Consider the following 288,358-nt stretch of genomic DNA (forward strand, 5'->3'; position numbering starts at 1 on the left):
TTTCTTTTAACAAATATCGCCCAACTATGGAAATTAAAAAATTCAATATCTCCTAAAGTATTTGGAATTTCTTATCTCCACCGGGTTTAATGGAAAGAGGAAGTGAAAGAGCATATAATAAAAGTATTTTCGGATTTTTATCATTTTTTTTCGCAAATACAGCTACTCTACATATTTACCGAAAAGTTAGACAGTAAATTCCGTGACTGGATAAACAAAAATGTTAAGGGAGGTGGGGATATTCCTTCCACTAGTTCCCTTCGTAGAACATATATCCCCAAATTAGGCAAAAAAAAAAAAAAATTGAAAATGACATTAAGAAAGAGTTTTAAGGTAAATATATTTGTATCATTTGTGATGAAACAACTGACAAAGGTGGAAGATGTGTTTTCAAAATTCTCTTTAAGAAATTGGAACCAGCTAGTAACCAGACCACAAAGCTAGTTGCTTCCACTGTACTTGATGCTGCAAACCATGCAACATGTTCAAAAACAATTTTGGATACCCTAGCAAAGTATGGAACTGGATTTGATTCAGTTAAGGCCATAGTAAGTGATTCTGCTCCTTATATGACAAAAGTTTTCAATAATCTGTCTGGTCTACTGGAACATGCAGTTCATTTGCAATGCTGGGCCCACAAGATGCACTTAGTGGGCAACACTTGGCAGACTTCAATAACACTGTTAAACATAACAGTGGCAAAGATCAAGAAGGCATTTTTGAACAGCAGGAAAAGGAAACACCACTACTTATCCTACATATTAGAAAAGTATGGAATGTCCAGTGGAAAAGTAAAGGTGTTCCCTGAGCCAGTTTTAACGAGGTGGAATTTGTGGTTCCGTTCAGTAGTTTATATTTGCAGCTATTTGACATCATCGAGTTCTTTGCATCATCTGGTAATTCATCAGACTATGACAACAGCGGTATTACTTGGCTAAAGGAGAGGAGCTCTGCAGAACTGCTACAAATCAAAGTTGAGGCTAAATTTGTTTCAGAATACTGCAAGCCAATTGAAGAGCTAATAACTTTTCTTGAAGGTTCTTCTTATGCAACAGCACACATCCTGTGCTGTAAACTAAATGATATAGAGACAAAACTAGAGTTGCTAAGCACTGGATAAATCGAGCAGTTCAGCTTTTGTATGGTTTTGCTTGAGCAAATCTTGACAATGGTTTTTTTAATTAATGGTCAATGACTCAATGAGTGAAGTGCAGAACAGTTATATGGATCATATAGGAGTTCTGCAATATTAATTAATGTATATTATTTTGTTCATTTTAGAGGTTATCGTTATCGTCAATAATAATTATTGTAGTTTATGCTTAATGCATAAAGGTATTTTATTAAAAAATAGATAAATTTTGAATTTAATTGACTACAGAAATTAATGATGGGAAATATTTAAGTTTTAAAGGCTTTTTTGCGAGTAACATATGGGCTTTTTTTTATAAAACCACAAAACACCAAAATCCTTTAATTTTTAAAACGAAATCAACAAAAATATAAAACCATATTTTTCTGTCCCTAACTATCAGTTTGGTACCGAAACCAGTCACATGCCTGGATGAGCTGTGCAATTTTCAAAGAATGGTTCCATCAAGTATTTGTTCCATTGGCTGAGCAGTTTTTAAAATATAAAAAAAGGAAGGCTATTCTGATTTTGGACAATGCGTCTCCGTACCCCGACATTGAAGAGTTAAAAAAACAGGGACATACAAATTATTACCACCCAATGTCACAGCGTTATGCCCGCCAATGGGTGTTTTGGTTAGCCTCAAGAGAAGATATAGGCACAAGCTGTTATCCTCCCTTCTTTCTGCAAACGATGATGGTCAAAGTTTTATCCATAACTTAAATAAAATTAGCCCATTGGATGTTGTTGGAATGAGTTAAGAGTCATTAACACTTCATTCCTGGCAAAAACTCCTTGATCATGACGGAAATGAGTTCGTTGATGATGCAGAAAATGTAAACTTACTTGACCTCCTGAAAAGAGTTCCTGGATGTGCAGAAGCTGAAGAAAATGACGTCCAACAGTGGTTCCAGAATGATACCGAAGAATACATTAGTCCGATGCAGAAATTATAGTTGCTGTCACAGTTGATAAAACAATGCCGGAAAATGATGAAGAGATTGACATTGACATTGAGGACTCCACCGTACAAGCTCCTAAAATATCACAGTGAAGAACTACAGGCTATCATAACCGCCCTCTGTATTTTCAACAAGGTGGACTTACTGTTCCTTCGTCGTCGTGATGAAGCAGCAAAACGCAGAGTGAAGTGCAGAAGGCAACAGGACACTACGCATTTATTTACAAAAAAAATAACCAGTTTTTGCAAAGTTGAGTAGTGAATTTTCATTATAGAAAGCTTTATGCCTTCACAAATAATTTTCTGAGGTCTGTCTTATCAGGTAAATTACTATACACTGTGTATTAATTAATTTTAATTTTCATGTAGTAAAAGCTGTATGCCTTCATAAAGTATGTACTTTACTTTTCCTTTGTTTAAAAGTATCTGGGCAGTTGATTTTCCATTGTAATTTCAAGTAAAAAATACATACAAGTACAGTACTGCGTTTTCTGAGGAAACACTCATACTTAATCTTTTTTAACCCCATTACCGATAACCTGGCATTTTCACAAACTTGGCCACCCTTCGGTTCACATTAGAACAAGTTTTCGGAACACTACTGCATTAACAACATTTAGATTTGAATAAGTACTGTAGTAGTGAATTTTTCTTCTTGTCCACCAATGCCATCAGACGCTCTGAAGAACACGTCCAGCATTCAGTCCAGTGCACAAAAAGTAAGACAAAGTTATTGGCAAGAAATGGTAAGGTATAAATATCTTACAGAGTAAACAACACAAATAAAAACACAAACAATGAAAAATAAACATATCATGTATTTCATTGACCATTACTATATACAAATAAAATGATTTGGCAGAAGCGAAAAAATGCATTAAGTTTGGGTAGAAAGGAACAATACGCTCATTGCTGAGTAGAATCCATCGCTTTACCATTCAAGTTCTGTGGGGGAGAGCCTGGCAACTTGACTAGGATCATAAGGGTGCGATCAACACAACACCATCCACCACTAACTCGTTGAGATTTCAGGTTGCTGCTGTGGCAGCACCAAGGGTGGTTCTGGCAGTTGTTGCTGTGGTTGCAGCAAGGCCTGTTCTTGAGAGAAGACCGCTGGCTGTTGAAGAACAGGCTCCTGGTCCGGATGGAAGAGACCTTGCTGCTGGAGCTGGAGCTGGAGTAGTTGCTGGTCAAGTAACTGGGGATCAAGCGGAGCCTCTATGAGCTGTGGATCCTTAAGTTGTGATTCAAGCAACTGGGAGTCAACAGGAAGCTGTGAATGTGGCGGTAGCAGTGGCTGCTGAGAGGAGGGTACAAGTGGCTGCTCAAGAGGCAGCACCTGTTGTGAGTAATGTTGCTGAGGAGGAATTGGTAGTACTTGCTGTTGGGATGGAATTTCTTGGGGGAGAATTGGTTGCTGTTGTAGTGGAAGTTGCTGTGGTGTGACTGGAAGTTGCAATTGTTGGGAAGGCAGTTGTTGAGGAGGGGCCTGTTGCTGTTGTTGGGGTGCTGCCTGCTGCTGTGGTTGGGGTGGTTCCGCTGTTTGCTGCTGTTGGGGTGGTACCGCTGTTTGCTGCTGTTGGGGTGGTACCGCTGTTTGCTGCTGTTGGGGTGGTACCGCTGTTTGCTGCTGTTGGGGTGGTACCGCTGTTTGCTGCTGTTGGGGTGGTACCGCTGTTTGCTGATGTTGGGGTGGTACCGCTGTTTGCTGCTGTTGGGGTGGTACCGCTGTTTGCTGCTGTTGGGATGGTACCTGCTGCTGTTGGGGTGGTACCTGCTGCTGCTGTTGTGGCACCTGCTGCTGCTGCTGTTGTGGCACCTGCTGCTGCTGCTGTTGTGGCACCTGCTGCTGCTGCTGTGGCACCTGCTGCTGCTGTTGTGGCACCTGCTGCTGCTGTTGTGGCACCTGTTGCTGCTGCTGTTGTGGCACCTGTTGCTGCTGCTGTTGTGGCACCTGTTGCTGCTGTTGTTGTGGAACCTGTTGCTGCTGAAGTGGCACCTGCTGCTGCTGCTGCTGCTGAGGAGGAGGAAGTTGTTGCTGTTGGGTTAAGACCTGTTGCTGCTGTTGGAAAGGCAGCTGCTGATACTGAGGCTGCTGAGACATTTCTTGTTGCTGATACTGCTGTGAAGGGGCCTGTTGTTGCTGAGGACATTGCTGCTGTAAAAGAGGCTGTAGCTGTGAAGGAATCTGTTGCAAAATTGAAATTTGTGGGGGAAGGAACTGTTCTGAGAACTGCTGCTGTTCTGGTGGTGGATAAATAGCAGTGGATGAGCTTGGGCTTAGTGATGGATTATTGAAGCAGTTTCGTAAAGCCTCTTCAATAAGTGTTGCAAGTTTCTCTCGATCATCCTGCAACATGCCATAATCTGTCAATTATACTATTTTTATCATTTTACCACTTACAGGTTTATTGGCCTTCCTAATTAATCAAGAAAAAATTAATTATAGTAAAACCTCATTTATGCGGGTCACCATATAATCTGGGTCAAGTTTGTAGACATTTTATTTGAAGTTCATATATAAATGACAATTGTACTCTACATCAATGCAAATAAAGACGGTTAATACATGATAATGTACCTGACCGTTCTTCATTTACCCTCTTTTATTGCATAATCGTCACACCTATATTTTAGGGCGTCAAAATTTGGATAAAATACCTCTCGCGTAAACGTCACATGATGTTTTTGGTCCCGCTATTAGATTCATACATTACCACTTACTTATTTAATTAACAGAAATACAAAGTTGTCTGATTGTAAAATTTTCTTTTAAAGACGTGTTTAAATGTTATAACGTTTATCTGTTCGTCTGCGTCGCCGCGGTGTACTGCTTATAAAAATGTAGCCAGCGTTAGTTAACATCATTAATGTTTGGTTATGTATAGATCGCGCACACGTAGTCAAATATTGATATCTCGCCGATTGCATGCAACGCGCGCTCTCTGTCAACTGCCGAGTTAACTACTTTTGATGGCCCGCACACAATCGTGGTGAGTACTACGACGATAGTTATGCGTTCGTTCAGGCTCGCATTCGGAACGCAGATTTTGTTTTTCTATTTCAAGTTGAAGAGAGGTTTTTGTTTCATGACTTATCAATTTAAATTGTTTGGCGTGCTCTTTTATACTTCACTTTTTAAATAAACGTACTTCCCATGAATGGGTTTTGTTTTTATGAATTACTACCTAACAAAAAAAAAAATTCTCGCATAAACGTTGCACCCCTACTTTTCAAACTTGATTTTAGTACAAAATGTGCGACGATTATGCGATAAAACACAGTATACACCATACATGTTTGAAACAGAAGAATGATGTAAAAAGTTATTTTTATAATTTTTAACGACTCGTAAACAATATAGGGAATGAATGCTATGTAATTTTGTTACAAAACATAGTTTTTTATCATAGTAAATAAGTCTGCTTATTTGAGGATTTTGTTTTACTTATTAACCATATTACCTGGATTATCCTGATTTTCAATCATCCGGATTGCCTTTAGTGCAGTTAGTCCGGATAAACAAGGTTCAACTATATTTTATATTTTATTTTCTGAAATGCCTCTCCCCAGAGGTACATTAGGATAGATGTGCCTCTCACCACAGGTACACTAGATTAGCTAATGGCTAAAAACAAATACTATTTACAGTAGAACCCCGATTATCCGTGTTAATTAAGGGGACGAGTGAGTCGGATAATCGAAAATCGCGGTTAGCCGAGTCATGCTTGCCTCAAAGGTCATTAGCCCACAGACAGCCATCTGTGGACATTCGGAGATTACATATATACACATTCTTTGTGTGCGGACATAGAAGCGGACTGCTTAGTGCTGGGCAGCAGTGGTTTTTAAGTCTTTCGTGTGCGGAGACATGGGCACGCGAGTCGTTGTTGCACCGAGGTGTGTGACTAGCCGCCCGCCAGTCCGAGGGCCCAAGACAGCTGATAGCTGCCAAGGTCACGCATTCTTTTCATCACCCGTAAGCGACGCTGCCACACTTAGCTCATTGTTCTGTTGTCAGTAACACCTTCGGGCTGGTTATTGTTTTACAGAACGACTGCCTTCAAAATTCTTTTCGAGATAAGATTTTTCATACCAGTGCATTGAGACTTGATTTGATGGTTTTGAAACGGTGTCTCTGTCTCGTATAATTCACGGTGTTTTTATCCCCCTTTATTTATATGAATTTTAAATGTTTGATTTTTTATTTTTAGCTTGCTGAACGTGGAAGTGCAAAAACGGCCTATTATGACTTAGTGTTGCAGATGGGTCGGAAATCTTATAACGACCACCTCTCTATAACGACCCTAATCTCGGGAACCGTGAGGGGTCGTTATATCTATTCTCCAGTCACTCTTAGCTGAGTTTTAAAATAAACAAACACCGGTCGTATCACTGCGCCGCGTCAGCAAGTGATAGGCTGAATTTATTTATCTTGCGTGCCAAGCACTAGTTGCAACACACACACTTCAGTACAGTCGGTGCTCATAAAATAACGGAGAAGTAATATAACAGGAAAATGATTCTTATGTCAAGCCTAGTTTTTTTTTTTTTTTTAAATTTACGTCTGCTGTGATAAATTTACGCCACTTAATGGTACACCCTCCGACCTTTTCTGTTGAAACCATTCAAACAAACAAAGTGTCCAAGCTGCTAAATGTGGATTCTTTCATCGTCTTGCGTTTATTTAATCCACTTGAAGTGTCAGCCTGTGAAGCAAACTGAAGGATTTTTTCGCGATTTTTTATGATTTCGCGCACTGTTGTGTTACCGACATTAAACTCAGTCGCAAGTTTGCAATCGTTTCTCCACTCTGAAATCTTTCTATAAATTTTGTTTTGCTGTCGATGGACAGAACCACTCGCTTTCTTTTCTGTTCATTTGATGACATGATGAAATGTTGCGCTCAACACTTCCGCACAACACAACGGTATAATCCGTCGGAATGCAGATCACTGTTACAAGACATAAAATTACACCACCTTCACGCTTCAACAACGTACACTAATGGAATGGACTGTCTCCATGCCCCGGGTAATCTCTGTGGCACGGCGCCTTGCTGCGCGCGGGAGTGTACAGTCCGGTCATGCGGACGTGGAATCGCGCACCAGTGTATAATCTATTCACGTAACATGGAACACAAAAATATTATGTACATACGTATGTATGTACTAGTATTTTTTTTTAAACTTTCTGTGTATATAAACATAACTGAGTCAAAGTACTTTGACCAACATACATTTTGCAAAGTATTTTAACATTTACATACATTTTGAATCATTGGTTATATGTAACTAAAAAATTGGACTTGATGGACATAAATCGTGGTTAATTCGCGAATCGGATGATCGAGTCGCGGATAATCGGGGTTCTACTGTATATTTACAAATAACATTTCATATGCCTAATTCAATACTAAGTTGTAGGTACATCACTTACAAAATAACACTCAGATTTTTTTTTTTTTTTTTTTTAAAGAGAAAAACATAAATAATCTTAGAAATGTTAATTACATTAAAATATACCATGGACAAGAAGTCTTCAAAGCTAACAGCACAGGGTAGAAGAGAAGTAAAACGATGATAGGGGAAGTAGGGAAAGGAAAATTTATCAGTGGGAGGAGGCATTCTCCTTCGTGTGCTCTTACTGTTCATAAAAGGTTGACAGTGTGAACGTGCAATGGAGCTGAGCCAAAGTGTAGGAAAAGAAAATATAATTCACAGTAACAAACGATGTGTACAGTAATCAGCAAGAGACATAATGGTGTTGACAATTTAGTTAATACCTTCTTTTTTTATATGATAATTTGACTTAAATACTTGAATCTCCAAATTCAATTCAAGGGTAGATATGAATTTTAAATTGTTGTGAAAAGAGTACGGTTGTAAATTTAACAGGCTAAAGTTTCATTTTAATCCACAGTATTATTTGAGTTTTTGTCTTTCAGGTTGTTCTGTTGAGAACTATTTTTAATAATAACTAATATATTTATTGTAATTGTCTATTAAAAAATACAAACTTGTACTGTAATCTTTCATTCAGCCAGCTCTTACCTCATTGATGAAGCCAAAGTGGACGAGTTCTTGAGCCAGTTGCAGAGAGTTGTCCCCATCCGAGAGACAGCATGTCAATTGCCGATTCATTTTGTCATCCATCCGCAGCAATATAGTCATCTACAAAAGAAATCGGCCCAAGGTAATATCAAGTCAACCAAATCAGACGTGTGTACCTTAAAGGGAATAAAACCCCACCAGCTTGAACTAACAAATTTTTTTTTTTTTTAAATTTTTGTTCTTAATTATTTTAATAACTTATTGGCACTACAAAAATCAAATTATACTTTTATAAACTTATTTTTTGCAGTTTCAGCCTGGGTTTAAAAGCACACTCTTATCAGTATTCAATCCATCAATTCTACAACTGCATCGCACCATCCCTATAGTCTCTAAGAACCTCTACGTCGACGAGAAGTTAAGCTTAATATTTCAAAGGTGTTAAGTACCATAAGATACAAAGACCATTCACACACGACCAGAGGCAGCTTCAAGCTGTTTTATCGCTGGAAAATAATGTAGTCACACTAGGACCCAAAAATTGTCTCCAACAAGTGTCTGAAGCTAGGTCCGGCAATTTTTTGAGTCAAAAAATGAAACTTATTTGTACTGCAAGCTCCTACTAATATTTTAAAAATCAAAGATGGCAGTGTACAGTTTCCTTAAAATATCGTATTTTAGCAAATCTCCGCAGACGCTATGCAAGTTCAACTTTAACTTAATGAAACAAACAATAAAACAATTAGTTGTACTTTTTTCAAGGAATAAAAACATGTTTGGGTATTAGTTTTTTAATTACTGGCAAAAAAAGGTTGTATTCGCCACTCCATTCAAAAAACTAATAATCATAATCTACCACATACAGACACACATATATATTTGTTTTTAACTAAAAAAAGTAATTTGGAAAATCATTGGAAAAATTTTTTGGAGTGCATTCCTTAAGAAAATTGAGGTAAACTATACGTATACATATGTGAATAAGCAACCTACAACCGATCACAATAACTAAGGGTGATAATTCACCACTGAGAATTAGTTTTATATATGAGAATATAACATTTTTGCGAAATTACAAAAACGATTTTATATGTTACTACAGGCCCAAAAGAAAGTGTTGTATTTCTTCACCCTGTTAAGAAACTTAGAATACTTCTTTCTTACCCTTATAAAAATAAAGGGGTTTGCACCCTAATTGTAGTGCACTGTTGTAAACCTGCTTTCAGTGACATAAATACAGGTTCTTCAGAACCTTATCCAAAATATTTTGGGAGGTAGAGTACAAATTTATTCTATTCATATTTTACTTCCTACTAAAAAAATTAATCTGAAAGTTTGGTTGTTTGTTGGGGGGCGCGGAAGACTGCCATATCGGAAGACTACCATAATGGCAGTATTCTGCCTGGCCTCTTCGAAAAAGGCGGAAAAGTACCATATTGGAAATCTGCCGTAAGTTCAAAGGACGAGGCGGAATTCTACCATATTTCCTTATACACTCCATGAAATTAGTACAGCTGCTTTGCTCTCGAAATAGTGTATAGAATACGTCGCTAGGTAGCACTGTTAACCCCCTAGCTGTTTCTTAGGTTAACTTAAAAGGCTACAGATAGCACTTCTGACGGTTACTTTCTGTAGTTCCAGTCATAAATCAACTCAACAGATTGCGCACTAATAGCAACAAATGTTTCCAAAAATGGGATATAGGAAGCAGCACTGTATACTTATAGCCGCGATTTGTAAAAATAAAAATATGGTACTTTTCCTCCTGTTTTGACGGGGGAGGTGGGGTGACGGAAGACTACCATACTGGAAGACTACCATAATCGAAGAATTCTGTCTGGGGGCGACGGAAAACTACCATAAGTTAAAACATGACCATACTGTCCTAATACTCGAAAGACATGAGTAAATTACGTCTATTATCTTAAAAAGAATTTTAATAAATAAACAGCATACAAAGTCTTGTGATTCTAGTTAATGATTTAACCCCAGTTCACTAGTTGAAATAAAATGCAATCTAGTGACCGAAAATCACAATTCCCAGACAACCAACGACTAAGTAAGTAAAATATTGCATTATATTATATATCTATGTATGTATGTATGTATGTATGTATGTATGTATGTATGTATGTGAATACACACACACACACACACACACACATATATATATATAAAAATATATATGAGATTTCCACCTATGTACTGACTCATCACGATATCTCTGGATCCATAAGGCCTAGAGACTTTAAACTTGGTAGGAATATTCCTTTTGCCAAGTAGAGGTCAGCTGAAAATGTATTTTACGAAATTCCACCAGTAAGGGGGGTTGCGGGGGCGTTAATTAAAAAAAGTCCACATTTCTAAACTATAATAGGTATAAAACTTGGCCAGAATATTCTTTTTGGCATGTTAAAATTTACCAAGAACGAATTTTATGAAATTCCACCCACAAAGGGCTGTGTGGGGGCGTTAAAAAAATTAACTTTAAATCTATAGCTCCTACAGATTTTAAATTTGGCGAAATAATTATTTTTGTCATCTTGAGTTCAACGGAAAACGAATTTTACGAAATTCCATCCAAGGGGATTGCGGGGGGCGTTATAATGGAAGTAAAAAAAAAATATAGGTATTAGTTACAGTTCGGGCTAAAATGAATACTAATAAAATTAATATGTAGGATTCTATAAGGATTCAATTTATATTGCTGATGTTGACAGAAATATTATTTTGCTATAGAAATTGAATAAGCGTTGTAAAAAACATTACCACAATTCTTTGTTTGTCAATAAACTCATCAGCATTTGATTTCAATCAGCATCTTAAGTATTTGAAAAAATGATGATTTTAGCTAACCAAGTTTTACTTTTTATAATTATCACTACATTATAAATGAAAAGTTATATCTTATATAATATTTTTTCCTTATTCATAGCTTTTCATAGCTGAGAATACAACAATTGAACTTGGAGTTCCATTTTCAGACGTAGATGACGACATTTATTTTCTCTCCTTTACAATTCTCTATTTTCCATTTATTACGTTCTATGACTATGTATTATTTAACCTCTGAATTTGCAAATCTCCAGTTTGAAAGATTAAAATTAGAAGAAAAAGAATAAATTGTACCAATTAATTAGAATTAAATTAATAAATTGGATTTCATTTCATTTATAGAGGTCATAAAGTATTGTCTCAATTTATTATTATTAGTTGGTTTTTATTTTTTTATATTTTTTTAACATCAAATTTTATTTTTATTCAAATTAGTTAATTTTGTAATTTGTAAATATATTAATTTTTATTTGAGTTATTAACTTGAAATAGGTTATTTATTTGCAAATAATTTAAACAAGATTTCATTATAATTTGTATTATAACTTCATTATGTTCATAGAATTGAACCTATCTCAAAAACAAATGACATTCATTTTGATACTTTTTTTATTGTGTTAAAATAAAAATATAACCAGACAGCTGTCAGGATAAATATTTTAAAAAAACTGATCAGATTGATTTAATTAAATCAAGTAGACCTGATTTAAGTGAGCTTAATTAAGTGAGATTAATTGTTAATCTACAATTGTTCTCATAATTTTCTTTGTTTTGGTGATTTTTTTATTTGAGTAGAATGTTAGTTAATGTGTAGTTGATGATAATTAAGTTAGTTGTTTCTCAATTCAAAAGTTATTATATGAATATTTATAAAGTGAGTGAAATCAAACTTAGTGCACTAAATTAATAAGAAGTTACTCTTCATATTCTTGAAGTTTTAGTGATTTTTTATGTAATTGGTTTTTCCGTTTAAACGTATATAATTCTAAAATACTCTACTATATTTCCTATGTAATTTATTACCATAATTTTTAATAATTAAACTTATGAAGTAATAACTGAAATATTAATTATATCTCCATTTAATAGTAATTACTAGATTCTTAATTAAATTTAAAAACATCCATTCATTATTTTCTAAAGTTTATTAAATATATATTTTTTTTATATTTGATTTGTTAAGTTATTGATAATAATTACATTTAATGAAATTATATTTATTGCTATAATGATAAATTAATTTTTTTAACTATTTTTTTTTTCAATTAAATTTTTTTACAATACTTACCCACTCTAATCTCCCATCCATTTCATTTAATACTGATCCACAGCTAAGTGTAGATGGGTTTAGCTAGTTTACATCATATGTTTAAAATGCCACGACAGCTATCACCATCAGGTGTATGGTCATCTATACTACCAACTGAGGTGGTAATTCAATTGAGTTTAATTTATGTAATGTCTATCAAAAGTACATTAAAATAAACTTTAGCGTTAATTATTTCACAAAAAAAAAAAAAATTTTATACAGAAAAAAACAATTGCAATTAAGAATAGATAAAAACAATCACAGCATTTTCAACCTGTAAACTGCGAATACGGAATATTTGTTATACGTTATGTACTTGAGAATGATTTACGTTTGCTGTTTAAGTGTTGCTGATTAAGTAGTTGTGAAATTAGACCTATATTATAACTGCCTCAATGACTAGGAAATAATTTAGAAATACTGTAATGAGCTGGTTAAGTAAAAACATTTCAGAATATTAATTTATGAATGCCTTGAAATCATTTTTATGTATGTTTACCAGGGGAATAGTCTATTTCCGATATCATTTTTCTTCTTATTCTGAAATGATTGCCTGTCCGTAAACAGATTAATAGACTGCAAAACACGACGCTACAGAAGAGCGAAAATGTCAAATGAATTAGCCATGGCCTACAGTAAGGAACCATCCTACCAATTTTCTATAAAAAAAATTAGTGGGGCTGTATCGAGACTCATGGCTGTTGGTTTCAAGTGAAACTACTATGTTAGTGAGTCACTTTTAGTGTAATGGTTTAAAATAAAAACAATAAAAACGAGACATTGACTACGTACTAAAAATTTTAATTCAAAACAGACACTAAATGGTAGCTTACGACAAAAATTCTGTTTAACATTGGCCTGTGATATGCTAAATGAGATACCGAAGGCATAATACATATAAAAATTAATGTTTTTTTGGTGAATGTGCAATCTGTATTGCCCAGTGTTGTCAGTTCTCTATACACAATCACACGAATCAACGCGCTATCACGTCTGAGTCGAGAGCTACTCTGAACAGAAACTTTTTTCCTAACCTAAATTAAAACTAAGTGTATTTGGGAGGTCTAGGTAAGGAAGACTTAAGTGTGTCTCAGGCCGAAGCCTATATAGTTAGGAAAATGTTGAAGCAAGATGATACAGATCTTTTCGTCAGACTTTTTCTGGTACAATATGTTTCGCAGTGATTTTTAAGTTGTTTCACGTCAAAATATGAAAATTACCAGTCGAGATTTGAACCTATGTTCTCTGGAATACAAATATAGTGTCTTACGACTGTCCATAAACTTCGATAGTGTATCTTTTCTCATCATCAGATTGCCTTGTAGTGATTCCTTATGCTATGAGTGTGCGATTATTGCATAACAGTTCAAATACTTAGTTTCAGACTATAGTACTCAAGGTAGGCTATCATCACACGTCTTGAAAAATTATTGACATCTAATATTATAAGAACAACTATCAAAAATTACTGTCTTCAAAATTGTAATTCACGTCTTTTGAGTATATCGTGTACTAGTACGTGTAACTACATGTGATTTTGTTTACACATTTACCATAAGTGTAGCCAGTATCTGTTAAAGAGGAGGGCAGAAGCCAGTCCCTCATCCAGTAACTATTTTACAAAGATAATGCTTGAAAATACATTTTTAGGCTATTTGACGATTCCTTAAGTTCTTTTTGAAACTCCTGCCATTGCAATTTTTGTAAAATAAAAATTGTTCATCCCTACGTTTCTGACAGTTATGTACAGAAACAGGTTCCTCTTAAGAGTAAACTTCTCTGCACTTGTGCCTGTGCCTTGTTAATAGAAATGTAAACAAATATACACGTAAAACAAAACAAAACAAAACACAAATCTTTTTAAAGAAAGTATCCGAGTGAATTTCAAAAAAAATTTTAGTCCGTTGAATAATGTTTCAACCGACAAACATCATTTTAAATAATAGGTAAATTAATTCAAGAAGTTGTTTCAGACATACACTAATACTCATTAAACTGTATGTCATGAGAAACCTCAGTCTGTTTGTGCCTTAAGAAGGGAATAGATCTCTTTCCCGAAAAGTCGCAACTGTTCTCTTAGGAATCGTATATTGTGTTAGTCTGCGCTATCATCATTGTGGTTTTCAAAATATATGTTTTTTTCACTCAACTATTACTTACAGTGTTCGTCTGTGCTGTCGTCACTGTTTATTCACATCGCTGGGTTCACCTGTGCGTATCTGTATATCCGTTGTTTTTTCAATTTTTATCTGTTAAGTTTCATCGTTCAGTTATTCTGTTTGCCGTTGTGCACCGTAAAATTCTTTTTAAATGGAACTGAAATATTCATGAAAACTTACATATTTGTTAATTTTTTCATTTAGATGAAAATAACTGTATCACTACAAAATAGTGTTACCATTTCGCTTTGTGTTGCCCCAGTACCTCCAATATTTAAGTTATTTGTAAACCCTTGTTTGAATAGCTTTCCAGTATTAGCTGTGCATATTAAGCAGGGTAAAACAAAAGAAAGCCAAATTCTTGAATATTTTATTTATTATCTTTTCCATGGTTTTAAAAAAACTGTCAAATGTACACATAAATTCAATTATAAAATGATTAAATGATTAGCCAATTGTAAGAAATACTCAGTTAGGTATTCCTCGATAAACTGTATTTCAGATGTGAAAAAATAACCAAAGCCATGTGGTGCACAAAGTTATAATATCTTTCTTTTAATATTGCAAACTATTCCTTGTCAACTGATTTCCAATAGAATATTGTAAAAGTACTGAAAAATCAATTCTGTGAGTTGTCCAAAGTATTTTTCGTCTTTATTTACTGTTCTTGTTGCTAATGTCTCATCGTTGTTAGCCCACTGTGTCCGTCTTGCTGTAATATTTTTTTTACCAATTCTTTCTACGTAATTTTCATGCTATGCTTTAAATTAGTATTGTGCGAACTGTTCGAAATTTCGAGTCGAGTCACATATTGCGACTCGACTCGACTCGTTGCACTTTGAAGTGTTCGAAAAAAAAACGAGTTTTTAGGTTAGGCCTAACACAGGAATTATTTTAATTCCATTTGAAATTACAATAGTATTTTTACGGTCAGAAGCATAATTGAAAAAGTTTTAGGCTATTTTAAAACACGCAAATTAAAAGAACTACCATCATTTTTGTTTACCAACACAATCTTATAATTTGCAATTTGAAAATACGCACCTGTACAAAGTACAAACAAAAGCAGTCACGTTTCTCATCCGGAACGGCCTGTTTATAAATGTAAGACGGGTGTTAATGAACAGTGTTGATTAAAATCAGATTTATTTTTCGTGTGTACATTATCCCGTGACACGTTTCATAGTAATTAATTAATAATATACCAGGACAAGCATTCGCGCTAACAGCTTCATGCCGCCATGTTGTCTACTGTTCAACCAATGAACGAGCATTTACTGTTGTTGCAGTCATTCGATATGAGAATCGATACTACAAGTATGAAAATAGGTCAATTTATTGCGATTTTGCTCAATTTGTCGTGCCGGTGTCACGGATCACACAGTAACGCGATCTTTTGTTGAGGTTAATTTAGAAAGTTCTTATTTTCGTTTTGTTTACACTGTGAACGACGTGTATCAGTAATGAAAAATGAATCCCGGTTCATCAAAACGTGGTGAAGTACAACATAAAGGTGCATTAATTTGGAAGTTTTTTTCCAAAACCCGAACGGATGAGGCAGAATGTAACACTTGCAAAATTACTCTGAAGGTGCCGTCGGGAAGTACAACTACGTTGATTCGGCATCTCAACAAACACCAACGACAGAAAAATCAGTATTGGGAAGAAAAATGAACAAATGAGCAAGCATCTGTAACGTCACCAAAAACAACCAGACAACAAACTTTAGATGGTGCATTTACCCATGTGAAAATGGATAAAACTCATCACAGATCTAAGGCAATAACATCGGCAATTGGGAGAATGATGGTTCTAGATTATCAGCCCTATTCCCTTGTGGAGGATAGGGGATTCCAGGAACTTATTAATACCCTAGAACCAAGATACGAGATACCTTCGAGAACAGTTTTTTCGAGGCGTATTATTCCTGAGATGTACGAGAACTACAAGTTACAAATAAAAACAGAAATGGAACGGGAACTATGTTCAGCACAGTCGCTGTCACTTACTACCGACATGTGGACTTCTCGAGCGAACGAGAGCTACATTTCTGTGACCTGTCATTATATGACAGCAGATTTTATGATGAAACGTTATGCTCTTGCTAATTCATACTTTCCTGGGCAACATACAGGATCTGCAGTGCACCAGAAATTGAATTCCATTTTAGAAGAATGGGATTTGGGGCAGTGCACAGTACCCATTTATATAGTTACAGACAATGCACGAAACCTAACTGCAGCATTGTCTAAAACAAATTGGATTTCAATACCTTGCCTTGCACATACAATGCAATTAGCAATAAGTGATGCAAAGAAAACCACTCCAGGTTTTAGTGAATTGTGCAAAAAAGGTCGAGCCATTGTTGGGCATTATCGTCACAGTGTTCAAACACGAGAGAAACTAGGCTATCTACAGAAAACAATGGATAAACCTATGCACAACTTAATACAAGATGTCGAAACTCGCTGGAATAGCGAGTACCAGATGATTGCTAGGCTACTTGAACAGAGGGGCCCAATTTCAGCTGAATTAGCAGAGAGTGGGAAAAAAATTGAGTGTTTCAACCAAGTTGAGTGGCATATGGTTAGTGATATGGTTGATGTTTTGCAGCCAATTGACCAAGCAACCACTGAACTGTGTGCTGAATCTTACCCAACCCTTTCCATGGTGATTCCTGTTGTAAGCAGCATACAAACATTGCTGGAAAATAACATAAAAACTAAAAGCAAAACAGGATGTGATTTGACTTTCACTAGAAACTTGCTGAAAGCTTTTCGAGCTCGTTTCCCAGATTATAGAATGTTGAAACCAAATATGGTGGCCATGGTATTGGATCCACGTTTCAAAGGTGTTCTACTCAGAGAAGATGAAATGAAACTTGCTATTAAATTCTTGGAGGAAGAAATCTGCAGGCAACAGGAATGTGATGCTGAATTAGGCCTACCTGCAGTTGACAATTTAGAACAGAGTGATGTAACAGTCACATTGTGGGGGGCTTTTGATCAGTTAGCAAAAGAAAAAAATAAGCTTGCAAGCAAGGAACAATCAATGAAAGATCAGGTTACAACATATTTAAGTGAATCTGTCATAGCTAGGCATGAAGACCCTTGTGCATGGTGGAAAAACAACAGAAAGCAGTTCAATTGTCTTAAAAATTTGGCTCAACATTATCTTTCTGTACCTGCAACACAAGTAGCGAGTGAACGTTTGTTTTCCTGTGCAGGGAACACTGTCACTGTAAGAAGGAGTAATCTGAGCCCAGAGCATGTGGAGCAACTAGTATTTCTCCATCATAATATGAAGCAATAGTAACTCCTATTTCCGTGTAATGTTAGAGGCCTATGTGTAATTAAATTGTGTTTGTGTAACCTGTTATCTAGTGTAAAAATAGTGTGCTTCAGAGAAACTTGATTATAATAAAACTTTAAACATGACTGAAATATGATAAGTAGGTTAGTAGGTTCTTACATGGATATTTATTTAGCCTATGTATGTTGATGATAAGAATTTATAAACCAATTTTTAGCAGAAATTTTTTACTGGTAGATTACCTCAACTCGAACTCGACTCGAAACTCAATTTTTTTTAAAGTGTTCGACTCGAACTCGACTCGAATTCAAAAAGTGGTGTTCGCACATGCCTACTTTAAATGTTTTGTTGTTCCCTGATTTTTGCTGGTTTTCTGTGTGTTTGCACTGTTATTGCAATAATAATCTTGATATATCAAGTGTAGTATGTATGGAGAATTTAATTTCATAGTGAAGTTATTATATCTACTTAAGTTGTTGAACTGAAGGAAAGGTCCAAACATAATAATCAAAACAACAAAATTATAAGAAATCTCTTGTTGAAGGATATTTTACTTTGTACAAAAAAAATTTTAGATGCAAATAAAAATACACAAACTTTCAATGAAATTTTAAAACTGTAACAGTTAAACATAAAACATGTTTGATACTATTACAAGTAGAAAGTAGAAGTGCAGCGACGGAGTCCTGCAGTGGAGATCCACGAGGGGTGCTGCGGCGAGAGTTGCGCCAGAAGTGCGGCCCAGCGAGATGTGCACTGTGTAAGAACCGAGTGACTGGGGAAGCAACATTTTTTTTAAGTGTAATTGATTATTTGGCATTTTAGAAGATTATTTGTGACACAAGTAGTGGCAATAAATAAAACTGTGTAGTGATAAAATCTTTAATTGGGCTATCCTTTACTAACCTGCAATCGTAACATTATGTTGCTTAGAATTGAAGAATACAGTAGAACCCTGTTATAATGAATCTGAAGGGAGTAGTTTATATGTTCACTATAGAAGGGAAACTTTATATCTGGAAAAACTTTTATATTGGCAATACATACTCAAAAGCAAAATCTTAACTACACATAGGCCTAAGCCAAGAAAAGAACGAATGAAAATACTCAAAGCAACAGTTTTATTAGCAAATGCAGATGTTTTTAATGCACTACACATGTACAAACTTTCTATTAATGGTTCTTCGACATCGGCGTATTTTCCTTTTTTCAGGCATTTAATACTCAGTGACGTATTCACAGCTTAGGAAAGAAGATTGTTCAGCTTGTTTAGTATTGTACTTATGGCCTCCGCCTACCCGGGCACACACACGGTGCGCAGAGCTTCAGGAAAAACGTGATTTCAAAACTACTTGAGATATCCGAGTGGGGTCTGCTTACGAAAAGCATTTAAGAGTTCGCTGAGGGCCGAAAAGTACTTTTGATTTCAGATTAAGTTTTTAAACTGTATTGTTAGAAGAGTTAAAATAGCTAAAACGCGTGTTTTCAGAGTAATTTTTAGGCTTGAAACACCCGGTACAGATTTTTTAAAGCACTTAAGGGACTTGCATTACACCTTTATCTTAATTTCTCCGCCATATAATGTTACGGTCACCGCTCAAATTTCACAACTATCCTGTGACGACGAGAAGACTGCGCGCCAGTTCAGAGACTTGCGTTTAGAGGCGACACCCCGCTAGAAATACAAGCGAGCGTCGCGCTTATCATCCCGCCTCACTAACACACATACACCCGTGACGAGGCTGGTCCCTTAATGTGGATGTTGCAATTCCCAGTTCCTTTGCTATTAACACGTGCGGGACAGTGGGGTTGGAGTCTACCTTTTCAATAATGTCCAGTTTATCTCGCACAGATAATACCTTACATATTTTACCACGTTTTTCACCCTTTTTTATGTACGTATTTCTTATTGAAGCACATTTGCAGCTTAATAACACAAAATTCTTTTTACCTTCAAAAGTAAATAAACGAAAAATAACGAGTCTGGCGCATCAAAGATCACTACGTATCATGTAGTATCGCAGTTGCTTAAGCTGGAACTAAATTTTCTCACTTTCTATGGAAAAATTTAGTCCACAGAGTTCTATCTAGTGATAGTCTTAAGAACCTTACTCAATCAAAATGTCTGAAACGTGAACGATTAAAATGAGACGTAAAAATATTGAATTTGCTGCTATAATGTACATACGTATTTGTGTGGCGGTAATTTATGTTTAATTTTGATAACATATTAAATGTACACGCATTCGCCCATTTTTTAACTATGCAAGGAAAACTATTTTTTATTTTCACCAAACTGATCATTTCTGGCTACACGTAGCCTACCGAGACCACTCGAATACAACTTGTTTATAATATGAACAGTGGACAATCCAGTAGCGTATTGCGGAGAAAAAATTCAATGTGATCCAGAATAGACATTTTGTGAAAAAACTTGTAATTATATGAAAATATCTGAGATAAATGTGCATTATGTCGGCAAAATTTGTTCGTGTATGTTCAGGCATGTCTTGTACCACAACATTTTCCTATTTATTTATTTAATTATTTGTTTAAATCTTGGTCATTATCTTGCACTATTGTACTTTAAATCTTTTGTTTTCCCTTATTTATGTTATTGCTCTCTTACATTTACATTGTCGTAATGGCAGCATTTGTAAGTAACTAACCAGTCATTTTGCAGCTTGAATTCAATGCTTTGCTTCAATTAATTTTTCTTTGCAGAACACGTTTACTACTAAATAAGTCTGCAATAACTTTTGAAATGGAACACAGAATGTTGTACAACAGGGCCGGAACAATGCAACACCCTTCCCAACACACACTACCATATCGGACTGTGGTGTACGTTAAGTTAGTATATCACACGCCCCCCCCCCCCTCCCCCAAAAACTTGAGTGTGCTGTTAACCAACCCAAAAAACCACACTTGAACAATTACCAAAACTGGCACACTAACCAGGAGCTCAGTGCTGTCCTCACGAGGCTTCACGTTGCACATCATGTTGACTACGCGTCGCACCTCCAGATCCTGCGGTTCGGGGGTCACCGACTTCACACTCTCCGTCATCTCGGGGGTGACCGGGCGCGGTCTGGGCGGGGGAGGTAGGCGGGCCGAGAAAGCCGTTAGAGGGTAGATGCCGTACCTTTAAACATCACGATTATTTGGTCAACATCCTTTTAGCTATAGCTTCTTTAAATATCTGGTAAACATCGCAGAATAACATCACATTAATTTGGAAGAATTTAATAACTATTTATTCCATTGCTGAATTTAAACATCTCAGAAAATATATGAATAAATAAAATTCTACCAGAACACTACATTTGTGCATGGGAGATATAGAAAAACAATTCTAATCAAAACTAGAGAAAGCTAAAATTTAATAATTTTTTTAACGTGCTGAACAGCAAACTACACTGATTAAGAATAAGCCTTTATAATATGTATATCACAAAAAAAACTTGCAGGTTCATTGATGATAAAGGTGAAGGTATTGCAGGTAATTTAAACACAAAATCCTCTTACTTAACGTCTTCGACAAACTTCTCTAGCTTCTCTGCCACAGGAATGTCACCCATCTTCATCTGCACTCCGGGCCGGTCAGGGTGGACTATTTCCGCAACCACCACGTCTGGCCCGAATAACCTCTGCACCACCTCATCTGTGATGGTCTCCGATATGTTCGCTGTAAAAAAACAAGTGAAACAAAGTATAAAGTGCCAGGCATAGGTAGGTTTAAGAGTTTACTGTAATGCCTTTCTGACACACAGCTTGTCTGTAAGACAGAATTAAACACCTGAAACTGTGCTGATAATTTTTCATTTGAAAACTTCACAGACAAAACAGTAAAAGCAGTATATATCTTACACAAGCTGCTCCTAATGCGATCTTAAAATTTATATTAAGACTTTCCAGAGCTTTAAAAATATTTGAAATTTATGATGTTATAACAGTTACTAAAGGAATTGTAACCAACAGATATTTTTCTCTGTAACTGAATAGTTTCATTTAACACTTCTCAGCATAAATATCTACAGCAATATTTATTTTTGTTTGACACTCAGTGTCATAGTGCCACATTTATTGAATAAATAGTATTAACAACCCAACATTTTCATTTTCTTATGCAAGGAAAGAACCTTGCCAATAAAAAAGTTCAGAATGTGACATTAAGGATGCAAGGATAATACAGTGAATAAACTACATAGCTAAAGAAAAGGGCTAGTTTTAAAGTTTTTAATTTGTGAATAAAAGAAAAAATTATGTCAACATTATTAAATGACATTGAATTATAATTAAATGAAACAGCAAGGTAATCAAGAACTCTAATCTATTGGTAGCACTGCCCAAAGCATTTCCCCATTCCACACTTTTTTTTTATGGTAATCTGAACAGCCACCCTTTCATAGGGGCTGACATGAGGAAGGGAGAATGATGTGTTCAATGTAGGAAAAAAATTATTAATTATATTGGAATAATCTCTGGCATAAAAATGGCCTCTAAAGAAATTCTCCCAACTATTTGGGAAATGACGCTAATCAGAGAGGATGACACTCAAGGTCTCCCCTGACAAGCAACTCAAATACCAGTCTTCACTAAAAAAAAATATATCTGAGAATAGCCACAGGACGCACAAACTATTCTAGCTGTGTACCCTAACAGCAACTTTAGAACTTTTACATCTAAATAAAATAGTAACCTTATATTATATGTCTGTGGCAACAAATTTGACTTGTCAACAGTGCATATTACTTTTCAGTTTGAGTTTGTGATTACAATTAAAGCACAAACAACTAGGACAAGTAGCGCCACAGGAAAGTTAAACAAGTTAGATAAAATACTTTTGACACATAAAATTGATTTACGATACATTATGACATAACCAAGTCCAAAGTTCCACTACATGAAAGCAAAAACACGATTGTGACTATTACCGGACGCCTTAAATGTTTTTGTGACAAAACCTGGCAAATTTATCATGCCAAGCCAGTACATGGCAAGACATTTGCATATGATAAACATTATGGCAAAAAAACCTTATCATCACCTATTTTAAGCTAAAAAATTTTAATAGATGTTGAAATGCACTGTAATAAAAAATCAGTATACCAATCCCTAACTTAGTACAACTAATGGGTTCCTAAAAATGTTCATGTTCATTCAAAATCTTGTCTTCTGAAGCATTAGATTCTATAAATAGCAAGGCTAATTTACTTAATGCGTTCCAAAATGTGTAGAGAAATATTCTTTACATAATATAAATATGTAGAATAACACTCAATGATAAATATGTCACACCAATTATCTTTATAAGCCTACCATCAAATCTTCGTATGACAAATACAACAACACGTTATGGGAGATAGGTGGTTTAGTACTTCAAAATTAGAGTGCTTATTCGTTATCACCACTTGGTTCACACCAAACCTGTAAGGCCATGAATTTTTTTTCATTACACCATTCATTTAACAACCTTTTCCAAATGAATCTATTCATTTCTTTTCCGATATCTAATGTCAAATATATTCCCGCTAGTACAACCAACAGCATGAGACTTATATGAACGTTTGCCAGAGTCCTTATTTACGATACGTATGATTTAGCGCACAGTTAACTTGCTTAAAACTAAAGTGTGACCAACATAACTGTAGCCTTCATGATATTCTGCACGCCGTAATACTTGTAGTTTTGTCTCAAATATTTAAAACATGATGTATTACACTCTAGAGTTCCCTGCCACTGGCTAGACTGAAGTTCATCACGGTCTGGTCTGTGGCTAGGTGAAAGGTACGGCCCGGCAGCATATACGCGGACATAAAAACATTTGATCCTTTACACCCAATAGCTGCAACTGTAACTTGCCATAGCTGACGTTTGTGCAACAGCCGATAGCGTAGTCAGACCTGCGCACGCATCTCTTCCACCCTCACGTGGCTAACAATGTGCTACGGTACATCTGTGTTTACCAAGTTAAAGTAGACTTTGTGGCGTCATGCCTGACTTTTTTTTTGCCTGTGGCGATTTCCTGCTGGTTTACAACCAATATTTTTTTTAATACTAAGACTTTTGTTAAACATAAAATGGGCAATGAAAAGGGTAAAAATAAAACCAAGTTAATATTTCTCCCTATTTTTATACTTTGCATGTAGGTCATTTTGTATTTTATGCACACTGTAACATAGCCACTAATTGGAATTTTTAAAAAAATATATATATGTTACTTAAACTATGCTTCCTTTAAAAATGTGTAAGTATCAAAAGGTTATTTTCTGAATGCATCAAATACCATAGCTATATGCATTACAAAATTTAAATCAGTAACCAAGTTTTTTCTGACAATTTACATTTCATTCTAGGGATTCCTTGAAAAGTGTAAAAAAGGGTTTTCGCACTAAATTTAGATATTGAATTTCTGAAACGTGGTTCCGGCGACACTTCTCGCCGCCATGTCGTCGGTGTGGAACGCCGCTCACCCGTGGAATGGACGAGGGCGTGAGCGGCCAGCAGCTTGAGCGGGTGCACCTCGAACACGAGCGGGTGGAAGAGCAGCTCCCGCGCGCTGGGCCGGTCCGTGGGCTCGCGCGCCAGGCAGCGCTTCACGAAGTCGCGCTGCCGCTCGTCGTCCAGCGACTCGATGGTGCGGCTGATGTCGTCCTCCGTCACCAGCGTCCCGGAGTCCCCGTTGCCCTGGATCTCCAGCGCCGCCATCTCCAGAGCGCACATGCCGAACGCGTAGACGTCGATCGCCGTCGTCACCGACACTGCGAGCACCGTCGCACCGTTCACCACGGGCGGGAATGCGAAAATAGTCTCTCCTGAATTACCTTTAGTCGTGTTGCTTCGAGATTTTGCATATTTTGAATACGCTTAATTAATTAGTTACTTTCTTCGTTTGTTTCAACAAAAAAGGAAAACCTTGTCAACAGTGCTTGAATTGTTAAGCATACAATTGATTAACATTAGATTGGTATTGAAGTTAGTTTAAATTTGGACTAAGTTAATATAGACTATTTTACATTAATAGGGGTATAGAAAAGATACTCTAGTAAATGAGCAGCAGTATATTTTCATGACTTAAAATCATACAAGAACATTAATACTAGCACCCATAAAAAAATTATTTAAACAGTAGTAAGAGCCACGAGCCTGATTCAGTATTGGTTTGAAACTGGACAGTAAATGACTAGAAAAGGACACACAGTGTATTTGAAGACTCAAAGTCTTGGCAAGAATGAGGCTTAGCTGCCTCACGACATGAAGGTAATGATTGAATCCTCAAATACTTGCACATAAGAACCAAAATTATTATTGAGCTGACTGCTAAAGAACATTACAGGTCTTCTGTAACTCAGGATGTACTGTATTTCCTATATGCAAATGCAACAGCACTGAGGATGACACTGGCTCTTACCACCGAATGCCTCATTGCCTCTGCATGCCAAGCATTGAACTAGTGTGCAGAAAGCATTTCTATTGGACTATAGTCATTCCAGCTAATCCGAACATTTTGTTAATTGATTTCTGTCTTCCTGTCCACAATGATGCATAATTAACTTAAAAAAAAGGTCCTTACCATGTCCCAAAACAACACTTTATGACAAAAAGTTTAATAGTTTAACTCAATTTTTTTGTAAGAAAACACGTTAAAAAATTTAAAGTCATCAAAACAGTAACATATATTAACGGTTGAAAATTGTACCTGCATATTCTGGTGCTATGAAATGCATATTCTTCATGTTATCCCTGTAGGTCTTAACGTGATGATGAATCGCATCTGGAGCCACTGTTAAGAGAAAAGAAAAAAGCCCCAAACGGGGAAAATTTCAAAAAATGTCCTCAGCTGAGCCCTGCAAGGCACCCAGACATCCAATGCACACACTTATAAACCTCTAGTCAAGCAGATTGCAACGCCACAAAGACCCCACTCAGGATCCAGAAGCCCGTTTCGGCTCCGTCCAGCGTTCGAACGACATCGCACCGCCCCCCACCCAAACTCCTGTGCGCTCGGAAAACAACCGTCTCGCCTCCCCCCCCTTCGCGCACGCAACCGCGCCCGAGTGATGTTTTTGTGGTTTCCCTACCACAATCAGCATGGGAGGACATCGAGGGCTTGCCAATGCAGGTGGAATGCATGCAAAAAAAAGAACATCGTCAATTATACCAGTACTACCGAGGAAGCCTTACGTCTAAGAGAGACATATAAGATAGGTATCTGTATAGCTCAAGTTACCTGATCCTATTTTCACGAGGCCATTGTGCTGAATAAATATCGTATCGCAGGTGAGGTTCCCATGGATGATGGGTGGAGAACAGGAATGCAAGTAACTGGAAAGAAAAACATCAGAATTTACCCCATCAAAAGGATGGAAGGAACGTCTTTGTTTGTAGTGTGTATTGTCTTGCCGAAGACCGCCGAGGATGCTCTGCGACCTGTCACCTTCCCGAAGAGTGCTGAAACTTTTTTTAGAGGAGTGAGCAGACATGTGTGTAGCTGAACAAAGTTACCTGCCCCTAACCACAGTACGTACGCAATTGGTACCGAGAGGGAGGAAGGGTGCACACGGACATAAGAGAAGTGGGTGTCATGGAGGGCATAGCTATTGGGGAAATTAAAAAATTCCACCTTCATGTAAAACATTGTCACTACACACTTCTCGCACTCAAACCTCATTGGTAAAAAAAATCAATGATAAATTATTTAGTAATTATCACCAATAATATTTGTTATCACTACATATTTTGCATAGAAAATGAACCTACCTGGCAAGTTGAAATTGCATGATCGTCACATGGTAACAAACACGTTCACACAACTTTTCTTCTTTCGTTGCAACACGCTTTTCAAGTGTTTCAAATTTAAAAAGAAAAATTACGAAATGCTTTAATTGCACAGAAAAATATTACGGTTATAAACTCCAAATATTTCACAACATAAAAGCAACAGCAAAAGAATGCACATTTGCTACTTTTTTTTGCAGGAGAACTATGAGAAGAACTCACCTTAGCGCAGAAAGAATTTGAGTGCACCACCGTTTCCAAGCCTGGAGAGGCAACTTTTTGACATTCCTCTTGGTGCGCTTGAGGAACTGTTTCAACGAGCCCGAGGACATATACTCTGTGATGAATATCACCTGCAAATAAAACATGTACCATTTAAGATATGACACTTCTGCAAGTCTTAATTTCTTTCTGAATATTATGAACATTCTGCAGTGCATATGTATGCAAGCTACAAAAATTGGGAATGGTATAAATTATGATTTTTTAAATTATTATATATATAATATCCAGCCATGTGAGTGTGCTGGACTGCAAGTAAGCCAATTCATGCTGCAGGGCTTTTTATCAGTTTTTTATCATCTAGTTGTGATGTGTTTGTTCGTTACCATTATTGCAATATTGCATTATTGCAATAAAAGTTTTGACTCTAATAATGTATTTCTCTTCATCCACATAGAAGTGCATGGAGATCTAGAGGCATATGGGATGCCTTAATAGCCCACGGTGTTAACATCTAGCATGTCTGACGCTGAGAGCGGACCAGGTTATTGGCAAAAGACACTAACAGGATTATATCGTGTTTTTTCCCCACTTGGTCATGCAATGCCCTGAGTGGAGTATGCTAGCGGAGACTGTGTGCCCTTGAACATATGGTGGCGTAATCGTTACGTCAATACACACTCACCAACCAACACCTGGCTCCACATCAAATAGTATTTAAAGAAAAAATTGTTTCTCCACCTTTACTGTAATGCAATATAATAGATATTTCTGGAATTTAGTCCATAAAAATTATGTTTCAATACACATTTTGATCAATACTTTAAAACTTATTACTCAAATAACCATCAGCAAAACCAGTGAAGTAGTTGAAAGAAGTAAATACTTCAACTGCATCCACCTCCCCCTACCAGCCTTCACTGATTTTGTGAAATGTATTCTTTGAGATTGTATCAGACTGGATCATTTAACACTGTGCAGTTTCAGCACTTCTTTGAAACAGTAGTTTGGTATCACTGTAGGGCCTTCCAAAGTTAATATCCACAGTAACTTCTGGAATATTTCATTTACATGCTTGGGGCTCTATATTTGCCACCTGGATAGCTCACTACTCATTAATGAATTGTCAAAAACCAGAATACATTTTGTTTATCAGGCAGCTGTATCAATTTTACATAATTTACTATGCCTATAATCAAAAATATGCTACACACTAGAAGAATTCAATAAAAATATACTGTTCAAAACTAGACAAAATGATTTTGTCACCTCATACAACTCACCTTATCAGTGACCTCCATCCCCTATTTTTCTAAGATACTACGGTTTACAGTTACTTTTTTTTTTAAATAGGTATATTAAAAAAAAGTTCAACCTACCACTCTGCAGCAATATTACATTCATTTGTTCACTGTACAAAATATCTAAAACTAAACTAAAAAAATTTTGAATTTTAATTTTATATGTAATATGTGTAGCAAAATAATTTTTTTTTTGTCTCGCATCATTCTACTAAATCTGGACCATTTAGTGCCCCATGCGGTTGCCCACCGTTAGTGCCATCCGCAATGAAAGTTGTGAAATTACTAAAACAAAGTGAGAAAGGACTCACCCTGGGCTTGTCGTTGTGCGTGTCGGTCCAGTAGCGGTGGAACTTGACGATGTTGGGGTGCTCCAGACGGGTCAGGTTCTCGAACACCTGCTGTATCTTCTCCTCCTGCGCCTTGAAGTTCTTCCTCTCCGAGAACTGCACCTCGTTCCACACCACTTCCACGCCCTCTTCCGTGTCCATGGCGAGGTACGCCGAGTCGATTCCCGGCACATCCCTCTGCTCCACCTTAGACAAAACAAGATGTTCGTGAGTGGGAACGTAAACATACCACACATCAAGTTCAGTTTTCTGAAGGATAAAAATATAACTGTAATAAATTTACATAAAACCAACAGATTAAGTATACATAGAAATAAATTCATTGATAATAACATCAACGAAATTGATCACCACCCTTGAAATTGAGACATGTAACGCACAAAGTAAAACATTCAGAATGGAAATGCACACACCTATTTATAACGATAATTTTATCACCATTAAACATAAATAATGGAAAACATTTATAATAATATAAATACAAACACATCTCTATCAAGGAGTCCACCACACAAATCTGTAGAAAAATTTCCCGGACATTTCCATGACTATCCATAATCACAATTATAAATTTCCCTGACATTTGTTTTAAAATTATTTACCAATTTTGTAATTTTCTTAAAGAAATAAATACAATCTAGTCTCCACCATCCCTATAGCTGTACTAGTTCAAACAGAACCTTGTATACACCATTGTACAGTGTTAATGATCGTGCACTAAAACATCATCTGGAATAAAAATGTGTTAACTTCTGGGTTCTGGCATACTCAAACATTAAATTTCTCCCTAAACTTATTAACGCTAAGGAATTTCCATGAATTTTCCAGTTTTTAAAATAAATTCCTGGACTTTTCCTGATAAATTTTCAACCTCCCTGACATTCCAGAATTTGAACACACTATACAACCCACAAACATTTAGAACGGAGTAAATTGAACTCAACGTTGAAGGCTGGTATTATGGCAGTGGGTTTAATACTTTTTGCTGTCATTTTACCTACACAACTATGTCATTAATTCATTGCATACTATATATATATATATATATATATATATATATATATATATATATATATATATATATATATATATATATATATATATATACACACACAAATATACACACACATACATACATACACACACACACACACACACACAACTTAACTTTTTTTTGTGATTGTATAGCAGTTGTAATATTGTTTCATAACTTTAGCACATTGAGTTATCGGCTGCAAACCAACGGGAAAATCCAATTCACGAAAGTGTTTTTAATACTTTACTTAAGTTTATAAAGCTGTAATACTGTACAACAAAACAAAGTTCACCAAGATGACCCGTTCCTGTTTTATCAAGAAAAGCTGAAAACATGCCACCACAAAAAAAAAATTGGGATTATGTTTTTATTGAATTGTAAACTTGGTTTAAAAAAATTCAGATTTTAGATGATTAGATAGTGTCTCAAAGAGTTAAAAAAGCATTATTCGTGAATTCATAAATATGATAACCTTCCGTACTATGTTGCAATGAAAAATGTGCAATTAAAACCCCATTGCCAAAATTCTATTTTAAAAGTGTAATAGAGAAGGTGTACACCAAGGTCAAGATGCACTCAATGGAAGTGTGTATACTGACTTTGTGATCATCCTCACTAACTCTTAAAGGTGTTCAATGTTAATGTGGATGAACCTGTGTCTCGTGGGGAAAAAATTATTCTATTTGTCCTACTGCAACTGTCAAGTGATTTGCCTACAGAATATCAGGAAAAACTCAAGAACCTGACTTCCCTGAATTCTCTATGTCTTTAAAATTAAAATTTAATATTTAATATTTTCATACAGAAAATCCAAATAAATTACTGTGCTGCTTTCTAACCGTGCCATACAGTCACTTATCAGGTTAAAGTTTCTTCAACTAAAACCTTGGTACACTAGCACCAGCAACCGTTGCAGTGGCACTACCTGATCTCTCAGACGCCAGTCCCTACTGGCGGAGGCACTTACAGTTGCAAAGGATCCACGGAGTGTGTGCAAAATACAAGACACAGTTCTGCACGAAGCTTTTCACAGTTCCAATATAACGCTGTTCAGGCGTCCCCTCATTGCTTTATGTTGGTAATCATTTATAAAGCAGTAATTTCATAAATTTTTTTTAGTTGTAAAAGTTAAATTACATTAGTACCGTTTTCAAGGAAATTATGTTTGACCACGATAAAATATATATTTTCTCTTTCTGGCAGAATTTAAATCATATCTAACAAGAAATCATTTTCAATAATTATCTTGGTTTTTGCAATTTATTTTCTAGTTTGTTAGGCGACATTTTGTTTACAACTCAGCTGGATTGTGTTTCGCACATTCGTCGTGGGACTGCGCCGCTGTCTGTGGGCGGATGAGGAAGCTCAGGCTGATTGAGGACTTTGGTTGGAAACACTATCGCACTATCGGGTGCAGACACGCTGGCCCCAGAGCCGTGCAAAACCTGGACCACCGACCCTGGGCCGACATGACAGTGCGAGAGAGCCAGTTCGCCCAGCAATGGCTGTCATTTCAAAATTAAAGACTGCTAAACAAGTTTATACACAAATTGTAAGTTTACTGCACAGCAATACATTAAAATTTGGGGTATTTTTATTTTATGTATAATATTACTCTTGCAGGAATGCAGCAAATGCAAAATCTCCCCAAGACAAGAAGTAACCGAAATTCCCAGCTGTACGGAACAGTCGGCAACAGAATTTAAAAAAAAAAAAAAGTGCTTGGGAAGCGTGTTTCAGATTTGTTGCTCTGATTTTGAAGAAAATGGGTCTCCAGAAAATAATTTCTATAATGCCTTCAAGTTAATTTTAACATTTTGTAACTGACTTCAGACAGCCATTTCTGTCAACTGCACAAAACCCGTCTTACACCAGTTCCAAGATTAGGGCAAGTAGTTTCATGTTTTAACGTCTCACCGGATAGGACAGTGTATCATGACACTCAATGTGCTGCCAAGTTACCAAAAAAGATAAGAGGAAATTCAAATTTTCTGACAATTAAAATTTTTCTAATGAATTATATGAGTCCTGCTCTAGCCTGTTAATAAACAATCAACAGACTGTTCAGATAAAATGACCTTTAAGCAGGTTCAAACAAAAAATTTTCATTCTGAAAATATTTATTGGCACATCATCATTATCAATCTCAAAAGATTCCATAAAAAACATTGTTCATTACAAGTATTTTACAATCATGGACTATTTTACGCCATGCACTTTTCAGTATCACTAATTTCGTTAAAAGATATTAAAAAATATTTTACTAATAAAAAACACATAAAAATATAGCATTGTAATTTTAATCTTAAACACATCGGGGCAATCTTGTCAACCAAAATAAATAAGATAAAAATTAAAGTTCTACTTAATAAATGTAAAATATTGATTTTAAAAGTTCACATACCGTATTGTTTGGTTGAAAAGCATTCTAAAACAGTAAGTTCATTACAGAAAACATTTTTTTTTAATTACTCCATGCTTTCCCCTCATCATTATATTGTCTCATTTTTGATGACTTAGATCAATTTTTGGAGTTATTTTTTATATTCCTGCCAGTGGCTGATCCAGAAAATTATGAAAGATAGGGCTGCTGTTCAGAAACTAATTTTCTTCCCCTTCCCAGCATTTCCCAGAAAACATCTGTTTATCCAATTAAGTTGCCTTCAGAAGGGAGAAGCTATTCTTTAAGCCCCACTCACCTAATATTCACCACTGTTTTCTGCTACTCTATTAATGGCTTATCATGAAGTATCTGAATTTCATAGGCTCCAGATCTAAAGTCATCAAGCATGTAAGTTTTGGTAATGTCATATCCAAATACCCAATAGATGATCTAACAATTGATGACGATATTCGATACTGTATCTTTGTTATATGTAACTAAACAAAGACCAAACTATTGAGTAAAATGGTATAATAAACGTCAACCTTTTTACATGTATTTATTTTATCTGGAAAAAGTACATACATAAATTACATCACAAAATAATAAAAAAAATATTTTAAAAATTGCAACTCATCCAAATTAAAACATTAGGTATATTACACAACTTCTTTAAACTACTGATTACACACTTCTTTGCAATTTGAAAGATCTGAGATAAAAATTGAAGTAATTAATGGCAGATAAACAAGATTTCCAAACAGATAATTTTTACTTTGCAACAAGGCAAAAAAAAAAAAAGATCCAATTAAATTATGGCAAAATAAAATATTTCTCACAGATACATTTATGTTGTAGATGGTTTATGAATTGAATGTATGAAAATTTGTATAGTCCAAGTCATGCAGATTTTTATAAATACTTCTTTCAGATACCAAAGCTTATCTGCATTTTTTTTTAAGTCACTAGACAATTTGAAAATGGAATGAGCTTAACATCTCGTTGACATGGAGGTCATTAGATGAAAGGTGGCGGGTGGCGAGATGCTAATGAAGAATTTACGGAATTAATTTGGGGGGGGGGGGGACTTGAGTACCCTGAGAAAACCCTCTGGTGCATGGTAACATCAACCACTTGTTACACACATGAAAAATCCCAAGTCTGACCCCGCAGGGAACTAACCAGGATTGCCTTGATTGTGGTGTGTGTGAGATCCGATCACTCTACCATACCCGCCTGCCCCCAATAGGATTACATTAAATTGCTATCTACTGTGTAACTGGCATCATGTCTTTCAAATATGCATTCCCTGCCCTTAACACTGTCTTCGGTTTATAATGATGTAAACATAGTAGGGGCTGTAAGTATTCAAAAAAATATTTGTTATTTATGAATAATTTGATATTTTATTTGGCATTTCAAATCAAATTATTTTTTTTATTATTGATTACTAATAGATACATGTGAAACTAATTCACAGAAAAATTTAATGAAAATAAATTTAACTTGTATGAAGCTAAGATAATGAGATATTTTGATTTTTTATTTTCTGCAACAATATACATACATCATTTAATTTGTAACAAATTATAAACTCATAAAATTATTTTTATTTACGTTTATATCAGGTGGATAAACTAAATTCTAAAACTTAAAATTTTACTTGTTAAAGGAAATGCTTTAAGCAGATTCTTTTTTTTGTATTTAACACCACTCTATTATGGTTACACACACACACACACACACACACACACACACACACATGACCCTATGCATATTAATACACACACATGCTTTTTGTTTTTCATTTTACTGTAATTTACATCATTTTTTCTTAGCTGTCTGTTGGGTATGAAAAAAAACTATATTTTATGTGTAAATTTTATTTGAAAGCTATTCAATATTTGCAATAATTTTACATTTGATTTAAGTTCAATTTGAAATTTTTAAAAAACAGGATTTGCAGAAGCCTATAAATTTTTGGGCAGATAAAATTCTCTTAATCTTATTGAAAATTTACAAACGCAGTGTCCGGTGACATAAATTGTACATTATGGAAGACAACTTTAAAAGGGTGATAAAATTAGAAAGAAAAACAAACTTTGCACTTAGTATTTCTATGGCAAAGCTTAATAAAACACAGGGGCAGGTCCAGGGCTGGGGGCAAGCCGGGCAACAGCCCAGGGCCCAGCCCCGCGCCACCCATTTTCATTTTTCGTTTAAGTGTAGGTTAATACATATTTCGATTTCAATTCAGTTTCCATGATTTCTTATTATAAACACTTTCAAAGATTTTATTGCATGATATAATGATGTGATTTCACCATTTTCAAGTTAGTATTCACAATATATTAGAAAAATAATATCCAAATTTCTGAAGCAAAACCATAGTAAAATTTTAATTTCCTGGTTGGTTTAAAAACGTTTTTATTTTCCAATTTTCTGGAGGAGGCCCACTTAACATACTCTGTTAATGAATTCCTCAGTGCATCTACATAAATTGCTGCATTGTTTTTTATTATCATTTTTTATTGTAACATATATTGTGTTATAATGTATTTTTTTTTTATATATTGTTTTGTTAGTGTATTATGATGTTGTATTTTATTTATAATGTTACTGACAAAACCTGGACATATGTACTGTCAAATATAGGACGCTAATAAATGAAATGAAATGAAATGAAACACCACTATTCTCTGGGGGGCTGTTCCGTGCTCCCAGGCCCCGCAAAAAGATCCCTCTCCAAAATGTTAAGTCACACCTTCTGAAGAAAATAAGAATTGGCTTTTGTTTATTATTATTATTAAAAAAGGGTGAGGGATTATAGCAAGACTGATGTTAAGAACTTAAATTTATTTTTACAAATAAAACCATGTGTATAGTTTTATGAGTTCTTTTGTGGCTGTTGGTAACCAATACCTATGATTACAATTTCCCTCTTGCAGTCTGTATTTAACCCTAGATTTCTCCCTTGTAACAGTCTTAGCAGTCATTTCATCTCTTCTGAGGTATAATCACTTCTTTATGATGGTATCACATAAATGTAACCACAATCTTACACAGATCATCTCCTTTGCAACATATTCATTACTCAAACAAACAATAGCCAGGACATGTAAAACAAAACTAGCACTGGGGCACTATCACTTAACTAACCACTATTCAATGCTCACATATTAAAAACCATAGATAAATTGTATAGTCTTTAACTGAATCAGACTTTATTTGCATAGGTTGTACCATTTGCGACTTTTGCACCTTAAGGTGTAATGGGTGTAGGGGAGAAAAAGTTGTAAATGTAGAAAGTACAAATACAAAGGGTGTTAATAACAACATCCAAATGCATGGTCTAATAAAAAAAAATTATTTTGTAAACATGTGTCAAATAAGTGAATATGTATTTCTAAATTTAATTTAATTTTATGTGAAAAATTAAAATCATAAAATAAGTTTCTTATTTTACATTTTAAAATTATGTAGGTACATAAAACTGAAAACTTTTTTGAATGTCTAGCAAAGTATTTTTTTTTTTCATTTAAAATTTGTTATATTTAATACCTACAACAAATGTGTAACAATTATTTTTAATATATTTTAATTATTATTTTATTTCCATAAACAAAGAGCTCTAATTTGTAATTTAAACTTAAGTATAATTATGTAAGGCTTTACAAGTTAATAATCCCAACTTCAATTAAAACTCATTGCGTCACAAAAAAAACATATTTTTTTTTTTATATCTACACCGGAAGTGACTAGAATAGCAAGTAGTGGGCTAGGCACTATTGCACCTCTGTGAAACGTCAGTGAATAATCTAAATGAAGTCGGCGAGATATAAAATTAACACCTCACTTTCAAATGACATTCACGTCTTTAACAAAAACTCATCAACTCTAGCCACGATAAGATGTGCTTTTGACATAGAGATAGAATCAAGCAATGAAAAGTGCATCACGGCACGGGAGTTAATTTTTTTTTGCATGACGCCTGCAAAACGTCAACAAGCAAAAACAATACGTTAACAGTACATATATTTAATACTACACTACGCACAAAAAAAAATAACGGCACTTCTACCCAATATACCATCCTGACAACTCAGCCCATTCAAAACAAAGAAATTCCTAAAAATCTTGAAATCGCGCTGAACACGAACGAACACTAATAATAGCACTACGCGGCGGTGCACTGTGGTACTAAAATGGTTGACATCGCGCGAAATCAGACGAGCAGCAGCGCTGCCAGCGGCCAGTAACGCAAGTACTTGTATCTCGCGACTCGTGACCCGGCAAAACAAGCGACAGAGTGTCGACTACCGTCGCTGCTACGCTTACGGCCGTGTCAGAATTCGAGAATGAAACCCTGCACACTTCTGATGTAATAAAGCAATTCGGAGAGTTTTAATATTTGGTCTATTATTAATATTAGCAAGTTAAACAGGTTAACATTTAATTTTATTTTTGATAAAAAATGTAATCCTAGCATATAATTGTTAACGTGATAATAGTAAATGTTTACACTCAATTACAAACGCATGAATTTGTGGCAACATACTTAAGTTTCTACCTCTTTCGTAAGTTACGATCGGTCATTTATCCATTGAAACTTATTTTTATCAACTCGTTAAAATATTATTTCAATATTTTAAATCTATTATTTAACGAGTGTGTGTAATATATATATTAGCCTTGGTTCTCAGGAAAATTAAACATTCTCACTTCCATAAGAGGTTTTAGCAGGGAACTATTAAAAAATAATAAACTAAATAAATTCGTTAATTATTTTTATTTACATTTAAATTCCGTGACAATAGCTGAAATATAACTACAGTTAGAGTGAATGTGAAAATAAGTACTAAGAAATATTTTCAACTCCCAATTCATACTAAACCGTGGACGTTTACAAAAAAAAGTGTATATATATATAAATTATATATATAAATATATTATATATATATATAATTGCAGATTGTATGAACGGTAGTCAAAATGCGACACGCTTCGCTTCGGTGGGACACGGTTTTCACTTTTGTTCACAAATTGGCCGGTTTAGGTTATACTTTCATTTCCAAATTTCCAATTTAGAAAAACAATTCGACAAACATTAGATCTACTTTCTGGGAAGCATAGAATGTACGCTCATTGGTGTACGCAAAGGAGGGGGGGAGATTGTAAGGGTTTATAACCCCCCCCCCCCCCCTCAAAAAAGCATCCTAAGAAATCCTATAAAACAATATATATCATTCCCACAAAAAAAATAATTTGAAAGAAAACAGGTAGAGTTTCGTTTTATCCTGTGCATGCGTATTATTCAATATTCATATTTTCAAATCTGTGACATTCAAAGAGTTAGGAAAGGGTAGACAAGCTAATTGGTGTTAATTTGTCTCTGGTCATTCAATAATCTTCCTTGCTGTGGTTTGGATTCAATATACACCATGATGGCAACTATACTGGCAGTGCGATTAGTATAGAGGTGTTTAATTGAATAGAGTTCGCAACAACACTAGTATGCTACAATTCAAACGTGCCTTTAACATATATTTGTGATCAATTTAATCCTATCATCAGCGTTGGAAAATTACCACAACAGTGGTTGGTAGATTCACATTTCCAAGTGGAGGCAAACAACTTGAATTATATTTAACATATATACGCGGCCAAAACGTGGCAAACTAAGCCACGGCTCGCTACGTTACCACTCGTCAGAATATGACGCTGTGCCCCCATGCAAATTGTCTTTGTGTCCACAGACTCGGCAGCAATGCTAGGAGATACATGTTAGAAAAGAACAATGGAAATGTTACCCTGTAAGCGTATGATTCATACAGCGTTACAAAGTCAGTCGGTGAGTCAGTGATGCGCGTGTTTGTATTAGTTAATATATATAATGTCTTGCTCACACATCTACCTATTGTGGCCTGCAGAATTTTTCATTGCCTGGGCAGGTTTTTAACATTCCGCCTCCAAGTGATAATCAAGTCTCCTCATCCAAGGTGAAATAGAATATCTTATTAAAGATATATTGTTTTCTCTCCTTGTAGTCATGTTATCAAAACTTCCTTTCATGCTGATTTTCTTGTACAAAGTTACTGTGGCTAGGATTGTAAACGTGATAAGTATATCACATAACTTAAGGTTTCCAAACTTGTAATTTTTGTCCTGTTAAGGAAATCCACACAATAAAGTCTTGAAATGTAACCGGGTGCATCTATTTAACCCCTCCCCCCCCCCTTCCACAACCGGCCATTAAAGTGAAAAAGAAATAGGAATTCGATTATTAGGGGGAAAACATTGAGATCGAATGTTGCGAGTTTCAGTGAAGAAAACAAAAAACTGAACATTCGTGCATGAATCAATGGCTACTCTATCAATTACGACTAACTTTACACATGAATTCAAAACCCATGACGTAAGTAAAAGATGAAACTTCGAATGCTTGCCACCGGGCTTTTGCAGTAATAAATAAAAATAATAATATCCACAACTCGTGTGTGAGATTTGTAAGAATATTTAAACTGAAATTGATTTTCCTGGCAATTGTTTAAAAATTTACTCTGGCCATTTCTGTTCCGGCTTGTGGAAACATTAACTTGGGGGTCTCCCTGTGCCTGCCGATCAGAAAAGTTTTTTTTTTTCCCTTCCACGCCGCGCTCCCGCCCGCAGGCAGTGTTGGCCTCTAGCGGCGGAAGCGGGACTATTTCCACTTGCGCCAGACACTGCTGTCGGCTGACCTTGGCCGCCCCGCAGGGCAGCACTAGACAGTTCTGTTGTGGCATCGCGCCGTAATTATCGCGTCAGTCGCTCCCACACCGATGCCACAGACGTAACCGGCAGCCGTGGCCACGAGCATTATAGTGCACTTCGGTTATTCTCAACTTATTTGAATTCTATCTTATGGCTACAAAGGCACGGAAGGCTACACGGACCCGTGCGGAATAGCTAGAGACCGGAAAAATTCGCGATTTCGATGACCTGTAGGATATATTACACGCGGGAAAATTACATCTACGCATTGGCTACTGACTCGTGACACCTGTTAACTGGGACGTTAGTGATTCGATACTTCTTTTGTTGAAGAGTATGATTCAGATAAACTGTGGCCCAATAACTGATGCGGTTAAAAGGCAAACGTTTTTGGATTCTAGACTATCACGAAATGAATCCGCGAATTTTTCCGGTCTCTAGGAATAGCTCATCCATGCCCGGCTCTTCCGTTTACGTTACTTCATACGACCAATAGAGCCGAGTACTTGGTCACGGTGGTTGCTATGTTTACGTTTTAAATACGTTTGAAATTGTTTATAGTACAAGAATATTCAGAGTTCTATCATTGAATTGAGGTTTATATTTACTATTTATGTAAATCCCGACCGAGTTATGCTATCACTTTTTTTTCTGTAATTGAATTAACTTTGTAACCGTTAAATGCAATTCTATCGCTTGTCATTTGTTGCATCCCATTTCCATATACTGTGGAACGGCAAAGGGGTATTGAAACGAAAATATCTGCGGTTCTGTGATCCGTTTCCGTTTTTACTTTTCAGCGTCACTGTTAGTGCTAATTCCATTGTACAAGAGGGCTGTAAAATCTGAATCTACTAGTCCTAATAGTTATCATTTGGAAGATGTTAAGACAGGCTATGTTTTATTTGTTTGTGCTGTTTGAGAAAAATGGCCGTCAGAAGCCGATTCCAAGTTATAAAATGTTCTCATTAGCTTGAATGCCCTATAGCAAAACCTTTTTTTAGCATCTCCCACTAGCAAAAAAAAATTGGGCCTTAAACCTCATAAGTAATTACAATTTATTTTTTAGGCTATAAACTTTACCAGGATAGATTATTGACGTAAGCAGGGGGTCATTGTGTATTTGAATAAACCACTATATTTAGCTGTCCATATAAGTTTGAATTAAACATTAACATAATGATATGAAAGCTATTACATACTTCGATTAGCATGTTTGCTTACAAAAATAAGTGAATATAGACTCAAGAATATTGCTTTTCTCTTCTTCCATTTCATTTTTGCTTACCAAGCTGCTGGGCATTCTTTAACAATTCAAAGCAAACAAACTTTCCTGTTTTTTTTTTTTTTTTTTTTTTTTTAAACGCCTATACTACCCAAGTGTTTCAACACAGTTCAATACCAAATCAAAATGAACTTTTTTCTTCGGGTGTTCTAAGAGCTTAATGAAGGTTAAGCCTTTGCGATTTGCTATTTTCACTATTCAGCAAAATTGAGATCGCTAAGACTTTTCTGACACATACTTATTGATGGATTTTTACTAACTTCATTGCTTGAAAAAGAATGTTTTGGTTTGCGGTGATACTACAGGCGTAAATAGAATTTCATATTTCTCTACGTGTCTCAGTTCATTTTAACCAAATGTCACGAAACTCGATTACAGATTTAGGATTTGTTTAAATATCACTAGCGTTTTATGGGTTATATTTGAAATTTACATTTCAATTTAGGAAGGTGTTAAAATTATTTACATATTTTACATTTTTCTTAATATTTCCATGGGCACTGGGCCCTTGATATTTCAGAAATTAGTCGAGATTGAAAATTATTTTCCCAACATTTGGTTAAAATATTATTTGGACATTTTGTTCGAACGTATAGAGACATGAATTTCGTAATCTACCTGCGCCTGTCGACCGAAGCTAGAAGGATATTTCGGTTTGTGACCTAATTTTGGTCACCCCTGGCAGTAATGGTTGGTCGTATCAAACATCGTTTCAGACTAGATTTTTGGACAATATATTTCATAGGTTTACAAAAACGTTTCGCGATTTTGATATTGTGCCGTCCAAGGGAGTTGTGATTTTTTTTTTGTGCTTCCACCTCTATTTTTTCCACTCTTTGATCTAGAAGGTTGGTGTTATTAAAAAACTTTTAAACAAAAACCATCGATACTATTCTTAGGAGGTACAATAATATACAAACGGATACAGTATTTTTAAAATGAAGTGTGTAACGGTGATTTTTCAAGTTTAAAAAAAAAAACCTTCCCCATTCATACCACCATTGGCACGAATTTTTTCGATTGAGATTTTCCATTTCTACATTACTGTAAGTAATTTGAGCAAAATTAAAGTAATTAAAAGTTATATATATATATAAATTTTATAACTGAAATGGTTTTAGGGCCTAAAGACCATGGACTGGAAAACTATGGGTAGACATTTTTTTGGAAGACGCACCATGGGTAAAAGACTGCAATACAATAGGCAATCTTTCTTCAAATTTTACCGTTTTAGTTTTATAATGACAACATAAAAATAATATCACGCACTTAATATACTGTTTCCTAGAAAATAAATCAATAAAAGAGCATCTAGTGTCCAGTAGGAAAATATGTGGATATTCTGTACTTAATAGCCAATATACTTTCCAGGACTAAATATTTTATCTTATATTATTTCGATAAAAAATAAACATGCTTGCAAGGGTGAAAGTTCGAAAAATAGCTCCAGATAATTGAGTTAACTATATTGCTCTAATCGCGTTATTAATTACCACCAATATGTTGGCATTTTCCACGCACTAAAAATAGTGTGGCTTTGATTGAGAGACAGTCACTAATGTGCTGAGTATGAATCACTTTAAGCCATAACTTCGTACAGCACATCCAAAACTATACTATATGAGATTTAAACTTTGGATTCCTTCAATTGACTATAGTCAGATTAGGTGCAACGAACCACTGGATTCGATGGCTTCCCCACAGCATTCCTAAATCATTTCTTTCTTTCCGATACCCAGTCTGAATTCACATCACACACACAAAACAATTCTAAGCGCACCTGCAACATGCCAATAACAGCATTGTTCGTGCTAAGACGACAAATCGCCATTTTTCCACAGATAATTTGGCGGATGAATGAATTTTTGTGTTAGTGAGGCGGGATGATAAGTGCGAAGCTCGCTGGTGCTTCTAGCGCGGTATCGCCTCTAAGCTCAGGCAGTCTTCTCGTCGTGCATATGACAACTGGGAGACTTGAGCGGTAACCTAACAAAATATGGCGGACAAATGAAAATACAGACGGCATATAAGTCCCTTGGGTGCTTTCAAGAATCTGTAACGGGTGTTTCATACCTAAAAATTACTCTGAAAACACGCATTTTAGGCATTTTCGCTTCGTAAATACAGTTTAAAAACGACGCATTCTTGAATACTTTTCGTAAGCAGACACCACTCTTGATATCTCGAGCAGTGGTTCTTTTTTATTAATCCATGCACGCCGTATGTATGCACGTGTAGGCGGGGCCTTGGGGCTCGGTGGCTGTCCACATGCCGTGGCCTGCGTCAGCCGAGGGCACACAGGCCTCGCGTATTGGCTGGGCTACCGCGGCGCCTATTTATACACGGAAGCGCTGCCAGATTGCTTCGTTTATCGACAGGTTCTGATTGCGCGGTGACGCAAACCTGTCCGCCGGCTCGCCGGAGAGGCTTCCACGAGCACCAATGAGGGCCTCGCGACCCTCCTGGTGTGTCGCTTTAGGCAACGTTCCGAAACTCGTGGGCATGTTTTTTTTTTTTCTGACGTGACAACGTCTAATAAATCGATGAACGCCGGCTGCACGCACGAAAGTGTCCCGTTACGTTGTGTCCCGTTACGCTCATTGTAAGCTTGCGCCGCATCTATCTCTCTTCCACTCGATTGGAACAACCATCGATTTGACATTTTCGAGGCACATTAAACTTGAAACCCTCCCATTCGTTTCCTACTTTTCCTATCATCGTCCTATCCTTAACAGAATAACACAGATTGGAAGAAGTTAAATAGCAAACATGTATAGAAGTTAAAGTTAAAATAATCTGTTCGTTAAAGTAATAAACATATTTGAATTAATGAGTGCAAATAAGAGTAAATTAATCAATTAAATTGTAGATTTCATTTCACTCCTTTGTATCCATACAAAATAGTGATAATTCAATAAAAATGATTCAATTTTATTCATAAAAGTATGCAATCATTTCATCAATGTTTTGTTATGACGTTGTCACGTTAAACTATCGTCCGTAAACCGACTTTACAGACAACCAATTTTTTTTTTCTCGAAAACAATTTGAGAGCACAGCTGTGTGTTAAAAACTTAAGTTCCGTCTGTGTTTCGTGATTGGTTGAGTTTCTTGCAGGTAATAAATTGTCTACTGTCGTCAAACCAATCGCAGCCGTCCGGTGCTGAAGCAAACGCGTCCTGAATAACTCGGCCATTACAAAGAAGAAACCTCCGGCGCAGACATACCTCGTTGCAGTCCAATTAGTACAAGGATTCTTTCGCGAAAAAATACTGTCCATTCAAATATTATGTTTACTACGCATTTAACTATAACATAAGCAAGTGTAGGAGAGACAAACATTGATTCATGGGTTACCCTATATACAGATAACTTCCATTAAATGTTTAGGAATGTTACCAAAAAAAAGGTTCACATTGTACTATGCCCGGCTAGGTGGTCAAAATGTAAGTGAATTGCTTAAACAGAAATAACCGACTCTCCGATGCAATGCTGATTTGAACGGTGTGGTGAGAAGTTGCGCAGTTTTACGTAACTTCCAGTTAACAATGCTCCCCGAAATGCGATCCACAGTCTACAGAACAGTGGGTACAATGTTGCAGCAGCCGATTATCGCAAGGGTCATTGTCCAGACCATGAACAAACATTTGCGGGGTGCCCCAGTACCAGATAAAAATAACGCGCATTCTGCAGGTTTTTATTGGTGGATTTTAAATGCTTCAGAGCCGGGTGGGAAGCCTTCTTTTTACAGACGAGAAAGCCAAACGCCCGATCGTGCATCTTCGGTTATTTTTTGTTCATTGTAAATCAATATGGCGGTGTTGATAAAAGGATACTAATGGTCAATTATGTTAGGTTAGCTACATTATAAATACTTTAAAACATTGTGGACGGTTGATTTGGTTAGGATAGCTACATTAAAGATACTGTGAAATCATGTAAACTTCGGGGAACTTCGGGTGTGTCTCTCTCGTCTGTGAAATGAAGGCTTCCCGAGCCGGGTACTTCGCCCGCACGCAAGATGGCGGGCGTCTCTCGCACCGCAGCTTTCTCCCGTTGCTCTACACCGAGGGCGTTAATGAGTAAGAGCTGAAGAGCGGTGCCTGAGCAGCAACACACGCACCCTATGGTTTGGAAAGAGGGATTCACACAAGCAATCTCGGAGCCCCTCGCCGATGGCGGAAGGGTACAGTGGAAACACATGCAACCACGTCCCGATTTATAAATGGGCCAGAGCGCCAGTTTTTGAGGGGCGGGAATTTTAGGTGCGAAAAAAATTTGGTTGTCTGTAAAGTCGGTTTACGGACGATAGTTTAAAGTGACAACGTCATAACAAAACATTGATGAAATGATTGCATACTTTTATGAATAAAATTGAATAATTTTTATTGAATAATCACTATTTTGTATGGTTACAAAGGAGTGAAATTAAATCTACAATTTAATTGATAAATTTACTTTTATTTGCACTCATTAATTCAAATATGTTTATTACTTTAACGAAGAGATTATTTTAACTATAACTTTTATACATGTTTGCTATTTAACGTCTTCCAATATCTGTTATTCAGTTAAGGATAGGACGATGATAGGAAAAGTAGGAAACGAATGGGAGTGTTTCAAGTTTAATGTGCCTCGAAAAAGTCAAATCGATGGTTGTTCCAATCGAGTGGAAGATAGACAGATGCGGCGCAAGCGTACAATGAGTGTAACGGGACACCACGTAACGGGACACTTTTTCGTGCGTGCAGCCGGCGTTCATCGATTTATTAGACGTTGTCACGTCAAAAATTCGAGGGACGAGAAAAATGATATTTTTTTTAACGTGCCGTGATGAGTCGATTTTCAAAAATACTTTTTAAGGTGAAATATTAGTTTATACTTACTATTGCAGTGTTCTTAAAAATATCAGGTTTTAAACCAAATACTTTAGAAACTGATTTCAAACTCGTTTAACAATATACACTATACTATACCTCATGTTTTAATACAGTAGGATAAAACTGCAACAATAATTTATTAAATTTAAATTAGAAAAAAAAAGACAAACAACCCAAGTCTTGAGAATAACCTTAGTATTAAGTTGATGTTTTAAAAAATGATAAATAAGCTTGAATTTGTACAATTGTATGATGTTTAGGGAGAAAATGGAGAAGGAAGAGCGCTAGCTACTTGAAATTGGGGCCTACATGAAACCACGCTTTAAGCCTATTTCCACTTACTATACATTAAATACTGTAAAATTTTAATACCGAATAAGCCATAATTTGGCCGAAAAACTTCGGCTGCAGGTTAATCACAAAGTAATAGTAAGTCGAAAACATACATACGACTTATGGTCTGAATTGCTTCCCAAGGCTTCCACTAAGCGCATTTTCGCCTTCGTGACAAGCGCGCGGTAACTTTTGAAATCGAAATGTGAACATGTAGCATTTCCATCTTTTCGTATACAAGTGTTATGTCATTTCACACTTCCCCTGTCGATGCATAATTTTCCTACACGAAGCTATGAAAATGTTTATTACAATATAAACCCACTTTCGGTGATTTATTTTGTAAATTAAAAACTAATTTACTAAAAAATTACACCTATACAACACTGGCACCGACCTGTTATTCGTTTCCTTGAAGTAAAAAAGAGAGCTACAGTAGAGAGGTCCATACTGATTTTAACCATTTATAGCATATTTTTTTTTAATTTTAATTTGTCTTCGCAAAAACAAAAATCTCACATTAAGAAATTTTAAAGACATAACACAGAGTCTAATAACAGCATTATTATCTACAGATGAAGTCATCCCAAAAAAAAAAAAAAAAAAAGGACTAAACGCGAATGAATGCACAGAGATAACTATTTGAAGCAGTCAGTTACCATTCACTTCAAACGTTAAAAAAAAAAAAAATGATATTCTATGATTTAACGAAGGCAAATTTGACATTATAACAATGCAAAATTATGGCCTTAAAAACTGTTTAAACCAAGATGTCGTCTTTCTGTTGAACTCTAACTCCACCTCGAGTCACATGGCTTTGGACAAGGCTACAGAAGACAAGAGTCGACAGACCTCAAAGATGGCAACGAGTGTTGTGCTTACATTACGGGTTCCACCTCGTCGCGACCATCTGCGTCTAAAGCCGAGGCCACACAGAAACCTACGCTATGTTCGCTATGTTCGCTATGTTCGCCGCGCCAGGTGGCCATGCATACAGTATAGTCTAGTTCGCGATGTCGGGAGTGACGCATAACGTTGGATTCGAGTGTGGATTCCAATAAGTATGCTATTCTGCAGGCTATCAGAGTACGTAAATGAAAAATAAACGTGTTCATGAAGTTGATTTAAAAAAAAAAGAATTGGAAGAAATTCATAATTTTATGAAGCAGTTGCGTGTGAGGACGAAGCCAAAATTATGGATTATTTCAGAATAAATAGGTCAAGTCAGTTTGATAGCATTCTTTTGAAATAAAATCCCAGGCATTTCCTGCCTTATATATTCTTGCATTAATTTATACCATAAATATTGATACTTTCATACTCTTTCAATGACTAATTAAAGCACAATAATGAGATAAACAAAACTTTATAACACGCAAACGCAGAAGTACAGCCCAATTCTGCGCGAAAACAGATTTTTTTAAATTAGTATATGCGCATGCGCGAAGTCAGCGACGATTAGAAAAATATCAGAGAACGAAAAACCCGGCGACGTCACCAGGATCGCCAACACAGCGAACATAGCGAACACAGCTAGGCGTTGCCAGTGACACCTGAGATGCAGCTGGCTATATTTTACTCGCGTAGCGAACATCGCAAACATAATGAGCATAGCGCTGTGTGGCTCCATAGACAGCCTTTCCTGCACAAGTCTAGTGTCCCTTGCCACGTCGCATATTAATTACTCTGTGCAAGCGAGTCCTGATTTTTTTTTTTCACGGCAAGGTGCTTGACGAGAGTTGCATATTTCTTGTCATGACATTCCAATGTCATTGTACGCACGAGTGACGTCAGATACGTTATAAGAACCACACTAAACTTGCTTTTCCAGTTCAAACAAAATAAATAGTTGCTTTTCGAGAACATTAACATACGCCGTGAAGGAAAAAAATTAGTTCCTTAATGGAGCAAGATGGCGTAGTGCCAAGACATATTCGTATTTCAAGTAAACTAGCTTATAATTACAGTCCGGTCACCCTGATTAACGTTTTTTTCCATAGTTTCCCGAAATCACTCCAGGTTAAAAATTGAATTTTTCTTTCCCCGATACATTTATGAGTTATTCTCTGAGCGTATGTCCTTTTATTATTCCTAGTTTCCTCGCATTACATGACAGTCAAGTGAAATAACAGACGAACACGATACAATACAGTATTTACTTTTTTTTAATTTATAAGAACGTAAAGAGGCGTGTTTCGAATATAAAACAGAACACACTATCTTCTCGAAGCGATAACAATGTTGAGTGCCGGCACTGCATGCAGGTGCTTCAAATTTACAGTCAGTCAAGTCAAGTCAAGTCAAGTCAAGCAAGTCTTCCTATATACATGATGTCTCAAAGTCAAAATATATAAAGTCCAAACTAGGAGTATCTCTAAATACCGAACATACGAAATCATTTTATCTTTGAAAGATTTGTGCAATGGGATAGCGTGCCTTGATGTAAGCTTTTGGACATACATGCTTAGCAATGGCGTATGTCCAAAAGCTTACGTCAAGTCATACGAAATCATACGAGACTTCATAACCTCAACAACGCACCGACTGTTTCGACAGTCCCGTCGGCAGGTGAGCCATCCGACGCAAAGGTCCACGCAGACTGCGGTCGCGGTCCATCTCGCCAATGGGCCCCAGGGGTTCGCTCGACCGCTGAAGTCGAGGAAGGGGGGGGGGGGGGGTTAAGGATGACCTTGCCCGGGTGTTCCTGGTGCTCGAGCGAGGTCGAGTACGGCTTCCCTGCCCAGACGGCGCGGCGGCCCGACGTCTCGTCCGGCGGCGTAATGGTAAGTTATGGATGGGGGGGGGGGGAGAGGTGGTTTCAAGGCAGCTCCAAAACAACTGGAGGGGGCGACTGAAATGCTACCCCTTGGAAGGGCAGCCCATCAGGATTTTTCTGACAGTGGTGTTTTTGAAAGGTTGTCTGAATTGTTGCCCCTTAGAAGGGCAGCCCTTCAGGATTTTTCTGACAGTGGTAGGTTTAGGTTAGGTTAGGTTAGGTTAGGTTAGGTTAGGTTAGATCAGGTCACTTAAACTAACCACTGTCAAAAAAATACTTGCCCTTCCAAGGGCCAACAATTCAGCTCCCCCAAATGGAGTGCGTGTCAAAGGTCTCTCGAGCTGGGCTCCGTGGTTCCATGGAATCTCAGACCGGCAGAGACAAACGGTACCACAGAGTGCCGACTCGGGCGGCACACAAAACTGTCACGGCGGCTTCTGCGTGGATTCACGAGTTCAGCGTGTGTTTGCAACTGGTGTAGATGGGACGAAGGTTGATCCCCGCCGAGGGTAGAGGCCTCGGGACGCGCCGTCGACGAGGCGTGCTCCCTCCTCGAGGGCCGCGGTGTACACGGCGTCCAGTCCGCGCCGAGCCAACACCACCCAAGGCGAGGGTCGGTGGTTCCATACGAACTCCCAAAAAAAAAAAAAAAATTGGTTGTCTGTAAAGTCGGTTTACGGACGATAGTTTAACGTGACAACGTCATAACAAAACATTGATGAAATGATCGCATACTTTTATGAATAAAATTGAATCATTTTTATTGAATTATCACTATTTTGTGTGGATACAAAGAAGGAGTGAAATGAAATCTACAATTTAATTGATTAATTTACTTTTATTTGCACTCATTAATTCAAATATGTTTATTACTTTAACGAAGAGATTATTTTAACTATAACTTTTAAACATGTTTGCTATTTAACTTCTTCCAATCTGTGTTATTCTGTTAAGGATAGGACGATGATAGGATAATAGGAAACGAATGGGAGTGTTTCAAGTTTAATGTGCCTCGAAAAAGTCAAATCGATGGTTGTTCCAATCGAGTGGAAGAGATAGATGCGGCGCAAGCGTACGAGCGTAACGGGACACAGAGTAACGGGACAATGTGCGTTACGGGACACCTTTTCGTGCGTGCAGCCAGCGTTCATCGATTTATTAGACGTTGTCACGTCAAAAACACTCCCGTTTAAAACCCGTTCCACACACACGCGGAAACGTAAAGACGTAAACTGTCTGCCGCTTCTACAGTGCAAGGAAAACATAACAAATTGCAACCAATGAAACTGAATCAAATGAATTTATGACAAATTATTTTAATTGAAAAAAACAAATTGTGATGCGAGAAACATACCACATTCGGGATTAACATAAATAATAATACACAAAGTAATGATAGAACACTAGATATTATAGCATTCGAAACAATGTTTAGTGTATTTACAACGTAAACAAACATGGCTGCCACCGCCACCAAATAATCTGCTTCTATTGGTCGCACGGGTGAACTAAAAAAAGATGAGCTGAACATTGTCCAAATAGTCCGTGCGAGTCCGTGTCCGTATGCGTGCCATTGCAGATACTCCGATCCGTGATATCCGTCTCAGTTTCCGTGTCATTGTAGAACAGGCCTTCAGAAGCACAGATGAGTGACCGAACGGTTCGCAAAATCTTTAATTTATTACCGTCCAGATCCCGTAAATACAAACGTAGCCCTGCGACCGGAAACCCTACACCTGCCTTTCGTTGATGATTCCGGAAAATGCAAAGAGCTCAGAGAGAAAACTTGTGCATGCAGATCACGTAAAATCTCTCTTTACGGCCTTATGATCACGCTGACATTAAGACCAACGCAACATAGTCACCAACCACATTAAGTTCGTCCAGGACATTCCAAACTCCTTGAAATCATTAGGATTACTAAAGCTCAAATTTCAAGGTGGCCACTAAGGTTTTCACCATAAATTGTGTGTGTTCGTGTGCGTGAGAGAGAAAACAGACTGTAATGAGCACGTGTTGTCACACGAAGAAGATACGCCCACAGTGTATAATTACTACTTACGGCAACAGACCATATGTAATTATTTCTGGATTACATGACTAGCCAGTGAATTCTCTCGCTGCTATCCACCTCGCCACAGCCAGTTAGCTCGCGCTCGCTTAGTTCAGAGAAAATGAATGTATGGGTGATATTTTTAAAATGAAAGTATTATACTGCCATATTTAGTTTTAAGTCATCAAAATAAAAACAACTGGAAAACAACGCAATTTAAAAATAAATACATACCGACTGTGAAACCCCTACTGAGATATTTTTAGTAGCTATCTGTAAAATTACACACACAAGAGCTAGTGCAAACACGTCTCTCTCACATAACCTTTACCGTACAAAATAGCTCAGCCTTTGACAAAAGTTTCGAACCGAATACTAAGCGAGAGATTCGTTTAGTATATTTTTATATTATCCACAAACCAAGCCCAAACAACTTCCGCTACTCAATTGAGAATTATAATACATATTAAGCCGCGCAATGAGAACTCGATGAGGCAGCATTTTAATGTCGCAAACGCGAGCTACAAACGGTAAAAAAAATTCCAATTAGGGCGGTATTCCAAGACGTTCAAATAAGGTAGCGAATAAGCACCGCCTTGTTGGGATACGACCGTCACCTAACTCGCGGGCCGTATTCCAGGACGTATCCAAACCGAATCCCGGCAAGGAAATAAATCGGCAACCGTTTTAATGAACGGTGCTCTGCGTGAGGCTATAAACTGGTTTCGACATTTCTACGTTTCAACGCATTTCGCAACCATCGACACAACTGTTACGTCAAAAATACTAGAGATAACAGCACCATCGCACAATAATAGAACCTTTCTAATTTTCTCAAGTACCTACTTTTTAAGTTGCGATTATTTCTTGCTGTGAAGATTTAAGTGTGCATAGCGTATTCCACTATAGTTTCGCTACCATAAAGTTTCATTTGGCACACCAATACGCTTGGTACGTCTCCCGATGATCAAAAAAAATTTATATACGAGTAAATGGCGCCAGACGCGGGTCCGCCCTCTGGACGAAATAAACGAAAAAGCGAGCTTCTGCGCATGCGCGGAATTTGGCCAGCAAATCGGCAACGGATAGGACACTAAAATGCGTTCCCAAAAAAAAAAAGGGGGGGGGGGGAGGGGGCTGGCCGTGTCTTAACGTGCACTATGAATAAATACTGTTAGGGTACAAGTTTGTAACATAGTAAACATCTAAACCCTTACGTTTGTGTCGTGGAATACCGGCCTTAGAGCGCGAAACTTGGTAAGTACACGAAACATCGATGTTTCTCAAACACAACAAACTCGCTCCGACTCGGGACTCAGCCTCCTCCCACATCTCTGCGCAACACAGCAGAGTACATCGCCCACTGATGCTTGCAGCACTGATGCACAGTCCCGACGTTTCGGGGCAATAAGGGAATTGCATGAAGGGAGGGGAAAGGAAAACGCGGGGGTGTGTACAAAGGAGAGGAAGGATAGAGAGAGAAAGATGAGATAAAAAGAGGGGGGGGGAGGAGGAGGAGGATCGATACGTCTAGCCAGGGATACCAACTCGCTCACACTCGACGATGCACCGTTTATCGATTGCCGGCGCTGCAATGTCCGTCTCATCGGCCTGTGATTTCCTCGATGTCCGCTGAGTTCATGCGGACACAATTAAGCACGTAGTAAGCCTACCTCCCCCCCCCCCCCAACAATCGTCTTGCCAGTTGCACGTGGCAGTCAGATTTGTAAGTCAATACGACTGCTCAGATGAAACATTTTATTACTTCGGATGCATAATATCCCCCTGCCAATATAAATCTACAGTTCTGTTCTGACAAGTTAGATGAGCATTTTCAAATCTTTTATTTATTTATTTTTGATGTGTAACATCTTGGCTCTCGGCATACAGTAGGAGTAATTTCGTGCAACCACTGTGCTGCCATATGTGGCGAGTAGCGCGAACCATATTTGACAGAGAAAAAAGGCAGACTTTATAGTATTAACTGTATAATAAATTTAAACAAGTTGAGCAGGATTTTAATAAAATTCACTGTCGAAAATCAGATCCAAAAGCATGGTTTAGTATTTTATTTTCTCAGTATTTTTAACTTTTCTCGAACCAGTTTCATTATATATTTAAAATTTCGGTCTGAAAATAAAATGATTCAATAGTCGACGTGGCTGCTTCGGCGGAGAATTCTAGCGGAGGGTGCGGAAACTAAGTGTGATTCGCGTCAAGACATTTAGTTGAAAATATTATTTTCTTATATTTCGGCATTATTTTAAATAATTCTACGTTGAATTTCGTGTTCCAGTTTCCTATTATAAGTATATATACAACATGAGAACACATGAATTTGCTCGTTACCGAGGTTAGATGGTTAGATGTTACACATCTCTGGCGAGTACTGGAAGACGCGCTCACATAGTTTTGAGATAGTAAGATACAATTTGAAACTGCTTGTTCACATGGATTTTAAAATTAAATAGATGTGCGTATTTTAAAGCTACGCTGAAGTAAGTTGAGGTTGTGGAAATTAGTGCTTTTCAAAGTCGCGTTTTGGTTTAGGTTACTTCGAATGCTCAATGTATATCTAAGTCTGTCTACATCAAGTTTTTAAGTTTTGTCCATCCAGAATTTGAACATTTTACCGCTTAAAACTCTGACAAAATTGCATAGGGCTTAAATTAAAACGTCTCAATAAAAACCAAAGATACTAAAACATTATCTCAAAAAATTGCTACGTTACACAAAACCTAATCCAAGATTATGTACACACAGCAAGGCATTTTACAATTGCCTGAAAAATTACATGGTTAAACAAACATCCAGTAAAAAAAACTTGCCCTATCGTGAAGTGTGTTATTGCATATTATGATAACAATTTTTTACCGATACTTCCATAGTTTCAAATTTAATTTTACCCAATGTTTATTGTAGAATGGTCCCTTTCGGCGCTAAAGAACGCGAAAATATAGGGTAGGCAACCCAAAGCGCAAGAAATGTGTATCTCTCGAATGTTGAGTAAAACCACAGCGCACGTTCTTTTGAACAGGTTTCGACATGTCAAAATCAGCCTGAATGCTCGCAGCAAAGCGTGTGGAGAGACAATGATAAATCATCTGCGAATTGACGGAGATAACCATACTCCAGAGAATGTTAAATACTAACACAAAATGTGTTAATGTTCGGTGAACGTTGACGGTAAATAGGGCCTGCAACAACACCCCACCCCCTATTTTTCCCTTCACAAACATACACACTCACACACATAGATGTTTGTTTGAGATGCGAGCGTATACCGCACGCGGAGCATGCTGGGCCAACGTATGACGTGGCAGACTAAGAGGCATCTCTTTGAGATGCGGCAACTTTCAAGGACCGAAAAGGCCTCGATCTTATCTTAAAGAGTTTTACCCATATAATGATACGAAATATGTTCATTTTCAGAAATTCGTCACAATACATAAAATAAAAACATATAGCCTATGAAATGCACTACGGGCGTGACCTTAGGGCCCAAAACTAACTATATTAAAACGTGCAATGCAGAAGATAATTTTATACTTAAGGGGCCCGCCTCATCAGGTGTGTGTGTGTGTTGGTGTGTGTGTGTGTGTGTTAGCATTGAATATACATTATATATATTCAATGGTGTTAGCGCGACGCTCGCTGGTGCTTGTAGCGCGGTATAGCCTCTAAGCGCAAGGCTCCGAACTGGCGCGCAGTCTTCTCGTCGTCACATGATAACTGTGAAATTTGAGCGGTGACCGTAACATTATTTTGCTGAGAAATGCAAGTCCCTTAAGTAGTTCAAGAATCTGTAATGGTTGTTTTACGCCTAAAAATTAATCTGAAAACAGGCGTTTTAGCCATTTTAACTCCTCTAAAAATACAATGTAAAAACTTCATCCAAAATCAGAAGTACTTTTCGGCCCTCAGAGAACTCTTAAATGCTTTTCGTAAGCAGACCCCTTTCTGATATCTTGAGTAGTTTTGAAATCACGTTGTTTTTCCTGAAGCTCTGCGCACCGTGTGTGTGCCCGGGTAGGCGGAGCATCCGTCGATTACACTCATAGCCACTTCCGAGCGTCTAGATGAGTAATCTGGCGACAGTACGTGCCAAATTACTCCATGCTACAATTTAGACGTGAGAAGTCACACACAAAACAACCCACTTGGTTAAATCTTTTTTCCATGCAAATTAAATTGCCTTGGATTGATTGAGACTGCCAAATCGTGCTGCCATCGTACTCAATTATCCGTCATTATTATAAATAAATTTTAACTTTATTCGTTTTTATTTCCCTCTACTTCCTTACGAAGAGAACGCTATTAACTGGTTGCGTGTAGATGAACATTCCTGGAGCCGCGCTTAAGGCTCTGGTTTACACGGCCTGATGCATTTTGGTCATCCGGATCTTCATGAATAAATATTTCCAAAATGAGAGTATAGACGTAAAGTCCTGTGTAACCTGGCTATGGCAAAAAAAAAAAAGTGTAATTGCGAATATTTTAAAATTTTCCCATCTCAGTTTAGGCTCGTCACACACATCAACGGAAAAAAAAATATCTGCATAATGAGTAGATAAAAGGAGTAAAGCAGTAGAGCATGTGCATCGTTGAACATAAGTATAGCGGTTCCTCAAACAATGTTAACGTGATATCCCTGAGCGATTCTCACTCGAATATCTGCGCAGATTCCACACGTGTTACTTCCAGACGCGAACCTAAGAGCGCCCCCCCCCCTTTTTTTTTTTTTAGCCACCGCAGGATCAAGGAATTTTCTCCTCGCAGGGAGAATGTCATGTTATCAATGCCGCACCGTTGCCATTTCGGCCGGTTTAAGCGTATCTGCAGCTGACATTAAAATTTCCGCAGCGTTTTGTTTTTATTTTTGCTGAATGCTCTTTCGGCCGCTTTCTTAGAGTATACACACTGCAAGTCCCTCGAGAATGCACTAAGTAAACTTATCAAGATCAAACATTCAAGAAATCATAGAGTAGAAACTGGCAACCGCTCCGGTTCAACAGCATGGTGTGACATCGGCCTCAATTACACACCGAGTGGTTATCCAGCTCCGAACCATCCATGCCACAAAGCGCTGTGAAGTGGCGAAACCAGCCTCAGGAACCGGATCGACGTTAACTTGGGAGTGCGAAATGGCAAATGAAGTGAACGCCACCTTCTATGTGCGTGCAGTTGCCAAGAATCGTGCTTGACGAACCCGCTGACAACAATAACTGAACGTTCAGGCTATAAAAGGCAACCTATACACCGTGCCTGATTACGTTGTTTACGAAAATACTGTGTGCAAGATCTCCTATCGCAACCAGCGTGATGCATAAAACATTTTACAATACAAAATTAAATGTACGTACAATAATTTTTACGGTTTGTCTGAATCAGGGGTGAAAATCTGTAGGATTTGCAATGTGGGTCCGCCAAAATTTAAGAAAAAAAAGGGGGGCGCAGCCCGAGTTTTGCGCGTAGGTTTTAACCGATACAAGTCATCTCTGGATAGGATACTTGTATACTGTATACTGTATACTGTATACTGTACTACCCATAGTTCGGCCTGCATGCATGCAACACGCAGAAAAATTTAAAATACACAGAAAGTTTTCCATTAAACATTGTTTTGACGTTTACATTTATCAACCCCGTTTCAGTCACGATTTTGCAAGCGCATGCGGGCTCCCTCGATGAGGGGTTTTAAATTCGGGGGGGGGGGGGGGGGGGGGTTTGGACAACCACCCCCCCCCCCCCCAAAAAAAAAAATCAAGGATCCATTCCCACAGCCTGAATTGTGCTTTGTAAGTTCTGTACGCAAAGTACTGAATAACTTTTCATGCAAACTGTGTGTCTAGGTACAATAGTTACAATGCTGTGGCCGAACGAACACAACTGTGAGTTACTTGTCTTTTTTATTTAATGACTAAATCTCTTGGAGTGGAATTGGAACATTTGGTAGGATACGTGGAAGGTAGGAACAACAATGGCAGGACCACCCCCCATCATCATGGCAATGTTTATGTTCAACTTGAAGGAACAGGTACGAGTATACGTTTACACACAGGGTTTCCACACAAATCTAATTTATTTCCCTGACTTTTACCCAACCAAAACTTCAAATTTCTCTGAATTCTTTTATCACAGACTTTCTTACAACCAACATTTATTTTATCAGAAACATTTTACAAAAAATTCTACATATAAATATTTCCACTAAATTTTACGATGGCGACCTTTCTCCCCAGTAAGCAAGAATATGGCAATAAAAATATTTGCCCAATAACTGTAATTTATTTTTATGACGTATATGCTGGCAATAAAATAAAAACTGCACAACGCTGAAGATGTTTTTTTCTAAAATTTACTTTAAAAAAATAATTTGTTTACGTCCTTTGATTTTTGCAACGGGAAAGGATTGTTTTAAGTCATTATTCTGGACATGGGCCACTGCCAGTTTGCACTGCATGTCACAGAGAAAACTCGATGAACAGGACAAAGAAGGATGAATATAGAAACACACGGAAAACAATGCAAATTCAGCCGATGTAAAATGTTGAATGTAGACAGTTCAGAGAATTCCATTAAATCATTAGTTGGTACAATATCACAGCAAAGACGAAAAGTGGGCTGATGACGAGACAGTGAAACCATAAACCGTAAATAATCACAAATCTTTGGACAACACAGCTACAGACAGAGAAGCCCAACTATGAACTAAACAGATAATCTGTACAACACCGATAATACATCAACGCACATGCGAACTTAGCGATTAAATTAAGCAGGTATTCTTAGAACACGACGACAACAGCACAGACAAACACAATAATATCTGTCCATTTCCTCACATGTAAAGTTCAGTGCTGACACCACCAAAATAAAAATTACATCACGCAATTCTTTTAAGAATTCTTATACGACTATATAGGCTAACAATTGGTTGTGTCTACAGTATGACGGAAGCTGCGCTCACTCTACATTTTAATGTTAACTAAGGGTTGTCAAAAATTTCAATGCGTACTTTAATTTATATATCTTTATGACTATCAATTATCACATGAAGTATTAAAGGATATTTATTCTATTTAAAAAATTCTTATTTTTAGTACATATTTGCGGTGTATATTCTGCGACGTTCACGATAACACAATATATACGGTTATATCACGCCATCTTTGCGATATTTCTGCGCCATCCGTCACAGATGGCAGCACCGTGATTACACATTTCCGTTCGTTCGCCTTCCGTTCCATTCACGAAATTACTCCTACCAAATGCCGTATACCGACAGCTAAGAAGTTACAACAAGAAAAAACATACACAAACTTGATATATAGTCTACCTTAATCTCTCGCCCTTAAGCTCGGCTTTTACCGCCACAAACATCGGGGAACTAGCATTCTGTCGGCACGCACATGATCAATGACGCACATCTTGGCGACGTGGAACGTGCGCAGTATTTTAAAATCAGTCTATCATTAAGCTTACTGTGCGGTGCTTAAGCTGTCAAAAATGATCTGTATTCTGAACTTTAAGAGACTAATTATTTCAACAGGCTGTGGGATCCAAACTCCAGATCACGGGAAGGATATTTTGACGTGACAACGTCTAATAAATCGATGAACGCCGGCTGCACGCACGAAAAAAGTGTCCCGTTACGCACATTGTCCCGTTACACTGTGTCCCGTTACGCTCATTGTACGCTTGCGCCGCATCTATCTCTCTTCCACTCGATTGGAACAACCATCGATTTGACTTTTTCGAGGCACATTAAACTTTAAACACTCTCATTCGTTTCCTACTTTTCCTATCATCGTCCTATCTTTAACAGAATAACACAGATTGGAAGAAGTTAAATAGCAAACATGTATAAAAGTTATAGTAAAAATAATCTCTTCGTTAAAGTAATAAACATATTTGAATTAATGAGTGCAAATAAAATTAAATTTATCAATTAAATTGTAGATTTCATTTCACTCCTCCTTTGTATCCATGCAAAACAGTGATAATTCAATAAAAAAAATTCAATTTTATTCATAAAAGTATGCAATCATCAATGTTTTGTTATGACGTCACGTTAAACTATTGTCCATAAACCGACTTTACAGACAACCATTTTTCTTTCTTTTTTATATCTTGATAGGTTTTAAGATATCTAGGGTTTTACTTTTCCTGCAGACCAACGCTCACTCGAGTTTATGTATCATCCTCGATTAGCAGATTGACAATATGTAAAATAAAATGCTGCACAGAATGCATGACAGGCTCAGACTTGTTCGGCTACAGAGGAGCCAGATAAGGGTTCCGCGATCTCGAAGTAATAAGGTAGGTTTCAACCCACGAATGAGCCTATTATTCTGAAGATACATCTTTAAAAAAACCGGAGGGTGACTGCTGTGCAAAACTAAAAATGTTATAGGAATACCAATATTGGTGTGTACCACGCTAATTAAATAAATGGAAATAACTAGCGAAGTTTTCTATAAACTTAAAACAGACGACAACAATTACGCACGTCCCATGTAGTCGAATTAGGTACTTGGCAGCACGATGCAATTATAAATGAGCTATATTAGTGAATTGATATATCGCGGCTACATATTATCGATATTACTAGTGCATGTATTGTTCACACTATAGGTGTTATTTCATTTTCCTGTAATTACTATTTTTAAGGGATATTCCTGTAAATTTAACATGATAGCTCTTCAGCATTTGTCGTATGGTCACAAATTTAGTCCCCATATATATATATATATATATATATATATATATATATATATATATATATATATATATATATATATATATATATATATATACATACACACACACACATATATATATACATACATACGTACATACATACGTACATACATACGTACATACATACGTACATACATACGTACATACATACGTACATACATACGTACATACATACGTACATACATACGTACATACATACGTACATACATACGTACATACATACATACATACATACATACATACATACATACATACATACATACATACATACATACATACATACATACATACATATCAAACGCTGTCATTAAATATGTCAAATATAAAAATCATGGACAATTACGTGACTTTAAATCGCTCAGTAAACAATAGATGACAACATATTTGGCGAACTTCAAAATGCAGTAGTTAACACGATAAATTGCCAGGAATAATTCTTAACATTATAACAATGAGTGACCACAAGGTGAAACAACGAGAATTGTGTGCGAGACCCAGCTATACACCGCCAGATACGTGAACCCAAATCACCGGTGCATTCGGCACGACGGCTTGCACAACGAAGGTGCCATGTTGGCACAGCTGGGCCGTCAGTATGTCGGGCAAAGATGGCGTGCACGGGGCGGCCGCCGGCCGGCTGGCAGATCGCCGGGACTGTTGGACTGGGGAAGCCTTTTCACAGACGAGAGAGCCAAACGCCCGATCGTGCATCTTCGGTTTTTTTTTTTTTTTTTTGTTCATTGTAAATAAATATGGCGGTGTTGATAAAAGGAAAGACCATAAACAAGACAACGGTATTTATTTGTACGCCGCCATATTTTTCGTTTGCCGTGTGTCCGTGAATGTTTATTTTGGACAACTCATGACAACTAATGGTCAATTAGGTTAGGTTAGCTACATTATAAATACTTTAAAACATTGTGGACGGTTGATTTGGTTAGGATAGCTACATTAAAGATACTTTGAAATCATCTAAACGGTTTCCTAGCCCTGGATAACTACATATTAAAAAGTTATTTGCTAAGCAACCATACAATGATTTTTACAGTATTTTTAATGTAGCTATACTTACCTAATATAACCAACCATCCACAATGTTTTAAAGTATTTATAATAATGTAGCTAACCTATCCTAATCGACCGCAAAATTTAATGCCACACCGGTTTATACAATGAGATAGAACGGCGTATGACGTATGAGTAAGCTACATCCCAAATAAATACACCTGTTTTGGTACGGAAAAAAAAAGCGAGCATGAACTTCGGGTGTGGCTCTCTCGTCTGTGAAATGAAGGCTTCCCGTTGGACTGTGGCAGTCCCCACAGTGGCGCCTGTCGCGCGGACCCAGTGTTGCCAGGCGTACTAGAATTCGGCTACACGTACCCAAATTACCGTGTCTGTATCCGGTATCCTAGAGGATCCGCTCGGGTAAGCAAATGTACCTGAATTTACGAAAAAGAAAAAAAAATTAATTGTCAAAAAAATATTAACAATATTAACTTGGAATGGAAAACCAATTAGATGTAAAACTGTGTTTACCCTGACAGTAACGTACAGACAAACATACCTGTCCTTTTGAAAACAATCTCGGCTACGCTATATTCCTAAGCAGACCTGCCAACATTAAAATTTAAAAAAATCATGGGTTCCTCGATAAAAATTTTCAGGCCAACAAATACATGTTAGATATAAAAAAAAACAAGAAATGAGAATCTTTAAATTTAAGTGACATACCTGTACATATGATACATGGTCTCTGCTTCAAAATTTATTTCAACAAATTATAGGTTACAGATTTTGCAGCCTTCGAAAATTTTTCAATGAAGAGTTGTTCGTAACACACGCCTTCTTGTGCTGATTTTACTTTTACCAATGTTTCAAGTGATTTTTCCGACAATGACGATCTGAATTGGGTTTTTGTCTTCTTTACCTGGCTGAAGATCCTCTCACACTCGGCGTTACTATGAGGAATGGATAAAATACCTAGCATAAGTTGAGCTAACTTGTCATACTTCAAACTCCCATCTGTAGTCATCTGTCCAATCAATGACCACTTAAGAGTCAATTCTTTCCTGCTTCAATATTTTCTCAGGAATATCTTCTATTTGAAATGAAGAAAATTGTGACTCCAAAACATCAATTGCAGCATCTATATCTTGTCCTTCCATAATAATAATATTTGGAAATTTATCAACAAAATATCTTGCACTAGAAAATGATGCATGGCTTATGGTTTCAATGCATGCTACTTCTGCATGAGCTATAAATTTACTTTTTAAAGGAAATTTGTGTACTATGTAGTCACATGCAGTCACATAATACTGCCTAGTTGAACTGTAAAACAATTTGCCCTGTTAAACACTCAAGCCACCCACAATTTTGAATGCCGCACTACCAATAACCAAATCTTTATCCTTTTTTTTTGATTATCATGAGTGTAATAATCAATCTTCAAAAGAAAAATAGATGATTTTTACTACATCAGCACACACAAATTTTGACATCAAGTTTCGCAACAGGTCGTAAAGTGTGGATTTCAGTTTCTCAATCTGAGGTTCTTGCGACTGTAGTAATACATTGGTCTTGTCGAACATAGGGATTACATTTAAGAGAAACATGCAAAATGCCTTGTTTAAATCGCTAGATAAAAACATGAATAGCCTCTCTTCTCTAGTAAGTTGGGATGACATAGGTCTACCTTTTTCTGCTGGTACCTGAGGAACTGATGTTTTAATTTTAGGTCTGTGTGTTAACTTGATTTTCTTTGAGCTGGTCACATCCATTTTATTAGAACTGCGCTTCTTTGAACTGTCAGGTTTAGAAGCTATTTTACTGGGAAAATGAACTTGGAAATTTTTTTTTTATCATTTGAAGACATTGCATGGCTACTGTTTGTACTACTAGTTTCTGTGTTTGTGGCACTGAACAAAACTGTGAGGTTACTTTGACTACCTTGTTGAAATGGAACTGAACATTCACCTATTTTTGAAACTAGTTTGGGGATTTTGTAGATCTGAAGTGTGCTCCTGCTTTCATCTGCAAATTCAGGCCGACATTCTACCAGAAAAAAAAAACTAGTTAATGGCTGCCATTGTTCTACCAACCTTGTCAAGCATTTTCCTAACGAAAACCATCGTGTACACACATGTTTGAGGACTTTCCTAGTGTATACGTCATGCAGCATCTGAAATTCTTTTAGTTTTTCTTTCCTATTTACACTCTTTTCCAAGTAGTAATATATATCAATCAAAATGGCATCCACTTTAGATGGAAGACAAGCAGCAGCTTTTTCAGCATATAAGTTTATCAAATGGCATGGACAACCAACAGCAATCAAATTTTCGATTTTACTTTTCATAACAGCAGCCACACCACTTTTATGTCCCATCATCACTAGCGCATTGTCAGCGCTTAGCGCCAAACAGTTTGAAAACGGGATGCTATTTTCTTTTAAGGTATCAAGTAAAAAATTACCAATATTTACTCCTGTTGAGTCGCCTTTGAGAACTGGTACTGCCAAGAGCCTATTTTTAATTTCGAACTTGTCTTTACTGTGGAAAGTAACCACAATGGGGTAAAGTTTGCAATCACTTTCATTACTACCATCGGTTGCGATGGAAAATGGTGTATTACGTAACACAGATACAAGTTTCTCATGCGAGCTTTGATCCATTTGTGCCAATATTGCTGCAGATTTGGTCCTCGCACAGCCGTATTTTTTGGCATGTCACTATCGGGAAACATCTTTCTAAAAAGCGGCCCTGCATGATCACTACACGACATCGCTAAATTATGTTCAACTAAAAAAGATGTAAAATAACATTCTGCTCGTGTAACACTATTATCACTGTTCACAGCAAAATTTAGTTTTTTTATTGGAAGCAATACACTTCAAGTGTTCGTTGTGTTTTTTTTTGTAGCGACATGTTTCACAATGTCTCCTCTTCCACTATGCGAGATAGAAAAATCAGCACGGCACATGCTACAAAACGCGAAATTGCTTCCTTTACGTGACTCGAGTATTGATGGAAACTCGTTACTGTAAGCTTTCGTAAAACTTGTTTTGTAACTTTTACAAACAGTTCTATCAGACATGTTCACTTTGCTCTAGACGAACAAACACCGCCGCCATTTGCCAAACAACAAAGGGAGCAGCGCAAGACGAAAATAAACATTCTACTTCGACACCAACTACTCACTTACTATCGACTATCGAACACGGCGAGAGCATGGTATGTGGCTCGGCTATGCCAAACAGCACGGCCCGGCTCAGTCAAAGAGCATGAGCTCGGCACGGCCCGGCCGGAGGCGAAACGTAGACGTGTAAAATATCAGCAACAGGATCAAATATAACAATACTGTTACAGTTAACACAAATAAATCATAGTATTTACATAGCTGAACCTAAAAATAAATGCAACCTTAACATCTTATTCACAGTTGCGTTGCCACTAATATCCCCCTTTGCTGATGAAATATAATTATGTAGTTAAAAAAATCTCGGGGCCCCGAAAAATCGTGAGGAAACACTATTTTGGCGTGAGGGCGTGATATGGACCTTAAAATCGTGAGCCTCGCACCAAAATCGTGAGAGTTGGCAGGTCTGCCTAAGGATCTTTGGAGTACCACAGGATCAAGTTGCAGGTAGTATTAAGAAAACAGAAGGGCGGCGACATCAGGATCAGGTATATCTCTCATTGAAAACTGTCTCGGCTACACACTATTAAAGCATAACACAAAGTTACGTCTCCATATTCATATTATCGGTATTATTTATAATTATGTTACACCAACCTTAAACCTGAAAATACCCTTTTTTTTTTTTCACACGTGGCTGAAATAGTAGTATCCAACGGACATTATCATCCCTTTTTTTTTCATAAACAACACAACTTCGCATTTTAAAATCCTACGAACGGGCCTTAGCAATAGAGCCAATATTCCATTTAAACTATAAAATTTTACGTTGTCATGCTATTATGAGAATCAACAGAATAGTGTACATGTGATATTTCTAATGAATAAGACAGCAATACACATTTTGTTTTCATACTTTTTTTCTTTTGGTATAGGATGTACCTGAATGACACTTCTTGCGCCCTAGATTACCCCAATGTAGAAGTGAGTGTGCCCATATCGTGTGCGCTACGGAAGGACGGGTCGGGTCTTCGTTCAGCTCGCACTCGTGCGAAGAATGAAGCAACGTCTGACCGGGTCGCAAGGCGGACAGACGGCAGCCCGACAAGGACCGATAACGCGCGACTGTCGGCACGACGCCACCGCGAGCGGTCGCCAGAGCCACAGACCAAGGAGGGAAATAAAGAAGTGTGACTCTTACAGTGGAAACTGAAGCCATGTGTCGCTATCTGTTGGGCGGGCCCACAACTACCAGCAAATAAAAAACCGGAATAGAAGTTCTCATACAAAGTTTTTTTTTTTTTTTTTTTTTTTTGAATGGGGGACCTCCCGCCAGGGGGTCCGCCCCGCCAAAAATTAGCTCTTTATTATAAAAAGGAGAATACAAATAGAAAAACATGGAAGAAAACATCTGATACACTTACATTAAGGTATTTACAATTAAAGATACATACATTTTTTGTCCCTTCCAACATTCAAGTCCTTGGGGGCAGGTGATTTGTGTGAGGTGAAGTGTCTATTTACATTTGGTGGTGAGGGTGGTGATGATGTGATGGTGTGGCCGGGTCCGTTGGCTCGGGCCTGGTCCTTGCGGCCGGTGTCGGGATCTGCGTTTTGGTAGGGTGGTCAGGTAGAGAGTGGTGCAGTACCGTGGTGTGATTGGTTCCGCAGTGCCTTCTCGTAGCTGTGCTGGTCCCCAGGGTTAGCCACCGGCCCCTCCCGCTGGGTCGATGTCTTCCTCGTCGGTGGAGTCCTCTGCCTGGAGATGATCCGTCGTGAAGAGCGGTCTTCTGGGGTGAGGTGAGTTGGGGGGAGGGTCAGCGATCTGTCTGATGAGGGGGTTGAGGTTGTGGGAGCATTTTTGGACGAATTTCTTGGTGGTTTTGGAGATGGTGTCGTGGATGTGGGGAAGACTGGTTTCATGTAAGAGTTCTTGCCGGGGGGTGGCACGGGGAAGCCCCAGGATCAGACGGGTGCCAAGGAAGTACGTCCTGGTGATAGGTCTTAGGTTGTAGAGGGATGAGTGAGACCAGGTGGGACAGGCGTACATGAGGTGGGAGATAATGTGGGTGCGATAGACAGTGATTCTGTTCTGGAGCGAAGTGCCGGAGGTGGGGCGGAGGACTGGGGCTAGTTGTCCCATGACTGCTCTGGTTTTGGCACAGATACTGTTGAGATGTGGGAGGAATGTGAATGATGCGTCCAGTGTGACTCCCAGGTAGCGGATGGTTGGTGACCAAGGGATGGTGTGTTGGGTGATTCTGGGAGGATGGTCATGGCGTGGGTGGTATCTGGAGAACAGGATGGCGTTGGTTTTGGCGTGGTTGATCCCGATGCCGTGCGCTAGGAATTGGGTGTTCAGGGAAGTGAGTCCGCGACTGAGGCGATCCCTGAGCAACGGCTCAGAGACAGAGGAGGCGAGGAGGCATGTGTCGTCAGCATATTGGACAAGGTAGGTGCCAGGTGGAGGGGTGAGGTCTGCAATGTGGAGGATGAACAGGATGGGGCTCAGGATGGCTCCTTGGGGGACACCAGCCTGGATGGGTCGGGGGTTAGAGAGGAAGTTCTCCACTCTCACCTGGAAGGAGCGGTCCTCCAGGAAAGAGCAGAGAAGGCGGGTCAGGTGCGGGAGGATTGCGGTGGTGGATAGGCGGCGGATGAGTTGAGCATGTGGGACAGAGTCAAAGGCTCGTGCGAGGTCGAGGAGCACCATGCCCGTGTGTTGCCGCCTGGAGAAGCCCTGTACCACCAGCAGTTCCACCCGGGCGATGGCGTGGGATGTGGAGTGGTGGGGACGGAAGCCGAACTGGTGATTGGGGAGTAGGTTGTGGTCAGTGATGACAAGGAGGAGGCGTTGCAGGATGGTCCTCTCCGCGACCTTTGATAGGATTGGAAGGAGAGAGATTGGTCGGTAGGATGAGGGGAGGGTCGGTGGTTTGCCAGGTTTGGGGATGGGGCAGACGATGGCTGTCTTCCAAGAGGAGGGGAAGTGGCAGTGGATGAACATGGCATTGATGAGCTTGGTGAGGAAGACGATGGCTTTCCGGGGTAGGTGACGTAGGATTGGGGTGGGTATTGAGTCTGAGCCGGGGGCCGCAGAGAGGCGGAATTGAGAGATGATTTTTTGGAGTTCCCTGGGGGTGACCAGGGGGAAGTTGGGGGTGTCGGGGAGTAGGGGAAAGGTTACGTGGTGAGAGAGGGGGGAAGCCTCGTCATCGGAGGAGTCTGATGAAAGGGAGGTGTTGGTGGCTGAGGCGAAGGTGGTTTGCAGGTAGGCGGCCAATGCCTCGGATCTCTTCCTTGGCAGTTTCTGCAACTCCTGTGGGAGTGGTGATGGGTGGGATGGTGGATGGGGTGGCTCTGAGTCGCCTGAGGTAGGACCAGAGGGAGCCGGTGGTTGTGGAGAGGGAGGCGAGACGCTTTGTTTCCTGCCGGGCCTTCCACTCCGTCGTCAGCCGGCGGCACCAGCCCCGCAGCAGGAGGAAGATCCTCCTGCTGAGCGGGGACCGGTTGGCCTGCCAGCGAGCACGACAGCGGTTCCGGAGGGACAGAGCGTCTCTGATGGTCTGCGGGAATGGGATGAGGCGGGAGCGGTGGGGGGCGAGAGGGACATGATCGTGAGCCGCATCCGATATTGCATGGGTGAGGGTGAGGGTGTTGGTGTCAATATCGGCCGGGGAGTTGAAGGGGATTGTGAGATCGAGGGAGTCGGAGAGGGAGTTCTGGAAAGCGAACCAGTTCGCCTTCGGGAAGTCGAAGCGGGGGAGGTGGGGGTTGGTATGGGGGAGGTAATGGAGTGAGCCGATGACGGGGATGTGGTCTGAGGTGCCGGTGGTGATGGTGCGGAGGTCTGTGATGAGAGGGAGAGCTGAGGAAAGGGCGAGGTCTATGATGCTAGGATGTCTGTTTTGTTGAGCTGGGTAGAATGTGGGTGTAGGGGGGGCATGGAGTGAGAGGTGGGAGGTGCGGAGGAGCTGACGAAGTGAACGGCCCCTTCTGTTGGCCGTCATGCAGCCCCAGAAGGGGTGTGTGGCATTGAGATCCCCCGCAAGCACGACGTGTGCATCCAGCCTACCGAGGGCCACAATTTCAGCTGTGGGGAAGAGGTGTTGTGGGGGGAGGTAGAGGGATACCAGTGTGAGGGCGTAGGGACCTCCGTGGAGTCGCACAGCGACCACCTCAGTCGCGGGGGACGTTTGGGTGTTGCGGCGATGGTGGGAAATTCTGGAATGGAGGAGCAGTGCCACCCCCCCACCCCTCCCGTCGCGGTCGGAGCGGTGGGTGGCATAGCCGGGGATCAGGAGTTGGTCAGTGGGAGAGAGCCAGGTTTCTGAAAGGAATACGACATCGGGGGAGTGGCTCTGGATGAGGTGGAGGAGGTCTGGGAGCTTGGGGAGGAGGGAGAAGGTGTTCCAGATGAGGATCTTGAGGGGTGGTGTGGGATTCATTCGAAGAGTGAGAGCAGGGCTTGAAGGAGTACCTCAAACTTTTCGGTTTTGGTGGGGGCTTGGGAGAGGGCAGTCATGGTGTGGCGGATGATGGGCAGGTAGCTTTTTATCCAGGAGATGATGGTGTGAAAGTTTTCGGTGAGGGAGGTAGCTTCTGCGGAGGTGGTTGGGTTGTTCGTGGCCGGGGGAGTGGTGCTAGGTGGGGGGAGGGGTGGCGTGGCGATGGTTGGCGGTTTGGTCCAGGCGTTTCCCTTGAGGGGGGGAAATGTTCGGTGTGAGGTGGTGTTGGGTGGTGGTGGTGCAGAAGTGGGAGTGGGAGCATCTGTTGTGGGTCTGTGTGGGTGGCGTTTCGTGTAGGCGATGAGTGTGGGGCATTCCGGTGAAGTGGCGATGTGGGCACCATTGCAGAGGCAGCACTTCCTCTTCTCGGGGCCGGCGGTGCACTCCCGGGACCAGTGCTCCCCGGCGCACTTGAAGCACCGGAGGATGCGGTCGCACTTGTTGGAGCGGTGGCCAGGGGTCTGGCAGCGATAACACTGCGGAACTCTGCCGGATCCACGGTACTTCTCCACCTTGACCACCCAGCCGCCAAGGTTCCTGATCTGGAGGAGTTGGGGGGCTTCCCCTGTCTGATTCGTGGACACCAAGAATGGCTTGGTGTCCGCGTCCGGGCCCATCCTCAGTGGGACCACCGTCGACACTGGGTAGCCATCTTGCTGGAGTTGTTCTCGGAGTTCGTCAGCAGTGGTTGCTAGGGGCAGTCGCTTTATGACCACCCTGTCGCATTTTTCATCGGGGCGTAGTCCAGTGAAGGGTTGGAACCCTTTCTGTCTCAGGGAGTCGTACAGTATGGTGTGGTCATGAGCATTTGATGTGTAGAAGGAGGTCTTGTCCTTTATGCTGGTGATGGTAAGGATGCCAGTCAGCTGTTTCTGGAGTCTTGCTGCTGTAAGAAATGGTTGGGTGTGAGCTGGGACGATACAAGAGATGGGTGGCATTTTGGGCTGTGATGAGGGGTTGTTCTGGGCTGGGGCAGAGGATGGGCCAGGGGCGGAGGAAGTGGAAGGCTGTTGGTGGTCTCTTCGTACAGTGCGTTTCTGTTGGTGCTGTCTTTGTGGTTTTGGTTTCGGTTGCGTCGTCGGGAGGGTGGGGGCATCGTCGTTGTCGTCTGCATCCAGGTGCAGGTTGTCCGCGAAGTGGTTACTGGTGGTGATGGTGGAGTTGATAGATGAGACAGAGCCGATTGAGTCTGTCCTGGGGCGTTTGCATGTCTTTTTAGGCTTTACGAAGCCATCCTCCATGATAATGTCCTGGGGAGGCGGTGGTGCTTGGTGCACTGGTGGTGGTGGTCCAAGTGGTAGGTCAAGCAGGGCAGGAAGTTGTCGCTGTTGTTGCTGTAACTGGAGCTGTCGGAGTTGCTGGTTAATCTGTTCTTGCAGTTCTTGTTGATGCTGTTGGTGTTGTTGTTGGTGTTGTTGGTAGTCAGTGCTCGGAGCCGTACACATGTGGCTGAATACGTTTTTTTGGTTATATTAAGTTATCTCCTTGGCGCAATTTAATCGATGCGAAAATACTTAATGCTGTTTTGTGATAAACCGTCATGTAATAAATAAAGGAGTAGGAGGTGCAAAAACTCATTGTATTACACACCACAAAATTAGTGGCTACCTAAATATAGTGAATTTTCACTGGTTTGTTTGCCTGGTAATAACTTATACATTACTTCTCCTGATAAATTAATGTAGTTGTGTCGGCAATATATTATGAAAACTGCTATCTGGCGGACGGGCCCATAACTACTTCAAAAAACTAGGTCTCAAGTCTCGGTAATTAGAGTTTCTCCCCCATGGCCAGAGCGCCCTGCAGCACGGCTCGGCGCGACGTGATCGCCACGTCCCGAGTCGGGTGTCCGGAGGCAATGACCTCGAACACATTTCCGGACGTTCCCGGATCATGGGATGGGGCATGAGGGAACGCACCGGAAATTTTTCAACACAGTAAGTAAATAAAAAATTCGAAAAAAGACTCTTTGCTTGTTGGTACAATGTTTCTGGGAAACCGTCGACCACTTTCAACAACATAATTTTTTTATTATTTTCTTTGTACTTCACGGGTACTCTTAAGTGATAAAACTTGTGAATTATTAAATGATTTAAATGACAAATGTCCTATGCCAGGTCGACTTAATGTGATAGTTTAGCCACAATCTACTTAGCTCACCGGCGTGAAAAAAAATGGGGGGGGGGGGGGGGAGAAGTAAGCCTAACCAGATAAGAATTAAAAACCATTATAAGCAAGTTTCGGAATTTATATTTTTCGTGCTACTAATTTCGAAAAAATATGGAGATTACAGCAAAAATGTTTTACCGTGGTGAGTAGCAAGGGCGTATTCCGCCTAAAACGGAAATGTAGAAAGGGAGGTGGGAGTTTTTTGGTTTGGAATCCAACCTCATCCATGGGCCATATCACAATAAAAAAATTAAAAGGATACATATTCTTACTTACAGCGTCTTGTTCCTTGTTTGGTGCTTCTTAGACATTTTATTTGTTATACGCGATAAGAAAGTAAGATTTCCCGGGTATTAAAAATACATATATTTAATTTTAACACTAACCGCTCATTGTTTGGTAAAACCCATTGACGGTGAATGCTTAGCACAGCTAATGCATTTAACTTAACATGTGACGCAGTGTGTGTCTATTTCGTAAGTAGCCTCTTTCAGGGTTTTGAAATACCAATAACTATTCCGTTTACAAATTTTTCAGTTTTTATATATATATAATTTTTTTTTCCACGTCGGTAGGAAGGAGGAAAAAAGGAGGAGCTGGGTGGTGGCAGGGGCGCAAATCTGTAGGGGATTCGCAAGGGGGGTTCGCAAGGGGGGTTCGCTGGTGGGGGAAGAGAGGGGAGGAAAGAGTTTGGCGCGTGTGGGTTTTAATTTTAAAAGACACAAGGTCACCTCTGAACAGGGTGCTTGTATGTTGTATGCTACCCATGGTTTTGGTCTATATATTTTGACGTTCACGTTCATCAACCGCACGTTTCACAGTCTCACGAGTGTTATGCGAGCGCAGGGGGTGGGGGGGGGGGTGGCTTCTCGGCGAAGGGGCTTGCTAATTCAAGGGGCGGGTGGGGCGGGCCCGGGGGCGAAGGCGAGTAGGCGACGCCCCCCGGCGTCGAGGGCGCGACCCTGGGCCGCGCGCCAAGGCCGGCCGGCGCTGCCCTCGGCCTAGGGAGGTCTCTCGCCGCGTCACTCCGCCGACTTCAACACGCCGACAGCGAGGTCACCGACAGGACGTATACACGCGCGATACAAGTTATAGACTACTTACCTGCTTGGCGTAGTAACAAATAACTTCAATCTTGCAAGTAAATCATTTATACAAATAGAAATAATTAAATGACTGGCGTGATATTATAAATACGGTTGGTAAAGAATAAATACAATCAAATTTAAAAAAATTAAATACTTAATATTCAATATTCTATATATATAAACACGTGTATGAAAATTAATTATTTTTATTTAGAAAAATAATCGAGATAAATTTTAATAATGAAATTCAATAATTATGCTAAATGTGTGTTCTAATTTATTAATTTTAATTATTTATTTTAAAAAAATGTAATACTTAATAATGCAAATAAAATATATATACAGGAACATAACCTCACTTGTATAAACACACTTGAAAAAGTTTATAAACACAATTTCTACTACTAATAATGACAAAAAATAACATGGACAGTAAATGATATGGACCAGTATTCAATATCAATCACTAAAGTATAAGATTTAAAAACCACATATAATTGTTATTTGTATGTATGCAGCATTTTTTTGTATGTAGCCTTTATTACATCCTGTGAAAATTTCGTTGCATGCTGCGCGCGCATCGAAAAAATTCACACGCGTCTTTTTATGATAACGCGCCTAAAGAAGTATAACTAAAAAACACTATTTACAGAGACCGACGAGTGAAACTGCCATGATCTTGTTAATGTACCATCCGAGAGTTGGTCTTAGGTGAATTCTGTCATCTGCTTCACACGCCATGTTTAATATTTTTGGTTTTTCTTTTATCGAAGATTGTTATCAAGAAATATTTCAAAAATCAGATAAAATCAATTTTAAACGAGTAACACAGAGTAACAGAAAATGTAATTCTAGAGTATAACCACGCCGCAAGTGCCAGGAAAAAAAATCACGTCTACAAATACCCGGTGAACCCATTTTATGACTTGCTTCAGAACCTCCAAATATTATTTTCTTACACCTTTTTCATGTCACAGTGTTATTTTATACATAAAATAAGCAAAATTAAACATAATACGAAATAGATCTGCTAATCGCAGGAACGTGCAGATTTATTTTTAAAAGAATCAATATAAAACATCTTCTCATATACTATCTTATGGCAAAATAAAAATTGAAATGAACGTCAGAAAACGAAATGCAAGTTAGCCAAAACTTTGCTGGAAATTAAAAGTTTCGTTCGTGACTTCCAGATACGGTAATATTAATTTCGTGACTTTTTCGTTGACTTGACTCCCTGATATAACTACATGAATATTTGCTAGAGTTTCACAAACATCGGGTAGAAAGTAGCACATTCCTGGCGCCACAATTTACCATCGGACACGCAATACGCAGTGCTTACCTAGAAACACCTGAAAATTTTTCAAAATTTAAAAAAAAAAAAAATTAATGACAATTAAAAAAACTGCAAAAACCGAAATCAGAATCCAACCCTAGTCCTGTTGAATGCGAGACCAACGCTGTACCATCGCACCAGCTCGCACGGCCGTATAGGTACATAAAACCATCTGAAGGACGGCAGAGAAGTTGTGTTCACTGACTTTGCATCGTCGAGGTGGTGGCCGAACGAGTGTTAGAGTGCCATTAATAAAAAGGTTCAAGATTTATTTATTAAGAGCATATAAAAAAAATTTTAACACGGACGTATTTTTAGGACAGTGAAAAAATGGCCAAATCAGGTGATCTCACGCGCATTTTAGGTATAATTTTTTTTAACACAGTACTGCAAGTGGTACAGATATGTGCAGGGGGACTAAACATTTAAAAGTCCACCTTCAAATGATAGGGTCGCCGCGTCACCGAAGAGTAGACTGCATGCCAGGTCAGTGCCTCGGACGTAGAAGCTAACAGGTGTGTGATGTGCGAGTCAGTATCGAGCTTAGAGCGACCACGCGCTTTTAGAACTCTTGCCGCCTACAACTGTTAAAGATTTTCATCTTAAAATTACGAAGACGCTGGTTTACAAAATATTCCAGAGATATTCGTAAATTTACGAGACTTTGAACATGAATCCGGAAAATAATTTTGGTATACTAGCAGAACATTCAAAAACTCCTATAAAAAAACTCATAAAAAACACACTTTCTTCATCTACGTGCGTGTGTCGCACCCGCGCCGTCGATTCAAATGATTCTTCACCAGTGTGGGGTGCACCTGAATTACTATGCACTTGGCGAGTTGTAGAAACTTCGGTTTCTGGCCTCGCCCACGCTTACTGCCCCGGATGGCAATATGATGACTCGGCGGCGTGCGTGTGTTTACCATGAAAACAGAACACGGGGAAGTCGGAACTACGGCGCAGTTTCTACAAAGATTCACTCATATAGTCCGTTTATTTGAGGATGAATTCTTCGGTGAAACGTCCGTAAATCTCCTTTAGTTTCCCACGCGTGTGCCGGCGCAGCGGGCGGGTGGGAAGCGCGCCAATCACAGCGCCGCCCGGGTGCCGCGCGGTCCAACTGGAAGGATGCCTGGCGCGCGGGAGGACACAGCCACCCCACTCTCGCCAATTACCTCCGCGTCCGAGTCCACTGCAACCGGTATTCTTCGTGATTGGCGATTTTTAAGTTTACCCCGCCTCGTCAGGGGCGTTATTCATGTTAGCGAGGCGCCCGCCGGACTCTTTGATCCGACACCGGTCTTTCGTCGTGCACAGGACAAACGTGATATCTGAGTGGTATGGCGGAGAAATGACGATGAAGGGGTAGTGCAATCCTCTGAGTGATTCTAACAATCTGTACCGGATGTTTCACGCTTAAATATTATTCTGTTAACACGCGTTACAAAATACAGAAACAAAACTACTCATCCACCCACAGCACATTCTTAAATGCTTTTTGCAAAGACTCTACTTGGCTATCTAGAGCAGTTTTCAAAAAGCATGTTTTTTTTTTAAAGCTGTTCACACGTGTATATGCAGGTGGGTTGACATTTAAGATGCATTATGTTATAAGAGCAGTTTATGGAATGGGCTTACGTGTTTCGAATATTTATGGTCGATGCTCTGATCATCGATCCACGCACGATAAAGTAAAAACTAATACTGCAAATCGGACATATATCAATATCAGTGAGTCTCATTAGTTTCCGGGGATACATAATAAGGTGTTCTAATTGAAGTCAGTTCTAGACACATCTAAGACAAGGCGGTAATTATTCTCCGAAAAGTTGTTTACTCCACTAAATCTTTCCGCATGAGGCTGGGACTCTATATCCTTTGAAAAAACTCTATTTTATTATTTGCAATTATTTATGCTGTAATTGCGCTATAAATGTTTCTAAATTTCTTCTAAATTGTTTTAGAATGGGCAAAATGATTCACTCGATCGTCAAACGATAGGTATACCAAACTCATAATGATTTAATGATTATAATTTCACAAAATGAAATTTTAAATACTGTAAAATATTGTTACGAGTGGGGAAAAAAAGTTCGAAACGGATAGCCTAGTTAATTAAATAGTTTTACCTATACGCTATTATTAGCACTATTAATTAAGTTACAACCAGTTAACTGTCTGTCCATAAATTAATCACTCTTTCAACAAGCCCACAATTCACTCTCCCCACTGGAACTCAGCTCAACTCCTGCTCGTCCCTTACCTCGCACCTCTGTCCCAACACACTGCCTCGCATCACTCACTCCGCCGCACACACAACACCCGGGTAGTTCGGTCCCCGATGCACCATGAAGCCAATCTCTGTATCGCTACCTAGGGGTCACTCGCCATCTTCACTTCACCGTCCTCGTATGTCAGCCTGTAAAGGTCTCGTAGCCCTCCGAAGTGTAGCTTCAACAGAATTCCTGACTTAACACTCGAAGTCCCAAGAACAATGGAGTCCTAGTTACGCCACTTCATGCAGACGACTCTTGAAACGAGCCGGACCCTCGAGAGACGCAGAGAATCTCCGGGCTCAATGGCAAAGCAGTGGGGAAGGGGAAGGGGGATAGCGAGGCACCGCTTCTAACCGGACTAGGCGTGTAGCAGTAATGGAGGGATGAGTGCAACCTGCATCGCACCCCAACCGCAGTCAGGCGCGCAAGCTGGCTGGTAAGCCTCATCGTTAAGTCCTCGTAACAATACGTAATCAAACACAGTAACCAAACTCGTTAGACAAATTTAGCTGGTAGCAAAACGAGTACCTTACGTTGCAAATTAAAGTGCAGAAATGTAACTTAACAACGACGTGTCAAACGTCATAATGCCTTTAAGGTAGACAGCAATCACAATCCAATGATGGCGAATGTGAAGCTCCTGGCGCAGACGTACTGGGAAGCCGTCGCCGGATGCAATTAGATAAATCCTTCGTTGCCAGGGCCACCATAGCAGAAAGGAATCAGAGCACTTGCGGCACAATGAGGACTATCCACCGTCGTTTTGAGCAACCAGAAATCCTGGAGACACTGCGCAAATAACGCGAGGACTATTCTGACTGCGCCACAGCGCGACAAGTTGCATACCTACCAGGCACTGCATAAAGTGTTACCTAAATCAGAAATATGAGGCACCGAAGCATTCTCAACCCGATGTATGTTGGGGAAAAAATGTTAACCCCCATAAAACCTCTACTAATCAGCCCCCCTTGCTGAAAGTATTTTCTTTCTTTAAGGTACCTACAGTGTAATTAATCTTTAGAGGGTTCGACCAAATGAACGGGCGTGGTGGTGGACCCATTTAGAATACACATACATATACCCTAGGTGTCCACATTTTTTGTTATATTTTTTTAAAAAATATTTTTTAAGTTTTACCGAAATTTCACCTATTAACACTTATAGCTCTTTTTTTTTAGTAAAGTACAACTAAAAAATTATTTCTTTCTCATAAAGTCAGAAAAATGTAAAACATAATAGGCAAAAAGATCATCCTTAACTTAATTTAAAAAAAAAAACACTCATCGCGTTTAAGAAATTCAAACGCTTAGAAAAAACTACCCTAGTTATTGTTTATTAGAACGGTGTACTAAATTGGTATAAATTTCTCATCAGCTTGTGTAAAAAAAAAAATTGACGTAGGGGTAAAATGGAGTAAAATTAGAAAACTAAATATTTTTTATTTATCAAAACGTCACGGCTTTCACGAACGTGGCTTGAGTCAGATGACAGTATTTCTCCATTTTATAAACATTTAAAGTTTTTGCTTGTATTTCACTTCCCTGGCTCAGGAAGCGACCCTAGCGCAGCGGCCACAAAAAGGGGACAACGCCGAAATACCACAACGCCGAACGTACAATAACGCCGAACGTACAATAAAGCCGAAATGCCAAATTGACCACAACGCCGACAGCTAGTAAACTGCTGTGTACCACAACGCCGAATTACTACAACGCCGAAATACATTAACACCGAAAAATGTCATTGCAGGACTGCCACAAAGGTTAGGTTAGGTTAGGTTAGGTTAGGTTAGGTTAGGTTAGGTTAGGTTAGGTTAGGTTAGCACACAAAGCATGCTTCAAGCCAGAGGCTGGCCGCGAACCGTCGCCAGCTCTGCATCGCCGCACGAGCGCGCCTTGGCGGTCCCGGTCCACCGCCCATGTGGCGTGGTTCCCCAGCAAGGCTTCGAAACGGTGGCAGAATCCCGAGAACGAATCATCACGGCAAATTCTTATTCAGGTTTTGTTCCTGAACAGACAGGCATGGTCATGTCTGACGTCGTGCTCCACAAAACACAGAAGTTAAGGTGTTGCAGATAAAACACCCTTTTACTAGACACATGAAGCAATAATTGTAAGCCGTCACCGATTCCTGTCCAAATTCGTGGCAGGCCTTTCCATTTAAGAGGCCCAATTCACACTCGATATTTCGTACGCATGCACATTTAGAGGTACAGTTCATTTAAAGAACAATTAAGACTACTGTCACACTGTGCGTTTCTGCCGATGTGGTTGAAACTTCCGCGGGAGTATTCTTTCGGCTGATTTTCTTAGGAGCACAATGCAGGTCTCTCAATCATGCACTGAAGTAAAATTGTTACAATAATTGTTTGTGTGTGTAAACAATTGATTGTTCTAGAAGAAATCGCCGAGTATAAACGGTCCAACAGGATAGTGTAACACGAGCCTGAATCAACAGAACCTGTCACTCAACGTAAGGACTTTTTAGTACACCTTTTCAGCCACCAGTTCTTCAAATGCTCGGCCTATGTGGCAATGGCTCAACTTGTTTGATAATGGTTCTTATTCACCCAGCTGCCGTCGCAAGCCGTGTTTGTTATTTAACACGCTCGTCATTGTCGTTATGTGAGGGCTTTTAACTCATCGCTCTCTTTCAGCAAACGTTTCGTCTCGAATGTTCTGTCAGACATTTACTCACTAAATCTAATAGCGGTAAAACGTCATTCAAGTTTTCACCACCAAGTTCCTTTGAGAGACCTTTAAAATTCATAAAATAACCTTTATTGCCTATCTAACAAGCAAATTTGTGGCCCAACAACAAATGAAAGTGCGCTATCAGAATAAATTAAAGGAAATGCCCTCAAATAGGAGCACCACGTCAATACCAAATGGCTTAAATATTACTTTCGCACCGAAGGTCCTATTGTATTTAACAATTACGAGCAATCCCATGCGACGTAAAACTAAAAAAAAAAAAAACTAAAAAAAAACTAAAAAAAAAAAAAAAGGCTGCATTCCGTCGCTTAGGCCACGCGCGCTATCCGTAACGGAAGTAGTTCCGCAATAACGGGATAAGCAACGTACAACCTGCGTCATTCTACAGCCCGCTAATCTAGCGCGTCGGCCGCACATTATCTGGCGCACATACGAGTCGTGCATCTACGTCATACGTCATGTGGGGCAAGCAGTTGGCGGTACACCGTAAAAAAATTGGTACTTTTTACAAGGAAAAGTCTTGGAAACTCAGTTGCAGACGATAGCTTTTGTAAAACTGCAAGGCAGAGCTTTGTAAAATTACAAATGGTACATGTTGGCAACTGAGTTTCAAAAGACTATCCCTGTAAAAGTACAAAAACTTTATTTACCGTGTATTGAAACTATATCTACAATCGCAATCTTACAGCTTTGCTTGATTTTATTAAGTGCAAGTAGATACATCTAGTTGATATGGAGATCAAGTACGAAGCGTGGAATTGGAAATAATGAGCAAGCGGCTCATGGAAGTCAAGTCACAATGAATGAATAAATAAATAAATGCATCTGCAGTTGTAAAGCAAATCTGTCATTATAAAAGTGGCGATTTAAAAATTGCAAACATTTTTAATTGATTTTAATAATCAATGGTTTCATTCTTGAACAGATGTTTGTGTTACAATTCAACCGTTAAAAAAATGTTGCTTTAACGCAAGTAGGCTTGTGCTCTTTTCCCCCTTCGGTATCTTCTAGCTTGAGTATACTCAGTGCCATGTAACTTGTCTCCAAATTTTACAATTCACAAAAGTAGTGCCAGTGGTACCCCTTTTCCCAAATGGCACTTGCAAAAAAAAAACGCACGATGTTTTGTTTACAAACACCGACAATCACGTGAAGTTGTTCACAAATACTGTTGAGGGAACAACAAGTTGGCAGAAAGATGCGCAGACCATCTGTATTCTTATTTTTGGATAACTTTTCAAATTTAAAACGAGTTAAGGTTCCCGCCTACCTGGGCACACGCGTGGTTTTCCTATACACTGCGCGCCAGTCCAGTGCGATACCGCGCTAGAAGCACCAGCGAGCGCCTCGCCTACACGAAGTGGATGTACGGCAGAGCAGACAGCGGGTCTTGAGCTGCGCACACGCGGGCCGCGGAAGGCGGTGCGTGGTCAGCGACTCCTCGGGGCAACGCTCGGAGGCCTAGCCGTCGCCGAAGGGAGGTGACCGCGGAAGCGAAGACCCTCGGCGCGAACCGAAGTAGATACAACACGCGGTATCGCGCCTAGAACAACTCCTCCGGCCTCGCCGAGGTGTCGACAGCCCGGCGAGGCCGGACCGGGAAGCCTTCTTTTCACAGACGAGAGAGCCAAACGCCCGATCGTGCTTCTTCGGGATTATTTTTTGGTCATTCTAAAAGGTTAGGTTACCTACACATGGTGGCCACTCACAGTCACCAAAAATATTCCCTGATTTTTCCCTGATTTCCCTGATTAAAAATTCAAAATTTCCCTGATATTTACAATTACAAAAAACATACTTTTGATGAAAAAAAAATAATATTATAGAAAGAGATTACTCATATTTTAGCACGCTGCTGTATTTTCTTCATTATATACATACGGAAGTTAGTTAAATAACAAATACATTTTAAATATGTCACTTTACATTATAGCGTCCCGTTCAATGACCTGCAGTCTGTGTTTTGTTTTATGTAATGGGGTATTTCAGTGGCGAGCGCTCAAACATTTTTTCACACAACTTTTGATAACTGTTCTTTTCATTTTTGAAGTGTAACATTTCTAGTTGTGAAATGTTCTTAGTCTTAGTACTCTCAACAAGGGATAACAGTACAGTGCAAATTTTACCTTGTGTTTGATTTAAAAATGAAACAACTAATGGATAAATATTCACTGCATTACAATCAGTACTCCCATCTGTAGCTAGAGCAAATGGTCCACTTACTAAAGATTCAACAGTTTCAATTTAGTTTCACCAGCCATATACTCCACTAAGGCAGATGTTTTTGTTCTCGCACAGCTGTATTTCTGTGCAATTTTTGAGTCCGGAAACATAGCTCTATACAAATTACCCGAATGATCGGCTACTGCTATCGGTAAATTGTGTTCTACCAAAAAACTTGTAAACAATAACTCTGCGTTTGTTACTTTCGTTTCTTCAGATGTAACGAAAAACGACGATATAGATTTATTGCTCGTCACGGCTTTAAAATGTTCTGCATGTTTCTTTGATTCAATATGCCTTCCTCAGTCATACCTTCCACCATGCGCAATCGAAAAGTCACACGTGCATACATTACAAAAAGCGTGGCGTTCCAAAACATTTGAAGATGACAAGCATGGCCATTCTTTCATATAGTTTGGTCGAAAGATCTGAAGAATAACGTTCTTTTTTTTTTTTGCCCCAGATACACATTGTTCTGTCACACGCTTCATTTCTACAACCGGCACTGAAGAACACAACACTATCGAACAACATAAAAAGGTTTCACGTCTGTACACACGACAAAAACACTTTGATGAAAAAAATGGCTTTCAAGAAAGTAAATAACACAAGACAGGTTAGCCAAAGTACCGTACAAAAATTATCGTGATGTAAGTAGCTAACAAACGAAAAGACCGAGAATATGTACTAGTTGTATCGTACAACGGACAAAACACAACAATTAATCTACTTATTTCGACAGTACATGCGCACATTTATCAGTTCCGTTATCTGCGCAACCTTGTGATGTATTCGAACTGCGTTCACGAAACACGCACACCAGAAACTGAATTTTTTTCCGTTACCCAGCAGCACAAAGCCTCGTTTCCGTAATAAACCAGCGATGTTCCGTAATTCCGTAATATTGTGTTAAATCCGTAATAATTACGGAAAATCCGTAATGGTTGGCAGCTCTGCGGAAATATACATGACACAAAAAATTCCCGGTTATTAAAAAAATTCCCTGACATTTCCCTGATAATTCCCGATCAACGTGATTTCCCTGATAAATCCCGGTTTTCCCGGTTTTCCCGGTGAGTGGCCACCCTGCGGTACATTATAAATACTTTAAAACATTGTGGACGGTTGATTTGGTTAGGATAGCTACATATTAAAAAGTTATCTGCTAAGCAACCATAAAATGATTTTACAGTAGTTTTAATGTAGCTATACTTACCTGATATAACCAACCATCCACAATGTTTTAAAGTATTTATAATGTGGCTAACCTATCCTAATCGACCGCAAAATTTAATGCCACACCGGTTTATACAATGAGATAGAACGGAGGAAAAAAAAGCGAGCATGAACTTCGGGGAACTTCGGGTGTGGCTCTCTCGTCTGTGAAATGAAGGCTTCCCGGCCGGACCAGGCATGGCAGCGAGGGGTCGCCCAAGAAGACGCCACAGCCCGAGGTCGAACCCAGGAGTGAGACGTGCGATCGTCCGTCGACATCGTTCCTCAGCTGCCGCGAGATCCAGGCGGTCAGTGCACTGTCGAGGTTCTTACGGCGTTGAAGCTCCCCTCGCACTTTTAGACTTGTGACTCGTTCATGTAAAAGGTTAGCCGTAATATTGCTGTACATGTTAAAACAATCTATGGTCATGTAAAAACTAAAATTCCAATTTGTTTACCATTTAATCACCTCTCCGCAAACATAGCACACCTTTTGAATTATATAATATATTATTAATAGATAATGTTTGTAACACTGGTGGAGGCGCCATGCTCCCTCATTCTTAGTTCCCGGAGTGCAGGCAACGCAACCTTTCTCACGTAGAACTAGGCAAGTCCCCGCGTCCACAGGTATATTGGGCGGAACATTGACGAAAAGGAAAGGGATTAAGCTCGGGTAAACATAATACAAAGACAGATAGATCCATATCAGGCCACGGTTTATAAAGCAGGCGTTTTAAGTGTGGCTCCGGCGCAAATCTAGGCACAAGACACTCGGATTTTACTATATAGGCCCTGCTGAAGTATTGTTACATACGAGAAAGCGCAATGGAATGGTAGAAGATAACAGTTTCTGCGCGTCATTTGAAGCATGAAGTTTTACGTTCACGATGGTAAAAATATGGAGGGAGGGGGTAAAGTTTCTGGGCGGCGAGTGGGAGAGAAAAGACACGAGATGCAACAGTTATTAAAATGCTTCGTGACACGTAGATCTTGTATTGCTAGGGACCGGAAAAATTCATGGGGTTCAATGACCTGCAGGATGAACTCCATAGTTGCAATGAGTACACTCGGTCAGATGTCACCCACTCATTGGCCGCTGTCTCGTGAGACGTTTTAACGTAGCAGCCTTGTTATTAGATACAGCTTTGGTCGGGTTGTTTCTCATTGGCCCAGAGTCATCCAGGTGAGTTGTGAGCCAATAGCAGAGGCAGGACTGAGGTGATCTATTTGTATTTTAGCCTGTCGCGAATTTTGCCGGTCCCTGTGTGTTGCAGACGGACGGCGCCGGGAAGCGAGGGGAGAAGGCTTGTCGTCGCAGGACGGGCTGATGGCGGGCTGCCAGCGGGGAGGGCGTGGTCCGGTCCGTCGCGCCCCGCCAAGTGGGCCGCGGCACTGACACACTGCAGCGCAAGGGCGCCGCTGCACCGCCCGATCACTGTCCCGGCCAAGGGCAGGCCGACTCCCCTCCCTTGGCCCTAGGAGGATCGCGTCGCTGACGATGTGCTTCCGCCTCCGACCCCAACCAGGGAAGCCTACGATTCACTCGTCCTTTTGAACATACCCGAATACTCACGTTGGCAAGCCTTCTTTCAACAGACGAGAGAGCCAAACGTCCGATCGTGCATCTTCGATAATTTTTTTTTGTTCATTGTAAATAAATATACAACTCATGATAACTAATGGTCAATTTGGTTAGGTTAGCTACATTAAAATACTTTAAAACATTTGGACGGTTGATTTGGTTAGGATAGCTACATTAAAGATACTGTGAAATCATTTAAACGGTTTCCCCCAAATAAATACACCTGTTGTGATACGGAAGAAAAAAAAAGCGAGCATGAACTTCGGGGAACTTCGGGCTTGGCTCTCTCGTCTGTGAAAAGAAGGCTTGCCAACGTGAGTATTCGGGTGTGTCCAGAAGGACGAGTGAATCGTAGCCCCCCCCCCCCCCTCAACCACCTCGCAATATTCTCACCCGGCGCAACACAGACGGTGTACAGAGCTTCAGATTAAAAAAAAAAACAACACACGCGATATGAAAATTGCTCAAAATATCAGTCTGGTGTCTGTTTACGAAAAGCATGCAATAATTCGCCGAGGACGGATGACTAGTTATGTTTCCGTATTTCTAGAAGAGTGAAAATAGCTAAAACACAGTTTTTACGGAATATTATTTAGGCGTGAAACACCCGGCAGATTCTTAAAAGCACTCAAGGTACTTGTATTACACCTTTGTCTTCATTTCGTCCCCCGCCATATATAGAGTTGTGGTTACGATCAGACCTCAAAGTTCCACTACGCATGCCAATCTACAGCCTGGAGCTTGGAGGCGATGCCGCGCTAGAAGCACCAGCGAGCTTGTCATCCCGCCTCGCTAACACATATACACCCCTGACACACGTTAAAATTGGTAACTTAGTTTTCTTGCTAACGCAAGTACACTTGCGTGACTTGCTACCGCAATCAGGTAATATTTATAAAATACATACACGCTGAGATAATCTGAGACGAAACATAAAATGCAAAAGAGGTTTTAGAATAAATTTACAGGAAAGACCCTCAAAAAATACTAATGACTAGAGACCTGCAAAATTCGCGGTTTCGATAGCCTTCAGGATAGACTGCACATACCCCTGTACACTCGGGCAAATAACGCAAGTTCATTGGCTGCCGACTTGTAAGTCGTCTCAGCTGGTTTGTCTGTGATTCGATCCTTCTTTTGTTGAGGGTTTATAACTGGTTGAGATTCGTCCAGATGAACAGTAAGCCAATAGCAAAATTATCTAAGAGCTATGTGTGTTTGAATTCTAGCCTATCACCGAATGAATCCGCGAATTTTGCAAGTCTCTACAATGACATGGCATTAAATCCTAAAGGGCGTGTGAGACCGAGACTTAAAACAACATACATATGCATCACGGGCTAGCCTCTGAGACGGAGCGAAATTGGTTGCAAGCCCAAAACTCACTTTGGCGGGAGCGGTTCTTTATTAGAAACTCGCGATAAGTAGGAGCTGGCATTTTTCGCGGGAAAAAAAATTCTGAACGCCCATTTTGCTGCAATATGGTATGCCCACGTCAACTGTTTCTTCCTTGTAATTGGCGGCCGTCTGCGAGAGAAGTCGTCGCCCTATTTGACCGAGCAACCCAGGAAGCGTTTGCTCCTGTGCTGAATTACTGTGATCGGTGTTCTAGCAGTAGACATGTAGTTTCCGCACCCGCCGCTAGAATTAGCTTCCGGAGCAGCTACGTCGACTATCGAATCATTCGATTTGCAGAGCGAATGGTTAAACTATATAATGAAAAAGGCTCCGATAAAAGCTAAAAAAAAAACTTGAAAAAAAAATACTAAACATCGGGTTTAGACCCGATTTTCGACAAGGAATGTTATTAAAAATACTGCCCATCTTGTTAAAAATTCATTAAAAAGTTAATATATATAAAGTTTCCCTCTCTGGTTCGCGCCATTCGCCACAGATGAGAAGAAAGGTGGTAGTAACACATTTCCGCTCCATGCGACTTCCGTTCCATTCACGAAATTACTGCTACAAAATGCCGCATATTATAACGTTTAGGGAAGCCTAAGATGTACATCAAGTTCTGTCCCTGCCCAAACACGCCCGAATATTCACCTTCGTCAAACCTCGGGTTTATTTATATATATTTATATTTCTCTGTTCATTTTAATGTAGTTATACTAACCTAACTAACCGTCCATAGTGTTTTAAAGTGTTTTAATGTAGCTAACCTAATCGACCACTTTTAATATTTGAATTCATTTTTCCTGCGCAAAAATAAAACAAATCCCGAGGTTGGCCGAAGGTGAATATTCCGGCGTGTTCGGTCAGGGACAGAACTTGATGTACATCTTAGGCTTCTCTAACGTTTACCGATATTTAACTGGAGAGAAAGCAGCTAAAAGAGCACAGTCCAGCAGAAGAGGCCCAGCAAGATCGTCGCGACAGTCGTCAGCTCTTCGTCACGGGGCGCTCACGCGGGAAGCCTTCTTTTCACAGACGAGAGAGCCAAAACCCGAAGTTCCCCGAAGTTCATGTTTTTTTTCAGTATCTTTAATGTAGCTGTCCTAATCAAATCAACCGTCCACAATGTTTTAAAGTATTTATAATGTAGCTAACCTAACCTAATTGACCATTAGTATCCTTTTATCAACACCGCCATATTTATTTACAATGAACAAAAAAAATCCCGAAGATGCACGATCGGACGTTTGGCTCTCTCGTCTGTGAAAAGAAGGATTCCCCCGCTCACGCACAGCTCGAAACACTGCAGGAACCACCGCCAAGGTCGCCACTGGCGCCCACAATCGATTCTTGCCGGCCGAGGGTCGTGCCGTCGCCACCACATCGATCACGCCTTTTGCAAAGTCACTGCTAGGTCGCTAACGGACTCGCGTGCTGACAAAACAGGAATTTACACGCCGTCGGAACTACCGTCATATCTCGGTATTGGGGGTAGAAGCTATAATAGCAGAAATTAATGGTGCCACGTATGGAATTACTTTATGATTTAGGTTTTTTTTCTAGTTCTGCGATTTAAAACAAGCAAATACAATTAAGACTTCTCTCTGCTTTAAAAATAATTTTAACACGTGTGATGCATGTGTGCATGTGTGCGAGATTCTATCACGTCGTATCCACCGAGCTTTTCCGACGATTGGTGGGACCGTGCCTGAAGACTAAGAAAGCCAAACTATCGTCCGTAAACCGACTTTACAGACAACCAATTTTTTTTCCCCTTCTCTAATTGTGTGAATCTATTAGAATGGCGGGGAAACCGCAGAGAACTCCCGCAACGAGCAGCTGATCGGAGCAACTCGTCCCCCGCTGTGCGGTCCGTGGGGAGCGCACGCCCCCGAGGGATGTGCTCAGAGCACACGGAGCAGCCCCGGGCAGGCCACGCCAGAACAGGGGCATCGAAGCGCGGAGTCCCCCGGAGAACCGGGCGGCCATCCTCACCTCCGGTGTTGAAAATGTGCAGCTTAGTGTGTGTAGTTATGATGGGCTGGTGCAAAAAAAGATTGTGTTAGCTTTTAGCGGTTGTTAAATTTAATGCAAGGTATGGTTGTTTGATTTTTTTTTTACAGTTATTGAATTTAAATCTAGGTATTTGATGGGTTGAATTTAAATTTAGGTTTATGATGTGTTGAATTTAAATTTAGGTTTTTGATGTGTTGAATTTAAATTTAGGTTTATGATGTGTTGAATTTAAATTTAGGTTTTTGATGTGTTGAATTTAAATTTAGGTTTTTTGATGTGTTGAATTTAAATTTAGGTATTTGATGGGTTGAGTTTAAATTTAGGTATTTGATGTGTTGAATTTAAATTTAGGTTTTTGATGTGTTGGATTTAAATTTAGGTATTTGATGGGTTGAATTTAAATTTAGGTGTTTGATATGTTGAATTTAAAGTAGGCCTATATAGTTATTTGGAGACTGGTATAAGTGGAGGGTTTTAGAATTAAGGTTATCTGCGCAGGGAGGTAGCAACGCAGTGAGCAGTTTTTTTTTTAAGTTATTTGCAAGATATTTTTAGTTCGGTTGTCCCCGGCGCCGGCCAATTAGCGGGCGGAGGACGCTCCACTTGCAACCTCTCGAACCAAGCACTTAGGGGAACACCTGCCCTCGCCTTTCTGCCGCCCGCTGCCTCCCCACTTGGCTATTAACACGAGCGCCCCCCTGTGCTGGTCCACTTGCCACTTTGCACCTTCACGTAAACGACCCATTTCGCGCAGTCGACATCTTACATTTATGTTGGAATCACAATATCGCGACGGCGGCGACACGAAGATTCCCAACCAATCACGTTCGACACATCTATGACGTCGGCGAAAACAAAATGGCGGATGCGATAGAATTTCCGATTAGAAACATTTTCTATTTCCATCGCGTCGCTGGCGCGGTTTTACTGAAATGGGAGTCAGGATATTGTTTTCGAAAGATGGTTAAACTAGTGAGTTGGTAATTCTATTATTATTATTATTGTATTTTTTAAGGTTTTGTTGACTCTATTTAACTGTGAAATCTCTTAAATGTGTTACACAGTGATTTTTACAATTAAAGTTAAATTGTAATTAAATGAATATCTCTCAAACATATCTATTAAATAAACTTGAAGCATGGATGGCTATGGTATGCCTGGTGCGTATGTAACAGCAATAAACATTTATACAGAATCGTCTGTCTTTGGTTGTCACGCGGGTATGAACCTTATGTCCACAATGACGCGTCGCGCCGTTGCAATGTTGCGATTCCAGCATTACTCAACCACAGTGCGCCTGGCCAAAAATAGCTTCCCGATGCATGACACGAAATTGCAATACATATTAAAAACGTATTAATGGAAACAATACTTCAGTGTGGAAACCATTACAGCTCGGTGGTTCATCATGAGACCAATAGTACATCCCCTTGGGAAGATGTGATGCTGCTGCTTTTCCTTGCCGATCTAATGTCGACGATATTCCATCGCCCTAAACCTCACAAATTGTTCGAGTCTGGCTTACCTCGTCTCTCTTCTGAACACATCATGATCGTACTTCCGATAGGGAAAGTTTAGTTCCCGTTTGCAAGCAGAGGAGGTACGCTAACCGACCGCTCAAAGACGAGATCAAATGAATAGCACGGTAACGAGATATAGCTGATCAACTGGGAATGCCTGCAAACCACGTCTAAGTACAAGCAGTTCATCTGGATAGAAATTTCGCTCATAGTTATTCACAAACATACGGATCGAAAGGCATTCAAAAATTCTCCTCACACTCACCCCCGTCTAGAAATTTCTACCAACTTAAAAGATTTCATTGCACATTTATTGCAATATCTCTCTTGCATTTATTTGAATGTAAGAACACGATTTTTTTTTAAAAAACTAAAACCACGAATACAACACTATTATTAAACCATGCCCTACACGGCACCAAAAACTAGCGTGGTTTTTAAATGTTCAGTACTTTTATTTGAAGCATCACTTTACGACAGACGGCTCGTACACTGAAACAATGCAATGGCAACGCTATTGTGTAAAAAGTGAGCTTACCTAATTTAACACAATTGCTTTCTGCTGCAGAAGACTTCTCGGTCCGCACAGTTTCGTCCTGCCATTCGCAGTAATAAATTTTTCTTAGGTTCAATGTTGTGCTGTTCTCTTTTTTTCCTTCTAATACGCAAGAATATTCTTGTGAAGAAACACCTTAAAATAATTCTTTATCACTCAAGCCCAGTTTAGTTACGACATGTTTGCAAACATGTAAGTACCGAAATCTCCAAGTACCTATCACATTGCTTCTCCGTGAGAAGATTGTTCATCTCACAATATGGGAAAGTGACCGGTGTATCTCGGAAAGTAAATTCACTAAACGCCAGGCATCCTGAATTACTATTGGCAGCAGCACTGATCTGTCCATAAACATGTCCAAACAGGTCCAACCCCTTCCAGACCGCCCGGTGCCTGGCTTTCCTGCCAGACCTTTCCCAAAGACGCGCGCGTCGTCAGTCATCCGCTAAGGTGGCAAGGTGTGGCGAGTCAAGTTTTGTTTATATCATAGAGATATGTTTTATGAATACTTCAGTATCAAAAAATAAAATGGGGCCTGGTGCGACAAATTTTGTAAGTCTAAAGAATGTACGAATGTGTTTAGTTTCACCTAAATCGGAACAGAGGTTGTTTGATGACGAAATTAATTGATTGTAGTTTTCTGCCAATAACGAGCATGGGATTATCACTCTTGTGTGACGTTATAAAGGCAAAAATAAGGAATCCGCATAAACGAGCAACTCTGCGAGCTTTTCACAGGTAAGCAGGCGGAACAAATGCTCTGTTTCCTGTGGTTTTAGCTACCCTAGACATTACATAGCACCAGCATATAAAATATTACTTAAATTGTTACGGTTTTTCCCAGAAAATGTCATTGGCCTCACTGCCCCCCCATCCCCCCACACCAAATTCTAATTCTTTCCCTGATAAGGTGCCATAGTCACAAATTAACCCAAACTAATTTCCGCGGATGAGGAATCAAGTAAAACTGATTGTATTAAAGACGTGACGTTAATCAATGGTTTGTGTCAAGCCGGAGTCATTGACCAGCGATGCACACGTGTATATCTTAGTACGTGACACCGTAGTGTTCAAACAATTAACTACCATTTGCCAAAGATTTGCTCAAAACCCTGCTGCCTAATTGTTCATCGTTAAGCATAAGCGTTTTCAACCAACCAATTGAGTAGTACACGGAAACAATTTGTAGACGAGGGCGTAATGTTTACTTTATATATTATTATTTCACTATGTCTACAGGAAAATGCTATAATATACTACTATAATATACAACCTACAAAAAAAATTTCTTTATTTTAACTGAATACAGATTTAGTGCGGGATTGCTGTTAACAATATTTCTATTGTAAATAAAACTGCATAAACTCAAACTCCACTTATTTTAAGCTGTCCGGAAGAAGGTTTGGCCGGTAAACCTGCATCTGATATTTGCAGTAGACAGTAATGGCAGTCCGTTGCTGTCGAAAAAGTAATATTTATCGACGAAATTGGTTTGAGAACTGCAAACATGCAATTTAAACTACTGACATTTACAATCAAATACGTTCCTTTTATGTGTACGCCAAAGCAGTTAGTTTCAATTCGGCATGCAATTTTAATGCAAACTGTCCATTTTCATACCAAAGCTTTTTTTTTGTAGACCCCATTCTCATTTCCCGGGATACCTATAAATATAATATGTATGAGATTACGTTGTATTTTCTCGGGTTTGTTTATTTTACTAATGATGTGATATCACTGTGTTGCTACCAGCTGTAATCATCTTAAAAGGCCCTTATTTCCATAATTTATTTTGCTTCTAAACTGGGATACACCCTGCCAATCGTCATTTATAGGCAAAGTGAAATCGCAATCCTCAGTGGCTGAGAACGCCAAGGCGCCACGCCCACACGGATCGATCCTGAACCCATGCTGATTTATGAGCAGAGAATCGGTAGTTAGGGGACCCTGTCCGGGGGAATCACTCGCGATGCAGAGTTCCGCTTGGACACAGTCGTGACTTGAGGCAAAGAGGAAGCTCACGACGTTTAGTTTTTACTTATTGGACTGTGCGCCGGCCTGAAGCGAAGAGACAGGGGCGACCCACCTTGGGGAATTACGTTGGCCTTATGACTCGACGAGGAGGAAATTCAAGAAAAAAAAATTTCTCCATCCTTTCTTGTAATTTATTACGGCAAACATTAGCTTCCGTTTATTTTAAAATAATACATATTAAACATGTTTAAACTAAGAGTTTTTTTTACATATGCTGTCACGAAATAAAGGTCACGAAAAAAAAAAGTTTTTTGTTACACAAAATGGCACAGAAGACCTGGCGAGCAGAAAAATCTCTGTAGGCAAAAGCCGAGCATTTACTTATATTTGCGTTCTAAATTGCGCAAATAGTTCGAAGCCAGCTTCTGTGAACGTCTCTATATATTTTATCATTAAAAATCATGCCAAAGTTATAATTTTTTGTGTGTGATGGCAACATGAAAAGGATTGTTTGTGACAGCAGAATTCTGTCGTCACTAATAAATGGTTTATCTGAGGCTACAAAATTATTTTTCCGTGACCACAATATATTTGGTATGGTCTGGATGTATTGAGGGAACACATAAAAACATCCCCCCCCCCCCTTTTCAAGGTGTAAATACCGGTAGGTCCGTGGTCTCAGAGCGAGTACCCGCTGCGCAGTATCGCCCTGTCACAGCAGGTTCCCAGGCCTGTATGGACGGGGAGATCGCGGATAGCAAGAGACAACAGCTGTCCCACACGTCCCCGGAGACTGATGTTCCTGGGCATGACGCGTCTCCAAGCGACCTCCTTTTCGCGCATCTGCGCACAAATCTCGCGGACGCACTGCGCCATCCGGCAAAGAAAAAAAAAAGCAACCCATCTGCTTCTGAAGTCGTGTACGCGTTTGGCGGTATAATTTTCCAACCGTAATGAAAACCTGACGTCAGACTAGCTTGGTTCAAAACTTTTTAACGTTGCGTTGTTCTGAAACTCTTGTACGTACACGGCAACGATCGTAATTTTTTGAAGTGAAACTTTTTTACGCGGCCAGTATAGGGTAATTCGAGACGATTTACTCGGCAGGGCGTAACAAAAATGCAACACTCATGAGTGGAGTGGCTATTGCGCACTGGCACCTGCGTACGATGTCTTGATTTTAGCTTGAATACCACAAATATTATTTAAAGATTTTAATGGTTTACTAATGGCGTGTGAACCTTCATTGTGTTGTTTAGTTTTAAGGTTCAGGTGAATTGTTGAACTGTAAAAGTTCCACTTTATACGCACTCGCTTGCTTTTCCTACGTCTCATCTGCAAGAGCATTAGAGATGAAGCATACACTATGTTCAGGATAAGTTTTCACTGCTTTGACAGAGGTGATCCAGTCAACACTCAGAGAGCAAAATATTATTAGAAATTAACCATACATGATGAGCTAGTCTGGCGCTACATGAATTTATGTTGTTTATTGTTAGAATATTCAGTTGTCAAAGTATGTGTCAAAAATGTGACACCTAATCTTGAACAAAAGGTACATACAGCTAATACAATGCAGGGAATTTGGGGGAAGAAACAGGCCAAGTCATGCGCTATAGCAAGAAACCACTCCAGCAGTTTCCTGGAGTAATTTCGGGAAACCAAGATGGAATACCTGGATTCGAACTCCGAATGCGTATACATTATTTTGCCACTGCGCTACCTCGGTGTGAATATTGACAAACGAGCTCGTTGTACAGAGCAAGCAATAATTTATAGAAACCCAGAAATTGCTCAGATTGTTTAATTAAGTAACTATATGTAAGACTTAATGCTGCTGTCTTCACTCGAGCCCAAGTCATGGTATTGTTACGAACGTGAGCAAGGCTGCGACACGTGCAGGTGCAGAGATGGCTGGTGGCCGCCGCAACATAAGATGCGCCGCGCGCGCCTGGAAGATTACAAGGTTTGTCGCTTTCCCCCTCCTTCACCCCACTCTCCGCGCGACGCCCTGCCTTTGACACGTAACTGACACCTGACAGCTGCGGAGTTACGCGAGCCGCCGACACGTGTTTCGAGAGATTTCTGCCGTCGGGTCGGCGCGGAATGACGCGACTTACCCCGACCGCGCACGTGAGTTCTGGAAATTGCGGCTGATATATAAAACGAGGACGGCGGCCTCGGAGAGGGAGGAGTTAGAGTTCAGAGAGAGAGAGTTCAGACGGGAGCTTTCCCGCGGCGGAGCTTCCGGGGCGATAGTGCCGCGGGTGCGGCAGAGTGGCGAAGTCCTTGGACGAAGGTTCCAAGGCAGGAATTCAGTGGAGTCGGGAGTTCTCCCGCGGCGGAGCTTCCGGGCGATACAGCGGCGAAGTCCCTGGACGAAGGTTCCAGGGCAGAGAGTTCAGTTCCGGGCGCGGCGGAGTCCCGAGCGAAGTTCCAGGCGAGGCGTCGAGCGGATCCTCGGCGAAGGCAAGTGCGTCGGCGGCATCGCGGAGTGCGGCGACGGAGTCCTGCGACTGAGGTTCACTAGGGGTGCTGCGGCGAGAGTTGCGCCAGAGGTGCGGCCCAGCGAGGTGTGCGGTGTGTAAAAACGAGTGACTGGGGAAGCAACATTTTTTTAAGTACAATTGATTAATTGGCATCTTTAGATCATTTGCTAGTAATGTAAATAGTGGCAATAAATAAAACTGTGTGTGTAATAAAATCTTTAATTGGGCTATCCGTTTACGAACCCGCGATTCGTAACAGTATTTTGTCCATTGTCAGCTCTCCTAGTGAGAAACCATTCTCAGTACTAACTGGGTGAATGTGATAAGACAGTTCAGTTGACAACAGTTTTTTATTGGTTTAGCGTGCCGCAAGGAGTGTAAATGAAATTATTGAACTGCAGACGTTGCAGAGCCAAACAGGTGTTTGGAGTTCTACTTGCCGAGTCTTCGCTAACTTCTACACACAGCTTCGTACCCCGATACAGTTGTTCGTAGTGTTTATTTCCTCAGTCGCTCCGTTCACCGGACAAAGCCCGAGACACACTGTTGGCAATGTTTTGACAGGGGTTCACGTCAAACGGTTCTGCACAGAGGTTTAAGGGCGTATGTCCCGTTCCAGGTCATGATTTTAGATTTATATTAATCACTGATCAACTTTTAGACATTTTCAATAGTTTAACTTTCACGAAATGAAAAAATATATAGTTGCATACTTTTTGCATAATTAGTTGCCAAAGTTACATTTTTAACCTTTTTGGGTTGTACAAATAAGGAGAATTTAATTTATTGCAGAACTGAAACTTTTTAGGATTAACTGCAATGCCACTGGCTACTTCAAGAAATGGTTTGCATTTCTTTCAGAAAATATTAATTAATTTTACCTGACATATCAAAATTCTCAAAAATTTTATGATCTTGACAGCCAAGAAACATGAAATGAGTTTTTGTGATAGAAATGCAAACCATTTCTTGAAGTAGCCAGTGGCATTGCAGTTAATCCTAAAAAGTTTCAGTTCTGCAATAAATTAAATTCTCCTTATTTGTACAACCCAAAAAGGTTAAAAATGTAACTTTGGCAGCTAATTATGCGAAAAGTATGCAACTATATATATTTTTCATTTCGTGAAAGTTAAACGATTGAAAATGTCTAAAAGTTGATCAGTGATTAATATAAATCTAAAATCATGACCTGGAACGGGACATACACCCTTAAGGCTCGTACTCACTGGTCGTGTTTATTTCATTTTTTTTTATCATCAGTATTACACGAGGACTTTTCCTGTAAGTTTATCATGATAGCTCTTTTAAATTTGATGTTTCGTCACAAACAGTAAAAAGTCACACGGGTGTTCATAATTACGAACACTGCGTGACCTTTTACAGCTCGAAAATAAAAGTCGGTAAATACCTGCTGAGAAAATCTGAGACAAAAAAAATTGTTGGCGTGCTACCGGAATAAATAAAATAAAAAAAATAGTCCTTAAATAATATTAATGACAAGAAAATGCAAATAAAAAAAACTCTGCGGAATATTGGAGTTTTGAATATATGTTGGCAGAACTTGCAATGCAGCTTTCTGTATTGCATTTTATGGATCGACAGGAAATAAGATATTGCTTTTGGTAATTGTTCAAGTCAACACTCGTAGACTGGTGTAATTTATCACGGCATATGTAGTTGCCTGCGTGAGACAGTTAAGTTAATTCCTCCTAGAATTTCACAGGCTGAAGCAAATTAACGCAAATCAAACTGTAGCGAAAGTGTGAAAGCGTTAGAAGATTTTATTTATGCGTTACCATTAAAACGATGATAATTAATAACAAAAAGTTTTAGTAACCACAGACAAATTGTCTGATGACGGGAACAGACATCAGTTCCAGAAACGTTGTAAATGTACTGTCTTAGAAAGTATTCTGTGTTCGTCCGGGCCGTCGTCGTGGTGTCGTCCAGAATGTCTGTTTTCTACAGTCGTTGGGTTCGTCTGTTTGTCGTTGTGCTGTAGTCGTTGGGTTCGTCTGTTTGTCGTTGTGCTGTAGTCGTTGGGTTCGTCTGTTTGTCGTTGTGCTGTCCAAGGTAGCTGTTTGTATTTTATGTTCTTGTTACAACTGTCTCAGCGTCGTCAGCCCACCATGTTTGTCTGCGCCGTGATATATTTTTCTTTCCGACTAATTTCTTCCGCGAAATTATCTGTGCAATCCATGGATTTAACATTTTATATCGATTAATTTTTTGACGTGACAGCGTCTAATAAAGCGATAAACGCCGGCTGCACGCACGAAAAAGTGTCCCGTTACGGACATTGTCCCGTTACGCTCATTGTACGCTTGCGCCGCATCTATCTCTCTTCCACTCGATTGGAACAACCATCGATTTGACTTTTTCGAGGCACATTAAACTTGAAACACTCCCATTCGTTTCCTACTTTTCCTATCATCGTCCTATCCTTAACAGAATAACACAGATTGGAAGAAGTTAAATATCCAACACGTATAAAAATTATAGTTAAAATAATCTCTTCGTTAAAGTAATAAAATATTTGTATTAATGAGTGCAAATATAAGTAAATTTATCAATTAAATTGTAGATTTCATTTCACTCCTTTGTATCCATACAAAATAGTGATGATTCAATAAAAATGATTCAATTTTATTCATAAACGTATGCAATAATTTCATCAATGTTTTGTTATGACGTTGTCACGTTAAACTATCGTCCGTAAACCGACAGCGTAACGGGACACTTTTTTCGTGCGTGCAGCCGGCATTCATCGATTAATTAGACATTGTCACGTCAAAAAAAATCCTAGATGCCGCAGGGGACAGTAGGTTCCGGACCACATGCCCTCGCAAAGATGCCGGGGTGATGGGATCTCCCCGGCGGCACGAGGGGGTGCCGGGGGGACGATAAAGATTATCTGCGCCTCCAGCTGCGGAGCACCTGCGGCGAGAGAGTGGACGTCAGTGGTAGTCCTGCGTCACCAGCACCCCCCACCCCCCTCCAAAACCCACCGCCGCGCCGGCGTGCCTCTACGTTTCAGAGCGCCGCGCCGCGTCGGGGCTCGCCGTCATCTTGGCAATGACGTAAGTCACTGTTCTCTAACAAACAAAAGGCATTTTAAATCATAAGATGCTACAAGGGAAGAAAGTCGAGATTAGATGCGTTCAATACTATCTTAATATTATCACGGGTGAAACACATAGGTACATAAGAAGATTGTTTGGAATAAAAAATATTACTTATAATCCTTATTACTATAAAATAAATATTATCTATAACAGAGATTTAGTTATTATTATAGAATAATACAATATTGAGTTTATTTTGAGTCAGAAGAGGAACCAGGGGGCTTGATAATAGCAGCGCAGAAAACCCTATAGTAAAATAACCAAGGATAAGAAAACGAACGAGAATCTGGAAAAAACTAAACCACTAGCATAACCTATATAGGGTGTATATCTAGGAGAAGTCAATACATATGCCAACAGATTGGAATCGTCCGTAAAATTGAAGAACCCTTCGCCTTTTAAGTTTTGTGCTAAACCTTGCGACGTATCTACAATCCAGACCATGCATTGTTTTGTATTAACAAGTCCGGAGTAATGAAAGCAATAGCCTCGCAAATGTTGTCTCAACTATGGCAAATAATTACGTAGCGGCGGAACGTAGACACGAAATTTTAATAAAGTCCCAAAGGAAAAAAAATCGCATGGCGTTGTGTCAGGTGACCGTGGAGGCCAGCGAAAAAGAGCTCTGTCGTTTCGGCCATCACGACCAATCCAACGGTCAGGGACTTCAACGTTCAACCACTCTCGTACAAAGAGATTCCAATGGGGAGGGTCTCCATCCTATTACCAAATCAAGTTTAAAGTTCACCCTCTACTAAGTGCGGAAAGAGCCTTTATTTGGCGCTGCAAACCATAAAACAATAGAGCATTATTCGCGTATGCACTTATCTAAAACTGTTTGAGTTACTCTAATTGTGACCTTGAACCAACTCTCTACAACGCATACAATTGATTCTGTTAAATTTTATAAATTGAAAGTTTTTTTATGGACATACTGTACTTCATATGAAATATGCAGCCTGTCCCAGAAACAAATCACTATTTTGATGAAAACCGTTAAATGACATTTTTATTTCAATACCTTTTATGTTTTTGAATACTGCACCAACACCACTTAAACCTCCAAATTTAAAAAAACGAATAAGAACTAAAAATAAATCTATCAAATTTTGTATCTGGCCAGCACACATGTTTCCGACAGTTCAAGGATCACACCAAGGCGGCTTCGGCTTGACAGGTGGGAATTGAGGCGGACGTACCCGCGGTACTCGCGTTTTAGCGAACATTTGGGGACACGGACAATCCTTTCATAAACGTCTTCCTTTCTTCCTTAAAAAAAAAAAACTTTAAATGTAAACCTCTTACATATTCAAAGACGTTATAAGAAACACAAATTGTTTTAAAAGTAATTTCTTCATTAATGTACAGGAAAAAAATTATTAATATTATGTAACCATTCAGATAAGTAGGGTCTGGTGAACAGGAGTTCTGGCTGGTAAACCTTAAGCTACCAAATTTTGTGCTTGATGACACGAGCAGACGCCAGTTCCACGAAACGGCGTGACTATTTTAGTCTTTCAAAACCCATTGTGTTCTGTCAACCATCGTCGTTGGACTCGCCTGTTTGTCGCGGTGTTGTCCAAGGTCGGTTTTTGTATTTACTTAATGTTTTTGTTGCAACAGTCTCGTCGTTGTCAGCCAGTCCACTGTGTTCGTTTGAACTGTGTGTGACTTCATTATTCCCAACACGGAATTCCGCTGCGCAGTTTGTGCATTTAACCTTGACAACAGGCTGATTTTGGCTTGTTTTATGTGCGTTCTCACTTTCATATTTATCGTCCGTTATTGGTAGGGACCGGAAAAATTCGCGGGTTCAATGACCTGTAGGATGAACTCCATAGTTATACGTACACTCGGTCAAATGTCACCCACTCATTGGCTGCTGTCTTGTGAGACGTTTTAACGTAGCAGCCTGTGATTCGATACAGCTTTGGTCCCGTGTTTCTCATTGGTCCAGAGTCATCCAGGTGAGTTGTGAGCCAATAACAGAGGCAGCACTGAGGAATAACTATTTGTATTTTAGCCTATCGCGAATTTAATTCGCGAATTTTTCCGGTCCCTAGTTATTGGGTTTCTCTGTGATATACAGTACAAACAGGAAAAACATTTTAAATCAATCTTCCTCATTGCAAGAATCATTGGGGAAAAAAACGGGTGGGAAGTATTTCGCTTGTGAAAACATTCCCTGCCGGTCCAGAACTGGATGTTTGTGTTGTTACTCTGGCTCCATTCGGCGGGAAGCAATGGCAAACCACCAGAGGATCGCGCCGCCATGAAGAAAGGGGGACGCACCACAACGCCGAGATTCACTAACGCCGAAAAATGTCATTGCAGGACTGCCACAAAGGTTAGGTTAGGTTAGGTTAGGTTAGGTTAGGTTAGGATAGGTTAGGTTAGACTAGGTTAGGTTAGACTAGGTCAGGTTAGACTAGGTTAGGTTAGGCTAGGCTAGGATAGGCTAGGTTAGGTTACGTTAGTTTAGGTAAGGTTAGGTTTGATTGTGGTATTTCGGCGTTAAGGTACATTTAAGAAACACGCACAAATTCATTCAGTTGTTATTTCGGCTTTGTGGTACACAGCAGTTTTCTAGCTGTCGGCGTTGTGGTCAATTTTGACATTCGGCGTTATGGTATTTCGGCGTTGTGGTAACGACCCCCATGAAAGCCTCGAGTGCGTCGCGGCTTTCCCCACTGCGCCTACACCCGAGGTCTCCGCGCTCGGCAGCAAGCAGCAAGGGTTCTGCCGCCACGTGCCGAAGAAGCTCCTAACCTAACTTCCCGCGCCGAGCTCTCGTCGACCTGATGTCCGAAGTGCGCAGGTCAGAGGGCCCGCCGTGGCGTGTGGTTCGCACGACGAGAAGAAGCGCCTGACCTAAGCGACGACGGGGCGGGCGGGCGAGCCGCAATGCGACGGCCCGCCGAGGGCAACAACCGCACAAGGCACCTCAATTTTTTTTTCCCCCAAACCCAACTAAAAACTAAGTTCATTTTACAGGAGGAGTCATAGGTGCGTCTCAGGTCGAGGCACATACGCCTAGTTATTCAGGGACAGGGTCACACACATCGTACGCTTTTGTGCGGAGATTGGCCAGACATGGCAGCAATTGATGATCTAGCTTAAAACCACGATACGTTGGGCCCAGGTAAAATCTTCACAGGGAAAACCCTGGGCACAGTCATGCGGAGTGCAATGGGCATGCATTAAGAGTTCAGGAGAATATACACAGGAGATGGTTCGGATTAAAGAGTTGGTCAGTGCACAAAAGCGTGCAGCGTGCAATGGTTTGGGCACTTGGACCGACATATTATTTGTTTGTAAGAGCTGTATTTTTGTAACCAACGGCGCATACGCCCCTAGTGATGGGTGGCTAAGTCAGGCAGCACCTGAAAAAAAAAATTAAATAAGGAAAGAGAGAGAAGAACTTGCCAACTAGGTACCTAATTAAATAAGGCACTTCTTGACACCCTCTCGGCCATGAGGCAGTCATCCACTCTTGGGGTGTCGACAAAATGGGAGGCGCGTGCACTCGCATTCGGAGACACGAGACGACATTTCGCGATTAAAAGAGCGTTTTAAATCCCATGTGTTTTCTATCTCTCTGTAAAATTATTAAATTTAAAACTGATTATCCCAGCATATAGTGCGTTGTCAACTGACAAATCAGTGCAGCCCAGCCTATGATTAAGTTAAATTTTATGCGGCTGTGTACTAAGAATTTATTCCAATGGAATGAGCTAGATCCCACCATTCTGAAATGCACCACATCATTTTTTGTGGACAAATCGTGTTTAAAGAAAATGCTCATACCCAAGATGCATAAAAATTTAATTTCATTTTAACAAATATTTAATTTCGTGTAGCACGAAATTTCAAAATCGGAACATTTCACATTTGGAAGACACCGATGACTGGTGTTTCCAACTCCGTTTAAATTAAGAATAGTCTCGCAACTCTCAGGGCAAAAGAATGTTCTTCCTGTCAGGACACTGAGGCTCTGCACACAGCCGCACATTCAGCCGGGTCTATAGATAGCCATGAAAGAGTGCCTGTGTTTGGACAACCAGCTGGGAGGAGGCTTGCCACTTGCAGCTCTTCCACCGCTTCTTTCATCTGCTGATTGCGGTATTTTCAAACAGTCACACAGCTGTGATGGCAACATTTGCAACCAGGGGTAGTCTTGACGGCTGCTCGAACAACATTTTGATAAATGATGTCAATACAAAACACGTTCTGCATTTAAATTAGAAAACATTAAAATCATTTCCATCTTAAAATTGTTTAGAAATTTAGGAGGAGATATGGGAACTGACAGACGCCATTCTGGTTTCTAAGTTCCTTGGTCAAAACAACTGTTTACTTGCCACATAGCATACTTGCCTTCCTTGAAGCATTCAGGGATTTTCCAAAACTATAAAATATTGTTTTAGAGGGTATTATAACAGTTGTAGTCAATGTCGCAAATGAATCAAATACTAAACGCCAATGACTTCACAAGGTAAAACTATTTGAAGCAGCCAGTCACTATAAAGTTCAAGCACACCGTGCAATAAATTCAAATGCTTAAACGATACCAAATATACAATATAAAACTATGAAAATAAGTTATGGCATAAAAACTGTTTACCAAGATTATTTTTTTCCCCCTTTTCTCTACATTCTCCTTAAAAGAAAAGCTTTATGTACGATAGAGAAACCCTAAACCTGCACAAATTGTATGGGAAATTTACATTACGAACATGATACAGCGGTAAATAGGTAAACGGTTCACGTAAGCGCGAAACAATTTACAGGTCGCAAAAAATTTGAACAAAATATTAAAAAAAAAAAACTACAGTAAAAAAATTTTTAAAAGCAATGAAATGAAATGATAGACATATGGCGAGACAGACAGAGCCCCTAGGCTGGGCTCGGTGCTCGCCGACGCCAGCAGGCGACGCCGGGGTTGATGAGGGCTGATGAGGCATGCGAGGCACGCCCCGGGCCTCGACAACCAGCCGCTCGTTGCCTCACATCCTCATCACCTCGCATTTCCTGACCCTGAGTCAGAGAGTCAGAGAGTCAGGCGCCAGAATAATCCGCGTTCGTGCATCTTCACCCCTCCCCCCCCCCCCCTTTTTTGTCAAAAGAAAAAAAAAGTATTTTAGGATAGGCGTGTTACGTATTTTAAATTATCCCCCTAAATTGTTCTTTATTATCCTTTTTTTTCTAGAGGACAGGTTTTGGCAAATCTAGGTGATAGTACCTAAAAGGAAGGTTGGTTAGGTTAGGTAAAAGACGTCGCGAAATAAAGAGTTTTATACCGACCACAAAGAACTGTGGCCATGCTGCGAGGAAGACGATGCAGAGTCGCCAGAGACTTGATTTCATACCCGCGGGGAAATCGTGCACGCATCTAAGGACACCCTGTCCCCTCATTCCAGAGGAGACGGGTTTGAACCCGTGTGCGGCCAGCCTGATTAAATTTTTCAAGGTTGCCCGAATCACTCCAGGCTAATGCTAGGATGGTCCTGCGTCACCTGTGTTACTGTCGGCATGAGCTCCTGTCCGCGAGGTGTTAAGCCCATATGAAAAGAGAAAGAAAAAAAACTTTTTCGAAATAAAATTTATTGTTACTTATAAAACAGACCAAATTTCCAACTTAATATAAACTATTACACGACAAATGAAAATATTGGAAGGTATAAAAAAAATTAAATAATAACTTAATACATTTGTAATGTTACTGATGTATTGCAATATATGCAATGCTAACAATGTTGCTAATATCACACCTACAGATGAACTGTGGCAAAAATAAAGAATTTGAAAGCTCCATGGACAACGTTCGGTGAAAAACGAAGGGGACGCGCCACAACGCCGAACGTACAATAACGCCGAAAACCATAACGCCGAAATGCCAAATTGACCACAACGCCGACAGCTAGAAAACTTCTGTGTACCACAACGCCGAAATACATTAACCCCGAAAAATGTCATTGCAGGACTGCCACAACGGTTAAGTTAGGTAAGGTTAGCACACAAATCCATTCAGTTGTTTTTCATTTTGCTCCTGTGCCCCCCCCCCCCCCTCCCCGCAGCAACATTTTTCGGCGTTACTGTATTTCGGCGTAGTGGTACACAGCAGTTTTCTAGCTGTCGGCGTTGCGGTCAATTTGGCATTCCGCGTTATGGTATTCGGCGTTATTTTACGTTCGGCGTTGTGGTATTTCGGCGGTGTGGTAACGACCCAAAAACGAACATGATGTATTCAAACTTTAACGTGCATTTCCCGATCATCAGTTATCCGAACCACCCCCAACCTCGGCTACTGTTATTAACATATTAAAAATAAAAAGTAAGTTACATAGTGTGGATAACTAGCACGCTCAGAAATATACTGCTTCATAGGGCGAACATCATCATCTCAGTATTCTTCAGCCACCTCCGCACGAGAAGCCTAAGATGTACATCAAGTTCTGTCCCTGCCCGAACACGCCCGAATATTCACCTTCGGCCAACCTCGGGATTTGTTTTATTTTTGCGCAGGAAAAATGAATTCAAATATTAAAAGTGGTCGGTTAGGTTAGCTACATTAAAAAAACAACATAGAAATATAAATATATAGGATAAATAAACCCGAGGTTGGCCGAAGGTGAATATTCGGGCGTGTTCGGGCAGGGACAGAACTTGATGCACATCTAGGCTTCCCCCTCCGCACAGTCACAGACTTGAAACTACAGTCACTGCCACACTTGACCGGTCAGCTGCGGTCACGTGAAGACAACACTAGCAAGGGGTGCCTACAGTGAACACGCTCGGCCACTCACCCCTCGATTACATTACATTCCAACCTGGAATTGCTCGCCCTTTTCTTTTGTAAACCATCGCTCTCAGTCTTGTCGCTAGAGATGTTAGTTTTCAGGAAAAGTATTTTTTGTGAAAATTTTACATTCTACAAAACCAGAAAAATTTTCCAACTAGCTATACTTTTACAGAAACACACAATTAAATTTTATCAATTTTTTAATAGAAACAGAATATAATCAAACATGCATTCATTTTCTTTCTTAACAACGTTATTTGAGAGTTAGACAGGACCCATTCTACCCTCTACTAATTAATAGGAACAAAAAAATTGTTGTTTAAACATTACCAACAAGATTAATTATTTACTAAAACCTATGTTGTAATGGGGAAACAGAAAAAAAAATTAAATTTTCGCCCGGAAATTTTTACCACTCACTTCTCTACTTGTCTCCCCGGGGTACCGATGAACGCGAAACGCATTCACCAAATGTGGTTGGAGACACGACGAGAGACTGGGGAAACCCATCTCACTAACCAGTCGTCTTTCAGCTGAGCCCCTGTCCTGAAAACTAGGCTCTCGCTTACCCTGACCTACTACGCCCTGGGACTCGCTCAGGTAATCCAGAGAGCCCATGTTCCGAGGGGGACCACCCAAACACTCCGCTGGCTTGGCAACGCCTGGATTACAATCAGCGGGTTCGCTGGTTACTCGCTTGCGAATACACTCGTTGCTAACAAACTCGCTCGAGTGTAATACGAAGTACAACTGGTCTTCTTTTCTCGTTACTCGCTGGTCACTGCTGTGTTATGACAGGCCGCTGGAAGTTTCAGTAAACAGCTGATATACGAAATCGTTGAAATATGAACAACACGGGTATTGTTTCATTTAAATACAAACTATAAGAATATAAAAACTTTTATAACCTGCATGAGTGGTTAAATTTTTTTTATTATTTCTTGCAATTTAACTTCAAATTTGAGGCAAAAAAATTACCGTAGCTGGTGACCAACAACATGTAAAATAATGTTAATTAGGCAACGTTTTGGCGAGAAAACTATATTTACTCGTCCGTCGTCGCTAAGCTGCTGGTATCACTCACACGTGCACTAATTTATTTATTTTTTGCGCACGAGTGTTTTTTTTTCTTTCCTTCCTTTCTTTCTTCCGCCGACGAGTAAACTAGTAAATTGAAACATTATGCACGGGGAGATCTGAAACTTCTATCACGCATCACCCGGTCACGTCGCCGGGATATTGGCATTCCGTTGCGCGGCCAGACGCGTCACAGGTTAAGGTGGATATCGCGTATTCGGACAGGAACGGTTACGGAGAAGAATCGGCAGCAACAATTTTTAAAAATTTCGTTCCTTGCACCCGTAGGGTGAATACAGAGGTTAACGAGGCAGAAATGCGCAGTACCTAACCTTCGTTGCCAACATCTACCGTGGCTAACAAACACGAGACACTTAACGCTTGGCCAGTCACCATCAAGGATTGTGCCGTAAAAGAAAAAGGCGGGAAACGGACTTATTACTATTACTATATAAATATAATAGCAACGAAACTCAATCTGTATGTTAAAACTGCTTTAAAAAAAATATTATTTCATTAATTTTCGCATCTATAACCAGAAAAGATATTGTTACGACCGGGTTCGTAAAGGATAGCCCAATTAAAGATTTCCCTACACAGTTCTATTTATTGCCAATATTTACGTCACTAACAAATATTCTAAAAATTCCTAATAATTAATTACAGTTAAAAATGTTTCTTCCCCAGTCACTCGGTTCTTACACAATCCACACGCCTCGCTGGGCCGCACCTCTGGCGCAACTCTCGCCGCAGCACCCCTCGTGGTTCTCCGTCGCGGTACTCCGTCGCCGCACTCTGCCACTGCCGTCGCACTACCCTTCGCCGAGGACCCACTCGACGCTTCGCTCGGAACTCCGCCGCGCCCGCGACACTATCGCCCGGAACTGAACTCTCCGCCCTGGAACCTTCGTCCAGGGACTTCGCCGCTCTATCGCCCGGAAACTCTGCCGCGGGAAAACTCCCGACTCCACTGAACTGACTCCCTACCCTGGAACCTTCGTCCAAAGACTTCGCCGCTCTGCTGCACCCGCGGCACTATCGCCCCGGAAACTCCGCCCCGGAAACTCCGCCGCGGGAAAACTCCCAGCTCCCAGCTCGCAGCTGAACTGAACTCGGAGGCCGACGTCCTCGGCTTATATATCACAGGCGCCACATCTAGAATTCACGAACGCGGCTGAGGCCAGTTGCGTCATTCCGCGCCGACCCGACGCGAGAAATCTCTAGACACGCGTCGGCAGCTGCCAGGTGGCTCTTGGAACTCCCCAGCTGTCAGGTATCAAGTGTCAGGTTATCGGCGCCGCGCTAGGAGCGGAGGGAAGGAGGGGGAAAGCGGCGACCCTTGTAATCTACAGACACGTCTCACGTCTCACGTCTCACGTCTCACGTTGCGGCGGCCACATGATGTCAGCCAGCTTGCACCTGCGCGCCGCAGCTCTGCTTACGTTCGTAACAATATATACAAATACCCAACATTAATGGAACGAGTTGTAAACATCTGGGATTAAATTTAATTATTGAATAAAACCATGTTTAAATAGTTAAAGAGCCCAAAATCTTTATCTGTTCGAAATGTTCTTGTGCATACGAGAGAGTGAAGTACGATGGATCGCAAGTTAGCTGTGTAATTCAACTCGGGCACGGCTTTAGTAGGCGAATTAGGAAACGTCTAATCTGTGTGATGTGAAGTTCTCCCAACAGATGCAGTTTTACGTATCGGCTCAGAAATCCGGCGAGCGGTTAAGGAAATCGCTGGGTCAAGCGCGATCCTCGCGAGCGGACACGGCGGTCAGCGGGTCGCGGACCCCGGCGGGCTGGAAATAAGCCCCGGGGCAATTGATTCCCCCAGAGCCATCGATCATTATTATCGCCCGTCGCCCCGAAGGCAGCGCGCACAGGTGGGCCGGCCGGTAACTCGCAGCATCATCACTAATTACTCGTCACCAATCTCGCCCCGCTGAACCCGGCTGGAATGTCTTCTACTACACTCAGGGACGTCGAAACAAACACCACCAAAAAAAAAAATTGTTGTCTGTAAAGTCGGTTTATGGACGATAGTGACAACGTCATAACAAACATTGAAGAAATGAAAGCATACTTTTGTGAATAAACATGAATAATTTTTATTGAATTATCACTATTTTGTATGTATACAAAGAAGGAGTGAAATGAAATCTACAATTTAATTGATAAAGTTTACTTTTATTTGCACTCATTAATGCAAATATGTTTATATTACTTTAACGAAGAGATTATTTTAACTATAACATTTATACATGTTTGCTATTTAACTTATTCCAATCTGTGTTATTCTGTTAAGGATAGGACGATGATAGGAAAAGTAGGAAACGAATGGGAGTGTTTCAAGTTTAATGTGCCTCCAAAAAGTCAAATTGATGGTTGTTCCAATCGAGTGGAAGAGAGATAGATGCGGCGCAAGCGTACAATGAACGTAACGGGACACAGTGTAACGGGACAATGTGCGTTACGGGACACTTTTTCGTGCGTGCAGCCGGCGTTCATCGATTTATTAGACGTTGTCACGTCAAAAAATCTATAGACTGTAAACGTTTCAGAAGCTATAACATTGAAAGTGTGACCTTTGCGAATTGATAACTTGCGAAGAATCCTGAATTTTATTAGCTATAGGCTTCTCATTTCCCCCAATTCTCGGGATAAACATATAAATTAAAAAATTATAATAAACCCCTGCTTTGGACCTGATTTTCGACAGACCATTTTATTAAAATACTACCCATCTTGTTAAATTTCATTAAACAGTTAATACTATAAAGTTTCCCTTTGAGTCTATGAACTTTGGTTCGCGCCATCCGCCACAGATGGCAGCACCGTTGTTATACATTTCCGTTCCAAGCGACTTCCGTTCCATTCAAGAAATTACTCCTGCCAAATGTCGTGTACTCGAGGGCTAATATTTTGCACATCAAAAATCTCGAAACTCAATCGTGCTTCCCCTCTCGAAAAGCTTAACTAAATTTAACCAAACCTCAACATATTAACAACTTATCTCTGGCACAATAACCAAAACTAACGATTTTCTTTCACTGAAGAATTTAAACAAAAAAAAAATTACTGCCGACATCCAAACAGAAACAAGCCCAAGACTTTATCTCTGTGTACATGCAATGTAAGCGGTTATGTAGCGCTGCCTACCTTCTAGCCAAATGTTTCATTTTCTTTAAAAAGCGGGCCAAAGTATGAAAATACTTCCTCTGGCATGTTGTCTATTACAGGTGACGTAAGCTATGTTTACGGCTCGGTTTCGCCAGCCATGTCGAGTAACTGCAGTTTCATGCCATATTTTTTTTTTTCATGCAGAACAATTTCTTCAATGTGTACTGCGGCAGATTTTGTTGCCAGATACTTGTTATCTGCTCTTTGTAAACAGATAGACAAATTCATAACTTGAAAATTTTTACCCGACAGCGTTGTGACCACTAATTAGCAGTTAATTTGTTATGTTTGTTTTTTGACGTGACGTCTAATAAATCGATGGACGCCGGCTGCACGCACAAAAAAGTGTCCCGTTACGCACATTGTACGCTTGCGCCGCATCTATCTCTCTTCCACTCGATTGGAACAACGATCGATTTGACTTTTTCGAGGCACATTAAACTTGAAACACTCCCATTCGTTTCCTACTTTTCCTATCATCGTCCCATCCTTAACAGAATAACACAGATTGGAAGAAGTTAAATAGCAAACATGTATAAAAGTTAAAATTAAAATAATCTCTTCGCTAAAGTAATAAACATATTTGAATTAATGAGTGCAAATAAAAGTAAATTTATCAATTAAATTGTAGATTTCATTTTACTCCTTCTTTGTATCCATACAAAATAGTGATAATTCAATAAAAATGATTCAATTTTATTCATAAAAGTATGCAATCATTTCTTCAATGTTTTGTTATGACGTTGTCACGTTAAACTATTGTCCGTAAACCGACTTTACAGGCCACCAATTTTTTTTTTTCGTGGAAAGGGGAAAGGGGTAACACAAACAAAATAGCACCTATAATCTCATTTCGGACGTAATTGTTCATATTAATCTGTAACTAGCGGAAAAACTAAAACTCCGGCATGGCCGAGGGTGGTTGCTGGCGGGAATGACCTCCAACGGGACTCGAGGTCCCGTCAGGTCGCGCGGGCAGAGGGCAGGCGGCGACCCGGCCGTGGAACCACACCAAGTGGTTTCCGGCGCGGCGGTGTGCGACAGAAGAGGGGAGAGTGGAGATTGGAGAGGGGAGAGAGAGGGAGGGAGGGAGAGAGAGAGAGAGGGTGACCTCACTACAGAGAGGGAAGCTTGTGTGGGAGAGCCGTCGGCAAGGTCGTCCGAGGCTGTCGCGCGAAGCCAGTAACTAGGTCCACGCCCGTCCGGCCATCCTGACATCCACCCCCTACCCTACTAAAGCGAATAGCGTAATTGAAATACTTCCGTTTAAAAAAAAAAAAATTCATTTCATATTTAAAAAGTATTGTATAAACGTTATCAGGTACAAAATAAAATAAAAAACTACTTCCCGGCTTCCGAGTTTAGGTCAAGTCCATATAAATTATGGTGTGCCGGACGTTTTTGGCCTGGTGATCTGTAATAAACCCTTGTGGTGTTCCCTGATTGAAGGATGGTCAGGCCAATCAGTATGCATCGGCTTTGTCGGGAACACCAATATTTCCACGGACGTGCACTCTCCAAGAAGCCAATAAGTAGTTGCTCCACCCATGAGAGCCTACGATATTAAAATTAAAAGTTAAAAAAAAAAAAAAAAACGCAAACAATGTTAAGGCAATTTCGGAAGTAAGCAAGCAAATGTGGCTTTTATGGTCATGTTTATCTCGTGGCCATTTAGAACAAATGGATCATAACCTCTCAAATAGTTCTCCAGTTGACCACAATTCAACTCAAATACGTATTTCAATATTTTTGCATAAATGAAAAATAAAAGACGGTCAGATTACGCGAACTGCGAAGTATGTACCTGCTAGGCAGGAGCGGAATTGCGCGAGAGAGAAAAAAGATTCTTGTGATTACTTTGAGTGGGTGGTTTAAGGGAGTTCACGAAAAGAACCCATCTGCAGCCAGTACGTTGTTTGTTCTATCCCTAGCCGCCGCCCATATCCAGTTTTATTTCGCTGTGGACTGCAGTGCCTGAAGTATATCGTGCATCCGCAAAGACTTGCGATTAATTTAGGTCTGTGAGTTCTAGCGGCTTCTCTCCCTCGAATGTTGGTGTGGCTTAGGTCCTGTCGGTCTGTCCCTACGTTCAAGAGTCCTCGGTGACAGCGATCGCTAACGCATCACGCTCCAGTGGCGAGTCACGCGAGTTAGATAACAAATCTCGGTATGACTAGAAATCTATGAGCTCCTATAGACGGTACCTACACGTTTTCGTAGCTCACTATTAATTTTGGAGCTACAGTCACCGTAAGACATTGTACACAACGTATGATGAATTCTCATTTACAGACGATAAGGTAGGGGTCGAGACTGATGTACTCCGAGCGTAACGCTCAAAAGGTAACGGAAAAGTGCAACATTCAGAAGTGGGGCGATGGCAGCGGAGAGGGAGGGGGAGAGGGAGGGGGAGAGAGAGGGGGGAGAGGGGGGGGAGAGGGGGGGGAGAGGGGGGGGAAAGGGGGGAGAGGGGGGGAGAGGGGGGAGAGAGAGAGAGGATGCTCAGGAATGGGAGGTTCTATGGCATGATTTATTTAAAGCATACCTGCGCACATTAATACTTACGCGCACACTTACACACATTTATTTATTCATCGAATTAATGGCGAAGTTAATGCGTTAAGCCATCTCTTACACTTAACCACTGTACTACACAACTACAAAAAAAACTACTAAACTAACCTAACCTAAACAGCTTAACTAAAATTCAGACATTTTGCACTACTAACGAACATAAACAAACATGAGTTAATACCGTTATATATTAAATTAAAACAGGAATACAACAATTATGTGGATACAAACATTACACATAGACATAAAGGGTTGTGGAATCATTGGCGACACTGTCCCACGTTTGAACTTGGAGGGTGTTTCTGAGGCTCGCAACTCTGCAGGGAGCCTGTTCCAGTCGCGCGCCGCAGAAACAGTGAAGAGGCTAGAATAATACTGCGTCCTGATGGCGGGGATACAAAGTTTCCGGTCCGATTTCGAGCGTGTATTAAAACTTTAGGTATCACTTAACGAGACCAGTCGGTTGCATAAATAATCTGGGCTAGAATTTTTCAAAATTTTATAAACAAGTGTTAAAAGATTTAAAATCCGTCTTTCCTGAAGTCGTAACCAACCAAGCTCAAAATACTCAACATAATACTCATATACTCTCATAATACATACTCAGATCACGAGACTCAAGCTAAAAATCAACCGTAAACCTGTATTCTGGATTCTCGGTAACTTTGATGACAGATTATAACCGTTAAAGTGTCATATGCCACACCACAATAGCCAATGATTTGGCAGTACAATAGAATCTACTAAAAGTGACCTTCGCACAAAACGGGGAGTTGAAATTTGTTTTGTCGGCGACACGAGTGTAGTACATACATATTTGTTGCATACATTACTCACGTGTCCAGACCAAGACAGGTATTTACTCCTCCTTGTAATTTTACAGGAATTCCCACTAAAGAGATTTCTGGTAGTGAGGCATGATTCAGTCTAACCAACCTATAAATATCTGTGAACTTTCACTTCTAACTTGCGTGACGGCCTGCGCAATAGTGTCTCCCCCCCCCCCCCACCCCCCATCCGGGGAGACACATGGTTGTATTGATACCAGCAGGAGCCCAAGTCCATGTCCCTACAACCATAAGCCACGTCATCGCCTTATCCGCTTACGCGGTGAACATATTATTGTCGCCTCGTTCACCCTCCCTTTCCCCCCCGAGTCAAACACCTATAATAAATTAACTACATACATATATTGCTAAAGCGCTGGTCCTCTTGGCACAGTGCCCACTTGTTCTCCGTTCCCCCCGCCGCCACAAAAAAAATAAAGTACGGGACATCTTTGATTTCGCGCCAAGTATTTCTGGAGATGCCGTGTCACACGGAAGCCACAGCGTCTGGGCGGACGGGTCACTGGAACGTCGTGACCTTTATCGTGTGCGCAAGTCCCCGCAGGGCGAGCATGTGTTCTCCATCAACCCGTCATAGGGACGACGCTTCGCCAGTAAAGGCGAGCAGGGGCGTAGCCGGGGGGTGGGGGGGTTAGGGGTTTAATTTCCCCCCCCCCCTTTAGCACGAAATCTTTAATTAATTTCTTATTCATCACACAAACAAATTGCATATTAAAATTAATAAAAAATTTACCATTACAATACTTAAATTTAAGTACCGAAAACTGCTAAAATAGCACTGTTTTACACCTTACAATCCAAATTTTCCCGGGGGATGACCCCCGGACCCCCCGCTTTATTACGGGGGGGGGGGGGTGGAGCCATGGTTCTTAACACCCCCCATACACAAATCCTGGCTACGCCACTGAAGGCGAGCGTGGGCGAGCGTGGACAAAAAGTAGTTTTTCGTCGTCGGTACGACACGCCAGTCAGTCGTATGTACATATGACGTTTGTTCATCCTAGTCAATACAACCGACGACGTGTCTTTTCATTTCATACTGTAAATAATTCTCTCAAATAATACATTCCTGTAAAATTTAATGTTTCGCCCCGCCAATTCTATATGCTCAGAAATGATTTAGACTGGATAAAAAAAAAAAAAAGTTATGTTGGTCTCTGAACAAACTTCGAAACTACTCGTCTCCGCTAATATAGTTACATGACACGAATATATAGTATTGTATATTTCGTCTGAATAAATCGCATTGATTATTTTATAGTTTTATTTTAATCGCACAATACTCATTTTTCCACAATGTGCCATATTAAAAATATTTTAATAATCTACAGACAATCTAAGATTGTCATATTAAAAAATAAAAAAACAAAGGTCAGAACAGAATCATGTATATTTAAACTAGATAACGTCACACTGGTTATTAATTCTTTACAAAAGTTATGTCTAAAACATACCAGTGTGTGGTATGTATAACGTCTACACACACAGCGAACTTTTCCTTTAGCTTGTAAAAATCGCTTGTAAAAATATAACACGTGCACTGATCAGGTTGAAAATACACAATAATGCTGCTGAATAAATACCTATCCGTCTGCTGGTTATTTTACGCCTTTGTTTTATCATATTTTAAACAGAATGCTTTCTTACCCAAGATTTAGTGACTCTCGTAGGCGGCTAGACTGTATCGCATATTGTAACGTAGCCTATTTTATACATAAGTGCTTCCATAAAATACTTTGAAGTATGATACATTGGTGACAATTTAGGAACAGTTTTTCAAGTAAAGTTACGAGAGTATGTGTTTACATTTAATATTAAAATTGTAGTTTAGGAGAGTAACGGCTTCTGTGAAAAGTAATAAAATTCAGATTTTAAGATTTTCTGTTTTTTTTTATACAATATAGTCAAATGTATACTACAGTTTCTTTAAATTGTATTCAGGCATTTAATTAACACCACCAACTTCGTGTTCTACTGTTTCAAGATTTCAAGATGCTAAATAAATAATATCAGCATATTCACCTGATACGTATGCTGGGATGCCTAACAATGTTAATAATACTTGCAGTGCACTAAAAAAAAAAAAAAAAAAACAGATATAAGCGAGTCTAAACAAAATGTAATTTTATAAAACAGCACTATTTATAAACAGTTTCTTTTTTTTGGGGGGTGGGGGGGAGTAAAGCACATTTGGTTGTTTCGGTTCTTTCGAATCTGCCAGATAACATCAACGGGTAACGAAAAGAACTAAATTATGTTGAAAAGTATTTTATAATGTTTCACTACGAGCAGCACTTTGATTTTAATTTTTATCATACTGTTATAAGTAACATATGACAATTGGAAAAAAAATTAATAAAAACTGGCAACACAGTTCACTAGATTGCTAAATAATACCGTCACAGTAAATATATAAACTTTCACAGTTTTACCATAAAATTATTGAAACCAATTACATAGTAGGTACCTATTTAATAACCATAACCAACTTTTGCATGTTAAATGATTTTATTTTAAATGACTTCAATTTATTTTGAGTCCGATACGTGACGGGTTTACTGCTGCGGTGCAAATAAATGCCTATAAAACTTACATTGCACAGATAACTAGTAGGTATATATTATATAAATATTGAATATAACTGTGGAAAATGCCTAATAACAGAGAAACATCAAGGTTAAGTTTTATGAATGTTCGCAGGCTTGTTTTGATTTCGGTACTTTTCTATTGGTTGTAAATTGCTAGCAGATAATTCAAGTGCCAAAAAAAAAAATTGGTTGTCTGTAAAGTCGGTTTACGGACGATAGTTTAACGTGACGTCATAACAAAACATTGATGAAATGATTGCATACTTTTAAGAATAAAATTGAATCATTTTTATTGAATTATCACTATTTTGTATGGATACAAAGGAGTGAAATTAAATCTACAATTTAATTGATAAATTTACTTTTATTTGCACTCATTAATTCAAATATGTTTATTACTTTAACGAACAGATTATTTTAACTATAACTTTTATACATGTTTGCTATTTAACTTCTTCCAATATGCGTTATTCTATTAAGGATGGGACGATGATAGGAAAAGTAGGAAACGAATGGGAGTGTTTCAAGTTTAATGTGCCTCGAAAAAGTCAAATCGATGGTTGTTCCAATCGAGTGGAAGAGAGATAGATGCGGCGCACGCGTACATTTCGCGTAACGGGACACAACGTAACGGGACAATGTGCGTTACGGGACACTTTTTCGTGCGTGCAGCCGGCGTTCATCGCTTTATTAGACGTTGTCACGTCAAAAAATTCGTCCCGCAAATTCACTGCCGACCTCTGCATATTGTCGAGTGCCGAGCCGTCACAGGTAAAGAAGCCTTGGCGATGACTGGAGAGTTACGACGATGGGATCCGTGCTCGCATTTCCACGCGGCCTTCAGAGCTCAGCCGTCGATACTGGTGACGCGTCGTCGCTGTGACGGTGGCGAGTAAGAGAACCCACCCTCGTGCTGCTGAGGTCATAGCGAAAAACACGTCAGGGGGCACGGCGAGACCAGGTGAGACATCAGGAGCAGCGAGCCATCTCATCCCGACCAGTCGAGTTTCTTTTCCAAGAAAAGAATATCCGCAATCACGTCCTGGAACTCGTTGTTCTCGGATTGTCTTCTGGGAGTTCAGTCCTTTTTTAAACGTCAGAACACTCGCGGTGTGCCGTACATCTTTCTCGGAAGACAAGAAATTAAAAGGAAAAAAGGTTTTGAGAAAGAACCCACCTGAAATGCTCTTTGCACAGAACTACCTCCGCCGATCTCACAACTATTTATTTATCTCTGAACTTTGACTCAGGGATGCCAAAATAAATGTTAAATAAAAAAACAATACAAATAATTTGCAGAAAATATAATTGAATACAATTACCACAGTTATGATAAATATGATACATGCCACAGGTTTCGTATCTTGTTTTTTAATTTGCTGTGGAGTAGTAAAATCCAGGTGTGTGTGTGTGTGTGTGTGTGTGTGTATCCGTGGAGGGGAACATTTGATGAGTCTTTAAACAATTTTTTGTTGTGCCCAGTGTGTTATATATATATAATATACATAATATACACACACATACATACACACACACACACAGCTATATTTCAATACACGTGCATGAGCACATGACCGGGGGAATTCAGGCGCGGGGCTAGACACGAGACAGGCGCCAGGCCGACCAAGGTGACTCAGGGTTCCTGCGGTGACTCAGACTCGACTCTTCCCTTACATGGGCCCGCCGCTGCAGCGCAGGCCGCGGACCTCGTGTGACTCGTCGACCGCCCGACCTGCTCACTGGCGGACAAACACTCATTTTTCGGGGGGTTATTGCAATATATATATATATATATATATATATATATATATATATATATATATATATATATATAATTTTTGTATTTCAAAGTCAACAACAAGGGGTTTGAACACTTACGTTATCATTATCAGCATCCATCACTTCCCGTGTTTTTGAGTCCCAGGTGTTAACATCTCCAAAAAAAAAAAAAAACGTATTCACCGAGATCTCGCCAACATTTTTATAACTTCTGGGAGGATTAATCCCTCTTACCCCCCCCCCCCTTTTTTTTTTCAAAAGCCTCAGGACCTGCTAACAATTGGGCGGGCCAAGGGTTTGTTTCCCGCACCCAGGGTGTCCACAGTTAGTACTTTCGTACTAGATCTAGTACTTTTATAACTTTTTTAGTGGTCTAGTACATTTACGCTCAGATCTAGAACTTTTTTTCTTTAATATAATAATATTACAGTAACTCCAATATGTTGTATTATTAAGCGTGATTATTTTTAGAAACTATAGAATGTATGTGTGTGTGGTGTGATATTTAAGTTAGAGCATTGCAATGTCATAATAACTTCCTAAATTGTTAAAACCATAACAAATTGTATGTAATTTAGTACTTTTTTTTTCAAATCTAGTACTTTTTTCTCACCTAAGTTGGTAAGAAATATATTTTCCTTGTGGACACCCTGCGCGCACCGAGTCGGAAATACGTCCCGGGCACAGGACCGAGCGTGGTGTGTCCCTTCGCCGGCATGATTCCTAAGGCAACGACGAACCACGGCGATATCATCTCGCCCAATCTGCCAAACCCGGCGACGATGACTTGGGGACCGAAACCAGCATCGGAACTACTCTCGCCATCATAGTTATCATCATCTTCTTCGTCATCATCTTTATCAGCATCATCTTCGTCAGCATCATCTTCATCAGCATCTTCCTCGTCGTGATCATCATCATCTTTGTCATTCATCATCTCCGCGACAAATGAAGCTGTGATTGGTCATAAGAAGCAGGCAGACATTAAATTGCACATTATTTTGACACGTGGCAAATGCATACACGCAGAAAAAATGTACAAGCAGAACATAAATAGTGATTAAATTAATTGGCTTTGATCTGCACTGGGCGGCTGCATTATGTCAAGACCGCCGCGATGAGTCAGGCCCGATGGAGACGGGCGCGTCCAACGACCACATAACAGGGACCACATAGCAGGGACCACCGCGCGAAGCGGCGCAAGGCTGAAAAGACGAGTTCGCATTCGAGAAGATACGTGATCGGACGCTGGTCCGGGCATCTTGATTTAAGTTTCCCACAGTTTCCCGAAATCACTCCAAGAAATTGCTGTGATGACTTAATTTATTTTGTTTTAAGGCGATATGCCTTTTCTTACATTTAACAACATCAAAATATACTCTACAATAACATTACATATCGAGAAAAAGAAAAAATATATAGAATGCGTAACTAAAATAAACATATGATAAAGTAGGTAAGATGATAGAAAGCCAACTTGAATGATGACTAGATGTTCAAAGATAAAAACTAAAACTAATGGATATGTAACTCTAAATTAAGCATTAGGCATACAAAAGAAATGAAATGTATTTAAATGTCAATATGTTACGAGGATTGTAATGATGATGGCCAGCCAAACCGCACGCCTGCCTCCAAGTGGGGCGCGACCCATCAGCGCTGTAAACTAATCCAATAAGCGCGACGCCTCGCTACCCCCCTTTTCCTTACCCAGCACTTTCCCGTCGAGCCCGGAGAATTCCCTGCGGCTCTCGAAGGTTCGGCAAGTTCCCAGAGTCCCGTCTGCGTGAAGCGGCGTGACTATGACGCCACTGTTCTCGCAGCATCGAGCGTTAAGTAGGGGGGTTGCGATGACACGACACTTCGGAGGGCTACGAGAACTTAAAAGGACGGGGTTTCGCCAGGAGTATAAGACTTCATCGACCCCCGGCGGACGGAAAAGGACAAGAGGCCGGTGGCGATACCGTGAATCCTCGGGCAGTGAAATGAAGAGAGCGAGGTGACCCCTTGGCGAGCGACGGGCTTCAGTGCGAAGATCGGAGTTGTAACAACCCAGATTACAGCCTTCCTCATGCAATACAGTAATAATCTTTTGTTATAAATTTTTGTCATTTTTCGAAGTTATTGTAAACTTAATTCTCCGGGTTTATTGTTTTTATTTTCAAAATTCCTAAGTTTATTTTTGAAGTAATTTTTTTTTGCTGACATTTTTGTGTGGGAAGGCATGCTGACGTGATTCTCCTTCGTTTTTTCCACGACAGAGGCTTTGTTTCACACGCTAGGCGTGTGAGTCACGGTCACGGGAGTGCGAGAAAGATACAAAATCGCTGCGTCGTGGGAACAGAAGTAAGCATTTCGTGGAAGCCTCTGTTGCCGTGCGCCGTGATTGGCTGAAAATTACGTCAGCGAGCCCAGGACACTGCCCTCGCAAAGGGAAGGAAGGTTGTAAAGTTAGTCATTGTCCGAGCACCAGGCCGAACGGTCGTTGTTCGGGCGGGGGACTGAGCAGGCCGTGGTCGGGCGATGGCTCCAGGTTTTATCTTCTTTTTAATGTACGTTTAATTTTTATTTGTTCTATTGTGCTAAATATTTTGTGATTTTTAAATGAATAATTAAAAACAGGTAATACATCGAGCATTGTTGATAAATTTCTTCGTAACCTGTAACCTGTATGTTCCACTTATCACCAAATTGAGCTAGCCGGAGGTGGTGAGTGGTAACATTGTCACGTCACGGTGTCACTACGCGAAGCAGCGTGTTGGAGACACAAGTGCGTGATACGAGACGAACAATGAAGAGAGTAACTGTCAAGTCGAGCGGACAGACACTGAAATTGTAGTTTGTTAGTTAATAAATAAAACGCTAATTAATTTATTGGGCTATCCTATATGGGCATCCCCTCCCCCCCCCCCCCCAACTGGTAAAAATATACGCTACCGCAGCAACACAAAAAATTGTAAATTAATACATTTTATATAAAAATATTGAACAGACTTCGAAGGCCGGGTGCTGATTGAAGGTTATTTTTTATTGTGTCCCCGGTTTTTTTTAATAGTTATAAGAGAGTATTGGGGGGGGGGGGGGCATAATCCCCATTGCTCCTCCCATTGGACCGCCACTAGTATTTACTCAACTTATTCTTTGTTATCCACTAGACGTACAATTATTGCACGTGTTAACTCCTTTCATCGAGTTATTAACTCGGTAAAATAAAATGTGTCACTTTACCGGCAACAGTTCGTGCCAAGTATGGTCGGCGCATTAACTGATAATGCTCCAATCCACGGGTAGTTTATGCGGGAAATTGACCGGTAAAATTAGAATTACACCGACGCCCCTACTTTGCACACAATGTGCATGAATAAGGTAACGACTTGTAAGGTCGTAATAGTTTCGTATGACTTTCAAAGATGGTAGACCGTATGGCATATCGAGCCACAACATCAAGACCTACAGTCATGTATTATATTATGTGACAGATCCAAGGTTACAGGGATGGATAGCTCCTAAATCAGATGTAACAAACCGGTGGCTCGCTATTCGAAAAGGACTACTCAACTGCTAAATGAATTACAATTGAACAAGAAATGGCCTACAACATCCTTGCGAAATTTTATGTTGCATATTACTATAGGGGCAGAAAATTTTCGCGAAAAAATCTGAACGCCTACTAGACTGCAACAAAGTATACCCACACCAGCGGTTTCTTCCTTGTGATTGGCGGCCGTCTGCGAAAGAAGTCGTTGCCTTGTTTTCACGAGCCACTAAGGACGAGTTTGCTTCCACACTGAATTAGTGTGATTGGTTGTTGTAACAATCGACATGCACCTCAAAGTAACTCACCCAATTACGAAACACAGACGATGCTACAGTGTTTTAACTTCCAGCTACTCTCAGGATCTTTTCGCGAAATTTTATGGCCCTACATATTACTAATGACGAGGTACCTGTCGTTGACGGGTTTGGTTTCCATTTCGTATCGAAGCATTCTAATGTATTTTAACTATTCCGTCAAGAAAATAACCGCAGTACATCGCCATATAGTACAAAAAAAATTCATTTGTAAATGTTACTATAACATTTAAAACTAAATTGTAATGCAAAATCAATGTTTATTGGGTGTTCAAAAATAACCAGCAAGCTATATCAATATCTTCAATGCGGCCCGTATCACCGTGAATTTTATTGGCAATTCACTAAGGATATGTGCTTTTTTAACTGATTTAAAGTACCCAGTGTTTTAATCTAAATGTCATAAAAATGTATAGGTTCTATAATAAAGACGTGTGATTGAGTAAACTACATCGACATATCCAAATGATCGAAATTATAGAAGGCTGTGTTAATACCGTGTATGTATATAACTTACTGTCCGAACGCAATAACACAAACATTGTGTTATCTCGTCAATGCTCTACTTTAAAAAAGAAAAAATCTTAATTTTGGTAGATCAAAGTCGACTTGCGACATACTTTACTGGCATTCAGCATGAACGATTGCAACATAAAACTATTGCAATCGAACTCCAAAAAACTCTCTAACCGACTGTCAAATGTGGACTTTCGAAGCCTACAAAAAAAATTTAACACCTTAGCTTTAGCCTGATTATTCTGAAAAGTAAGTTTTAGGACGTCAACAATGTTTCACGTCGTAAATAATTTGAACGTTCTATAAAAATAATTCGTGCGAACTTTACAATGTACAAAAGAAGTTAGTTCGGGATAATAAATGGAAAGTCACAGTTTAAATTGTAACTCAAAAGACTTTCACAAAAAAAAAACTATTACCAGTTAAATCATCGTGAGAAAATTCTAGTCCCGCATATAATTTCACGTGTCGTTATTTCCTCCAACAGATAAAAATAACTCAGTTTACGTATGGCAGACAGTTACGAGAAGTGATTGTGCGACAGATAGTTACGAGAAGCGATTTCAACAGGAGAAGTGATTTCAAAACAAGATGAAACATGCATACAGGTCACCAGTGTGTCGTCAGCGTAAGTCATGGGGGTTAGTAGTGTCCGTGAGACAGATCACCCATCAGTTTCAACCTTCATTGAGGCCTTTCAATACCCGCAGACGGAACGCCCGTGGTTTTTTCCTTTCACAGCTGCGAGCAGTTATTAATCCTATATTCAAACGTTATATCACACTGTAACTCGTTAATTAATAACTCTGTGATACTTGCACATGTAGTGCCTCAATTATGGCTTGTCCGCTTAACTTGCATATCTTGTTTTATGTTTTTTTTTCTTTGCTATAAACCCCATTATGTTTGGGCCCAAGCACTTAAAGAGTAATAAAAAATACACAAAAGCTCTTATATATTATATATATATTCCTATGTACGCGTGTGCAATGTGCGTAAATTTTCTTTTGTGGCGCGATTTGATGGGTGGAGAAAAGAAGGGAGTGGGGGGGAATTATGTGCCTAAAATTGCGGACACAGAAGTTTCGTCGGATGGGTAATACATAATTTTTTGTTCGGGAGAGGAAAAGGGTGATTTAAAAAAATAATCTGAAATTTGAACACGTATTTTTAAAATATGTAGCTACATTATTATTGAACACGCTGGGATATTGGCCTACAGACGTAGCCTTGCAGGTGCTGTAACATCTCACCTTGCATCACGCTTTTACTGCTTTCCTGATATCTCACAAACTTTCTCCCAGTTTCGAGGGGGGGAATATATCTCCCATAAACCACCCTCCAAATTGCGCCCGCCAGCTCCATTTAATTCACGCCTAGTCACCCCTCGTCCCATTCTAAAGGACCTCGCATCTGTACGTGACGTTTAGCCCCTAATCCTTTCATGAACGTGTGATTTTCAAATAAACACTTAACAGTTAGCTTGCCTCAAATATCTCCGATGCTGGGTCTAGGGTTGGAGGGGGGGGGGGGGGGGCAGCATACCTGCACCACGGAACTGGGTACGTGCCCTGCGTTTATGTGAGAACGTGAAGGAGGCCGCATTCAGAAAATGCTGACCAGCGCCGACCTCTTCGACCTATTCGTCAGCAGTGAGCGAACAATCAGCCTGCAATTGTGTCTCATTGCGGTCATGAAAACTGGAATTTAACACAGTTAGATAGGCCACTTTGGAAAGAAAAAAAAAGCCTTCGCTTGAAAACTTTTTACTCTTGAATTTTGTTTCGATCCGATTTATTTAAATTTTGGATAATCCGCATATACACGGAAAAAGACTTGCCAATAAAGTAAATTTCCAAAATATTATGATAACGTGGAAAATTAATTCTAGCTAGTAAACATATTTTTGAAAACAAATACGATTCAGACTTGCGCAACCCTCACACTTTTGCTGGTTTCGGTGAAATATATTTTGTCGAGTAATGTTCCTGTTACTGTAAAAACTGGTTTTGTTTGAAAGGACTTCTCGCTTGTAAAATAAATTAAGATAAAAAATTTGTGATTGCCATACGTGTGTTGCTCTGACCCAACGCTAAAAAATCGTTTTTAAAAGTGAACTTTTTAGAAAAGCTCTTCATGCATGCAAAGAAGAAGTAGAAAATTTTTGGCATGAGGGGCATTGTTGCATTTTATTTTATTTATTTTTTATTGGGTTTTACGTCACACGGTTATTCATAAAGGTTAGAGGTGACGGTACCAACCAGATTACAGTTTACTCCGAACCACCTGCTCGTATGACGCGGCACAGGGATCGCCACATTAGCGTGAGGTAGCGATCACGTTCTCACGTTTGATTTTCGATCGATCACGTTCGATTTTCGTTCTCTTCTGTTTTATGAAAAACTATTGTGTTTGTTTCTTCTTTTCGTTTTGCTGTGTTTTTGTCTCGTTTCAACTGTTGTGCTGGATTTTTTGGGGGGTTCAATATTTTTGTGCTGTCATCATTTGTGATTTTTTTTTTTTCGTTATGTTAGACCATTTTTCTTTGTTTTTCTTTGTTTGTTGACCATATCCCTGTTATGGAATATTGTTATGTTTATATCCTGTTGACAACAGCAATTTTTTGCTTAATTTGTGTTTTTGTCTTTTGTGTTTTTTGTAGTTTTCTTCTACAGACATACATGTGCTTAGCAATGGCGTATGTCCAAAAGCTTACATCAAGCCATGCATGCACCCCCATTGCACAAATCTTTCAAAGATAATAGCGATCACGCCACTGAGACCGTTAGCGTCTTTCTAAAGAGCTCGTCTGCTACAACATGATTGCACATTTTTGGTTTGAATTATAACAACGTTTAAGGGGAGAAATAAGAACCAAACCACGGAATATTGGTTACAATAGTTTTTAAGACACAATTTTTTTTATTGTTTAATACTTAAAATTTGTCTTCGTTAAAGCATAGATATCACTAAAGGATTTTTCAAATATAATTTATATAGGATTCATTTACGGTATTTATTACAGTTGAAGACATTCCCAAAATAAAATTAAAACATTAAACACCGATGACTTACACTGTAAACTAATTAAAGCAACCATTCATTTTTAACTTCAGGCATTCCATGTTGTTATATAAAATACTTTAAAGAAGTAGTTCTTGAAAATTCAGCAATAGACGAACCAATACACCAAGCTGATGTATTTCGGTACTTAACTTTCCCCCTGAATGTCATTTACTTTGCCCTTTTAGTCAGTTTTTGTGTAATAGCTTTAACTGGAAAACGAAGATAGTAGTTTAAGGGGGAGAAATAGAGGCCTACATTCACCATCTTTTATTCAACAGTTTTCAAGTCACAATAGTTTTGTTATAGTTAGTTTCTAAAAAAAATTGCTTTCATTAAAGCAGAGATAGCACTTTAACATATTTTCTGATACTATTGCCATGACTATTGATAATATATTGACAGTTGTAACCATGCTTCTAAATTAATTAAACTCTGATCCCCCAATGATTTATAGACAACCACCGTCAGTTTCAGGCGTTAAACGAAAGTCTACACTACGCCCTTAATTTTGCCAAATTTTAAATAATAATAAACTTCAATTAATTGTTATGGGAAAAAAAGCAGTTAAATCCAAGATGGAGTATTTCAGTTTTATACCTAATTCTTGTGATTTATTAATAATAAATATTTGTTACAAAGTTTCGTCGTAAAACCCACCCGCCACATTTTCCTCCAGTACATCGGTGCTTATTGACTGTTTCCCTGGATATTTGAAAAAAAGATAAGGTTTACTGGTAAAGTTACTTTTCATACACATTACTATAACCCTAAATTACCATTTTCCCCCTGTGCATAAAACAAATGCTATAATGGACCGAGAAAAAGTTTCAATTTTTTTTTTCCCCCCAATTTTCCTTTTCTAGTATTAGGACACTAACCAACAAGGCATACCAGTTTACTTTCACTTACGCCACCGGCAAAAGTCGTTCTCTAGCACCATTCACCAGCTGCTACACGTTTATGGTTGCAATAAACTGTTCTAGACTAATAAGGTGATGTCATGAAAATGCAGTAAATATTCAAGCACAAATTCAAGTACATAACCAAGGAAGGAATCAGACAAGTAGTTGGTAGTTTGGAATGATAAACGGTCGTAAGTGTGACCTTTGATACAAACTATTTATTCCAAGGATGATGTGAACTATAACGTCAGCAACGGCGAAAGTATTCCTAGGTCAAAATTATAGTACAGCCATTAAGGAAGTACGTTCCATCGGGCCAAGCATAAAAATAAATCATCAGGGTCTCTCGCGCTGCCATGAAACTTCACTCACCCTTGGAAAATCACGGTGTTGTAGGGCAAATCATCTTGAACACACACCCCTCTCCACAACAAACATTTTTGAGTTTTTATGGATCATTGAGGGCGATAAACACAATATTGGGGAATTGGGGAAGTAACCGCCCAAGAATTTGCAAGGAGGAAACAATGGGAAACAGAGTATAGAGGTGGGTTCTTCCGAATCCGAGGGCGATGTTCTACCCGCAGCACAATCTCACCCGTTGGACTAATGCACAACACAAACCGCCACAGTATGACGCCTCTGAGCACCATGGAATAGTAACATACGGTATATTCCATGGGTGTTGAAGTAGGTAGTTGGTGTGTGCAATCTTTGCAAAGTTAATGATTGAAGTCGGAATTAGAACGACCCCCGGAACCCTATCTGATAGAAAAACATTTTTTTTTTTTTACGTGACGTCTAATAAATCGATGAACGCCGGCTGCACGCACGAAAAAGTGTCCCGTTACGCTGTGTCCCGTTACGCACATTGTCCCGTTACGCTCATTGTACGCTTGCGCCGCATCTATCTCTCTTCCACTCCACTCGATTGGAACAACCATCGATTTGACTTTTTCGAGGCACAATAAACTTGAAAAGACCGGAAAAATTCGCGAATTCATTTCGCGATAGGCTAAAATACAAATAATTGCACCTCAGGGCTGTCTCTGCTATTAGCTCACGACTCACCTGGATGACTCGGGGCCAATGAGAAACACTCAACCAAAGCCTTTGTCGAATCACAGGCCGCTACGTTGGGACGTCTCACAAGACAGCAGCCAATGAGTGGGAGACATTTGACCGTCTGTACGTAGAACAATGGAGTTCATCCTACAGGTCATTAAACCCGCGAATTTTTCCGGTCCCTAGTAATGGAACACGTTTGAAAGAACTTCCAGTATGTATGTCGTCGGCTGAATGCCGAGGCTAGATGAATGTCATACCGACGACGCCTCACGAAAGACGACTTGCAGCCCATGCTCGCTTTCAGCGACGTAGCGTCGTCCCTGCGACGGGCAGACAGAGGAAGAGGGAGGGAGGGAGGGAGGGAGGGAGGGCCATCTGGGTCGAGTGGGCAGCTGGTGTCTTGCGACGGGTGCCTGCACTCCAGCACGCGCCGGCCATTGCGCCACTGCACACGGCTGCTTCCGGCAACATTAACAGCTCGGCGCATTCTTAAGACTCCGTCTCCGACGCGCAATCTCGGTTATATCAATTTTTATTATTCCTGCCGTAATTAAAATTTACCGGCTATTTACCTACATAGCGTCCTTGCATTTTATATTTGTCCGAATTTTCGCCATATATTCAACGAAAGACATTTGCGAGCAGTCAATTGTCACATTAAGTATAACCATTATAATGAAAACTTGAGCGCCCTTTTATACCGCTATTGTATACCCCTTGGTAACGTCACAAAAACGAAATAACCATCATGGGTTGCGACACCCAACCTTAAAGACACACTGCACATAGACAGAGTTGAAAACACCTCCTACCCAAACAATATTTGCTGAGATATTTCCTCTGTAGACAATGGGGTTACTATGAATGTGTGTATATATGTATGTATATTAATATATATATTAATATATATATTAATATATATATAAATTATAAATAAAATATTATATATTGTCTACGACATTGTGTAAATTATATATGGTCTACAGAGGAAATCTCTAACCAATATACACATATATTCACATACATACATACAAATATATGAGTACCGCTGATACTAACCAATTGGGGCCGAGACCTGTACGGATTACCATACTTCCAGATTAGCCGAGTAATTGCTGTAATACAACATGTAGTAGCATACATTTCAAAAAGCACTGCGTTAACACTTAACAGACTATAACACTTTTAAAAGCACAAAATCACTAAACGTGTTGATAAACAGACCAAGACATTAAAAAAAATAATAATACAAAAAATGCAATATTTAAAAAAAAAATTACCCGAAACTCGTTTTAATTATCCTGGTTTTCAAATTAGCGGGACTCCACGTATGTATGAATCTGAATGGGTGTATGTATGTGTTTACAAACAAACACAAACATAGGAGTCTGAATTCTACCTATTAAGTTTCGAATAAAAGTTCATCACGAAAAAATAAGTTGAAAACATAATACGACTTATGGGCTAAAGTGCTTCCCAAGGCTTGACAATGTTTTTGAATTTGTAAATCTGTGGGTCTGAATTATGTGTTCATACACACACACGCCTCTGTGGAAAAAGCCTTCAGCCACGTTTTTTCTGTGATATTGCTGTGTGGACTAGTGCTCTCTCCGAAGGAAGATCCGTATCCCCGGTATCGATGCGGTGGTGTAAAAAGAAAATGTGACCCCACCAGTGCCCCTCGGAGGGGGCACTCTAGGATTTCAGAATAGCCAGAGAAAAAAATGTCTTAAAATTACTAAATTTGTATTTAATCTACTCACACTACACACAACATCCAACCACCAGATTTTATGATTCTACAAGAAAATTCATTAATTATATTAAAATATTTTACTGGTTTCAGAAACAATCATTTTTGTCGGCAATATTAATGTAGCAGACAACTGGTTTTTTTCTAGAGGGGGGGGGGGGAAAGCACTACCCCTGGTGCCCCCCTTTGGATCCGCCACTGGACACCGCGATGGTTCTCGTCCTGCGAAGTGTACCGGAACACCCAGTCATGGACCCGAGCAGGAATGGAACTCGGGAGCCGCAGGGGGACTGCCCGGCCAGAGGATCGGACCGGCGCATCCACCGGTCTCTAGACCGGCGCCGGGTGCCCGAGGAAGGAGGACGCTTCTTGGCACGGCGCGCCCAGACGCCGGCGGCCAACGAGCCCCCGAGGCGTCGCGGCGCATTCGTGGCGTGCCACGACCTCCCTCCCTCCCCTGCCGCAGCCAACCATGCCGGGACGGCCGCCCCCGGCTGCCAAAACATCGCGTGCAGCTCTACATGCACCCCTCGAGATTCCTGGGTCGTTACCACAACGCCGAACGTACAATAACGCCGAATACCATAAAGCCGAATGCCAAATTGACCGCAACGTCGACAGCTAGAAAACTGCTGTGTACCACAACGCCGAAATACAGTAACGCCGAAAAATGTACCACAACCTAACCTAACCTAGGCTAACCTAACCTAACCTAACCTTTGTGGCAGTCCTGCAATGACATTTTTCGGCGTTAATGTATTTCGGCGTTGTGGTAATTCGGCGTTGTACACAGCAGTTTTATAGCTGTCGGCGTTATAGTAAATTTGGCTTTCGGCGTTGTGGTATTTCGGCGTTGTGGTGCGTCCCCGAGATTCCTTTGCCTAGTCAGCGGTGTGTGTGTGTGTTGGTGAGGATGGTCGCTGGTGCATCTGCTAAGTCTTTTCGTCGTGCATAGCGTGGCCCATGTTTTCTTTTCTATTAAAACAAATACAAAATGAAAAGGCCAAAATGACCGTCGATTTTAAACTATCTTCCCCTTCCAAGAATGTAAAATCAAAAACATCAGCCCTAGTGGCTGGGCGGAAAATGTTTTCATAACGGAGATTTTCCCAAAATCTAATGCAAATGAGTTGAGCAAAAAAAAGTTATTAAAGGAGCGCACATACGCAAACGGCAAAATAAATACACGGTTTTATCGTAGTTGGCACATATGCTGAAATGCGTAAATATTTACTAACTCCAACAAGCATATATGACGTCGTAAAAGGTACAGCCATCATTTTCTGTTTTGGACTAATAACAAACTCAGTTTTTCAGCAACCAAGCTAAAATGCCACGCCATACAGATTTATGACCATGAGCTGAATAATTAGATGTTCAAATAATTTCCGACAGCTAGTCCTTTAGCCTACATTGCCTGTGATCAACGAAGTCACGTATGCCAAAAATATTTTAGAAACAGGCAAAAACACAAGTATCAAAATTATTCAGAATTTACGGAACAGGTGAAAACAGGATTTCTCGTGCGAAACGTGGAGGGACGTTGCCATAAGCCGGAGGGTTTTCTCGAAGTACTCCCCCTTTCCCCTTTTTTTCCAGTGCATTCCAGCAATAATCCATTCTTATATAAGCACTCCTCATTGACGGTTGACTTCGAAGTCAACGAGACGTTAAACGTTAATCAGGATGTCTACAAATAAGTTACATGGTGAACAAATTTTAGTTCTTTTACAAACTTTTTTTTTTTTTTTCTAGGTTTGGTGTGTGATAACGAAGGTATCCCAGCAGTAAACTACGCTTAAAATTTCGTGCATCTTAATTTGACTAAGCAACTTTCTTAATCAGAAAAAGGACACAAGTACACACACTATTGGAAATACGAATTTTCACTATTATAAATAAATTGAATTTTCAAAGACAAAACTTTTCATAATTTCCAGTGTAACGAACAGTTCGGCAATGTAGCGTCGCTTCACTAACGCTTTCGCGAGAGTGCAGAGCATGACGATCAATTTACGTCCCCCCCCCCCCCTCTTTTTTTTCCAACGCGGCAATCGAGTGCCCATTCCTGAGGGTAGCACTTTTTGTTACGCTCTAATGAGTCATCACCTCTACTTTCCCTACCAGCTGTGAAGAAGTTTCACTTGAAAAATTAATTTCTTACAAATTCCGGCGTTGCTAGTGCTTCACTTCCACACCGCGGAAGGCTGCGGCGAACCACAGATGGATCACCTTGACAAGAACGCAACATTTGGTCCGCGGTTCCTACGGACCTTGAGTTTCCCGCGATCACCGAACTCTACAGTGGGCAAAAAATATCCTCACAAAGCCACATTGTTTGTTTCAGGGCCACCGCGTCCATTCTCAGGGCGTGTTACGATGAACACGTCTGCTCCAGCTTTATAGAGCGTCTCACTCTTAGTTCGCAGTACAGAGTAGAAGGCGCGCACTGCTGATCGGCGACATAGATTAGTTGCGTTCCACTAATGAATCATATAGCCAATTTACGCTAAAAAATTATTAACCTTTTACGTCTACGTAAATTATATAAAGTTTAAAATGTACTATTGACAATCTCATTACAGCTGAAGTCATTCTGAAAAATTATATCATTTAACTGCTAATTATTTCACAAGAGAAGTTATATTTAGCAGCCTGTATACTATTCAATTCAAGCATTCCATTAAATAATGTACTATGCCCGAACAGAGCCAAAACGATAACATGAATTTGTAATAAAAGGCTGTTAAAAGGCATTTTTAAACAAGATGGCAACTTTCGGTTCTATCCTTAAAAGTAAATAAAAAACTTTTGACGAAATGCAACAAAGATTCATTACTTCTGAAATACATATTTGAAATTTCCCTTGGCAGCATACCAAAATTCAGATTAGTTTTTTTGAAACACGTTTAGAAAACTCACAGTTAGATAATTAGTCTCTAAAATGACAAAGTTGTGTCCAAGCCTTTTGTGTTCTATAGCCTATATACGGCAACAGTGTACACCGAAGAAAGTACAGCGCTAATGGCAGAAATCGTATGTTGTAAAGACAATAAACACACTGCAAACGCAAACTAAGGATGAGACGCGCTATATAGGTATAGTCATTTATAGTGCCTGGCGCCTGGGAGACTACACAGCCGCATGAAGTTACCTTTCAGAGAAGAGTCATCAGGGTACTAACGTGTCATGATGACGGCAAGAGTTTCCTACATAGAAAAATCTTTAATCAGTACGATCACTTTAATCCATGCAGAATTATCAAACGTCAATATAATTTTAACGAGAATCCCAAACGCACAAATATTAACTATAAAACGCAGACCGCTAGGAAACAATGTACTGACATGAAAACCGACAGTAAAGTTTTAACTTTGAGAGAATTAAAAACGCCGACAGCGCAGAAGACGAAACCGTCTGAACCCGAGCGGCTCGATGACTTCATCTAAACCTCCACACACCCTCCTCCCATGGCTTAGCTCAGCAAAGAAAAACATATCGGGTCCATTTCCAGCATTTTAAACTAATACCTTTGAATATATATAACATTATATATATTCAATGCTAATACCCTATAAGCCTATACCGAGTTTACAGTTTGTTGCAATTTACAAACATTTAGAGTTACATTAGGCCTATTTCTTTGTAAAGGGAACTAACTCACATAATGTCGGCCGCACTCAGGTAAAAGACAAACGGAGGAGTGAAACAATACCTTGCCGCTAGGAGGAAAGTTGGCTTCCGATGTGCCCCTCATACCAAAGACGCTCTAATGCGCGATGCTATGACCAATATGTGAGACCTCAAAAGTAGGAATTAGGCGGCTGTTGCACGCATCGCGGACTTCCTTTCTGGCAGAAGTTAAAATAATAAAGAGTTTTATAGCGATGCCTTTATGTGACGAGTCTGCGAAAAACAAATTTCCACAAAGAGATTTTACTTTAATTTTATTTTATACGAGTTTTACGTCTAATCGACAGCGCGGTAATTAGAGAACCACGCTGGTCCTGGAAGAGTAGAAAGAGTAGAAAGAAATCGGCGATCTCCTTATGGTAATAAAACATCTGATCTGTAGTGAGGAAACAGAAATCGGAACGGCCGGGCCGGGATCGGAATCCAGGTCCTCCGAGGCGCGGATCCACCGTGTTGCCGCTGCGTCAAGCAGTAGGAGATCACGACTCAGAATCGTTTTCAACGGTAGGTCCTATGATCATGATATCTGAACCGGAATTATGGTGCGCTGATGTGGTAATTAAGGTACGGTACCGGTGAATAATTCAGAAGAAATTAAATCGCTCGCGGTATGTGTGCCAAAAATGAAATTATGGTACTCCCTCCTAGCCACACACACACACACCTCTTCTCCCCCCTCCGCAGTTTCGCCTGCAGCTATCGTCAGTTGTCGACGAACACGACGTGTGACGTCACAATCGGCCATCTTGGCTGACGTCACAGATACTGATAGATTCTGCTGCGGGGCAGCACTAATGTAGCTGTTATTATATTTTAAGCAGGGCCGGATTTAGAGGTCTGGAGGCCTCGGGGCTGCAGAGGAGCGGAGGCGCCCTGGCCCCAAATTATTGTCCAAATAAAATGAACAATTTTTTTTTCAGTCGAGTTTTCCAATAAACAATTTATTGTGAAATCAAGTAGATTCTCTAAGTATTAAAAAAAAACATACGTAAATATAATCGGAGACAAGAATTATATGAAATTATTGTGGGGGCCCTCCGTTTGTGGAGGCCCCGGGGCTTTCGCCCCGGTTGCCCTCCCCTGAATCCGGCCCTTATTTTAAGAGGCCGTGTCAGTAAATTTTTATTTCCAATATTCTGGTCTAGAAGTTCTCTCTTTTAACAGTGAGATTTAGTGGCTTATTCAACCGAAGTAACTGTAACCGCAGCGCGTGATAAAGCTACTATACCGCCAGATTACTCGACGAAAAATGTATCTGGTTCCTCGACAATCTGAGAGGATGACAATCTGACCGGCGGCTCACTAGGAAATTGCGGATGCAGGGATTCAGAATCAAGAAATCTCACATTTACAACTGTAGTATGAGTCGTATCTAAAAATTTTAATACTTTAAATGTATCGGAATACAATTAATCTTCAAACATGTGGTAATTATTCTTTATCTGGATGTAATATTCCGTGAAAAATAATGGTAGTTGACATTAAAAAGTATACGAAATTCATAGTGTAACGTTTTAAAAGGATAATAACATAAATTCTTATGCTTAGATATTGCATATGCATTACACACAATCTAAATACAATCTCACTTAAGTCAGACTACCTAATTTTTTTACAATGCACCATCATACAGTTTAACAGAGGTAGGAGAACCTCTTATCGATGTTGTTTCAAAGAATCTAAATTTACAAATATTACTATTTATCTTATTATGATATGTATCTTTATGAATAAGAATTTACAAAAAAAAATGAATTGATTACATTACACTTTAACATTACAAAAGACTAAAACACTAACAAAACTTAGTTTTATATATTGTTGTAGCATATTAGAAGACGAAATAACTCACTAGACTAACATTAAGAGGGCTGTATCACAAATTTACTTTACAGAGGAGAAAATATCTTTTAAAGATATTTCATTACCTCATTGATTACATAATACTGCCGTTGATGTGATCGTAGATATAAAGTATTGAAAAATTAGATTTCATTATGTTTATGTAAATATTTAGAAAACGTTATTGCTTATAGATGCTCATTATTTAAATAATAAAGAATCTTTTACTTTTATGTACTGGACAAACAAAATACTTATAAGTTAATAAGCTTAGTTGAATAACATCTTCAATTTGTATTGAATTCAATGTACAAATTGAAAATCATGTACAATGAATGTAACTGATTGAATTCAATAAATATTTTATCTTGTGAAACGGCCATAATGGTGATGTAGATAATTATAGATACTCACATGCATTTTGAGAGTCCTTATAAAGCCTATTACAATTCTATAAGTATACATTAAAATGATTTTAAAATAGACATGTGTAATATAATTAAAACTTGTTTAAATAAGATCATAACAAAAAAAATGAAAATCCTTCAACAGTAAGTTATGTTTTATAAGATTTTAACAAAACACACATACCATAAGAGAATATTAATCATGCCACATAATTCAACACAAAATATTCATTCCAATAGGCGCTACGTAAAAATAACTTCTATTTTTATGCTGATAAATTTGCATTGTTTTATATATATCATTATTTCTAACTTTTAATATTCTCCACACTTTAACTGAAATTAAGTATTTTCAGAGCCTTAGCAAATGTTGGTCTGTACCACATACAGTTCGTACGATATCTCTACGTGAAACACATACAGTTCATTATTTGTAATTTTAATTATATTTCCATGAACATAATGAAATTAGTATAGGGCCTAGGTTGTTCACTGTTGAGTACTTCTGAAGTATTTTCATTGTGAGTTAACATACATACCAAATGCCATTCTTCCAGTAAAGTTACAAAGAAGACAACAAGATAATATATGTATAATATATATAATATGTATAATATATATAATATGTATGTAGTACCATATTTTAAACCCCTATTAAATGAATAATAACTCAATCTCTTTTCTGGACTATTAAGTAATAGTTTTTGATTACTGTTATTTGTAACTTAAATAAAATGACAACTAACAAATTAGTAAAATATATAATTACGTGCGATATAGTGACAGTTTTACTTGGACGGCAAACGAATATAATAAAATGTCTATGACAATGTTAACTTTCCTCATTATTATGGAAAGAAACAAAATGGGCAGATAAGCATATTCTACGCTGACATTTAAAAATGCTCAATTCAAAATGAACATTTCTTCCCGATGACAAACAAAAAAGTTGTATGGTCGCGAATAATACATTCGTATGGCGTCACATCAGCGGAATATTCCCTTGGCATAAATGTGTGAAGTCTGTGACACAAAAACAAATGAACGAACAGCTTTTTTTTATCGGATGTGCAATCGGAGACCCTTGTGGTGGTTGAAGAGTGTCAGGTCGGTCGCCAGACCAGATAGTGAAAGCTCAGGGGCTTAGGATAGAAAAGGCCTATCTCCAAATTATTAAGTATAAATGTTGTCATGAAATAGTTAAAGACTTGATTACAACCAGGTTTTTAAACCCATCATGATCATGAAGACACTGATCGGAAGGTAATGTACAATACATTTCAATGGCTTTTTCAGTTTTTGCTAAATAATTATAAATATAAGCAAAATTCCACTGTATCTGGACAAATCAAAATATTGATTATATTTTTTTCATCACAGAAATAATATATGATATGATAACTAAATTTGAAAAAAGCGGTTATGTTAAATGTATTGTATACTTTCAGTAGGCAAAATTTCTGGCCCCTACCTCTTATAGACTTTGAGAAAAACTGCCTTTTAAAATAACATTGATATAGATAGGAGCGCAAATTTGTGACACGGCCTCTTAAGTACTGCAGTGCAGTGGCTAGGGATCGAGCCATGAGCCAACCCGCTTCATCGAAAGGTACCGAGCACGTGCGGACTCGCGCGGGGGAAGAAGCTATCCCTCTGCCAACCCCGCGATACTCATCGGGGAGAGAAGACGCGACATGCCGGAATTAGCTCTCGGGACGTGTGACGAGAATAAAGTGCGCGCAGAGAGGAGAGAGGAGAGAGGAGAGAGGTCCCGGGGTGCAACAATGCCAAGGGCGCGCGCGCGGACGCACAAGGCCTCGCGGTGTCCTCCTGCCAATACGGTGGGCGCCGCCCCCCTCCATAGCCCCCCCCCCCCCCCCAACTGGGTGACGGCATCGTCCATGCCGCACTCCCGCGAGCCTTCCAGCGGGAAGCCTTCATTTCACAGACGAGAGAGCCAAACGTCCGATCCTGCATCTTCGGTTTTTTTTTTTTGTTCATTGTAAAAGGTTAGGTTAGCTACATTATAAATACTTTTAAAACATTGCGAACGGTTGATTTGGTTGGGATAGCTACATATTAAAAAGTTATTTGCTGAGTAACCATAACATGATTTTACAGTATTTTTAATGTAGCTATACTTACCTAATATAACCAACCATCCCACAATGTTTTAAAGTATTAATAATGTAGCTAACCTATCCTAATCGACCGCAGAATTTAATGCCACACCGGTTTATACAATGAGATAGAACGGAAAAAAAAAAAAGCGAGCATGAACTTCGGGGAACTTCGGGTGTGGCTCTCTCGTCTGTGAAATGAAGACTTCCCCCATCCAGCAGGAACTCTTCCAAAACACCGCGACACGCCAGATAGTAACCGTCATGATATATATATATATATATATATATATATATATATATATATATATATATATATATATATATATATATAACATACTCTTGCAACACCAGCTATCGATTTTCCAAAAATACTATCAACACCAGCTGGTGTAAACTTTTAACATGTGCAAACAAGTTATTTTGATGAAAATTATTTAATGTTAAGCAGTGAAGGAACATCAAGTACTTTCCGTACTGAATAACTAAAAAGTCAAAAGTGAGGCGGAATTTTGATCACCTCGATTACGCGCCAAGTGCCGTTAGTCTTGAAAATGTATTCGACACATCAAATTATAATGCTGCGCTCGCTGCAACCACATATTTACAGACAGGCTGTAGTATGTAAGTGCCGCGTGGAAATACCTCGCTATTTCACGCTGGCGACTACAACTGTCATTATAATCACACCAGTTCACAAGTACAGACATTAACGAGTAGCCAAAGCGGAAGTCCTACGCCATGTAAAGCCATAAAGATTTGAACACGGAAGCTTTATTGTAAGGGGTATCTAATTATCTGAAATTTCAAGATGGCGAGGCCTAATTCCCCGTAAAATTGAAAAAAATCTGTCTCGGTTATGACAAGAGAACACACATTCATAATTTTCAAAGACCACAAACTAGTGTATCATTACATATCTCCTCAACCTCTCGACCTAGCCGTGCGCTTGCCAGTAACATGCCGCGAATGGAAATTGCGAATCTATTTCCCGGTTCTCGGAACCCACGTTAGACACTGACAACAGTGTCAGGCATGTATAAAAAAAACATCTCTTCTCCTAACCAGGATTAAGCCCTAACGGAATCAGTTGCCTGGTGGAGATTTGATGTATTCATGAGGCGTGAGCCGTCATTCCAGAAAACAAATCGAATACTTCAAACTGCTTGTACTATTAACATAAGGCATTCCACTGAATTATACACACTACTGTGCTTAAAACGGAGGTAAATTTTGAAAATGAAACGACAGGAAATTGTTGTGGTTTGAGAGATGGCTATCGGTCGCTATCGGTCCCACTCGGACGCGTGCGTCAGCGCTACGACAGCCGCGCTGGGCGGGGGCCGGCCAGCGAGGTCGCGGCGGTAAGGCAGGGAGACACCCCGCGCTCTCGCCTTGCGTCTGTCGACCTGCTCACGTTCTTCCCCACGTCTTCGTCGCGTGGCCATCATGCCTGGTTCCACATCACCAGTGGCGCACGTTACAACAACCCCTGTGCCGTTGTAATGTTGGTGGCACTTGCTCAACTTATTTATTTATAATTTTGTTTTCTTTTATTTTTGGGCGAACTGGTTTCCACACGTTTTCAGTGTTTTATTTTGGTATTTGTTAATGGTAATATGTCATTTAAAGATTTAAAGGTTAATTTTGAACGAAGTTGTAATAATTTTAATTATGTGTAATTTAAATGTTTGAACATCAAGTTTTTTTTATTGTGTCAATGTATTTTTTTTGAATCTATTATGAATAATGTGTTTACAATTTAATTATTATGGTAAATATGTGAAGGTATATTTATCAAATTATAAGTCAATCTTTTTGTAATAGAATTAATGTATTATCGATCTTTTGATTTTCTAAAAAGTACTCTCTACGAGTGCCATGTTCAATGTCCTTCTTCGTCTTGCACTTACTGACCACAAACGGTCTTTTTCCAGCACCTTGACGCCATGATGTAGTAACTCAAAAATTCGTTCTTGTGTGATTTAAAGTTTTCAAGATGCATTAAGCATCTACAACCGCACTAAGTGGTAAGTTTTGTTGTTTTATGTCTCAATAACGTAGGGTAATATTTGTAACACCGGGCGTGTTAATATTCTTTGTTATTTTATGTTAATTAGCGGTTCCACGATACCGGTCACGCGGTAATCCACGATACCGGTCATGCGGTACACTTGAACCAACTTGTGCTGTGGTGTTGGGGGCCTGTCCCCGGCAGCCCGGAAGCAAAATGATGTGACCGCACCTAATTCAGGAAAGCCGACGACTATTTCATTATTTTTGGCATGAACTACTAACATTTTTTTTTAATCAACTCTACATAATGTGAAAATTTCGTGAACTTAACCTCATCGGACTTCTCGTCAAACTTTGTCTTCTCTTCTATCTTAAAGAATTTTTTTTTGAACCAATGTAAAGTCTTATTTAAAATATGTAATTTACAAGCAACGAAACAATGTAACATGGACTAAAAATATTTTGATAAACAAAAAATTTTGTTTTGTAAGGAATTCATCATGTAATTATTAATTTGTTTTAATAGTAAACAAAAAAAAATTTATTCGTTTTTGTAAGGGGCCCCAGATAAGATAAAACTTAAACATAATAAAATCAGTATCATGTAAGAAATAATTTAAAATACTAGTGATAATATAATATGGTCAGAGTGTTGAGATTTAAAAAATAATTTACATAAAAAATAAATTATTTATCTGAAATTGTCCTTTTTATTTAATCATTGAATAATACTCTTATAGTTATTGTGAGTGTGCATGACCAGTCAGCCCTCACTGATACTCTAACTAACCCCTACGCACATCAAAACACTTCATGAGCCTTGGTCCACGAGCTTTCAGCATCCGCCTGCCTTTGTTCATAACCTCAAATATTTTATGAATAGAGGTAAGGTGTGGTGCAGTAATGGTAGCAGAGCATGGTTCTGAAGCTTGTTTTGATGTTGTTTTAATTTATGTTTAAATAATAATTTTTGTTATGGGTTAAATATATATATATTTTTTTTGAGTAAACACTTTTTTTAAGACAAGTTTTATACGTTTTTAACCTTTAAATAATTTCATATGATTTCTCTATTTACTGTTGGTTTAACCTAAAAATATTTTCTTATATGATCTTCAAGTATTATTATAACTATCTAATTTAATGGTGAACATAGTGGTGATAATCTTTTTTTTTATGGCAATCTATTTTTATTTGAAGTGTTTTCTTTATATGGTATTTAATGAAGTTTAATGAGATTTCTTGATTTCATATGTTGCTCTCATCACATTTTCAATCGTGAAGTGGTATTTTCAGTTTCAAAGTTTTTTTTCTTCAGTAACATTTAATTGGTAGGAGAATTAAAGTTTTGCTCGTTAAAGTATGTGTCTTTCATAATTTAAACAAATTTGGTATTCTCAGTTTCTGGCTATATTTGTATCAGTGAGGTTGGTAGTCCGGTTGTTTACACCAGTTGTGTTGTTTTTATCCAGGTTCGTTGCATGTTAGCTTCGTTAGGTTATTTAGTTTATTCCTTCAAGTGTTTTAGTTTCATTTGGGCCTTTGGCTCAGTCGATCGTGGCCTGATCACCCACTGATCCTAGTCTTTGAGTCCCAAGAAACTTGCTAAATAAATTAAGGTGTGCCTAAAGTAAAGGTAATGTAATAACAGGTTTGTGCACATAAAATAAAATATAAAAAACCATGGTACCTAGTTTTAAGTTGTCGCGACAAGTCTTAATTGTTTGTATGTTAGTTTTGGGAAGTAAGTTTGGTTGTAGGGTTTTCTTAGTTTGAATTTTTATGTTCAAGTAATCATGTGGTTATTAGTTGGTATTTGGGGTATGTATTTTCGTACAAGTTATTTTGTTATCATCTTCATGTTTGGTTTTCATGAGTTTTTTTTTGTGTCCATTTCACATAATTTAGGGTTTGGTGTATCAATTAGATTAATATCAACACTGATTTTTTCTGTTTTAGTTAATCATGTAAGATTGAGGTTATGTTTGGTAATTGTCGTTTAATTTGTCGCAAGTTGTTTTGAGAGTTTTAAAATTTATATTCCTTTTAACCTATAAAATTGTCGTGGTTTTAATTACATAATTTGCATATTCTTTATTAATATAATTCTAAATGATATTTCAATTTTATAAGATTGCAGGTTTTGTTCGTGAGAGAATCGTTTGCATATTATTTCTCGTTTTCATAATATTTCCATGTTTCTGATTTTTTTTTGCAGATTGCCATATGTTGAAAAGTCTGTGGTTTCTTCAGTAATATTTAATTGATGTAATGTTTGTTTACTTTTCGTGTATCACCAATTGGGGCACGTTTTTCGTTACCTAACCATGATAGTTATTTTTAGTTTTTGTTGCCATCATTTAATAAGTTCTTTTTATAGCAGGTTGTTTTAATAATCTCTTATGTTGTTTCTTCTGCCCATGTTTTGTTATAGGTCATCTTGGGTATGTATTTTAGATATTGATTTCTTTTCAGAGACATTTTGCCGTTTTCACTAATATGTTCATTTAAGGTGTGTTCTAGTGCTTTTCATTGCACAAGTTAATAATTGAGGTAATGAAGTTGTCTTATAAGTATTTAATTTCCAGTAAACTTATCTTTGAATCAAGTATTTGAGTAATTTTTTTTTCAGGTTGTGTTTGATCTTCATTTTAAATTTTTTTTCTTGAGCCTATTAATTTTTTATTTTAATTTCACTATTTTGTTTTGTTTTGTTTTAATTATTTTGTTTCAGTGAGATGCAGTAAAAGGTCAGTGGTTGTCTTGTTAGAATTTTGTCTTTTCTCTTTTGAATCTTTTCTTTAAGCACTATTAAAGGGTTTTATAGTTTTAATGTATACAATTTTGTACTGTGGGAGTAAGTGACTTCCAGACGATATTTGGGTTGTGTTTTAATTGTGTTGTCGACTTTGGTCAACTTTTTATTTTAGGCAGGTCCTTTGAGCCAGAGCCAGTGAGCCAGTGCCAAGTCCTGTTGAGAAGTGTTTAGGCTTCACCAGCACTTTTCATTTTTTGCAGGCCTCAGTCATTTTTTTTATCAAACCATATATCTGCCATGGAAGATCCAATCACTCATTTTTAATAATAATTTAAATTTAGATTAATATATTTTGTGAGTTTATTTGTTTTTAAATAATAATTAATTTATTTTGAGTGCTAGCTTTGATTCATTGCTTTTCTATTTTGTTTGTCTTGCTAGTGTCATCTTTTAAAATAACATTTGAATATATCCGTTTTGTTTTTCTTGTCTTGTCATCCAAAACATATATTTTTTTTGAAATTTCTGTTTTGTAGGTTATGTGTGTGTTAGTTCATGTGGGGATGTGGTGTGTTGTGTGTTTATACATCTCTCCACACGATACACCCATTGCACATGTGTTCCACACATTACACCGTGTAGTGTCATCAACTTAATTATTTTTTTAATTATTTTGTTTTGCAAGTTTTTGGTTTTGAATTTAGATGTTCCTTCTTGTTTGATTTGTGTACTAGGGTTGTTGCTGTATGACATCTCTCCGGTGGGGTGTCTGCTGCATGGAGTTTGCTAGGGTGGTTGCAGCTTCGGCTCGGTGTTGCTGCGACTCACCGTTACAGCCATCTCTGGTGAATTTCGTGTAGTGGAGTTCTGCTTGGTGGGATTGTCTTATAGTGACACATTCTTCATTGTAAGGTATGGTTTCAACTGATTTCTTCTCAAAAATTTTTCCTTTTAATATATTGCAGGCAGTTCTTTTTTTTTCACTTCACCTTTGCTGAATCGTAATTTTATTCATGTTATATTTTGTGTTAGTGGTCAAGCTTGCTTTTGCAGGTGCTAAATTATCTCTTGAGTGTCTAAGGTATGGGACTTAGTCATTCACCTTTGGACGACCGTTTTCTCTTTTTTTATTTTCAATTTTGTGCTGTCGCTGAATAAGCATTTTAAAGATTTTTGTTTCCTTTTGTTTGGGCTCATGTTTATCTTCATGTGTTGTTTGAGCTGCAGTCTTCAGAGCGGTATCATAAGATCAGGATTTTGTGACCAGGATTTAAGAAGGGGTAAAGAATCCCCAAGTTTTTTTTTTATAATAAGAAGGGGTAGAGAATCCCCAATTATGTTAATATGGAGGAGGTAGGAGAACCCCCCATTAAGCTGAATAAGTAGGAGGTAAAGAGTCCCCACTATTCTGAATAAGCCGACGGGCATTTTTTATATGAGGTATGGTCCTCTTTTATATATATAGTATGTAACTGGTTGTCCTGGGTATTTGTACCACCATTCTGTCCTGTTTATTCTACAATCACACATAAAAAGTTTCGGTATTTTGGTAGTCTGATCTTCGATTAATTTACACTTTAGCTTTGAGATTTTTCTCTCGCAGGTATGTGAGCATCCTACGTTCAGCTAATTGATGTTGATGTCGAGACCAAGTTTTCTATGGTATTTTTTTGAGCGAGCATTTAAATAATTTTTTTAATAAGAAGGGATGAGTGGTCCCCAGTTTATATAATAATTATATGTAGAGGTGTATATTCCTCATTGAGTATTGAGTTTGTAAGGATAATATTTTGTTGTTCTCAGTATATATATATATATATATATATATATATATATATATATATATATATATATATATATATATATATATATATAGGTTTTGTGCTCGTGTCTGTGGTGTTTGTTTCTTCAGCAGTATAATGATTTAATTTCTTGATTTCTATATCTAATACAGTCTTCGTAGTTTTGACATCATTAATTACTATGTCTCTTTTGTTTTAATGGCAACTTTAAAAAAAAATATATCCTTTGAAAAATATATATATATTTAAAATTTTTAAATACATAAAAATAAATAATATAAAAATAAAATACTTAATACTTTAAGAAAGTAGCGTCTGCTTTGAGGGGGGGAGTATGTGCCGTTGTAATGTTGGTGGCACTTGCTCAACTTATTTATTTATAATTTTGTTTTCTTTTATTTTTGGGCGAACTGGTTTCCACACGTTTTCAGTGTTTTATTTTGGTATTTGTTAATGGTAATATGTCATTTAAAGATTTAAAGGTTAATTTTGAACGAAGTTGTAATAATTTTAATTATGTGTAATTTAAATGTTTGAACATTAAGTTTTTTTTATTGTGTCAATGTATTTTTTTTGAATCTATTATGAATAATGTGTTTACAATTTAATTATTATGGTAAATATGTGAAGGTATATTTATCAAATTATAAGTCAATCTTTTTGTAATAGAATTAATGTATTATCGATCTTTTGATTTTCTAAAAAGTACTCTCTACGAGTGCCATGTTCAATGTCCTTCTTCGTCTTGCACTTACTGACCACAAACGGTCTTTTTCCAGCACCTTGACGCCATGATGTAGTAACTCAAAAATTCGTTCTTGTGTGATTTAAAGTTTTCAAGATGCATTAAGCATCTACAACCGCACTAAGTGGTAAGTTTTGTTGTTTTATGTCTCAATAACGTAGGGTAATATTTGTAACACCGGGCGTGTTAATATTCTTTGTTATTTTATGTTAATTAGCGGTTCCACGATACCGGTCACGCGGTAATCCACGATACCGGCCACGCGGTAATCCACGATACCGGTCATGCGGTACACTTGAACCAACTTGTGCTGTGGTGTTGGGGGCCTGTCCCCGGCAGCCCGGAAGCAAAATGATGTGACCGCACCTAATTCAGGAAAGCCGACGACTATTTCATTATTTTTGGCATGAACTACTAACATTTTTTTTTAATCAACTCTACATAATGTGAAAATTTCGTGAACTTAACCTCATCGGACTTCTCGTCAAACTTTGTCTTCTCTTCTATCTTAAAGAATTTTTTTTTGAACCAATGTAAAGTCTTATTTAAATTATGTAATTTACAAGCAACGAAACAATGTAACATGGACTAAAGATATTTTGATAAACAAAAAATTTTGTTTTGTAAGGAATTCATCATGTAATTATTAATTTGTTTTAATAGTAAACAAAAAAAAATTTATTCGTTTTTGTAAGGGGCCCCAGATAAGATAAAACTTAAACATAATAAAATCAGTATCATGTAAGAAATAATTTAAAATACTAGTGATAATATAATATGGTCAGAGTGTTGAGATTTAAAAAATAATTTACATAAAAAATAAATTATTTATCTGAAATTGTCCTTTTTATTTAATCATTGAATAATACTCTTACAGTTATTGTGAGTGTGCATGACCAGTCAGCCCTCACTGATACTCTAACTAACCCCTACGCACATCAAAACACTTCATGAGCCTTGGTCCACGAGCTTTCAGCATCCGCCTGCCTTTGTTCATAACCTCAAATATTTTATGAATAGAGGTAAGGTGTGGTGCACCCCCCACCCCTTTTTTTTTTTTAGCGAGATCTCGGTGAACGCAGCGTGTTTGCTCTTTTGGGCGATGCAAGGTGAGCTGTTGAAAAAACCAACAATCACAATCCCCGAAGGCAGTGAGTGATGCATGTTGAGAACGATAATGTAACTGTGTAACCCATTTTTTTAAATAAAAAAAATTCAAGTTTCTTGTTTAGATAAATTTATTCCTTTATCCGCCACTGAATGTTTTGTTAGGTCGATCGGCTCGCGGGCTGGATTGGATCCCCAGTCATCGCCACGGGGAGATAGTGTGCTGACTGATGTGATTCTGCAATGGTTCGTTATTGCCTTCCGCAGCAATGGAGAGACTGGAGACAACGCGAAAAACCAGTCCTGAATCCAGAGAGAGGATTTTTCCACAAGTTAAAAAAAAATTCTGACCCGGATGGTAATCGACCTCCGGACATCAGAACTGCTGAGCAGACGAGACGGGTCGGACTCAATAATAAGCCAGGAACCCTCCATCAGCGACAGCAAAATGTTGCGACACTAATATGTCACTTCATCCGTTATTGATCGGCTCTTGCAGTGGAAGAGATTGATTTAAATCATTCTTTTGGACATATGCCAGCTTGTTCGTACTGTGTACGTCGTACAGAAAACCCGAAGAACGGACATGAAAAGATGAATACACAAACACACTCGTCGCGGTAGGCTTACTGTGTTCGTCTGTGTTGTGATATTGTTCTAATTCGTTTAACGGAATTGTCTGTGTTGTCTGTGCACTTAACATCGGCTTGATTTTGGCTTTTCTGTGTGTTTGCGTATTCAGTTTTCTTTCTCCGTTCTTCGAATTTTCTCTACGGCATAACACTATTCAAACTTGCAAAGACGTAAGTTCAAATTAATGATTTAACTTCCGTGTACTCTAAAAAAAAAATATTTTGTCGTCACCGAGAATTATTTGGTAACGCTCATATGACGGAAAAGTTTTTTTTTTTTGCTTCAAAACTTTTTATTTCAGTGCGGGTTCCATCCCGACAAACAGCGTGACTCAAATATTCGAGCTTTCCCGCCGGACGTGGGTGCGGACATGAGTGAAAGGGAGCCGATAATCGTGCCCCCTTTTTTTTCCCCCTTTCTAGTTTCAACTGGTAATTAGCAGCGCCACTGACAAGTGTTTCGACAAACACGTCAGTCCCGTTGTTTCCTCTAGAGTTCGCTTATCATACCAGCGCGACGTCGTGTTGACGTCTGTGTAATCCCCCTGCGACTCGACTGTGTTCTCTTGTGTTTTCAGGTTATAAATTCTAACTTTTCTTTCGTTTTCTGTTTTAGAGATGACGCGCAAGGAAGAGGCGTTTTGGACAGGGATCCCGAGCCCTTCTAATGCAAGTCTTTGTCGGTATCTTGAATATGCACCGCCATCTCGCTTTCCGATTATAATCAACCCTAAATAATGGGGTTGCGGCTTCTGGGTTGGAGGCCACTTCTCTTGGCCACATCGCTTGGCAATGTTTTCCTTTCGGTCTACGGGTCCACGCGTTATACTCGCACACAGTGTCTCGTTCGAGGGTTTCAAGCATTCGCCAACACGTCGGCCTCGTCAAAGGTCGCCGTGGAGGGCCACAGACTAAATGTAAACTACAGCGGGGCTGTGTGTGTGTGTGTCTGTGTGGTGAAGCCTTCATTTCACAGACGAGAGAGCCACATCCGAAGTTCCCCGAAGTTCATGCTCGCTTTTTTTTCCCCCCGTTCTATCTCATTGTATAAACAGGTGTGGCATTAAATTTTGCGGTCGATTAGGATAGGTTAGCTACATTATAAATACTTTAAAACATTGTGGATGGTTGGTTATATTAGGTAAGTATAGCTACATTAAAAATACTGTAAAATCATTTTATGGTTGCTTAGCAAATAACTTTTAAATAAGTAGCTATCCAGCGCTAGGAAACCGTTTACATGATTTCACAGTATCTTTAATGTAGCTATCCTAACCAAATCAACCATCCAGAATGTTTTAAAGTATTTATAATGTAGCTAACCTAACCTAATTGACCATTATTTATCATGAGTTACAATGAACAAAAAAAAACCGAAGATGCACGATCGGGCGTTTGGCTCTCTCGTCTGTGAAAAGGCTTCCCGTCTGTGTGTGTGCACAAAAAAAATTTATGCGTGTCATGTCACGTGACTTACAGGAATGGCTCATGCATCTAAATGTAAAGACAATTAGCCGGAAAAAAAGTGATGGATCTTCAGTTTCCTCTTTAATTTTTTTTTATTTACCAAGTTCTCAGTTTATGGCTGGTTTGCATTAAATCGTGTTACATTTCAAATAACATATATTTTTTTTCTAGAAAATAAAACATATAATTTATACCATGCTATGAAATAAAATATACTATAATATGAAAACATGTTTATATACTTATTTAGAGTAGGTTTATAGCAGCTGAGGTATTTAATTATTTCAATAAACGAAGCTATAATCAGTAGCTATTTTCTTAAACCAACCTAAAGATTAAGGTAACTTATGTTATGTCGCATAAAATAAATGAGTCGAGCGGAAGCTCGAAATTTATACGGGAACGATGTTGATTGCTCATCTTCAACGTCATGCAGCCTCTGCTTTAATTAGGTATTTCCGCTGTGAGGGCAGGGAAAATAACTACTCCCGTCAGAATTATATATAATAAAAGCTGATACACCCGTGCTTCGCTGCACTCTGGCACTGTTCATTACTCATTTAGACACGTGACATATCCTCTGCTAGTGCTGCTCTGTAACCTACGATGAACCTATGTGCCTGAGTCAGCTATCTGAGATTTTTGTAGTTGGATACAAAGTTCAGTCGGTGAGTCAGTGAATTTTGGATGTCATAGTTGGCGTTTGTTACTATGCCTGAGGGCCACTGAGGCCTTAAAGCCTAAGATGAACCTATTACAAAATTTCAGCTCTCTAAGCCTTTTAGATATCGAAATAAGGGGGTAAACGTGTTATCGCCTAAGGCCATATTTAGACCACTCTAAGGTGGAATGTTTAAAAATAGGTTTTTAGTGCACCTCTCGGGTACAAGACCAACACATTCCAGTTCTCTATATCTTTTTAAAGTAACAGGCGATTTGCCTAAAGGCGGTTTGCCTAAACATGAATTCGTTACGGCGATTTGCCTAACGTCGAATTGCCTAACGGCTATTTGCCTAAAGGCGATTCGCCTAACGGAGTTTTGCCTAACGTCGAATTGCCTGACGGCGATTTGCCTGACGGCGTTTTGCCTAACGGCGTTTTGCCTAACGGCGTTTTGCCTAACGGCGTTTTGCCTAACAGCGTTTTGCCTGAAGGCGTTTTGTCTAAAATTAGGCAAAACGCCTTTAGGCAAAACGACACATGCCCTCTTTTTAAACTCGAAATGTCGTGATCTTTCAGCGAGTGGTATTTGGCCATAGTCAGTCCCACTCCGGGTAAACTGCAGCCCGGCTTCCCCGCACGTCTGCGCACACTGCCGTGACGGGCGGAGCTCGGTTCCCGGTACAGTCGTCACAGCGACTAGCATCGGGCGCCGTTAATACTTCTTTCGCGGTAATTCCGGACTTCTCCGGCGGCCGAGCGACGTCATCTACCTCATCACGTGCTAATATAACTCTTCGCGGAAGTCATAACTCAACATCAACTGATCAATTCTGCTGTACTTATTCCAAGTAATAACAATAAGGTCGACTTAACTCCGCCTCTTCCACCGGTAACTTCGCAGAACGTTTTAATATAAAAAAACTCAAATAGGAATAATTATTTTTAAGATTCTTTTCAATTTTTTTAAGCCGAACGGGTTATACTTTTCAAACACACTTTTTTTTATCTAACAAACCTATTTACTAGAAAAATTAACACCCGGACGAATTAATTTCAATACATCAATGTTTTTTTTTTTATGTGTACGACAGCTTACAACAAGAATAAATACAATTCTCGTTCAAACGCTGGTTTGGTACTACAGCCCGGATCCTTCAGAATGCGATTTCACACTGAAATCTCTTTTTTTTTTTTTTTTTTGCAAACGGAACACAAATATTCGTGATAAATTACAGATATTTTAAATTTGTACATTTAGATAAAAACAGCTGTATCACTACAAAATAAATGTTCGAATTCTTACCCGGGCATTTATGCTCCAATAGTTAAAAGTTATTCGTAAACTGTTCCCTGAACAGCTTTCCCGTATCAACTGCACACATTAATAGGCATAATAAAATAAAACACAACAAAATTATTGCATTTTCGATTATCTTTCCCATTGTTAAAAAAAAACTTTTGCTTGAATGAAACATTAATTATTAAAATATAAAATTATGCGCCAATTCGCAAAAAAAAAAAAACTCAGCATTGTCTCGAAATACGTATTTTATATAAGCAAAAATAACCATAGCCGTATGGTGTATCTTTCTTGCAGCATTACAAACTATTCCGTGGCAACTGGTTTCAAAGGAATCTTTTGTAAAGGTCAGAAAATGTCATGTCACCTGCCGTCTCGCTACTTAACATACCAATGGTTCTACCTGAATACATCTTTAATTTCTCTTTCAATGTTCGTGTTTCTCCCTCGCTACGGTCGTCATACTTATCTTCTCCTTGCTTGCCAGGGTCAATTGGTCTCGTTCCTCCCGCCGAGGCTGTCCGGGTGGGAAACGAAGCGGACGTTGCTGGTGGGGTTTGCTCTCCCGACAACTTCCCGCCCCTCGTGCCCCCAAGCCGCTCAATTCCGTCGATGCGAGGCATCAAGGCCTAATTAATCCAGTCATATCCTCGCTCAATGCGCTCAGTTACCACGAGGTCAGCACTTGACCCCTAGGCGACCCGTGCGCTGCGCTCGTCGGCAGCGTGCCCGCGCCGTTCAGCCAGGAGGACGCGTTCCGAAAGACGAAGAGGTTTTGGAGGGCGCGCTCCATTTCCCTAAACCCTGTGAATATCCAATCGAAGCACAAGCATAAAACATCTCGACCTGTTTCGCTTGTCACGCCTCGTAGACATCGAACTCAGTAGGGACGCACAAACACCGTAACAAGCAAGGGACACTGGGTAAGGATCGACCTTGTGATGTTGCTGTGGTACCCAACTGGCGGCCCGCAGGCCTCATACGCCCGCTTAAACAATCTTCCACAAAGAAACAGCACTATTAGGTATATTGTTGAGTATCCGCCGTCTCTGTTTGCAAACATGAAGAATAATTTTAAGCAGACAGTGCTCAGAAACCTCTGTAATCTCACACAAACACTAAAAATAAAATAAAATTTCTATGCATGTAATATATGAATTTTCCAATGATAATTCTTTTATTCTTTAGATTCTTATTGGGAAAGAATATATATATATATAACTTTTTTTTAAGAATTATGTTTGGTTACTTTACATGCTACATATAGATATTAAGATATGTTTGTTTTCGTAAAAATGCAATTAAATTTTTTTTATTAATTTCAAAAGTAATATCTGGGCCTAAAAAAAGACTTAAGCTGGCCATCGCTGGTCTATTGCAAGCAACCATCCAAGCATTTGTCTGGCGTGATATCAGGAAACCGTGGTAAACCAATAAGCAGGATGGATGGACTACCCAGGATTCGAGTCGAAATGTTTTATCGAGGTGACACCTCGCATATGAATTTCAGAAGCTTTCGTGTGTTTTAAACGATTTATATATTTTTTATTCTGGTAGCTGCGCGGTTATCGGTCATGGGAAGGAAATTTAGTGAGAAACCCCCCACCCGTCTGGGTGAGGGCGCAAATATGTAAGATTCGCAAGGGAAAAAGGGGGGGGGGGGGGAGTCGGAAATTCGCAGGGAGCGTCGCGCGGCCCGAGAGTTTGACCCGCGGTTCTAAACGATACAAGTCATCTCTGGATAGGTTGCTCGTATGTTTTACACTGCCCATATTTTGGCCTATTTACACGCAATAAGCAGGAAACTTTAAACATACAGAAAATTTCCATTAAACATAAGTTTTAACGTTTACAACGATTGTGTAAGCGCAAACGAGACCTATCAGTGAGGGGCTGCTTGATTTCGGGGGAGGGGGGGTCAAGCTGCCCCCACCCCCCCGGATCAACGCGTGTGCGTCCGGGAATTTTAAATGGCACCTTAGCCACACCAGCCCTAAGTACCGCATCACAGGCAACTCAACTGAGACGTCTCGTTAAGTCAGCAGCCAATGGAGCTGGTGGTGTCTCATCTGCCCGAATCTGCATGACGACTGTAAAGTCCGTTTAAATGTTCATTAACCCGCGAAATGTTCCGTCACCTGCGAACAGCGAAGATTTGAGGAATGGCGAAGTGCGTAGCAGTAGGGAACGCGAGCTGAAGGGCCGTTCGTTTACTAGTGGAAATTTTCAAACTGGTAAGACGGGAAATGGTTCAACGAACGTCAACTGATAGGCTATTCCTCCTCCACCCGTGACTCACCCTCCCGCCAGACACTTCACTGAACAAAGTGACATAACTGATAATGCTACAGCTCCGACCATCTTTATCAGGGGGAAGAGATTACCGGGTGGAAAGGTCACTTTATACTTATCATTTAGGCTACTTACCAAGTAAGACAGCAATCTTTTGTTTTAGAGAGCAGAGCGTAGTTACACTGTAAAACAAATTTCAACTCACATTTAAGAAGTACGCTGGTTTACAAAGTATCCAGGAATCTTCCGTGAATTTACGATTATCTTCGTAAATTCATTGGTACTGCGTTAACTTACATTGAACGTAAATCCTCAAGAAAATACTTAGTATATTAACAAAACATTCAAAAATTGGTCAAGTCTACAGCAAAACCACTTTTCTCCCATGAGTGTGTTTAACTTTTATACAACGCAACAATAACTCGTAATCAGGATAAAGAATCATTTACCTGAAACTACAAAGTAATCTTCGTTTGATGGGCATTCTTCGTTGAAAAACCCGTACATTTACTGTGATTTCTAACAGTGTAGTCATAATGGAATAAATCTTGCAATACTGTAAAGTCAAGTCATGATTATCAATAAAAACAAACAAGAAATTCATATAATTCACTACACACTATTATTGCTACATTGGTAATTTTAATTATATTTTATTGCATCAAGCAAGGACTGAATCAAGGACACGAATTAATCGAATCAATCATTATCCTGACAAATGAATTTTAATGATTTTGGGAATTTTCCCGAATTTCTAACTAAATTAGAGAATTTCAAGATGGCTGCCAAAAGCCAATATGGTGGACGCCACAATAATAAATCATTCCCGTACTCTAGCAGTCAATTTTTAAACTAATATGTCGGTAGCATACTATAGCAGACGAAAACAATATGTCGAATCCAAAATGGCGGCCTCCAGCAGGCTAAACCAAGATGGCCGTCATGGTGTCACACTGGCTGATATAATATCTGCCTTGGCATTGGTTGTGGAAGGTCAGTCTGCCAGTGGCTTGTGTGGAGGAAGGATCCATCATCATTTTAACCGAATGACCTCGTCGGGTTTGAAACCTGTACTTTTTTATAAATTTTATTAAAATTTTATATTTAAATGTTTTTATGAATTTTAAAAATGTTCCTGAATATTTATGTTAATAATTACAGATTTTCAATATGGTAGAAAATTTTCAAAATGGGGAAAAAAATTATATTAAAATTGTATTAATTCTCTTTTTTTATAAATTTTAACAATTTTCCCATTAAAATCGGATTTTCAAGATTGTCGTAACGAAAAATAAATTTAGAATTCAAAACAACAGAATATTCTAGTAACCAGAATGGCGGAAAACCTAGATGGCGGAAATACAAAATGGCGGATAAAAGATCGCCGCCGGAGTCGAGGTCATCCAAGATGGTCACCACGGTGTCACAATCCACGATGGCGGTCGGTTCCTCGCGCTTCTCAACCAGAAACTAGCCACCAGATCTGCATTTACATACTACTTGGAAGCCTGTTTAAAGTAATCTCAACACTCGTAAATATACGAACATTCCTGGATAATTTGTAACCTGTGTTCGTCGTAAATTTAAAGTGAAAATTTTTAACAGAGCAGAAACATTATATGCGCAAATCTCGTCGGCAATTCTTAAAAAAATAATATCTGATGTAAACAAAATATACATTGTGAAGCTGTCCACAAAACTTTCTCCCCGAAATTTACGCAAACAGCAGACTAAATAAACATGACGCATGTTCCGATGAGCCAGCTGATACGGGAATCACAGGAAATATCTATATTAATGGATTATCTTGAGCGATGAACAAAGATTATCTATCCCAATATCGCAGGGAGGAAAACGATAACAGCAGTGAATTCAGGGAAAAACTGAACGGACTTTAAGTAGTTAGCACACAACCAGCGGGCTTATCACAAAACCAAGTAAACGCGTGCTCTTTGGTTACCGACTGGAAACAATATTTTGATTCGTTGATGGTCGAAACAGTAACCGCTTTTTACTGTACGGGGTTGGGAGGTGGGGGGATCAAATTGTGCTCACAGGAAACCATTGAGTCTACAATGAGTCTTCCTCACGTAAAGTACCCAATTCTAGTCTATTGAAATAAATAAAATAAAATTCTAACATTTCAACTTTTTGAATATAGTATTGATACTAATGTGTGGGGAAAACTGGGTTCGCAAGGGATAGCCCAATTACAATTTATTACAGTTTTATCAGTTACTAATAATTACATTACTAATAAATAATTGTACTTATATAATGTCTGATCACCACTCACTTGTACCTAATGTTTATTCGCCAGTCACTCAATGTCTGTCAAGTACCACAGTTCGTCCTCCTCACTGGAGCTAGGCTCGACAGTGATACGTCCCTCAGTCGCACTCTCGCGGTCCCGTCGCTTCTCGTCGCACCGCTCTCGAGGGGGTCTCTCACCCTCTTCGCCGATGTCGCATTTCCCTTCGTCACTCGCGGAACTCTCCGAACTCGCAGAACCCCCAACGAAGGCCGGCGTCGTCGCTTATACCCCCATGGCGTCCTTCTCGAAAGGACGAGAGTGGCTGTGACCTGCGTCGTCCCGGGGCCGACCCGACGCCCGAAAAGTCCAGAAAGGCGGCGTTTATTCGCGCCACTCCGCGCGGCGGCCTCGGGAAACCGGCATTAATTCCAGGACAATGGTCCGAGGCGGGATGTTGAGCGGGGATCGGAGGGGGGTGGTTAGCCAGACCCTTGTGATTCGGCCGGGCACGCGTGGCCCGTGCAGAGCCGCTGGCCAGACTCGCTGGAAGGCCCGCTCAGATACCTGGCAAGGGTCGCGGCCTTGCCTCCTAGCACGCATGTAACAGTAGAGTAGGACTATCTTTCAAGTTTAATGTGCCTCGAAAAAGTCAAATCAATGGTTGTTCCAATCGAGTGGAAGAGAGATAGATGCGGCGCAAGCGTACAATGAGCGTAACGGGACACAGTGTAACGGGACTATGTGCGTAACGGGACAATGTGCGTAACGGTACAATGTGCGTAACGGTACAATGTGCGTAACGGTACAATGTGCGTAACGGTACAATGTGCGTAACGGGACAATGTGCGTAACGGGACAATGTGCGTAACGGGACACTTTTTCGTGCGTGCAGCCGGCGTTCATCGATTTATTAGACGTTGTCACGTCAAAAAAAGTTTTATACACTTCGCGGGGCAATAAATAAATTAATCATCAAATAATGAGTTTTTTTATTTATACTGACCAACTCACACTCAGGTAGTTTTTTTTTGTATTGTTATGTAGAGACACGCACGTGCGCAGTGTAATCGCGCTGAGAACGTTATCAAGCAGTCTTAAACAAAGGATTGCCAAGTCTCGGAATAAGTATTATTAAGTGGTCTCGACGTGAAAGTAAACGTCACATGTGGTTCACGTGAGCTACATCAGCTTGGTACTCAAGTAAATAAATAGGCTATAAGAGGGTAATTACACAAGTAAAGAAAGTTCTGATGTTGTCAAGCCCCACCGCCGCGTCTTGAACCTTCTCATTCCTTCGGCCAGCCTGAAGCTAACAGCAAGCCGCAACGGTCGTTTGCTGTTTATAGTGGGACTTTGAAATGTGATATAGTTAAAGATCCCGCCAAGCGGGCGGTTAGTTGAGTTATACACTTTTTGAATGGGAAAAAAAAAAAAAAAAAAACAGTCTGCCCTGTAGAAATGTACAGATAACCAAAGTTTATGGAAATGTGATGAATGAAGCTTCAGTTAGAAAATGGTGCATGATGTTTAATGGTGGGCGAATGAACATGCACGATGAAGAACGCTGGGGCTGACCTTCGGTTGTAACTTAAATCAAGGATTGAGGGAAAAATTCAAGTTCTCCAAATTGAGGGGGTTTCTGGCTGAGAGCCACTATGGAAGTGACAACGAACTGAAACTAGGATGTTAATGACTGTTGTAACAACTTGGCGGTAACAAGAGTATTCAGAAGACATAGATAACTGTTGATACGCTATGACGAATGACGAAATTTGTATGGCAACGTACGTAGTAGAAAAATAACTAAGTTATCATATGAGTTTAAAAAAGTTTTGTTTCATTATATTATATATAAAAATGAATGTGTGTTTCGTCTCCTATACGATCGTGCATTGTTCATCCGAATGAGTTCAAATTTTGTACACTTAACCTTCGAAACAAGGTTTCGATAAAACAAAACCTTAAAGCATAATTTAACTATTCTTAGTGAAATCTCGCCATTCCATCGTCGTAGTACATACTAACCACGAAAGAATGCGGGCTATTAAAAATGTAGTTCACTCAGCACGAGACAGAACGTGCGCTTTGCATGCAATCGGCGAGACATCGACATCGATATCGATATTGGACTATGCGAGCGCACTCTATTCAGTAATCAACTTAACCAAACATGAATGAGTTGCAGATACAAACTATAAGATTGAAAACGTCATGAAAAGAAACTTTACACATCACCAACTTAGTATTTCTGTTAATTCAATAAGTAACTGGTAATATCCTAACAAATAATGGTTTTCAACTTTAAAATACATCGTTTTATACGGGAAAAGAAGTTTATGGCAACATCTTAAACTGTAAAAAATAAATAAAAATAGCGTATATATTATTATTGGCAGGAACGAAACATTTGACCGTATCGGACGGGAAATCTTTGTAATGCTAATTATCATACTGTATAGGTGAGATTCTGATAAAACAAATCCTTAAAGCATAATATATTTATTCTTGATAATACTTCGCCATTGCATTGATAACTTGTCGTTCATCCGATCTCTATGAAATTTTGCATGCTTGACCTTTGAAACCATGGAGGTATTAGTCTATGGAATGGTTGCCTGTTCTAAAACACCTGATATAGGTTAATATGCTATAAATTTGTTTAATAGCTTGAAAATATCTCGCTAAGACGAATAGTAAACATGCCATCATCATGTAGTGAATATTGTTAAAAGAAAAATAACACCAACACAAGAAATTAGGACTAAACTTCATTATAACCAAAAAAACGTTTTGCTATGCAGAAACAAAAAGAAAAGGGATTATAGATCGTTCTCATTTTGACTTCACGTATTAAAATGTCAAAGATTGTATAAACCAACTCCCTTGCTTCATACCTACATGTACAAGTGATATTTCGACAATACCAACTCTTAAGACAAAAATTAAGGTGTCAAGCGATTAGTATCGGATAATTACCAGTAAGTACTTTATATAAGTTCCTCTTTTCTATGGTCCGAATAATAATGGTGGCGTGCGAGTCGACAGATATATATAAAGAGATATAAAAAGAGAGGCAGAAAGTGACGGAGTGAAATAGTGATAGATAGAGATATAGACAGATATGGCTATATTTAGTGAGATATAGAGATATATATATAGGGAGAAATGAGTATAAAGAGATATTAAGAGATATGTAGAGTTACAGAGAGCCAACGAGATAAGAGAGAGAGATGATTTGTGTGTAACAAACTTTTAAAAAATTACAAAGAGGCATTGCAACCCATGCCGGGCATAGCTAGTCCTAAATAAAAATATCTAGAGAAACAAACGTTCTTTACTTTCGGAATGTCCTCGTATATGTTAAGTTTGTATACCATCTGTGGCACAGTCATGCGTTTGTCTTTCTCTCGATATTTGTAAATGTTTCGAGATGGTTCCACATAAACACGCAGCACTTGTCAAAGGTACATCGCTGTATCTCGAACGTGTTTGTACAGAGCACGTAGGAGGAAGACAAGAAGAGTGATTTACAACGGTGGTCTGGAGACCACGGAGAGTGAAGAGTAGATGGGGTGCGGTAAGGTGAGAAGATGGGGAAAGAACAAGAGCCGTTCGGAGGGGAGCATGAGAGGGAAGAGGCACTCCGGTTACGCGGATGGAAATACAGCAGGCCTGTTAAAAATAACACCTCATTCATCCCCGCCCCACATTTTCAGGGCCGTCACAGCCACGCCCACCGCGGGCCGATCAGGGGGCGCATCTCCCGCGCGCGGTAGAACCCCCGAGTCACTCGCTCGGAAACCACTCTTGCGACTCAGCCCAGGGGCCCGCTCTACACTGGCACGTACCCGGAGACGGATCTCCCGCAACATTTCACTACCGCGTCTGCTGCTTCCACAATGTATGGAAACTCACCAAATGGCAACCAACGATATTGCATTTCAAGATTAATAAATAATAATTTAATTTTAAAAAAAATTGGTTGTATGTAAAGTCGGTTTACGGACGATAGTTTAACGTGACAACGTCATAACAAAACACTGATGAAATTATTGCATACTTTTACGAATAAAATTGAATCATTTTTATTGAATTATCACTATTTTGTATGGATACAAAGAAGGAGTAAAATGAAATCTACAATTTAATTGATAAATTTACTTTTATTTGCACTCATTAATTCAAATATGTTTATTTTTTAACGAAGAGATTATTTTAACTATAACTTTTATACATGTTTGCTATTTAACTTCTGCCAATCTGTGTTCTTCTGTTAAGGATAGGACGATGATAGGAAAAGTAGGAAACGAATGGGAGTGTTTCAAGTTTAATGTGCCTCGAAAAAGTCAAATCGATGGTTGTTCCAATCGAGTGGAAGAGAGATAGATGTGGCGCAAGCGACAATGAGCGCAACGGGACACAGCGTAACGGGACAATGTGCGTAACGGGACACTTTTTCGTGCGTGCAGCCGGCGTTCATCGATTTATTAGACGCTGTCACGTCAAAAAAAATATATTATTTTTCGAAATTATAGAACCGCAGAATTTGCATACATAAAAAAAAATATTCTTGTACCTACATAAAACAATTTTTAACTTTTTTAGAAGATAAACAAACATGGCTGCCATCGCAGCCAAACACTCAGTTTCTATTGGTCGCCCGGAGCAACCGGAAGAGCTAATCTGTACGTGTTCGTCTAGAAACTCTGTTCCGGAGATCCGTCTCTGTTTTCGTTTCATTGTAGAACGGGCCTAACTATGTATCAGCCATGCCCCTGCACAAGCATGTACGAGAGAAAAACTTGCTTATGCCGTGTTGTTTTGTTTTTGTCGGTTCTAAGTACTTCTTAACACTCTTGAATACTTAATACACTGGAAAAAAAAAAAATTTTTAAATAGATTCCTTCGGAAACCAATAGTTACCATGGCATTGTTTGAATGCTACACTAAAAATATTGTAAATTTGTACAGCACATTGCTATGGTTATTTTTGTATATGTGAAATCCGTTTTTGAAAACTATACTGAATATTTAGTGTTGAGCTTACGAAAATTGCCGCATAGTTTTCAATTGTAATAGATGTTTTATAAAAGCAAAACTTTAATAAAAATGTGAAAAGATAACCGAATTTAAAAACAAGACTACTTTCTTTTAACGTGCTTATTACTATTCACGGAACGGTTTACTAATAGATTTAACTAATGTAGGTACTGGTACAACATAAAGCATAAATATCCGGGCAAGAATTCGAACCAAGTATTTATTACTTACGGACATTTGTTTCATAGCGATACAGTTGCTTTCAAGTAAATGTACAAATTAAAAAAATATCTGTAATTTTTTATGATTATTCCATTTACAAAAAAAAATGTTTACAGTGTGCGTGTTTTCTCTGTCAAAAATACTAAACTTATAATCCTTATGTCGGTTGTAAAATGAATAATACAGAACGCGTGCAAGTTTATGTCCTTATTTTGAGTAGATATTGGCAAGGAAAATTGTCAGAAGTCTATTTTTAAATGCCCAGTTCAGCTATAACACCATAATATAGTGACTATATTCTCTCTTATCCAAAAACCTTCCTAACTCTTGCGTGCAATAATGCAAAATAGCAATCACGTATCTTCAATACACACATGCTCCAAGTTTTCAGAAAGAAAGAAAAAGGAAAAATTGTGGGAGGAGCATATTTGCAAGCGATTACTACCAGGTTAATCCATTCAACCACGTCACCGAAATAAATCTTTTCTAGGGCTGTTTAATTAATGAATAATACTTGCAAAATGCCATATCGCCCTTATTTACGTCTTCACTAAAATTGTGGATGTAATGGAACCACTTCCATAACTCCTTGCGCGTTACGCGTTGTATGCGTACTGAAGTTTATCGACAGTACACTTACCGATCGCTCCGTGCACAGAGCAGACAAGAGGGAAGCGCAAAAAGTTGAAAAGGAGGGGGGGGGGGGGGGTACCTTGGGACTCTAATCCCAGGGGGCTCCCGGTTGAGTTTAGAATTTTTTGAATGCTGGGTTTACCCTGATAGGGCGAAAAATACAAGTCTAATGTTAATAAAATGCATAGGGAACCTTACAAGCTATGCGATACGCACATCACGTTCACAGTTACGGCAACAGTAACGTTTACAGATTTTGGATTTGTTTTTTTAAGTTGTGGGGTTTGAAAAGTTGTACTACTTTAAAAAATAGAGAGGGGGGCCCGAAAAAATTATTTGCTTCAGGGACCTTGGTTTTTCTCGATGGTACTGAATATGCAGAACGCTCTATAGTCCGCTACACGTCAATAGGCAATCAGCACATTGTGTGACGTCTGCCCCCCTCCCCCCGGACCCAAATTTTCAAGTGTCACGTGTCACGTCTACGGACTCAACTATAGCAAGTGTGGTTTTGGCTCGAGTTGGATACAGTTTCCTCATATGATGCAGGCAGTGCAAATCGATTTAGAATGTTCCAAAACCAACTGTCCTTTTAGTTCGAGATTTATGTCACTAGGCGAAGTCGCTTTAAGTGCTTTCAAAAATATTTTCCGAGAGTTTCAAGTCAAAAAATTATTCTGAAAACAGGTTTTATCCATTTCCACTCTTCTAAAAATACAATTTAAAAAATAAATCAGAAAACAGAACAACCCATCCGACATCGGCGTATTATTAGATGTTTTCAGTAAACAGACGAACATTGAAGATACATTTGTAAATTGAAGAGACGTTATTGATAGTAGGTTGTTTAATTGTTACGCGAAAGTTAGTAAGATTTTTGAATGAGAGAGAATACTGTAACTATATAACTGTATTATAGCTGATCTGGACATTTCTAAATCGACTTCTGACAATGTTCCCTGCCAAAATATACTCAAAATTAGGACCTAAACTATCACATATTCTGTATTGTTCATTTTACAATTGACATCACACAAGGATTATAAGTTTGGTATTTTTACGCCTTTTTTTACAAGTAAAACACGTAATCTGTAAACATTATTTGTAAATGGAATAACCTTGAGAAATTACAGATATTTGAACATTTATGATATCTTAAGAGGTTTTTAAACACTGTATGTGTGCGCAGGTAGGTATGCGGGGCCCTTTATTGAGTTCATGTGATGGCACACGACTCACACGGCACTATGGAAGGGAATCCTTCTTTTCACAGACGAGAGAGCCAAACAAAAGATCGTGCATCTTCGGTTTTTTTTGTTCATTGTAAATAAATATGGCCCCTTGCAATTTTACACAACTTGGAATTTTCAGGTAAGGAATTATGCTATTTCTGATTTTTAGAATACTGAAACGTTTTGTATATAACATGTTTATAAAAATTACGAAGGCTCTATACTAATGGTCAATTAGGTTAGGTTAGCTACATTAGAAATATTTTAAAACATTGTGGACGGTTGATTTGGTTAGGATAGCTACATTAAAGATACCGTGAAATCATGTAAACTGTTTCCTAGCGCTGGATAGCTACATATTAAAAAAGTTATTTGCTAAGCAACCATAAAATAATTTCACAGTATTTTTAATGTAGCTATACTTACCTAATATAACCAACCATCCACAATGTTTTAAAGTAGGTATTTATAATGTAGCTAACCTATCATATTCTTCTTTTGACTTAAAAAAAAAAAACACATATACCGTTTTATCTTCATTTAATGAATAATTCTTTAAATTACTTCTTGCTAGTTTTAAGAATGACATCTTGCAAGTTAAACCCGCGCACTTGGAGAATAAATGCCCCAAATAAATACACCTGTTGTGGCACGGGAAAAAAAAAGCGAGCATGAACTTCGGGTGTGGCTCTCTCGTCTGTGAAAAGAAGGTTTCCCTGTATGGAAGGCGCCAGCTGAACTTGCCTCCCCGGGAGGGCGTGTCGGTGACGCAGAGACTACCAAGGACACGCAGATCTCGCTCCTGCCAAGGTCGGGAAGGCGGCCTTGTCAGGTGCCGGGAGGCAACGAACTGCTGCCAGAAGCGCAGAACACAGGGTGTCGCTGCGAGTGGTACAGCAGCGTTTTGGAAAACACAGGAGTACCTTTTTTTTTTTGACGTGACGTCTAATAAATCGATGAACGCCGGCTGCACGCACGAAAAAGTGTCCCGTTACGCACATTGTCCCGTTACGCTGTGTCCCGTTACGCTCATTGTACGCTTGCGCCGCATCTATGTCTCTTCCACTCGATTGGAACAACCATCGATTTGACTTTTTCGAGGCACATTAAACTTGAAACACTCCCATTCGTTTCCTACTTTTCCTATCATCGTCCTATCCTTAACAGAATAACACAGTTTGGAAGAAGTTAAATAGCAAACATGTATAAAAGTTATAGTTAAAATAATCTCTTCGTTAAAGTAATAAACATATTTGAATTAAAGAGTGCAAGTAAAAGTAAATTTATCAATTAAATTGTAGATTTCATTTCACTCCTTTGTATCCATACAAAATAATGATAATTCAATAAAAATAGTTCAATTTTATTCATAAAAGTATGCAATCATTTCATCAATGTTTTGTTATGACGTTGTCACGTTAAACTATCGTCCGTAAACAGACTTTACAGACAACAAATTTTTTGTTATCAGCAGAAAGATATCTGACTGTGCTTCAGATAGATACTTAGCTGTTTGCATAGCCGAAGTTTAATTAATGTTAGCGGATTATTATCAGCAAGGGCGCAAATCCGTAGGATTCGCAGGGAGGGTCCCGCGGCAATTCGAAGGGGGGGGGGGGGGGGGGGGAACCAAAAGTTTTGCGCGTGGTTTTTAATCGGCACAGGTCGTTTCTGGATACAGTGCTCGTATGTTGAATGATACCCCTATGTTCAGGCAGTAAGCAGAAAACTTTAAAATATACATAAAGTTTTCCATAAAACATATGTTTTGACGTTTACTTTTATCAACCGCGATTCACAGTCACGATTTTGCAAGCGCAAGCGGTCCTCCTCAGTGAGAGGAAAGCCTTCTTTTCACAGACGAGAGAGCCAAAACCCGAAGTTCCCCGAGGTTCATGTTTTTTTTTCCGTATCTTTAATGTAGCTATCCTAACCAAATCAACCGTCCACAATGCTTTAAAGTATTTATAATGTAGCTAACCTAACCTAATTGACCATTAGTATCTTTTTATCAACACCGCCATATTTACAATGAACAAAAAAAACCGAAGATGCACGATCGGACGTTCCCCTCCCCCCGCCGAATCCAAGGCCATGATTATCAGCACATGAATTGATGATTAAAATACGTATTTTTAAGACATTAAGACACTGCATAATATGAAAAATTACTTACTTTTACTAAGGTTATGTCTATTTTTCCTTTTTTTCAGTTTCCTAAAATACTTTTACAACTATGTGAATTTTTTCCTTGTTTGCAGGAACCCTGATAATTTTAAATCCCGAAATCTTAAGCAATCCCTAATTATTCCTCAAATTACTACAAGGAACGTTGTACACTCTCCTCCAGTCTTAGCATATAGCTAGCTGCTGAATGTCATTTTAAAGCAAAGTTATGGCCGGCATCTAGAGAATTTCCATGCGGGAATTTTACCAAACGTTTCATCTTGACGCAAAACTTTGCGGGCCATGACAATAAATTAATTCTACACACGATAAAGACGCATAAAGTACATCCTAAGAAAACTACATTTGTCAGACATTTACGCATAACGTACATACTGAGAAAACGACACTTGTCGGAACAATGCTCACTAAACGAAAACAAAGAGATTGTTTTACCATTTTAATTTCAAATAAATATTTTAACAAAACCTTGCCAGACACCATTTTCGCTCAATATTTTCTGACCGTGATCAGCATATTTCTTTGTATTCTTCATTTTACGGGTAAACCTTGTCATTGGGGAAGGGAAATGTAAATGTTCCTGCCCTTATGAATAAACCTTTGTCACTATTAAGCGTCAGAAGAACTAAGGAAAATAATAATAACAATGACACACCAAAACATTCTCATAAACATTTTAAAACGTTAATTTGGGTCACCCCCAGATAAAATTTTTCTGTCTAAATTAGCTTATTTTATAACTAAAGGTTTTAGTTTCTAAGTAGTGCGTGTAAATATACGTACCGCGGGGTTCCTTGAAAAAGTTGATAACTCACGGAGGCATGAAGAAGTTTTTTTTACTGTCAACAATGAAAAATGAAATCGCACTAGCCAAACTTTGTCTGAAACATCCATAAGGAATATAGTCTTTGCCCTTCATGGCTTATTCTGGACACAGAAACAGTTCTCTTGATCTTGGTTTCATACACTGATGGACTAACCAAGCGTTTTCCAATGACCCCACGATATGCCCAGTTGGTGTCTTGCACGTGCCGAGACAGTGCGTCTCGGACATTGTTATAAAGACTAGAAAGCGCGTGTGTTTCGAGGCTTGAAAATTAACGATGTACGGCGATTTGTTTGTGATAGCTCCTCACCCTTCCACCAAACCTCAACAGACCGGGAAAGGAAGGGGATGACGGGGGTTTGGGGGGAGGGATGCGTGATAGATTAAGCCGCGAGAAAATAACGCCGCGCTGCCGTCGAAGGGCAGCTGGAGCAACAAACCTGGCGACTAGACGGTTCGAGCGCGCGGTGCGCAGGCCTGCAGCCGTCGGCAGGGGGTACACAGAAGGGGGAGGGGTCATGGGGGAATATATAACCCACAACTCCCCCCCCCCCCCCCAAATAAAAAAATAAAAAAATCAAGAGATCCTAAAAAAAACACTATCATTCTCTACAACAAAGGGCAATAATTTGAAAGCAAACAGCAGGCAAAGAGGTCTCCCCCCCCCCCCCCCCAATTACACCGGAAATGAAATTCTGAGTACGCTCCGGGCCCTCAGGGGGGAGGGAAATTACATCAATGTGGAGAGGTGCATTTTCCCCTCAGGCCTCCTCGAAACAGAGGGAAAACTGAATCTATCACAGTGTGCACTCGCTTATGGTATAAGACTATAGATCAACAATTCTTTGACGGATGGCGGATGGCGCGAACCAAAGTTCATAGAGAACAAGGGTAAACGTTATAGAATTAACTGTTAAATGAAATTTAACAAGACGGGCCGTTTTTAAATAAAATTCCCTGTCGAAAATCATGTCCAAAGCCGGGATTTTTATTTTCAAATCTCTTTCGCTTTTATCGGAGCCGTTTCATTATAGAGCTTAAAATTTTCGGTCTGCTGATCAAATGATTCAAGAGTCGACGTGGCCGCTCCAGCAGAGTATTCTAGCGGCGGGTCCGGAAAACACCATTTTTGTGTATGTTTTAAATCACGCTCGGCATTGTTTAAAAGAATCCTGCGTTAATTCCGTGTCCGAGTTTCGTACTGTTCGAGCACATACATACATCAACATTCGAACCAACGCCGTGATGATGCGTAACTGTCCGTTTAGTCCTAAGATCGCAGCTCTGTCACAAGGTCCAACGGGTGGGGTTGCAAGTAGGCACCAAGTCTCACAATTAGAAAAGTACACAGCAACCCTCAACAAACTACTATGGGTGTATTTTCCAAACATGAGAATTCTTGAATTTGCTCGTTACCGAGGTTAGATGTTTTTTTTTTCCCCAAAACCATTATTCGATGATAAAATGGGGGGGGGGGGGGGGGGTTGTAGAAATAAAAGTCCCGTGTGAGAGACGAGGTTCGTTGACTCGCGCGGGCGAGACTAATGAACTCGTTACGCGCGACGGTGGCGCCGCGGGCGAGAGAGGGCGGCGGCAGCCAGCCGAGCGGAGCGCGCTGCAGCCGTGACGGGCGATGCAGGCCCGCGGGCGCTCGGGGCGAGAGGCCGCCTGCACCGGGATGCACCGGGATGCACCGGGATGCACCGGGATGCACCGACCTCCGACGCTCTCCTCCACACTTTGCGGCTTCATGTGAACCAACAAAAAAAAAATAATTGGTTGATTGTAAAGTCGGTTTACGGACGATAGTTTGACGTGACAAAGTCATAACAAAACATTGATGAAAATGATTGCATACTTTTATGATTAAAATTGAATCATTTTTATTTTAATAATAAGAGATTAAATACTTGAAATTATACTAGTAATAAGATTTTTAAAAAGAAAGAATAATTAACATTTATTTCCGAAATTGTTGTTGTAATAAGCAATGAAAACCACATTAACTTTTCACTTCACTTTTTAAACAGTCGACGAAACAGTTCACGTGTAGATGTAAGTTGTGTGCTGCCGCTGTCTTTCTTCTCCTCGGACGCATAGGCCAATCGAGTGGAAGAGAGATAGATGCGGCGCAAGCGTACAATGAGCGTAACGGGACACAGCGTAACGGAACAATGCGTAACGGGACACATCGTAACGGAACAATGTGCGTAATGGGACACATGTTCGTGCGTGTAGCCGGCGTTCATCGATTTATTAGACGTTGTCACGTCAAATAAAATCAACTCCATTTTTGCGATAATCTGAGTATTTAAAACGTTCCCGGCCCCAAAAAACAAAACAACTTTTCGTTCCAGTTACGATCATCTGGACGTTTGCCAAAACCACTCTCCCGGGGAATTATATTTTGGTTAACATACCTAACATAACCTCCTCACTTTCCAGTTCTACAACGGTAAAAAGAAATAATAATAATAATGACAGAAAGAAGCACGGACGTAGATGATTGTTCTGGCGTGTTGGCTCCGGATAAAGTGAATATTGGATTTCTCACCAGCAACACACCGGATGGACGCTGTGAGGGGACGAGAACTGTTTCGCGTGGCACGGAACAAGTCGCGGAACTTATCACAGAGGGACTAATGACAACAATACAACTCATCCCAACACAACACAACAATGTTTCCGTGCAGGGATTTTAGTAGCATATATTATAAACATATTATACCAGCTGAAGTACCTGGCGTAGTCTGGACTATACCACCCTTGGGAGCTGACTTTCGGAAAACCATGTTCTCAGTTCTCCAGACGAAAAGCACCTATGTATTGTGACTTTTGAATCATTAATGTGCCAAACATGATTTCGAGCACAGCTCAATGCTCTGCTACGTACGCCATTATTTTAATATGGAACTATATATCAGATCTTCCGCCACATAAGCATTGCATTTTGTGTTCTCTAGCAAGTCGTGTCGCCAGATCTATGTTATTTCTAAAAAGCCACGAAGATACTCAAGATTTCATCGTGGTCACTCACTACAAGTTAATTTCCTTATGCCAAGGACACACGGTCCGAGGCAGTTTCTCGAGTTGGTATCTTGTTGACGCTGTATTTTTATTTTATCTAGTTCATCAAATGTGGGCATAGACGTGCGAAAGTAATTTTAAAATATCACGTCATCATTTCTTAGCTGAAAAAAAAAGAGAATAAAATGCACCCTGCGGATGCATTTTGTTTTCTAAAATGGGAATGAACCCACACACTTCAAAAGCAAACACACCACAGCAACTTTCTCACGTCGTCTGTCTAGTTCCGTTGTCTGGACCACGAGTGACGGATATCAATAATATAACCACGACGGAGCAACGCATGGTCGGGTATAATGCTAGGAACGAGTGTTCGAGCACTTCAAGATGTCGCCCGTCGGGCAGAATGCTCGGACCGTGCGTCCCTGGTCTAGCGTTAACTCATACAGAATTACTTTCTAGTACATATATTATTTTCAAAGTAACTTCGTAAGTTATGCAATTATGCGTGTTTTCGCGGATCGTTCCTGTAGTTTCCGAGAAGAGGTTTCGGACAAGTTCCGCCAGAGCCTCGTGTCAGGGGAAAATTAAAAAAGGCAAAAATGGGACCTTTTCAGGGAGGGTGGGTCGGGGCTTTCCCTCGCTGGGGCGTCGGGTCCGTGACTCGCCGAGCGAGCAGCCGCCGCCCCCCGGCTTTCTCCCCTGACTTCTCCCAACGGGGACGCACCACAACGCCGAACGTACAATAACGCCGAAAACCATAACGCCGAATGCCAAATTGACTACAACGCCGACAGCTAGAAAACTGCTGTGTACCACAACGCCGAATTACCACAACGCCGAAAAAATGTCATTGCAGGACTGCCACAAAGGTTAGGTTAGGTAAGGTTAGCACACAGATGCATTCAGTTGTTTTTCATTTTGCTCCTGTGCGCCCCAGCCCCGTAAAAACATTTTTCGGCGTTACTGTTTTCGGCGTTGTGGTACACAGCAGTTTTCTAGCTGTCGGTGTTGCGGTCAATTTGGCATTCGGCGTTATGGTATTCGGCGATATTGTACGTTCGGCGTTGTGGTAACGACCCGACACCTGCGACAACCGCTCCCCGACGGTGGTGCCGGGCCAGCGCCGAGACAACTCCTTGGTGCCGCTGGCCCGAGGCTTCATTCCCGCGGTGCGTGCGGCCGCGACGGGCTGGTTCACTAGTTCACTGGCAGGGTTGCCGCTTTCTCGTTTACACGTTCACTGGATTCAACTGATTTACAGAACAAACAATGTATTTTCCCCTGACGCACTTTTATTTTTTGCTATACAGAGACAATATTTTAGCAATTTGAATATTTGTATTAATCGTGCACACTACGAAACTAAACATGTATTCATCGCATATAACAATGGAAATAAATATTAATTTTTATTTGCTTGCGCAATACATTAATGGTTCAGTTCTTATCCACTGTAATTTAGTCTGTAATTACCAAGGTTTACAATTTTCATCCGCAGAATTACTTTATTTATTTTTTCCTATTCTAATATTTGACCAATTAAATAATTACTAAGCAGCCCGGGAATTTGTTCAGCCAAACGATTTGATTATCAAGTTTTTTTTTATGCATGTCAAGCACTTTCTTGATCTCTGCTGCTGTCTTGCGGTCAACACATTCTTTTGAATTTTTTTTCAGGTCAGTTAGAGTAACTCGGCATCGGCCCTGCAGACAGCACCACAGCACCACAGCATCATACATTCCCACATCAGTTATGACTGTTTGATCGCCATTCCATATACTTGCCTCAATGCGACTAGACGTCTTTCTTGCACATCTACAATAAGGGAACCTTTATTAACCGAGAGGGATCGTTCAACACTAATGGAAAACACTAGAGCCAAGTTCTTCATAACTTTATATCTAGCTAGTAAGTCTATCCAGAATCCATTCAGTTGAGTAGTCTATCTTTCCGACGAAAAGTCAACACTCCAGGGCTCTGACAGAATGCTTAGTGTGTGGATTCTCTGTGCTTCTGAGTAAGGCACACAGTTGTTTGGTAAAAATGTTTCTAGAAAAAGCTGATACACTTACCTACGAACAAAAGTATAAGTACAAAAAAAATTGTATGATATCCAGGTCATTTTTCGTACTTTTTGGGTATACGTTGCACACGGGACTCTCAAAACTCAATATTACTCAAATTTACCTTCGTATTACATAAACATTCCATTTTCGGTGACTCAAGCCCGATCTATAGCTTGTGTATTATAGGATTCTTTCGCCCCAAACTGCCTGGAATTTCCCTGTTTTTCAGACGAGTGGCAAACCTCTTACCAGCTACACGTCAACCAAAAAAAGAATCTCGCTCGTGTGTGGCTGTGACGTCACTGGCTAAGCGATGCCTATCATTAAATACCGCGTGAAAATACTTTAATTCTCACAAGAGGTTTGCTGTGAGGTTAAACTTTTATTCTTGTATCACATGATTTTCTATACATTTAGTGTTCTCTACTATTTTAGCTTGATTTTTTTTTATTAATAAATCCATATTTTTCCACTTTCTGACAATTTTTAACTTCAAATGATCACTGACATTTCAACGACCAATCATGACACAATGGTGGCAAGCAAACAGCGAGAAAAGTATAGCAGTATTCAACTGCACTCGCTAGAGCAGAGAGAGTTGTGGGTCAGCGAGTCAGCGTCAACACTGAGCGAGTTTGTCGCAAGGAGTGGATTTGCAGCCGAGTAGCTAGCGAAGGTGCTCAATGTATTCGGTTTAAAGGGATACCGATATAATATTGCGGATTACTAAGTACACTGTTAAAAATGCCCAATTAAATCTGCGAAAGGCGCTGGTTACTAATTAACCAGGGATCTTCGTAAAATCACGGATATATCTTCGTTGCATTATGTGTATTAAGTTGACTTGAACAAAAAAATCACAAGAATCACTTTGGAAGATTAACAAAACCTTCAAAACATTTAAGATAAAAAAATAAACCACTTCTTCCTACCAAGTGCTTGTTCATCTTTGTTAACAAAAGAAGAGAGAACTCAGAAATTCGGAATCCAGCTTAGTTTCTACGAAGATCACAGGCGTGCCTACAAGGGGGGGCCAGGTGGGCCATGCCCCCCCCCCCCCCCTAATGTAGGTAATCACTCAGATCGGCATGTTCTCTAATGCGTTAGTTAATATTCGTATATTCCTGGCACTGTGACAAACTTTTATTCAGTGTTGCAGCGTGCTAATTAACAATATTTTTAAACATTTTATCGTTCTGGAAATACAGCCGCCTTAGTTTATTTAAAACACGAGGTCCCTTAAAATGGCCAAGCAAAAAAATTTTTTTTAAGAGGTTTGTTAAAGTTCTGTTGTCTGAATTGCGGTGTTTGCATTCACTAAAAAGAAGTTCAATTCAAGGTAGATCTGGACCAAGCTATTGGAAAATTTGAGGGGGGGGGGGGGGGGGAATGTGTAAGTACCCTTTAATCATTGTCTATGAAAAAAAAAAATTTTCAAGATTGTTAAAATTATACGGATATAAATATTAACTAGTAAACATATCTCGTTGATACTGCACAAAAATAAAAACACGGCAATGAGTGAATGTATTTAGGCTATTTAACATTCTAAATTCAGCTTCTGATTTAAAAATTTAGCAGGGCCCCCCCTAATGGAAATATCTGGGCACGGCTATGACGAAGATAAAACTGTCTGAAACTACGAACCGTAATTTTACTGTTATTTCTAACAGTGTTGCGATTCGATTACTTTAGAGCGGTGACGGTGAAAATTTTAGACGTGTAGATCGAAAATAAAGATAAGCCACAATGTTTGAAATATTCATCCGAAATATTACAATAAAAAATCTTTTGTAATTTTTATTTATTTGAAAACAACATAAGGGAGGTTGAGAGGCGCGAACCAACATGTTGCCACGAAACACTTGTTTCTCGCCTGAACGATCACCACATCAGACAAGAAAACTTGAGACTTATCGAGAGCTTGGACACGCAAAAGGAATAAATTACCATCAGTTTGGGCGCGACATCTCGTCGAAGTCTAGCCAGGCTACCCGAGAGGGTGGAAGTGAAGCGGCGAGACAGCTGCGACGGGATTCAATGACCGTGGAAAAGGGAGGGGAACCAACGTGGTCACGGTAACGTCCCGTTTCCAGCTTGCATAAAAAAAATTGGTTGTCTGTAAAGTCGGTTTACGGACGATAGTTTAACGTGACAACGTCATAACAAAACATTGATGAAATGATTGCATACTTTTATGAATAAAATTGAATCATTTTTATTGAATTATCACTGTTTTGTATGGATACAAAGAAGGAGTGAAATGAAATCTACAATTTAATTGATAAATTTACTTTTATTTGTACTCATTAATTCAAATATGTTTATTACTTTAACGAACAGATTATTTTAACTATAACTTTTATACATGTTTGCTATTTAACTTCTTCCAATCTGTGTTCTTCTGTTAAGGATAGGACGATGATAGGAAAAGTAGGGAACGAATGGGAGTGTTTCAAGTTTAATGTGCCTCGAAAAAGTCAAATCGATGGTTGTTCCAATCGAGTGGAAGAGAGATAGATGCAGCGCAAGCGTACAATGAGCGTAACGGGACACAGCGTAACGGACAACTTTTTCGTGCGTGCAGCCGGTGTTCATCGATTTATTAGACGTTGTCACGTAAAAAAAATGGGCTGTGGCTGTGGCATGGACACGGCGTGTGTTGTACGTGAATACGTGTACGTAAAAGGTAACATTTTCTATACAAAATATAAAATACGCAATTTTTTTATTTTAACACCATATATATTCACTGTAACTATTTTACACTAATGTGTTATATGTGCAATCGATAGATTTTTACGAGAGCCAAGGATTGTAACTTAAAAGAATGTCGTAGCTTCTCCGAGTCAAAAGTTATACTAAATGGAAATCTCTAAACGCAGCAAAACGACCTCAAAATGGCGACGCGCGCGATGCGTCACAGTCCTCACTTAGCGTAACGAATTCTTTGAACCTTTAGCTATCCAGTGGTGTAATTAAATTTTGGATGGAGATGATAGATATGTAGCTGCAACACCAAACTGTATCCCCCGATTTTTATCATCATTCGTTTTTTGAATTGCCTCCCAATATGGAAGCAATTTTAAAGACTTTTCACGTCAAAAATGGTTGATCCCACCGAGAATCATCTCCGACATGAATGAAAATTACAGCCGCAACCAAACAGTCACCGGCATTATTGCGTGGAATAAAATGTCAGCGCATAAGATGGTTGATCACGATAACATGGTAGGTTGGTATTGGATGGCGTTATCTCCCTCGCAGCCTACATTGGGCCGCTATCTACTACCGCGGGCAGGTGTTCCATATGACGGTCACCTGCGGCCGTAGCGCGGGCATAACGCACACCCCTGCCGTGGCCTCCCGACCCTCGTCTGCTGCGCCAACCTTGCAACGGTCTAATCCGCGACGGCGGTGGCCGATTAACTTCCGGCCAAATAAACCCATCTCCCGTTTACGCTTTGGAGTATATGTACATAGAATAACCCAATTGTAGCTCGTATTATACACATCATGTATACACACACTTCGAAATAAAAAAAAACTATCAATAGATAGGAATAAGAAGAAAAACGGATCGTTTTATATTAGAAGTAATCACAAGAAATGTTGCACTACATGATCTAAGCCTCGTGGTCGCATAACTATGACGGAAAGTGACATACACCTGTAACAATTTGTACTCATTAAATAATTAATGTAGTATACAATATAGAATATCTTAAAATCAAAAGTATAGTTAAAATTAATTATTGACAGCAGCTGGTCACAGAGCTGTTTCCAAAAATCTACGCAACTGGACTTTTGAAACTACTTTATTTTTTATCCTTAGAAGGTTATACGAAACTTCATGTGAAGTATTTTTGTTGGTATTGAACACCATCACTTTAATGTCTCGACCTTGAAATATAAATCAAGTCCAACCCCCGTGGTCACGACACAAGCTACCAGTATCGTGGATTAACCTCCACCATTTAAAAAGCTTACACTTAGTATATAACAATTTATAAAACCTCATGAAAACAAGTTGTTTTTAATCATTACTTCACTCCTAAATAACATAAATTATAATAATAAGCCGGTTTACGAAAAGGAACATGAATCCATGGAAAATATAATTCAACTACCGAAACTTATGTTCAGAAAAAAATAAATTCCTTTATTTTATGTCGAAAGTTCTGTAGGCGTCTTTCGTCATTTTACGGAGCTAATGTTTTCTGAAGTCCATAAAAGTTTAGCGTGAAGCGAGTTTGGGACTCGGGATAACCTAGCAGGGGTACTTGATGGTTTCCACGGCAGCCTTGGGGTATCGAGAATGAAGACTCGAATGAGCTGAATCAAGCACGCCCGTGTCTCCGCCAGCGCGCGGGGCAACATAGTTCCCGGAATCGCCCCGCTGCTGACAGCGCCATACCAGGGCGGATCACCGACCAAGCACATGCCGATACCCACCTGCACGTGCCCGATTGTGTTGCCGAGGTCACCTACAACCATGGAGTTAGGCAATTGTCTGGACACGTCATGCTGAGACGTAGTTCAAGTCACTTCACATCGCCGTATTGCCACGCCCAAAAAATTGCGGAAAACGGTGCTTGACCACGTCCAACGTTAAACAGTCGCTCCATACAATACAGTCATTTAAAACTTGTTTCCACAATGCAAATCTACACTTCAATGTTTTTGGGAGTCTAACATGGCGTTGTCCATAAGCTCCACTCGATTACCACGTCATCGTGCAGACGTTGCCACCGCCTGCCCACAAATACTGCACTCGAGACTTGGCAAACAGTGTAACGCCCCTCGTGCCCTAAAATTATATTATTTAGATTTAATAAAAAAAAACCTTGGAAACTGCTGGGCAAAATATTAAAGAAAAATACAAGTTATTGACCAGAGGTGGCACGAGGTGGAGAACAAGACAATTTGGAACTCCCTGCACACAAGCAACTTGGGAGCTAGTGGATCGTTAAATGGAATAATATATATGATAAATAAATACACTACATAAGTAGCTTGGTCTATACGGGCTGCTAACGTCCACATTAGACTAGCAAAAGCTCAGATTGATCCTTGAGAAAAGGTGCCTCAGTCCGCTGGCACAAAGTTTAACCACGTAGAGTACACCAGCCTAACAAAGTGTAAAACACCCCTTTTGTAACCAATCAATTTGAAAAAATAAAATTTCGAAAAATAAATTTAAAATTATAATAACAATTAAAAAAACGTGCCGAAATGCTTAATTTCCGGCACAACAGGTGCAGCAAACACACTGCCACTGGGGATGGACTGTGGAACCCAGGTGCGATGGCGGCTAGTCCCCGAGTCCCCCCGAGTCCCCCGAGTCCACGAGACGATCACGTGACCGTCGCGTCGCGGCGACGAGAGGGCCAGCAACTTCCCCGAGGGCAGTTAAAGTCGCAGGTCGGTATCGGCCAGCTGGCGGCCGTCCCACGGCTTTCATTGGCCAGTCGATTCGGTTCCGTCTCCGCGTCTGCGGCGTCTGCGGGCGGAGCGGGGCCGTGCCAGCCGGTCTCTCTGTCACCCCCTCTACCACCCCCTCTACCACCCTCTCTACCACCCTCTCTACCACCCTCTCACGTGGACAGTGCGGGGGGCGCGAACCCTCATCTTGGAATAAGAGCGCCAGGCCACCCTAACATCAGAGACATGAAGACATTTTCTGACCACCTCAGAGGACTCTCCCCAACCTCTCGTCATTTTCATTGGGCTCTACTAATATATTCCATTACGGCTTATGCATTTTATCGTTTCTTTAATGTGAAATGTTAACACAGTCACGTATGCATAAGTTCATACTGCAAAAAAATTTTTAACAGTTTAAAATTCATTTTCAGGTTAATTTCAACGCCCTTGAATAGTTCATTACTACAATAAGATCAACTAGAACGCTCATCTGTTGGAAAAATTTGTGTAGTTAAAAATATTTATTTTTTTGTAAAAAGTTAAGCCTTTCACACGGGCGTTCATCCATCTTTACCTATATTGCAGTGCAAATAGACGCCCGAAGCCCCCTCACTTCAACACTGCTTTAGACCTACATTTTGGAATAACGTTGTGTTCTGTGGTTCGCCCAGGCCTGGACAGTAGCCTGCCACACGAACAGGAAATTACTGCTCGACTACTAAGTTCATTGAAAGCAAACAAGGGAACACTTTTTTTATATAATTTATTTTGGAAATTAGCCTGTGCTTCAATTCGATACGGATGTCTACAGGCTGAACACATTCATATTGCTCAATATTCATGCCCCTCCTCGTGGGTGCGCCACTGCCGCGCCACGAACAAAAAAAAAAAACATCGTATTTTGAAGATAAACTTATAAAACAAAAAAAAAATATAACTAAGATACCCGCAATATAAACCGAAGATGCCATCATGGATTCCAGTTTTTAATAGCCATCAAATTGGCATCAAATTTAACCATTACCGTGTCAATATAATTGCAAAGATAACTGCAGAAAAACTGGATTAAGATCCGAAAGTGAATGAGGCATCACCAATGCAATAGCAATTGCCAGGAGACAAGGAAAGCATCCGCAGTAAATTAACAGCCGCTGCCATGGAGATTGCAAAAAAAAAATGGCCGAAAAGGGCTAAAAAATAAATTAAAAAATAATTACTAAGAAAAATTCCCAAAAATTTATTTGCTTCGATGTGCAAGCGAACCTCGCTCGCATGGAAGAACCACGTGTCAACTACTGTCACGTCTAGGCCTCCCTATCCGCGTCACGCGTAATACTAACTCTCTCTTCTACTAATGTTGTGATTTTACTAATAATCACTGTTGATATGTTCACCTACGAAAACGGCATAAAACCATGTAGGAAAGGAAGGATATTTTTTGGTTGAAACCAACTCGTGTTTTGTACCTTTTTAAGTAATTTAAAAAAAATAAGGAGTTTAAAAATACTTCGTATCCACAGTAATATTAATTAAGTTTACTGTTACCTCGTGTAGTTCACAATACGAAAAATTATTTTCATCCGAAAATGAAACTAATGGAAATCCTCTGCTTCGCCACTGACAAAAGAAATGCAGGTACAAAGTGTTTTAAGCGCTATGCATAGAGCATTGTAAAACACTTGGAAATTCATTGTGCAATAATAAATAACTTGCTACTTAAGGGGCCCGCCTCGTCAGGGGTGTATGTGTGTTAGTGAGGCGGGATGATAAGCGCGACGCTCGATGGTATTTCTAGCGCGGTATCGCCTCTAAGCTCAAGGCTCTGAACTGGCGCGCAGTCTTCTCGTCGTCAATTGATAACTGTGAAAATTTGTGCGGTGACCGTATTTTTATATTACGGGGAAATAAAGATAAAGGTGTAATGCAAGTCCCTTAAGTGCTTTCAAGAATCTGTACCACTTGTTTTACACCTAAAAATTACTCTGAAAACATGCGTTTCAGCCATTTTAACTCTTCTAGAAATACAGTTTAAAAACATGATCCAAAATTAAAAGTACTTTTGGGGCCTCAGTGAACTCTTAAATGTTTTTCGTAAACATACCCCACTCGGATATCTTGAGTAGTTTTGAAATCGCGTTGTTTTTCCTGAAGCTCTGCACACCGTGTGTGTGACCAGGTAGGCGGGCCCCTTAAGTCCAAAACCAAATAATAAGTCCACGAACCACAATGTGTTTTATACGGCTGGACTAAAAGCGTATATAGCAACTCATAGCAAAATGTAAGGGCCTTAACCAGCAAAGGGATATTCAGGAGGTGTAAGAACCCTTACTCCGAGGAAGGTCGGCCACCTCTGGTGTGACGTAGGAACGGCGGCACAGTGCCAGCAACTTTTCCAGTCCGTTTGATGATAGCGAGACGTAAACACAGGCTCCCCCTCCCAAGCGTCGCCGTATCACGCCTCGGACAACTCTCCCGCGGTAAACACAACCACAGTCTTCTTCCCGTGACGCAGTTGGCACTGCGGCTAATGAACACGATAAACACTCCGACCTGCGCGGCCCGTGAAAGAGATTCTTGTTCGTAGCGTCTATTCTCGGCCGTTAAATAAACCACGAGAGCGCGAATAACCGCGGTTAACCCCTCGAGAACTGCAATCTAGAACAAGGAATATATATTTTTTTTTATGTAGCACGATAACCTAAATTCTTAAGCTATAATTAGCTCGTATGATTTGACAACTACGGAGTATTTTCGGCTAGTCGGGAGCACATCATAGCGATACAGGTTCGATTCCCGGCAACGTCCAACCCGGATTTTTCACAAGTAGGACTCGTGGCGGACGTTACAGTGGGTCGATGGGTTTTCTGGGGGAACTCCCGTTTCCTCCACTCAACCTTTATGTCAATGCTCCATCCTCTTCGTATCTAATCATCCCCATGTCGACGAAATATTAAGTCTTATTTCACACATTGTACTATTCTTTTAACTACTACGAAAGGAAATGTTGATTCTAAATAACTCACCGTATGGAGAAAAAAATCCAGGACATTTGATAATTTTGCAGGTGTAACCTAAACACACTAGTGACTCTTGCCACAAAATAATGCGATGTCAATCCGGGACCCTTTGACTTCATGCATGACGATACTTACACTGTCTGCTATCACTGTGCCACGCAATCCTTGCCAGTCCCCCCTCCCCCTAACACAAGGTGCAAAAGTAGCGAGGTGTCGTAGTGGTAAAGAACTCAACTCATATTCCAGAGGCCCCGGATCACAATAGTATATGTATGTCCACCCCGGGTAATTTCGATTCTTCAATATTTTCCCAAAATCGTTCCAGACACTATTGGAATGTTTCTTTATTATAGATATGGCAGATTCTTTTTACCAAATCCCTTGTCAATGTCGTCGTTATGTATGTGTGTGTATGTATATGTATATATATATAATATCAATAAAACGAACAGTAGCGTGAAAATTTAAATATCAGCGCCACGACGCCGGATTGCAGCGCAGTGGGAGAAAGGTGATGTAGGGTGCCAAACATTAATCACCTTAAAAAAATGTCTTCGGATTATCAATACAACACCCCCCCCCCCCCCTCCGCCCAACCACAAAGCAGGCATTTCAGTGACGGAGTCAGTCTCTTGCCACGCACACTTTGAGAACAGCTGTGGCGCATCGTGCAGAACTTCGCCACGGTTGATGTGTTGTATTCAACAACCGCCTCTAACGCGTCACGCAGACGTTTCTTTTAATGTTCAGAGTTGTTAGGTCCAGGACCGGACCACTACGCCCCAACTGTATTCCAGGAAGTGGTGTTGCTGAGATGCTTTCGCGCAGCACATGTTGTATGGGCTAATGCACCGTCACGCTAAAACCACGTGTTGTGTGCCTCTCAGTTAGTGGCACTTCTTCCAAAAGCTCCTGGCTGGATGTGTTGAAAGTGGAGGCAGGCGTTAACGCACATTGCGCTAATCAACCAAAGCCAAACATGTAAACTTACCACAACCCTCATTCGCTGTGCTGCACACTGGACTGGTAGTTGCTGATGCGTGTAGCCGACTCAAGGTCTGCTCCCCGCTCGACGCCATACTTCCCGTGGAAAGCCTGAACATGTTACGTTACTGTGCTGCGTCCTCTCAGCCATTTTAGTAGCGCCTAGATGTGCGCGAAATTCAAATGTTCGCGCCTGTAACTTTTCAGGGTTGCTTTCTCGGACATGTTCTTTAACAAAAATAACATGTTTCAGTATTCCCTGCCACCACTTAGATTTATGTCCAGCAATTTCCGAAACACCCGTAGATACCTACAAAATTTGCTTTAAAACACAAAATTCAATGCAATCACCCAACACAGCGGGTAAAGCCGAGCCTTAATTTGTTTGTCAAAAATAATTCGCTAACAAACATAACAAATTCGTAATATCGTATTTTGTAATTTTGTGAGTTTTTAATTAATAGCCTATAGGCTGCTAAGAATACGTTGTTTTTTTTCTTCAACAAATCATGCCCAAACGTCGGGCACACAACCCACGGACGCATCCTCAAACCAGAAGCCAACAAGTAGTGACACTGGCCACGATGCAGATTTTAAACCAACCAAAACCGAACACAGCCTTAAGACAATTCACAAGAACACGTTCACGGAGACCGTTCTACGGTCCTCGTATCCACGCCCACGTAACCTCGTGTCCACGGCACTACCAGAGAGAGAGAGAGAGAGAGTCATAGAGAGAGAGAGAGTCATAGAGAGAGAGAGAGAGAGATAGAGAACGAAAGACGAGAGCGGTGGGCCAGGAGGCGAGAGAGAACAGACGGGAAATTCCTGTCCTCTCAGGCTGTCGGACTAGTCCCGCTATAAATAGACGCCAATGACTCAACGCGGTTCACGCCCCGGCGCATTCTTTATTCCCCCCCCCCCCTCCCCTTCACCCAAACTTCCGTACTTGAAAAAAAAAACACGGAGTGCCTTTCTACTTTGGAGCAGTCCTAATCAGCCCGGCCACCCGGACTGAAGCCAGTTCGGGGCTCTAGGCGATGTAGCAGGCAGAACCGCACGCACGATATTGTGCGACTAATCAACCTTGCCCAACACTTGAGAGATCTTGCTAAGTGTTTTCTTTTGATTTACGAAACGTTTAAGTATCAAGTCCTGACGTCATTAAAGGATCAGCCAGGATAAGCTTAAATTAAATTTATTTCATCAGTGAACAGATATAAACGATTGAAACTCACTCAACAGTTGAAAAAAAAAAAACACCTCTGTAGGTTTATTTCCATACATTATTGACTTTTTTTTTTACTCTACGGCAATTCTAGGTTTCTACATTACTTTAGTGACACGATATTTAGTCGCTTCAGACACATGATAACCACTTATCACATTTCCGGCAATTTTTTTTTAATCATTTTTAATATAACAGTCCAAAACTTTAGCTGTTTGGTGTTTTAAGAATTACCCATTTATAGTGTTAGGGCACAAAATGCAGGTATGAAGCACACACAAGATCAGAGAACTGTAAAAGGTATTCAAGATCCGACGACCCAGGCAGAAGTTCGGAATAGGAGAGGCCTTGAAACGCTCGCTGATCAGCTGGACAGAAATAGTGAGATAAACAATGAAAACAGTTGTCGCAAGGGAAAAGTGTCACTGGAAGGAACCGGCGATAGGAGAGGCACAGGAATGAAAATTCCTGATGGCTTCATTACATGAAGACCTAGGATTGGGGGGGGGGGGGGGGGGGGAGGAACAGGGAGAGTTACATAGGGCAGTGAAGAAGGCACTGGGGCTACTTACGAGGATGAATGTTTGCGCGAACACTTTGTTGGTCAGGCCAATGCTGGAGATGACGCTCCAGTATCAAACCAACACCTTAGGACGGAGGTGCCCGAGTTAAAAGGTCCAGCGGAATGAGTATGTAGAAGAGGGAAGACGAAGGCCATATATGATGGTTACAGACCGAGGGTGGGTCACGCTACATGGTATAAGGCGGGATGAAAAGCTCGTGAGGCTTTTCAAAGCGGTCCAGGAGTGATGGAGGATAGGGAAAGCTGGGGAGAAGACAGCAGAGGAAGTTCAAAGGAGGAGGAGACACCATGTATGGAAGCTGAAGAGGGATGGAGAAGTACAGAAAGAGGGAGGCACTATTTCTCAGTGAGGTCTGGTGGGAGTGAAACGAGTTTTTTGGGGAAGGAGGTGAGAGGATTTAGGTAGATGAAAATGGAAGTGAATAAAAATTCAATCACTACTCAAAGAATGCTTCAAGATCTTTAGAAACTCTATAAGAAGAAATAATATAAAAAAAACGGAATGAGATCTTGTAACCGCGGTGGGAAATCCACATGATCTCCTCCTCTCAAAAACAAACAAGCCATTAGGATAACACACGGTAGATAATAGCAATTATTGTGCCCATATGTGAGCAGCAGCACTATGGCTGTCTATTAACATATATGTTTTCCTAAATGCTGGCCAGGGATAGATGAGCGGAAACGTTTTAGCGAAGAGATTTAAGCCGACGTGTAAGTATACTCAATGATTTATGAAGTAAATATAATAATCCGTAACTTCAAAGTCAATTTTGTTCTACCTCCAAATTTACATAGTTGATACCAAGTGCCACATTTCCCAGCACAAAGACATATTGGAGGATTTGCTGTTATTATGGCTGCTTGCATGATCATATAAGTAAAATCCACGCAAAAACTTTGCAGGTTAATGGTATGGCGATATAAAGCTACTTTACTTTGCCCCAAGTCTCGGCACAGACTTCTTATGTCTACTTATTCAAAGGATTTAGTTACTTGATGCTAATTGCTGTGAAAGACTTACCTAATGCGTTTTTTAAGAGATTTGAGCAAAAATACTTAGCAAACGAATCCCTCATTACCATAAAACTTAAAAGATAGCCGCAAAATAAAATAGAAGAAGTCAACATAAATTTTGTCTGCCCCTGTGGAGACTCCTGACCAGTTACATTCACTAAAGGGCCAATGGCGATTGCAATAAATACAAGAAATACTAATTCAAATACAGAAAATCCATGACGACTGCAAACGGAAATTTCTAAACAAGACTGAGTTAAGACCGACTAAATAAAATTTAATGCCAAACCGTACATTGATACCTACAGACTGTAAAATTTTCTCTCTTAATTTGCTACTTCTCTAATCGATATAGGCCCTATAGACTTCTCGCTTCCTTTTTAAGTAAAATTCAAAACGTCAAAATAATATTCAAGGATTTTCCATAAACTGTAAAAAAAAATAAAGAATAAGAATTTCAAACTTTACACTACGATTTCCTACACTACATTCCAGGTAATATGAACAAGTTTGATTATTTGAGTGTTTCTTGCAGTCATGAAGCATAAAAATATTAAACTAATTGTCTCAATATTTTATCATACAAAAACTACATGCAAATTACATTGATCACAATAAAATATTTTCTCTAACGGAATAGATTTATGAGAGGCAATGTTTAAGTTAATGTTAGTGGAAATTTAACAGGAATTGTTGCCAAAAATAAATTCAAACATATTCAGATGAAATATACTTAAGTTATGAAGGCTACAATACAGAGGTTGTGCCCTAGCTTACATAGTGGGTTGACAAAAATAACACGTGGATTCGTAAATACAAAAATAGTGTAGGCTCAGTTTAGATATATATTAACAGCGCACACAAAATTAGATACAGATCAATGAAATGTATTTGTGGTAAAAATCGCCGCACACCCATCAACCCTGAAAAACTAGAGTCCTTGACATTTATAAATACTAGTAAGTATGTGTAGCAAAAAAATTAATAAGTTTTAAATTGCAAGCAACCTTGATATTTGAACTACATTATGGCGTTTAGAACACGATACCGAAGATATATTACACACAATATTGTATTCTATACTACAATAGTTTAGTATATTTTACGATACCGCATTATTTATTACATTCAACTATGATTTAAACGTCCTATAATTATTGTATACTTATTTAATCGCACGCCTTTTATCAAGATATTCCATTCCACTTTTTGCCAAACTCCTACTAGTACCACAACAGCACACACGCTATCATTAGTATTTGTTTTCACGACAATGTTCAGTCTAACTGTTGCCAATATTGCCTACTATATTTCCCTTCATTCCTCCATTCTAGTTAGTTATCATTGGCCAACTTTCATGAATCATACATTTATCCTCATCCCATCAAATAAAAATCATTTGTAACGCACGGTATCGTGTTCATTTAAGAGGAAATTTTTTCGTTTTATTTGTATTTCTATTTCAATGTTAGTCAATAATTACCATCGTATGTGTGCGCTCAAATAGGGTTAATCAACTGTTAACAACAGGAAATGCCTCATAGGATTTCTAGGTCAAATTTCTGTTAATTTAGCGTCAAAACAGCTGATTCACCCTATTTTGCGGACACGTACGATGGTAATTATTAACAGACACTGAAATCGAAACACAAATAAAACGAAAAATTTTCCTTTTAAAACGAACACGTACGTGCCAGTTGCACAGTACCAGTCACTGCAAGCACTGACACGTCAAGAGGTTTTTCGACAATTGGTAACTGGTACGCTATCTCAGTCTTAGGGTGACATATTACATATACAAATACATATATGCTGTTAAAAACAAATGTTTTTGCAAGGAAAAAAAATTTACGTTCTTTGTTTACTTATTGACGCGTCCAAACATATTTGTGTAGTACAATTATTCTAAAAGATGTGCCACATCAGCTAAAATATTCGATACCCAAATAAACAAAAAATGAGACAGAAAAATAACCATTTACTCCGGCATGAATGTGTTCAATGGAAACCGCAATCGAGTAGACTGCTTAAACATTTTCGTAGAACTAAATCACAGCAGTCTGAGAACGAAAATTGCTTGCTTTCATTTCAAATTTAAGCATCTGATTTATTCTAATACAAACTTATATCAATAAATAAAGACCTACATCAATATGATTAACAAAATAGTGCTATTATTTTCAAACATACTCAAAATCTGATGTTTAGTGAATCTGAATTTAGTGTATGAAGAGAAATGTTAATTAATACTTAGTGTATGTAGAGAAATGTTGATTAATACTTAGTGTATGTAGAGAAATGATGATTAATATTTAGTGTATGTAGAGAAATTAATGTGTATCTCCAGTACAACGTGTCTCAAAATAAACTTGTTCTTCAAACATATTGGGAAAAACACTCACATTACGGAGAAAGATGTTATTTGGTTCACACAAAATCAAGGAATACGTAGAAATATTTGAAATAAATATTTAAGAGGGAAATTTTAAATAAGGAACAAAATTAAACTAACCGACCGGATTCAAAATAGGGTAAGTTTACTACGGTATGTACACGCTCCGAAATTTAAAATACAACTCATCCAGATGAAAAAATCCTGCTTCCAAAAATTAATTTAAATCACGGTTTAAATAAAACTAGGTTTAACAAGCAGACTGAAACGCCATAGTATAATGTTAACAAACCAACCACAACACATGCGTTACCAAACACATCCACGTAGAAAGCCCTGGCCTACCTCCTCTCTTCTTTTCAACCACCTCCCGCACGGGCTTTCTTCCAAAATTTCACTTTCATCTTCAGAATCTTCACCACTTTCCCGCGGTGACTTGTGTTCAGGTTCGTTGCTGGACCGACTTCCTGGCATTACGACAAAAAAATAATTCGTTTACAAGGCGTTGACTCGATACGTCCCTGTAACGCACGCACGCACCACACTGTTCGAATGCCCGCACAGACTTTTCACAGCACAAAACACAGCCATTGGTGTCTCCTCCGACGAACTATCCATCAAATACAACTTACAAAATGATTACCGAGTCTGGTTCTGTTCTGTTTATGAAACACATCATTGGCTTAACGGAACAAAGCAGTCAGTCACTTGTTTATTGACATCATAATAACTTAAACAACACTCACTGAATTCGGTACCCAGTGAGTCAGCATTTACAACACTGCGCCACTGCGAAATCATACACATGACAATACCTTATACCGAAAATCAGACACTACGCTGAAAAGAAAATGTCCTCAACAACCACTCCTCCGAAATAAAGCATGCAGTTGCGCTTTGCAGACAGAATGCAGCTCAATGCATATTTTCCCAGTGCTATCAATAGTAAATTTCCCTCTTGACATAGAAAACTTTACCATCTGTAGCACACATATTAGCGTATTAGTAATATCTATATCATTTTTAATAGCACAATCATTGCAGTTTAAAGAAACTTCGTATTTTAAGTTTTTATTATCTATATTACGAACGATATCATTACAGGTAAAATACACTTATTAGTTTAAAATGTTTGTGAGAACAATGAAAACATTCCAAATTGAAAAGCGCATCTGCACGAAAACGTATATAATAAATTAATGAATTTTTTTTTCCTTTAATAAAACGAAATGGTTTTTGGATAAGTCAATAGAGAAAAACAAAGTATTAACGTATTGTTTTAAAAGAATGGCAGCACTGTAGTGTTTAATGGCGGACGATTTATGTTATGCGTAGCAAAAATCAAATCTTGTGTACACGTGAAATGTATGAACACTTTGTTACAACGTGAACGTGAACTACGTGATGTGGTTACAGCTTCTCGAACAAACTGTATCCCTCCATATTTCTGAAGCTTCGCAAAATCATGTTAAATGTAACATCATGTTGATACTTCCCTAACCTAAATCCCAAGAATTTGAAGTTGATGCTATAATATGTAGCTCACAGGTAGAGAAATATTTACTGTTAAAATTTACTCTTACAAGTGACACGTAAATATTATATAAACCTACAATTCATTAAGGTATGAATTTGATTTCATGCAAATATTTCTGGTGTATAAGCTTACACAGTTTTTCTTTCCAGAGCTGTAAGAAAAGAAAGGCATGGAGAATGATGATATATGGGGAGAAGAGCTACCAGATGAAACAATTGACGAGCTGTTTCGAGCATCACAGTCTTGCACACAGTTAAGCGATAACCAAAAACCAAGCAATGCTATTATTACTTCAGCTAGCAGTGATTGTTTTACATCATTTAGAATTCCGAACATTAAAGCTGCTCCTGCTGCTTTAACAAAAAATCTAGTTAGTCTTCCGCCTCAAAAAAAAAGTGCTTTTGTTCCAAGGAAAATATCAAAAATGTGTCTGGGAATGACCACTGTAGCTGAAGATAGCAAAGCGTTTGATAATGCTTTCCAGCTGTCGAAGGAGTTTCATATATCATCTGATTCATTGAAATTGTCACAAGAAGTTCATAGACAAAATGAGCCTATTTTGCAGCCATCATGCTCCAAAAAAGAAAATAATTGTAAAAAGGTTCAAAACAATTCTAAGTCATGTGTGTATTTAGGCCCAAATAATTCATCTGTGCTAATAGATAATAACAAGCAACATGAAGCGGAAAAAATGATCAAACCTAGTACAGTTACTGTGATAAATAGCAGGCCTAAATTACATGGTGCTAAATGTAACCTGGTGAAGCAAAATAACAATGTATCACATAATAAAACATTATTAAATGCTTCTTCATTACATGCAGAATTGATCAATTTGCAGCAAAAGTCAGAGAAGGTTAAGCGAAACAGACATGAATTAGTAGTAAAGCCAATCCCAGTAGAAAATGATGAAACACCACATACATCAGTAGCAAGAGAGATATGTGAAAAAGAAAGGTCCCAACTTTTACCAAGTAAATTAAATAAAATGAAGATTGCTGAGAGGAAATTAGCAGACAGTAAGTGTAAGATAAATATTGACTTATCAAAACACACCCATCAGACTATATCCAAAAAATTCACTTTCTCTCTGAATTTACTGAAGGCTACATTTCATCGGGGAATACTATTTGGTGATTTGTTGGGGCCTTGTATTTTTGAGAAGTCACTACCTGAAAGTCCACTTATTGAACTCAGAAATGTGCAAAGTTTCTCAGAACGTAAAAAGAAGAAACAGGTTCATTTCGAAAAGCTTTTAGCAGATTACAATCGATTGAATAATGTGTCCCTGTATCAGAATCGGCGATCCACGGAACACTGTTATACGTCCCTCCATAGATTGATCCTCCTGGAGTCACTTGATAGTACCGGTGCTAAACTTCACGTTGAGAAGATAGTGTGCGAAGTGACTGCTTTGCTCGGAGATCAGCTGACCTTACTACGAGAACTGAAACTCTCTTCTACAGAACTTCAGGAATTAGACAGGGAATTAGCTGAAATGCCCAACAGAGGGGAAGCCCTAGCCATCTCACTCACATCACCTCAGTTCTGGCACAATAAGGAAGCAGGTGTGGAGGCCCGCAGGGGCCTCGGTGCTCTGGTCGCGCTCGTATCGCTATCTCAACATGCCGTCAACTTGGTCACGGGTGCTTCGGAACCATCTCCTGCAGTACAGGCCACGTCGGTACAGAAAAACGACAGTTCTCCTTACGTTTACAAGGAACGGCAAAGCGACGCAAGAGACACGCACGTTCCGTACAGGAACATGAAGTTCGGTTTCCTCACCCTCGTGCGAGACCTGTGCACAGCCATCAGGCAGGAGAGGCGGGCGCTGGCGTACACCGGGGTTCTCGCCGGGGTCGTGTCGCTGCTGACGGCTGCCCGTATCGCCTGCTCCGCGCTCCTCGGAGAAAGCAGGCAGTTGCTGTGCGAGATAGTGAAGGAGGTGGTGTTCTGTCGGCCGAGAGTCGAAGTGGTGGTGCCACTGGTGCACCTGCTGAGCGTGGCCAACCCGGACGTCCAGGTCAGCGGGTCGCTGTGCCGCAACTCCCCCAAGGACAAGTACGTAGAGAAGTGCGGGGTGGTGTTCTTCCATTCGGAGGACTCGTGTGTGCTGCAGGTGCTGTGCTGCCTGCTGGAATACCAGCGCGTGCCTGAGGGCGTGCTCGCCGTGCTGTGCCACCAGGTGGTGCGCTGGCTGTCGGGCAGCTTCCTCGCTCCCGGCAGAGGCCCCCACTGGCTCCAGCCGGTGGCGGAGGACTCCCGCCCCGCCTGTGCCTGTCGACGGCGGGTGGCAGAGGTAACCTGCAACCTCCTGCACCGCACATTCCTCAACTTCGTCGAGCTGGACCGGAAACGCGCCGACGATTCGTTCCCGCTCGCTGCCGGTGGCCATCACGAGGAGTCGCCCGTCTTGTGCAAGCTGAGGGACACGTTGCGAGAAGGCATAGCGTTGTTGCACAGGCTGGAGGACCGCAACCCCGACTTCATGATCAACGTGGCCAGCTCCGAAGGGGAGTGGCAGTCCTTCGTGCTGGGCTGCAGTCGGAACAGATCCGTCCTGCGACTGACGGCAGAGCAGCAGCGGTGTCTGGAGGAGCTTGTGGCATCCGTGGAGGTAGATGTAGTTGCAGACAGCAACTTGCCCAGTCAGGCAGACTTAGATGTGATTTTTGAACATCTTTGGAAAGACAACTTAAGATACATACGCAGAAACTACGTGCCTCCAAGAAATAGTAACTTTTAAATTGAGTTACCGCTCGTTAAAACATCCGCACTCCTCAAAGGTCCACGTATCAATAATAAATGTTTGGACAACTAAACTAGGCTGCTTATAGTTAGCTATTTGGGTTGATTAATTTTAGATTCAAACCATATTTAAAAAAATGCAGTTACTGTATATTATCTAAGCATATAAGTTTAGCATGAATAATAAATATTCTTGTTTTTAACTATGATAAAGCCTTAATTGATTGTTTCTGTAACAATACTGGACATTGCTGATAACATTTAGTGTTATAGTAATTTTTATTTTGTTAGCAATAACTTGTTTTTTGTAATAATTTATGTGAAGCACAGACTGATTCTTGCCAAATTTACAATAGTCAAAATTAATTTACATGTCATACATTATTTAAAAATTTGATGTGTACAATATGTTTTTTTTTTTTTCAAATTGTATTCCTGTTTTGATTTAGGTATTTCAAATTATATGTTTTTCTCTTGATTATTTGGTGCTGTTAAAAGTAACTAACTATATGTGTTCTTTTGTGTGGAGTATTTTTGTGTGTGCAAATTTTTTTTGTCAAATGTGTGCTAAATTTTGTAAATTAAAACAGACAGACTTTAAATGTGGCCTTTTCATGTGTGTGACCATTTATAGATAATTTATATATATGTATGTTTAGCTTAAAATATAATTCTTATAAAAAAGTTATAATTAAAAAAAATTTTCTTTGCCTGATGACTGAATTCATTCATGTTCATTAATTTTGTTTTCATAGGAATAGTTCATTTTTTAATTAATTTCTACATATATTGTGCAGTTTCTTAGCCATCTAAATTAATTATATTATACAGGCCATTACGTACCTGTAATTTTTCTCTAAATTGTTAAAGGATATTTTTGTACATGCAGTATTTTGTGATATTTATTTATACAATATTTAGCTTGTAGGTACACTTTTGTTTTTTTATATTCTGAAAACAAATTTGAGAAAATATTGTACATATTAATTATTTGTAGCTATTTAAAACAAATTAAATTTATTTTAAATGAGGAATTTTGTTGTGTCCTAACTGCATTTTTGTAAATGCATCAGTTTGGAAATGTTTTGGAATGTTGATCTTGGGAATAGAAATGATTTTCATTTGTGGTAGCTTCACTTTATTTTAATAAACCTGGGCCATGGCGATTAAGTCGTCAATTATCACTCGCCTCCCACCAGGGCAATCGAGTTCAATACCTGACAAGTTCAACTCCAGAATTAACACATGTGAAGAAAAAAACATTGCGAATGTTGCATTAACTCAGTCAGGATTTTCTTGAGATACTTTCATTTACCCTAACAATGTCCTCTGTTGCTACTTCATCTCATTGTTTTAAGTATTTCATTTGTCTGTAATGGTCTAGTATATATGTATGTACTATGTTTGGTCATTTCTTATGTGACTGTAGTTGGTTGTAAGATGTGTAATATATTAGCAAAACTGAGTTCCGCTTATATTTTATGAACCGACATAGCTGAAACATTTTAGACGGTACTAATGAAAACACATCCCGTTGTTAAAAACTTTAAAAAATATTTACGTGGTTGTCTATAAAACAAAAATTTGCGATGGTGGCGATAATGGTAGTCAGGCAGTGAGCGGACATTAGATTTCACCAGTGATGCAAGGTATCAGAGCTCTTGCTACTGTGTTCAGCTCAAGCCTGGATTCATGGAGTGTTAGTGGTAGTAGAAAATGATAAACCTTCACGCAAATACAATGACAATTACATTTTTAATTTAGATCTAAAATAATATTTCAACACAGTAGAATGTTGTTTTAACATGCCTTTCATATATGGGCCTGTAATAGAGCAGACACTCTAGAGTCTAGATAACCATTAATACTTTGAGTAATGTACATTGTTCAAGATGTTTTTCAGTAGAGAAAACAACCAGCAAGTGATTCCTTAGAAGTAAATACGACAAAAAAAAAGACCTTATGTGTTCTAAAATTGAAGTTACTCTGGCAAAAAATTGGTTTGTAGATCAAACCTAAGCTGTAAAAAAGGCTAATGCTAAACTTTTGTTTAACAGCTTGACAGGAACTCGTTAGAAAGAATCCTAAAAATTCAATCACGAAGTGAGTATCGTTAAACAACAATGTTTACAATACATCCTCCAGGAATTAACATTAGACTTAATTTTAACCAAAACAAGGTTTGCTATCCATACATATGCGATAAGGATATGTGGGGTTCTCATTTTGACCTCGGTTATTAACATGACAAAAATTCCATATACCCACTCTGTAATTTCTTACGTCCATGCTTAACATATAAAGTAGTTGGAACACACTTGGTGTGTTTCGAGGAAAGACTAACTACATATTGTAGCTGTTATCATAATTTGACTGCTGGAAAATGTTTAAATAGTTTTTGTTTCATGGTCCACAGACCCCAAAACTATCGTAATCTCAAATGTTTTTGAATATATTTATAATCACTTTTTTTGTGGACATGTTAACTGCCGTAATTTTGCACAAATCACTTCCAAAATAATAAATATAATATAGTACTAATGAAAAATCTTTGTAAAGTTAGTTAGTGAGTAAAAACTGAAAAAAGGGGATAGATATGGGAAATTTTTTTAAACAGAAAAATCGCCATAACTCTCTTAAATATGACAAATATAGTCCGGTAAATTAGACCAAAAAATAGGAGTGAAGTTACAAATATTCACACCCAGCTGAAAATTGGTAGGATTGTTCAAAACACCATCATAAATGAAATCTAAAAAGTCCTCATCGATCCGATACCTGGAATAAATTTACTCGGAGTCAAAAGTCACAAAAACGGGTTTTATTTGCGATTTTCAGCAAAACCATAAGTTTTATCATTAAAATTAGCCCAGGCAAAAATTGTAGATCAGATAATCATCTATAAAAAATGTCTAAATACTTTTTTCCTAAGAGCCACCATTTTTTAAATACGTATAACGATTCAAAAAGTTGAAAGAGTTGTAATCTTCATAATATGTATAAGTACACCATGTATATACATCACTGAAGCTGTAATACAAGTAAAAATATTATTCTATCGGTCAGGGTAACTTACACATATAAAATATTATAAATGTGAGAATGTCGGGTAAAAAGAAACCCAGTCCCTCATTTTATATGCCAGTGTAACCTTGAGCAACATGTCTCCTATTCATTTGTCTGCGTGGCTAGGGTCATATACCGTCTTTATCGTAGAATGCCCAATACATTCAATACTATTAGTCTTGATTGCCACTCCGGAGTAAAAACACGTGTTTATTCTAACCTATATTTTTTAACCTATTTCGTGCTGTTTTGAGTTTTATAACAAAAATGTCAGAATATTGTTTTATTTGTGCTAAAATTTTAACTAAAGGTGAAATTGTTACTGTTGAACGTGGTATAAAGACATTAATCAATGCAATTACTGAAAGAGCTGATGAATTTTCAGAATATCTTAAGAGCAGAAATCTGTGACCATACATGTGGAGTGTCGTAAAAATTATTCTCGATAGTGTTCTATTGCTGCAGCTATTAAAAGACAACATGAAGAACAAGAAGCCAGTACATCTACTGAAAGTCCTCCTCATACTAGAGCACGTGTAAGTGAATCAGCTGTTTGGAATTGTGTGCATATTATGACAATTACAACTCTTTCAACTTTTTGAATTGTTATATCTCAAAAACGGTGGCTCTTAGGAAAAAAAAAGTATTTAGACATTTTTTTATAGATAATTATCTGATCTACAATTTATGTCTGGGCTAATTTTATGATAAAACTTACTGTTTTGCTGAAAATCGCGAAAAACCCGTTTTTGTGACCTTTGACCCCGAGTAAATTTTTTCCATGTGTCAGATATATGAGGACTTAGAATTCATTTATTATGGTGTTTTGAACAATCCAACCAATTTTCAGCTGGGTGCGAATTTTTGTACACTTGGATGTCTAAATTGACCGGACTAATATTGCATCCCTAATCTTGTTAAAGTAATGCCAAAATCTTTTGTCTAAATTTTGATACGACCAGCTATAAGAGCAACAGATAGAAAAGTGGTTTGGAGGCAAAAAAAAATCATAATTCCTATACTAGTAGGTATGCTGTCAAATCCATTCCAATTCATTATAAACCTTCATATATAAAACTTAAGTAAAAAAAAAATTTTATAAGACGAATCATTGCTGCAAAGCATTGAAAAAACATGGGTTGAGGACAAAACTATTCATAATTCCTCTATTAGTTACAGTATCATATCTGTTATAATTTATTGTAAATTTGTAACTGATTCTAAATATTATCCAAAACTTTTGTCAGAAACAAATTTTGTTAAGACCAACATTTACTGCAAGAGGTTAAAAAAAAAAAAAGGCTGAAAAAAAACTTGTAACTTCTTACTGTGTACATTATCAAATCTGTTCTATTTGTTTAAACCTTCCATATATTATCTATCTACAACTTTCATTTGAAATACTTTTTATGACTAACCATTACTCCAATGGATGGATAAACAAGGGTTGAAGGACGAAAAAATCATAACTCCTATGGTAAGTAAACTATCATATTCATTATAATTTATTGTAAAAATTCTAAACATTATCTAAAAATTTTGGGTAAAACAATTTTTGATGATACGAACTAGTACTGAAAAGGAGTTGAGAAAACAGAAGTGGAAATAAAAAAAAAAATTCAAATCTTCCTTACTCCAAACACTATAAAATTTGTTAAAACTTATTGAAAAACTTCTACATTAAGTATATCTTAACCTTGGTCCAAAACAAATTTTTATATGACCACTTAGTGCAAGGTATTAAATATATGTTTAAGGGTGAAATAATTCATAACTATTTTAGCAGCATTGTATGAAATTAGTTTTAAGTTATTCAATGCTAGATGCAGTTAATTGAAAGCATTTAAAACAATTTGCCTGCATGGAATATAAGAAAATGTTAAATCAATAATTTAAAATATTGGAGAGACAGGATGTTACGTACATACATTAAGTTCTTAGAGCATTCTTTTTTTCTATACTGTTTTGAAAATTCCACAATAAATAGTTACTTCAAAATCTACCTGCACCTGAAGGAATTTTTTTTCAAATACATGCCAAAAGCAAAATTTGTGTTGCCTATTTGTTAGGCAACATGCACCAAATAAATGTGATAATGTGGAGGAACAATGAAGGGAATCAGTAGTACATAAGCAATATCTATATACTGTGGCTGCAAAATAAATACTGTAAACCAGTTCACCCAAAGCATCCTCTATCAAAAATTTACAACAGAAACCAATACAAACCCAACAGGAACCTCAATGTTTCCTGTTGTGTGACATATGTGATGTAAGTGTATTTTATTGGATCCTATTGGTTTCTATTGTAAATGCAATGGCTATTGGATTTCAGTGGTTTCTGTTGGGAGAAATTGGCTAACATTCAAAAATAGGTATTACAGTGTATTCTGTTGTGAAACAGTAGGTATACTAGTTTTAATTGAGTTTAGTGGCTTCCATTTTATCTGTTGGGTTTGTTGGTTTTTGTTGTAAAACATTCTGTTGAGGTGTGTTGTTTTCTAATGTTTCCAATTGTATTCTGTTGTATCATATTGGTTTTTGTCATAAGGATTTCTGTTGGTTCTTGTAGTATGGCATTTTGTTGTTTTCAGTTGTAATTTAGTTACTTCTATTGTGTTCTGTTAATTTCTTTTGGAAAGCACTTATTTGAAGTCTGTTGTATTGTAGTGATTTTCATTGTATTATGATGGTTTTTATTGGTTTCTGTTGTAAGTCATTCTATTGTTTTCCATTGTATTCTGTTTATTTTTGTTGGAAGCCATTATTTAGATTTCTAGTGGTTTCATTGGATTCTCTTGTTATTCATTTCTGCTGTAAAGCATTATATTGTTTTATAATATTTTCCATTGTATTCTGTTGGAGTCTGTTGATTTCTAGTGTTTTTCATTTTTTTATTGTTGGTTTCTGTATTACGGCATGCTATTATTTTGTGTTGTAGGTTGAATGTTTTTCATTGTAATCTGCTGTGTTTTGTTGTTTTATGTTGTAGGGATTTCTGTTGCTACATGTTTATTTTAATATTTTATATTTTAAATTGTTGTATTTTGTACTTTTTTATTAAAAGATTTCTGTTGTACATATTAAAGTTGGGTTATGTTAAATTTTCAAGGGTTTAATTGTATTATTACATTATTGTTGGTAACTTATCCTAACAATTTCTAGATTACCAAATGATAAGCTAAAATAAAACAGAAAACAAATTTCTGTAAAACAATATAAACAAGAAAATTCATACTGAATCCATTTGAAAAACTGTAGAATTTAGAAATCATAACAAAACCCAAGAAAAACACTAGAAAGCAATTTTAAAAAAAAACCTAAAATAAACTAAATTCAAAAGAAAATCCCAAAAATTCAATAGAATTCAATTAACGAAACTACCATAACATAATGAGACAAAAACTACAGAATACAATGGGAAACACTCAAAAACAACAGAATGTAATGTAAAACACTAGTGCGTAAAAACCTACAAAATACAATCGAAACCATTAAACCACAGGCCCAAAAAAAATACATTACAACAGACACAAACTCAATACAAAACACTAGAAAACAACATAGCCCAACAATGTCATACCACAAAAACCAACAAAACCCATAGGAAAGAATGCAAAACACTATAAATCATTAGAAACCATCTAAATCCAATAGAATTCACTAAAATACAATAGAATCCATGAATTTGGTGATTACTAGAGCACACAACTAATTATGCAGAATGAGTATGAATTCAACAGAAAAACTTTGGCTGCAGGTGTATTACATAAAAATAAGTTGAAACATACAATACAACATATTGTCTAAAGTGCTTCCCAAGACTGATACATGCCTATGAAGTTACGCTGAACCAGTAGTATTTTGAAAATAATAAAGACACTATTTATGATGAAATGCCAAGAGTCTGTGTAATATATAAATTAACAAAGTTCTACAAACACTGCAAATCTTGTCACCGAAGTAAAAAATAAAGTTATTTTATTTGAAATAATTTAGGGTAACACTTGTATTTCCCATTTATTTTGGCGATGCAGATGAATAATGTGGATTTTAAAGGCTAATTATCAATCTATCTGTTGTAAATAGCAAAAAAGGTTACCTTGTACTACCCAATACCCCACCGTTTCACAAAAAAATAAAATAAAATTTGAAACAAATACTTTGATGCCTGGCAGGTGTGCAACACTCACAACACAATATTTGAAACAGCTGCCTAAAATCAGGGGCACAGATTGTTAAGTGATGATATTTCGAAGAAAACAACTGCAGATATAACTTAAAATCACATTAATGTGAATAATAAACAAACAATGTGTGTCATAAAACACCACAGGAGAAAAAATGTGGCTGCACCTTTATTTGTGAAGAAAGATTATGTTGTGTAGGACGTGTGTAGTAGAGAGGTTGGTGGCCCTGCGGGGGTCGGCAAGATGGTGTTTGTGAAGTCGTTTGGTTGAGTGTGTTGATATCGGGTTCAGGCCCCCCCCACATCATTCTGTGGGCCCCGTTGCTAGAAGTCATAATGCCCCCCTTTCCCCCCCCCCCCTTTTTTTTCTAACAGAGATAAAAAAATGTTTTTTTCTTTTATGTACATTGTTTTAGTTATATTTTTTTTTAACTTTTTCACAATTATTTTTAAAACACATTAAAACTAGTTTTAAGTCAGTGTTTAGTTGTCAACGTAAATTTATTTTGAATAATGGTAAATAAATGTGTGTAGGGTGTTCTGCACTGTCAACATGGTGTCACGTCAATTGGTGGTGGTTTTGTTACTCACAGTTGTAGATTCAGACAAGTTCTGTACGCACAGCATATTCCGAATAATATTACTCTGGTGTAATATTTCATTGGTAACTAAATTTAGGCCTTACTGTTTAATTGTTTTCTATGATTTATTTAAAATTGTCTACTTTTTTGTTTTAAGTTTTTTTTCTTTCTTTCGCAGGCCCCCTAGACCCATGGGCCCCGTTGCCATAGCAACGGTAGCACCGGCCATGTGGGGGCCCTGATCGGGTTCGGGAGTGAAAGGACACAAGGAAGATGATGAACAGTGGGCGAAGCACTAACAGCATGTCAGGAAGGACACAATAGATTATGTCATGAACATAACTTTTTAATGAAAGAATTTTTACCTTAGGTTCAACAGTTCACACAATTTAGTAATTAAAATCTGAAGATTGTGTTTAAATATAAAAGTCTTTATAACAACTGCCGGCACTTACATCAACATAAACACAACTACTTAGTGCTTGTCAATGCTATGGCACAGTTGTTTCAGTTTAATTAGTCGTTCAATGTTTCCTTTGAAATACCTACCTTCATTTGCATGTAGATATTTTTAACAATCAATTCCCTTGATTTTAGGCAACTGTTTCAAACCGAGTGTTGTGAGTACTGCATACCTGCCAGGTGCCAAAGTTTTCATTCCAATATTTTTTTTTTTCTTGTGAAAATGGGGGTAAACGGGGTAATACAACAAATAAACAGTTTTTGTTATTTTGGACATGTAGATAAATAATTGGCTGTTAAAAACCACTTTGTTTCACAGCATCATCAAAATTTATGGAAAATAATGGTGTTATCCTACATTATTTCCAATAACTATTTTAACTTTAGTAAAAAGTTTTGCAGTGTTTTTAGAACTTTTTTCAGTTAGATATTATGTTGATGCTTAGCATTTCATCATAAAGAGTTTTTTTATTATTTTCAGAAAAGCACCAGTTAAGCTGCAATTTAAAGGCATAGGTACACCAGAATTGTGAATCACCGTAGACCCTATGTCAATATATATTTTCAACTTATTTTTATATAATAAACCTGCAGCTAAAATGTATCCGCCAAATTCAAACAGCCAGTATACAGTAATTTCATTAAAATATTACCAACCAATACTTCAGAATCATCACGCATTCATCCTTGCATGCTGTGACAGAATGATGTATCAGCTGGATGGGTTGATCGGCAATCTAACATTAACTGATTTCATGTTCTCTCATAAAAAAAAAGTTGAAAGTGCATCTCATTGAGGGTGCCATGCAGTGAATGACACAGAATGATCACAACCAAATATGCAAGAAACAAATGAATCTTGTCTGGTAGCTTCACACACTATTTTTAATTGTGTGCAAACTTCTTCATGTTACAGCTACAGACGACGAATACCTAGTAAAGGACACAAGGGGCCTGCCTAGTCAGAATTGTATCTGTGATGGTAAAACGGGATAAGTGCAATGCTCAATGGTATCGCCTCCAATTGCAAGGCTGTCAACTGGCGTGCAGTCTTCTTGTGCATAGATGAACCATGATGTTTGAGCGTAACCATAAAATATGGCAGAGAAAAAGATAAAGGTGTAATGAAAGTCCCTTGAGTGCTTTCAAGAATATGTAGCGGAAGTCAACGACGTCTCAAGTAAATATCTGCAACCACTCGACCCATTATAGGTGTGGTCAAAGCTTACCACCAACTGCACCACACCATGGGGACAGGCGGTTGTGTGGTCAGAACATTTTTGACTCCCACAAAGGTGATCAGCAAAATAACCAGAATTTTTTATATGTGAGCAACGCAGCACATGTTGGGTGTACTAGAACACCTGCTTCTCTTGCCTATTCCATCTGTGAATGCTGCAATTTTCTAGATTCATATGTCACACCACGCTAATGAGAAATGTGGTAGCGTTTGGGAATTTTGTGGACTATGTTTTTGACGTGATGTCTTATAAACGCCGGCTGCACGCACAAAAAAGCATGACTCATTGTCACGTTCTGCCTGAGCCGAGCGTGCAAGAACCGGCCAACCACCGTGCTAGAAAATCTGCTATAATATCAAACAGGTTAAGGCAGGCTTTTTAAATAATTGTTCGTGATTATATTTCAACAAATTATTTAAATTAAATTTGCAAAAACTGTAAATAATATTTGAAAAATAAAAAGTATGCAATTTTTCATTAATGTTTTCTTATGACGTTATAACGTAAAATGATCGTCCATAAACCGACTTTACAGACAAATCCTTTTTTTTTAAATACCTTTGATGTGTAAAGGTAGCTTCTAAATTTGAAAGCAAATCTACAATTGGAGCTGCGCTGTCCCTTAGTGGGAATTAAACAAAGAGTTGGTGGTATTCACCATACAACTCTTGTACTTTGAGTTGGTGAAATGGGTGCACAGTTGTTCCTCGCAAACATTCCAGAAAGTTTTGTGGCTGCACTTTCTTTCCAGACACATGTGCTTTGTGAACGGCTGCAGGCCAAAAGTTTTAATATCGCCTCTAAGTTCTAACTGTACGACTATGCACATTTTCGTCTATTTACTGCCTCAAATGTTATGCGGCGAGCAGAAAACCTGCCTGCCGTATCCTGCCATCCCCTTCCCTAAGTGTTTCACAATAAGTGCCGTCCTTAAATTTGGGTTGCTTTTTATATTCGTCTTCAGTGGAATTCTGAGCACAAGCAAAATCTTTGTGTACGATCTCAGCTTATTGGACCATATGATCCTTCTGCTGGAGAGGGGGCAGTCACCCACTCCACCCCCTCCCCTTCCTTGTATTTAATTTTTTTACCCATGGTGGCAAGTTAATTTTTTTCTTCTCGGTTCCTTGGTCCTGTCATAAAACTTCATGCAGAGAAATTTGTGCCAGGCTGAAGGAACACATAAGAAGCATTTTAATACCCCAATTCTCAGAGGCATCCTTTTCACAGAACTAATATTGGGAGAAAGTTACCATCAAAGATATATGTTAGCAGTAATACATGCACACCTTGCAGAGCCGTTGCTGAAGTGTTCGATCACGCAATGTTCCAATTAAAAGCTTGGGAAATAAATAGCACGAGAAAAATATATTATTGGCATCATAAAAACCTGTCGTGAAAGACACGTGAAGATTTTCTTAATGACATTGCTAGTTCACTGTTATTTACAACGGCAGAAGAGGGAAAGTTAACTCAACTCTGCTTAAGATAAGATTGCATCAATCATGTAAACAAAAATTCTGGCTATACCCCCCCCCCCCCACACACACACACACACACACACACAAATGTCCATCATCCAGCTGAACATCAGCCAGTGACGACACCTGCCGGCAGATGGGCGGGTGGAAAGTATCATAACAGCAGAAAACATGCCAGGCGGAGAATGGAGATGTGAACCAGTAGTCGGGGAAACCTACTCGGTTTGAAGTGTGACAAATGTAACTGCTAGTGTTTTATTAAAGATAACTTTTAATTCTCTATGATAAGTGCAGATAAACACATAATAGAAACTTATAAATATGGTCACAAGTACTGATTTGAAAAGTTTGGTGCAAGGCTTATTCTAATCAACCAATATGATCTATTAGGGGTGCAAAGCTTATTCAAAGTGTTGCTTATTTGGGTGAATACAATTTTTAAACAGATATTGGTTGTTCCATTTAATATTAATAAGACATCCTAGAAGTGCACGACTTTGAGTTAGCAAAATATGCTATGGTATGATAAGGCTCTTGGGAGATATATACCTAACAATGAATTTTGGTACTGTAAGTTTACATACATTATCAACCATTTTGTTCCTTTTCTTGTCTGTAACTTAGTTTCTCCTCCTTTCATCACTACATAGTATAAAACAAAGTCACTTCTCGCTGTCTGTCTGTCTGTCCCTATGTATGCTTAGATCTTTTAAACTACGCAACAGATTTTGATGCATTTTTTTTTTAATAGATAGAGTGATTCAAGAGGAAGGTTGATGTGTATAATATATGCATAATATAATAGAGAAACACTAATAATTTTAGAGGTTTCTAATGTGATGTTGTAAATAAACACATTGTTTTGCGCTTGCATTGCAAACGCTTGCTGAACCCTACGAGATAGATCAAAATAATGTACTACAAACTACAGTATTGTACACCTTAAAAAGGTCTACAAAAAAGTCCACGGTGGTATATGTCTATCTCTTAGGGATAACCCACAATAACCATTTTTTATCCTTTACTTTTTACTAGAAATAATGGCTTATTTACGAAGCGATTTTAAGCAATACAGCATTAATCCTTATCGAATTAAGTACCTTAAATACATTGTGCATTTAATATCGATCAATATGGCCCTTTACAGCATGTAATTTAAATGAATATTTTCAAAGATATTACAGATTTAAAATGCAGGGACATAGCGGTTGCGGCGGTACAGGCAGAGGGGGGGGGGAAAGGTGCATGCATATAAAAAGTGCGTCGAAGGCTGCGCTTCGCCCTACAGCACTTTATGATTAGCAGCGATCGCACACGTTTCTGTAGTATTATAAGTATCAGCATTGCACCCGCGCGAAGCCGGGGCAGGTCGCTAGTACAGTTATAAAACCATTAATAAATACAAATTTAGAAAACAATTACAATTAAGTTTAAACACAAATTGGGTATTAATCAAGCATTTAATTTCACAAAATTTACATATAATTCAATTAATCAATATATGCATCTGCCATTCTTATCTCTGGTAAACTTGAAACTGAAACACCAAAATTTTAATACTATAAAAAAATTACTTTTATTCATATCAAGATCAAGTTTACCAAAAAAACATGGCACAATATAAGTAATATTCACATCCATAAAAATAAAATGCTAGTAATTGTTACAACGTACGCAGTGAATATATATTAGGTACTATAATAATATCTTTAAAACATATCAGTATTCTCTAAACATTCAAACAAACTTAACATGGCAAATAGCAACATGGCTGCAACAAGGCAGATAAGTGTCAGTTTTAGCGACAGAACACTGTTCACACTTCACAAAACCTGCACAAACAATACATGGACCTCTATCGCTACCAACGTTGATTGTCTCATTCGGTGAAGTCCAGAACCAACAACACAATTCTTATAGGTCCACACATCTACCTCAATTTACTGCATGACTTTCTGTTCCGAAAAACTTTACAAAACACGCATCTTAGAATTAGGTATCTTCAGATGGATTACCCATTAGCAGCACCTTTAGAACAGTAAATTACGTCAAGTTTATTTATTTCTAAAAAAATCCCAATGAAATGAAATGAAAATGGAAGAAATATAAATCAATTAACTCGACATATTCTTGCTAACACAATTAGGTAAGTATGACTGTATTGTCGATGCCTTAAATTTATATGCCCCTATATGTAAAACAAAACATGTTAAAATAAAATCAATAAATTAAATCTTTTGCTGCAGGAATAAAAACCAGAGTTGCAGATAACTAACTGTGTGTAGTTAAATTTTTACTGGAAAAAATATTTATTTTTCAGTAGATTGACAACATAGGAATAATATGACACAGTAAGACTAAATAAAAATCTCCTTAGGTGTAAAAAATAAGCATAATCTGAGCTGTGCCCAACCAACTTCAAGTGTGCGGTAAAGTATTTTGAGCTTGCTTCGTGTGGGAATGGAGAGATACGTGAGGTAAGCTAGTAAGAGACAGAAGACAGCCAGGTCATCTCAGGAGTGAGCGGAACTCAGATTTTGACTTTACTAATTTTTCAATTCAATTTATTTTACGTACTAGGTGTATAACATAAATTAGAGGTAGTGACAATAGAACCCCTACAATTAACCGTTAGCTAACAAAAAAAAATGTTCAATCAATATTCATGCTATTTCTTCCATTTTATATGGCTTTGAAATAAATTCCCAATTCTCCTCCAAAAAACTAAACACATGGGAATGGACTGGTGCCCGATTAAAGAATAAAACAAACCAAAGAATGCCATACGAAAGAACACCCACTGTATATTGCTTTGAATGCAAACACACACACTACGTTGTAACTGCCAAACAATTTTTTTATCTGTGCTGTCAATAAAGCAGATATGAAAAATATAATAAAATCATGCAAAAAGCAAACTGTTGCAATTTCTACATCTCATTCTATCCACCTCAAAATTACCTAAATGAGGGATAAAACTTCCTGTATTTACAAGTTGCGACTGAATTTAAAAAGAGCAAACTATGTGCACACATCCTTCACAGAACTTCACACCAAAATCACAGTGCAATAAACTTGCTTTTACTACAATACATAAATTTTACAACAGCTACACATAGTACATATCTCAATTCACTTAGGCACAAAGTACCGAGGCAGGTGAAAATGCTTAAAAACAAATATGTATCTTCAATATGAACAAATGAACACAACTCCCATCAGTTTGCAGATCATAGTGATCATCTCAACTCACTAAATTTGACACGTGACACACCGTACACATATTGCTTCAATAATTTTCCACGTATCAATTCAATAGAAAAAAGTTTTCAACATCTCTCACAACATCAGGTACAATGAGATAAGTCTTGTAGTAAAAAAATGTGCCAACATTTAAGAAACTTTTCATTCACAATTACAATAACAAATATGTAATGTCAAATCACACAAATGTTTTGGGTTATCTCTACCATAAGTGAAGGAAGCTCTGTCATCACTTATATGCCCTTCAAGTAGTTTATACAGAGGTAGATATCATCCTATCAAAAATTTATTATAGCACCAGTGAAATTCCATATATTTTAACATATATTTCAAGCACACCACTTTTGTATTTTTGTCTGGTTATGAGTCATCACTGAAAAATAGTTAATCTATATCTTCTCTGCAACATTTTAATGGGGTTCTGCTCAGGCATAGACTTAAATACCTTACAAGAAGCAATATTCGAAATTAAAGTTGTAAGCATTTAGTAACTTTAGTATGCTTAAAAATTGTTTACAGTTCATCACTAACTTCAAATGTTAAAAACAAATTTTTTTTACATCCATACGACTTTAAAAAAATCTAAGGTGTTTAAATAATAAATATGTACTATATAATGTGATGTTTCGATGAAATCTTAAAAATATATGTTACATAGTTTTTGTAAAATTACAATTATCATTCAATACAACAATTTCATAACTTTATATAGTAGTATGCCAGTATTTATCGGCATATTATCGTAATAATACAGTTGACTAGCCTCTCCTATCTCTTAAGCCACATCCTTATTTTTCATCTCACTAGATAACTTGCTGTATTTAAACTTTAGTAATAGGTTAAGTTTTTCTGCAATTTTGGAAATCATCAATATTGTAAGCTGCATCCCAGTTTCAGATCTTAAAAACTCAATAAAAGTGTGCACATTAAAATCAAATCACTTCTGTGAATCCAAAATGCCATCAATTTTAAGACTCCCCCAATACCTGAGCTCAAAATGTCACAAAAAATGGTGCAGCTTAGAATCAATTAAATTCAGTATTAAATTTCAAACCACACCTGCGACGCAGAAAATTAAGAGAGAAAGGTTCTCGCAGGCTAGTACTTTTGGGCAGACACACACACACACACACACACACACACACACACAAAGAAAATAAATACATTTTTGCGAGACACTGGTTGAATCAGCTTACTGGCCAGTTGGAGGCAATGGCAAACTGCAACATACCAGTTCCCAATTGTCTCTTGCTGCCCAACGAAGCTAGTCGAACCACAGAAATGTCGCCACAGCATAAAAAAGTTTTTACACCACGCAATTGTTGGTTTACTTATATTATCGTTGATTATTCTCTTTAAATTACATACATAGCGGACCTTGTGTTCTTTTGGAATATCGTTAAGGAGATGGTTTTTAGCCTTCTTGTCGGAAGTCTGTGAGCAGTCGGTCAGGTGCAGCACGGAACACGTTGGTTCGGGGACAGCCGGAGCCCCGGCAGGCACGAAAGGGCGGCGCGGTGCTAGGTGGGGGACTCGGGCGCCGTCATCACCTCCATGTCCTCCCGGCAGCGGGGGATGTACAGGGTGATGCAGGTGTGCTCCCAGATCTCCCGCGGGTACTTGTCGCACGTCGTCCACAGACCCGTGTCCAGGTCGTAGCACTCGATGACAGCTGCGCAGCGACAGACAGGTCTCAAGGCAGAGCCACGGCGCCCGGCGACAGGCAACATCCGCTGCATCACGCACTTGGCGCGAGACGGGGCAGTGGTTAATAAGACACAGAACTGCCATTCCAGAGGACCCAGGCTTGAATCCTTATGAAATCACTCCCAGTTAATGCTGGAACAGTTAGTTACTCAAAGCTACTGCATTTTATTTTCCTAACATCCCTCGTCATCGTCGTAGTGTATAACCATCTCAACTGCCTGCTGTAGACAATATTTTCAGAGACGAAACATAATTTTTTTTTAAATTCCACTACACTATCTAAAAATCTGTTTTGCATGAAAAGTGCCAAGTCTAAAAACCAACCATTCACGTAATGTCATAGTACTTGTTAAACTGGTTAAATTACTTTATCAAAACACATTCTTTAAGAATGATTGAAACAAAAGGTTAGGGGGGAAAGAAATCATTTACTTATTTTTTGAAAGAAGGCTTTTTCTTCAGAATTACCAAAGTTCTTAAGTTTCAATTCACAGTACATATAAAACATATTTTAAGGAAATAAAAGGCAAAAATGAACATTTATACTGAATTTTAGAAGTAACGTTAAATTTTTTACACAGATTTTTTGCCTCACTTTTATGTTTCAGTACCAACTATTTGCACTGTTTTTGCCACATTTTAACACCGCTTTTGAACAGTTTTATTTACCGTTTTTCAGGATTACTTATCTATTGGGTACTGAAACAGCCCCCTTTTTAAACTGAATTCCAAGAAAGCTTTAATATTAAAACATTCATGTCAGAATATTAAGAAGTGTAAATTCATTCCTCCAAAATAAGCCTTTAAGAAAGTGCAGCTTTTCTTTTTTCTTCTCAAAAACATGAGGTCAAATTAACACAACAAAAAAAGAACTGCGATTTTGCTGGGACTTTCTATCACAAACCTAAATGAAATAAAATCTGAGGGCAAAGACCAAAGGAAATACAATTTGGCCTGCTAGAGTTAAAGACCTTTTTATTTGACTCTTGAATGTACTGCGTGTTTGGACTTGCTAGTTCACACACACCGTCAAACGACGATTCACACAGCAACAAGAACAACTCCCCCCCCCTCCCCCTCCCCACGGACTGCTCACCGGTCGCTCTGTCGAAGAGCGTGTCCCCGCGGAAGCCGCCGACGAAGTATATCTTGGAGGCGACGCCGACGATGCCCGCGTGGTAGCGTGGGGTCGGGACGTGGGTGACCACCTCCCAGCAGTCCGCAGCCACGTCGTACACATCTATGCTGTCCACCAGGATCCTGTTGCCGGAGTCGGGGTCTTCCGCCCAGCCACCGCAAGCGTACAACCTACACACACACAAAACAAACCAAGTGAATTCCTCCACTGACTACTTTAAAATAAAATGCACCACGTCGGTCACCGTGAAACACCTTTAAAAAAGTTTACACATAAAAAGGTTTTTCTGCACTTGGGCTACGAACGTAAGTTAATTTAAAGTAAGTTCTCCTGGCTAATAAACGTACATTTTTACGTCTCATGAAAATCATTTTAAACACAGCTTTACTGTATTAAAACATTGTGCGCCCAGTTTTTTTTTTCTTCCATTACCTAGGTAAGGCAAGCACGCCACATGAACAACACCACGATCTCACAAAAAAATGTGATGCACATTTACTGCTAGCCCGAGATATGGCCTTTGGCCACAAGGTACGCTACCATTTACATATGAACAGTAGAGAAAAAAGATTTGCACTATCTTTGCAACATTTTACGATAGTCCCATGGAAACTTAAAAAAAAATTGTTTCACAATTCTAGGTGCTAAGAATAATAAGTAGTGGTGCACCGATGCGGATACCGATGAATCATAATCGGCGATTATGAGTACTTTCCGATTAATCGTAATCGGCGATTATCTTAACGATTACTTTGCCGATTATTTACGTCCCGGCGTAATTAAGTAGGTTTTTACCGTGTAATATTTTGTTACACATTTTAGGACGAAGTACGGTAATATTTGTATATATTACAAAATTCATCTAACTCCGTCATATCATGATTACAGATATTTCGTTAAGTTTAATAAATCTCATTGCCTCGAACAATAAAAAATACGTTTTCCTACACGTTTATTTACGTTTCGTCTTTTGTTCTGTCTTTTGTTTAGTGGCCTTGTACATTACCTATAGCCAGAGATGTAAAAAAAATGGCACGCAATCAAAATACCACAAGCAGTTGCAGTGGATTCTATGACAATCAATCTTTTCGAGTCGTAATAGCTGTTCAAAATCATGGTCCCGATACCTTCTAGAGTTTATCACTGCGATTTACAAACTCGTTATGGGTATCTTTGGGAACATTATCCGTTGTGTTATTTGTATGTGGCGTGAAAAGTGTAAAAGTATTTATAATTTTATATATTCAGTCAACATAAATAAAATCACATGTGCTAGAATTGGTTTTGAGTCATTTTTATATAATTATCGTGAGATGGCGAGTAGGGAGAAAAAAAAGTGAAGTGTGGAAACATTTTTCTATAAACTCAAGTGAACAAAATAAAGCAACATGTTTACATTGTTAAACGGTAATTTCTCGATGCAACCTTATGTGATACTCGATAATAATGCTAGTTTTCCGCAACAAAAACTTACCCATTGTAAATTACAATTATTAGACTGTAGTTCAAGTTGTTTACAATAACAAATACAGTAGAACCTCGATGATACGTTCCCGTTTCATACATTTTCCCGTGTCATACGCCGATTAATTTTGGTCCCGCCGAAAGTACTATATTTACAATGGTTTACTTTCCCGGAATATACACTTATAAAATCATTAATTTCCCGTTTCATACGTTTTTACAAAGCGGAAAAGTCCCAAAATTCACAAATTTTTTTGTTATATTCCTCCTGATAAACTATGTTTTAATGCTCTTATTTTGAAAAACGTTCATTGTTTACATTTGCAAACATAAGAAAATAACTTTATGGCACCATAGATATTGATAGTATCAGGAAGACTGTGCACTTCGCTAGTAGCATCTATGGCCAGCAACAAGCGAGACTAGTGGCGCAAACTAGCAATGATTATGAAAATGGTGCACGCGCTTTACCAAGCATGGATCTCATATTTTGTGCATTCATTAATCTTTGAACTAAATATACCAGTTTGTTATTGTTTTCTTACGATCGGATGGTTTTGTATTTTACGTTTCTCAAGTTAAAATTTTATTGAAAATTGTTCTGTTGCATAAAAAGAAAACAAGCAAAAATTCCTGATTTTCTTTTTACAATAGCCTAATTTTTTTAATTTCTAATTTAGGCTTGGTGACTTTTCCCGCCCTCCAAGAAAGGACTTCATAACATTTTGTAAGGCCACTGTTTCTCATGTCAGCTTTACTTGATTATGGACTGTATTTTACATTTCTGGTGGTTTTATTATATGTATATATAATTATGAATTCATATATTTCATTAATATAATGCAGTTATTTACACATTATGTATTTAAGTTTAATCTGACATTGGTATGCTAGATTGAAAAAAAAAAATTTATTATTGCCATTCCCTTTTCATACACTTTCCCGCATCATACACCATTTTTGTGCCCTCCGTTGAAAAGTGTATGACAGGGGTTCTACTGTATAAATAGAAGTTAATTTAATTTACACTTTGCAATGACTTAATAGTGTATTTTATATATTTTTATACTGTTGTTATAACTGTATTCTCAATTTTACCTAATCTTGTTATTAAATTCACATGGGAATAAAAATTTTTGTGTGCATTATTACACTTAAAAATTTGTTCATTATAATCGGTAACTGAATCGGTATCTGCCGATTATTGCTCTCATAATCGGTAATTGAATCGGTAATCGGTAAAGTCATATCGGTGCACCACTAATAATAAGTATCAGTTATCTCTAACTGAAACTGAAGGTTGGTGGACATTGGGCTGGATGCTGTCGGTGACCGCAGAATAGAAGAATTGAAACAATTTGTTTTTTACAAATTTTCTAAATACCATATTTACCCACAGAACGGTCACTTCTGCACATGGTTCATTTATATAATTTTGGGCATTAAAAATCTAACATTTTCACCAAAAGGGTCACCATCAAGTGTGATTTGTACCATATAATTTGACATTAGTAGAGTCCTATAAAAAAAAATTAAAGACTTTGTTTTCTGTGTCTCAGCTTATTGACAGGTAAGAAATGCTCTTCCTAGTTTGCTTTCTTTCCTTCTTTATTACTATGGAGAAGTGTGAGGTGGCAATCGAAAGCCCATTTCTCCCCCCTCAGCCATAGAGGGCATTGTTAATTAATTTTTTTTTTTACTCAAAGTAAACAACTCACATAGTGGCCCAACAATATTTGAAATAAACAAACATCGACTGGAAACTGTGACCCATATGCGGATAAATACTATAGACCAAAATGATCCATTTGCCCACAGACAAAAAAAAATATTCTTGGCCACTTAAAAATGAAGACGAGTCACAGTAGAAGAGATATTCCTACTTGTCGCCGACGGTGATCATGACGTGGTCGGCCCGCGGCATCCTCATGGGCTGCAGGCAGGCCCACGAGTCGGAGCAGCTGTCGTAGCAGTGCAGCATCCCGTGCACCGAGTCGTGGGCCAGGCCCCCGGAGACGAACAGCTTGCTGGAGCCCCACGAGGCCCCGGCGTGCTGCGTGCAGTACAGCGGCAGGGGCCGAACGCTCTCCCAGCAGTCCGTCGCCGGGTCGTAGCGCTCGCACGCACTCACCTGCCCACACCGCACCACCTTTGCATCAACCAGACCCCTAATTTGATCCCCGCATATTCGGTCGCAGCTGTCGTAACACACCTTCGAACCTGGATGGTGAGACATTACTTTAAACACAGTACAAAATACTGGATTTCACTCTTCTAAATCAAATTCAACCAAATTCAATCAAATTTAAATAAAGTAGTGTGTGACTTAAATTAAAAACCGCCCCAAAATTTTCATGTATCATTCGCCACTGGAGCAGTCATCAAGCGTCGAACAGTCTCCAGTGTGACTCAGATTATTCAAACTCAATCAATGTAAACTTTTTTAAATCAAATTTCCAAAACGTATAGTATATGTATTAAGTTAATTGTTAATTTTTAATGTGTGAATTTAGAGCCACTTACAATCTTTTGTTAATACAATATATTTACGAATAACGGAACTTGATTGAGTTGAAGAGTTTCTTGATCACAACATAAAGTAATTTTGTTGTTGAGGCTTTACGGCAAATCCTTACATCGACCAACATGCCCTCCCTCATGCCTGATGCTGGAGCTCCACTCAGAGAAGCGACAAAGGGTTGTCGCCTAATCTCGGACTACCACCAACACCTCTCTTCTAGGCTCGGGTAAAGAAGATACTGTGGAGTTCCCTATCCCTCACACAAAGTCAAGACAGTTTCTCAAAAAGTGTCTCAAAAGAGCTAGACAGTGATGGTGTGGCAGAAGATGGGAGTTTATTGAAGAAATACAAGCCAAAGTAATTCCCGTCCACAGGCCATTAATTTTTTCCAAGACCACAATAGCTGAATCTTATCGCTTTACCACTCTATGAAGGCTGTCTCTTATCGTGCGAACAAATTATAAGGTTGCTGGGACTGAGGAACTACATACATACTGGGACACCACATCTGGAAACAGATTTAGAGCAGTAAGCACAAAGCATCCAAAATCAGACGTTTAAATGGAATGAATCAGCAGCAGGTATCATCCAACTTGTTCTCAAACCTAGAGGTCCCAATGACTCAAGTTGAGGCAGTCAGAGGTGGAAACAAATTGGGTTGCACAATAACTGCAAGTCCAATCGACTACCAAGTACAGCAGCAGAATAATTTTTACAGCATATTTGGCTGGGTGAAAGGGTAACTGATGGGAAGCGAACACAATACCGATTGGTAGGGACTAGAAAATTTCGCGATCGCGAAATTTTCACGAATTCGCGCGAAATTAAGTGCAAAACGCGAAAAATACCATTTGTTGCGAAAAAACGAAATTTCTACGAATTTTAACAAACTATGCGCGAAAAGGTTTATTTATTATAAATTTAGTTATCATAATCATAAAAATAAGTCGCAGTCACACGCATCGACGCAATTGACGACCTTGCTGCAAAAAGGGGATAACTCACATTTCAGTAATTTTACAGGAGAGACAAAAAACGTATTGCAAAATTGGGGCTACTATATGTGCATGACTTGTTTACATTTTCATTATAAAGTATGGAAAAGTGTATCGTCAACCACATTCACAATAAAATTGCTTCCTAAAGTCGGAAGTAAATCGTTAATAAGTGAAATGAAGTTATCCCTTTTTTGCTCCAAATAATGAAAATAATAATACATATATGTATAATCCCTAATTAATGACAGTATTTTAAATTAACAATATTACCACATGATAGAAGACTCTTTCTACTCTTAAAAAAACTATGTATTGTAATAAAATCAATATACATAACATTAATTTCAGAGAAGTACCCAAAACTTAAGATAAACAATACAATGTTATTGTAACAAGTCAAAGTACCACACTTCATTATGTACTATGAAAGAATATGGCTGTAAATGAACACACATAAACAACTATTACACGTTCACAGTGAAATGTAGTCATCGTTTGAACAAGAAGCCTCACCACGAGCACGTTTTGATTTTGCTACATTTCGCTTCCATTTCTTTACATTACACTTTCTTTTTCTACCTCTATTTTTACTTTCACCTTTATCTAGTTCTGAATCACTATTTTCCACGTTGGACGGAATATATTCACTTCCAGATGCTTCAAGGTCTGTACACTCATCACTTCTTTCTGCCATATTTGATAAACGAACAGATGTTTATTTTTTCTCCATAGAGATTATACTTAGTAATCACTTTCGAGCATATAGAGTGCGTTCCAGCTATATGTTTTCATGTTCACATCTAAAACAGATGATGAGAGGCGACGTAGCAAGCGAGATATGCAGGTTGAATATTTAAAAGTGATTTTTATGGGTGAAAAATAATTTTAATTGTAACTGTGAACATAAGTTAGAAAAATATGTTTGCTGCAAAGAGGGGATAACTCCGCAACTTATCCCTTTTATGCACCAAAAGGTTACAGGGGATAACATTCTACAGTCTGTTGCTAAGACATTTAAAAAGGTATTTATACCCTTTCTGCACCAGTTTATGCAGTGATTTTTTTACTGTATAGCCAAACAATAAAATGATTTTAGGTAAAAAGTGGACTTATCCCCTTTTTGCACCAAGGTCTTCAATTCACAAACAATATGTTCGTTTGAATAAAAAAAATGTAAGGAAATAAATGTCCTAACCAAAAAAAAACATGAAGGGTAAAACTTATAATTAATTATTATTATGTATTATAATAATTTGCGATGCTAATCATTGCTAAGTAATTTACGATTTTCTATTTATTAACTAACATCCGCTTTAATATGAAACACTTAACGTGACGTTGATTCATTTTAATTAAATAAAAGTCCGCCGGTGTAAACCATTCCTTTCGCCAGTCATCGCAGCCATTTTTTTTGCTGTTATGGCCTACGGATAACGCTCCTAGCCAGTAACTTAAATTCATGATTAAAATTAACACGCCATTGAGTGGGACTTTGGGACGTAATTACGGAGAACATAACAACAAAATTACTTAATACATCGGGCAAAAAGTGACGGTAAAAAAAGATAAAATTATTTACATGGAGACTGCGGGGGATATAAACACTTTTATTTTTAATTCCTTGGGATCCACGGAAGAAAAAAAAAATTAACTTGAAAAAGAATAGTTTTCACTGGTGTGCAACTGCTGCTGTCGTCATGTTCACTTTGGCTTCTACTCCGACGGGCAAATCGGCAAGTTAACAAGATTATTAATTGGATAGTGACGAGTGAGTGAGTAAAAATGTGGAATAAATTAAGTGCAAGGGATCGAGCATTTCAGTATAAGAAGGAGGGGTTTTACTGTACAGATAATAGCACGGTTATGTGTAAGTTTTGCAACACGAAAGTTTCGTGGGATCGAAAAGACACGATTGAAAAACATTTAAAGTCGGCAAAACACGTGGCGTCATTAGCAGCAACAAAAGAAGAGACTACAAAACTACAAACATCAGTTGCATCATGCTTTAATAAAGTTGTCAAAGACAAAAAATCGGCAGATTATCTTGGAAAACGTGTCACAGAAACATTTGTAAAGGCTAACATACCACTTGAGAAACTTAACAATGAACACATGGTGAACTTCATGAATGAATTTATTGAAGGTAAGTAAAAATTCAGATATAACAGGTCTATTGTAGTTTGTGATACCGGACTGTTTTTAATGTACTTGAACTAACCAATCATCCCCACTACAATTAACTTTTTTTTAAAAGTAGCTGACCTAACCTAACAAACTTTTCATTTTGTTTTCAATACCTGAACGAGTGTAGTACTAACCTAGGAAATAAAACGTTTTCCTGAACTACAAATGTCCAGTATTGTAAATTGCAATTGACCCAATATACAACAACAGTTAACTTGAAGTACATCGTTATGCCAGTAAACTGCTAATGGTGGTCTTAATTTTGAGGAAATTTTTTTTTCAGGATCTGGCGCATTGCCTTGTGTAAAGACTTTGTGAGAAAAGCACCTTCCCAGATTAAATATGGAAAGGGAAGAAAACATCGGAGAAGGTCAAAGGAAAGCACCTTGCGGTATGCTGCGATGAAACAACAGACAAACAAGGTCGGTGTGTTTTCGTTATAATCTTCAAGATTATAGAAGCCAGTCACCAAGTTGAAATAGTAGTAGGTGATGTCCACATTCTTGAAACAGCTGATGCAAAAAGTTGTTCAAGAGCTATTCTTGATTCTTTGAACAAATATAACATTAGCTATGACAGTGTCCTGGCCTTAGTATCAGACTCAGCCCGATACATGGGGAAGTGTTTTGACACACTTACCAACTTGATGTCGGACAATGTTGTAGTGATTCAGTGTTGGGCGCACAAACTCAATCTGATTTTGAATGTTCTGGGAAAGCACCTTCCTGAACTTCAAAATGCCACTTCCAAAATCAAGAGTGCCTTTTTGAACACTCGAAAGAGAAAGCATCTGTTCCGGCAATTTCTGGATGATAAATATGAAGCTGGAAGGGTTCCACTGTTCCCAATGCCAGTCCTCACGAGATGGTCTTCGTGATACGAGTCTGTAGCCTATGTATCCGACTACATAGAAGCTATTGTTGAGTTCATGAAGAGTGACGACATAGCATCAGTTAGCAATGTTGGAGTTCAGTATTTGGCAAGTTTGTCACAGGAACAGGTCCTTAATGTTAAGGTGCAGGCTGCCTTCATCAAAGAAACAGCAAAGGGAATTGTTGACTTGACGAAGTTGTTGGAAGGGTCGTCATATCCTTGTAGCAACATTTTGTGTGGTAACCTACGCAAAGTTGAGCAAGTTTTGCAGCTTGCTGAAGCAGGAAATTTTGGCGAAGAAACAAGTTTAGCACTGCAGTCGTTTGGGAGAGATGTTGCAAAAGCTCAGGTTAAATCTGCCTTAGTAAAAGCTGCATCACATGGATACACTAAGCTGCTAGCTTTAATTTCAAGTGATCCTGCAAGTCATCTTTATTCTGAACTGAGTGTTTTTGACCCTGCACAGATTTTAATTACGGAAGTAACAAAAGATCTTGGTAAAAAATTGAAGAAAATGGCATTGTTCAAGGACTGCGATGAAAGTCAATTGCTTCAAGGCTATAAAGAGCTTCAGTTCTTGGCGAAGAAACAGTTAGGAGACAAAAGTGATGCATCACTGGATTTGATTGCAATATTATTGTCTCTTTCTGTAAATCATCCAGAATTTTCTAAGGGTGCTTTGAAAAGTGTATGGTTGCCATGTGCAAATGCAGACTGCGAACGATTTTTTTCTAAGTACAGTTCTGTTCTAAGTGACCAACGACAGCGCCTTAATGCTGAAAATGTAGCTATTCTCAGTGAAATCTATTTTGAAGGTTGAACACTGTTTTAGTGTGTTAGTTGTATGCCATGTCTATGTGTTTAGTGTTACATATGTATTCAACTTTGCAGCTGTAAATATTATGTATTGTGTTTTATGATTTGTGACAAGCAGGAAACTGTGAATTTTTTTGATAAGAGCATTACTAACAAATATAGAAGCTAAAATTATGTACAGATATGACGATAAGTAAATAATAATTTCCTCATTGTAAAGGCCTTAAGAATGTTTTTACAATTATCTCTGTATCAATATATAATGTTCATATTAATTTTGACTGTTAATTTTGGGAATCCACAAAAAAATCACATTGGTGAAAACACCGCTTTTAAGAATTCAAACCACCGCTTTTTGCACTTTCAAAACGACGACATTTTCCAGTCCCTACCGATTGGCAAAGTATATTGCATAGTGTGGAATGAAGTGAGCAGGCAAGTATCCATCACCCCTATTTCTCTCTTTCTATCGCAATCTCCCTCTGTTGTGTCTGTCTTTCTCTCTCCTCCCCTTCAGAAAGAAGCACCCACCTAGTCACATTTGGCGGCAATGAAGAAAACGGTGGGAGGGAGGGCAAAGTAACTGACATCTTGTCGCACTCCCAGGCCACAATCAAAGGGCACCGACATCAGTTCTCACCCTAACGCCTATAGTGTGCACTCCCAGCTGCTCGCCCCTCCTCCAGGGCCTTGGAAAGAGGGGTGAGCTGAGTCTACCAAAAGAGTGCCGACTGCAGCCAAGACCCTTCATACCTCCTCCTTTCCGCTCGCTCTCCCACTCTGACTACGATGGTATAAAAGGCAGCGCCCAAGCATCCTAGGCCACGAGCCCTACAGTCTCTCCTGCACTCTCGCTGCCCGCGCTCTGACATTTTGTGCCACCTCCATCCAGTCATCTCCACCGCTATGGTTGAGAGCTAGGGCAGTTTAGCAATATAGGACAAAGTCAAGGGGCAGGTGTTGTATTACATATTGTAACAAACCCCTTGTAACTAGCTTCAAGCATTTCTCTGTTTGGTAGGGAAATTATCTATCTCACTATTGACTGTAAGTTGTCATTCTCCCGCCTAGGCACTTTGCCGGCACACCACCGACCCTGGGAGAAGGAACAGGTAACACAGCTCGGTTACCTAAGTTCCGACCCTCGCATCCTGTCTCGTTCCCTGTTGCCACAGCAATGGTATGGTTTCTCAGTGGCTGGATTACCCTGCAAAATTGGTCAACCAGAAAAAGAATCCACTGCAAATCCACCACCCAATGCTGCTGCAATAGGACTGGAAGTAACCTGCAAAATTGGACTGCCCGGAAAACAGTCACACCTTAGGACGTGCAGCCGGTCAGACACGCCTCCCCAATACACAACACCATCGCGGACCTGGTCGGCTAGACATCAGCAGCTACCAGCTACCTTTCAACACTCCTGTTCTTTGCTCCTACCCCACGCGGCCTTAAGCCCTACAGAAATGGAAAATTTGGGAAGAGGGGGGGGAAAGGAGATTATATATATTTTTAAAATTTTTATTATTATTATTATTATAATTATTTGAGTGCCTACCAACAGTCAGAGCCTTTAACAGGTGGGCACTTAACAAATATTACGAAAAAATAACAATAACATACACAAAACACAATAATAACACAACAATAAAATGGGACAACACAAACATAAACACATGACAAAAGACACTTAAAAAAATATAATAACTAAATTTGTCAATTTTAAATTAATTAATGAAATAACAATAATACATTATTTACGTCAGCAAGAAGCCCTTGGAGCCTGGTTGGCCTAGGGGGAACCCTGCCACTTAGATCTTGGAACGTGACTGCCATGCGGTTAAGTTATGCAACGACCAAGTAGATTCCTCGGGAAAACTCACGTCTCTGTCCTCACGTGCGTCGTCCACCTCGCTCACGCCGCCGATGGCATACAGGTGGCCTCCCAGCACGTTCAGAGAGAAGCGGCAGCGCTCACGCTGCATGGGCGCCATTGTCGACCACTTGTTGGAGCGGGGGCTGTACCGGAAACCAAACGGGTGGATGTTCTCCTGCGACATGCAATCCCCAAACATCACAATTTCAAACCATTGCATTGCACCAATAACAGTCCAGAAGTGAAATGTTAAGATTAGAATGATTTCTACCTACAATACACTGGCACAGAAATTTGCACAATATCTTATGATAGATAAAATATCAATCCTAAATGGCTTCGGAATCAAGTTTAGAACTTAACTAAACTACTTTGCCATTTATAATATTTATTCTAAGATTTGTGATTCTAGCACGATATATAATTACTACCGAAAATTTAGCTAGTAAAACATTCAGTAAAATATACAGTGAAATATTATTACAATTACCTAAAAAATAATTTTTTTGGTACTTAATGAAAGTACTTTACACTGAACTGTTCCTAAGGGATCTGAAAATAAACACTTTACAGTGACTAACCTTATAATTATGTACGACTGTACAATACTTTTAACTATGTACGATAGAAACCTGTTATAACAATTTTCAAAAAACATTACAAGCAGGAAAACATTATAAGCACAAAATTTCAATTTAGCTCTGGTCAGTGTTTTAACTTTTTACCACTGGACTCATCAAGCTATGTAAACAAATTTAACTCGATGCTAGAAATTTGCTTAACCAAGCCAACAATTCTTCAACTTCACCATGCTTTCAACTACTATTTTATTTGTCTTTAAAAACACACTGCCATATGTATTTTTGTAAAATTGTCTTCACTATTAGTGACGATGTTTAGTGTGGGAATGCCTATTTCCATTCCTACACCACAAGAAAAAGGTTAATTTTCAGAATCCTACCTACGAATGAAATAAATTAAAATTTGAATCATCAAAAGAAAACACATGGTTTTTTTTGCCATCGTGGAATAGTTGGCAAACTAAATATTGTAGCACTACGTATGTATATCTGAAAACACAGTATAATGGCAAGGAACGGAAGGATTTGTTAATTATTATTTTTCAAGACAAGGATTCCAACAGACCCATTACTGCGAACGTTATATACCTTGGATGTATTGAATACACAGCATTAACCACTGTCTGGCACACTTACAATCCTACTTGAACAATTTTGTAAACAAAAACGGACGTAAAGCGTAAAGTAAACCTTTTAACATGTTTAACTTCACTGATGCAATAACTGTAAGTATAGTTAAGATTTTTAAACTTATTTTTTTGCATTTATTGAATTTTAGAACACAAACGTTATAGGTAGGAAATGCATCATTCAGGAAACGTTAGATGCAGGAAAAAGAGATATCGTCCTTAATGGACAAAATGTAGACAAAAAATTATGACATAAGCAGGAAAACATTATAACAGGGTTCTAATGTATTATCTTTTCCACCTTCGAAGCTCACCTCGAGGGATTGGTTGAAACAGCCCCCGACCACGTACAGCTCGTTGTCGAGGACAGCGGTGCCGAAGTTGCACTGCTCGACGTGCGGGATGGTGGTGAGGTGGCGCCACTTGCCCGCACTGCGCAGGAAGTAGGTGATCTCGTTGGTGATGCCAGCAATGCCAAACCCGCCCACCTGCAGGAACGACACCGGCATTCAACATTTCAACACGTTCAGAATTACAGATGGTAAGATGCCTAAAATGCTATATTTATCTGATCTAAAACAAACTACCTGGCTTCAAAAAAAAACTAATGAGACATGAAGAAAACAGTGATGGGACCAAACAAAAATATTAGAGACCCTAAGTATGAAGATTACTTAGAGGTCCAAATTGTTGCATTATAAAACTCCTATTGGTGCACCAATCAACATAAGATATTAAATATTAAAATACCATTATGAAATACGTACAATATGCATATGTCCAAATGATTAAAAATATTAATTTACCACTATTAACACAGTATAATTTTTTTTCCCACAGCTATCAAATTATTATAATTATTATTATTACTACTACTTGTCGAAATATTTTTTGCTGATATTTTTATTTTTGTACAAATTAATTTTTTAAAACAAAAATAAAACACTTCAAAGAAACCATAAAAGTGAAAATGAACAAAAAAATTCTCAGTTAAATTTTCAAACAAAATTATTTCAGAAATTTAACAACGCACTCGAAAAGATTTGTTGAAGTGGGAGGAGGGGGGGGGGGGGGGGGGGGAATATTTAAATTCCTAAATAACTGTTAAAGTTGGTGATTAACTTCTCTCTGACACAAAACTTATTTTTAACGTTTTATCTATTCTTTACGAAAATTCACTTGTCACCATGGCAGCCATCTTCTGATCATAAAACCAAATGCATGTTAAAAATACAAACTGTTCGCACACACTAAAAAAAACTGACTAAAAACTAATTTACTGCACACTGAAAGTAAGTACCATAGTGGAAAAATTATATGTATGCTGTTCGCAAAAAATTCATGTGGTTGTTTGCAACTCACATTACAAACCGAAGGACTCAGTCCTCGGAACAGTGACGAAGTTACTCATTTTTGGGCTGTTACAGTTGAACAATTCAATTACTAATACAAAAGGTCTGAGATTGTTTAAGTTCAGCGTAACTCAGACCACAGTCACAAAATTGTGTCAACACTACATTAATATATTAATTGTGAGCCATCGCCCGACACATGACCTTTTGTTACCTTGCAGATACTTGACTACCTCCATGGCCGCTCTTTGTCCTCCAAGAGGAAAAAGGACGCTAATGTGTAATTTCTGACCTATCACAAAAATGATTTTAAAAATATTAGTCTATCCTGGCACCAACATTTCATATAAATCAGTAGTCTTTTCCAAACACAAGCAATCTCCGTCTCTAATGTTTAAGTAATTGGCAAACTATTATTTATCACTCAACTTTCAGACAAAGTACCACAGCAAAAAATAACAAAAACAATTACTTGAACACAAAAACTTAAATGAGTAAGAAAATTAAGTAAAAATAACTCTAAGCAACTTTTTCACAATGAAGTAAGCAAATAACACATACCTGAAATCATAAAACAATGTAAATTATGATTATTATAAAACAAGCTGCAAATGCACAAAATACATACTTCATAAACAAATAAATCATGTTATTTAAAGTATATCAAAAACCTAACCAAGTATGTATTGAACAACATAATAAATCATTATCGAAACTGTTTTGACAAGTTGAGAGGGCTGTATTTTGGGTCATTACATTACATATGTGATTGAATTTAGCTTACTTCATAATATTCACTACTCTGAAAATCATGCAAGGCATGTAAACATATTTGCGAAGTGAAAACAGTATAATCACCCAGCCCTGGTGGGGGACTACTGAACACAAGACAAGGCTTTACGGTGAAACCACCTTGACAATGGCAAGCTCCATGCCACGGGAGTTGACGAGCACAGTGCTGGCGGACGGGTTGGCCGAGATCTTGAGATGGGACAGCTGTCGGCTGGGCTCAGATATCAGCCTGTAGCACAGATCCCACTCCTTGTAGTCCAGGCCTGCAGAACATGCACCAACACGTGTGTGTCAGGGTGGGGTAGTAAAGGTAAACCCACAATAACGTACCATCAAATTTTTCTTCGTCAATTTTAACATACAAACATGTTTTACTTCGGAATTTGTAGTGGCTATTCAATGTTCATTTGGTTGAAACATGAACTGAGTAGTTTTTATATGATGGTAAGAACATCATACTGTATTCAGTTATTAATCTGCAGTCCACTCATCTCTTTTCTTTTAGGATAGTTATTGAGGGGAAGAGATACAAGCCAAAAGATACCATTTTTGATTCCAGTTTTTAGGTCAGAACAATTTTTCTTGGTTTTTATTACGTAAAATCTGCATTTTTTTGAAGCCTAGTGCATAAAATATTAGATTATTGAAATTTTAAAATAGTGTCATAATATTTTTATTTCTCTTGTAGTACCATTTTTTTTTTAAGAGTTCAATGTGAAACTTCAATAAATTTAATGAAATATTTGTGGCAACCACCCACTGTTAACGTAAAATATTCAGTTAAATTATGTGCTATGCCTTAACAAAAAGAAATTTACTTTTACATTTATATATATATATATATATATTTAAAAAGTTTGAACTTAATATGACATTTAGAATATTTTATCCTTCAATCTTCAAGTAACATACAACTGCCCCTCGCTGTAATGCCCTAATTCTTTCCAGGAAAACAGAGCACTAATCAAAGCAGTGCTAATCAACACAGCGCTAATCAAATAGGTTCTTTCCATTAAAGAGTATGTTTATCTAAATAATTTATTTTCCATTAAGTATGCTTGCTCACTGCTATCTCAAACAAGTCACTAATCCCGTTAAAATTAATTTACCATACCAATATAGGTATATCTAAATACCTTTTATGTACGTACATTTAAATAAATTTTGAATAACATTTGGACATTAAACAACCTAACATTAAACTTTAAAAATTCATGTACCAGATTGTTTATATAATAGGTCTTGGGCATAATATTCCTAGGTAGGTGCTAACAACATTTCCGAGTCACAAAATAATGTTATTAATATAGGAGATATATTTCAGTTTTAAGATTTTAAATGATATAAACATAACATTTTATATTATTAGAAATTTTATCTAACCTGTTCCCGTCACAGTTGATTACTAGATGTGTTTCTGCAATTATTTGCCACTAGCAAAAGGTAAATTAGGCCTGAAAGTTTTTGCCTTCTCTCTCCAGAGCTGCTGTTGACATGCGGAATGGTGCAACATAAATGTTGGCTGAACACACTGGTGTCGTCGGAAATAGTTACACAATGAAGGAAGTGAAAGGCTATTAAGGAAAGGGCAAAATATTGTTTGTTGATTCATCACACTATTAATATGTTGTATTGTATTTAATGCTACACAGGTTCCCTTGCCGTTGCCATTGTGCACAAAAGGAAATAAAAAAATTCATGTAAAGGAAAAAAAAAGCCCTACTTTAAATCATGCTGCAATTTATTGGTGTTATTACTTCAAAACTGCACAAATCAAAACAGCATTACTTTGAAGGGTGGGTGTATTCTAAAAAAATAGTATTAATTGATATATTTCTCAGTTAATGACAGTAAAAAAAAGGAATTTTTTTTTCTAAGTTTTCTTTGAAAATTCAAAATTGTAATTAACAGTAATTTTTCACTCATTGTAGCATGTAACTTCTCTCTGCGGGAATTATTAATTTTGTATGCTAGCCTATCCCGTGAAACCAAAAGAGGCTGTGCAACGGTAAATGGTCGGACTAGTATTCAGAAGGACCCGGGTTTCCCATGGTTCCGTTGTTGCTCTAGACAGATGAATGCTGGAATGGTACCTAACAATAAGCAATGCTATCCTGACTCGGGCAGTGTCTGCACCCGTGCAGTCAGAGGTGCGCAATAACTGCAAGTCCAATTGACTACCAAGTACAGCAGCAGAATGATTTTTACAGCATATTTGGATGGGTGAAAGGGTAACTGATGGGAAGCGAACACAATACCGATTGGCAAAGTATACTGCATAGTGTGGAATGAAGCGAGCAGGCAAGTATCTACCGCCCCTATTTCTCTCTTTTTATCGCACTTTCCCTCACAGTGGGACGAGAGGAGCCTCACCGCTAGCTATTCACCTGCATACCAAACCGGATGTGAATCCTACTGCAAGACCAGCTCGACCTTCTCTACAGGATACCTGGCTCTCACCCAAGAGGGCTCGGTGCGACGGGACACAGCAGCGGGACGAGGGGAGCCTCACCGCTAGCTATTCACCTGCATACCAAACCGGATGTGAATCCTACTGCAAGACCAGCTCGACCTTCTCTACAGGATACCTGGCTCTCACCCAAGAGGGCTCGGTGCGACGGGACACAGCAGCGGGACGAGGGGAGCCTCACCGCTAGCTATTCACCTGCATACCAAACCGGATGTGAATCCTACTGCAAGACCAGCTCGACCTTCTCTACAGGATACCTGGCTCTCACCCAAGAGGGCTCGGTGCGACGGGACACAGCAGCGGGACGAGGGGAGCCTCACCGCTAGCTATTCACCTGCATACCAAACCGGATGTGAATCCTACTGCAAGACCAGCTCGACCTCCTCTACAGGATACCTGGCTCTCACCCAAGAGGGCTCGGTGCGACGGGACACAGCAGCGGGACGAGGGGAGCCTCACCGCTAGCTATTCACCTGCATACCAAACCGGATGTGAATCCTACTGCAAGACCAGCTCGACCTTCTCTACAGGATACCTGGCTCTCACCCAAGAGGGCTCGGTGCGACGGGACACAGCAGCGGGACGAGGGGAGCCTCACCGCTAGCTATTCACCTGCATACCAAACCGGATGTGAATCCTACTGCAAGACCAGCTCGACCTTCTCTACAGGATACCTGGCTCTCACCCAAGAGGGCTCGGTGCGACGGGACACAGCAGCGGGACGAGGGGAGCCTCACCGCTAGCTATTCACCTGCATACCAAACCGGATGTGAATCCTACTGCAAGACCAGCTCGACCTCCTCTACAGGATACCTGGCTCTCACCCAAGAGGGCTCGGTGCGACGGGACACAGCAGCGGGACGAGGGGAGCCTCACCGCTAGCTATTCACCTGCATACCAAACCGGATGTGAATCCTACTGCAAGACCAGCTCGACCTCCTCTACAGGATACCTGGCTCTCACCCAAGAGGGCTCGGTGCGACGGGACACAGCAGCGGGACGAGGGGAGCCTCACCGCTAGCTATTCACCTGCATACCAAACCGGATGTGAATCCTACTGCAAGACCAGCTCGACCTTCTCTACAGGATACCTGGCTCTCACCCAAGAGGGCTCGGTGCGACGGGACACAGCAGCGGGACGAGGGGAGCCTCACCGCTAGCTATTCACCTGCATACCAAACCGGATGTGAATCCTACTGCAAGACCAGCTCGACCTTCTCTACAGGATACCTGGCTCTCACCCAAGAGGGCTCGGTGCGACGGGACACAGCAGCGGGACGAGGGGAGCCTCACCGCTAGCTATTCACCTGCATACCAAACCGGATGTGAATCCTACTGCAAGACCAGCTCGACCTTCTCTACAGGATACCTGGCTCTCACCCAAGAGGGCTCGGTGCGACGGGACACAGCAGCGGGACGAGGGGAGCCTCACCGCTAGCTATTCACCTGCATACCAAACCGGATGTGAATCCTACTGCAAGACCAGCTCGACCTTCTCTACAGGATACCTGGCTCTCACCCAAGAGGGCTCGGTGCGACGGGACACAGCAGCGGGACGAGGGGAGCCTCACCGCTAGCTATTCACCTGCATACCAAACCGGATGTGAATCCTACTGCAAGACCAGCTCGACCTCCTCTACAGGATACCTGGCTCTCACCCAAGAGGGCTCGGTGCGACGGGACACAGCAGCGGGACGAGGGGAGCCTCACCGCTAGCTATTCACCTGCATACCAAACCGGATGTGAATCCTACTGCAAGACCAGCTCGACCTCCTCTACAGGATACCTGGCTCTCACCCAAGAGGGCTCGGTGCGACGGGACACAGCAGCGGGACGAGGGGAGCCTCACCGCTAGCTATTCACCTGCATACCAAACCGGATGTGAATCCTACTGCAAGACCAGCTCGACCTTCTCTACAGGATACCTGGCTCTCACCCAAGAGGGCTCGGTGCGACGGGACACAGCAGCGGGACGAGGGGAGCCTCACCGCTAGCTATTCACCTGCATACCAAACCGGATGTGAATCCTACTGCAAGACCAGCTCGACCTCCTCTACAGGATACCTGGCTCTCACCCAAGAGGGCTCGGTGCGACGGGACACAGCAGCGGGACGAGGGGAGCCTCACCGCTAGCTATTCACCTGCATACCAAACCGGATGTGAATCCTACTGCAAGACCAGCTCGACCTCCTCTACAGGATACCTGGCTCTCACCCAAGAGGGCTCGGTGCGACGGGACACAGCAGCGGGACGAGGGGAGCCTCACCGGAGAGGGACTCGAGGGCCAGGTCGCGCTGTGGGGACGGGATCTCGGCGAAGTGCACGCGCGCCAGCAGGCGGGGCAAGGCGCCCAGGCGGCGCGGCGAGTCCCCCCAGCTCGCCCAGCGCAGGGCGCAGCGCAGCACCTCGCCCTCGTCGCAGTCCACGGGGAAGTCGCAGTCCAGCAGGTGCTCCAGCTGCTGCTGCGACAGGCGCTGGAAGTCGGGGCAGTGCGAGAACTCCCGCAGGCGGCCGCACATCAGCTGGTAGACGCGTCGCCGCAGCTGGCCCAGCGAGTACGTCTCCGCGATCGTGGCCAGGTCCACGCAGTTCTCCAGGTCCAGCTGCGCCTGCAGGAGTCACGGGGCCCGACTGCACTTTACACTGCAGAGGGAACACCAGTGTGGAACTGCCAGACCACAGGCCTACTGAAGGCTTCAAAAACATATGGGTAAAGTCAGGAAAGTTAAATAATACCACGATAAATTTCAAGGTTCAACATCACTAGATAAGATATTGTTCTGCATTGAAACTGCACACATTTGTAATAAGTAAAGTCAGGAAAGTTAAACAAAACAATTATAAATTTTAAGGTTCAACGTCAGTTGAAGTCACTAAACAAGATTTTGTTCTGCACTGAAATTGCATAAAATTAATTTTATAACTTAATTCCAAAATTAAAATAATAGACTTCTACCTTGAAACAAACAAAGAATCACAAAAAAAACTATTTAAAAATAGCAATAAAAAATTTCTGACAACTATTTTTTTTGTGATCAAGTGTTTTAATGAAACAAATATATATATATATTTCCGTGAGCTTCACATATCACTGCATAAGAAAATTGAAAGATATTTTGGAAAATAAATAGATCATGTTGGATACCTAAGTCTCTTTTATTATATATTTTAGGCATCTCATAAGAACCAAGCTGCGATTGAATTCCAAACTCTTAGTGGAACCAGAAGATGGCCAACTCCACAGAGATAATGGGCTCGAGCCACGCTACTGTAATGCTTCAGGATCGTTCAAGTCGAGCCTTGGGTTGGTGGTGTTCTTTGTTTCAGCCCGACCGCAAACGCAAACAAAGAAACATTTGCGATTCCTAGCATCGCTATAGTACCAGCTCCTTGACGCCGTTTTCCTTTTCCTCCTTTTTGTTATTTCGTTGCTCTTAGTAACACCTTACGATACCACTCACAAATAACAAAATGCTCAGGTTTTAAATTCCAAAGACCTTTTTTTTTATTCACAGCGGAACACAAACCCAAGCTTCATCATCACTCTCCACCACCATTGTTATATCTTTTTCCCAACAAAAAAAAAAAACACATCTGGCCCCACCAACCTTCTCAATCTAAATTCTATTGCACCACATCTTACTACGCCAAATTTCCCAACACAAATAAAAACACCTTCCAGGCAGAGGCGTGCCTGGGGTGGGGGGGGGGGGGGGGGAGCAAGACCGGACCCCCCCCCCCCAGGGCTAAAAATATTTTAATATTAAATTCATAAAATGAAAAAAAATAAATATTTAGTATGATATTAAAATTAATTCATTGACACAAGCATAAATGTTTAATTAAACAGTATTTTTAGATAGCCTAAATCAGCAATATTGAACACGTATTTTTCAAAATTTTCTCGGGGGAGGACCCCCGGACCCCCCGCCTATCTGGGGGGTATTCCGTACCCCCCAGACCCCCCGGAAAGGCCCTAGCCTTCTGCCTGACCCCCCTCCCCCCCAGCGCAAAAAATCCTGGGCACGCCACTGCTTCCAGGTACAAGCCCTTAGTCCGGGAGTGCAAACACTTCACGCTACCTGCAGGTAGGTGGAGCAGGCCTCCACCACCGCCACCACCTGGACGTGGCTCGCGGCCGACAGCACGTCCTGGATGTTGGCAAGGTTGAGCGCGAGCCGCGACGTGTACGCGTAGTCAAGCAGCAGCCGGATGCCGGCCGCCGTCACCCCGTTCAGGCAGATCTCGCTCTGCCGGGACTCCCGCATCGCGTCCGTGAACATGGCGCGGAAGTAGTCGCTGCAGCTGGCCAGCACGGCCCTGTGGGCCTGCCCACACACACGGTCAGCTCGTCAAGCCCCGTTCCTGACACCATCACTTCTGTACCAGATTCAACCAAGATCAACACACTTATCAGCAAATGACAGATCTCTGGTTAAGATTTGGTTCACAGTCACGGTTGCGATTTCATCTCACTGGATAGCACTAGTAGCGTGTTTGGAAAAAGACTCATTATGAGGGAGGAGGAGGGGGGGGGGGGGGGGGGGGGAGTGGAGCAATATTGACAATGAGGCACTGCCATGCGTTATCTGAAGGAACATGTACATTTGCGAGCCGAACCCCGGGCGAGCTGCTAGTTCTCATAATTGGAACTGGGTTTTTTTTATGGCCGAACAATCTGCTGCTGGCGATATCCACCTTCTATCAGTTTTTTAGAACATAACACAAATATTTTTTCAGTTAACATTTGGACAGCACCTTTTTTTTTTTTTTTTTTTTAAGGCTATTGATTTTGTTCCACTATTTTTAAAGAGAAACTTCTTTACTGTCAGTAGAGTTAAGGCGAAGCAGTAACTCCATCATAGCATAGCTAAAAATATAAAGCTCATTGGATAACAAATTTATGTATCCTATTTTAACTTAAAAAAATTACTTGCCTATAACACAGACAGATTATGTGCTCAATGGCATATTTTCACTATAGCACACTTGTATACTAGCTACTCACCTAGAGAAAAACTCTTTGTTATACCAAACATGTTCAAATTTATAATAGTCTCTATTTCTTCTTGTTTTATTAGTCTATGAAGTCTTAAAAAAACAGTATAGTTATACAAATTGAGAAAAAATTAACAAGATTGATTAAGTTAAAATTACATTGAAATAAAAAGCACAACAAACAAGAAAAATTCACAATATACAGTATATCAAAAATTAAAACCTAATTTATCATGAACTCTCTACTGAGTTATTTTTAGAAAGGATAAAACATGTTCTATTTTTATGATTTCATATTTTACAATTCATTTACATTAACCATAAAAATAAATTATTTTTTTAGTTTTACAATACAGTAGTCATGAAAACTTAGCACTCAAGTTTTCACTCCCTGGCAGGGCGAAGAAAAAAACCACGCGCAGACCCGTTGGTTGGTTAGGACGTGAATCGAGCCATTAATGCTCTAGTCTCACCCCAACAGTCAATCTTTTTTCAACATCTCTAAGATGTCCTCAAAAGTCAAACACCAAGATTTATTTTTGTGCAAATTTTGTTATTATATATGTACCACTTGCTATCAGTGAGCCTGGCTGTGGTTATCCCCGCAGCTGGGGGCGAGATGCTGCTGGCAGCGGTGTATCAGTCGCCAGGCAAGCCACTGCAAGACGCGGACTTGACAGAACTGACATCCCGCTACCACACCTTCGTGCTAGCGGGTGACTTAAACGCTAAACACACCAACTGGCACTCCCGGAGCATAAACACCGCGGGGAAGACGACTGGACGACTACGCTGCTACCAATGGCTACACAGTACTGGCCCCCCGAGACCCCCACGCACTACCCGTACCAGGGGGGACCCGGTGACGTACTAGACATTACGAACATCACGAGTCACACTTCCACCTTGACGTCACTCAGTGAACTGGACAGCCACCACAACCCGGTACTGTGCGAAATGACAACACAAACTCATTGCAAACATACGTAACGCATATTGCTAGATGGTGCAGGATTTAAAAAAAAAAATAGTTCTGAATTGAAGCAACTTTACAGCCGGTTAAAGTTGTGAGCACTATTCCGCATACTTTCAAATACTTGTGTAGGCTACATGTTTACATACTTTCTCATACTTCGTAATTCGCAACTCTGAGGTCGGATCCGGTGTTAGCATTTAAATTGTGACTATTTTATAGACTTTTCCAAAAGGGTCTTTGTATCGTATTCAAGCTATCATAAACCCACAAATTCGTTCTTAAATGTTGTCATGATCCACCCTCCTGTAAGATGCGAGAACACAAGGCGGTCACCTGGAAGGCCTCTCCCTCAGCGAGCAGGGTCACGTCCAGGAGCCAGCCCCGGGTGCGCAGCGTGTTGAGGCCGCACAGCAGGGTGCCCATGTGCGACGGCGACTCGAACTGGACCGTGTTGAGCGGCCGGTCCTGCAGCCCCCACTCCCGCACCCTCGTCATGGCTGGCACCCTCCTGCCCGCTGCAACCGAGCGAGCGAGCCACGGTCCAACGCAGGGTCTCGGGGGAAAAAACAGCTTTTTTTTACTACAATAATTATTTCGGTTCTCAGCATGTTCAAATGAAAGCCATTCAATATCCCGCTTTCTGACCGAAAAGTTATAACTTCCAAAGAACTGAAGTCCAGCAAATATGAACATCTGACTGGGACTTAACCACAGAAAGGGTATTTCACCCCAGGAAAAGTATTCTTCGTAGAATGGGTGTTTTCCACAGAATAGGAATTTTTTTTTAATAATAATTTTATTTATTTCCTACTTTTTTATACTCTGTCTACATACAATTCACTAATTAATTTAATTTTAAAGAAGTATTTAACTGGGAATAATTTACTACTTATTCAGATAATAATACATAATATCATCTTCATTAGTATATAAATTTTTGTACCTGTAAATCACAAGAAACCTTAATGAGCTAACTTTTGTTATTAGAGCGGAATCAGACGTTTCATTCAAAAAAATTAAGATACTCCATTTAAAAATGTATTACTTAAAATAACTTTTGTTTTTTATACAAAAAAACACTTGGCTTCACATGATATAGCATTTCGCACCAATGTCTTGTTTTGCTATAATCGGAGCTTTTTTTTTTTTTTTTTTTGCTTGTTAGTCATTTTAGAACAGTTTTTGTTATCAGGACTGCCATCTCTGATTTTAATTGTGTGTATCTTGTTCTTCGTCGTAACCACATCTAGGAAGACTCATTTCGAATACTGATTACCTATGAGCAACGTTCGGAGCAGGTATGTTCATATTGTGTGTGGTCAAAAATACCCCGAGTCTGGCCCATACACTTACGAGTCAAGCTTGGTGAACACGGCTCGCGAGCAACTCATAACATATGGGCCGCTTAAAACACAACACATCAGGGATAGCGAAAAAGGAATAAACCATGGCCTATGTTAAGCATCCACCCCAGCCTGGAAAGATGGGCGGACCGGTATTCAAACCAGGGTACTCTGGGATACGAGTCCAGTGTGTCACCTACTACACGTCGGCATGTTGACCACAATGATGCGTCACAGTGCACCTCCATCGCCAGTTTACACACAATGTTCACTCTGAGGCCCGTTCTACAATGGCACTTGAACGGACATGGATCACATAAACGGAGATGGATCTCCCGAGACATTTCACTTATGATTCCACAATGCACAGACACGTAAAAAAAATAGGAAACAATGAAATTGCATTTCAAGGTTACGAAATATTAATCTTACTTTTTTAAAAAAAGTGTTTGCGTAGAGTCCATCCGCTACAGAAATGAAACTTCTTGCTTATCAAATATAGAGAGAGTTAAATTATTAGTATTTTTTTAATCGAACAAGAGATAATTGAGAACAGTAAGGTTGCGGGCATGATTATATATCATGCTACGCTACGTACTTATCCCCCCCCCCTCCTCTTGTCACCTTCCAATTTGACCGTTAGTGCATGCGTTGGAGTGGTGTAACCGCTGACACACTCACCTCTACCGGTTCCCCTAATACGATAGGAATTTTCGTAACGCTCGAAAATTGTAGCCCCCCTCAACAAAGAAGTTTCACTTCAAAAAAACATTATGATTAAGAATTATTGGAAGGACAGAATTTAGACAAATAATAAAAATAAACCTCAACGTAATACTATAACACTAGATATTCTTATACATGAAACAAATTTTTAACGTATTTATAACATAAACAAACATGGCTACCATCGCAGCCAAATACTTGGTTTCTACTGGTCACGCGGAGGAACGTAAACTAAGAGCTCATCATTGCCGAGCTAATCCGCACGGATCCGTCTCCGCCTGAGTGCTCTTGTAGAAAGGGAAGCCTAAGATGTACATCAAGTTCTGTCCCTGCCCGAACACGCCCGAATATTCACCTTCGGCCAACCTCGGGTTTATTTATATATATATATATATATATATATATATATATATATATATATATATTTGTATTTCTCTGTTTATTTTAATGTAGCTATACTAACCTAACTAACCGTCCATAGTGTTTTAAAGTGTTTTAATGTAGCTAACCTAACCGACCACTTTTAATATTTGAAATCATTTTTCCTGCGCAAAAATAAAACAAATCCCGAGGGTTGGCCGAAGGTGAATATTGGGGCGTGTTCGGGCAGGGACAGAACTTGATGTACATTCTTAGGCTTCTCTTGTAGAAACCCTGTTCCGTGGGATCCGTCACTGTAGAACGGGCCTGTGGGGTAAGAGGTCGCTGAACGTCGGGGCGTGAGACCTCGGGACGCGTCGAGGCCGCGTTCCGGCGACAGGGTCCCGCTCTCTTCAAATGCCAACGAGGGTCCCTCCGTGGTCGAGAGTCGCTGGTTCCGTCCATACCTCCTTCCCGGCGCGACTTCTCTCAACGAGCACCGAGTCGTCGATACAGTTCGCAGGCTTTCGCGAGTCAACTGGATTGTCTTATGGGTTTCCTTGCCGGGTCCAGTCGCAATGATAGTCTCGTTCGATTATGAAGTCGTCGTTCATCAGCCAACTGCCCCTCCCCCCCCCCCCCCCCCGGGTGTCCACAGTTAGTACTTTCGTGCTAGATCTAGTACTTTTATAAGTTTTTTAGTGGTCTAGTACATTTACGTTCAGATCTATAACTTTATTCTTCAATATAGTAATATTACAGTAACTCCAATATGTTGTATTATTAAGCGTGATTATTTTTAAAAACTATGGAATGTATGTGTGTGCGGTGTCATATTTAAGTTCGAGCATTGCAATGTCATAATAACTTCCTAAATTGTTAAAACCATAACCAATTATAATTTAGTAAGTACTTTTTTTTTTTTTTTTTTTTCAAATCTAGTACTTTTTTCTCGCCTAAGTTGGTACGAAATACTTTTTTCTTGTGGACACCCTGCCCCCTCCCCCTCCCCACCCCTCCGATGGCGGCATAAACCTCACAAGCCGAGTGGTTGCGCTGGTGGCCCAAAGCCCAGTGTTATCTTGGAGTTGCCGCAGATCAATGTGGCGTGCAACTAACTCTTCTTTGCCTTGTTTCAAAACTATCAAAGAATGTGGAGTCGACGTTCTCGTTGACATCACTCTCATTAGAGACGACGAGGGGGTGATGAAATGAGAACTGAAAATTCACGAATGAATGGGTGTATGGAAATGGGAGCACCTCGAAAAAACCAAAAGGCTCTCGGCCACGTCTGCGTTTCCCACGCACAAAAAAAAAACAGCGTCCTGGCGCATCCGGTATTCGAACCTACATTCCTTCGTTGAAAGGCCATAGGTCTGACCACACTACCACCCTCACACTTTTTTTTGTTCTTAAGTGAGTAGCGACGTTTAATACACTGCTTTATCACATTTCCGTAGATAAATGCATTTTTTTAAATATATTAGTGTAAAAATGTATTTTCTGGTAAAGTTGATAGGCTTCAACATAACTTTTGCGAGGTGCAAGATACCTTGAAAGTTATCTTCACGACTAGCATGAAGCTCATCTTCGTTTCGTGCGCAAGATATATTGCGAAAACATTCAGTGGTTTATTGGGAGTGAAATTTCGCCTCATTTGGACGTGATAGTCTGGCTGGATTTCAAGTACTTAGCGTCATGGTGAACCAATTACCTTCTATCTTTATGAAAATAAACAACAAATTCGTTCTCAAGGTTCCCTTTTAACACAAATCAACTTGTACCTCTTTTGACATATTTGTTTACTAGTTACATCACATCGTTATTCCGATGAAAATACTTAACCAACGAATTTGATCGCTGAAAACACAGATTTCCTATTGATTGAGATAACGCGTGCTAAAAGAGACGAGTAAAACATTTATGGAACCAACATTGTGCGACTTTACTTACAATAGGACTGTCAGAAACATGTTCCATGGCGGACGCAGTTGTCCCGTTGGTAATGTTATCAAATCTCGTATTCCTTTGTATGTCAGTGTTTCAATACGATGTATCGTAATTAGTAGGTTAAAAAGTAAGTAAAAAAATCTGGTAAACAAACTTTTCTAGAACACTTTAATAAAATTTTCTTACAAACTGTTAATATATTGTAATCCATATTTTTACAAGGATCATTTTTATATATAATAAATAAAAACTAGACAAAATGAAATAGGTCTACTATTTGCAGGAAAGTGTCATTTTTTATGTTAAGGCCGGATTTATAAGTTACGCAAAGAACGGAACGCCGCACTAACGCAATCAATACAAGAAAAACTGCAATCTTTTGTAAAGCACGGAAGTTGCAAGATATCACCAAAACTATAAACATGAAATTTTAAAACAGTCAACTAATTTCTTCCCCTGGGCTTCTTTTGTTAGCTCACGTTTATCATGAAAACTACAAAATTTTCTATATTTTAATATCACTGCGCGAAAGTTTAACAAGTGGAAACGTTATATTGCTTGTAACACACACACACACACACATTTCTGCGTCCTTAAATGTTTTCTAAACACTCCACTTCACATATGGAAGTCGGAAACACAAGCCGAATCGCACGAAGTTGGAAGTTGGGCGATGTTTATGTAGCGTTTTGTAGTTTATAAACGAATATTTGAAAACGTCGTTTTGAATTGTTTGCGTTATTGCGTTCCTAGCATAGTTTATAAATCCTGACAAATATCTCAACATTTTCAAAGATAATTTCCATATGATTTATACTTAATGAACGACTGTAAACTGAAGTGAGTAAAAAAAAATAACCTTTGCAAAAGGCTGGTGGAAATTACAGTTTTGTAACGTCAAGCACAGTTCCTGTTTATTTAGTGACTTTGTCGTAACTTTCGTGACAAACACTTCATTTTCTTTACTTTTTCATGACTTTCGTTACCTGTAGTCACCCTTCTAGTGAATTTTAATCTCGAAAATTAATACTTTAACGAAACCGCGTATCTGTTGGACATTTGCAAAAAAAAAACTCACGCGCCGTTGTTTACATCAGCCGATTTTGACATTTGGCTGGTCGTAAGCCGAATACAAGAATCGTTCTATATCACACCATAGTCTATGGATATAATCTCTTATCTCTGTTGGTGACACCGATCCTGAAAGAGAATTAAACCTCACTCACAAGGAACAATGAGGTGGAGGCAGTTCGACGGCCATGTGACTAGCCGGCAGCACACAAGAAAACCTTCTTCGCCGTTTCCAGAGGACGCGCGGGAGCGGGGAAAGCGTGTTCATGAGTTTACGCAACCGCCGTGATGACGTAACGGAGAAGAGATCCCTTCCGCGGAAACCTCGCGTGCTCACAGAGGCGGCTCCAGGGCAGAGCAAGCAGGGCAAACGCCCAGGAACCCTCTTTGAGGAAAGCCACCGGATCCCCCTTTTCCTCTAGGGGGGGCTCCAAAATATTAGAGGTTAATTGCCTACGGACCCGCAAAGTCTAGGGCCGCCACCGCCCCTACACAAAAAGAAATTACGCTTTCTTGGATGGGGGAAGCTATCCCCACCCACACGCACACACACATCATGCCGTGCATGCAACACAGTAACGGCCGACTTCAGTTTGGAAAGGAGTCTGGGGAACAGGATTCTGGAGCACTCCTCCAGAAAATGTGAAAAATAATTTCCTTAAACCAACTTTTTTTTTAGGCCAACCTGGAACTTAATGAGGACGATAGTTTTCTTAACATATCCTAATATATATATATATATATATATATATATATATAGTGTGTGTATGTATATATATACACACATACATATATATACATACACACACACACGTTAAGATTTTATACTGTAAAATCGAAAGGTAATAACCAGCTCTTTAAAATACATGCTAATAACAATTAAGTCTTTCTTTTCCCACAAGTATCCGTATTTTCACAGAAAACTAGATAAGGAAAATAAAAACACTACGGGCAAGGGCGGGGCCTCGCTAGGTGCGGGGCACAGGGGCCGCTGCATGGCCTTGATGGAACGGTCGATTGGCGCCGACGCACCTGGACACAGAATTTGTGGTATACTATGAGTGGGAATAACATCGACAAACTTCTTGGGGGTTTCGCAAGTGAACGAGACACTATCCAACGCAGCGAGTGATCCAAACGATCACAAACTGCTCCCCTCCCTCGATGCATGTGCAAGCTTGTTGCTTCCTCACTAGCTTAGCGAGTGTTGATTACCACAGAGGCCAGAGATCGACATTACATTCAGAAATAATGCAACTTCGAGATTTCCTTATTCCGAAAGGATGATACATCGAGCCTTCAGTACACATTTACCACTAGTGCATCAGCCACAGTGATTTTTAATAACCCTTCACTATCGATAGGTATTAATTTTATCTCTGTAAATGGTACTGGCACCATGGCCTCCTCTAAAATAGGTTCTCTAAAATAGGTACAGATGGCCACTTTCCCTCGTTCGTGGCCCCTTCCGATTTGCGCAGGTGTGACAAATGACATTTTTCGACAACTAAACCAATTTTGGATCTTGGATTGTTGTGGAGTTCCTTCAATTACTCTTGTATTATTTCCTCTGAGCTGTAATCATGTGTTCCCATCAGAGCTCTTCCGAACTCTGCTTAGGACTCCAATTTTCAGAACAAATATATTACCACCGTGTCCAATACACTTCCACCTTGGCATTAGACTGCTTAGCCTCTGTACACTCCGGCACTGGTTCCAATGACCTGAATGCTCACCATTCTTGCATTCATCAGTTCACCATTTTTTTTTCCTCGTGATCACTGATGACAGTACCTAAGGATCCATCCACATAGACTTCTGTTCACAGGATCACCATTATCACAGACAACCAGGCATGTGCAGCATTTTTTTGAAGTTGTACTCATATGTATTGCATCCAATGCATATTTTGACTTTTGGGAGTTTATGAATTTCAGCAGCCAGAACAGCATTCAATTGTTTGCATGAATGTATGCCACCTTCATTACAATTGCCAAAAATTCTCTGCGTGCCACAAAGTAGTTCCTCTTAGGGCACATTCCATTTTCCACTGACAATGCCGAGGCTACTGGGCAGTAACAAACCATTTGGGAATGCCACTGTCAGTAGTGAGAAATAATGGCATATGCTGTATCTGATAAAATTATACTTACACAGTGAGGCATTTCAATAGTTGATTTTATTTTAATCCAATAAATATTTAATAGGTTTTTTTTTCAATACACTACAAAAATTTCAAACACAAAAGTTGTTAGACAGCTATATTTTTACAGCAGACTAAAACTTGCCTCTTATTCCCGTCATTGTCTGCAGGAAGTATAGCTTCCACCCAAACGTCAAAGCATCATTCCTGAGTAACAACCATCAGTCTCGTGGACCAGAGGGTACCCCCTTCTCTCTCTCACCCCCCCCCCCCCCCCCCCCGAGATCAAAAAGCCCATCTCTGAGAAGGGCCCGCTTACGCTTGCAAAAAAATGTCAGATGGGAATGATAAACGTTATCCCACGGGGCCCCCCCTGGGAATCCGACAGGTTTCCTCCCCAATGTTTACTATTTGGCTAAGATGGCTAGGTCACTTCAACAGAGGGCTACATTTGATCCTAAATTCATTGTTAATTGTAGAGCTCTTTTGAGAGAAAAAAAGGGGATGTGTAGTATGGCTTCCGTAACGACATTTCATTCACAATATGAGAATAAATGTTAGTTGAATTGCAAGAAAAGGTAAAAAATAAATCCACCATTTAAGGAGAACAATTATTAATTATATAATTACACTTTAAAATTATACATTTACAATTTTTACAATAAAATAGCCCATTTATTACCAAATTAAATTTTCAAGTACATACTCTAACTTTTTTACCATTGTTTACTAATAATAACTAAAGAATTTTTTAACAAAGAGTTCTGCTTACAGATCAATTTTAACTGTTTCTCCATTTCTTAAATTTTGTTTCCTTTCCTTGTCTTGCTGTCATATGCTGCGGTTCTTGTAACACCCTTATTTAAATTAAAGTATTGTTTAGATAGGTCTGGTAAACATTACTGAAAATTCTTAGCAGTATAACATAACAATACCCAACATCTCATGACTAGCACATTTTAAATGGAATAGATTTTAAAGGGCAATAAATCATAAAAATAGTGGTGTGATCACAAATTTACATAATTTAGATTACTGGAGTGTGAATGGAGAGAATGTGGTACCCTCCAAAGCTTACAACAATTTATATCTTTTGTGTACCCTTTTTTTATTGTTTAGAAAAGATAGTGAGGGCTGCTTGTACACTATGCCCCCACACTCACTGCACTTGCACTCTAAGAAGAGAGAGTATAATTTGATAAATGCTGAAAGCTACTACTTTTTAGAAATAAGTGGGGTAAATAAACTAAATAAATTTCATAGACACTAGATAATATTTCTAAAAGCAGCAGTGAAATAATAATAGTTGAACTTTACCTGAAAACAAATCTGTATTAGATTGGGTTGTATCATTTTTCTATAGTATTTGCCATATTATAGATTCTGTATGGATAATATGTGAATGATACTCCATTTTAAAATGAACAAAAGTAGATTATGTACGAGATACACCAGCCAATAATCAGTATGGAACTTTAAAACTGTCTATATATATATTTTATGAAAACGCCTAGATGTACGTACAATGTATTTTATGTTTGTGTTGTGTCCTTGTACGAGCAAGCTGTGTCGTGATTGGTCGGTTAGAACATACAGCTCCATCCTTCCTGTGTGGCTGAAGGTAATGCCTTCATCTCACCAGTTCACTGCTTCATGTAGACTCAACAGGTCACGTTTGGCAGTGGCTCACACCACGAAATAATACATACTAAGTAACAAACTATACTGCTGTGGTCTGGGCTGTGCCGTTTGTTAACATTTTATTTTGGATATGTTTAATTAGAATTTTGGTAACCACATTCATCTGCACATAGCCCACGATGGAGCTTCAGAAATATTTCAGCTGTCATCCCAGGGACACATGCGTTCTTGGCTTGTACCGTTGACGTTAGCAACCACAAGTCTTTGACATTATCACAATTATTATCTTTGAAAGATTTGTGCAATGGGAGTGCATGACTTGATGTAAGTTTTTGGACATACACCATTGCTAAGAACTTTTTCTGTTGAAGAAAAACTAAAAAATAAAAAATAAATAAAACCCAAAAAAGGACAAAAAAACACAAAATTAAGCTAAAAATTGCTGTTGTCAACAAGAATATAAACACCACAAAATATTCCGTAACAGGAATATGGTCAACAAAACAAAGAAAAACCAAGAAAAATGTACTAAGAGAACAAAAAAAAACATAAATGATGATGTTGAAGAAAAACTAAAAAATAACAAATAAATAAATAAAACCCAAAAAAGGACAAAATACACAAAATTAAGCAAAAAATTGCTGTTGTCAACAAGGATATAAACACCACAAAATATTCCCACAAATGTGGGGTTTTTTTTTCGTTTTCTTAGTACATTTTTCTTTGTTTTTCTTTGTTTTGTTGACCATATTCCTGTTACGGAATATTTTGTGGTGTTTATATCCTTGTTGACAACAGCAATATTTTGCTTAATTTTGTGTTTTTTTGTCCTTTTTTGGGTTTTATTTTTTTATTTTTTTAGTTTTTCTTCAACAGAAAAAGTTCTTAGCAATGGCGTATGTCCAAAAACTTACATTAAGTCATTATCACAATCACTAAACATTCACTTTTCGAGCATGAAAATTTATTTTCTGTTGCTCTGGAAACCATTGAACATTTTGAACATTATGTAATGGCAGACAATGTTTTGTTTTTATGCAAAAAATAAAAATAAATTAATTTATGTGAAAGTTTTACTAAATCTATTTCTTCAAAGTATAGACTGCCCAACTAAATTTGTATTTAACATCTAAAATTTAAAACATCTACACACATTTTTTGGCAAATATTTTCAGAATTAATTTTTTTATCAGTGAAGTTGTATTCTTACACGGATATGTGTAGTCTTTCCGAGGTTGAACGACTACCACGTATGTTGGTAGAAGAATTGAAAGGGTCAAATATAAAACTTTTCAGAATGGCACATGATTTTCAGACTGTTGTTAAAAGGTATTTTCCTAGTTTATCAGCCTTTGGGGAAAAAAAAACTTTTGAAATTTCTTTAAATTTAGTTCTATTGATATTTGTTAGTGTTTTTGTTTTGGCACTACTTGTGTCACGTGTGGATTTTATAAATATTGAAAATAAGTTTGTACGTAATCAACAGGTGTTTCCATTTTTCCAACTAAGCTATAAAGACAGGTTAATTTCCCATTTACTGTTTCAACATTTGCCTGCACAGTAACGGAGGTGCCGCCATGTGTGAATTCCTACTGTGCTTGGAAACTGCTTGCCAAAATAATGACAGGGCTCTTAAAATCAGAACCTGTGCTGTAACAAAGATATTTACAGCAACTTTAAAATAAATATTTTTTTTTATTCAACAGGATTCTGAGAAACTCGCAAGTGAGGAGGACTTTAAGTCGAGGTAAATAGTGTGGTAAAAGCTATTAAAAATTTTACAATGTAAGAAACTAGAGTAATTTTGAAGAAGAGCCACTTTTCTGAAATAAAAAATTATAAAATGCTTTCTTTTTACCTCCTGACATGTTTTACAATTATTCTTTGGTATTTCAAAAAGTGCAGCTTATCCCTAAAAAAAAAATTAATAAAATTATGAAAGTGGGGTTTTTCAACATTAAGTACCTTCCTCTAATTACCTTAAAAATAGTGTTTGTAAATTTCAACTGGATACATGAAATATCAGAGTAGTGTTTATTTACGAACAGAATTTAAGACTTTGCTGAGGGCCGAAAAGTATTTTGGATTTTGGATTTAGTTTTTAAACTGTATTTTTAGAAGAGCAATTTCTAGGCATAAAACTACCTGTACAGATTTTTTTAAGCACCTTGCATTACACCTTTATCTTCATTTCTCTGCCATATGATGTTACGGTCACCGCTAAATTTCACAGTTGTCCTATGAATGACGAGAAGACTGCGCGCCAGTTCAGACCCTCGCGCTTAGAGGCGATACCGCACTAGAAATACCAGCGAGCATCGTGCTTATCATCCCACCTCACTAACACACACAAACACCCTGACTAGACCAGACCCCTTAATAGGTGCAACTGTGTATTACAGCAGAATATAAATAGTGCCATGTAAACTATGTGAGAGTATCTGTTTGACTATTATTTGTGTTAAGTGTGGTATTTTTTTTAAAATTAAAATAAATATATTTTCATCATAATTGAACTGGTGTTTTGTTGAGTGCAACTATAAAGACCGGTTAAATCAGGTATCATGAGCAGTAATATGGCCACCCATAATGACATAAATTTATGTTGTGCTATAATAGCCTAGCCCTAATTGTTGTCATCGCTCTACTATTTTCTTGATACTAGATGCAAATGATCCTGTAGTTCTCCAGAGATCCTTAGGAATGGAGCATGGACCAAACTGTAGGTATTCAAAAACACAGGGACTTTTATGTCAGTATGTTACGGCTGAGGCCAAGACTGTCTTCCACAATAATTTAATTACCATTTCAAGTTAATATTAAACAACAGTGAAACACTAAGACACAATTAGGGTGAAACACAGTATTGGCACCAGACTTACCGTACTGACATTAAACATTCCTGTCGCTTAGAAAACAGCCACAGCTACGTTGTATTCCTAAGGATACTTGGAGAACCAAAGGGTCATGTTATAGCTAGTATCATATAAACAGCAGGGCAGTGACAACAGGATCTGGTATATCTCTCATTGAAAACAGTCTTGGCTATGCCTAGTTAATCAATAACACAATAGTGGTGGACACATCACTGCACAGGCTATCTATTAAAACCTATAAACGATAGTTTCTCGAAATCCAATAAAGATTTTGAAACACCAATTTTTGGGTGCATGAGTGTAGTGTTAAAAAACACCACTTTCTTAGAATTATTTTATTTACGAAAAAGCCGCAAATCTAGAAATTTACCGATAATATTTTAGGATATGAATTTCTTTTTAAGATCACTATATAAATCACCACCATGACAACAAATAAATAAACACAAAGCAAATACATAATATTCTAATTTTCCCATTTTCGAGAGCGCCAATAGATGTGTACCCTGTGAAAAACTGGTGTATTATTATTTCCTAACAGAAAACAAAATTAAAGTAATAAAATACACTGTAATACAACTTTTATCGAATATTAAAATGTGTAATAGTTTAGAATAAAACAACATAAAATTGTTAATGGTGCCAACAGATTAAAGGTCAACATACATCAATAAGAATAAAACGTATGGTGGTCAAGATTTAAGACAAAACGAATTACCTTATCTTCTTTAACACCCGAAGAAAATAATATAATTACATATCCCCGAACACAAGAATATTTATAAACAACATCACAACTCATAAATCGAATCAAAACACAAATAAAAATAGACGACAACCTAGCTCCACATCAATGCAACCTGATGTAACCTACTCTATGAAAAAAAAAATTCCACACTGCGCCATAGATAAAGATCACGTAAGATACAACAAAATTCATGGAGTTAGAAAATGTAACGAAATGAAATTCTATAAAGTACGTTACGATAGCCACATTGTCCCACCAGAAACTTTGCTTGATGCTTGCATATCATACTTTTGTGCGTTGCTTTTGAATGCCCACATTGAACAGATAATAAGACTCATGGAATGACTTTTCATAAGTAAGAAAAATTGTAGAAATTTGTATAAAGTAAAATATGAACAAATACTTGATACAATATTATTTAAATAAAGAACAGTTTTACCAATCTGAGCACATGGGGGAGACAAATTGCATTGTTTTCAAAACTAATCTGTTGTCACCTGAACTATCTCCTGTATGGTTTGTTAGGTCCGACTAGCTCTGAACGGGTTCCTGGCCATGTGGCGGGAGACAGTGGCGACGAAATGAAGAGTTTATGAGTTAACTTTGTTCTGATTTAATTACACCTTCCCCTTAGTACATGGCGCTGTCACAATCCTAGCCCTTTCCGTCTGCGAGTGCATGGGCACAGCTCTAACACAATAGTGGTCGTTTTCTGGTTGATTCCGAACGCACAGATGTTTGCAATCCGGCCTACACAACACGAGTCACACTGTACATTTCCTGACCAATCGGTGATCCGGTACACGACGATAGTATTCCTGGTGCGGGACGCCCGGTTTACATGAGCACGAACTAAAAGGTGTTTACAGACTAGCCTACACAACACGTATCACATAGTACAATTACTGACCAATCAGTGGTCGACACGGATTACACATAAAGATACACTAAGACACTGAATATTTACAGTTTCGCTCCCTCGCACCGATCGCGCGGACGCGGTGAACTCTTTCACTACTCCGTTACACGGCAGTCTTCATATCACCGAAATTCGGGGCAGATTTCAACGACAATGTGAACGAGTTAGAATGGACCGAAAGTTAATGACGGATCCTCAATGATTAAGGGATGATGGCCTCGTGTTGCGCGGCGCGTCCAACCCCGAGAGCCTCGTCGCGAGAACTGCTCTCTCCCCGCCAAAACTTCGCGCGCGAACCGTGCGGAGCGCAGCAGACGGTCTGGGCTCGAACTGCGGCCTTGTCGCGCGGTGAACAAGAATTAAACAAAATGACTTATCAAACATTACAGGAAGGATGGTTTATAAAATGTATTTTAAATATAATATAATTAATAGTTTCACGTAACTAATTGGTCCCAGGAGGGGAAAATACACTGATTCCATAACTCTCACAGAATAGCCGCGCGGGCGGCTATTGCACTTCCGGCTCGCGGCCGATCGTCGCGTTGCACCTTGCACTGACACTGCACTTTGTTCGCACTACACTACACGCCTCTGCCACGGGTAGGAGAAGGCGTTGGCACAACATAACGGACTGCGGAAATTAGGGCGACACTTGGGTCGACGTCAAATCCTTCAAAAAATTTGTTATAATTCCTTTATATAGTCGTTACCCGTATGCTAGGCAAATTAAAATATTATAAACAATTTTTTAGCAAACGAGTAGGTTCGCAGAACATAAACAAATTTGAATAATAATGAGCTGAATAACATCAGTTATGATGCCGCCGTCGGTGCTCCCTCTGAGAGCACAGGCCGTTATGTGTCCTCAACACCTGAGCCAGTGCCAGTGCCAGTGCTACGAACACGCCCGCGCATGTGTCTTAGTGCAGCGCCTCGAACGGTGTGACATCAGTCACGGCCAGCTAAATGCTCAAAGCGCCCGGCCGGGTGTGCAATGCGCATCAGGTATCCAGGGCACATGTAAATCAATTATCAAACAGAAACTAAAACTTTTAATAAGTATTATAATTGTTTTTAATTAATTAATGACTTTATAAATTATTTCCGTTCACAAAACTGGTCGGCATCGCCTTCCCGCGCTCCGTCTTTTTCCCGCGGGTTTACCTCCCCTCCCTGGCCGGGCGGCCAGGGAGAGGATCCAGTCGCCATCCAGCACTCGTCCAGGCCGGCAGCCCCGCGCACGGGGAGCATCCAACTTTCGCGCCAGTTTCCACTTTTAGCATCAATAGGTAATTATCTCCGAATCTTCTTTCTACAGCTCCCAGGACGTCCCAAACCGGCCGTACGAAATGTTTTGCGGTCCTTAGTTAAAGTGTGCGATCCGACTACGGGTCTTTTAACAAACTACGTAATTATTGTGTTTCAAGGTAGCCCGCCGTGGTGCCTGCGCTTCACGCCATAAGATCTCCCCACAGAGAGAGTTAGTACTTTGCCCACGCAGGGCGGCATTGCGCTAAATGTGTAGACCAATTTACGAACGCATCAATCCCTGGGACGTGCAACGGTAGTAGACGAGAGGCCACGCTGTGCCCCGTCGCGTCCGTCCCCAGCTTAAACGTGGCACACGCCACTGCGAGTACCAGCCTCGTGTCACGTAACTAAAAGGAGTAAAGGAGCCGAATTCACCCCGAGCCGGGGTACGCTCATAAGGACTTTAGTGTTCATTGCCGTGTTAATATTAGTGTTTGCCATCATCATTACGTCTAAGTTTAGTTAGTGTTCTTTGTAAACTCTCTCGCAGTCATCAGCATATTCACGTATTAAGTGCTTTACGGACTATCACGTGCCAGGCATCAGTCTTGCCGCATAACGATTCGCCGTCACCATAACTCAGGTTAGCCTGCAAGCCTCGAAGGAGTAGTCTTCGGAATTCCGTGAGACATTAATCAGTGCCGCCATTCGGGGGCCGTGTGGGCGGAGTGGAGGTTGACGACGATACGGCCAGTCGCGTGAAAGTGCCTTGTGCGACTAGAAGTTCTGTAACGTGTGTTTCCGTAATAAAATAATCAAGTTCACGTGTGTATTTTACTAATACGGCGTCCTGGGAGGCCATAACAGCCCTGGGGGCCCTTTGTCGACGCGTCTCTGCCTGCAGCCACGAGACAAAGAACCCCGCCCTTGAGACTAAATTTCCTTTCTAACATTTTAATTAGCATAATTTCAGGACAGGCAGCGGGGACGGCGTCAGTTATAAAATAGTATTTATTAATTAAAAATTAAGGAGTATTTTATTTCAGTTTAGAGAGTAGATGTGTTCAATTAAGTTAAATCAAAATAAGAATTAATGCATTTAAAATGCTAATCACACCATCCATGCCAGTTTACAATAGGTACATACTGTTAATCGAGAAAAACAAACCAACTGTTCATACAGTTTTACATTATTTAACATTATTATAAATGTAATTAATTTAACCTTCCATTCGCAAGATTTACAGTACTTTTAAATAGAGCTAATCTAATCATTTGAAAATTCAAATGATTACAGGTAAAAATTTCATTTCTCCTTCGGGAACCATGTAATAAAATTTTAGAATGCCAATACATGATATTTCTAAATTTGAGCACAATTTTGAACGGCAAGGTTCAACATTTACAAACATAAATTTTTGAATTTTTGACGTGACGTCTAATAAATCGATGAACGCCGGCTGCACGCACGAAAAAGTGTCCCATAACGCACATTGTCCCATTACGATGTGTCCCGTTATGCTCATTGTACGCTTGCGCCGCATCTATATCTCTTCCACTCGATTGGAACAACCATCGATTTGACTTTTTGGAGGCACATCATCCTTGAAACACTCCCATTCGTTTCCTACTTTTCCTATCATCGTCCTATCCTTAACAGAATAACACAGATTGGAAGAAGTTAAATAGCAAACATGTATAAAAGTTTGACGCCGTCCCCGCTACCTCCTATGATTTTTACGTGATTTTTGCTTGGGTTCGAGATCTCAGGGAAGGTTCGGCCTTGTGGCTAGAGGTAGAGGTTAATGCAGTAGGGCCCCCCGAGCTGTTATGGCCACTTGGGATGCCTGAAGAATAACACAAATATTCTGGAAGATATTTGATGAATTTATTACGGCCCAGCCCTATACATGGTGCTGCCCATTCTGGTCGTAACGGTTTTCCCGACGCGACTAGTCACACGCGCAGCTCACTTCCTCAGTGGTGGCTCACGATTTTAATGCGCGTGAGGGGCGAACTTGTACACGTGATGCGGCGGTTACAAAATACACTCTAACATGACGAACGATATCTTGACGAACAAAACACTTCACTATTACCTAACACTTAATATGCTGGGCTAGTGGCACGTAGGCCCGTGTCTCCGGCGACTCTATGTGATACCTAGATGTGTCCCAGGGACTGATTCGTTAGTAACATGACAGATTACACTTTGACGAGCAAACATTTCACTACTACATAACACTTCTTATATTGGGCTAGTGGCACGTAGGTCGTGTCTCCGGCAACTCTACGTGATACCTAGATGTGTCCCAGGGACTGATTCGTTAGTACGTTCGGTGGCACGTGTCGCCTTCTGGCTGCCCCGTGCGGGCCAAAACTAAGTAGCCGGTAAGCTAAGTTGGGGCGTGAAGCGCCGACGTAAAGTCTCGTAGACTCCCCACAGTACTCACTTATTATGTAGAAAACTCATCTTGTAGCACTGATTTAATTAAGTGAAATACCTCATGGTAGATTGAGGCCAGCCGCGGAACTGTACGTAAACGATTATTAAAATATTATACTATTGAAACTACATGTCGGTGAAAGCAAAGGTTGATGGTTCCGCGTTGCGCGCAGGCTGCCGGCCTGTCGGAGCTCCTGAAGGACACTGCCGCTGTCGCCGCGCGCGACCCCCCTCTCCCGCCAGCCCTCCCGCGGAAACGTGTGAATTTCGTGGGAAACTGAACCGGCCAGGTTCGGGACAAAGCGCACAGTGAAACATGATTTTAAAGGACTGAAATATTAAATGATGAAAAATAATGTTTAATAAAAACCTGTGGAAAAATATACATAAATTAATTTGTTGTAGTGCGGCGGAGGGATATGCCACCCGGCCTGATACTTCCGCCGGCGTAGCACTCGTTGCCTGGTGTTCGCCTCGTCGCACGAACTACACTTTGCTGCGCGCACGAGCGCGTTCGGTGCACACGCCTTTGCGAGACGTTGATGAGGCATAGCGGTCTATGCGACATAGAAGAGCATTGGCGGTCGGCGTCAAGTTATAGTTAAAATAATCTCTTTGTTAAAGTAATGAACATATTTGAATTAATAAGTGCAATAAAAGTAAATTATCAATTAAATTGTAGATTTTATTTCACTCCTTTGTATCCCTACAAAATAGTGATAATTCATTAAAAATGATTCAATTTTATTCATAAAAGTATGCAATCATTTCATCAATGTTTTGTAATGACGTTGTCACGTTTAACTATCGTCCGTAAACCGACTTTACAGACAACCGATTTTTTTTTCTTTTTTATTATATTTTATTTTATTTAAATATAACTTCAGAATTAAACTTGTAAAACTAATTTATAGTTCAAATAGGTTAGGTTAACTACAATTGTTAATAAAATAAATGAACATTTGGTTGGGTTGGCTACATTACAATGCTGTTAGCTGTTAGTTATGTTAGCTTGACGTCGTCCAGCCGAAAGCCACCACAAAGCCCGACCTGCAACCGCCAGTATCCGACCCCGCTAACGGAATGCACCCCTAGCCATGGCCCACCCGAGTCAGTCGAGCCTTCATGTCAAGGTAGAATCAAGGGCCGTGTCTAATTGGTTAAACACCTCGACCCCAGTTCACTAATTATCAAATATAAATTGATAACAACTCCACTATTAATTAAAAAACCCACCTAAGGAAAGTGCGATGCAGGAGTGCCTGAGTCACTCGTGTGTGAACTTACCTTAATCAGTATGTGAGGTTCTCCTTTGCGGCCTTCAGCCTTAATTAATTATAGTGTTGTGTCCACGTAAATATTACCCCCTGTCTTTTATGTGCCACTAGAGCAGTCAGAAAGTGATGAACTGTCTCTGGTGTGACTTAATATTTAAACTTAATTTACGTCAATTTGCTAACTATCCCGTCGTCTGAGTTCTCGTGTTTGAGACTGAACGCGTATCCTAGTGGGAAACTGGCTCTTAGTGAAATTATGTTCCGGGAGGGCGCCAGGCTAGCTCTGCGTCTAACCAAATTTGGGTTCTGTGGGTGTGTTGCCCCTGCGTGGCCCGCTAGGACTGTCGGCGACGTTTGCGGTTGGAGGGATCCCTGGCTGTTAACACGTCACAGGCCCTGTGCAGCATAACATGCTGATTCCTAGCTGGGCTAAGGAGACTCAACACAATAACATACACAGATTTGAACTTTATGCTGTCGGTGACACGTCGCGCACGGAGTGTGTAGAGTGGACGTTTAATCGGTTCAACAGTTAGAATTACAGTTTAAACTTACACGAGGTACATTGGATTACCCTACGAAATTACATTAAATTAACACTAAGTGCTCTGACGCACTGTCACTAATTTAAGTCCTTACGCCAGTCGAGGTAAAGGGGGAGGTTGATTGGAAACGGCCAATCCCGAAAATTGCTAGTGTGGCGGCATTCGGGTCCACCTGTGTGGACCGCGGTCCGCAGTTAAATTAGATGCAAGCTCTATGTGTAGCTGTCGCTGGGGCCTGTGTACTCGAAGTTAAAAAAAATTCATTGTAGCGGGAGTCGGCCCGTGCCGTATGGTGAACTGCCCTGCTTAATATCTAGTGTGGGGGAGTTTATAATTAAGCGGCTGGGTTAGGCCCTACACCGTAAAAGGAACCGGGGACACATGGGGAGTTTACGCAACAAATAGATTTGGTTTAAATGACTTTAGTTACCAGCAATAATGTTCTGTGGAGACAAAGGGCGATGACTCCCCGTGGAACGCACGTCCGCCCCGGTCCGCGAATCGCTCGGTACTGGCGTCTGGCCTTGGCGCGAGGGAAGGTCTCAGCATTCTCTCGCGCCAAAGTTTCTAAAGTTCTGTTATTCGGAAATTATTTTAATAACAAGAAGCTGATAGTGGCTCTAAATTCGTACATTAATTATTAATGATTAATCTAATTGGCAGATACTCTTTAAGAATTATGGTTAGCAAATTTACTTAAATTAAGTTTAAATAATAAGAGTCACACCAGAGACTGTTCGTCACTTGTTGACTGCTCCAGTGTCTAGTTACACATAAAAAAACCGGGAGGTAACATTTACAATAACACAACACTAATTAATTCAGGCTGAAGGCCGCAAAGGGGGCACTTAAAAAATTGTTAATGTAAGTTCACACGTGAGTGACTCGGGCACTCCTGCGTCGTACTTTCCTTAGGCGGGGTTTTTAATTACTAATGCAGTTTTTATTAAATTATGTTTGATTATTCGTGAACAGGGGTCGCGGTGTTTAACTAATTAAGCATGACCCTTGGTTCTACCTGATCCTCAGGGGCTCGCCTGACTCGGGTGGGCCATGGCTAGGGGTGCATTCTGTTAGCGGGGTCGGATACTGGCGGTTGCAGGTCGGGCTTTGGGGTGGCCTTCAGCCGGACGATGTCAGTAAGTTAAAGTGTGATACATTTGATAAAAATAAAATTTTAGCCTTCTATACATGTAATGTTTGCAAATTTAGAAGTTTGCGGAACACTTTAACTTAATATTTAGAAGATGGAAACACAAGCAGAAACACAGCCAACCACAGAACACTATGGTGCACATGTCTAAGTTAGGGCTAAGGGTCCACATTAGGTGAAGACCGAAGTATGTCTCAGTCTTAAAGCCTGTATACTCTACTCATGCTGCATTTAAACCATGCGGAAAAAGGGCATGTACATATGGTGATACTGGGGTTTATTGCCCAGTCATGGCTGCAATTGACACCATGGTTGATGCCCCATTTGACACCCTAGCTTAAAGCTAGCTAATATGACCCAGGCAAAACCTGCATAGACACAAGAAAACCCTGTGTGAGGATCAATTAACATGCATTAAAACAAGTAGGTAACTACCTACTGGAAAGGGTGACACCACTCTGTCTGCCTCCCTTTAGAGATTGCGAGTCGGTAAGGAAAATAAGTGGGTCTCAGGCAGGGGCGCAACAACAGGGGGGGGGGGCATGGGTTTCCCCCCCCCCCCTATGAAACTTTGAAGTGGGGGCAAATGGGGGCAAAGAAAGTGCTGTGTAATCAATTTTTAGATAATAAAACTGCTTAAATAGCACCATTTTACACCTTGAAATACAAATTTTCCCGGGGGAGGACCCCCGGACCCCTCGCTTCAATAGGGGGGATCGATGATTCTTTATAAAAAAAAGTATATCCCCCCCCCCCCTCCTTAGGAAATTTAGTTGTTGCGCCCCTGGTCTCAGGGTTTGGTTCGGTCACATGATCGGAGGCAGAGGCGTGTCGAGTGAAGGACTCCCTGGGTTGTTATTGCTACCCAGGATACCATATTAAATGGAAATAAGAATACACTGACAAATTAGAGTGTTTTATTAGCCCTGGCACGAGGTACCGGATGCTATCGTACTCCTGACCATTTATGTTATCGGATAGACATTTCTGCACTAACGCGGCCCCTTCCAGTGGCGACACTGATTATGTTGCTAGTGAAGGTCTCTTCCCGACGAGTGACGCGGCGGACATTTCCCTTTTGAACAAAGTCTCTGAAGCTAAAACTAAAATACATACATGAACTCCGACACTTTTCTTAAGGCGTACACGTCGTCGTGTTGACTCTGCGCGTGATGTGTCGTACTATACTACCGAAATGGTGGACGTCTCCACTACATACTAGTTTCCGCGCGGAAGTCCTGTTTCCCCATGGTGTGGAGGCTGCTGGTCTCTGTGAGCTCCCGACGGTGACCGACTTGTCTCCCCAGCTCCGGGCCAGAGGGAGACGCCAACTCCCGCCAGTGGCGTAGCCAGGATTTGTGTATGGGGGGTGTTAAGAAGCATGCCCCCCCCCCCCCCCCCGTATTAAAGCGGGAGGTCCGGGGGTCCTCCCCCGGGAAAATTTGGATTTTAAGGTGTAATATAGTGCTATTTTAGCAGTTTTCGGTACTTAAATTTAAATATTGTAATGGTAAAAATTTTATTGATTTTAATATTAAATTTGTTTGAGTGATGAATAAGAAATTAATTAAAGATTTGGTGCTAAGGGGGGGGTTTGAACCCCTAAAAAAAAAACCTGGCTATGCCCCTGACTCCCACCAAAAAGGGCAGAGCGTTGGAAAACAGAAGCAGTCAGTTTTACGAAATAGTCGCACGTTGAAAATTTTTTATTTATGAGCAAAGTAATTTAAAGCTATTAAAAGTTTTAGTTTGTCCCTGAAAAGAAATACATAAACTCTTTTGCCTAGTTCGGCGGAAGCATCTTGCCACACCCATCAGAGTGATATTGCCAACGTGGCCGATAGTGACGCTATCTTGTAGCGTTCACGCACTACTCACATCTGCACAACAATGTGCGCATGGGCGCGTTCGTCGCACACGCTTCTGGGCAGGTGTTGATGATGCATAACAGCCTGTGCGACGAGAGGAGTACTGACGGCTGGTGTCAAAGGAAGAAGTTCCAGGTAAGAAGAGTTGGGCGGGGCAGAAAAATCAACCTTACGGTGGTTAATAACTTGGCAATTTCGGCCCGCATTTAAATTTTGTTTCACAATCCTGAGTTGCATTATCAGGGATGCATGCACACCCGGGGGCGAGCGACTACACTCGTCAACCCACCCAGCTCCTGATTGCTGCTTGTAAAAAAAAAAGAGTGCTACTGAAATATTCCCATCCCATAGCACCAGAGCCACAGCTAGGCCTGTTAGAAAGCCTCGGTTTTGGCAATATTTACATCAATATAGAAGTGTGGCAATGCAACATTCGCAAGTGTGTAAACCCACTGATTCACCTGCACATAGTGCTTAGCGGCTCCGAAGGTCACCAATGGCCGAGTGTACAAGTGCACTCGGCATTAGGCAGACGAGCCAGTAAACTTGCTCGAACTTCGGGTGCACGAGGTTCTAGGCAGCCCGGTGATGCTCCATATTCATCTTCCTTCTTCCAGTCAACAGCAATTTATTTCGTGCCAGGGTGGGGTTAAGTCTTCCAGTCCAATGAAGGTAAGAATTCAGATGCTCTTGCCTTCAAAATTCCCCGAGTCAGTTACAGGTCGCGCCGCCGTTTGCTACCACTGGTCTCAAAGTGGCTCCAGTTTAAGTCCACTGCTGTCTTCTTTCCGAGTTCCGACTCTGTTTGTTCCATTGTACATTTGGCATTCCACAGCTACGCAAGTTCCAGCTCGCAGTTAGCCACACTTTACATTTTTTCTGAACGTCGTCATTCCTTGCGGCTCCTTCGTCGACGAAACTGCTTCCTGCTTGCCGCCGATATTCATCCAGGTTGCCTTTCACCATAGATTGCCAGAATAATGACACCACCGACCAGTGGCCCGCGGACTGCTATTAGTTATTCACAGTCACATAATCTCGCTGGGATCCCATATCAGCCAACTGCGGGTTCATAGTTGGTAGCAGATGGCACTGCTAAAGTCACCCTCAGTTAGCTCGCAAATCACCCATGCACTTTCAGCCTTCACTAACCCAAAAGGTCGCAGGGCACATCCCGGCCCACGGCCTGAGGGAGAGATGCTTGCATACTGACAGATGACAGCCGATCTGAGCACAGATTTATTTTCTTCAATATTTTTTCTTTGCTCTCCGCAGCCAGCCACCATTGGACTTGAGTTAAAGCCTCTGCCACATAACATTATTCATCAAAGTATCTTGATGCTTTCGCTTTTTGAACATCGTAACCTTGTAGTTGAAGGGCCATACTGCATGGACCCTTCCTCGGTCAGTGCGGATTAACCACATAACTTTAAACTTTGCCCGCACTGGGCTACCTATGGGATAAACGTGTAAACAGCTCAACAAAAATTAATTCAACTTGGGACTTTGAGATGGGTCATGTAGTGACCACGCGAGATACCTACAAGGGCCCTCTGCTATGCATCCTATGTAACCGTTACTATCCTTGTGTACAGTGTACTCACCACCTCGTGTACATACTAAGTTAGTGTAAATTTGTGTAACTATTTAAAACTGTTAATGTCACATAACTAAAAGACTTGCAATCCCGCAGGTTACCTTGCAGACTTTCGTGTTTGGTAGTTAATGTGTACTGTTTTCGTCTCTTGTGTCAGAGCTTGTTCCAGTTATCTTCTGTGTGTTTGTTACGGAGTTAGGCTTCATGTACAGTTGTCATGTTAGCATGCGGCATAAGCATTCACACCGGGCTCAGTTGCTCTTACGCACGTTACCATAAGGACGAGATCTGGAGCTAGTTGGAGCTAGTGTCTTTATAACACATGGAAAACAGCATGAAAATGCATTTGCTCAATTTTCTTAACACTTGATTGACACATCTGAAAATTCCTTGCCTACTACAGTTATACTAAGATATACAATTTTTTTTTCCATGGTGATTTATTGTGATTTACATTCCCTTGATGGACCTCAAGTTCTGTGATTGGAGAGCTTCTGAAGTTATTAATACTTTTGATGCCGCATATGCCAAAGGACCTACAAATAAAGATATGCAGATCTGCTGGCTCACTTGTGAAGGAATGCTTGGGCGTTCGCATATCATCAAGTACACAGCTACAACTGAAATATGGGACAGAAGATTCGACCATGTACACGAATGGCCACGAGTGTTTTGTCCTCAAAGAGTGTCTTCAGACAAGTGTGATGTAATGTGTGAAGAGAAAATAAAAAGCAAACATTTCCAAGTAGAAGCAATAGGGCACCAGAGCCGCTGGGTCTTGTTCACTCCGATGTTGTTGGCAAAATTTCCTTAGTTTCACTTGGAAGTGCAGAAAAATTTGTAACATTTATTTATGATTATTCCAGATATGCCCACATTGCAGTTATGAACAAAAAAATTGAAACTTTTAAACAGTTCAAAAGGTTCCCAAATAGTGTTGAGATGCTGCAAGAAAATAACCTGGAAGCACAGTGGACAGACAATGGAGAAGAGTACAGAATTGAATAAATATTTGGTTAATGGTTTTTTACACAGGCTAAAAGCGCCCTATACGCCACAACAAAATGGCAAAGCAAGAAAAATTTAACCAGACCCTAATGAGTATGGTTAGGTGTATGCTGCTGCAGTCTCAATGTTCGATCCTGAGCCCTAGCGATCTTGGGTTTGTGCGGAGCTGTGATCCTGCTGTGGCTATGATGCCCAGCCCACCAAACGGCCGGACAGAAGACGAATTACAAGGTGAGATGAAGCAGTGGACTCGCATTCCAGAGGAACCGGGTTCGAATCTAAGTTAAACTGTCTCGATTCCAGTTTTCCTGGGTATACATAGTTTATCTTAGACCATGCCGATTGCTTCATAAGTAAGTCTGCAAGAAGAGACAATACCGTCTGGCATTGCAGCTTGTATGTATTGGAATTGTTTGTTGTATGTTATTATTATTATTGTATTATTATTGGCCTCGCCGCCTATGTAACCAAAATTTTAATTGAAAAATTTATGAAAACCAAACCTTCGTAAGTGTTTTTCACTTGTATATAGTGTTTGGTCCGTCTCTGGTGTCTGGAGACATCTCAGTGCACCTCCTAACACCGAAATGGAATTTAATACACTGCATACACCGAACTACTAAGCAAAACACAAAAAGCAGTGAAGTTCACACCAAATACCTCACTTTGTCAATAAATATATAGAATTCACTTGATGAACCTTTAATTTGTGCTTTTATTTGAAAACCTAAAATGTTATGTACTAGGTAATTTTTTTCAGTTTAGATTTGTATTTTTTTTTTTTTAAAGAAAAGTGAATAAATGAAGTCTATAATTGATATCCTACAGACATGGCTCAAGGACACCAGAGACAATGACAAGGAAATGGTTACCTATATTGATCTTGGTTTTTTAACATTGCATATTGGTTTTTTTTATTCATATTAATAGTAGGTACTGAAGTAATTAGTGCTAAAAATTTAATTTAGATCTGAAAATATTTTAGCACTAGAAATAAACTTAAACCACACAATAAATCAAATATTTTTTTCCTACTGCCAAAAATGTTATGTACGTTTAGAAGTTCCAGTAACACCATTTCTTGTTTTGATAACTGAATAATTTTATACATTAATGCACGATACTTAAAAATAAAATAAACATGTAAACAATGAAACCTGACGAAATATAAAAATCCACACAATCTTGCCTGTAGACATCGCATTAAAAAAAAAGGTTAGCCCGTACTTTAAATTTTTATATATTTATAACTTTATCATTAACTAAGGAAAGTCAAAGAAGAATATTTAATGTTTTGGTTTTGGTTAAAGTTTTTTGTGTAACTTAACTCCTATCAATGTTTACGTATTAGAAGCAGTTGATCAACATAATTTATTGGGCTTGATACATGTTCTTATAATTCCATGCGTTTTAATATGTAGTGACAATAACGATGAAATCCAATATTTTTCATGACACCACCGCGGCTGCAGGGTGTCCACAAGGAAAAAATATTTCGTACCAACTTAGGCAAGAAAAAAGTACTAGATTTGAAGAAAAAAAATTTACGAAATTATAATTTGTTATGGTTTTTAACAATTTAGGAAGTTATTATGACATTGCAATGCTCTAACTTAAATAACACACACCACACACACACACAAACACATACATTCCATAGTTTTTAAAAATAATTACGCTTAATAATAAAACATATTGGAGTTACTATAATATTATTATATTAAAGAAAAATGCACTAGATCTGTACTAGACCACTAAGAAAGTTATAAAAGTACTAGATCTAGTAGGAAAGTACTAACTGTTGACACCCTGCGCGGCCGTAGTAACGACCCAGTTGACGAGACGCCGCGCCGTCGGGCCGCGAGGCGTGGACACCCCTGGCGCGCGGAGCAGGTCTACCCTGGAGGGGGGGGGGGGCGAGGGGGCGTGGCCACGAGGCCGCGTCCGACCACTCACGCTCAGTGCGGCCAGCTCCGTCCGAGCAGCAGGAGGTGTGGTCTAGCGTCGCGAGTGAAGCATCGGGCCGTGCGCGCGGGCATGATGACGGAGGTGTCGGTGAACGTGGGGCCGCAGAACGCCGGGGCTTCCCCCCCGTCGGCGCACCACCACCCCACCGTGAAGACGGACCCGGGACAGGGCCAGGCCACCATCAAGGTCAACGTGGGGTACTTCAAGACGGTCCCCGGGATCATCAAGCTGGTGCAGCTGGTGAGTGCCGCGGGCGGGGAAAGTTTGGTGTCTCGGGAGGCCGTGAGAAGTGGGAGGTACGTGGTCCTCTCTTGAGAGGGAGGGGCACCACACCTGCTCTCGATATTTACCTCCTCTCCCGGAAGAGGCCAAACAGGTTTGGAGTAACTCCAAACAAGTTGCCAGTTGACTAGGAAATGCGCGTCGAACAAGGGCCATATGTTAATCGTACTCGGAAGTGTTAAGTATCCCCTTTCCTTCCTAGTTATTTTTATTTTCTCTCTTTATGTGGCCCGCCTAATCAGGGGTGTACCTATTTGTGTTGGTGAGGCGGAATGATTAAGTCCGATGCTCGTTGGTGTTTCTAGGTCACTAGCCTCTAAGGCACCAAGCTCTGAACTGGCGCGCAGTCTTTTAGTCGTGCATAGGGCAACTACGGGATATGAGGCTATGGATGAATAAAGATAAAGGTGTAATGCTTTTAAGAATCTGTTTCGAAATGTTTCATGCCTAAACTTGGGCGTTGATTCCGGGTGGAGGGGATAGCTAAACAACCCCCCTCCCCCCATCTTGGTTGAGACATTAAGAAGCCACTCACTGTTGGTCCCCGCTTACGCTTGCAAAATCGTGACTGAGGAACGAAGTTGTAAACTGCAGAACAATGTTTTACGGAATAGTGTTTGTAGGCCTATATTTCAACATTTTCTGCGTATTGCATTAATGTAGGCCAAAATATGGGCAGTGTACAACATAACGATCACCGTATGAAGAGATGACTTGTGTCGGTTAAAATACAGGGACGTACCTAACTAGAAAAAAGGGGGGGGGGATGGGGCTTGTACCCTGGGCGCCGCATTTGGGTTGGGGGGGGGGAGGAGGGAAGGGATAAACTGGCAGAGTAATTTTAATTTACTTGAATATCTTAGTGTCAGAAAACACACAAAAAAAATTGAATGGCAGATGAAAGATACATACCCATGTATCGTCAAATATTAAAAAAAAAAAAATATTTTTCGCGTACTATTAAACTTGCGATGTATTAAAAATGAAATGACTGCAAATCAATTTACCATCTAAGTTTAATCAAAAATATTTGGGATAGTGGAATTAATATATGGTGGCTATATGAGGTGGTGTCGGGAAAGGTTAGGTTTGATTGGTTGGAAAAAAAACTCAGGGGGGGGGGGGGGGGGCAAGATGAGTTCTTGCCCCGGGTGGAAACTATCCAGCTACGTCCCTGTTAAAACCCTTTTGGGCCGGGCGTGCGCCCTTGTGCCTAAATATTGTTCTGAAAAATTACGTTTAGTCATTTTCACTCCAAAATTTTTTAATGCTTTTCTGATATCTTGAGCAGTTTTCAAATTGCGCGGTTTCTTTTTGAAGTTTATCACGCGGTGTGTGCGTCTTGTATGTTACTATCCCAACTGTAAACAATGTTGCAGGTTAGCCCTGTCATTCTATTGCGCATTTGATTGTCCGCTCTTCTTAGGACCACCAGTGGCGTAGCTAAGGTGACTGGCGCCCCTGGACAGACTTGAAAATGGCGCCCCCTCATGGTTTAAAAGAGAGGGGGAGGGTTCAGTAACAGCTTTGAATATATATACTGTATAGAAGTCGCGAGTGGATAGGATTTACTCTACGTTTTTCAGAAGCGTATTATGAGCAGCTTGGGAACTTCACCGCTGCAGTGCGCTGCCGTACCGCCCTGTATCGTTTTAGTTGTTATTTACACGTTAGAGCGCAGCACTGTCGCCCGCTGTCATTCCCCGCACCCCCCCACCAAATCATTCACTGCAGCTCAAGGTCCTTCAACAGGAGGGGGAAGGGGTTTTTGAAGAGTTCGACACTTGTTCGCTAGGGACCACCACAAATCGATGCCCTAGAGATGGTGGCGATTGCGGCGGTGAATTAACCAACTACCTCAAAACCGTATTAGAAATTTTAACCTGGGCTGGCGACTTCTATACAGTATATATATTCAAAGGTAACAGTGAAACCGTCGTAGCGGCAACTCTCCCCCCCCCCCCTTGCTCCGACACCTCTGGCGGGGGCCATCCCTGCCACTCGCTTGCTACGCCACTGAGGAGTGAGGACCAAATTCGTTTGACGAGTGATCATTTGCATCCAGAGGCTGCTGAGGGTTGATGGTATTGGCGTCTGGGTTAGAGGCAATAATTCCTTCTGCAGGCACTCAAGTGTCAAGAGGTCAGGGCATGAGTCCGATATGTGAGGTCTACATGTCTTTTTCTTTCTGTACTTTCTGGTGTAAGGCACCTTGCTGGCTACCGTCCGCTGTTCGTATGTTGCTACTACACGTGTGGTACCTACTACTGTTCTCAGACATTGATGCTCGTATCCACATTGCGCCCTAACTTTATTTAATTGTTATTTTTTGTAATTTCTGAAAACGATTGCAGCCAGACATCATGTTTTAAATGCGTTCGTCGAGAAAACATTTGAATTTCACTGTAACGAAACTTCGGGGTATCAAATAGAGCCACTTTCTCCAGCTGCCACGTACAAAGTACACATCATGTTTGTTTGCGACCACCGACAACCACATGCAATTGTTCTCGAACAATGTGTGTATTACTTTTGAGAAGTGTCAGGTTTGAGACAACATGAGACATACTATACATTTTTGGACACACAAAGTCGAGCGCGAACGCACGTGCAGAGGTCCATCTGATCACGTTATTTTTTTGACGTGACAACGTCTAATAAATCGATGAACGCCGGCTGCACGCACGAAAAATTGTCCCGTAACGCACACTGTCCCGTTACGATCATTGTACGCTTGAGCCGCATCTATCTCTCTTCCACTCGATTGGAACAACCATCGATTTGACTTTTTCGAGGCACAATAAACTTGAAACACTCCCATTCGTTTCCTACTTTTCCTATCATGGTCCTATCCTTAACAGAATAACACAGATTGGAAGAAGTTAAATAGCAAACATGTATAAAAGTTATAGTTAAAATAATCTCTTCGTTAAAGTAATAAACATATTTGAATTAATGAGTGCAAATAAAAGTACATTTATCAATTAAATTGTGGATTTCATTTCACTCCTTCTTTGTATGCGTACAAAATAGTGATAATTCAATAAAAATGATTCAATTTTATTAATAAAAGTATGCAATAATTTCATCAATGTTTTGTTATGACGTTGTCACGTTAAACTATCGTCCGTAAACCGACTTTACAGACAACCAATTTTTCTAGAGAAGCACTCATTTTCACTCGAGGCATTTAAAGAAAATCCTACGCACAGAATATAATAGTTAACTGCGTGCCATTTTTCAAAATTATTTTGGAATCTTGCATGTCTGAAGTAAACATCAAAAATAGCTTATTGGACATGGTTTTTTCTCCAGGAAGGCTTCTGGTGCCACCACGCAAAGTAACGATGCAGTTGCAAAACACGGTTCCCTTCGCGCTGGCCAATAGAAACACGCCACACCTGCCACATAGCTGTCACGTTTCCTCACCGAAAAGATTATTTTAGAAGTGCAGGAAGGAACTGCAATCCGGCACATGCCTGCAAAGGAATTATCAGGAGAGTTTTTTAAAAAAGGGGAAAGGGGGGGGGGGCGTCGCAACCACCGCGTGGATAACAACTGTCGGTTGAAAAACCGCAAGCATGTAGCCAGGCTGTGCGCTCACTGAACCCACATGGCCAGAGTTCCATTGCCGTTCTCGGTTTATAGCCTGTCTCTCGTAACTTGTCTCGGATTGGACATTTTATGCTAAAAAAAAGTAATAGTGATATTTCTAATTAATTACTAATAAGAAGCTGTAAAACGTTCAAGTGTGCTACTCGCAAATTAAAAAGAACTTGTTTAAAGATTGGTTTTCTGTAAAGTCGGTTTACGTACGTTAGTTTAACGTGACAACGTCATTACAAAACATTGATGAAATGATTGCCCTACTTTGATGAATAAAATTGGAATCATTTTTATTGAATTATCACATTTTGTATGGATACAAAGAAGGAGTGAAATGAAATCTACAATTTAATTGATAAATTTACTTTTATTTGCACTCATTAATTCAAATATGTTTATTACTTTAACGAAGAGATTATTTTATCTATATCTAACTGTTATACATGTTTGCTATTTAACTTCTTCCAATCTGTGTTATTCTGTTAAGGATAGGACGATGATAGGAAAAGTAGGAAACGAATGGGAGTGTTTCAAGTTTAATGTGCTTCGAAAAAGTCAAATCGATGGTTGTTCTAATTGAGTGGAAGAGAGATAGATGCGGCGCAAGCGTACAATGAGCGTAACAGGACAATGTGCGTTACGGGACACTTTTTCGTGCGTGAAGCCGGTGTTCATCGATTTATTAGACGTTGTTACGTCAAAAGAGAGTAGGTAAGAAATAACCATGCAATTATATGCAGCACGTGACTGTAAAATTGGGTGGTGGGGGGGGGGGGGGGGGGGGGGCGTAATCGAATGTGGGGGCCATGTTTGTATTCGTAGTGCAAATATTTAGTCTCGAACCAATATATTTAAAACAGACGAGCGTTGAATTTGACCGTGGATGAATAATAGGTAAATTGGCTGAAACTAAACGCTGGTGCAGCCTCGAGAGTATAAAGTGAAGGATTGCGACGAGAGTGGTCGGGAGACGCGCGCATGCGCGCCGCCCCCGCCAATCAGGACTCGCCTCCGCCGATCGCCGGCCCCCTGTAGCTGGCGCACGGCCAGGCGTCGCGTCCGGCCTTGCCCGGGTGTCCGAGAGCCCGCGCCTTTGAAGTCATCATGCCTGTTCTCTGTTAGTTCGCCTGCTTTCGTGTAGGTGGCATTTCAACACCCTTTCAAGGGGTGTCAGAAAAAATCTTGTCAAATAGTAGTTGTTTTTATTATTATTATTTTCCCTTTTATAAAAATTACTCACCTTAATAATTACAAATTTATTATTTCAGAAAAACAAACATAAATGGTGTTTTATTTTATTTTTTTCATCCATACATAACTTTCCAGTATATGTAACACTCACATTGACTAGATTTTCTCATTGGTAGCATTGGCGAAGTTAGCATTGACATTTCCGGCATTTGAAACAGACGTTTTTTCACCTAAAAAAAATAATTCCGAAGACACCCGAAGGCAAGTAGCTATTCGGCAATGTTCGGGCATGTCGAATACTCGGCGTGAATCGTAGGCTTCCCCTGCAGCCCCGGCCTCTGGTGCTGGTTAGCGCGCCTGCGATAAGTCCCCGCGCGCTGTCGGCGGCCAAGGTCGTGCGTGAGGCCCTCTTCCCTCGCGGCTACTTCGCAGCCGAGCGACTTGCCAGCTCTCCCGCGCGCCACGGCTTGGAGGCGGCTCCAGAGCAGGGGAGCCGGGCGATCGCCCAGCGCCATTTTTGTTCGTATAGCGCCCTGTTGAAGAAATGGTCATTAATTGGGGAAAGGAAAATTAAAATATTTATTGTCTTGTGTGACGTAGGTCCAATACCTATTTCAGTTCGTGGTTTCGTGTCAGAAAAACTTACATTTTATTGCCACGTATAATGATGTCATTATACCGGAAATTTGATCTTAAGCATTTATAAAACTGATCCGAGGATAATTTATCAGGAAAAAATATCAAAATATAAAAGATATATTAGCAAAACCATTATAATTCCAGTTTTAAGTTCCAGGTTGGGTTAAAAATGATTGAGAATGTAAATTTTTCAAATTGTCCAGGGGTACTTTCGGAACCGGGATTTCCCGGTTATGAACCCTAATATGCGGAAATATCCCCACCCTCCAACCCCCGAAGATATGAAACAGGATTTTATAGAAGTTTCCAAAATATTTCCGGAAGAAATAGGTACTTCGAAACCTAAATACGCCTGTAGACTATGCTGAAAGGTATTTTTAAATTAGTGTTTGTTTATCTTAGCCGCCTTGCAAACCTCTTAGTATAATGATATAATGACAACTTAAACTTATAGTAAAAAAACTATTTTATCGTTGAATGAACTGAATATTAAAAATAAAATTTAAATGTAAGTTTTTTTGTCCAACAACCAATATGTAATCACCACAACTCTGTATAAATATGTGGGGTGCTTGATATACTTTTTCTTAAATTTTATATCAGTAATAACAATATGATTTGTAATTGATTTTCTATCACTAATTTCAGGATATAGTCATAATGAAAATTTTAGGATATAGTAATTTTGAAAATTTGAGGATATTCGTTACGAAAATGAATATATGATAATTAAAACCAATGATGAACTTAACATTAGTAATGGGGTGCTTCAGGGGCGAAAATCTGTAGGATTCGCAAGTGCCGCCCGCGGAAATTTACAGAGCCGGGGGTCGAGAATTTTGCACGTGGGGTTAACCAACACGTCACATCTGGATGCGGTGCCCGTATGCTGTACACTGACCATATGTTGGCCTGCATGCAATAAGAAGAAAACTTTATCATATACAGAAAGTCTTCCATAAGACATAGTTTTGACATCAAACACGTTTCACAATCACGCTGTTGCTAGTGCCGGTAGCCCCCCCCCCCCCTTAGTGAGGGGCTTATTAATTCTAGGGGGCCCTGCCCCCCTCCCCCCGGGATATACACCCAGGGGGTGCTTGATATCATTTGTCTTAAATTTTCCATCACTAATTTTAAGATATAGTCATTACGGAAATTAAAGAAGAGAGCACCCCACGCTTTTAATTATACAGAGTTGTAAATTATTTTGCTGTTGGTCAAAAAACTTTAATTTAAATTTGATTTTTCCATTTTTAGTTCATTCAACGATAAAAGCGCGTTTTTATAGTTTTTTTTAAACTAGAAGTTTATTTTATTCCTTTTAGTCTCAAAATAAAATAAAAATATTGAATAGGTGTGAGTAATTGAAACAAATTCAAAATACTAAATATGAGTGATTAAATTATTTATTTGTTAAAATGAACTTAATATTAGTCATTAATGTTAACGTAATCTAGTCATTTCAGCTGATGCGTCAACATTACATGGAACTTTTCTTATCTTAGAGCAATCAAGTTCGTCTACTTGTAGACCATCCAGTCACTTTATGCGACTAAGATCTACATAAACCTGTACGGCAGCAAAGAGTCGCGATCCCAAATAAACAACTGCATAATCTACAGTGCAGCCTTGCATTTTATGCACGGTAGATGCCCAACTCAGTATTAATGGCGACATTCGCCTTTCAGCAGTACCATAGCTGTATTTCGCTGGAAAATGAATGGCTGTTGGTTTAATTATAATGTAGACCACTTGTGCCGAAATCAACACGCACTGACGGAATGTCCGTATCATACACTTGATCACACCGGAAGAGTGGCCAGATAATTTCAGATATAGTACCCATATTGCCATTTGCAAATTTGACTGAAAAGCGTGTATGTGTATTTGCGTTGCTTGACGAGGCCTAAAATTGATAATTTTTTAAACAAATATACCATCTTGTTAAACAGTATTATAGTTCTGTTTTAAAAAGGGGCTAACGTTTTAACAGTTTTTTCCTCAAATTATATTTTTTTTAAAGAATTAGAATTTGGAATTTTTTAAACGAATTCTACGTTAAATTTCGTGTTCGTCTTTCGTTTTATAAGTTTATTTGCAACTTGAGAACACGTGGATTTGCTTGTTAACTAGCTCTGATGTTCACACATCATTGGCGAGAACTGAAAGGCTAACTCATTTTTTTTAAGCATGTGGGGATTGAGCAGTGGATAAATTATCGAGTGTTGGGGTCTCCTTCCTTGACGAGCTAAATAGCCCGCTCGGAATATCTTTTTATGCACTGACTAAACTTACAGCTCGATCAAGCCAGGGCCATAATCCACAGCCCCAAATCTAAATACTATATGGTGTTAAAAGATTGGGCTGTGGGTTTTCGGAGTTCGCGTGCTACGAAGTTGCTCTCCGTGACAATAAAAACCAAAACGCCCACTTTCACTTGTATGTGTGTGTTGGGGTGGTGGGGAATTGCAGCGGAATGCAAAGTTGATAATTTGCGGTAGAGATTTTTGAAAGCCCCCCCCCTCCTCCTCCTCCAAAAGACTTGCATCACATCTTTATCTTCATTTCCCCGCCATATAATGTTGTGGTCACCTCGCAAGCCTCATAGTTGCCCTGCGCACGACGAGAAGACCGCGCGCCAGTCCAGAGGCGACACCGCGCTGAAAGAACCAGAGGATGTGGCACATACAACTCCGTCTCTGTAACATAAACCCACGCTTGAGCTTGCGGGCCCCTTAAAAACGTATCGACGTTCGATGATGCAGCATGACCTCGTCAGGGGTGTATGTGTGTTATGGCCCGTCTACAATAGCAATGTCCTAAACTGTGTCCGAAGGACACTCGTCGCTGATTGGTCCACATGACCCTCTGACGTCATGCGTCAAGTGGGCGAAGGTCCGAACCTACCTGGTCCGAAGACATTTCTTAATTTGAACTTTTTGTCCCAACCTTTGTACTTCGGACACAGGAAAAGAACAGAACACTCACGATATTTGAATTTCCGGTTCCCTTTTGAAAACGTGGTGTTTGTTTTTGTTATTGAAGGAAATGGAAGGTGTTGTAAGTCACTTATAACTTACATAACTTTCATAAGTTCAATCTTAAACTACAAAGCATCAAAACAATAAACAAAAACATTTGGTTTGGCACATTTACTGCGCTCTGGTGACAACTTTAGAAATCAATAAATTCGGACATCGGACATCGCAATTGTGGACAGGGCAGTTTTCGGTGAGACAATGTGACGTCACTCACATTCGGATAAGGACACGGACCACGCACAGGTTCGGACTATTGTAGACGGGCTCTTAGTGAGGCGGAATGATAAGCGCGACGCTCGCTGGTTCTTCTAGCGCGGTATAGCCTCTAAGCGCAAGACTCTGAACTGCCGCTCAGTCTTCTCGTCGTCACAGGATAACTGTGATATTTGAGCGGTGACCGTAACATTATATGGCTGAGAAATGCTTTCAAGAATCTGAACTGGTTGTTTTACGCCTAAAAATGCTCTGAAAACATGCGTTTTAGTTATTTTAACTCTTATAAACCTACAGTTTAAAAACTTAATCGGAAATCAGAAGTACTTTTCGGCCTACGGCGAACTCTTAAATGCTTTTCGTAAGCAGACCCCACTCGGTTATCTTGAGTAGTCATATAATCGCGTTGTTTTTCCTGACTGGGATTAGACCGTCGTGAGACAGGTTAGTTTTACCCTACTGAGAAACTGGTCGTTGCCCCAGTATTCCTGCTCAGTACGAGAGGAACCGCAGGGACGGGCCACTGGCACCGCACTCGGTCGAACGACCGGTGGTGCGAAGCTACCATCCGTGGGATTACGCCTGAACGCCTCTAAGGCAGTATCCCCTCTGAGAGAAAACGATAATTAAGAGTTCCTGAGCCGGAAGGCTTATGATGACTATCCTAGGCGGTTCCGTGTGTGTTACGGCCGCTCACTGTGCCCTTGTGAGCCACCATAGGATTCATTCGGCACAGCGTCCCTTTGTTTCCGGTGGTCAACCATGGGTATGAGATCTGGTGTAGGAACTCGAATCGTCTGCAGACGACTTACTTTTACTTCCTCTAAATGATCAAGTTTGGTCATCTTTCCAGCAACATCAGCGGCTCGCGAGGAGTTGTCGCGCACCGGACCGAAGACCTCGCTAAGTCATTCAATCGGTAGTAGCGACGGGCGGTGTGTACAAAGGGCAGGGACGTAATCAACGCGAGCTTATGACTCGCGCTTACTGGGAATTCCTCGTTCATGGGGAACAATTGCAAGCCCCAATCCCTAGCACGAAGGAGGTTCAACGGGTTACCCGGCCCTTTCAGGCTAGGAGGACACGCTGATTCCTTCAGTGTAGCGCGCGTGCGGCCCAGAACATCTAAGGGCATCACAGACCTGTATGTGTGTCCGGGTAGGCGGAGCCGTCAACTTGCACGTGCTTGTGGGACGGATGTTCCCAGTCGCGCAGCGGAATGACCGTTACCCCCGCGCGCGGCGAGCGGTCGGCCCAGGCCGGGGTATTTATAACACGCCTCGTGTCCTGTTTCCGCTTCCTCCCGCTTCGAACGGCGCTGTCGCGGCATGGCTGGCTGGCCGACAGACTGTCCCACTGCCGGGGGAACGCCATTGTCCCGCTTAGCTGAGTAACAGGCGATTTGTCTAAAGGTGGTTTGCCTAAACATGAATTCGTTACGGCGATTTGCCTAGTCATTTCGCCTAAAGGCGTTTTGCCTAACGTAGAATTGCCTAACGGCTATTTGCCTAACGGCTATTTGCCTAACGGCTATTTGCCTAACGGCTATTTGCCTAAAGGCGATTTGCCTAAAGGCGATTTGACTAAAGGCGGTTTGCTTAACGGCGTTTTCCCTAACGGCGTTTTCCCTAACGGCGTTTTCCCTAACGGCGTTTTCCCTAACGGCGTTTTCCCTAACGGCGTTTTCCCTAACGGCGTTTTCCCTAACGGCGTTTTCCCTAACGGCGTTTTCCCTAACGGAGTTTTCCCTAACGGAGTTTTCCCTAACGGAGTTTTCCCTAACGGAGTTTTCCCTAACGGAGTTTTCCCTAACGGAGTTTTCCCTAACGGAGTTTTCCCTAACGGATTTTTCCCTAACGGATTTTTCCCTAACGGATTTTTCCCTAACGGATTTTTCCCTAACGGATTTTTCACTAACGGATTTTTCCCTAACGGAGTTTTCCCTAACGGAGTTTTCCCTAACGGAGTTTTCCCTAACGGAGTTTTCCCTAACGGAGTTTTCCCTAACGGAGTTTTCCCTAACGGAGTTTTCCCTAACGGAGTTTTCCCTAACGGAGTTTTCCCTAACGGAGTTTTCCCTAACGGAGTTTTCCCTAACGGAGTTTTCCCTAACGGAGTTTTCCCTAACGGAGTTTTCCCTAACGGAGTTTTCCCTAACGGAGTTTTCCCTAACGGAGTTTTCCCTAACGGAGTTTTCCCTAACGGAGTTTTCCCTAACGGAGTTTTCCCTAACGGAGTTTTCCCTAACGGAGTTTTCCCTAACGGAGTTTTCCCTAACGGAGTTTTCCCTAACGGAGTTTTCCCTAACGGAGTTTTCCCTAACGGAGTTTTCCCTAACGGAGTTTTCCCTAACGGAGTTTTCCCTAACGGAGTTTTCCCTAACGGAGTTTTCCCTAACGGAGTTTTCCCTAACGGAGTTTTCCCTAACGGAGTTTTCCCTAACGGAGTTTTCCCTAACGGAGTTTTCCCTAACGGAGTTTTCCCTAACGGAGTTTTCCCTAACGGAGTTTTCCCTAACGGAGTTTTCCCTAACGGAGTTATCCCTAACGGAGTTTTCCCTAACGGAGTTTTCCCTAACGGAGTTTTCCCTAACGGAGTTTTCCCTAACGGAGTTTTCCCTAACGGAGTTTTCCCTAACGGAGTTTTCCCTAACGGAGTTTTCCCTAACGGAGTTTTCCCTAACGGAGTTTTCCCTAACGGAGTTTTCCCTAACGGAGTTTTCCCTAACGGAGTTTTCCCTAACGGAGTTTTCCCTAACGGAGTTTTCCCTAACGGAGTTTTCCCTAACGGAGTTTTCCCTAACGGAGTTTTCCCTAACGGAGTTTTCCCTAACGGAGTTTTCCCTAACGGAGTTTTCCCTAACGGAGTTTTCCCTAACGGAGTTTTCCCTAACGGAGTTTTCCCTAACGGAGTTTTCCCTAACGGAGTTTTCCCTAACGGAGTTTTCCCTAACGGAGTTTTCCCTAACGGAGTTTTCCCTAACGGAGTTTTCCCTAACGGAGTTTTCCCTAACGGAGTTTTCCCTAACGGAGTTATGCCTAACGGCGTTTTGCCTAACTCCGATTTTCCAAACGGCGTTTGCCTAAAATTAGGCAAAACGCCTTTAGGCAAAACGACACATGCCCGCTTAGCTTTATACAGTGACTCCCGCCTCCTTGGGCGCGCATACGCGATATGAAAGGGGGTGCGGAAGACTGACAAACTGGAAAACTACCATAATGACAGTATTCCGCCTGGCCTCTTCGAAAAAAAGGCGAAAAAGTACTATAGAGTTCTGCCATATTTTCTTATACACTCCATGGAATGAGTTCATCAGCATTGACCTCGAAGTAGTGTATAGAATACTCGGTAGGTAGCGCTGTCAACCCTCTAGCCGTTTCTCAGGTTAACTTTTAAGCCTACAGATAACGCTTCTGACTGTCACAGTTGCATTCACAAATCACCGCATAGATCGCGCACTAGTAGAAACAAATGTTTCCAAAAATGTGTTATAGGGAGCAGCACGGTATTCTTATTAGGATGATTTGTAAAAGAAAACCAAACTTCTGTTTTGACGGAGGCGACTAAAAAGTACCATAATGGAAAACTGCCATAACTTAAAAAGACAAAGGGAAATTCTGGCAAAATTTCTTATACATTCTACGGAATGAGGAAAACGACCTTATTCGTAAAATCGTAATGTAACTAGCTTCATAGAATTAACATTTTCCCACACTGGAATAATTCAAATAATTGTCGATCATTATTTAATGAGTGCAAATCCAACGCAAATATACAAGAGTTTTCTTATTTTTGTGTAGTGTAGAAGGCACAGGTCAAGCAGCACAGGCGCTCTAGGGGAGACATAGGCTCGTACATCGAATGTTGATGGGCTTTGCACAGGCTAGCAGTCTTTCAAAAATTAACTCTGCCAAAATTTAAGTATTTTTTATATTAGGAAATAAAATATTACTATGCGTAGCAAATTATTCGGCTTCATTAAAACTGTCAGATCAAATTGAAATTCAGTTTTTTGTGCCTTGCAGCACCGATAAACGAATTATGTATTACACATAAAATAACAACTAAAAACACATTAACACAAGGTATAAACTGATACAAAACACGAAACAACATAACACACATATGGATGAAGATTGATAAAGTTCATGTTAACTAATTGGTTACTTTGGTTTTTACAAAAATCTTAAACAGAAACTAAATTGGTGTATACAAAATAAATATGTATATTACAAAAGTTTAAAATAACTTTTTGCTTAAGATTTTTATCAATGAATGTTTCCAGATTATTCAAAAAATTATAATTTTTTACATATTTTCTAGTTACTAATGGTTTTAAAAGTCACTAATTCTGTAATTGCAAGTTGGAATTCTTAATCCAAACCGAGATATTATGTCTGAAACAACAAAAATGGTAATAAAATGTATATAATAAAAAGTTTATCACTGATTGAACGTCTAACTGACAAACAACATTTTAAATAATAGGTTAATTAATTCAAGATGTAGTTTCGGACAAACGCCATTACTCATTAAACTGTATGTCATGACAAACATCAGTCTGCTTGTGCCTTTAAGAAGGGAATAGATCTCTTTCCCGAAACTTCGCAACTGTTCTCTTAGGAATCGTATACTGTGTTAGTCTGCGCTATCATCATTGTGGTTTTCAAAATATATGTTTTTTTTTCACTCAACTATTACTTACAGTGTTCGTCTGTGCTGTCGTCAGTGTTTATTCACATAGCTGGGTTCACCCGTGCGTCTCTGTATAGCCGTTGTTTTCTTTTCAATTTTTATCTGTTAAGTTATTATCTTTGCCGTTGTGCACCGTAAATTTTCTTTGTAAATGGAACAAATATCCATGTAAACTTACATATTTGTTAATATGTACATTTACGTGAAAATAACTATCACTACAAAATAGTGTTACCATTTATGTTTTGTGTTGCCACAGTAACTCCAATATTTAAAGTTATTTGCAAACCGTTGTTTGAATTGAATAGATTTCCCGTATTAGCTGCGCATGAATTAATATTTAAAAATTTCAGGCATTTAAATTATTTTGAATATGCTACATTCCTAAATAAACTATTTGCATTTTCTATTTATTTATTATTATCTATTATCTCGAGCTCTTCCAGACAGAAAGAAAATTGTTGAATGGTTATGTACGTCACAATGAACTTTAATTTGTAATATTTTATCTGCAAAGCAATTTACAAAAATATAAAATAAAAAAATTTAAATAGACTCTATTGACGAAGAGGGTATATGGTAATCTTGAGAGAGAACAGGTTACGTAAGACCGATATATTTTTTTCTTCTAGAATAATATTTAAGCAGTTAAAATTTTGTGAAAAAGGACGTCCACATTTATCCTTAACGATTCTCGGCGGTTTGTAGGACCTATCATAAACATCTTTCGTGACTTGCATAAATGTTTTGTTTTCATACCTTTCGGCGTTTACGTGTCTCTCCGTCGCTATTTAATTTCACGAGTTTAAAATGCCCGTTTCGTCGTCACTAGACGGGAATAATTGGTAGGTACACTAGTTAACTTGAAGGGGGGGAAAAAGTTAACTTTTTCCGTGTTCCACAAAATGACTCTTTCTGAAAGTTTATTGTTCAAGCTTGTTGTAGACAGTGACGTCAGGTAATTAAAAGAAGTTTTAAAGGCTAGTGTGTGAGGAAAGGAAGGGGGGAAATTGGGGGGGGGGGGCATTCATTTCTAAAATATAATATAATATTACCATCACACATCTTGTTTTCGCTCTAGAGGTAGTGGGCTAGACCCCCAGAGGCCATGACAGCAGTACAACTACAGCCAGGGGCTGGCCACGTCTGCATGTTTACAGGTAGTTGGGTTTCTTTGCTCTCGCTCGATTGGTAATTTATTTGTTGAAATATCTTTCGTTTATTTGATTTAAGGAATAACTCATATACGTATTATCTATTTATTTGCTGCTAAGTTGGAAACTATCATGTCATGATAGTAATTACTTTAATTTTTTAGCCAAAGTAATAAATGCACACAAATAAATTCTAGATTATGTTTGAATATATCAGGCTGTTTCACTGAACTGTTTAATTTAATTGTTGCACGATGTTGGTTAGACACCCGAAACATAATGTTTCAATTGTGGAAACTGTTTAAAATTACTTTAGTTTTTTGACGTGACAATGTCTAATAAATCTATGAACGCCGGCTGCACGTACGAAAAAGTGTCCCGTTAACGCTCATTGCACGCTTGCGCCGCATCTATCTCTCTTCCACTCGATTGGAACAACCGTCGATTTGACTTTTTCGAGGCACATTAAACTTGAAACACTCCCATTCGTTTCTTACTTTTCCTATCATCGTCCTATCCTTAACAGAATAACACAGATTGGATGAAGTTAAATAGCAAACTTGTATAAAAGTTACAGTTAAAATAATCTCTTCGTTAAAGTAATAAACATATTTGAATTAATAGGTGCAAATAAAAGTAAATTTATCAATTAAATTGTAGATTTCATTTCACTCCTTTATATCCATACAAAATAGTGATAATTCAATAAAAATGATTCAATTTTATTTTTTGTATGCAATCATTTCATCAATGTTTTGTTATGACGTCACGTTAAACAATCGTCCGTAAACCGACTTTACAGACAACCAATTTTTTTTTAAGAACGTGACAGTTTTAACGACGGAGATTCTAATTCATACTTGCTAACTAACCATGATGAGACGTTAATTTGGGCTCGACAGTATGGCGGTGGCGAGGGGACTGCAGCGGTTAGGCTGGTGCAGCGACGAGTCTTGGGCTGGATGGCTGGATGGCTGGATGGCTGGCAGCTCGCCGCGCGCCGTTACCCGGCTAGCGGGCCGATCCCCCCCCCCCCTCCCCCCCCCCCCGGGTCTACCCGCCAACAAGCCCCGACTCAAGGTGCCCGCTGCGTCGCCGCGGGACGAAAAGATAATGCGCGGTTGCGTCCCGCCGCCACGCCGCCTTCCCTTACCCGCGTCTTCCGGGTTCCAGCAGCTTCCATGCCTCCCGGGGGCGGGTCTTCGTTGGGCTGGGTCCAATCCGCCCGCCCGCCACGCGACCCGCGAGCCAATCACATGTCCATTGGTTCGTCAACACCTCACCAAGCCGGGCGTAGATCTCGGGGGGCGACACCCGGGTTAATTGGTTTAGCTGCTCTCATTAAATATTTATAACTTACGTTTGAACACTTTTTTTTTTAATTTTTGATGTTTGATACCAAAATTGCCCGAGGCATAGAAAGTGTAGGAAAATAACGTATATAAATCTGAAAATAATATCAGTAAATATTAGATCGGAACAAAAAAAAATTGAGTTTTAAGTATCGCCAAACTTATACAAGTTAAATTTGTACCTGTATTAAACCTTCTAGTCGGTCGGCAGCATCGGGTCGTTACCACAACGCCGAAATACCACAACGCCGAACGTACAATAACGCTGAACGTACAATAACGCCGAATACCATAACGCCGAATGCCAAATTGACCGCAACGCCGACAGCTAGAAAACTGCTGTGTACCACAACGCCGAAATACAGTAATGCCGAAAAATGTTGCTGCGGGGAGGGGGGCCCACAGGAGCAAAATTAAAAACAACTGAATGAATTTGTGTGCTAACCTTACCTAACCTAACCTTTGTGGCAGTCCTGCAATGACATTTTTCGGGGTTAATGTATATTTGCGTTGTGGTATACAGCAGTTTCCTAGCTGTCGGCGTTGTAGTCAATTTGGCATTCGGCGTTATGGTTTTCGGCGTTGTGGTGCGTCCCCGGCAGCATCGACATGGATAAGTGTTGTACGGTCGTGCGAGTTTATTGTGGATCGCCCGGCTTGTTGTCGGACGGACGGATGGATGACGGACGGACTCGACGGATCATCCGAGAGTCCACCTTCAGTGAGGCGGGATGATAAGCGCGACGCTCGCTGGTGCTTCTAGCGCAGTACAGTGCTCCGAACCGGCGCGCAGACTTCTCGTCGTGCGTATGGCAGCTGTGAACTTTTCGCGGTAATCATAACAATGTATGGCGGAGAAATGAAGATGAAGATGAAGGTGTAAAGCGAGGAAGGCTCTTTGGTGCTTTCAAGAATCTTTACCAGGTGTTTCATGACTTGATGTAAGCTTTTGGACATACGCCATTGCTAAGCTAGATCAATTATTTTCTTTTCCAACTTCCTCGGAGAAATATGCATACCGGGTCCATACCGGGCATTGATATTATCAAGTCATGCACTCCCATTGCACAAATCTTTCAAAGATAATACAGGTGTTTCATGCCTTAAAAATTATTCTTTAAACAAGCGTTTTATCCCCTTCAACCCTCCTTAAAAATGCAGTTTGAAAACTAACTACCCATTTGCCCTTCAGCGCATTCTTAAATGCTAATCGTAAACACCACTCGGATTGCTTGGTCAGTTTAACAAATCTCTGTGGTTTCTTCTGAAGTTCTGCATACTTGTATGCGCGCCTGGTTCGGCGGGCCCCTTTAAATAGGAAGTCCAATATTATGGAAAGTAATATCAGTTTATCTGTACAGTTTAAAGTTAAAGGAGGTTTTGCGTGTGTGTGTGTGGGTTGAGGAGGGGGGGGGGGGGTCGGAGGAGAGCACCGCCCCTTCCACAGATTGCCGTTCCAGTCCCAGTGTCAGGTCCGTTCACATCGATCAGCCACGGTTTGTGGATTGGCGAGGTGGTATAGTCCGGTGGTCCGAAACGCGCGATGGCCTTAGCAAACCCCAAAATTTCTTGGATAGAATCTTTTAAAAAAAAAAAAAAAAAAAAAAAAAAAAAAAATTGGTTGTCTGTAAAGTCGGTTTACGGACGATAGTTTAACGTGACAACGTTATAACAAAACATTGATGAAATGATTACATTCTTTATGAATAAAATTGAATCATTTTTATTTAATAATAAAAGAATAAATACTTGTAATTATACTAGTAATCAGATTTTTAAAATGCAAGAATAATTAACCTTTATTTCCGAAATTGTTGTTGTAATAAGCAATGAAAACCACATTAACTTTTCACTTCACTTTATAAACAGTCGAGTGGAAGAGAGATAGATGCGGCGCAAGCGTACAATGAGCGTAACGGGACACAGCGTAACGGAACAATGTGCGTAACGGGACACTTTTTCGTGCGTGCATCCGGCGTTCATCGATTTATTAGACGTTGTCACGTCAAAAAAAACACACGATAGCTAAAAGTTATTTATTCAAAACTAAGCCAAAAATGCGTGGTTACGCGCAGCCTGATAATTCCAGCAGTTGACCGGGCGGCGTTAGCGTAGCAATGGCACGCGTGTGACTGGAAAACTATGATAGTTTTATAACGGCGTGCTGGCAAGTCACCGCGATTACACTTGCGACGGGTGCTTCTTTGCTTGGCACGGGCATCGGAACAAACCATAAACGAGAATGGCGCCCCTATTTCAGTTGAGCTACTGTGTCAGGGGATCTTGTACTGGGACATCGACCATTAAGGCTCGAATTCCCCCGCCAGGTTGTGTTTTCTTGGCAATGCATTTGATTGCTGTATAGTTGCTGCGTGTTAACATGGTATTTATGCATATAGTCGGGCAAATATTATTAACTAACATTTTATTCCTGACTCAGTTCAGTCGTCATCACTCGTCAGAAACTTATCTTCCTGGTTTCCAAAAATGGGTAACGCTATTCATCTTATTTTAGAAATATTTATATTTAAAATAGTGGTTGAAGCGGAGCCCTGTATTCTCAAAGCACAGAGGGAGAGAGAGAGAGAGAGGGAGAGAGGGAGAGAGAGAGAGAGAGAGAGAGAGAAAGAGAGAGAGAAAGAGAGAGAAAGAGAGAGAAAGAGAGAGAGAGAGAGAGAGAGAGAGAGAAAGAGAGAAAGAGAGAAAGAGCCCGCAGCTATAGCGTATCTCACCTCAAGTTTGCAGTTTGATTTTTAATAGGCATTTACTCTCTCTTCTTAGCGCACGATTTCTGCAGTAAGCGCTGTCCAAAAAAAATTAGCTGAATTAGAGGAAGAAAAGGAAGAAAAAAAATATGGGGAGGAGACTATGAATGGTTGGACGTAATAATTTAACGTAACCTATAAACTTGTAAGACCGATGTTATTTATGTGGCGTGCTTGAATCAACGCTCATGTCACATGACCCAGCCTCGAAACCCAGTTATAGTTTAGTGGAGAGTTTTTAATTTAATTTTGTATTTTTCAAATAATGTTTTAAAGTTTTTGACGTGACAACGTCTAAAAATCGATGAACGCCGGCTGCACGCACGAAAAAGTGTCCCGTTTCGCTGTGTCCCGTTACGCTCATTTTATATTGCCCTTTGCTATCCTGAACCTCCTAGCATTGCGACCGAGTCCGTGGCGTAATTCTGTTTTCATGCATTTCAATGTAACATTTTCATTGCTCTTTGCTAACCCGTTCCTCCTAGCATTGCTGCAGAGTCCGTGGCGCAAATATATTATTTTTGACTGCATCTTGGTGTTGGGTAAGCCATTTTCCTTCACATCATCCTTGAAACACTCCCATTCGTTTCCTACTTTTCCTATCATCGTCCTATCCTTAACATAATAACACAGATTGGAAGAAGTAAATAGCAAACGTGTATAAAAGTTATAGTTAATATAATATCTTCGTTAAAGTAATAAACATATTTGAATTAATGAGTGCAAATAAAAGTAAATTTATCAATTAAATTGTAGATTTCATTTCACTCCTTCTTTGTGTCCATACCAAATAGTGATAATTCAATAAAAGTGATTCAATTTTATTCATAAAAGTATGCAATCGTTTCATCAATGTTTTGTTATGACTTTGTCACGTTAAACTATCGTCCGTAAACCGACTTTACAGACAACCAATTTTTAGTGATGAAAATTGCTGAAGCTATTTGTTTTTTTTTTTTTTTCGGTGCGAATATTTGAGCGCGTATCTTGGATGGTGGGACGAAGTTATCACGCCTTGGGCTTGCAGATTCCCAGAGCCGGCACCTGCAGGAAGAGCCAGTGAGAGATAAGCGAGCTGCGCGCTGGGAGAAATTAGCGCCGCGACCTGACGCGGCGCAGTCGAGGCAGCTGATAAGGCGCTCGGAGATATCGGGGTTCCGCGGAGTGTTATCACGCCTGAGATGGTCCGCCCGGAAGATCCGCAGATCTCCGCGCAGCGTCGAAGAAACTAGGTCCCCTCTCCGTCAATACCCTGGTGTTTGCACCGCGCCCGGCCGTGTTTGACTCAAACACAACCGCTGTTTGCTCGAGCTAATCCCCGACACTTCACAAGGGAAGAAGCCTTCATTTCACAGACGAGAGAGCCACACCCGAAGTTCCCCGAAGTTCATGCTCGCTTTTTCCCCCCCGTTCTATCTCATTGTATAAACCGGTGTGGCATTAAATTTTGCGGTCGATTAGGATAGGTTAGCTACATTATAAATACTTTAAAAAATTGTGGATAGTTGGTTATATTAGGTAAGTATAGCTACATTAAAAAATACTGTAAAATCATTTTATGGTTGTTTAGCAAATAACTTTTTAATATGTAGCTATCCAGGGCTAGGAAACAGTTTACATGATTTCACAGCATCTTTTGTGTAGCTATCCGAACCAAATCAACAGTCCACAATGTTTTAAAGTATTTATAATGTAGCTAACCTAACCTAATTGACCATTAGTTATCATGAGTTACAATGAACAAAAAAAAAAAACTGAAGATGCACGATCGGGCGTTTGGCTCTCTCGTCTGTGAAAAGGCTTCCCCACTTCACAAAGGGGGAAAAAACTCTTCCCTGTTACTACAATGACGAACAAACGCGCGTGTTTCATTGCCTAAATTTCCTTAAATGTACGAATAATTTGCTGAAACAAACCGTTAGTTCACAGAATCCTGGTCATTTCTGTCGAAAAAATGATTTGATCTACGTACATTTCAGATTAGGGAATTTTCCTTATTTTTGAAGTGAAACTGTTTTACAGTCGGTAGAGTGATAACCGGAATCACAGGGTAGCGGAAATTAATTGATATCGAAGTCAACTTAAATTGCTCAACGTCGCGGTTTCGAATTGAAACATCTTCAGAGGCGGTTACAGATGGTAGCAGCAGCGCATAATTTCGTATAATTTATTTTCTTCATTACTCTTGTAATGTTTATACACTTTCTCATACTTTTGCGTACTTTCGCATTCTTTCCCATACCTGTGTCCTCATTTTTGCAGCCGTAATTCGCAACTGTAAGGGCGGTATTCCAAGACATTCGGGTAAGGTAGCGAATAAGCAATGCCTTTTTTGGGATACAACCGTAACCCAACTCGCAGACCGTATTCCAGAACGTTTCCAAACCCAATCCCTCATAGAAAAAGCATCTGTTTTAATAAACCGTGCCCTGCGCGAGGCTAGAAACTGATTTCAGTGCATTCTAGCGGACGTATCGCAACCATCGATACATTTGCTACGCCAAATATCCTACAGATAGCAGCACTATCGTGCGGATTAAAAATGTGTAATTTTAATTTTCTCAAGTGCTTTTAAAGTTGCCATTATTTCTTGTTATGTCAATTAAAGTGTACAGATATTTAAGAATAGTTTCGCTATTATAGGCCTATAGTTTCATTTGGCACACCAACACGCTTGGTACGTCCCCCAATAATCATAAAAATGACATATGAGTTAATGGCCCCAGATGCGATTCAGCCATCTGAACGAAATCAACGAAAAAGTGAGCTCTGCGCATGCGCGTTATTTTGGCAACAGAATGGCAACAGATAAAGACATCAAAATCGGGTCCCTAAAAATAAAAGACTGGCCGTGTCCTATCGTGCACTAGGAATACGGTTAGGGTACAAGTGTAGCATATTCAACACTTAAACTTTTTTTTTTGTCTGGGAATATCGACCTAAAATCTCAACTCTGAGGGTGGATCCGGTGTTGACACTTCAATTGACAATTTGTATAGATATTTCTAATAGGGTTATGTATTATCATATTTCAGCTCTCATAAACCAATTGATTCATTCTTAGTTTCCATTGAAGACGTGGGCGGCAAACACTAGTAAATAAAGTTATATTTTCAACGCATGCTTACGCGTGTTTCAAAATTAGAGTACCTTAAAAATTTTCTATCCCAATTATCTCTGAAGTTACACTTTTAACGCGCGGGGCGACCACGGACCCGTGTTTGTTTTTTACGTAGCTTCGGAAATAAAGGTTTAAAAAAATAAAACATTACGTTCTTGGCCGACGAAGCTTCGAAAATGCTGTTCAGTGCATGTACCTAACTGAACCTTTAAGTATAAAACGGTTGCACAAAAAAAACACAAATAGACTAAGAATGTTGAATATCCTCAGAATGATATTTAAAAAATGCAAAATCCTTCCATTTTTGCAGTCATTAAGTTTTTTAATTTAATTTCAAATCCAAGAAATTTAATTTTGGTTTATATTATTCTTAAAAAAAATCCCCACCCCCCCAGTAAATTCGAACTTACAAATCTCAAAAAAAAAAAAAAAACTAAAAAGAAAGTAAAGTAATAAAACCATTCAGGAAAGTTCCGTAAAGGCGAATTTTTTTTTCTATGGATGTCTCTGAAGAAAAATGTTACCCGCCCTTTTCCGTAATTACAGTTTGATTGGATAATAGAAGCATCCCTATGGCTTAGTACCGTCACAATATGACAAGTGTGTGTGAGGACGGCTGCAGAACACAACTCTCGCAAATGTAATTGTGCCGTCGTAGAAAAGAAAGTCATCTGTATCATTGAATATATTACATTATATATTCAGTGTCCGTATTCACCTGTTGTCTTCGTTGTGCCATCCTGAATTCTGTTTACACAAAGTTTTTCGCTTTTATGTTCGTTCGGTTACATTAGTTTTCGCCCTCGTTCGGCAATATATTTTTTTATTCAATTTCTCTATTTTTTTGTTTTCGTTTTGTATGCTGACCTAATTACATTATGTGTGTCCTTATTTATTTTCTACACAGCGTATATTGATTTGTTTTGTGTTTATTAAATATTTTGTTGAAAAGTGGAAAATGCAGTGTTCGAAGGACAGCCCAATTTTTAGTCCACGGTTATTTATTCAATGATATTTACAGTAGTCTCTTGTTTCACTAACCTTACTATACTTCTCACTAAACCTGAGTCCAATGTCTGTTCAACGAAGCAATACTAACCTAACAGACAATTTACAATCACAGACAATCACAATAACAGACAATCTACAATTTACTCTTGTCACTGGAGTCTTTGACTCGGCAGTAAGTGTTTGGCCACACTGGATGCGACGAGACGCGACGAGACACTTGGGAGTAAAACATGCCTTTTTTTATGTCTACACCGAGCGATACGCGACGCGACACCTAGCGACAAATATTAGTGCGACCGGCTCTGTTTGTTCAATCTCGTCGTCTGCCCATCAAACATGGATGCAGAAAAGTTGACGATTGCAGTTTATGCGAAGAAAAAATGCTTATGAGACATGAGCTCAAGTTGTTAAAGTGATCGCAACAATAAAGCTATAGAGAGAAACCAAAACAACCCCAGTCTTTACCCCCTCAAAGGATGAATTTCGATAAACACTGCAGCATGTTATTCTTTAGTATCTTATCTCTAATGTCAATAGATTTGGAAGTATAAATTTTTCTTTTTGAAACCGTACTTATCCCTTCGACAGCCCTTAGGAGATGAATCTCAAAAAAAATGGGAGAATTGCTGTTGGTAGTATATATATATGTTTGTCATTGATAGCGCCGCATCGCAAACATTGCCTCGGTTCTTGCTCTCTTCGACTCCGAATCCTTCCTTGACAGAGGACATTTCGGTCGTCACACCTCGAGATCTCAGTCGCTCGCCACACCTCGAGATCTCAGTCGCTCGCCACACCTCGAGATCTCAGTCGCTCGTCACACCTCGAGATCTCAGTCGCTCGTCACACCTCGAGATCTCAGTCGCTCGTCACACCTCGAGATCTCAGTCGCTCGTCACACCTCGAGATCTCAGTCGCTCGCGCCACACCTCGAGATCTCAGTCGCTCGCCACACCTCGAGATCTCAGTCGCTCGTCACACCTCGATCTCAGTCGCTCGTCACACCTCGAGATCTCAGTCGCTCGTCACACCTCGAGATCTCAGTCGCTCGTCACACCTCGAGATCTTAGTCGCTCGTCACACCTCGAGATCTCAGTCGCTCGTCACACCTCGAGATCTCAGTCGCTCGCGCCACACCTCGAGATCTCAGTCGCTCGCGCCACACCTCGAGATCTCAGTCGCTCGCCACACCTCGAGATCTCAGTCGCTCGCCACACCTCGAGATCTCAGTCGCTCGCGCCACACCTCGAGATCTCAGTCGCTCGCGCCACACCTCGAGATCTCAGTCGCTCGCGCCACACCTCGAGATCTCAGTCGCTCGCCACACCTCGAGATCTCAGTCGCTCGCCACACCTCGAGATCTCAGTCGCTCGCCACACCTCGAGATCTCAGTCGCTCGTCACACCTCGAGATCTCAGTCGCTCGCCACACCTCGAGATCTCAGTCGCTCGCGCCTCACCTCGAGATCTCAGTCGCTCGCGCCTCACCTCGAGATCTCAGTCGCTCGTCACACCTCGAGATCTCAGTCGCTCGTCACACCTCGAGATCTCAGTCGCTCGCCACACCTCGAGATCTCAGTCGCTCGCCACACCTCGAGATCTCAGTCGCTCGCCACACCTCGAGATCTCAGTCGCTCGTCACACCTCGAGATCTCAGTCGCTCGCGCCACACCTCGAGATCTCAGTCGCTCGTCACACCTCGAGATCTCAGTCGCTCGTCACACCTCGAGATCTCAGTCGCTCGTCACACCTCGAGATCTCAGTCGCTCGTCACACCTCGAGATCTCAGTAGCTCGCGCCACACCTCGAGATCTCAGTAGCTCGCGCCTCACCTCGAGATCTCAGTCGCTCGTCACACCTCGAGATCTCAGTCGCTCGTCACACCTCGAGATCTCAGTCGCTCGTCACACCTCGAGATCTCAGTCGCTCGTCACACCTCGAGATCTCAGTCGCTCGTCACACCTCGAGATCTCAGTCGCTCGCCACACCTCGAGATCTCAGTCGCTCGCGCCACACCTCGAGATCTCAGTCGCTCGCCACACCTCGAGATCTCAGTCGCTCGTCACACCTCGAGATCTCAGTCGCTCGCCACACCTCGAGATCTCAGTCGCTCGCCACACCTCGAGATCTCAGTCGCTCGCCACACCTCGAGATCTCAGTCGCTCGCCACACCTCGAGATCTCAGTCGCTCGCGCCACACCTCGAGATCTCAGTCGCTCGCGCCACACCTCGAGATCTCAGTCGCTCGCGCCACACCTCGAGATCTCAGTCGCTCGTCACACCTCGAGATCTCAGTCGCTCGCCACACCTCGAGATCTCAGTCGCTCGCCACACCTCGAGATCTCAGTCGCTCGCCACACCTCGAGATCTCAGTCGCTCGCCACACCTCGAGATCTCAGTCGCTCTCGCCACACCTCGAGATCTCAGTCGCTCGCGCCACACCTCGAGATCTCAGTCGCTCGCCACACCTCGAGATCTCAGTCGCTCGCCACACCTCGAGATCTCAGTCGCTCGCCACACCTCGAGATCTCAGTCGCTCGCGCCACACCTCGAGATCTCAGTCGCTCGCCACACCTCGAGATCTCAGTCGCTCGCCACACCTCGAGATCTCAGTCGCTCGCGCCACACCTCGAGATCTCAGTCGCTCGCGCCACACCTCGAGATCTCAGTCGCTCGCGCCACACCTCGAGATCTCAGTCGCTCGCCACACCTCGAGATCTCAGTCGCTCGCGCCACACCTCGAGATCTCAGTCGCTCGCGCCACACCTCGAGATCTCAGTCGCTCGCGCCACACCTCGAGATCTCAGTCGCTCGCCACACCTCGAGATCTCAGTCGCTCGCCACACCTCGAGATCTCAGTCGCTCGCCACACCTCGAGATCTCAGTCGCTCGCCACACCTCGAGATCTCAGTCGCTCGCCACACCTCGAGATCTCAGTCGCTCGCCACACCTCGAGATCTCAGTCGCTCGCGCCACACCTCGAGATCTCAGTCGCTCGTCACACCTCGAGATCTCAGTCGCTCGTCACACCTCGAGATCTCAGTCGCTCGTCACACCTCGAGATCTCAGTCGCTCGCCACACCTCGAGATCTCAGTCGCTCGCCACACCTAGAGATCTCAGTCGCTCGCCACACCTAGAGATCTCAGTCGCTCGCCACACCTCGAGATCTCAGTCGCTCGCCACACCTCGAGATCTCAGTCGCTCGCGCCACACCTCGAGATCTCAGTCGCTCGTCACACCTCGAGATCTCAGTCGCTCGCCACACCTCGAGATCTCAGTCGCTCGCCACACCTCGAGATCTCAGTCGCTCGCCACACCTCGAGATCTCAGTCGCTCGCCACACCTCGAGATCTCAGTCGCTCGCGCCACACCTCGAGATCTCAGTCGCTCGCGCCACACCTCGAGATCTCAGTCGCTCGCGCCACACCTCGAGATCTCAGTCGCTCGCGCCACACCTCGAGATCTCAGTCGCTCGCGCCACACCTCGAGATCTCAGTCGCTCGCCACACCTCGAGATCTCAGTCGCTCGCCACACCTCGAGATCTCAGTCGCTCGCCACACCTCGAGATCTCAGTCGCTCGCCACACCTCGAGATCTCAGTCGCTCGCGCCACACCTCGAGATCTCAGTCGCTCGCGCCACACCTCGAGATCTCAGTCGCTCGCGCCACACCTCGAGATCTCAGTCGCTCGCGCCACACCTCGAGATCTCAGTCGCTCGCGCCACACCTCGAGATCTCAGTCGCTCGTCACACCTCGAGATCTCAGTCGCTCGCGCCACACCTCGAGATCTCAGTCGCTCGCGCCACACCTCGAGATCTCAGTCGCTCGCCACACCTCGAGATCTCAGTCGCTCGCCACACCTCGAGATCTCAGTCGCTCGCCACACCTCGAGATCTCAGTCGCTCGCCACACCTCGAGATCTCAGTCGCTCGCCACACCTCGAGATCTCAGTCGCTCGCCACACCTCGAGATCTCAGTCGCTCTCGCCACACCTCGAGATCTCAGTCGCTCGCGCCACACCTCGAGATCTCAGTCGCTCGCCACACCTCGAGATCTCAGTCGCTCGCCACACCTCGAGATCTCAGTCGCTCGCCACACCTCGAGATCTCAGTCGCTCGCGCCACACCTCGAGATCTCAGTCGCTCGCCACACCTCGAGATCTCAGTCGCTCGCCACACCTCGAGATCTCAGTCGCTCGCGCCACACCTCGAGATCTCAGTCGCTCGCGCCACACCTCGAGATCTCAGTCGCTCGCGCCACACCTCGAGATCTCAGTCGCTCGCCACACCTCGAGATCTCAGTCGCTCGCGCCACACCTCGAGATCTCAGTCGCTCGCGCCACACCTCGAGATCTCAGTCGCTCGCGCCACACCTCGAGATCTCAGTCGCTCGCCACACCTCGAGATCTCAGTCGCTCGCCACACCTCGAGATCTCAGTCGCTCGCCACACCTCGAGATCTCAGTCGCTCGCCACACCTCGAGATCTCAGTCGCTCGCCACACCTCGAGATCTCAGTCGCTCGCCACACCTCGAGATCTCAGTCGCTCGCGCCACACCTCGAGATCTCAGTCGCTCGTCACACCTCGAGATCTCAGTCGCTCGTCACACCTCGAGATCTCAGTCGCTCGTCACACCTCGAGATCTCAGTCGCTCGCCACACCTCGAGATCTCAGTCGCTCGCCACACCTAGAGATCTCAGTCGCTCGCCACACCTAGAGATCTCAGTCGCTCGCCACACCTCGAGATCTCAGTCGCTCGCCACACCTCGAGATCTCAGTCGCTCGCGCCACACCTCGAGATCTCAGTCGCTCGTCACACCTCGAGATCTCAGTCGCTCGCCACACCTCGAGATCTCAGTCGCTCGCCACACCTCGAGATCTCAGTCGCTCGCCACACCTCGAGATCTCAGTCGCTCGCCACACCTCGAGATCTCAGTCGCTCGCGCCACACCTCGAGATCTCAGTCGCTCGCGCCACACCTCGAGATCTCAGTCGCTCGCGCCACACCTCGAGATCTCAGTCGCTCGCGCCACACCTCGAGATCTCAGTCGCTCGCGCCACACCTCGAGATCTCAGTCGCTCGCCACACCTCGAGATCTCAGTCGCTCGCCACACCTCGAGATCTCAGTCGCTCGCCACACCTCGAGATCTCAGTCGCTCGCCACACCTCGAGATCTCAGTCGCTCGCGCCACACCTCGAGATCTCAGTCGCTCGCGCCACACCTCGAGATCTCAGTCGCTCGCGCCACACCTCGAGATCTCAGTCGCTCGCGCCACACCTCGAGATCTCAGTCGCTCGCGCCACACCTCGAGATCTCAGTCGCTCGTCACACCTCGAGATCTCAGTCGCTCGCGCCACACCTCGAGATCTCAGTCGCTCGCGCCACACCTCGAGATCTCAGTCGCTCGCCACACCTCGAGATCTCAGTCGCTCGCCACACCTCGAGATCTCAGTCGCTCGCGCCACACCTCGAGATCTCAGTCGCTCGCGCCACACCTCGAGATCTCAGTCGCTCGCGCCACACCTCGAGATCTCAGTCGCTCGCGCCACACCTCGAGATCTCAGTCGCTCGCGCCACACCTCGAGATCTCAGTCGCTCGCGCCACACCTCGAGATCTCAGTCGCTCGCGCCACACCTCGAGATCTCAGTCGCTCGCGCCACACCTCGAGATCTCAGTCGCTCGCGCCACACCTCGAGATCTCAGTCGCTCGCGCCACACCTCGAGATCTCAGTCGCTCGCGCCACACCTCGAGATCTCAGTCGCTCGCGCCACACCTCGAGATCTCAGTCGCTCGCGCCACACCTCGAGATCTCAGTCGCTCGCGCCACACCTCGAGATCTCAGTCGCTCGCGCCACACCTCGAGATCTCAGTCGCTCGCGCCACACCTCGAGATCTCAGTCGCTCGCGCCACACCTCGAGATCTCAGTCGCTCGCGCCACACCTCGAGATCTCAGTCGCTCGCGCCACACCTCGAGATCTCAGTCGCTCGCGCCACACCTCGAGATCTCAGTCGCTCGCGCCACACCTCGAGATCTCAGTCGCTCGCGCCACACCTCGAGATCTCAGTCGCTCGCGCCACACCTCGAGATCTCAGTCGCTCGCGCCACACCTCGAGATCTCAGTCGCTCGCGCCACACCTCGAGATCTCAGTCGCTCGCGCCACACCTCGAGATCTCAGTCGCTCGCGCCACACCTCGAGATCTCAGTCGCTCGCGCCACACCTCGAGATCTCAGTCGCTCGCGCCACACCTCGAGATCTCAGTCGCTCGCGCCACACCTCGAGATCTCAGTCGCTCGCCACACCTCGAGATCTCAGTCGCTCGCCACACCTCGAGATCTCAGTCGCTCGCCACACCTCGAGATCTCAGTCGCTCGCCACACCTCGAGATCTCAGTCGCTCGCCACACCTCGAGATCTCAGTCGCTCGCCACACCTCGAGATCTCAGTCGCTCGCCACACCTCGAGATCTCAGTCGCTCGCCACACCTCGAGATCTCAGTCGCTCGCGCCACACCTCGAGATCTCAGTCGCTCGCCACACCTCGAGATCGCAGTCGCTCGCCACACCTCGAGATCTCAGTCGCTCGCGCCACACCTCGAGATCTCAGTCGCTCGCGCCACACCTCGAGATCTCAGTCGCTCGCCACACCTCGAGATCTCAGTCGCCCCCCACTAAATCTCAGGGGTCGCCAAACCAAGAGACTGCCTCAACTGGTCTGCTGCTGCGCTCATGTATCCCGTGGAAGTGGCTGGGGAAGATCTCTTAGCCTTCCGACCGTGCTGTAACAAATGTCCTGAATACACGGCCAGGGAACTCCCAGAGAACGCGTCTCGGTCCAGGAAACGTCCCGAAATCTCCAGCGGACGTCCATAGGGCGAGACACGGTGGCACGATGACCAGCGGGAGCTTGCATGTCGGGACAGGAGCTAGATCTCCGAGGATACAATATCCGAATGACAACCGGCACCGCGCAGCGCAGGTTAAAAGTCTAGTAGACAGGTAGTCTCGAGTTATACCTACTGGCGACAATATGTTATCAACCAGTTCTAGTTATCTGCGGCTTTAGAGATTTTTGCAGTTTCTGACACAACAATATTCTTCCTCGGGGCCATCCAACCCCAATTAAGGAAAAAATAAATCATAATGTGTCAAACTATTTCTTTTGCTCATTTCATTGCGTAGTTGACGATTTCAGAAGTCCATTGAAGCGCTTACGATCCGCTATGTTACTGAACGAGCTCTGAAACGAAAGACAGTGGTCCGTAGTTAGTTTCCCGAGGGCTGTAAGAGGTATTAGTGTAGGCAGTGTACCTACTTATATTACAACCGCCGTATTGTGCCGGATCGTAGCCATGGCAGCTGTGGCTCCACTCTCGCTGGCACACGCTCCACCTGGACACACTCGCCGCTCACCTCGGGAGCGTAGCTGAGCGCTGTCGTCCTCCCACCAGTGCCCCGTGTTGTCGCGCGCTACGACGCCTTCTCGCCGCTCGGGTAGCTCGACGGGCAGGGGGAGCTGAATTGTTGCCCCTTGGAAGGAAGGCAGCCCTTCAGGATTTTTCTGACAGTGGTTAGGTTAGGTTAGGTCAGGTTAGGTCACTTTACAAACTAACCACTGTCAGAAAAAAATCCTGAAGAGCTGCCCATCCAAGGGGCAACAATTCAAACAACCTTTCAAAAACACTACTGTCAGAAAAAACCTGAAGGGCTGCCCTTCCAAGGGGCAACAATTCAAACAACCTTTCAAAAACACTACTGTCAGAAAAAACCTGAAGGGCTGCCCTTCCAAGGGGCAACAATTCAAACAACCTTTCAAAAACACTACTGTCAGAAAAAACCTGAAGGGCTGCCCTTCCAAGGGGCAACAATTCAGACAACCTTTCAAAAACACCACTGTTATAATATATCCTGATGGGCTGCCCTTTTAAGGGGCAACAATTCAGGATTATAAAATTACGAAAATAGACACATTTTAAGATACTGGAAGGGCTACCCTTCCAAGTGGCAGAATTTCAGTCGCCCCGACGGGCATGCAATCCTGCCGACATTCCACTCCAAATCGTCGCTTCCTTCCTTCATCTGCCGTCGCTGACGGATCCACAAAACTCATCGAAATGACACACCCGTGTGCAGAATTGACGCCAAACACAGTTTTTTGCTCGGAGATCGTAATTATAACCAGTGTTAAGGCGTTATCCGGTTGAATAAAATAAAGGATAATGGGAGCACGTTCAGCCCCTGCCTGTTTTCGTCTATGACTGTGACCTCTGTTTCAACTTTAAACTTCAATTAGTTAATCCAAAATTTAAAAACTTAGTCTTGGAGGAATAATGTGCATTTTAATATATTTGTAAGGTTACTAGTAGGTTGCGCGAATGCAATTTAAAACTATGGAAACAAAACTAAAAGTAGAGTAAAAAAAAATTGCTGTCTGTAAAGTCGGTTTACGGACGATAGTTTAACGTGACAACGTCATAGCAAAACATTGATGAAATTATTGCATACTTTTAGGAATAAAATTTGAATCATTTTTATTGAATTATCACTATTTTGTATGGATACAAAGAAGGAGTGAAATGAAATATACAATTTAATTGATAAATTTACTTTTATTTGCACTCATTAATTCAAATATGTTTATTACTTTAACGAAGAGATTATTTTAACTATAACTTTTATATATGTTTGCTATTTAACTTCTTCCAATCTGGGTTATTCTGTTAAGGATAGGACGATGATAAGAAAAGTAGTAAACGAATGGGAGTGTTTCAAGTTTAATGTGCCTCGAAAAAGTCAAATCGATGGTTGTTCCAATCGAGTGGAAGAGAGATAGATGCGGCGCAAGCGTACAATGAGCGTAACGGGACAATGAGCGAAACGGGTCAATGAGTAATCCTTTTTCGTGCGTGCTGCCGGCGTTCATAGATTTATTAGACGTCACGTCAAAAAAGGTTTTTTACGCAGTGTTTTTCGTCTTACTCGTGGAGATTGGAAGCTCTAAAGATTACCAGGATGATAGTGGGCTCCGGTGCTCATAAATGAGTCACGCCGGGATGGGGCGACCACGAGGTCCGGGGACTCGGGGGAGCAGTTGGCGGCGGTCGTGGTCATGGTGTTACACCGTGGTCGTGGTCGAGGGCGGAGTGGCGCAGTTAGGACTCGCAGCCTTGACGACGCTGTTCGTCGCCGTGGTCGCCAGAGCGCGACTCTGGGCGCGGGCGGGGTCACCTGGGCGGCGGAGCGCTTCCGGGGGGGGGGGGGGGGGGGGGGGGGGGACTTCCTGCCCGCCGAGAACACGCCCTGCAGACCCACTTCTGCCCTGCTGTCCCCTTCCTCCTCCCCTGGTTGCGAAGAACACTCGGAATACATGTTATCTTTGAAAGATTTGTGCAATGGGAGTGCTTGATTTGATGTAATCTTTTGGACATACGCCATTGCTAAGCAATTTTTCTGTAGAAGAAAACTTAAAAAATAAAAAAACCCAAAAGACAAAAAAACACAAATTAAGCAAAAAATTGCTGTTGTGAACAGGATAATTTTTTTTTTGTCTTTTGGGTATTTTTTCTTTTTTAAGTTTTCTTCTACAGAAAAAGTGCTTAGCAATGGCGTATGTCCAAAAGATTACATCAAATCACTTGGGATACATGTCTGTAAACCTTTCCCGACAGCCTCATAGCCAGTTGTACACCCAGTGCACCAGTAGTTTCACATTATTAACTAATTTGTGATTGAAATGAAACTGAAAATAAAGATTTTTTTTTTAATGACCATTTCAGCTAGAACAAACTCAAATATGTATGATACCTACCCTTTAAAGTGTTACCTAAACAATTAAACCAAAGTTTAAGAGTGGACATATCTTTTTTTCCTTCTCATAAGGACATGGGAAACTGCGACTTTAGGGAATGTAGTGTGACGCTGTTTATGAGCCTCCTGCTCCGCAAAGCTGCAAGGTGGGAAGATGTAGAGCGTGGTAACTTCGCATCAGTCGTCAGTTTTTGGACGAATGATGAGGTAGTGTTGTTGTTATACGCACGAGTTGTGGAACTGTGGAAATTACCTCGTTAAAAATAAGACAGCTTTTGTTTTTTGTGGTGAGTGGGAAGTAAGTTGCAGTGTACATACCAACCTCAAGTAAATAAAAACAGGGAATAAAATCAATAAATAACATGCATCAGTGTCTATATGCTGCATAGGATTACCATTTATATATTAGAGTTGTGTGTTCAGTGTTTTCCTTTCCTTATAGTAAATTATATTTCGACATGGTATAAAAAAAATTATTTTTTAAGCCATGCAACTCGGAATTTAAATTATTTTTTTCTCACGTCATATTGTCAATAGGGGAAAAACTAATCAATATTTACAAATGAAAAAAAAAACTGAGTTTGGATTGTAGGAAGACAATTGTTTTCGTGCTAAGACAAACCATACCCTTAAGTGGCCTGCGTAATCAAGGGTGTGTTTGTGTCGGTGAGGCGGGATGGTTAAGGTCGACGCTCGCTGGTGCTTCTGACTCGAGCGTCGCCTCTAAGCGCAAGACCGTGGACTGTCGCGCAATATTCTCCGTCGTGTGTAGGGCACCTGTGAAACTTGAGTGTTACCATAGCATCAGATAGCGGAGAAATGAACGTAAAAGGTGCAATGCAAGTCCCTTAAGTGCTTTCAAGAATCTCTAACGGCTGTTTCCTGCTTAAAAAAATTACTCTGAAAACATGTTATAGCAATTATTATTTTCGAAAATAATTGTATTAAACCAAATCCGTGAACAGAACTACTCATCGGCTCTCAAAGTATTCTTTAATTATTTTTTTGTAAACAGGTGGTGGTGTTCTTCTGAAGGTCTGCACACAGTATGTGTACCCAGGTAGGTGGGCCCTTCAATCATACAGGATGGTGCAATGTTTCGAGAGGTTGTGATGCTAGCAGAGGGACAAACCCGAGTCGCTACAGCTCGGTGGCGTTAGGTAGTTGGTGCGGACCACGGGAAAGGTGGCTACTTCCTGGATGGGCTGGGCACCCCTGGGGCGCTGGCCACCCCTGGGGGCGCGGCCCGGGGGCACGCAACGCGGCCAGGTATGCCAAGGTCGCCCCGCACCACTATCACCCCGGCAGCCCCTCTGACGTTGTGTTCCAGGTCGTCTCTGGCGCTGTGCAGGTCAGGCCGCCGCCGCAGCGTTCATTTATTTATTTATTTATCGTCTTTATTGGTGGCGAAGTTAAGTTCTTACACTTAACCACTTTTCTGCAAACACATCAAATATTGGAATATTGAAAATTAAGCATTGATATAAGCAGACGTTGACTAAATATTAATAGAACAAACTAAAATTTTAACTTAATTTTTCAAATATTAACTGCTACAAAAGATTCAACCATGTTTATTCATCGTGCTGGTCGCGGTAGCAGAGTCATTGTGAACATGTGGCGTTTTTACCCGCCGCGTCAACCAGAAATAAACGGTCGTATGACCCGTCTCATCCGTCTGTCGATCATTGGACAGACAGCCAAACAGTTGGCCAGAAAAACTCCATCTCTCTGACAATAAAAACAAAATGTACCTGTTGGCTTTATTTTCAAATGTTTTATGCTTGTTTATTTGTTAAGATTCTTCAGTATTATGTTTTTTTTAAATAGTTTATGACCATGTTTTAAGTTTGACATTTGAAACATTAAATGAGACACAAAAGTAATTAATAATTCACGGTAACTCGAAAAAAGTTTAAATTAATATTTTAGAGTTTGTTGTATAAGTGCTTAGCGTACACGTCAGTCAAACTGGTAAACCTTTACTAGATAAATTCCCTCAAAAATATAAGCCTTCATAGTAGTTGGCAGCATCCAAGCAGAAAAATATGACTACGGACGTGCATGTCATTGTGAATCGCCCGGCTTGCTGACGGACGGACGGACGGACGGACGGACGGACGAGTGACGGACGAACGCGACGGATCATTTTTGAGTCCAGACTTACATATGCGCTAAACATACCACGGCCATCAATGCTTTCAGGTTTTTTTTTAATAGATATCTTTCATAGAAACTAGTTTAATTCAAGTTTGCCATAATTGTGTAAACACATTTCAGACATATCACAAATTTAGTAATAAAACTTTAAATATATATAGAATAATAATATAAATACCAATGCACCAGTTTAACCGTATTTCGAAAACAAAATTCTAACACGCATTTCAGTGACGCCAGTCCAGCAATACGATGGAAATTTAAAAAAAAAAAAAAAAAAAAAAATCACCTGCGGCTTCTACTCATACAGTTTTAACCAAATATCGGTGAGCCCTGACTCTAACCCTCCCCTCATTCACCATTTGCTCCCCGGCAGAGTTTTCGTGTAGATTAAAATTCAGAACATACCGTTTAGTCCATTGACTCTATAATAGTACAAAAGCTGTTTCCAATAAAGCTACCAGCTAAAATAAAATAAAAAACTTTTTAATAAGCCCCAGAAAATTTTACATTTAGGGGAAACTACTATACTTAATCAAGAGAACCCAGGAAAGGTTTCGTCTGAAGCCACAAATTCACACTCGTTGACACAGATACACTAAGCTTGTGGAAAAGTGTGCCTATTGCAGTGTTTTCTCGGATCAGAACTGTTGGCGAACCCTTAAAGTCGTTATTACCTCGTTCCTGAAAACTCTAGTGATTTTCCCCATTGCCCTGTTCGTCGTTGTTTTGATGGAAGGCATAGTGGGTGGGAATGTGACTACTACAAAGCATCGTGAAGTTACTCAGTAGCGGATGGAAAGACTCTACCCGCATTTCTGGTGGGATTACATCTTATCTACACAGAGGTAATAAAAGACGAGAGCCAATCTTGACTGACACAGTGCATGAATGGGACTCTGCAACAGCATGCACTAAAGAACCATCGTAGGCCGGTTGCTAGTTTGTACTTTGTTTTCTGCAAGTTGAAATGTTTACTAGATCTATTTCGATAAACTTATGCAGTCTTGAGTCAGGGGTGTATCTGTGTTAGTGAGGCGGAATGACAAGTGCGATGCTCGCTTGTGCTTCTAGTGTGGTATCGCTTCTAAGAGCAAGACTGAACTGGCGCGCAGTCTTCTCGTCGTGCATAGGACGGTTATGAAATTTGAGCGGCTACCGTGATAGAAATAAATGTAAATGTGTAATGCAAGTTCCCTGAAGATCTTTCAAGAATATTTACCGGTTGTTTCATGCCTAAAAATTACTCTGAAATGACGCCTTTTAGCCATTTTAAATCTTCTAAAAATACAGTTTGAAAACTTAATCCGAAATCAAAAGTACTTTTAGACCCTGGGTAAACTTTTAAATTTTTTTTTTTCCCCGTATAGAAACCCCACTCGGATATCGTGAGTGGTATTGAAATCGCGTTGTTTTTCCTGAAGTTCTGCACACCGTTTGTATGTCTCAAGTGGACGGGGCCCTTAAGAAACAATATTCATAAAAATAAAAATAAAAACTTTGCTGAAGTTCTAGCCGCAGCGGCGGAAACGTACAGTGTGACGCCATTCTCCTCCGCTTTTACGTGATAGCTCTGAATATCTGTACACATATATCTTATTCAATTAAAGCATTTTTATTAATCTGGATGTTAGTAAGGACATGAACTGATCGAAGTCTCGCCGCAATAGTGACACCTACTTTCGGTGGGAAGCCTACGATTCACTCATCCTTCTGGACATACCCGAATACTCACGTTGGCGAGCCTTCTTCAACAGACGAGAGGCGAACGCCCGATCGTGCATCTTCGGTTTTTTTTTTTGTTTATTGTAAATAAATATGCAACTCATGAAAACTAATGGTCAATTAGGTTATGTTAGCTACATTATAAATACTTCAAAACATTGTGGATGGTTGATTTGGTTAGGATAGCTACATTAAAAATACTGTGAAATCATGTAAACGGTTTCCTAGCGCTGGATAGCTACATATTAAAAAGTTATTTGCTAAGCAACCATAAAATGATTTTACAGTTTTTTTTAATGTAGCTATACTTACCTAATATAACCAACCACCCACAGTGATTTAAAGTATTTTTAATTTTTTAATTACTTCTTGCTAATTTTTAGAAAAGAATGCTTGCCAACGTGAGTATTCGGGTATGTCCAGAAGGATGTGTGAATCGTAGGCTTCCCACTTTCGGTCGCTCGGCGCACCGGGAAGCCTACAACTCATGTAGTTTCGGTTCCCTACCACGTTCGTGCAACTTCGGATTTCTCTCAAAAATTGAAATTAAAAAAATCGAAGGGTTAGGTTAGGTTAGGTTAGGTTAGGTTAGGTTAGGTTTGGTTTGGTTTGGTTTGGTTTGGTTTGGTTAGGTTAGGTTAGGTCAGGTCAGTCAGTCACAACATGCTTGTTTTCATTTGAAACTTCTGATTTAGCGGCTGAAGTGGCGTTAAGGGCAAGCTTCAAGGTCGCGGTTGTGAATCACGG

At 40.1% G+C, this 288,358-nt stretch overlaps 4 protein-coding genes across 9 annotated transcripts in view; 2 read left to right on the forward strand and 2 right to left on the reverse strand.

Annotated features, from left to right (window-relative positions):
• Positions 1–2,891: 2,891 nt before the first annotated feature.
• On the reverse strand, positions 2,892–180,948 carry LOC134530267 (nuclear receptor-binding protein homolog). 6 transcript variants are annotated; one of them, XM_063364962.1, is made up of 10 exons: positions 180,356–180,948; positions 28,377–28,601; positions 26,765–26,895; positions 25,995–26,089; positions 25,464–25,547; positions 24,238–24,525; positions 21,290–21,449; positions 20,720–20,906; positions 8,147–8,266; positions 2,892–4,443 (listed from the first exon to the last, which is right to left on the reverse strand). In XM_063364962.1, exons 1-10 carry the CDS (start codon positions 180,482–180,484, stop codon positions 3,106–3,108), a joined length of 2,757 nt encoding a protein of 918 aa, XP_063221032.1. In that variant the 5' UTR covers positions 180,485–180,948; the 3' UTR covers positions 2,892–3,105. The 6 variants fall into 6 exon arrangements, with proteins under 6 accessions (XP_063221032.1, XP_063221036.1, XP_063221034.1 ...); XM_063364966.1 differs by lacking the exon at positions 180,356–180,948 and adding an exon at positions 35,925–36,149; XM_063364964.1 differs by lacking the exon at positions 180,356–180,948 and adding an exon at positions 35,910–36,147.
• A 1,035-nt stretch (positions 180,949–181,983) lies between these two features.
• On the forward strand, positions 181,984–184,897 carry LOC134530019 (uncharacterized). Its single transcript, XM_063364546.1, has 3 exons — positions 181,984–182,012; positions 183,218–183,608; positions 183,733–184,897. The coding sequence occupies exons 1-3, from the start codon at positions 181,984–181,986 to the stop codon at positions 184,291–184,293; spliced, it is 981 nt and encodes a 326-aa protein (XP_063220616.1). The 3' UTR covers positions 184,294–184,897.
• Positions 184,898–196,732: 11,835 nt separating this feature from the next.
• Positions 196,733–236,957, reverse strand: LOC134530268 (kelch-like protein 26). Its single transcript, XM_063364968.1, has 10 exons — positions 236,779–236,957; positions 224,284–224,465; positions 222,059–222,304; positions 220,243–220,585; positions 215,627–215,769; positions 213,677–213,850; positions 212,160–212,327; positions 204,771–205,018; positions 201,382–201,593; positions 196,733–200,250 (listed from the first exon to the last, which is right to left on the reverse strand). Exons 2-10 carry the CDS (start codon positions 224,443–224,445, stop codon positions 200,099–200,101), a joined length of 1,848 nt encoding a protein of 615 aa, XP_063221038.1. The 5' UTR covers positions 224,446–224,465; positions 236,779–236,957; the 3' UTR covers positions 196,733–200,098.
• A 13,842-nt stretch (positions 236,958–250,799) lies between these two features.
• Positions 250,800–288,358, forward strand: part of LOC134530272 (myelin and lymphocyte protein) — a 97,968-nt gene continuing 60,409 nt past the window's right edge. The window contains exon 1 of the mRNA XM_063364975.1: positions 250,800–251,083. Coding sequence (XP_063221045.1) covers positions 250,913–251,083 — 171 coding nt within the window. The 5' untranslated portion in view covers positions 250,800–250,912. The remainder of the gene's footprint in view (positions 251,084–288,358) is intronic.

The sequence above is a fragment of the Bacillus rossius genome, chromosome 3 (genome assembly GCF_032445375.1).
Source record: "Bacillus rossius redtenbacheri isolate Brsri chromosome 3, Brsri_v3, whole genome shotgun sequence".
Lineage (NCBI taxonomy): Eukaryota > Metazoa > Arthropoda > Insecta > Phasmatodea > Bacillidae > Bacillus > Bacillus rossius.

Bases quoted from the DNA above. Each gene is read 5' to 3' on its own strand.
- LOC134530267 (XM_063364962.1), bottom strand. From the start codon at position 180,484: ATGCCAGGAAGTCGGTCCAGCAACGAACCTGAACACAAGTCACCGCGG. The intron at 26,896-28,376 runs GTGAGTCCTTTC...TTTTATTTGCAG, and splicing joins CGCACAACGACAAGCCCAGG to GTGATATTCATCACAGAGTA. The intron at 24,526-25,463 runs GTACAATTTTCA...CGGTGCTCGCAG, and splicing joins CATAGCACCAGAATATGCAG to TGTCGGTGACGACGGCGATC.
- LOC134530019 (XM_063364546.1), top strand. From the start codon at position 181,984: ATGACCACTGTAGCTGAAGATAGCAAAGC. The intron at 182,013-183,217 runs GTTTGATAATGC...CATCTCCTGCAG, and splicing joins GTAGCTGAAGATAGCAAAGC to TACAGGCCACGTCGGTACAG. The intron at 183,609-183,732 runs GTACGTAGAGAA...CTGTGCCACCAG, and splicing joins CGCAACTCCCCCAAGGACAA to GTGGTGCGCTGGCTGTCGGG.
- LOC134530268 (XM_063364968.1), bottom strand. From the start codon at position 224,445: ATGACGAGGGTGCGGGAGTGGGGGCTGCAGGACCGGCCGCTCAACACG. The intron at 201,594-204,770 runs GTAGGAATATCT...GTGTGTGTGTAG, and splicing joins ATGATCACCGTCGGCGACAA to GTTGTACGCTTGCGGTGGCT. The intron at 200,251-201,381 runs GTGAGCAGTCCG...GTCGCTGCGCAG, and splicing joins GCTCTTCGACAGAGCGACCG to CTGTCATCGAGTGCTACGAC.